The 232,988-nt window shown below is 42.0% G+C and overlaps 3 protein-coding genes across 3 annotated transcripts; 2 read left to right on the forward strand and 1 right to left on the reverse strand.

Annotated features, from left to right (window-relative positions):
- The first annotated feature begins 5,379 nt into the window (after window positions 1-5,379).
- On the forward strand, window positions 5,380-6,780 carry LOC123819905 (forkhead box protein D4-like 1). The gene has a single exon (XM_045840501.1). The coding sequence runs from the start codon at window positions 5,380-5,382 to the stop codon at window positions 6,778-6,780; it is 1,401 nt and encodes a 466-aa protein (XP_045696457.1).
- Window positions 6,781-48,837: 42,057 nt separating this feature from the next.
- On the forward strand, window positions 48,838-216,620 carry PGM5 (phosphoglucomutase 5). The gene is made up of 11 exons (XM_045840691.1): window positions 48,838-49,627; window positions 67,591-67,753; window positions 73,110-73,256; window positions 76,204-76,329; window positions 82,070-82,260; window positions 82,862-83,016; window positions 150,256-150,371; window positions 169,571-169,706; window positions 173,538-173,721; window positions 186,359-186,493; window positions 215,130-216,620. Exons 1-11 carry the CDS (start codon window positions 49,367-49,369, stop codon window positions 215,217-215,219), a joined length of 1,704 nt encoding a protein of 567 aa, XP_045696647.1. The 5' UTR covers window positions 48,838-49,366; the 3' UTR covers window positions 215,220-216,620.
- Window positions 216,621-219,845: 3,225 nt separating this feature from the next.
- TMEM252 (transmembrane protein 252) lies at window positions 219,846-224,879 on the reverse strand. Its single transcript, XM_045840766.1, has 2 exons — window positions 224,540-224,879; window positions 219,846-221,504 (listed from the first exon to the last, which is right to left on the reverse strand). The coding sequence occupies exons 1-2, from the start codon at window positions 224,815-224,817 to the stop codon at window positions 221,267-221,269; spliced, it is 516 nt and encodes a 171-aa protein (XP_045696722.1). The 5' UTR covers window positions 224,818-224,879; the 3' UTR covers window positions 219,846-221,266.
- Between the last annotated feature and the right edge of the window lie 8,109 nt (window positions 224,880-232,988).

Below are 232,988 nucleotides of genomic sequence, written 5' to 3' on the forward strand. Positions count from 1 at the left end.
ACTTTAGATTGAGTGGTCATGGAAAGGCTGTCAAAGGAGGGTGGCTTTTAAATTGAGACTAGAATTAAAAGGAGTTCTTCGTGCAAACTAAGGGAGAAGGTTTGCAGAAGCCCTTGCGATGGGAAGGAGCATAGCACGTGGGAAGATGGGGAAGAAGGCAAGAGTGCTGAAAGGAAAGAAAGCCAGGGTCTGAGGTGGCATTGGGGTTGTGAGCTGGGGCCCGACTGGGTGCTCTTTATAGGGTAGAGAGACACGTTTGGAGGATTCGGAAAGCCCTGGGAAGTGAAGTGATGTGGCCGTGGTCGATGTAGCAGATGAACTAGGTTTCTGTTTTTGAAATCACACACAGTGCTGCCATGAACTGCAGTGCATCTTTGTTCTTACATGAGAATATTTTTTGCCAGCCTAGAGATGTGATGGTGGAACCACAAGCTTCCAGGGTATGCACACTTAAATTTTTTAATAGGTACTGGTTAGTTGCTCTTCCAAATGTCTGTACATCTTTACAGTGGGATATGAAAGTACCTATTTTTCCCAAACTAGCTAATAAATACAATTTAACTTCTGTCAACCTGCATGGAATGACATACCACTTTTAATATAAGTTTTATTCTGTATGTTGATGTTGTTTATATATTCTTTTAAAGATGTATTTTCCTGTTCTTCATTTTTATTTTCCCCAAAATGAAGTATTTTTCAATGATTAGAGCCATGGTATAATCAGCACCTTCAGAGAACTTTGGAACTTGCCATAGTTATCCTCAAGATATAATTTTATTTTTGTAATACAAATTGCTAACTAAAATAAATAATGTAGGCCATTATTCTCCTTCCTATAGAAGATTTGCAGAGTATTGATGATGATGATCAAGGTTTAGGCATAGTTGATCCAAAACTATAGCCTACTAAGTGAGTGGTATGGGGTAAATTACAAATCTTTGAGCCTCTGCCTCATTCATAAAAGAGAAATAACAATGCAGATCTCTGGATTGTTCTAGGGATTTAAGGCACCCTGGATACAGAAACTCAGTAAAAGTGAATTCCCCTTTTCCAGCAAGACCTGACTTTAAAAAAAATTAAAGCTTTTACACGCCTTCTTAAAACATGGTTCTTTCCTAGGCTTTCCACAGCTTTAGTGAAAGAGGCAAGAACATTGGTACTGAGTTTAAGGTAGCTGTAGGAAGGGTCAGTATGGGGTATGGAGGAAGGCCAGGTGATTGAAAAGGTCTAAAATTCCTCAGTCCTGAAGTTTGAAGGGAATTATCAACAAAATGAACCTAACAGGCTTTTATTTAAACATTTATGGACTTGGTTCCTTGCTATAAATTGAATAATTTGGACTACTAGAGTAGGTGGGAAAACTGTGTTTTAGATTGTTCTAGAAAAGCCTTACATTGTGGAAGTAGTGTTGAAAGAAATGAATTTTGCCTTTGACTGCCTAGCAGCTTGAAATACTTGGATGAGAAAGATACGCTATAGTTTTTTCTCACAGTTAGTATTACTGTTGGAATCAACTTTACCTTTTAACTGTTGATGACCAAATCACCTTTAATTTTCAGAGTAAAATGGAGAGAAATCAGACATCATCACCCTTCCTGTAGATTAGTTTAGAATGGTTTCTTTTTCAAACAAGGATCGTGTTTTGTGAGCATTAGAAAAGAAGTAATCAAGTATTAATTACTGAGTGCCCATTATGCAGTTGGCGCCATGTTAAATGTGGCAGTAAACAATGTAAAACTTTTGATTCTTAAGGCAACACTAAAGAATTGATGGGACCAGACAGTAAGAGTTTCTTTTTTATTTATTTTTATTTTTTAAATTAAAAAAAAAGATTTTATTTATTTATTTTGGACAGAGGGAAAGAAAGGAAGAAAGAGGGAGAGAAATATCAGTGTGTGGTTGCCTCTTGCCTGCCCCCTACTGGGGACCTTGCCCAAAACTCAAGCATGTGGCCTGATTGGGAATCAAACCAGAGACCCTTTGGTTTGCAGGCAGGCACTCAGTCCTCTGAGCCACACCAGCCAGAGTAGCTTTTTTTAGAGTGACATGCTATAATGGAGTCTTTCCAAGGCATTCAATTTGGTTTTCGTTGATACAGCTATTTGTTCTTATATTGAAATATTTTGTGTAACAACTTTATTTGGATATAACTCATACACTGTAGTTAATATACCTTGCTCCTAAAAGAAACCCTGTATCCGTTAGCCGTTATCCCCCACTGTCCCCTGCTGTTATGAGAGCAACTGTCTAGTCTCTTTGATCCTGTTTTGGACCCTTTTCATTTATTATAACGTTTTCTTGAACCATCATGTAGCTTGTATCAGCACTTTGTTCCTTTTAATTGGTAAGTGTCCAGTTGATGGACATTTTTTACTTTTTGGCTATTATGTCCATTTTTTCCATGTTTAATTTTTTGAATTAATAGATTGTATTTTTCATAAGAATTTTAGATTTACAGAAAAAGTGAGCAGGCAGTAAAAGAGAGGTTCCCTCTATCTCCCCCAACACACACACACACACACACACACACACACAGTTAACATCTTACAACAGTGTAGTGCATTCATCACGTTAGTGACCCAGTATCGGTACAGTATTATCAACTGAAATCCACAGTTTGATATTCAGATATCCTTACCTTTAACCCCGTGTTCTTTTTCTTTTCCAGGATCCTACCCAGGCTTCCATGTTACATTTAATAGTCGTGTCTTCTTAGACTCTTCTTGGCTGTGACAGTTTCTTAGACTTGACTTGTTCTGGTGACACTGATAGTTTTGAGAAGTACTGGTCAGGAACATAGCACGCTCCTCATTCAGAATTTGTGTGTTCCTGTGGTTGGATTGGGGTTCCAGGGAGGAAGAGCACAGAGTGCCATTTTCATCACATCATACCCAGGCGATACACAATCAACAGGATTTATGCCTGTTTTGTTGACATCCATCACCTGATCACCTGGCCGAAGCGTGTTTGTTACGTTCGCCCACTGTACAGTTAAGGCACTCTTTCCACCCCTTCCTGCACTGCACTTCCCAGAAGGAAGTCCCTGTGTGCCGCATACAATAAAGCAGGGGCGGCAGTCCTGAAGGGCTGGGTATCTTCCTAATTTATTTGGAATTCTTCTGCAAGGGAGATTTGCCTCTACCCCCATTGGTTCAGTCATTTTTTTCACTGTGGACACATGGGTATCTATTTTATACTTTGGGTTATAATCCAATAGACTTATTTTGTTGCTCAAATTGTCCCAGCTTTGGCCATTGGGAGCTTTTTCAGTTGTTTCCTGTGTGCCCTTTAACACATTCCCCTACCACCTCCCCGCTGCCCCGCCCCGCATCAGTGTGGGGTTTTTTTCCTGATTGTGTTGTTCTTCCTCTTCTCCTTTCATTTTTAAGTAACCCTAATCTCAGTAGAAGTTGACTCTAGGAAGACTAAACGATACTCCCTTCCCCAGATCATGCTGATGTCTGTGCTGATGCAAGAACCGTGCCTTGCCTGCAGGGGTTGAGAGGGAGGCACCTGGGAATGCATGGCAGAGTAACACCTGTTCTGCCCTCCAGTTTAATTCAGATCACACAAGTGGTAATTGGTGAATTTGGGATTTAAACAAATCCATTAGGCTCAAAACCTGTTATTTGTCTTCCTTCAAACTATATACAACTGGGCAGCCTTTGATTAGAGGGTAAACACCTCACAAGTGAAAAAGCTGTTTTCAAAACTTTATCATGAAGGCACTAGCTACCTTAAGCTACTTTTTATCCTGAATGCACTAAACTACTTTTAAATCATTTTGACCTTTTAGCTGGCTTCTGACTTCTGATTGAAAAGTCATTATTTTACAAACATTAATGAAAGATTAACTGTGTGACAACCAATGGCCTAATAACAATATTCTTTTATGCTACATTGTTATTAGATGCCACTTCAAATTCTTTAGATAGTATATACTATGGCTTATCATTTTACTGTAAGATCTCTATTTATATAACACATTGTTACAGTCTACCAGACCACTGCCTTACTCTCTGAGTGGACTAAATGTCACCACCTAAAAATCTTGTACCTCCAAAGATGTCAAGTGAGTTAAAGGAGCTCTCTGTCATGTCACCCCTCTCCCGTGTGAGCAATGAAGGCCAGTCCGTGACTGAAGCTGCAGCCTCTCCTTGCCTCACTTAAGTTGTGCTATTTATTATTATGATAAAAATGTTTAATGGGAATTTTGGGGTTTTTGAAAGAAGAAATGGGGTAGAGGGAGAGAGGAGCCTCTCACATCCTGGATGCATCCCTTGAGGTGGGCCACTTTGTTAAAACAGGATGTTTCAAACTAGGTGTTTACTGGTTAGTATGTGGCAAAATCAATTTAGTTGGCTGTGGCCATTAAAAAAAAATACCATTGATCACTCTAGCGTAAGTACACTGCTTTATGAAACCCATTTTGGTTATACAAGTCTGTATATGCACGACTGTTTTGTAAAATGCATTTCATACGGTGGCTAAATGTTCAAAGAAGCTGGAGAATCGCTACGGAAGGGGACTCCTTTCTAGCCCTCCTGCTTTCCCTCCACCCTGAACTTCCACAGTTTAATGCCAGGACATTTCGGCCTTTTCTGAAAACTTTAGTCGGGAGAACATTTGGGGAAGATAGGGTGGGGAGCAGAAGACACAACGAAGCAGCCCTTCACACCCCCCTGAGTTTGGGGATATAGTTAAAATATTTATAATAGTTCAGTTCATCATTCTGAATAAGGACAGAATCCACCAATGAAACTGGGTGACAAACCAAATGTATGAAACGTGAAAACATAATTTTACTTTACACATTCTTTGAAACACTGTAGACATTTCAGTGCCCCCTCTCCTCCAGGAGAGAGGCCTGATTATCGAGGTGGTCGTAGATTGGTGGGTGTGATATTTTCCGACCTCCTTTTTATTTGAGCAGTTTTAAAAGTGCATTAACAAAGCCTTTACAACTCTGGGCGTGACTGGCTGACCAACCTAAGGAGTGGAGCATCTTCCTTGGTGGCGGGTAGGTGTAAGGAGGAGGAGGAGGCTGTGGGCTCTTCCCAGGTCGGCTATTGTGCAGAGGACCCTCAGCATAGAACTGCGTGGCGAGGAAGTGGGAGCGCTCTGAGGTAGGGCAAGAATGGTATAAAAAGGGGCGCAGGAATCCACACAGGGACTCGAAGAAGCTTTAATAAAAGGCAAAGTGCGCCTATGCTGGACTTGGGTGTTGTAAAGGAGGAGAAACCAGAAGTAAAGAACATCTAAAGGAGTCACCTGGAACATTCCACTTCTCGGAACACCCTAACCCTGGCATCCAGCCCAGCCCAGTGCAGGACAGGTGAGCGGCCGCCACTCCCCTGCGGCTGCGGGACCTTTTCCTCCATGAACTTGCCGATAATCGAGCGCCTTCGCTCCTCACCGCCATGCAGCCTCCCGGGCACCGAAGGGGAAGATGGTGAGATCAATATCCTGGGAGAGGAGGAAGATGAAGACGACGAGGAAGAAGAGGATGAAGTGGAGGATGAGGGGAGCCCGCAGTCCCTGGAGCAGCTGCACCAGCCAGAGCCGCAGGGGGCGCGGCGTGGTGCGGGAGCGCTGTCCCGGGAGCGCGCGGAGAGCAGAGGCTGCCGGAGCGACTCCCCCGAGCTTGGTACCAAGTTCACGGCCTCCACTGGATCTGCGGGGACCTCTGGGGATGCCCCGCAGCCCGCGAAGCCCCCCTACTCCTACATCGCACTCATCACCATGGCCATCCTGCAGAGCCCGCACAAGCGCCTCACGCTCAGCGGCATCTGCGCCTTCATCAGCAGCCGCTTCCCCTACTACCGCCGCAAGTTCCCGGCCTGGCAGAACAGCATCCGACACAACCTCTCGCTCAACGACTGCTTCGTCAAGATCCCCCGAGAGCCTGGTCACCCGGGCAAGGGCAACTACTGGAGCCTGGACCCCGCCTCCCAGGACATGTTCGATAACGGCAGCTTCCTTCGGCGCAGGAAGCGCTTCAAGCGCCACCACCCGCCCGCAGGAGCCCACCTGCACCACCCCTTCCCCCTGCCCGCAGGGCCAGCCGCCCTGCACGGCCCCTATGCGAGCCTGCTGCTCAGGTCTCCAGCCCGGCCGCCGGTGTTCGGGGCCTACCCCGCAGCCGCTCCCGGGAGCCGCCTGTGCTCCTTGCTGCATCCTCATCCCCTTCGCTACCTCCTGCTGTCCGCCCCTACCTACTTGGAGGCACCGAGGAAAGTGCAAGGAATGGACCTGGTGACCCCCAGCGGCTCCCTTAGAGCGCTGCAGCTCGCCGTGGGCTCCCAGCCTTGGGAGGTGGCCAAGGGGACCGCGTCACGGCCCGGAGGGGGATGCACCTCCTTCAGCATTGAGAGTATCATGCAAGGAGTCGGAGGAGGGGGTACAGAGACCTCCCAGAGTCTGTCCCCGAATCCATGGAGCTACTGTCACCTGCTGCAACGCCCATCGTGCCCATTGCACACCCAGGCCGCTGCCCCCTTGCTCCACGTGTCTGCCGCCTCTGCCGTGGCAGCCGCATCCGCAGCTCAGACAGTGTTGGAGCAGCAGCAGCAGCAGCACCAGGACTTGGCCAGCAAAGGCGCGCTGCTGGGCCAGCACCTATCCGCTTCTGCGCTGCTGGGGTGTCAGCCCGGAGCAGAGGGCTCCAGGCGGAAGTCAGGCTGCAAGGGGATCTGGGGAGAAGAGGAAGGGCAGGGAGACCCCGTCCTTCTCTCCCAGCCGCCTGTCCTTGAACACTGCACCTCGCACAGCCCGGACTAGGTGTCTGCGTTAGCATCCCGCAGCAAAGCAACCACTAATTTCTGTTAGCTGCGAAACATTTACAAACGAAAAGTTGAGTACTGTTTCCTTAGACAACATGAACGTAAACTTCCCATGGCGTCTAGGCTCGCCTTTTCCAGCCTCCACTTGTGGTTTCTAGGGTGTTTCCGGTTTGCATAGTTTCAGAGGAGCGACGAACGTGAGTGGGGCATTTCGTTCTGGTGCGCAAAGAAAAACATACAGTGTGCAACGCACAACGTGTTTTCCCTTTTTCACTCCCTAGGAACTGCCGGTATCATTCCCAAGCCCAGTACAAAGTGCTCCTGTCCTTTATGTCCTCCTGAAAGGGATGTGTAATGTAAGTAGAATTTTAACCTCAGAGCATTTATTTCTGATTTGTGTCTCCGATGTGCCAACTTCCATGGAAAGGTGTTAAAATTAAACCCAGCCATGTAGACTAAATAAAGTGCTAAATCATAACACGACATCATTTATTTTATATTACTTCTCACTATTTGCTTTCTAAATGGAACTTCTTTTAAAAATAGTTCTTTCCCCCCAATTAAACAATTTAGTTTTACAATTTTATTCATTATAAACATCTCACTTTCAAAATGACTTTTAAAACTTCCAAGTATTTGAAGTTGAAACAGACCTGTCTTTGGAAGTATGGGGTTTAATATATATAAAACCTACAGTATAAAATAATTAGAGGAAATGTAAATGTGGTCTCCATTTATTTTTTATCTTCCTAAAGATGTTTATTTTTCTGCTGAATAATTTGGAGGACTATTTGAAATCAATTTGGAAAGCCAACGATTGCTGAGTATGGGAGGAAGGTTTTTTTAAAGATTTATTTATTTATGTATTTTTAGAGAGAAGGCAAGGGAAGAAGAAAAAGAGGGAGAGAAACATCAATGTGTGGTTGACTCTCACGCATCCCCCCCCGCCCCCCGACCGGGCCGCCAACCCAGACATGTGCCCTGAGGTGACCCTTTGGTTGGCAGGCCGGGGGAGGGGGGGGGGCTCAATCCACTGAGCCACACCAGCCAGGGCTGTATTTTAAAAAAGCATTAGAACGAGGGCCCAAAGAAAAGGGCTATATCAAAGAAGCATTCATGTTTTGGATATTTACAATTTTAAAAATTCTCTTTCTGGGAAAGTGACTTTTAGGGACTCCTATTCTCTCCCTTTAGACCAGAAAGTAACTTTTTTGTTTCGAAAGAGTTAATTTCCGAAACCACGTTGCGATCAGAAAGAGTTCACTGTACTCGACTTCAGGTGACTGGGCGGGAGGGAAAGAAGACCAAGATGCCCATCAGGAAATACGCCGCCAGAGGATGCAAATTTCTAGAGACCTTCCCGCTCTTGAACAAACTAATTTTCCCCTCTCTTCTTCCCTTCCCTGCTCCTCCCCTCCACTCCTCTCTTTTCTTTCTTTCCCTTTCCTTTTCTTAAAGAATTACTTTCAGGTCAGTTTTGGAAGAAGTCACCCTGTGAATGTGAAGAAGTTCGCCCCCCTTCAGCTACTCCTCAGCCCCAGCTATGAATTTCTCGTTACAGGAGGGAGGGATGATAGAGACACATGTATTTACAACCATTTAATCGGTCCGTTCTCACTCCAGCTTCTCATCTCCACCCCATCACTCAGAGCTTCTTCGGCACGTTCCGCCTGCAGTCCTTACCTCCTCGGGACTTGGTAGTGCGATTCCAGAGACGTTCGGGAAAGTCGCCAAGCCCGACCTTTGGCAGCCGCTGGGACGCCGAAGTTCGAAGTTCGGAGTCTACCCTCTGCTCCGCACCTGCAGCCTTCGCCTGCCTGTACAGCAGCGCCGCCAGTCCCACACATTGGGCTCCTATCCTTGGGCTGCAGGCGACCCTCCCCAAACCTCTTTCTCCTTCATCCACCTCTCCCTCCTTGGGCTTTGGCCATTCGCGAACTCAGTCTATCTGACACTTTGCACCTCCGCTTTAAGATCGACTTAGCTAATTCTCCAGGTCTGGGCCAACCGAAGAGTTTGGAAAGAAGCCGAGAATGAAGGGAGCCATTCACATTCCAACTCTCCCTTGCCCTTCATGCGAAAACATCTCCAGGCCCACATTCGTTTTTTTTTGTTTTTGTTTTCCGGCCCACAAACGTCGTCGTCGTCGTCGGGGCACCAGGTGGAGCCTCCTGCAACCCCGAGGCTCTCCCAGCACAGTCGCGTCTCGCAGGAGACGGCGAGGTCTCTTTCCCACCTCTTTCCCGCCTTCGCCGCGGCCAGACCAGTACGGCCGCCAACATTGGTGACTGCGGGTCGTAACCTGCCTGGAGCCGGCCCCCAAGCTCCTAATTTCTACCTAATGAAACTATGTCGAATAATGAATTTTCAGGAAAAACATCAGTTCACTGGAAGAGTAAATTAAACATCGTTCTCCGACCGAAGGTGGCGCTTCGGATCCACCTGTCCAGAAGCGCGGCCACCGCGTGGAGAGGTCCGGTCGTAGTGGGGCCCGAGCGAACCACTGATAATGTCGAGAACTCGCCGAGCCCTCACTGCGGGCCGGGCTGGCACGTCCCGGGCGTTGCCGTGACTCCGCAGCCCCCTAGGCAGGGAGGGTGGGCGGCGGAATGTGGACAGGCGGCACCGTGCTCAGCGCGGTGACCAGGCCTGGCTGCGCCCCGGGCCGCGCGGAACGCCAGGCTCCGGATCCCGGGGGTTCTGCGCAAGGGCGTCGTTGCGGCGCCTTCTGAGTCCCGCCTTCTGCCCACCCCGGTGCTGGCCTCTGGCCGCGGCCTTGGTCAAGAGCTGCGGTCCATTTAAAATCCGCGCGGACAGGGTCCGTGGCTTCCGAAGTGCGCGCCGGGGTCTAGTGTCGGGGTGGTTCTCGACCCTCGGTCTCGTCTCGAGGCCAGAAAGCTGGCTGCGTCCAGAGCCTCCGGGAGGAGCGGAGCGCGAGGGCCTGGGGGCTCAGAGAGGCCGGGGCGAGAGCAGGAGGGAAACTCGGAAGAGAGACGCCGTGGTCCTGCCCGCCGTGACGGTAACCACAACGGCCAGCCTCTGTTCCCTGCTCTCTGCGCCAGACTCGGCATTAAACGTTCCCAGCACCGAGTGACACTATAGGATCCCCATTATGCAGCTCAGACATTTGTGACTTGCAGAAATTAAGAAACTCTCTCGAGGGTCCTTCTGAGGCAGAGATACCTGGCCCTGTCTGGTTTTTGAAGCACAGCCCCATGGGCGTCCGCGACTTTCTCCTGCCTGGGCCTCTCTGGGTCGCAGAGGCCGAGGCCGAGGCCTGGAGCGGGCCGGGGTCCGGGCCCCGGGCTGGAAGCACTGAGTACGCGCGCGCCTCCAGTCTCCCAGCCTTTTGCCCTGGACTCCGCTCGGCGTTTCCCTAGGACGGTCACTGCGAGGACAGGACGTGGCCGCGACCCGGCCGACGTCGAACTAAAGGACCCCAGTCCACGCACGCACGATCGCAGAGAGGCTTGAGAGCGCGTTCTTCCTCCCCGGCTGCATTTCGTTCTCCCCGCCCCCCGCGCGGTGCCCGAGAACCCAGGCTTCGGCGGCACAGCGAACCCTGGTCCCCTTGCAGGCGAAAGCCCCGGTCTCCTCCCTGCCCCGCACTGCCCCGCAATTCATCTCCGGAATCTTGACTCTTCGCTCCACTCCGTGCCCGCCCTGCGCGGGGCCCCTGATGCAGAGAACGGCAGAGGCGTACTGTGCCCTGGAGGCCGGGCAGCACGGGCCTGGGAGGGCGAGGAGCCGGGCCGCGGGAGCAGCCGCCCTCGGTTCACGCCCCGGTCGGAAGGTGGGCTGGGAGGGGAGGTGGGGGCTCAGATTTGGGAGACCAGAGAGGGCGTCTGGGGGCCGGGCAGACTGGGGCCCAGGTGCCTGCCGCGCCAGCAGGCTCCGCGCAGAGGGATCCAGCCGGGCGGCCGCATCCTAAGCGCCCAGACCCGGTGACTCCCAAACCGCTGGCACCGGCTTGTTCCCGGGAGTGTAGCAGACCCTTCAGAAACCGTCTCTGCTCCCGTCGGCCTAAACCAGAGTCCCGCTGCTTCTTTCATGTGGACTGGAATGCAACAACAGACGGTAGAAAAATCCAGAGAAACAGCAGAAACTCTTTAAAAACAAAAAAGGCTAGGACCAAAACGGCGATACGAACTAGTAAGTGTGGGAAAGAGATAAAGCAAATTTGGTCCTCTGAGATTTTGCACCAATTTTTCACCACATCTTGTTAAAGTGGAGGGACTCAGCTCTCATTCCACGGGGTACTTAGGGAGAATGTCCGGAAATGTTTTCTGCATTAACACTGATTCCAACCTAAGTTGTAATCTTACTGTAATTGCTAATTTCACCTTCCTGTAATCTCTATGAAAATAGTTTAGTCTTAATGGCTGCTTTTTTATATCAGCACTGACATTGTTTCAATGTGTTTTAAGCACTTATTGATTCCACATACACCAATAGGTTCAAAGAACTTAATTAGATGACAGCTAATGCTATCAAAATTTGCCACCCTCTTCCCCCCCAAAAAAACCCCAGAAAATTAGATGTAAGTAAAAAAAAAAAGATTTGAGAATCCAGTCTGAAATTTAGTTCAGCACCAGTTCCCTGTTTCTCAATTACCTTAATATAATCAAGGTATATATGTTAACAAGAACACATATAACAGAAATATTTGGTTATAAACTTTATTTTCTTATTTGTTCTTAGAATTTGGGAGTATGTTTATCGTAGTCAGTAATTAAGAATATTTGGGGATCGTTATTATTTATTCAATTAGCGAAGCAGTTTCTATTCCCAAATTCAAGCAGAGAAAAGTGAGATTAAATTGAGCACAAGAGATTTCTTTTTCTTCAGATACTGTAGCTTTGCTCTCTATAGCTTTGTCTGTATTTAAAGTCACATTTGCAATCAATAATTCTTCAGATTAAGGCGACTTACTGTGTTATCCAAGGTAACTGTTGTATGAAAGATATTGTGTTGCATTTCAAGTGATATTTATATTTTCTCTTAATTATTATCTTTTTTTTTGTTTAAATAATGGGAACTTCCAAACACATCCGAAGCTAGAAAGATTGGTGTAATTAACCTCTGTGTACCTCTCAGCTGGGCCAACCTGGTTCCATCTTTACTCTCTGGAAGTCCTCTCCCCACTGAATTATTTTGTATCAAATTCCTAGATATTCTGTCATTTTATCCACAAATATTTTGTAACAGTTCTCGAGGAGATAAGAAGTCCCTCAATGTAACCACAACACTATTATACCCTGTAAATCATAATAGCATTGATTCATCCAGGCAATGTTTAAATGTCCTCAATTGTCTCAAAACTTTTTGTTTAGTTGATTGGCTTGAAGTGGAATGCAAGTAAAATCCACACTTGACATTTAGTTGATACATGTTCTCGTATGTCTCTCTTAGGTTTCTCTCCAGTACTCTTAAAAAAAGAAAAGCCTTTTGTTGTCGAAGAAACTGGACAAATTCTTCTAGTCTTGAAGAATTTGGCATTATGAATTTTGTAATTAAAGGCAATATTTCTATGGTAAGATAGTCCCAGGGATAAGGTTATTTTAGACTTCTGAATATTAGCAGATAATAATATTGTATGCAGAGCAGAGGGAGTAGTCAAGATACTCGAAGAGTCCACTGTTGAGAAAATAAATTTTTATTAGGTAAGCATGGGTCTGGGAAAGCTTATGTGAAAGTTCCCTAAATGTAAATTTAATGTTTTCTTACAACTTTTAAGACTAGATTGCTATTTCCATGTATTTATAGAAATACAGAATCAAATATTTCATCTAAAGATATAAATCTAGTCTTTTTGGCAAAAATGAAGCTCTTTATTCCTTTAATTTTTTAGTTGAAATTCCAAAGACATTTTATGTTTCAAAATTTTAGGTTTTACATTGTTCTGTATTTTAAAGTGAAAAAGTTAAAATGTGGTAACATCCAGTCAGGGAAAGAGCAGGGTAATAACAAATTCTGAACTCATGAGAAGAAAAATCATTTTTGGATAACTCCAAATCAAAAGGACTCAGGATATGAAAGAAATTAAACTGGATAGAACAAATTTCACTTGAATATAAGAAATATGTTTAATAAAAGTTGAAAGTAGCCAACTTTGGGGGGATCCTTATTACTTCATGAATACGCACACCAAGTAAAATCTCCATTCCCATTTTCCCTTTGTGTGTTGGGCTTTTATGACCTCATTCGTCTGGGTCTGCAGCTCTGTGCCAGGCAGGGTCTCTGTGCTCCCCGCTCTCCGGAGTGCCTGTGAAGGGGGAGACTGAGTCTCACTCATCTTTGTATCTCAAACAGTTTCCAGAACACTGTCAAAAATACTCATGGAATTAACTTGAATCTATCGTATCTATAATGTTGGTGTATGTTAAAGTGTGGTACATATTTTGGGCTCTAATTTAAGTTTAGATGGATCTAAACTTATTCAAATTACCAAAATTGTCTAAAAAGTATTATTTACCTAGAACAAATAGAGATTTTGGGTAAAGTTGAATTTATATGTTGTAATATCATAATAGGTCACATTTCTTAATCATTAAACACCTTTTGGTAAACAGCTGATGTTTTATATAATGTTGGGTTTTTGGGGGTTTTTTGCTTCAATTTCCTGATTCATTACATATAGAACTTAATATGATATCATATATTGTATCTCTATAAAATACATACAAATATATCTATTATCTTTGACATGCAATAACTTTGAAACTTTAATCCTGGAATAGATTTCCAGTGTTTACTAAAATAATTTAAATGCCTGCTGTATGGAAACAGCTTTTGCTTGTTAAAGTAAAACCTAGACTCATGTCTTCTCAAGAACTGGCCCCATTTCCAAGCATAGACGGATGGTGGTGAGAGGTTGGGTTTCTGGATGAAATGTGTGTCGGTTTGCATTCCAGTCCTGACTCTTCCCGGCTCTACAATCTTGGGCAAGCAACAGAACCTGTCAAAGCTTCAATTTCCCCATTTACACAGTGGAGATGATTATAGATCTCATTATGGGGACTACCTATAATAATGCATGTGAAGTGCTTAGCACAATGCTTGGCATGGGCTAAATGCTCTGTAAACATCAGCTATTATTTAGTGATGTTGATAACTATGATGTGTCTCTAGGTGGAATCTTGGTGGAATCCTGCCTGACACCCTCTTTCCGGCATCCTGGTCAGTCTCACATGGTGGACATGCTTTATTTCTTGCTACACATGGATAGTGTGCTGGGCATGCTGTTTCTTTGCTGCCAGAAGGTCCCCAGTACAGGTCGCCTGCTAGTTTAGTTCAGCTTCTGGTATGAGGGACAAGCACGTGCACCATCACTTCCCAAGGACCAGTAGAGTGAAGCACACACCCTTTGGGTGAGCTCTTCCTCTTTGCATAGAGAACCACTCTTGTCTACCACTGAAGTCCAGCAGACAACATGAAGTAACCACAGTGCCTGTAACATTAAAACTCATGCATGTAGAATAATAAGAAGACCATCCTTCTATTGAGTGAGTCACCTGCTTCACTTCTGCTCAGCTTAATTTTTACTTGATACGTAGATATGTCTTTCACTCATTCATCCAGAAAATAGTGATTGAGCAATTACTCCGTGTTTGTGCTGGGAGCAAGGGATCCAATGACAAACAAGACAGATGCAGCTCCCTCTGTCAAGGCTTGGAGTCCAGCTGAGGACACTAACAAGGAAGCAGGCAACTACAGGACTGTGTGATGGGCGTGATGCTGGATCAGCCCGCAGTGTGTGGGGCATGCAGGGAGGATGGGGGCATGCATGCAGCTGTGCAGCAAAGCGTGCCAGCTTCTTCAGGTTACTTTCATTAATGAGATTGGAGGTGGTGAGAGACACACAGAGGCTCTAGTTTGTTTTCACAGCTTCCAATTTGTTCAGGTGGGTTCTAGTTTGCCCTTGCTTTTCCCTGCTTCATGTATAGCTTTTCCTTCTTACTGACAGTCCGATCAATGTGTAGTGATTTTCAGCCACTGCCAGACACAAAGGCCTGCTGCAGACTTCTCCACCAGCTCTCACAACTGCCTAGTCTAATCCCTGTAATAAATCCCTTATTGCATACCGCTTACAGTGATTCTGCTTCTATGGTTGAACCCTAACGGACACATTCCCACTAGGGTATAAACTCCTTGTCAGAACAGACCAGATGGTACCCTTTTCCTCTGGAGTCTAGATAGACCAGGGGTCAGCAAAACTTGTCACTTCCCCTTTTCTTCTCTTTCTCCTCCTTTTCCTTCTTGTTTTGCTTTTCTTGATTTTCATGTTCTGTCCTCCTCCCCCTCCTCTTTCTTTTCTCCTTCTCTCCTTCCTCCCTCCTCCTCTTTACAACCTTTAAAAAGGTACACCCATCACCTTTAACAGGAGGAACCTAAACAACAAAACAAAAAAACAAGCAAAATATAACCAAAGACACTGAAATAGGGGACAGACTGACAGTGACCAGAGGGGAGAGAAGAGGGAATTTCAGGGGGGAATGGGTAGGGTTTACAGGAACAAATTTAAAGGACACATGGACAAAAACTAGGGGTGGAGGGTAATGGGAGGGAAGTGGGGAGGGTTGGGTGGGTGGGCTGGAATGGGAGTAAATGGGAGAAAACTGTTACTTGAACAATGATTAAAATAAAATTTAAAAAAAAAAGGTACACCCATTCTCAGCCCACAGGCCATACAAATGCAGCCCATGTTCTGTTCTGGCCCCTGGTCTACTCTTAACCAACGGTTCTCAAAGAAGTGGCACCACACTCGGGAGTGACTTTTGTTTTCTTGGGCATAATGACTGGGAGGCACCATGGATACTGAGTGAGGTTTAGGGTTGGTGGACATCCTGAAATATACCAGCAGTCCCACCCAAGGGAGAAAACCATACATGATACTCGAATTTGAATCAACGGTGTAACACTTCCTGTAAATGGTCTGCATTTGTAATGGTCACTTCTGTGGTGATTTACAACACATCTAGATGTAAGCATATGACTAGTTCACTGTCTTCTTGTGTAGTCTTACCTGACATTTGGAAAAATCCAACCTTTATTTCCTAAGTATTTATTCCGTCCCTGTCCCCCTGCCATGGACTCCAAATAGCAAATATCAGGCTGTTTAAAGTTGTCCTATAGCTCACTGATACTGTTATTTTTTCTATATTTTTTCTGTTTCATTTTTCATAATTTCATTGCTATATTTTTAAATTTACTTATCTTTGTTCTACAGTGTTCAATCTGTTGTTAATCCCATGTTAATTTCATCTGTAGTGAAAATGCTCAATCTTTTCTAAAGCTTCTAGAACATATGAAATATAGCTATGTAACTGTTTAAATGTTCTTGTATAGTAATTCTATCATTTGTGTCATTTCTGGATTGGTTTTGATTAATTTTAATTCTAATTATTTGTCACATTTTCTTGTCTTTTCATGACCCTGATAATTTTTGATTGGATGACAGGCATTGTGAATTTTATCTCAATAGTTGGTACTTGATAATTTCTTGTTTCCTATTTGGAAAGGATTTGAGCCTTTCAGACCTTTCTTTACTGGGTGATAAGAATAGCATTTAGTCTGGAGCTGGTTTGCCCCACTGATGCGGACCCCGGCTTGTGGGGTCCACGTCATTATGGATGAAATGAGACATTCACACGGACTACCGAGTCTGGTGAAGGAAAAGGGACAGCATGGCTTTTCTCTCAAGGGGAGCAAAAGCTTCAGCCCTTGCTCCAATGAGCTTTTATTGTCTTACCGGGCACATTACAAGAAGGTCCTCAGTAACTATGCACAGGCTCACTTTAGATGGTTACCTTTTACAGAAAACAAAGGAGCCCATGCTGCTAATCACATCACAGAAGAGGGATATTTGTCAATGAAAAGGCAAAATTAGTTGGACCAGTTACACTCATCCTTAGAAGGTTTAGCATGGATTTTAGGAAGTTGCTTTGCAGTAAATGTCCTCAATTCAAGGTGAGGGAGTTTTAGCAAAAAGCAAGACTCATAGCAGCCTAGGTACATTGCAGGCCTGATTCCCCACAGGAGAACTTATCTGTGGGCATGGGTCCTGTGCATCTCCCAGTGGGAGCTGGTCCCACACCACACAGAACAGTCTCCTACACCCCACTACTGAGTCACAAGCCCACTGGGTGCCCTGCCCAGTGCCTCATGAACTGAGGTCTCCCACTCCAGCCGATGGCAATCGGCAGTATTCTGGCTCCATGTGAGTGCCTGGTGCTGTTCCCTTTACTCCTTGTGGATGGGTCTTCCTCCGGTCTCAGGTTGCTTTTTCACACGCGTGCTCGGATCAGTACTCTGCTGATACTCGCGGGAAGGAGTGATTGCTGCAGCACCTAGCAGTGCTCTCCTCCCCAGTTCTCTGCTCTATCCCACTCCAGCACCTCAGCCTTCACAGACTCTCGGCTCTGTCTTCCAAACTCAGGAGGACCTCTGGGTGCTGTCTGCATCCCCCTTCCTGTGCTGTGGCCTGGAGACCCTCACAAGGCAGTAAGGTGGGACAGTTGAGGGCTCACCTGGTTTGTTTCCCAACCCCGGGGGATCACTGTCCTTTGTTGCTTAGTTCTAGTCTCTTAGAAACCATTGTTTCATATATATTTGCCCAGTCTTTTAATTGTTTTAAGGTGGAACAACATCTAGCAAAGCATTTACACATCAGAACATATATAATTTTACTGTAAGCTACTTCCTTTTAAAATCTTCTTTATCTTTTATTTAGGGCATTACATCAATTATTTGGAAATTCTATTATATTCACATCTATTATCTATCTATTCTATTTAAGGACAGTGCACAGGGCATTCCAGGAACACAGTGTCTGACAGGGCAAGACTCACAGCTCTAATGAAAGGGATTTTGTAGTTTATTATGCATATAGGGATACTTTTGAGGGTGAAAGTGGGTGCTATAGTGATGACATCAGGACCATGGCCTAAACCAGACTGTCCCAGGCAGCCTGGGAGATATTTGTATCTCACCTGTACTCTATGTCCTCATGAAACTCATTACTTGATTCTACAGCCTTTATTGAACCTGCTGTGTGCCAGGGGCTGCCATGGACAAGGTCGATCAGCAAGGCAAAGTCCTTGCCTGGAGGAGCTGACAGAGACACAGGAGATGGTTTGTTGTAGCCCAGGGTGGCCTGTGCTCTGATGACAGCCCACTGAAGGGCATGTGTAACTTCAGTGGAGGTGGGGTCAGGGCGCTTCACAGAGGGGATGAGTCTTGAAGTGTCTTTATTCGGTCCTTAGGATGAGGGGTGCAAGCAAAGGTATTCCAAGGAGTGTGTGTCAAGGCCAAGAGCCAGGGTACACCAAGTGTGATTACAGAGTGATTCTGATTGGCTGGAGAACAATGTACATGCAGAGCTGGGAGGAAAGGAAGAAGGAAGGTAGTACTTACAGCAGTAGCAGTTAATATTTAGTGCTCAATTACCATACACTAGGTGCAGTTTGGGACACTGTAAACATTTAATCTTTACAACAATCTAATGAGGTAGGTACTATTATTACCCCCATATTACAGATGAAGAATCTAATATGATGCACAGAGAGGTTAAGTACCTTGCCGAGGGCCACACAGCAAATATGTGGTGGATCCTGGAATTGACCCCAGTTTCCCTTCACTCTAAAGTGTTGAGAGTCAAATGCTAAGAAGTCTTATTATTCCAAGCCAAGGTGTGCCAAAGACATTGGATGCAGGCAATCAGGAGGCTCTGAAACATTTGAAGTAGAAAAGTGACTTATCTTAGGTGATATAGGAAGCTCACCCCATGAGCAGCATTCAAGTGAGATTTAGGAAGGATTTGTATTAGTCACAGGAGGTGGTGAGCGTCTGAGCTACAGCTGCAGGAGCAGGGATGGGAAGGAGGGGAATTCCCCAAACCCACATGGATAGAGTCCTCTGGCCTTGGGGGCCTCGGTGAAGGGGGTAGGAGGAGTCCAGCAGGATGCCATATGGCTGACTTGTGCCCCTGCATGGACATGTGGGTTATACGAGGGGGGACCCCCTGAAGCATCGGAATTATCTCCTGAAGGGCGGACCTCTTCTAGTGCAGCTTCCCCCACGAGGTGAGTGTTCTAGGAACCCACCTGTATCAGTGTGCTACCTGGTGTTGTTGTGAGAAGCTGCATTCAGGCTCAGTGAATTTTTTTTGAAGACTCTTTCAATGTGTTTTTCTCATTTCATGATGGGTGATTTATGAGTGCACCTGCCCACACTGCTCAGAGTGCTCAGCAGTTTTTGACCAAAATCGGCGGGACCCCCATGCCCCACCCTCCCTATTAACCTGCTTGCACCCCAAGTGACATTCTTTTGTTTCCCTGGATGAAAAAGTCCTCAAAGGGAAATGTTTTGCCGATGTGGAAGGGGTGAAACAAAAAATGGCAGAAGCACTAAAAGGCATCAAAATCGATGAGTTAAAAAACTGTTTTGAGCAGTGGAAAAAACATCTCAATAGGTGTATTGCATCAGATGGAGAGTACTCTAAGGTGACTGAAGTTTAAACATGTAAGAATGAATGCATGATTTTTATAAATAAATTCTGTTTTTGGGGTCCCCCCTCACAGAAGGAAAAGCAGGTGCATTTGAGAAGAGGGTCCTGACAATGACCCCCATCTTAGCCATGTAGTATATTAGGTGCTCGTACCAGTGCCAGGTGGGCATGTTCAGGAGGCAATAAGAACTTCAAAACTAGAACTTGGAAGAGAAGTTTGGGCTGGCGGGGTTGGGGGAGTCACCATCATGTCGGTGGTAGGAGAGCTGGTGTTTGGAGGAGATGGCAGCAGGGCCTGGCTAGAGTGAGGAGAGAGGTGGGGGTGCTCCCAGGGATGCCACTTTTCAGTAGGTGGCGATGAGTAGGAGGCCGTGAAGGGGTCTGGGAAGGATGCGAGAGGAAAACCAATGCCCAGTGATATTGTAGATGCCGAAGGAGAAGGGCAAGAACAGGAATGAGTGAGTAGCACGAACCAAGGAAGGTCAAATAAATCAAAGACTGGGTTTGGCTCTGGCAGGTTGTGTATGGAAGAAACTTGGAGCCCAAAGGAAAACTGTGGTGACTTAGAGGATGTTGGTTTCCAGGGGCTGCCATTAAAAAGTACCTCAAACTTGGTGCTTTGCAACAACCAAAATTTATTCTCCTGTTCTGGAGGCTGGAAGTCCAAAATCAAGGTGCCAGAAGGGCCATGTTCTCTCTGAAGTCTCTGGGGACGGATCTGTGCCATGCCTTCCTCTTAGCTACTGGTGCTGCTGGCAATCCTTGGCATCCCTGGGCTTGTAGACACATCACCCCAACCTGTGCCTCTATTATCATGTTGCATCTTCCGTTCGCTGTCTGTGTTTCTTCTCTTCTTATAAAGACACCAGTCCTACTGGACCTTTCTCCTAACTAATTCCATCTTCAACACCACATTTCCAAAGAAGATCACATTCCAAGGTTCCTGGGAAGGATGCGAATTTTGCGGGGAGACACTGATCCACTTGGTACACGGGTAAATAACTAGGAAGGAAGATTGACTTCACTCTAAGAAGCTAGAGACAAAGACAAGGATGAAAGAAGGAATTTCTGCCCCCACCCCCATGATGGGAAAGACTTAAGTTACTTTGTTGAACAAATGAAGGAGCCCCAGGGACGGAGAGGGTAAAAATTCTGGACTGAGAGCATGTAACTGATGGTGCAAGCTCCCTGGGCCGGGGGGTGGGGGGGTGGGGGGTGGGGGGCTGGAGGTTGGGACGCAGGTGGGCGGATCAACAGCGGGCAGAGCGGGTGGTGGGAAGGGGATGGTGTGTGCAGATGCAGATGTGCTTGAGGGCAGAGGGAGCAATGAGCTGAGCAGATGAAGCGTGACAGCGCGGCTCCGTGCGTGTTGGAGGTGTTCGGTAAGCAAATCGGGAGCAGGTGTTGGAGTGAGCAGCTGAGGCAACAGCTTGTGAAACTAGCCCTACTTTGTGGGTAGAGCATTAGTTAAGGATCCTGGCCATGGGAACCGAGGAGAGGAGAGTAATCTGTTCGTGCCCATTACAGAGCTTGGGGGTGGGGCAGTTTCAGCATCAACCTGGAGAATGTCCACGAAGGCCGGAGTGAGAAGCCCTGCAATCAAGGGCACCAGTTCCTTATTTGGCAGTGAAGTCCTCGTCCAGCACCATTGCTGCCCTCTGATTAATGGTCCCAATCCAGGGCAATCTGTAAGAGTCACTGTGGAAAAGGACTGAGGGGTAAGAATGTATCCCCAATGTTGAGATGGAAAGAGGATTCTCGGAAATAACTCATGCATGGTGGCGGTGCAGGTGCACGTAAGAGGCCCTCCGCTGCTTCAATGTCAGCATGGAATTCAGTCATGGAGAGCAGAGCCAGTCGCCATTTGGACACCTGCGTTGGCCTGAGTGTATTCCCCAGGCTGCAGGAATACTTCCCAAGATGAACTCAAGAAGGGGAAACCACAAACCCTTGTCAAATGACAGACCCACAAGCCTGCTGGGTAGTCCCTCCAGTTTTCCCACACTTTTTCTTCCACTTGGCTTTGCCCCTTAACCTTAGGGTCTGTGTGAGGAACCAGGAGCCTTGAGGAATAATTATTCCAAGTGAAGTTCCTAGTGTGCTCTGTTTATCAAAGGGAAGGAAAAGCTTTATATAATGTAGTAGTTTTCATGGGGCTTATTTCTATCAAATCAGTTTTGGGTCCATAGTGAGGAATCTTTTCTGGATTAAACCATTTAATTGTTGCGGAGATCCTGGCCTAAAATTAGAGTAGATAAAAATGCTTTTAGAAGAGTTGAAATTCTAACCCTTAACAGCATCAGTCAGGGCTGAGCCCTGCCCTGCAGTTTCATACATGTGTTTCAGTGAGCTGCTGCTGCAGCTGAAACAGTGGTTCTCAACCAGGGGCTACTTAGTGCACCCCCCACCCAACAAGGGGACATTTGGCAAATGTCTGGAGACATTTTTTAAAAGAACATGAGTCTTTTCTTTTTAAAAAATCCTCACCCAAGGACATGCCCACTGATTTCAGAGAAAGGAGGAGGGAAGGAGAAAGAGAGGGAGAGAAACATTGAAGTGAGGGAGAAACATCAAGTAGTTGCTTTAGTAAGTGCCCTGACCAGGGTCCGAACCCACAACCTAGGAATGTGCCCTGACTGGGAATTGAACCTACCACCCTTTGTTTTTTAGTATGATGCCCAACAAACTGAGCCACACCAGCCAGGGATTTCCCCCTCCATTTAAAAAAATTGTGGTGAACACACATACCATACAATGTACCATTTTGACTGTTTTTAAGCTAACAGTTCAGGGGCATTCAGTATAGTCAAACACTGTTGTGCTCCCATCACCACCCTCCATCCCCAAAACAATTTTCATCTGCAAAACTGAAACTCTGCCCATTAAAGAACTTCCCCTTCCAGACCCTGGCCACCTCTGTTCTACTTTCTGTCTCTACAAATTTTATTACTCTAGGCATCTCACGTATGTGGAGCCAGACTGTCTGGAGGCATTTCTGGTTGTCGCAGCTGGGGAAGGGGTGCTGCTGGTGTCCTATCGGCGGAGGCCAGGGATGCCACACAGCATCCTACAATGCACAGAGTAACCCCACAACACAGCATAATTCAAGCCCAAATGTCAAGTGTACTGAGACAGAAACCCCAAGCTGGAAGAATTTCCTTCATAATCTCAAGCCACAGCATATTAATCAAGACACTAGTTATCCTGCAGTAATAAACAGACCTCTGTGATCTAACACAAAAAATTTAATTTTGCTCTACTCTGAGGCATCCTAAGCCAGTGACTCAGTAAGTGATGGGTGTTGCAATAGCTTTTAAAGCTTCCATGGGAAATGTGCAGGTCACTCACTTTCATTCACATTGTACTCGCCAGATCCAATCACAGGCCCACATCTCACTGAAACTGGAAAAGCCACATTCGTGCTGCTTGTCACCTACCAGACCCAGTATGCAGAGACAGGGATTGAACCATATGGGCGCTTTGTTCAGATGGCCAGCGATCTGAGAAGAGGGTGGGTTGTGTACCCTAACAGACAGTCTTACATTTCCTTTCAAGCCAGCCTCTTTATAAGGAGGAAAAAGTGTAGGTAAGTGTTGAAATTCAGGAAAGAGGCCAGTCAGATAAAAGCTGCAGTCCAGCAATTTTCCTGACATCCTTTCATCTGCAGACCAGTCATTTCCTTTATCTGTGTCCTGTGTCCTGGGCAGCGGACTGTCTCTCCCAGGAAGACAACGGCTCAGATAACACGTTGATTGCTTCTGGTCTCTTCTGGAGCACAAAGGTCAATTGCCTGTGGTCTCTTGGAGTCAGGGTGGGCCATATCTGTAGTTCCTGAAGCAATAGCTTTTTATATGCATTAACTACTAGACCTATTAACTATTACCTTAAACTAAAATCTTTTAACTCTTGAGTTCCCTATCATCACTTCCAAAGGGTAAAGAAATGCACTTCTACTATGTGCCTGTCAGAAAGAGAACCACCACACACAGCAATTAAAAACAAACTTCCTGGGTTATCATATGCTTGACATGCTGGTGTCCAGAGCAAGCCTTCCAGTAGGAGAGCTCAGGCTGCCTGTCCAGGGAAGGGGTGGCTATATGTGCTGTCCCCAGGGTCCTTCAATAACTACCTTCCTCTGCAACTTCAGGTCTTGCTGCCACACTGGGCTCTGCTTCTTACAGATTTTCTGTTTGCTTCTGCATCATCCCCTTTTTGGAGCCTTAGCTTACTTGCTGCTTTAACTACAACCTGACCTCTTCCTTTGGGCTGGAGTGTCTCCTTCCTTTGGTCTCAGCATAGTGAGGGTAATCTGAGCAACTGTGCTTGGTGCGTCCTGGTGCTTCCTGGAATCCCTATCTTCATGACTTTGGCCTAAAGGCTCTCACATTAGATTGTTGATTTCTCTCTCTTTTTTTTTTCAGTAGACATTTTGGTCACAGCAATATTGAGCAAAAAGCACAGAGATTTCCCATAGACTTCTACCCCCATTCTCAATCACCCACCAGAGTGGCACATCTATTACACCTGATGAACTTACACTGACACATCATCACCCAAAGTCTGCAGTTCACGTTGCGGTTTACTCTCAGTGTTAGGCAGTCTGTGGCTTTTATAAATGTATAATGACCTGTATACCATATAGTACCATACAGAGTGGTTTCACTGCCCTCAAAATCCTGTGTTCCACCTGTTCATTGTTCCGTCTCCAAAGCCTCTGACAATCATTAATCTTTTTCTCTGTCTCCATAGTTTTGCCTTTTTCAGGATGCCATATAGTTAGTCATACAGTGTGTAGCCTGTTTTTTGAAGATTTTATTTATTTATATTTAGAGAGGGGAAAGGAGGGAGAAAGAGAAGGAGAGAAACATCAATGTGTGATTGCCTCTTATGCCCCTCCTACTGGGCACCTGGCCCACAACCCAGGCATGTGCCTTAACTGGGAATTGAACCCATGACCTTTTGATTCGCACGCTGGCACTCAATCCACTGAGTCACACCAGCTAGGGCAGTATGTAGCCTTTTTAAATTGGCTTCTTTTACTTAGTAATATGCTTTTAAGATTCTTCCATGTCTTTTCACGGCATCATAGGTCATTTTGTTTTAACGCCGAGTGATTCCGTATTATCTGGATGTACCACAGTTTATTTATCCATTAACTTACCAAAGGACACCTTCGTTGCTTTCAGATTATTGGCTACTTTTCAGAAAGTGGTTCAGCAGCAACTATGCTGAGACTCAAATGATTTGGAAGAAACTGAAAATATTTAAGTGAGTAAATTGTTATACTCCATCCAATCATTTATTTAAAAAAAATTAAAAGCCTATTGGTTTTTCATCCTGACTGCACACTGGAGTTACTGGAGAGCTTTTAGAGATACTCTGATGTGTGTCCCATTTCAAGCAATTTAAGTGAAATGTTTTGATTTTTTATGTGTAGCCAGGATTGAAAATCACTGGTTTATCTATTCCAGTGGAGCACATTTTACATGGAACTCATCCTGGTCACATTAAGATAGTAATCTCCTTAGAAAGCAGAGACTAAAGTTCTAATTAGCAGATTAGTAACTCCTGCTCTTAAAAACTTTTTATAGAACCCAGAGCTGTGGGGACCTCAATGGAAGCAAACTTTATTCAAGTATACAAGAATATTTAAAACTATTTTTTGAGGAAAATCTTGACCTGCCCTGGGTGCTCTTGAGACTTACCTCCTTCTGAAAGTGAAATGCAACTTTACCCAAATGAGAATAAAAATAATACCCTTCATTGACTGAGGGGCTACTGTGCAATGAACATCATGCTGAACATTTTAAACACACGTTATTTAAAATTCTTGACACATGCGTGCAAGGCTGGTATTATTACCATTTCTGTTTTGCAGCTAAGGAAACTGAGATCCAAAAAGACTAAGAAAGATCACACTGGTTGTAATTTGTAGACTTGGGCTTTGAACCTGTCCAAAAACTCACAGCTCTTGCTCTTCTGATGACACCATGCAGCACTGATGATGCCGTTAAGATGTGTTGGTAGAACAAGCGAAAAGGAAGTTATTTTGAATGTAGGCATCTGAACAAGGTTTCTGTTACTTTTAAGAACATAGAGTTGAAGACATTTTTCATAATGTCTATAAGTCCCCCATTATAGGACCCATGTAACAAAGCCCTGCTTTAGCTTATATTCTCTGGCCGACTGGGACAGATGTTGCTTAGCCATTTTCAGCTTCTAGAATCCTATTGACTTCTCTCCTCTGCTGATTCTTCTCCAACTTTCTTCATCATTATGAGTTTAAAAAAACAAGACTCCCTTCAGTCATTAAAAAACTCCCTTTAGTGGTTTTTGGAGGAAGCTGAGATGAAAAGATCTGTCCAGTCTTCCAGGTTTCTTCATAGGACTTTGGGGTCTTTCATGGTCCAGTTCTGTATCTGGATCTTTGTGTATTTCTCCCCCTTTGTGTATTTCTCCCCCACGCTATGACCCTATGACCAGGGTCATAGCATGTATGGGGTCGTGTTCCTGACTTCAGGATGGATTGGTCTGGGCTTATTACCTGGAGTGGCTGAAAGGAGATATGTTCTGAGAGGTGAGTGCCTGCTATGGAAAAGAGGAGTGTTCAGATGCAAGCAGAGGCAAGGAAAATCAGACAGGACACAGAGAAAGAGGCCAGAGACAGGTCAGGGACAGATACTTGAGGAAAGAGTAGGCCAAAGCATTCAAGATCCAAAAGACCATGACCAATCAGGGACCTCAGCCACTCACTTTTACTAGCCAGAAGATATAGAGTGATTTAAAGGCTCAAACCAGGCTAGACTGGTTCTAAGCCCTAAGGCTGGTGGGTTTATGAATGGAGTCCAAGTTTCTGTGGGGTGGGATTTGAGGGGAACACCCACATTTAGCTTACTCAGAGCATCAAACATAGCAGCCTTTGAAGGAGCCTAAAAAAGCTAGCATTGAATTGTTTTTTTTTGTTTGTTTGTTTTGTTTTTGTTGAAAAGTATTTGCTAGAATTAAAGCAAGTGTTATTAGTTGGCTGCCTCTACTACAGAAGCACCTTGGTAGGGACCCAGCAAGGCTCACCTTGCTCTGAACAGTATGATTTCCTGGTGCACCTGACTGGTTGAGTTTGCAGGGACTTGTGCCTCCCGGTAGACAAACAAAGGAACTTCAGGGGATGTTAAAGCTGAAAGGAATCTTAAAAGTGTTCTATCTGAGTGATGGTAAATCAGGTTCATTGTGAGGGTCATCTCTGACTACTAGGTAGTGACTGCTAAGAGTACTGTGTAGGGAAAGGCTTTGTCTACAAAGAAAGGATTCACAGTCCATTAGAGACTGTAATGGGCATGGGAGGGGGTGAGTGGTCACACCTGCAGCAGGACTTTGCCATCCCCAATTCTCATCCAATACTTTTGTGTGCTGGGAAACAGAAGCTCAGAGACAGTGGTTTGTAAAGGTCATTGTCTTACTGCTTTTGTGTCATCTGTTGTAGAACTTAGGTCTCTTGTCTCCAAGAGGGTCAGCTGCCTCGTTACCATGTAACGTGGCTGCGTTTTCCAGTTCATCCATGTAATAAGTATTTATTGAGGACCTACTTGGTTTCCAGAACTGAATAGGTTCCAGATGTACAGCAGTAAATAAACAGACCAAGTCCCTTACATTTTGGAGGAGAGATGAATTAGTAATTATTAGGAGAAAGCAGGAACTTTCTGCTTTCCAGAGTAGGATACCAGAAGGTAAATTATGATGAAAGGAAATTTGGGGTCAAATCCTTAGTATACATATATTTTAGGATGAGTGGGGTGGTCTGGCAGAGGGCACAGGTGCTCTAGTGCAGTCAAAGAGACCAGAAACCTCCTCTAAGGCTCTTTCATGTACTGTGAGCCATCTTTGCTGTCTGGCATTCATGCCAAGCTCACTTCTTTCTCAGAGCCTTTGCACTCACTGATCCCTGTGCCAGGAATGCGCTTCCCTAGATATCCAAATGTCACTGTCTCACTTTCTTCAAATCTCTGTCAGATATCCCCTTATGAGAGAGGCCTTCCCTCACCTCTGTAGTACAGAGTAACCGTCTTCCTGCCCACTTACTCTGCTTCACCCTTTTTCACAGCATTCATCACCACCTGCTGCATTACATATGGATTTGTTCATGGTTTATCTTCCTTTCTAGAATATCATGTCCATGAGAGCAAGAGTTTGCTCATTGATGTGCTTTTATGGTCTAGGAGAATGTCTGGTCCATAGTAAGTGCTTAATGAACAATTTTTAAATGAAGAGTGGAGCGTAGATGGTGGGGTGGGAGAATAAGAAATGAATCCAATCCCTAAATGCACACACTGTGCATGCAGGAGATCCAGGGAAGATTCTGAGGCCTCCTTCAGCCAGGTGAGGCGGTGCTGCTGATGTTCGTGCAACCTGAGAGCTGGCATGTAGACGGGAGCTATGAGCTTCCACCTTCTGAAGCCACAAGGTCATTTTCGGTCCTTCCTGTTTGCTTCCAAGCTGCCTAGAGTATTATGCACACTTAGTCTTCTTACCAGCCTCCTCGCTGCTGCGTAAACTCTTGCTTTAACTTACAGCTTAAATAGCAGTGGGAAGCAGGGCTTTATGGATATATATAAAGTTAAATAAATGAAGTTAAAGAAAAATGTAAACTTCTTGGCAAATTAAGTTTCCACACCCTGCCCTGCCCCCACCACACTGTGGTCCCTGCAGTGACTCATCAGTAGACAATTTGGAGCTGCTTTTGCATTCTTTCAAAACGAGGGCCAGGTCTGTGTCCATTCCCTTTTAGAGCTATCACATTACCTCTTGCTTTCAGTGTAGGCTGCTGTGCTCCAGGGATAGAAAAATAAATCCAATAATAAAAATAACAACAGTATTAATAATGAACATTTACGTTTTACTTACCATGTGTCAGCTACTATACTAAATCTTTAATTACAACTTTTATTACAATGTGTTATGTATATACTTGTATATATCATTTCACCGAATCCTTACAATGACCCTCTGAGGTCAGCACTACTGTTTATCCTACAGAGCCTCGGGCACCTTAAGTGGCCTACGTTGCACAGTAAGAGAGAAGTGGGGTTTAAGAGTGTACCTGTTGGGTATGGTATGTATGGTAAAGTCCACGTGGCCACTGGAGGAAACAAGAATGAGACCTGGAAAGAAGCGTCACAGATTTCAGAGAGAAGGGCACTGTATAGCCCCAGGGTCACAGGGGAAAATACCAGAGGGGTCTGGAGGCTGAAGACAGGAGCAAGAGGACTGTTTAGGCCACGGTTTCTATTGGCTTCTGTGGAAAGACAAAGCAGGGCAGAGCAAATAGTTGAGGATTGACTAGTGTGAATGATTTTGGTGGGATCCAGGCTACAAGGTGATCTCCAGTTGCCTGATACCTTGCTCCAGGGTGATTAGGGCAGAGGCATATTGTTTCCGGGAGCAAAGGGCCAGATAGAGGAAGAAAGGTCTTGGTTAGTTAGTTTGCAGAACCTCACTTCCTCTCATCACGTAGGGGATGGATCACCTCACATCCGCACAGGGACGGTGAATACAGCACAATAAGATATTTGAGAGGGAGCAAGCATGTTCACCAAACTTTTATTATAGTATATTGTCATAATTATTCTATTTTATTATTAGTTATTGTTGTTAATATCTTACTGTGCCTAATTTAGAAAGTAAACTTCATGATAGGCATGTACGTACAGAAAAAAAAACAGTACATACAGGGTTAGGCACTATCTGCAGTTCAGGCATCCACTGGGGGTCTTGGATCGTATCCCCCGCAGACAAGAGGCGGTATATACAATCCAAACCTAATCGTCTGGTTCCAGGTCTGGAGACTGATCTGCCTCCTGTGTTTCCCAGGTAGATGGCCGGGCATGCACACACTCACAGGGCCCTGCCGCCACGTGGACCATCACAAGCGCTGTGTTGGAGCTCTCAGCAGTGGGAGGGGAATGCTTTTTAATGGAGACAAGTGCTTGGTGGATTGGGGATTTTTGGATCGGACTCAGGACTTTGGAAGACAGATATAGGAGATAAAGTAGGGGCATGCTTGCAGAGAAGCACCTCCAGGTCTGCTTCGGGGAAAGGCTGAGAGCAGTGTAGAGTATTATGAGGGGTAAGAAGGCAGAGAGACAAGCCCGAGGGCATACAGTGGAGGTCTTTGAAGGACAAGTTAGAGAGTTTTTTTGAGTTCTGTTTGTGGAGAGGAACTATGCAAGGATGGCAACACTGGAAAGGATGCTAGAGATAAATGAGGAAACTGAGGCTCAGGTTCACACAGTAATAGGTGGGCACCATTGGGAAATGATGTAGCAGGTGGAGTTTGCAGAAAAGGCAGGCACTTGTGATAACCACTGGTGTCAGGAGCCCAGGGTCCATGTGTGGAAGGGAACACAGACCCCACGGAGTCTGGGGACAGTGGGGGGCTCACGGGATGCCAGTTGGAACTCAGGAACTCCTCTGAGGCAGGAGCTGCACTGTGCCTGGATGTGTCAAAGAGGAATTGGCAGGAATATATGCAAAGAGGCCGAAGAGGTCGAAGGAATCCAGTGCCAGAGATACCAAGGCAGGAGGGGATTTCAAGGAGGAGGAGTGACAGCCAACTTGTCAGGGCTATTCCAAGTCTGAGTGGGTTATGGACCAAGAAGACTGTGTTTTTCGTCCCTACCGTGAGATGCACCAGACTGTCAGGAGTGGAGGGGAGAAGGGAGGCAAAAACTCGGAGGAGGGCAGCACAGAGGAGAATTCCAGATGCTGACTGAAGTCAGGGTGATGGGCTCTTGAGGGAGACACAGTTGAAGAGTGTGTCTTTAGAAGGGAGATAGGAGAGTATTTTTGGCTTTGGAAAATGAGCTACTCTTGCATAATGGGATTGAAATTTTCCTTTTATTTCATCTCTGAGTCTTTCATCTTTAAAAGAGATAAAAAATTTATTGTAGGCCTATGAGGATTAAATGGAAAAACACATGAATAATGCTTAGTATAGTGCCTAGAACATTATAAACACATAATACACAGAAGTTAATTTTAATATCTTATTACTACACATTTTTGAAGAGCTTGTCCCAGAATCTTGAGGCCTAGGAAAGTATTACCTACATTTTATTTTTTCAGTTTTTAAAGTATATTTTATTGATTATGCTATTACAGTTTTCACAATTTTCCCCCCATCCCCCTTCTGCCTTGCACCCCCAACCCTCCAGCAATTCCCTCCCCCTTAGTTCATGTGCACGGGTTGTACAGATAAGTTCTTTGACTTCTCATGCCATTCTCAACCTGTCCCCATCTATTTCATGCCTACCAATTATGCTTCTTCTTCCCTGTACCTTCCCCCCAATTCCTCCCTTCCCCATCCCCACTGAAAACCCATGTGATCTCCATTTCTCTGATTCTGTTCCTGTTCTAGTTGTTTGCTTAGTTTTCGTTTTCATTGTTTTATTTTTGGGGGGTTCATTTGTTGATAGTTGTGAGTTTGTTGTCATTTTACTGTTCATATTTTTGATCTTCTTATTTTTAGATAAGTCCCTTTAACATTTCGTATAATAATGGCTTGGTGATGATGAACTCCTTTAACTTGGCCTTATCTGGGAAGCACTTTATCTGTCCTTCCATCCTGAATGATAGCTTTGCTGGATAGAGTAATCTGGGATGTAGGTCCTTGCCTCTCATGACTTCAAATACTTCTTTCCAGATCCTTCTTTCCTGCAAGGTTTCTTTTGAAAAACCAGCTGATGGCCTTATGGGAACTCCTTTGTAAGTAACTGTGTCCTTTCTTCTTGCTTCTTTTAAGATTCTCTCCTTATCTTTGATCTTGGGTAACTTAATGATGATGTGCCTTGGTGTGTTCCTCTTTGGGTCCAACTTCTTTAGAACTCTCTGGGCTTCCTGGACTTCCTGGAAGTCTATTTCCTTCACCAGATTGGGGAAGTTTTCCTTCATTATTTGTTTAAACAAGTTTTCAATTTCTTGATGTTGTTCTTCTCCTTCTGACACCCCTATAATTCAGATATTGGAACGTTTCAAGTTGTCCCAGAGGTTCAAAAGTCTCTCTTCATTTTTTTGAATTCTTGTTTCTTCATTCTGTTCCAGTTGGATGTTTATTTCTTCCTTTTGTTCCAAATTGTTGATCTGAGTCTTGGTTTCCTTCTGTCACTTTTGGTTCCTTGAATATTTTGCTTTATTTCATTTTTGGTATCTTTCATTTGTTCTTTCATTTTTCAACCAAGCTCAATCAGATTTGTGAGCATTTTGATGACCAGGGCTTTAAATTCTTCATTAGATAGGTTGGCTATCTCCTCATCGCTTAGTTCTTTTTCTGGAGTTTTTCTCTGTTTTTCTGGAGTGTTTCTCTCATTTGGGCTCTATTTCTTTGTCTCAGGGCACCTGTTAAGTTGTAAGGGGGCAGAGCCTTAGGTATTCACCAGGGCAGAGCAACCCTCCTTGCTGTGCTGTGGCACTGCCCGTGGGGGAGGGGCCAGAGAGGGAACAGTGAAGCTCACCTGCTCCTCTCTAGCCCTGCTTTCCAGTCTTGTGTGAGACTGGGAGTTTCTCCCACCATGGCAACCGTGGTAGTTGAGCTCTGAGTCTCAGTTTCCCATTCAGCCATTCCTGCCCGCACAGTCCACCATCTTGCCACGGGTTCTCTCCATCCACTGCCTTACAGGTCTGGTTGTTCTGTTTGACTGTTTCTTTAATTCCTTGGTTGTCAGAGTTCCATGCAGTTTGATTTTCTGGCACTTCTGGTTGTTTATTCATTTTAGATTGGTTGTTATCCTCCTTTTGGTTGTGTGAGGAAGCAAAGGGTTTCGACCTACTCCTTCATCTTGGCTGGAACCCCCAGTATTACCTACATTTTAAATCTTGATATCTTGTATTTATAATTTTGGGGGTACAGCTGATTAAGAAATATGACTTCACGTTTTGAAAGATTGGGCTGGAAATAGGCCCAAAGCAGCATTCTTTTTACTGCTCATGTACATGTGGAAATCATACATTTTAATTGTGTTATTATATGAGCCAATTTCCTCCTCATGGGTGTTGGTGGGAGTTTCACCCCTTGGGAGAGGGAATTTGGTTTGGGATTTATTACTCACATCTGCAAAAGGAGTAAGGAAGAATAAGAACAGGACACTCTCTGATAGGCAATGTGACTTTTCTTTTTAATTTTGGTTTGAAACTTACAATCTGAGACTAAGGTAATATTTCTTATTCTTTAAAAAAATTTTTTTAAATAAGTGGGAATGACCTTGCGTGAGGAAGGATAAGTTGTAGGTGACAGTGAGACTTTTCTCTTGGAGGAATCCATCTCTGTTTTTTTTGGTGTGAACTTCCTGAAGAAGAGCAAAAAAAGCCCACCACACACACACACACACAGTGAGTTGTGTGTGGGCGAAGTGCTGGGAAACCAAAGGACAAAATCTTTTTCTTTTTAAGGAAGACACCTGTGATGCCAGCCAGCAAGCACAGCCACATGGAACGGAAAGGAATTAGTTACAGCCCTAAATGAGGGATAAATGCATCTGGTGTCAGATTAACTCCAGCAAACAGTTTTGCTTAGCTTAAAATACCCTGACTTGAAAACAAGCTGATTTCAGCGTGAGAAACAGATGTGTAAAGACGTAAACATGATTTTCAAAAAGCAGAATGTGGTGGGTGCACCTTAGGTGGACAAAAAGCAACACAAACAGCCTAGCCCATTCGTATAGAGATATAACACATACATATTTAGGGACATACACATATCTAACCTACTAGAGAGGTTGTCTAAGAGGGAGGGGGGCTGAGTGTGAGACTCAGAGATAAGGGAGATAAAACAAGAGAGGGGCTATGCACAAACTGTTAACAATAATGTGCTATGAGTTTAGTATGATTTTTTAAAAGAGAGAAATCTTTTAGTTGTTGGTCTTTTCTTTATTGCCCCATACCCAATCTGATGGAAAGGCAAAGAACCTTCCAGCCAACATGCTATCCTAGTGGTAACGTGTGTTTCAGGGAGTTCCTCAGAGCAGTGCTGGATGGCTGTTTCCTGAGGGGAAAACAAAGGAGCCCTGGTTTCAGCCAAGTGTCAGAACCAGGGCACCACCTGCTTCCTAACAGTAGGGGGCACCCTTCCCACAGTGATGACTACCACCTGCCCTCCTGGGCTGGAACCCTGAGTTTGAGCCCCTCAGGGCTTTCCCAGGTCTTGTACCCCAATATCTTGTACCCCAAGATATTTTTACAACTTATGTTTAGACAATTCTGGTGAAAAAGTTATTTTATGAGGATGAAAACAAGCAGTCGGGGAATTGTCTAGTGACATTTTTACCGTGAGAGAAATATGACTGACTATATGAGAGCACAGATGAAATACTTTACTTTTTTTTTCTTATTGGGTTCAACATGGCAGGATAGGAAGAGTCTTAACTTACTTTCTCCCAAGGACTTAACAAATCTACAACTTCATATAGGATCATACCCTCTGAAAGGGACCTGAAAATTAAGTAATCAGGGCCACCACAACAAAGTATAAAAGGATAGCATGGAGACTAAAAGGAGAGGCAGAGATATTGTCTTGCGGGGGGGAAACTGCATCCTAGCAGCCACAACCCACAAAGGGGAGGCATCTCAGAAATACAGAGGCTTTTCCTGAGGAGAGAGGGATTGAGTTCCACGTTAGGCATCCCTTCAGTTCAACACAGGACAGACAAGCCCTGCCCCTGCCACCAAACACCTGGCTTTCTATACCTTAATATTTTATAATTAAACCTTTTCTTTTACCATTAAGATGCTTACTTCAACTACTGCTTGTATATGGGACTAGAAAAGTTCTTTGGGAAGAATTGGATCGTCGATCTTGTCTGGTCCCTCTAGCTAGCAGGGACTCTCAAAATGTATGTGGTCTGGGGACCGGCAGCATCAGCAGGGAACTTGTTAGAAATGCAGAACCTCAGGCTCCACCCGGACCCCCTGAACCAGAAACTCTGGGGGTGGGGGCAGACATCTGTGTGCTAACAAGACCTCCAGGTGGTTCTGTGGCAAAGTTCTAGAACCGCTGATCTAGATCCCTCTGTCTTAAATGTGGCTGTACAGGCTTCTCTCACTTGTTACCTGCCATCTTTTTATTAAGCCTAAGTCACCTAGGCCTAAGCCAAACCCCAGACACTCACATTGGAGTCTCTGAGGCAGAGCCCAGGCCTCAGTATTTATGTGTCCCCAGATGGTTCTCATGAACTGGGAATGAATGACTTGCCCTCCTCTGGGCTTCAATCCCCTTACCCATCAAATGACAGGATTGGGCAATTGCTAGCCTCTCTTTAGAGAATCATCGATCTAGACCAGAGCTTCTCAAACTTCGATGTGCACCTGAACCAACCAGGATCTTGTTAAAAGGCAGATTCTGAGTGAGTAGGCCTCGGGTGGAGCCTGAGCTTCTGCCTTCTTCTGCAAACCTCTGAGGCAAACTTGTACTTCCGGCTTGTGAACCATACTTGGAGAAACTAGGGCCTGGGAGCAGAGGAAAGAGCATTAGCCGAGGGGCAGTTGGCCTGGCTTCTGAGCTGTGTTTGCCTTCATCTGGCTGCTGTCTTGCCTGAGCCTCCACCTCAATTCTTTGGGCCCAAGGTTTGTCCTGCCTTACCTACCTCATAGAGATGTTGCAAAAACTAAATGAGTAATGCAGAGTTGTTTCCCAAAGTGTGAGCATATGCCCCATGAGTTTAGCGAGTATGTGGATAAACATTTAAAAATTGTAATAGCTGTCTATTTATTGCTAGGAGTACTTTACTTAGGGCATGTGCTGCTGACCTTCCACATACAGTAAGGAGAAAGCTTTCATTTAAGAGTGAGTCCATTTAAATAAATAATAATGGAAATAGTTGACAGAACAAAATTATGAAGATAGGATGACTCAAGTTTTGGAAATGCTGAGAAGGCAGATGTGAAAAGGGCTATGAGTGCTGAAAAAAAAGGTGCCCTTGATTTTGATTGGCTGAGGGAGACCATATGTCAGATCATTTGCGGGATAGGCCTTCTGTAACACTCACGTATGGGGTTGCAGGAATCATTATTCAAAAAATATTTATTGAGTGCTTGCTTTGCACTAGATACTCTTTTGGTCACTAGGGAGAGAGACAGAAACAAATTATATCCACAAGAAAATTATAGGTGGATAAGAGGTCATGAAATAAATGTCTACACTACACTTCTAATTTAATATTTCACTATAAAATATGCAAAAAGAAAGTCTTGCTCACCAACAGCTGGGAAAACTGCCTTAACCCAATAATTCACTCACGCACAAATCAAAATCAGGGCGAGGCAAAGTCCCCGTTCTGACAACTTCTAATGGATAGACTGTGTTTACCGGACATGGGGCAAAGAGCTACTGTCCCACACCCCTGACCCCAGCCTGAGCTAGTTTCTGGAACTAGCTAAATGGTCCTTGTGTAGTATGCTACCGGGAGGTCTTGTGATAGCCCATGAGGGCAGAGTTCATCGAGCTTGAAAAAGAGGTCACTGACTCTGATTCAAAATAAGAATTTTCTGAGATTACTAAATAAGGAGGCAGCAGTGTAGCACAATTCAATACTTTGTGATCCTGGACCTTTGTCTTTGAACATGAGTGGAAATTGTCAACTGGTCATTTTCTCTTTTATTTTATTTAAGACATTGGGAATAAATGACTTGTCCTCCTCTAGGTTTAAATGCCCTCACCCATCAAATCATAGGATTGAGCCGTCGCTAGGCTCTCTTTAGGCATAATATTTTGGCACCTACAATTTTAAAGTTGAGAAGGGGTGTCTAACAGAGAATACATGGAGAAGACTGGAGGGCTTATTAAAAGTGTAGTTAGATACTGCTTGTAAGATCTGCATTTTTGACAACTGTAATTGAACAACAATAAAATATTTTTTTAAAAAAATAACTGCATTTTCTAGTAATATCTTTGCTGAATCAGGGTTTACAGAGGAAACAAAACAAGACTTTATTTGAACTTAATAATACTACTGATTTTTCTCTTTGATTTGAGGAGATTAAAGCTATTGAAAATGTGTCCTGAATTAGGTCAACCCAGGCAGAGTAAAGGTAGAGTCAATGTTTGATGAATTTAAACATGGTAGCCAATAAAAAAGATAACTCTCTTTCACCCAGGGAGGGCCCTCCAAAATACCGAAATTATCTTCTGAAGGGCAGGCCCCTTATAGTGCAGGCTTCCCCCACTAAGTAAGTGTTCTAGGAACCCATCTGTATTAGTGTGCTAACTGGCATTGTTGTGAGGGGCTGCGTTTAGTTTCAGTGTTTTTTTAAGACTTTTTTAACGTGTTTGCCCGTTTCATGATGGGTGATTTACAAACCCACCTGCCCACACCATGCTGGGTGTTCCACAGTTTTTGACCAAAAATGGCATGACCCCTGTGCCCCACCCTCCCTATTCACCTGACCTTGCCCTGAGTGACTTTTTTGTTTTCCCAGATAGAAAAAGTCCTCAAAGAGAAGTAATTTGCTGATGTGGAAGAGGTGAAACAAAAAACAGCAGAAGCTCTAAAAGGCATCAAAATCGATGAGTTCAAAAACTGTTTTGAGCAGTGGAAAAAATGTCTATAGGTGTACTGCATCAAATGGAGAGTACTTTGAAGGTGATTTAAGTTTAAATATGTAAGAATAAATACACAATTTTTAAATAAATAAATTCCATTTTGTAGGGTCCCCCCTCATATAAGAACAGACAAAAAAATTTCCACTCTTAATTAGGAGGTTTATGGAATTGCAATACAGCCCCAATTGCCTGTACCCGTCCACCCTGGCTTGCTTGAACACAGAGGCGTGGAGAGGACCTTTTGAGACAAGTCTTCCCAGCCAAACTTCTGCTCCTGTAACCTGCCCCCTAGAGACAGAGGTCTAAGATTTATGTTACTCTAACCAAGAAGGAGCCAAAGGAAGGATGGAGGACTGATGGCTTTGTTACTCCACATGGAAAAAGAAACAGACTGAGTAAATTTGTATATAGTCCCTAAGGAGACAGCATTTTTTGTGCTGTATTTCTTTTCGTTTTGGAGACCCTGAAAGCAAGTTAGTGAGAAGTTGGAAGAGGCAGTTGCTAAAGTCTGGATTTATTTGAGTTTTGGGGAGAGCCTTGATTACAAAGGAAGAAATGCTTTGTTTATATACACCAGATGTAATGCAGGATTTCCTGGTCTGTCTTTCCAGGCACCAGGAGCCTCTGATGAAAATCAATTATCCCAAGTGGGAGTCGGTCCTTATTGTTTAGCAGAGCCTGATATTAACATTTCCTGCCCAGGATTTGCTGGAATCTGTGTGTTCCCTTCAAGTGATGACAAAATGATTGCACTGGTTTCCTGTCACCGGCATAATCTTTCTGCCGAGCCTGGGGGAAGCCAGTCTTTCCGATGAGCCAGGTGCCTCGCTTGCTTTTCTTTGCTGACACAAACCAGCTCTGTTGCAGTTAACAGCTCCGACTGTAAGTGGTGCTGTTGGACCATTTTCCTCGCGTGCACTTCCAACTGGTTCTGTAAGGGCATTCAGAGGATGATTTGATATTGAAAGGACGGTTCCTTTGGACTAGTAGAATGAACTTTCTTCCTATGATACTCTCTTCCTACTGAGATATGCAGAGGCGGCTCTGTCTCCTAGTTTGCAATCCTCAGATTGCTCTTAGATGCGGGAAAAAATTGACTAAAGCAGCGTGGGTGATGTGGTGGTGACTACTGGGCTTGTTGATGTTCGAATCTGAGAGGGAGGCTGAGGGCTGGGGGATGCGCAGCAGCTGTGGGAGCCAGTGGTGTAAAGAGTGTAGGGGAGTGGGGGCACCACAAATGACAGAAGGTGAGCTGATCATTTATACATAAAAGAAGTAATGAAAGGGAGCCAGGAAGGTGCAGGAAAAGGAAAGATTTGCCTTGATGATTAACCAGGAGAGGCCATTTACATTGTATGGCCTAATTACATGTGGGAAAGTTATACTGACTACATTTTTGTATGTGTGCATGTTTGTGTGTATAGCTGCATATATATGTGTGTTATTTCTATAATCAACAAATGGGTTCACTTTGTTTTCTCTCCCAGGCTCCTCCCCTAAGGCACTGTGCCCTAGCAGGCCTGTTCACCTTCTTTCTCCCTCATTCTGAACACTGAGGGACAGCTGACCCGTACGATCCTGGCACTAGGAGGGTTATGCAATGTAAACATTTCATCTTTAAGGAGCTTGCTGCTTAGAGAACATATGTCACATTTTTAATCTGTGATTTCTTTGTATTTTGCAGTTTTCATTTCATAAGAATAAGAGACACTAGGCTTGTTATTATTTTACTGGAGGAGAGAGCTTAGTGGCTAATGTCATTGACACACTTGTTTTTCCTCCCCTGCCATCAGCCAAGTTGCAGTGCACTAATGAAAGGATGACACTGACTGTTACCCCCTGCCTAGCACACCTGGACCGGTTTTTACAGATTGCAAGCACTTGGGTCTGGAGAAATCTGGCAGGAGAGGGTGGTATACTTGGTTTCCTTCTGTCGCACTTTCGGTGAAATGAATTAAACTTTTACATCAGGAAATCTAGTGAGATAAGTTAGATCTTTGGACAAAAGAAGTGGAGTATTTCCAGCTGGTTGGAGATGTGATGTGCAAATGCCTTGCTAAATCAGGGTCTGGTGGATTATTGCTGTCCTGGTGGGTTCCATTGCTCCTCTAGCGATCTGTAGGCTGCGTGTAGAATGGAGCGAGCATGAAGCACCAGCATCGCTTGCTTGTGGGAAGACCTGGTGGTTCAGATGTTTTTCATTAGGACCTGGGTGTGAGATTTTTTTTCAAGCTAAACTGAAGCAGCAGTTCTAGTAGGAAGAGCCTCCCCTATCCGTTTCTTCTGTTTCTGGATACTCTTCCTTAGAAAGCCAGATTTCAGCAGAAGGCGTTGTTAATGGCAGATTTTGTGCAATTGAAACCCTATGGGAGGAATGGGAAAACTGGAGAAATAGGTGGTTATGTCATGGACTTCAACAGTTTATTTAGAGGCCATTGATTTTAGAATAATCAGCCAAGGCAAGCAAAGGCGCTCACTTTGGATGAAAAGTTGCCTTCCCTTGCAATTACAGATAAGCTGAGTCCTAAGACTCATAAAGCAACACATTTTCCCAACTGATGACTGATTTTTCTGGTTGTACAAGTGATAACCAAATTATCAGCAAGTATTTGGCTCAGGAACCCAATCGCCAGTGCTTTCCAAGGCCGGGCCTGACTTCACCTTTCCCTCCACCTTGTAATGTGTGTTTGTTGGGAATAAGCTTCCTGTGGGTTCTGTGGATTGGCTCCATTGTTATCTGAACAAAGCTCTGAACATCCTTTTCAGATAGAAACAAAATCTGGCTAATTGTTCCTGAGTTCACATATGTTGTTTTTTTGTTTTGTTTTGTTTTGTCTCTGGATACCTGGGACTTCCCTGTGAGAGAGCTGGCTTTGCCCCATGAAGAACCTGAGGCACGGGGGAGGGGCGTGCTGCTCTGGACGAGGATGCACGTTGGCAGGTGTTTAGGCGGGTGATCTTGGTTAATTCAGAACCTCCAGATTCTCATGGGGGAGAATTAGCCTCCCACACTCTGCCTGGCAATGTGTGTCCTTGGTTGAAATAAGACCCAGACTGGAATGCTGCATGAAGAGACCAAGTCAATAGTCATCATTACTTTAAAACCTACTTAGAATGGTTGAAAAAAGTCCATCCTACATATGATGACAAATCAGTGGCTGAACCTAATGGAATGTAGTTAGGGCAGGGTTCAAGGGAAAACCATGAGGTAGGTTTTCTTTTTCACATCCTGTATTGCCTTTCAGTTTCTTACTCCTGTTCCTTGGGGATGCCCCCTGCTCACCCCCATCTGACCCTCTCCTTCAGTGCCCTGCTTTTGGAAGGGGAGCCCACAAGCTTCACAGTGCTAGCGGGTGTTTAGCCTTGCATGGTTTCTCTTTCCATTCTAATCAGGGAGTGCTAGGACAAGAGCAGACCACCCTAAGCTCTTTAGTAAAAATCTGAAATGGTGGAATTTCTTATGAAAAGGGGAGACATTTTGGGGCAAGCGAGCTTGCCAAACGAGCTTGGCATGTGGGTGCCTGCTTCTCTGTTGCTTAAAATACACCTTCAACTTAGTAAGTTAATTTGCCTTCCTCTTTAATTTGTATAATGTATATCATAGTTAAGGGATTTGAATCCAAAACTTGCTACTAGTAAGTAGGTAGTAAGCTATGTGACCTTGGGCAAGTCACTTACTCTGTCCAGGCCTCAATTTCATCATGGAAAGTGGAAGAAATGATTAGCTTTCAAAGAGTCTTTGTGAGCTTCAAATGGGGTAACACACACAATCTCCTTGTTCTGACAAGCATAGGGTATCCTTTAAGGATATTAAAAATTCTGGAAATATTTAGTTTCCTTCAGGGAGGTAAACAAGGGCAGGGGTGGAATACTTTTCATTTTATATTTTTTGAATTTTGAACCATATATAACCTAGATAAAAAATTAAACTTTAAATACATCTAAACTACTTACCAGGAATTTGTTGATATAAAGAAATGTCCCCTTGGTGGTGGCTCTTTTATTCAGTGCAGGTCACTGATGAGGGAGCGCTTCACAGAAATGACCTCATTTGACCCCCCCAGCCGTCGTGTGCAGAAGGTGCTCCAGAGGGCTCGTGGCTGGGGATCACAGGAAGGGCCTTCGGCAGCTATATTCTGTACATGTGATAACTTTAAAAATATTTTTATTATAAAAGATTTCAAACGTATAAGAAAATATAGAGAAGTCTCTTTTTATAATTATTTAGAATGTTCTTAAAGAGTGGCTGTAGCACTTATTATCCAAATGGGGATACGTTTGAGAGAGAAGGGGCTGCTACTGATAATTATGTTGTGATAGTGGATGTAAAGTGAACAGCCCTGGGCAAACTGGGTGTGTGGTCACTTGGAATCAAGCATTAGTCCCTCGTACCTCTTCCTGGCCCAGGTCCCACCCCACCCCCGACCCCAGGCAACCTGATATAATATGGAAGTGCACACCATTCACAGTTTCTATGCATAGCACATATGTGTGTATCATAAACTGCACAGAGGATTCCTTTATGTGTTTCTAAATGTTACATAGATGGGTCATATGTTCTCACTTTTTTAAACCAGTACGGCATTTTTCTTCTTTTCCTGGGCAAATAAAGGAACTAGGGCCAGAGAATAATGATATATTAGCAAAGGTTCTTTTGATTGAAAGCAACAGAAACTAATTCTGGCTAGCTTAAACCATGATGGGTTTAGGGAAGAATATTGGGGCATCTTAAGTGCCCGTGACTGGGAAAGAGGTGTTCCAGAGCAGCTCCTGGGATACGAGCAACAGGTAGCTATAGATTTAACCCCCCAGGCACCCGCCATCAGTATGGCCAAACCACAGTGGCCCTAGTCTGTGTGTGTCTGGGGTCCAGCAGTTGAATTCTAGAGACAGTGAGAGAATCCACTTTGGGCCAGACACTCTTCACTGGGTGAACCCTTAGTACAGCGTCAGGAATGGAAGACTGTGTAACAAGGACAAGACTGCTGAGAGCTCCTCCCGCATGACTGGGACTCTTCCCAGAGCAGGCGAAATTATGGGCTGGGCATCTAAAGAAGTGACGATCGTAAGTGAGCAGAGGAAATTTGGAGATGAGAAGGCAAGTTCTATGTCTATGGTTTCTTCTGAAAAGGAACAAAGGAAAGTGTTTCCATTTGGGAATTCCTTCTTGGCTTTTCTTGCAAATTTTACATGGACTCCCAAATTTTGGATTCTGAGAAAAATCAGTTAAGAAATCTTTAAACTTGGGTGAAGTATTATAATTCTCCTATGAGTGTTAAAACTTAAACAGTCTGTGTAGAAACCTTACTGGTGTAAAGAAATCCACTGACTTCAGGTTGAAAGCAAGAGCAGGCAATGCCGATGCGTGGAATTGAAGGTCAAGGTTGAGTTTCCTGGGGCCCAGGACAGGAGCAGTAGAAGAATTAGTCCGCCTTGTATCTGTTGCTGTAGGTGTGCTGTCATGGCCCTGTCCTCTGCTGACAATGAGTCATTTTTGTGAGTAAATGTTAATAAGATTATAGGCATAGTATACTTTTTATAAATCCTATGACTGGTGTTCTAAGAAATACCAGTTTCTGGAAGCAAAATATGTCATTAAATTGGGTATTTTGACATGAATTTCTCTGCGGTGCTCTTAAACTTGTTAGGAACCCCAAATATTACATTATCTGAATTTTATTGGAGAGAACAATTGATGTTTTATGGGGTTGAAATTTCATTTAAAGAATAATCCTAGCCCTGGCTGGTGTAGCTCAGTGGATTGAGCGCGGGCTGGGAACCAAAGTGTCCCAGGTTCAATTCCCAGCCAGGGTACATTCCTGGGTTGCAGGCCATAACCGCCAGCAACCGCACATTGATGTCTCTCTCTCTCTCTCTCTCTCTCTCCCCCCCTTTCCCTCCCTAAAAATAAATAAATAAAATCTTTAAAAAAAAAAAGAATAATCCTTAAATATTTGTGGTATTATCTTCCAATTTTTTTTAAAGATTTTATTTATTTATTTTTAGAGAGGGAAGGGAGGGAGAAAGAGAGAGGGAGAAATATCAATGTGCGGTTGCTGGGAGCTGTGGCCTGCAACCCAGGTATGTGGCCTGACTGGGAATTGAACCTGCGACACTTTGGTTTGCAGCCCGTGCTCAATCCACTGAGCTATGCCAGCCAGGGTTATCTTCCAATTTTAAAATTATCTTTATTTAGCATTTTGTTAATGTTCATTTCTTTTTAAAAATATTTTCTGTTATCCTCTGTCTTTATCAGGTAGAGACCATTTTTATACATTATTTGATTCTATAATCTTGTCACAATATTTATAATAATAAACTGGCCACTTGTTATTATATCTTTTTTAACAGAAAACCATGAAATTTTTTTCATATAATCCTCTTACAGAAAAATGATTCTGTGGTTACTCTTATGCTTTTCTATTATTTTTCAAAAACCTGTAAGTAAAGTATTATGAAAATACAGAATAACATAAATTCTGGAGGAATTGTCAGATATTCCATTTCCTTATTCTCTAGTCCCAGTGACTACTATCTGTCAGAAGTTTGGACACAGTGGAACAGAACAACATTCTCCGTTTAATACCTGGTGGGGTTAACAACAAAACATCATTGTTTAGTTTCTGTTACTAATGACGCCCCTGAGTGAGAAAGACTCATTGGGGGACCTCAGATACACAAAGGGACCTGCCATTGGGTCAAAACCTCCTGGTTGATTTCAGCTCCTACTGAAAGTTGGAAAAATCAATTCCATGAGAAATGAAAAATGATCGCTTTCTGGCTTCCGAGGAAACCTTAGAAATAGGAGGAAGAAAAATGCCAAAACAGTGAAAGTGCTGTTGGGCTTCCCTTTGAGGTTGGGAGTGGTACCTTAGACCAGGAAACCCAGCCATGGGTGCCACTTTTCAGATAAAATAGTGTGTCAAGAAAACCCAAGGTTAACATGCAGTTGTGCACCTTGTTTCTGCATTTGCTTGAGTTAATTTTCAAATTGGCATGCCCTCTGTAGATGTGCTCTGAGGGAGTGAATGAAAGACTGGGAGAAACACATGGAGAAAACTGGTTAGGCCGGGCATGGAATTGTAGGGGGCAGTGGTGAGTGCGTCCTGGTAAGTGGGTGAGTGCCACCAGAGCCAGGCTGGGCTGAGGACTGAGGGTGGTGTGTGCTCACAACTCCGAAACTGCCTGGCCCTGTTTTGCACTGACATTTCCTTCTCAGGCATGCAATTTCCCCCAGACTTCACAGCTGAAAACAAATCTATTCATAAGGCAGGACTACTGGCTTGTACAGCATACTTGTGACTTAGCTCCATGACACAGATGGATGTAAAATTGCTTTTAAGAAGTGATTTTACACAGGAATGCTAAAATATTTATTCAAGTATTAGCCGTCAATTGGGGATTTGCTCCTAAAACCCAAATGTAAAACCACCAAAGAAAAATTCCATGGAGGCTATGATTGAAAATGACTAATGAAATATAATTTAAGTGAAACATGGAAAATAGATCTCCTTTTTAATGACTATCTACACGGTGTTCCTTTAACAAAATCCAATTATTAAAAAAGTATAGAGATTTCTTTAGAAAATTTTTGTCTTTTAAAATGTGAAGAACTTAGATAAGACTTTCTGAAGTTTTTAGTAACCTGTCACTGGGAATCACTGATGGTTCCAGACACTTTGGGGGACACCTGGAAATGGAGTGTTCGTTCTTGGCAGATCAGACTCTCATTATTTTTAGGTAACACTGAATCAAAATGAAACCATTTGCTTTCTAAAAACACAATATTTACGAGTTCATCATTTAACACTGAGTGCTTTTCAGAGTTGGGGCCAGCACACGCGGGAGCCAGGAAGCCACACCTGCACCGGCCTTGCCCAGCGGCGTCTCGTGCAGCTCGGGAGACTGATGCACAGCCCTTCACTGTCCCTGGGCGGCCTGCAGCACCTCCAGAAACAAACTCCAGAGACCCTGGAATTTCCATGTGTTAGGCCGATGACTCTTGCACTGTTACTTACAAAGGATTTAAGGGTCAGTAAAAGGAACATTTTTTGTCCTTAACACTAGTTCCCTACTTTGCCTGTGATGTCATGCTAGATATTGTTCTGAAAAGGTTATTCAGACACAGTCCCTTCCTGTTCCCAAAGACAACTACCTGATACAAAGATTAAGAACCATTGCTATTACAGTAATAATTATTAGATGGTAACCATAATTTTAGTAAGTATAATAGAAATAATTTTACTACTACTATAATAATAACAGTGATAAATAATTGCAGCAAGCTCTTATTAAGCCCTTATTATGTTCCAGGCAATGTGCTGAGCAATTTCCACATATTAGCTCTTTGAATATGATCGTGAACCCTAAGAGGTAGGTAGCATTATGTCCATTTTTCAGGTGCAGAAACGTAGCTTTAGGGAGGGTAAGCAACTTGTCCAAGGCCACTTATGTAGTCATTAACAAAGGTGGGAAACAAATACTTGAGGTGCAAGATGTAGGAATACTGGGGCAATTGTGCTAATATTGACAAGACACACATGTGACAAGACCTTTCCATCACTTGAGCACTTAGTGACCTTACAATGAAGGATGCAGAGAAGCAGCAGTTGGAATTGCTACATGCCATTTCATTTGCTGGGGAACTGGGGCTTAGTAGAAGATGTATTTTGGGAGAAATTGAATTGATTTTCTCCACCACCCAAAGGTGTTTGGACAGATTAAAAAGTGAACCAGTGTTTCCTTAGAGGACTGACTGCCTCATGACATTTTCCACCTGCTTCTCTGGCTCTTGTCCTATACTTTTGGCTTTTCTTCTGCTATGAGAGTCAGTGAGTCAACAGCATGTTTTTAGCACGCCCTGTGTACACTGAAGTAGACTCCAGCTCAATAGCAATGCATACCTGCCACGAGCCAAATATGTGTGCCAGCCTCCCCTGCCAGCCAGGGGATGGGGGGAGGGGACAATGGGAGAACAGAACATGTAGAATAAAATGATGTACAAATATATATATGTAAATCGTTTTAAGTTTCAAAATCACTCAAGGGCATAATTTTTAATTAGATGATTTTACCTGCTCCCTTTTGCAAATTCTAGTAACACTCAGTGGAAACCTGACAGAAATTAATTTTTTAATGCTTCATAACTCAAAGAAGGGAATCATAAAATGATTTAGCTGGAAGGGACCCCAAAGACCTAAGGTGTTTCACAGAATATTATTGTCCTTGATCTGTTAATAGGTGTTTTGAAAAAGGTCCCCATGGTCAAATAAAATTTGTAAATTCTGGGTTACAGTTAAGTAAGTTTCTTGCTTCCAGAACATTCAGTCTTTAATATGCTAATGTGCTTTGTGCATCTACAAGAGGAGGGATAAAGTATGAAGTGTTTCAATACTTGTTTTACCCCAAATTCTCTTTTTGGGAAATGCTGATCTGGCTGAGCTAGCTAGTGTATTCTCTGCATGAAGGCACTGGCTGACACCTTTTTTTTTTTTTTTTTTTGGAGAGCAAGGAAGTCCCAAGAGGAAGGGAGGATATATCAGTTGCTCCTGTTTCATGCCAAGAATTCTTAGTGAGATGCCTTTCTCTAGAGGCTCTGAGAGGGCTGAAAGGCATCTCTAGGCAAACGAAGCTGCCCTTCATTGGGACTCAGGCTGCAAGGAAGCTCTGAGCTCAGCACAAAGGGGTGACCAGTTTTTAGATGCAGGGAAATTTATTTATACCTGACCTAGCCCACTGAGCACATATGAAGGGGAAAAGGGGATGTTACCACTGTAGTCACAAAGGTAATTTGAGTCTCTTAAGCAAGCTGGTCGTGTGAGTTTAAGTTGGGAAGCGCCAATTTTTAAAAAAGTTAAATTGATGTCTTTTCTCCAGGACCTCCCAGAGCTTTTAATATGAAGATGTGCATCATGAAGCTCCAAGAACTGGGTAGAGTGTGCAGGGTTTTAAAAAGTTACTTAGCCATGAAACTCTTGCTTTGTGCAGCACTTGGGAGGCACTCGTGTTCTGAGGAAAACCCTTTGAGAAGCACTGATCAAATCTGACCTTCTCGTTTTACCAGCGAGCGACTAGGGACAAGGCATTTCTTATCTGTGGGGCCCTCTTGGGTTTCCTTCTCCAACACTGTGACAAATTTATTCTAATAAACTTGGTCAAATTTGGAGGCATCTTGGAAGAGATTTCTTTAGTTTATAAACCTTTCTTTGTATGTTTCAAGGGAAAATTACTTTATATATGTTGCGTTCCCCCTTGTCAAAAAGCACAGCTTAATTCAACCAACCCCTATAGATTATCACCTATGCCCAAAGACCCTTTATGTACAGTGGTGATCTACAAATGTATAAACTGTAATTTTTGCTGTATATTAATAATGATAAGTGCATTATTATCATTGATGACAATGATGTAAACATTAACATTTGTCAGGCACAGTACCAAGTACTTTAGTCTTCCCAACAATTTATGCGGTAGGGATTATAATAATGCTTCTTTCACAGTGAGGACACTGAGGTAAGGAGAGGTTCAGGGATTATTCCAAGGCCACCTACAGCTGGAGGAGAGAAGATATGCATAGAAAGGTGCAGCACCACATGAAACATTCTTTATGGGTAATACCAAATGCTATGCAAATTCAGAGAAAAAAATTATTCAAAAGATCTGATCAGGGAAAGTGGGAAGTACCCGGTGAACAATTGTGATTTGGCCCCCTGTTCCTCCTCCCTCTGGAGAACAGCACCTCCTAGCTTTGGGGCAATTCTTTTCCCTTTCACCGCGGGGTCTGGTGACAGTTGGGCACATTGCCTTCAGCTGGGCCAGTCAGAGTCTTTGGGAATTTGGGGATTAGAACCAAGGGAGGAGGCTTTCCTCTTGGCTGGTAAAACTGTCAAGTCCTGTCCAAGATGTGCCTCACTTGTCTTCAGCCCTGTGCAAGGAGCTGGCTTTGGTAGGACAGAGTGATGGTGGCATCATGACAGCGGCAGGTGCTGAAAATGGAGAGATGAAGTCTTGGAGGTCTTTGGGGCATCTCTAGGCTTGAGGGCTGTGTCCTTAGTGGGGAGAAGGACTTACCACCTTCTCTTCTTCTGGAAATGATACTGTCTTTTCTTGCAAAATGAAATGTTATTAGAAAGTGATTTTAAAATCCTGACACCATAGAGGTAATGCACAGATCCTTAAAAGTGTTGAGGTTCTGTCTAGTTGGTGCTAAGCCAAGACTCCCTCAACCACAAAGTTGGGGGAATGGGCTCTTGGGTTTTTATCTTTTCAGACCATTCTCTCTGTACTCCTGTTTTCTATGGGGTTTTTCTTGGTTTTGGGTTTCAGGTGAACTTTAAGGAGACAAGGCAGATCATCTCTTGCCCTGGCAGAATAAGATGATGTATGGAAAGGACTTCATACAGTTCCTGGTACCTTGTCCTTGTTTATCTGAAGTGTGTTCATTTCTGGTAGGTTATTAAAAAGGGCTTTAACCCTCCTCCTACTGTAAGTGAATGATCCAGTAAGAACTCAGCAGTGTGGGCAAAGACAGTGAGGGACAAGCCTATTTCTAAGCATGAGCTGGGCTGGGGAGGGTGGGGAGGGTGGGAAGGGCAAGAATAAGAAGGAAGTGTGGGTCTGTGTTGCTGCTGTTACAACCAGCGCAAGAAGAACCGTTTCCACACGGAAACGTGGGCTGCCTTGAGAGAGCCCCGGGGCACGTGTGGATGGCCGGGTGGGCCCTGCTGGTCTGAAGGGCCTGACAGTCTGTGATTCCCTGCAACAAATGGCAGTGGCGGAGGGTGTGTACACACACACAGACACACACGCAGCACCCAGCCTCCAATTTCAGTGCTGGCAGAAGATAACAATTCTCAGCTCGCCTTTCCAGGGTTATTTTTGGCTGGGGCTGTTGCTGATGGCAAAAGGTTTGGGCCCCTCCCAACTCCCTCCCTTGTCCTTGTTCAAGAGAGAAACTCATGCGTGTCAACTGCTCACTCCCAGGGAGACTGGGAGACAGGGTTGCCGGTGAAAGGGGAGAGGATCCCAAATACTGCTGCAGGTCTCACCACCCCCAGATTATTTTCGAGCGGACGGTGGGCCGTGGAGACAGCCGATTGTTGGCAAGGAAGGGGCCAGGCACAGGAGGAGCCTCCAGGGGTTGGGGTAGCTGGCACTGGGAACGTGCTTTAGGGACGACACCCCGAAAGTGAGTCCAGCTGGGGAAAGAAACTGCGGGCCCCTGGGGTGATCCAACTGGAGAGAAGTGGGCGGGAGAAAACTTTATTGGAAGGTACAGGCCAAACTTTGCTGGGGCAGCGAGGGCCGCTCGCTCGGAGAGGGAGGATCCACCGGTCTGTGCCGCGGGAGGGCGCAGGGCGCGGGCCGGCTGGGGAGGGGGCCGGGGCCCGAGGCGGAGTTCGGCGCGCCGCCAGGCTGGTGGGGGGGCCCCCCCCCGACGGGCTGCAGATTCCCTCCGGCTCCCGGGAGCCGCGGCAGGACCGGCCAGGAGGAGCCATGGAGGGGAGCCCCATCCCGGTGCTGACCGTGCCCACGGCACCCTACGAGGACCAGCGGCCAACCGGCGGTGGCGGGCTGCGGCGGCCCACCGGTCTTTTCGAGGGCCAGCGCAACTACCTGCCCAACTTCATCCAGAGCGTGCTGTCGTCCATCGACCTGCGCGACCGCCAGGGATGCACCATGGTGGTGGGCAGCGACGGCAGGTACTTCAGCAGGACAGCCACGGAGATCGTGGTGCAGATGGCTGCGGCCAACGGGGTGAGTTACCTGGGCACCCTCGCTAGCCGCTGCACCGCCGTCCCCTCTTTCCGCCCTTGCCCTCTCCCGCCCGCCGGCCACCGTGGACCTGGGCCCGGACTCTGGCCGTGCAGCGGCTCTCCCAGGTCTTCCAGCGTCTGGCCACTACTGCTCTCCGCACCCTCCTCGGTGCTCCCCGGACATTTCCTATTTGCAGTCATCTTCTTCCACCCTGAAGTTTGGGTCTGCCAAATTTAACAGTAGTATCAACTCAGAACACACACCAGTGTTGATCCCTGACATACTTGGCGAGTGTAATGGGTGAAGGTTTTTAATATCGTTGGTTCATGAACCCAGTGGAATTATTTCATGATTATATTATTCGGGTAGGAATGGGGTAGGGATCAATTTGATGCTATGCAGCCTGGGCTCTCAGTTCCCCCGAGACAAATCTGTAAATAGTCGGAAATGAGATTTGCAATGCCCTCTTTAAAAGCAATTCCCAGCTTCTCTCCAAGACACCCTTTGGCATTTCACTACATTTCATGCTGCTTCTCTCTTTGCGGTTCATCCTCATTTCCTCTCCATTCTCCCACGACCTCTGCAGCCTTCTTTTGCAATCTGAAGTCTCAGACCTTGGTTTTCGCTGTTGCTGCTGTTGCCCCTTCTCCCTCCTTCCTTTTGGTGTATTCCCGTACCCCCTATTTCCTCCTTCCCCAATCCAGCCGCTTCTCGAGGACTTTGACAAGAGGGATACTTAGCTTCAGGGACCTCTGAATCCTATGTGGGAAACATTGTCTTGAAGAGTAACTTGAGCCTTGTTGATGCAGTCAGACCCCTTCACGCAGAACTTTTCTTTCAGTGAAATCTCTGCAAATATATGAACGAGTGTGAACATTTTAAAAAGTGAAACTAAACAATTTTCTGGCATTTTGATTCCATCCTTTTTGTTCCCAACACTTTACATTTTTTTCTCAGTGTGTGTGTGTGTGTGTGTGTGTGCGTGCGTGCGCGCGTGTGTGTGTGTGTGTTTTAAAGCTTTGGGGTTGTCCATGTTTCATGTTTGTTTCCTATGATTCCCTCTTCTCAAGGTTTCAGGGATGGGGAAAGGTATTTGAAAAAAAGAATATCTGAAATCAGCTGGGGAGAACAGGGCCGAGGGGATGAGTTGGGTGGTGGGATTGTGATTTCCAACCCCTGCAGATGATGATGCTGGAGATCCAAGACTTGTATTTCTCTGTGACTCTCAGTTGGGATTGGTGAAAACTGGCTTGAATCAGGGGTTTGGAGACAAGTTGACAAGTTGGTCTCGTACTCTTGTCCGACAGAGCCATGCGGTGGAATGATGGAGAGCAGTGCGCTGGGGAGAGCCAGAGCAGCTTTCATACTCCTTCCCAGCCAGTTTTTCCAGGGAGTGAGGGAAACATAGTCTGTCCAACATTTACTGTGGCTCAGGGTGTTTTTGAAGCTGCTCAGGATACAGTTGTTGATTTGCACAGGCAAATCAATATTATGCTTTATTGTTCCTTGGCACACTCGACCCTGAGGGCTCTTCAGCCTCTTACTTCGATGGGTCTTCTCTGATAAACACATTTTATTAACTTTGAGTGGAGTTTATTTTAGGAGATAGTTAGCATATATTAATATATGCTTAAAATAGTCAACTTTAACCTAGCAGTGGTTAAGAAGAGCAGAATGACAAATTAAAATACACAGAGAAGTACCATCTCTTAATCTGAAAGTACTACTTCTAAGATGGGTAGGCATGGGTGAAAACAATGGTGAACATTTTTCATAAGCCAGTTTTAACCAATCTTTTCTTCATTTTTGTTCAGTTCTTGGGTGCTTTTGCTAAAGCAAAGTGAATAATTAAAAAACTGGCTTCTGGGGAAAGTGGTCTGGATAACTATAAGCAGAATTGGTCTTGAGTAATTGCAAACTGATGGGAATGCCCTTGTCTCCTGATTTGGACTGTTGAGTTATGTTCAGAAATGATGAACTTTGATTCCAAATGCTTTGGCCTTTTTTGATTTTTATTGAATATTCAATAAACAGATTAGAAAATAGTAGAAAACTAGAATTTCTTTTTTTTCTTTTCCTCTTTTCTCTTCTTTTTTCTTCTCTTCTTTTCTCTTTTCTTTTCTTTCTTTTCTTTTTTCTTCTCTTTTCTTTCTCTGACTCGAATCTGACTGGGTGGACTGCACTTTATCTGAAATTTCTTTGTTGTGATTTAAAAAGTTAATTTCATAAAGCAATTTTATACAAGAAAATTATAGTAGTTCTTTGACTATGTAACTGCTGGAGGAGAACAGAAGTTTGAAATTTATAAAATGGTAAACTCCATTATTAATGTTTGCATATCCCATAAAGTTTGAAGTAGGTTCTCAGACATACACCTGTACAATTTGGAATTTAAAAAATTTATTACAAAATTATGAAATTTTCAAACTTTCAGAAAGGTGGAGAGAATAAATAAATGACATTCATATGCCCATACCCTAAGTTGTTAACATTTTTCCATACTTATTTCATCTCTTTGAGGGCTACTTTAAAGTATATTAAATAAAGTGATATTTTACCTCTAAATTCTTTAGTATGGATCTCTAAAAAATAAAACATTTTCTTTGACAATTACACTGTCATTATCACCCCAAACAAAATACAAAGTGATTTCTTTGTATCATTTATTACCCAGCTCATATTCAGATTTCCTCAGTTATTCTGAAATGTTTCTTCTAATCAAGGAACACACATTGCATTTGGTTATTTTTCTTAAGTCTCTCTTAACCTAAACAATGCCTCCCTTTTTATTTTTATTTTGTTAATGGAATTTACTTATCAGAGCGAGTAGGCCACCACCCCATTTCTGGAATTTTCTGATTATTTCTTGATGATGTCATATAACTTTTCACTATATTCATGTTTTGTTTGTTTATTTGTTTATTTTTGGTGAACTAAAGATGAGTTGTAAAGGTTTAATGAGATTCAGGGTTAGCATTTTTTTACAAGAATATTTTATAGATGATGGCACATGTTCATGTTGTATCACATTAGGAAGTACGATCTCTGGCTGACCTGTCATGCGCGATGCTGAGGGGACTACGGGCTTGTGGGGGCAATTGCCTGTAGCTTCTGTGATCTCCCCCTGGGGACCAGCACGTAGCCTGTGGGGTGAACTTTGTACCATGTGAATAGTTGTTTCCTTGTCAGCCTTTACCTGCTGCATCTGTGAATGATCCTGGCATGAGTAAAGTATTTCATTGGGGCTTCACAAGTGATGATTTGATAATTCTCTAATTCCTTCTAAATGTTTTAGCTAGTATTTTTTTTTATAACCTGGGCAGTTTCCTCACAACTGGGCTATTTGGTTATCCTGTGATACACTTCCCTCTGGAAAGCAGGACATATATTTCTCTCTCTCTCTCTCTTTAATTACCAATTTGCATAATAAGGATTTGGTGAAACAGCTACCTCCATTGGTTACACATGAATTTTGTTTTGTTTTCTTTCCCTTTTTTGAATCTTGATATGGACTCCTGGATTCACATATAATCAATTTGGATGGATTCATGACTACTGAAAAGGTACTTTTAACCTGTTTTTGTGTGGCCATGTGAATTTACCTAAAAATCCCAAGAAGTATTTTAATTCCTTTTTGATAATGCAAATGATGTCATACCAAAAAGAAAAATAACTACTAAGTACATAAATTGTATCATTTAAGTGAATCGGGATTAAACTTAGTTTGTAACTAATTGATGTTTTGTTCTATTTCTATTTCCATCTGCCTCAGATCCTCTTCAGGGACTTAGATCCTCTATATGTCAATTTATTGGAGCATCTTACAGAGTTCAAGAGCTAAATACAACAGAATGGCTACAAGAATGCCTCTGCCCTTGTCTGGGTAGATCCATCTGGCTAAGAGCATTCTCTCTTTCTCTTCTTTTATAAACATTTTTGTCCAAATTACCTTTATTATTGGACAATGACAGCACTGAGTCTGCCTCAAGATCTTTCTGACTTTTTATAAAGTCTTTTCTCCCTGGAGATGACATTGTGTATCATCAGCACTGTCCAACAGAACTTTCTGTGATGATGGAAATACCCTGTAATCTGCACTGTCCTGGCCACTAGCCACATGTGACTATTGAACACTTGAAATGCAGCTAAAGCTACTGAAGAACTGAATTTTACATTTAATTAATTAAAATTTAACTTTAAATAGTCGTGAGTGGTTAGTAGCTGCCATACCTGACAGCACAGCTCTATAACTTAGCATTTAAAATGTGTGTGTGTGTAGTGGCATCAGACTGTTAGAGTCAAAGCAGCTATAAGTTAAATAAAGGTAAACCAGCAAATATTACAAATACACATTTGGTAAACCCAAACCAGACTATAGCCTGGGAGACAATGAGATATGGTAGAAAAAGCATTGTATCATCTCTAGCCCTGGCAGAATAAGATGATGTATGGAAAGGACTTCATACAGTCCATGGTACCCTGTCCTTGTTTATTTCAAGTTTGTTCATTCATTTCTGGTAGATTATTTAAAAGGGCTTTAACCCTCCTCCTACTGTAAGTGAATGATTCCAGTAAGAACTCAGCAGTGTGGGCAAAGACAGTGTGGGACAAACCTGTTTCTAAGCATGAGCTGGGCTAAGCATGTATCAGTATTGGGAATCAGCATCTGACCTCCCCTTGTTTTCCTAGCTCTGCCTTACAAGTTGCAGGGCAAGTGCTTTACCTCTTGAAATACCAAGAAACCACTTGTTTCCTCATCTATATATTGGATATGACAGCACCACTAAATTATCCTGGGAATCAGATGAGGCACTGCATAGGAAAGCATTTTGTAACATTTATAACACTAAGAAATATGATGGAGCCCTGGCTGGCGTAGCTCAGTGGATTGAGTGCGGGCTGCGAACCAGGCATTGCAGGTTCGATTCCCAGTCAGGGCACATGCCTAGGTTGCAGGCCATGGCCCCCAGCAACCGCACATTGATGTCTCTCTCTCTTTCTCTCTCTCTCTTCCCTCTCTAAAAATAAACAAATAAAATCTTAAAAAAAAAGAAATATGATGGAGTCTTATTAAGGTCAACCTAATACGTTTCAAATAATAATAATTTGAATGCACACATTGAATAAGCCATGCAGTGGGCCCATTTGCAAACAACTTATATCTCTGTTTCATGTTTTAGTCAAGAGGAAATGCATTTGTTGACTAGCTGCATACAGTACTGGGTATATGATAATCAACAACAATATCAGTATTGAGTCACAATTTCCAGAGCGTCTCAAGGCCTTGTGAAGCCTTTTCAAGATGGAAGCTGAAGTTCAATGGCAGGAGGAAAGCTGGGTCCTGTCCACAAGGGGCTGGGGTGTGCCCTCCAGTTAAGATGTTTGCAAGGGTTGTGTTTGATTCTAATGGGCCATGGACAGGTGGTCACTCCAAAGAATAAGAATATAATTGCCTTGAAATTTATTAGACTATCTGGGGAGCAAATTTTGGTAAGAACCCAAAGATAAGAGACATAGGCTTAGAAGAGTTGCAGAGTGGGATACGGTGTTGAGTGGGAAGTAGGGAAGGAAGAAAAAGGAAGCAAGAGAGGGAAGCCTGTGCTTCCATATGTTAGGTTTATTTCCTGGAATGGATGTGGAAATCTGGGGTTGGTTGGCTCCAGGTCTTACCTCTGGAAAGGAAAAAAGAACTGGGTGGTGATTGTTCCATATTTTCCACTGGTTTTCACTACAGAAGAGGTAGATGGGATGAGCCACTGTGGCCCAGACATTGGGAAGTCTTGCAATACACTAGAAAACCTTACAGAGGTTTCCACCACTGTATCTTGCTTCCCTTCCCAAATCCCCATCCCAGATCTATGGAATTGGGGTCTCTTTTAAATGAGCAGTAGCAAGTTTTAGGGAGTCCTCGGTTCCATATGTCTGTTTGTACCAGTTCATTCTTGAATCTTTTAACCCCAAGTCTTCACTTACTTTTTTTGCCGGGAGGTAAAGAGAGTGGGAGAGGTTTTGAGAACAGCTGGGCTCTCCCAGTTGCTGGAGTGGGTTATTTTAAGCTTTGTTTAATGTGTCCAGAGACCCAGATGGCATTTTTAACTAAGCTCCTTTATTAAACCTTCTAATAAAGCATAATGATGTTTATTGAAAAGACAGACACACATCAGCAACATTATGTGTGAAACTTGCCCTAAGAATTTTCTATGAAACATCTGTTCTCTTTGAGTGCTTTGTGAACCTGGAAGTTTGCTAGTTTCTGTACAGACTTGAGGAATAGAAGTCAGGACCAAGTTTTGAGGAATCTCAGCGTAGGTTTTGGCATAGCCAACCTTAATTAACACTTATCTTTTGGTCCTCAGCCACTCTTCTTTTAGACAACAGTGATGTGAACAAATACTGTAACAGAATTTGAACAGGATTATTTTGGAATAATAGGCAGGGGGGAAAAGGTCTAAATTTCCCAGGGATTTTTATGTTGAAGGTAGGAAGCTAGGCCTAGAATTGTTCTTCGTTCGCCTACAGCCTTGACAGTTAATTGCAAACACTCAAGATTTGGCCAATACGCCTTAACTGTTTATATTTGCATAGCCAGAGGGAAAGCTTTAGGTTCTTTCATCTGACTCAACTCTCATTAGTTATGAGTAGAAGGATATTTAAAATATACACAAGACTTGTTAAAGTCCACATTTTCTGAGTCCTTAAATATCTTTCATCTCTTACATTTTTAGTGACATCAAATTTTGGACTAAAGTCTGTATTTATACGAAAAGTTTCAGGAACATTCAATTCCCCAAAGAAATTCTTTTTCTTGGCATGAAGTCACAGAAGTTTTTTTTTTTTCCTTTCCAAGTCTCTACTAATAGGTGCTTTGTACAAGTATAATATTAAATTATTGCCAGTGTATTGTTTTCCTCTAATGAGTCCTGACTGGTATGGTAGCTGGGGGTATCTAGTTTTGCATTTAGGAATTTCTGATGGGAAGAGAAAAGAATTTGAAATCATAAACACCAAAGTTTATCCCATTTGACAAAAGACCCCCAAAAATACTGGGAGGAGAGCTTTACAACAAATGCATGATATCTACATGCAAATACATGAATACATGAAAAGCTTTTCCAATAAGAAAATTCGAACAGTTCAAAAGAAATATTGTCAACAACACAAAATACATGAAAAGGTGATCAACCTCAAATATGAAAGACATATAAAAAAACCACCCATCAATTTGAAAAAAAGAATAGTACATACTCAGAGTTGGTGTGGATGTGGAAAATTGTTATGTTTGGGCACTGTTGGTGGAAGTTAAATTGATGCAACTTTTTACTTAGGTAATTTGGCAGTATATGTGTAAATTAATAGAGCTTTTGTTCAATAATCTGGGAATCCTTTAATCTATGACTCTACCTTGTAGACTTTCCTAGTACAAGTGTGCAAATTCTATGTACAAAATACTCACCTTAGCACTTTGTGAAAGAAAACCTTGGAAGCAATCTCTATGTTCAATAGTAGAGAACAGGCACATAATTTTATGACACAACCTTACCATGGATGTGTTAAAATTCATGAACACAGGAGTGGGATCTATATGTGACATGAGAAAGATGTGAATGACAGTGTGTTGCGTGAAACAAAGTAATTAGTAGAGTATTGTGTGGAGCATGATCTTACTTTTGTGTATATAATTTAGGCATAAAAAAATAAGGTTAGAATAACACACTCCAAACAGTTAACAGTGACTATATTAGGTTGACCAAAAAGTTCGTTACATTTGTTTCTGTATGATGGCTCTAGTAGCACTTAGTTGTCCTTGACTTCATTTGAAATAATTTTGTTAGATTGTATTGTATCAGCATGCACTTAAAAATAACATCAAAATTGGTGAATTTTTGTGCAGCCATTTTAACATTGAAGATGGAAGAAAATATGCAGTATTTCTGGCCTATCATTCTTTATTATTTCAAGAAAGGTAAAAACACAGCTGAAATGCAAAAAAAGATTTGTGCAGTGTGTGGAGAAGGTGCTGTGACTGATCAAATGTGTTATAAGTGGTTTGTGAAGTTTTTTGGTACTATTGACATTTTAGCCAAATAATTTTTTGCTGTGGGGCTGCCTTATGCACTGGAAGATGTTTAGCCGCACCCCTGGCTTCTACCCACTAGTAGCCAATAGTGGGAGGTAGCTGACATACTCAAAATATCCAAATCAATACAGTTATTAGTGAAAATGAAAAATGTGTCTTTTATTTTACGGAAAAAACGTAATGGACTTTTTGGTCAACCCAGTATCTGAGGCCTCTGGGTGTATATGGTTTGGGAAGGAGAATCCTTTCCCTTTCTCCTTCATATACTTCTCTTTGTTAACTAGTTATGTACATGTATGCATTGCTTTCATAATTAAACGTATCAACAACAAATAATGAAAAAAAAGAAGCAGCTCTAGATTTGAATCATGGCACTACAGTCTGCAACTTGTATGATTGTGAAGTCACTTAGCCTTCTTGGGTTTGCTGCCTCATTTATAAAAACGGGGAAAGTAATAATACTTGCCCCCCATATCTTCCAGGGTTATTGGGAAGATTGAATGTGCTAATGTATTATTAACATTATTTTACTTTTTCATATAACAATTATCACCAAACTGTTTTCCTCTGATTAAAATAAAAGGACATGTGCATACTGGCTTTTTAGTCTCAGGAGCTTTACTCATGAGAAGGCGCCTGCTGATGTGGTGATCCCATTTGCTTTGGAAAGGCTTCCGCTTGACCTTTGGTGTTCCTCCATGCTGCCGGATGAGGACTGTGGAGGTCATGACCCCTGCCCCTCCCCTTGCCACACACACACACACACACACACACACACGTGTGCACGCGCACTCCCAGCTGGCACAATACTTGAGGTGGCAGCAGCTGCTCTGGCATAGACTTTGAACTCAACATAAAGGCCTTCTCTTTCACATGGTCTATGCATTATTTCCTGTTATGAATTAGCTGTGCCAATGTCATGCTTTTCCACCTTAAAATTTTCTGAGGCTCAGGCTATGTTAAGAGCAGCCCCCGAAACTCCAGCTGCCCCACTTCCCCCTCCTGAGGCCAAATCTTAAGCTGCTGTTTTCAGGAGTATTTTCAAGCTTAATGGACTGGGCCAAGTGAGAGATTACTGAGAGGAACGGGCTGAGCAGAGGCTAGGAGACTCCATGCTAATCTGCTGAGGAGTCTGAAAACGCACAGCTGCAGCAGCCAGTGATGCTTTCAACTGTTTCTCCAGCTCTTTGTCAGGGTGCCTGTTTCTGCTGCCCAGCCGAATGTTTGGTTAGGACGCATAATCTTTTTCTGGACAGGCGCTCCCAAATGTAAAGTGACAGATGCTAACGTGGAATATAATACAGAAGACCCAGCTTTGCTGTCATAAATAACAGTAAATTGTTTAATCTTGCTGAGTTGTAAATCTATGATAGCCAAAGGTCCTTAGTTCACTGGAACATACTATAGGGGGTAGAGGCACTTAGCAAATGGGCAGTAATTATTTTCTGGCCAGACAGAAAGTGGTCTGATGGATTATTTAAAGATCCCTGTAAACGTATTTTAATTGATGTGACAGCTACTCATGGGAAAACACAAAGCTATAAAGAAAGGTTGAGATGCCAAAGATTCTGAGTTTTTATTTTGGGAATATATATATATATGTTGCATATATATACACATTATACAGTTAGTCCTGTAACTTTAAGTGGAATGACATATACTGAAACCAATTTTACCATAGGCTAATTGATATAAATACAGTTAAGTTCCTTCTGTATCTCATCAATGTTATGACAAGTTGATGTTGAATAAAATGATGTTACTCCAGGACCTGTTGTAAAAAATTTCTATCTACCTATAAAGGTACCAGATATAAAGTATTCTTAAGAATTTAGGTAGGTTTGTCAAGTAGCATACGTGTGTGTGCACTTGAGCATAGGAGACCCCCCACCCCCTCGAAGAGGTATATCTTCTTCGCTGGATCTATTCAAGAGGAAGATAGAACAGAGTCTCAGATGTCAGGAGTGTTTGAAGATTGCATAGAATTTGAGGAGATGTCTAAATGTTCCCAAACGAGCTATGTTTCTATGATAATAAATTGGACTTGGGCTGGAGTTGGGTGGGCCTGTACAAAGAAATGTAGGCAGTGTGTAAGTCCTGCTGTTCTAGGCAGGGGTCTGTGCTGCAGGGACTGCTTTCCACAGTGAGCTCAACAGCATGGGGAAGTCCGAGGGCCAGCACAGCCCACACCAGAGGACAGTGCCAGTCAGAGGCGTAGATGGGGGCAATGACAGGAGATCCAGGTCAAGGCAAGGGTGCAGGCAAGACCCTGTCACTTCTCACCATGGACTTCGGTAGTTCCTTAGTGAGTAGTTTTGGTGGTTAAAGGAGAAAGAAGACACGTATAGTCACAAAAGCATGTTACAACTAATTTTTAATTTAATTATGGGCAAGCTATATTCATTTTAACTTATTCCACAGATTGAGTTCAGTCACCAAACATTTTTTAAGTTTCACATATACAAACTTTAAGTGAAAGAACACTTTTTATCGATCAATAAATGACAGGACATTTAAATAATAGAAGACTCTACAGCCACTAAAATCATGTGGGAGAATATTCAGTGACAGAAAGACAGACTTTAGGGATGGGCTCATTATATTAAGTGAAAGATGCAGGCCACACAAAATTTTTTTGTAAAAACATAAAAATATGTAAATAAAAGGAAAGGAGGGAGGGAGGAAAGGGGAGGGGGAGAGAGAAAGCGAGAGAGAGAGAGAATGAAAGAGAGAGAGGAAGAGACCAAAACAGATGAACGAAAGACAAAGGTTGCACATGGAAATGATAACAGTGGTCATTTTTAGGTTTACTGATAATTTTTGTTTTCCTCTTGCTTATGTGTACTTCTTAGATGTTCAAAAAAGGAACATGCAAATACATATTTTTATAATTAGAACACCATTACAGATTAATAAAACAACAAACTCACTCAATTACTATGATTTAAGAAATTCAAAATTAAGAATTAAAGAATGCAAGTGAAATGTATTAGAACTTACTGGGTGCCAGACCCTGCACTGGAGCTTGGCTACATTGGCCTTTATCCTCCATCATGTGATTGTTAGATCATTTAGATAACAAAGCTGAGATACAGAGGGATTCAGGGTCTTGTCCGAAGTCATGTATGAGGGGACACTGCCAAAATACCTGGGATTATCTTCTGGAGGGCAGGCCCTCTTGTAGTACTGGCTTCCCACACTAGGTGGGTGTTCTAGGAAACCATTCTGTATCAGTGTATCAGCTGGCGTTGTTGTGAGAGGCTGTGTTCAGCTTCAGTGAATTGTTTTGAAGACTCAACGCATTTTCTCATTTCATGATGAGTAATTTATGAGCACACCTGCCCACACTGCATGGAGTGTTCAGCAGTTTGTGACCAAAAACAACATGACCCCTTTGCTCACCCTCCCTATTCAACCCGATCTCACCCAAAGTGGCACAAAAAAAGATTTTTTTTTGTTTCTGTGGATGGAAAAAGTCCTCAAAGGGAAATGTTTTGCTGATGCAAAAAAGGTGAAACAAAAAAAACGGCAGAGGCACTAAAAGGCATCAAAATTGATGAGTTCAAAAACATTTTTTGAGCAGTGGAAAAAAGTCTCAATAGATGAATTGCATCAAATGGAGAGTACTTTAAAGGTGACTGAAGTTTAAACATGTAAGAATAAATATGGATTTTTTTATAAATAGATTCTGGGGGTTTTTGGTCCCCTTACAGCTATTACAGCTAAATGGGTGGCAAAGTCGGTTTTTATATCCTTTCCCATTGGATACCAACATCTCAGTTTATCTCCAGGCATTCAACTCTTTGTCCTTGACCCTGGTAGATCCAATTGTTCTCATCCTGGCACCCAGTTGGGTTGTTCACGTTATGACATGGCAGCAAACAGGGCCCTTTCTTATTTTAGTGAGCCAACCCTGTACCTTAAGGTAAAGATTTCAGCATTTTTCAGGCACTGAATTACCTTATCACCAGGAAGAACCTAAGCTCCAATTCCACCACCCTCATTTTGCACCTTAGGAAAGTGAGATTGATCCTTTCAATGAGAGCTTAAGAATTGGTGGGCTGATTGAAGAACAGGAACAGAACTTGGGCCAAACTTCTAGATGCCTATGAATTTTCTGAACTTGTTCAGATGTTAGGGATCAAATATGAAATCCACATCTGGGTTTGGTTCTAATGGACTCCCATCTCTTGCTTCCAGCCCCTGAGTGTGTGTATAAAGACTTCTGGGGGGACAGAGAGCTGAGGATGAGCTCGGTTGCTCCCATCTGGTCTCCATGTAACAAAGCATTTAACTGCACAATTATCCACGAGCAACTGGAGAAGTCCCTTGGTGTCTGGGTAACCACATCCATGTCTTGAGTTTGTTATTTCTTGAAATTCCACTTAGCCATCACCTGCTTACTCGTGTGCAGTGCTGCTTACAGGCTGGCCCTCCTCTCTGACAGCTGAGATTGGAAGACTGAAGCCCCTGCCATCCATGGCAGTTTGGCTTTGGATTGCCTTTGTAGTTTTTGTTTTTTGTTTTAACTGAGAAGATGGGAAACAGGCATCTTTGTGTGTACGACTCTCCATGCACTTTGGAGATGGATATGGTAGTGGCTGTGTGGTCCTGTACAACACTCTCTCTGTGTAGCATCAAGGAAGTTTCTGTTTACTGCTCTCCTCACTCTCTCTGATTCACTTTGAGACTACAGGGCCATGACACAGTGAATGGAAGACATTGAGGAATGTCGTGCTTACTTTTTCTTCTCTCTCTTTGGGACTCCTTTTCTTTAAATGACTTATTTAAAACCAAAAGGAAATCATCAAGGAGAAGTCTTATTAAGGGAGGTCACACATGAAAACAATCCTGCCTTCATTAGTAATCCCCTACTGGGGAAAACTGATTTGGAATGAAAATTCTGCATCTACTCTGAGAGTCTAACCTGTGGGTTTAAATTGTACATTGCTGCTCTTTAGGCTTTTAATTTGAGCTAGTTAAAAACTGAACTCATACTAAATCTAATTTAGGCAAAATTCTGAAAAGGAGCCATCAGAAATAAAAATCATGAGCAGAATTAGCTGTGTGTGCACCTGGTGTGAAGAAATGGAAGTGTTGGGAGAAAGCTTTGTGTAATAAAACATTCTCTTTTCAGGACACTGGTCTCTGCCATGTAGAGGGGGATCCAGATTCCCTCAGCACCTGCTATGCCCACTCATGGGTGGAACAAACAACAGTACAATCTAGGTGAAGTTTAAGGCTTGACCGAAAACACTGGCATCAAGTTAAAAGGTTAGACATAGAGAGATCCTAAGTAACTGAGCCATAGGAACGATGGTGATTGCTCACAGAAGGAGGGCCCACTGTGCCCGCCTTCCCTAGTGGGTGCTGAAGGACATGTTCCTCAGCAGTAGTAAGGCCCATCCAGGGAGCTTTAGTGTACCTTCTGCAGGGCTGGGTTGTGTACCCTTCCTCCAGCCAAAGACAGGCCATGTGGTGTGGGAGTGGAGATTCCTCCAGTGCCCCCTTTGGGACAGTCAGTGAGGGTGCAGCAGAATGCCATGGGTTGCACTCCCCAGCTGTGGACTGGGTTTCACTCAGGAATAAAAGACAGATGTTGCCTGTTCCAATGCTGTAAACAAAATCAAAGCCAATTATGTAAGTAGAGCATCTTTTCCTTGTAAGGTAGCAGTCTACTACATCGATGGAGGGTAGTATTTCTAGGACTTTTTCAGAAAGTGAAGTGTCAGTTTAAGGGATAATCTGCCATCCTAGAATGAATTTTAAATGTTGGGGGAAGGTACTGGGATTTGGAGGAGGCAGTAGCATAATTTGGGTCATGTTTAATTTCACAAAGAGTTTTCCTTTACATAGTTTCATCACAAGTGAATTTTCATAACCCTATGCCCTCTTGGCTTTGAAGATGAAGATAGCAAGCTTCAGCAGAGTGAGGTGATTTGCCGTAGGTCAGGGATGGAGCCAAGACTCATACCTGGATCTTCTAACTTCAAGTTAACTACTTTTCCTTTATACAATGGGGCTTCCAAAGATTATATTTATTTGGTCAATATATTTATTGTATTTATTTGAGATCTATTACTAGACCTCAAAAGCCATATCTTTTCTGGTGTCATTTGTGTTGGGCTAATTGGAAGAGCAACAGTTAATAGAAGAGAAAACAGACACACGGTGGAGAAGATAATGTGAAGACAGAGGTGGCGATTGGAGTGATGCGGCCACAAGCCCAGCAACACCAGGTAGCTCCCAGAGACTAACAAAGGCAGGGACCAGATTTCCCCCCAGATCCCCTAGAGGAAATGCATCCCTGTGGGATTTTAGACGTCTAGCCTCCAGAACTGTGAGAAAATAAATTTCTGTTGTTTTAACCACCAAGTTTATGGTAAAGATAATATTTTTAAGAATAATTCTAAAAAATAGGATAGATAGAAAACTATGAACAAAAGATACAATAAATCTTCAGGTTCTTGAATCTACAAACTTATTCCTTGAGGGATGTGACTACATTGTATTCATTGCTTTACCTGCAGAATCTTCTACATTGCGTGTAATACTCAGTAGAATGAGTTGAGTAATCAATTAAATTTTAACAAGAGCATGTAGAACGTAATTTATTATGGCTCTGGATAATGGCATGAGTGCAATTGTTGCCCTGTGTCTTTCATGTCTTGATACATGGTACCACCATTCATCAAAGTTTAAAGGCAGACAACTGTAAAAGAAAATACCATGAAATCTAGTGGCTTAAAGCAATGACAAATATTTAGCATTTCTTACAGTTTCTGTGGGACAGAAGATGGGTTGTCCTGGCTTGGGAACTCTCAGAGGTTGCAGTTGTATGTTGTCATAAGAAGGCTTGACTGGGGCTGAAAGGTATGCTGCGAGATGGCTCACCTTCACGGCTGGCAAGGTGGGGCTGGCTGCTGGTGGGGGTCTTCATTCCTCTCCATATAGGGGCCTACACAGGGCTCCATGTGTGGTGTTTTCATGGCAAATTCACTGGTTTCCTCCAGAGTGAACAGTCCAAGAGAGCAAGTCAGAAGTGGCATTTACAGCCTCACCTTGGAAGTCACACACTATGACTCATCAGCACTCTATTCCTCCGGATCTGCTGTAGGCAGTGTGGGTGGAGGCTCCACCAAGGCAGGAGTGCCAGGAGCAAGGACCACTAGGAGCCGTCTTGGAGGCTGGCTACCATAGCCCCTCTCTTTCATAGTTCATTCCACACACATGTTCTGTCCATTCTTCTTCCAAAAAATGTCTCTGATACAATCACTTCTCTTCATTTCTCTTGCCTGTAGCCTAATCCAAGACATTATTCACACTCAGCCTTTTATCTGATCTTTCTCCTTCTGCTCTTGTCACTCTCAAATGCATTTTTCACATGGTACCATTCATTCATGTTTTTCAATTAATTCAATATATATTTATCATGTACTTCCATGCTAAGTTTGTTTTAGAATCTTAAAATAATGCAGTGAATAAACAAAGTCCTTAGAGCTTATATATAGTGGGAAAACAAATAAACATCATAGAAAATATTAGATGGTAATATGTGTAACACAGAAGATTAAAGCAGGGTAAAGTAAACAGAGGACAATAGAGAAATTAAAGACTGATGGGTGCTGTATCATACAGGACTGCCAACAGTGCTGTCTCTGATTAGTGGATGTCAGAAGAGAAACCCAAAGGACATGGCAGGGCAGGTATATGAATACTCAGGTAAGAGAAGTCTAAGCAGAAGAAAGAGCAAATGCAAAGGCCCTGATCATGTCTGAGGAACAGCAAACTGGCCAGTGTGGCTGAAGCAGAGACAGGGAGGGAAATGGCAGGCTATGGGGGTCAGAGCATGTGAGGCCTTGGAGTCTATGTTGAAGGCTTTGGCTTTACCTTGGGTTGGTGGGGGACAAGGAGAGCCAGGGGAATGTTTTGCTGACAAGATATAACTTGCCTTTTAACAAGATCATCTGGATTGCTCAGTCCTTGATCTTTTAAAATGTAAATGATATCAGGTCACTTCCATTGCTTAATACCCTTTGATGGATTCCCATTGTACTTAGAATAAAATCCAAGCTCCCTTGGCTATTATTAGTATTGTTATTATTAAAGTTGGCACCCCATTATTCTCTGTCATGGAACCCTGTTGACTTCCTTCCTAATATGTATCCAACTAGTTGTCTATTATTATTACATTTAAAAAAAAAGATTTTATTTATTTATTTTTAGAGAGGGAAGGGAAGGAGAGAGAGAGAGAGAGAGAAACATGAATGTGCAGTTGCTGGAGGTCATGGCCTGCAGCCCAGGCATGTACCCTGACTGGGAATTGAACCTGCAACACTTTGGTTCGCAGCCTGCGTATTATCATTATATTTATTTGTTTATAACTTGCCTCATCCTCTGGAAAATATACTCTGGGAATGTTGTGGTGTGTGGGTCTTTCATACCAAGTTATCCCAAGAATGCTTTGTTTTTGGAGCTCTTGTGTTTGCTCTCTATAGTACATTTTTTCCGTATCTTCCCTCATTGTCATATTTGATCAGTGACCTTCCTCCAGCAATGCTATTGTTGGTGCCAGAGTAACTGCTCTTGAGCTCAATGCCAGAGCTTGCCTTTGTCTGTGGGTTACACCAATACTTCTCAAATTTTTATGGAGAAATGAATTATCTAGAAAGAGGAAAGGGGATCTTATTAAGATACTGATTCTTGCTCTGACCAGTGTGGCATCATCCTGCAATGCAAAAGGTCACCAGTTCAATTCCTGGCCAAGGCATGTGCCTGGGTTGTGGGTTCAATCCCAGGTTGGAGTGCAGATGAAAGGCAACTGATAGATGTTTCTCTCTCACATCAATGTTTCTCTCCCTGTTTCTAAAAATAAATAAATGAAATCTTTAAAAAAGGGATACTGATTCTTATTCAGTAGGTCTAGGCTGTGCCTTGAGGTTCTGCATTTCCGCCAGGCTCATAGGTAATGCTCATGCTGCTGGTCCTTTGAGTGATGCTCACCAAGCTTGGCTGAGCATTAGATCCACCTGTGGAGTCCTAAAAACTACAAATGGCTGCATCCTGCTCCCCAGAGATCCCAATATAATTAGTCTGGGCTGCAATCTGACTATGATGAATTTTCTAGGCTTTGTTAGTGATTCTAATTTGTAGCAACATTTGAGAACCACTGGGTTGGATGACACTGGGTCCTATTTTAAAACAAAGCATACCAAGTAATGCTTTGCAGGGCTGTATTGCTTTTTTCTTTAAAAGTCTGGTTTGTAGCCATAGAAAGAGTCTGGCCACACCAGCGGATGACTTAAAGTTCTCTGCCTAGCATGACTGGGTAGCTTCTTCAACATGCCCAGCACATGTTGTCACTGGGTGGCAGATATAGAATTCCTGCTTTCAGGAGAGTGGTCATTCTGACTGCAATTAAGATGTGCCCACTGACAATGAGGCTGTATAAGTCAGGTCCCCTCCTGTGTGAGCCTGTGCTGAGCCACAGGAAGGGATGAAGCATAGACTTGCTTCATTTCTTTTTTTCTTGTAATTTCCAGCATGTTAATGTGCAGTTTTAGAGCCAGAAACAAAATAAGAACTTTTTTTGTGGTTCAAGCTAACCCTTTGGTCATTAAAAGCAGATGATTCAAACTACTGAAAATTAATGAGGCAATTCCAATTTACAGATTAATAATTGACTACTAGATGTGGGTGTCCCAAATGGTCTTGGAGACACTGGGCAGAACAGACAATGCCCAAGCTCTGTCCCCTCCTCGTCCCTGCCTGCTCAGTTCCTTTTGAAGTGATTTATTTTGTGCTAACAGAGCCCGGGGCACTTTCCTGTTGAAATGTACTTCAATCCCATGTAACAGGATTGATTTTTTTTTCCTGGCTGGTCTAGATTGGACGACTGATTATTGGACAGAATGGCATCTTGTCAACACCTGCTGTTTCCTGCATTATCAGAAAGATCAAGGCAGCTGGTGGAATCATCCTGACAGCCAGCCACTGCCCCGGAGGACCAGGGGGAGAGTTTGGAGTGAAGTTTAATGTTTCCAATGGAGGTATGTGATTCAAAATATGCCTTAATTATCATGATTTCTTCCATCTTATATTACCACAGTCCTACAATGGCCCTCTGATGGCAGACCAACAAAGTATAGAGGGAATAGCTCAGAAATATCTAGTGAGGTGCCTGTATAAATCAGGGATTTCCAGAGAAACACAACCAATAGGATATAAAAAGATTTATTTTAAGGAATCGGCTCATGTGTTTATGGAGGCTGAGAAGTCCCAAGATCTGCAGTTGGCAAGCTGGAGACTCAGGATAGTTAGTGGAATGGGTCTGACTGAGTTGAAAGGCCTGAGACGCAGCAGAGCTGATGGTGTAAATTCCCACTGAGCCTGGGTCTGACGTCAGGAAGGACCAAAGTGTCAGCTTGAAGATAACCAGATAGAGAGAGCAGGTTCTCCCTTAGTGTTTTTGTTCTGTTCAGGCCTTCTGTGGACTGGATGAAGCTCACCACTTGTCTGCTGATTCAAATCTTAATCTTATCAGGAAACACCCTCACAGACACACCTGGAATAATGTTTAATCAAACATCTGGGCTCTCTGTGGCCCAGTCAAATTCACACATGAAATGAATTATCACAGTGCCCATAGCGGCAGGACAAGGAAGGGGCATAATGAGATCTTGCATCCATTTGGTCTCTTGAGCCCCCGAACTCCTCCATACAAAGAGTTGAATAGTTGATGCTTATCTCATATGGAAAGACTCTGGATTGTAGAGTTGGAATATACCCTCAAAGTCATTTACACCATTATTGTTATTTTACAGATGAACAAATCAAAGCCCTGAGAGGCTCTTATTTGCTCAGGGTCACATGGCTGCTCAGGGTTGAGAAAAGCCCTTTTTTTTGTCTAAGCCCTAGGCTCACTCTCCTTTCCTATAGTGCTGACTCCTCACTGAAATGCTTAGAATAATTTCACTTTTCTTATATTTACAGAAATTTATAGCTTGGAGAGCCTGGTGGGGTAGGATATGTATATGGTGTGAACTAAAAAAATTTAAACGTACGAGGTCAGTCCAGAAAAAGTCCAGCCATTATTACTATAATAAGAATGGTTTGCACAACATCAATGTAACCTGGCAGCCAAGGAGAGTGGACTGGAATGTGCATGCATGAACAATGACAACTTCACTGTACTAGTCAGTGGGGGTGGTAGATACTGTTTAGTGAGCATGTGTATTGTTTGGCTGCCCCATTCAAAATGACTGAGTGAGTAGGGCAACAAATCTGCATGAAGTTTTTCATTAAGCTTGAACATTCCTCCGTGGAAACTATTCAGATGATTCAGAAAGCTTTCAGGGATGATGCAATGAGTGCAGCACAAATAACAGTGTGGCACAAACACCTCAAAGATGCCTGAGAATCTGCTGAAAGTGATCCACGTTCTGGAAGGCCCACAACAAGCAGAACACCTGAGAATACTGAATGTGTCCAGGCTCCAATCAACTAAGATCAGTGACTGACAGTGTGAGAACTAGAAGCTGATCTGGGGATTCCAAAAACTACTGTGTCTGAGATTTTAATGCAGGATCTTGGCATGAAACATGTTGTAGCAAAATTTATTCTGTGGCTTCTGCTACCAGAGCAGAAAGAGCATCATGCTGCAGTTGCTAATGACTTGATTCAAACTTCTACCAATGAACCAGATTTCCTCAAGAAGGTCACAACTGGAGATGAATCGTGGGAGAACTGTGTGAAGTCTCAAGGTGCCTACTTTGAAGGGGACTGAGGTGTTATTGTTCTGTGTACAATGTTTTTTGTATCTTGTATCATCTTTAATAAATGTCTCTATTTTTCATATTACGTGGATGGATACTTTCTGGACAGACCTTGTATGTAAGGTAGGGAGAATAATGAATGAATATATGTATCCATTACTTTGTTTTTCATTTTGCTTATCTTTTTTCCCCTAAGAATTTTAAGGTAAATTACAGCATGAAGACATTTTATACCTACATATTTCTGAATCCATCTCTTGAAAAGAAAGAAATATCATACCCAACCAAAATAACACCAATTCCCTAATATAATCTAAAACTTAATCTATAGTCAAAATTTTCCAGTTATCCCCAAAATGTCATTTATAGATATTTTGTTTAAACCAGGATTTATCCCAGAACCATGCCTTGCATTTGGTTGTTACATCTCTTAAATCTCTTTCAATCTAGAACACTGAGCCTATGTGTCTACATGGATAGGAACTAAATTTTAACCAACAAAAGTGGCACCGCTAAGAATTTTTCCTGACCCCAGTCAAACACAGCACATCCTGAGGGAACAAGCATTATCACCCCCTCCTTGTAGCCACTTTGGACATTATCCAGACAAGGAACTTTATTGATGTCAAGCATTTAAAAAAAAATGCCTTATGAAGTGCCTTGTCATTGAAGGTGTGTTTCGAGGAGCGCTGCTTTACTAAACATCACATCTAGGACCTGCAAGCTGGTCATGCAGCAGCTAATGGATACTTCAGGAAAAACTATGCAGTGTGAAGTATTTTATGCACTAACAGAGGGTGTTGAATGGGCTCAGAAAATAGCAATTTGTAGAGATATGTAATATTTAAGTTACCAAACTGAGCAATAGATTTCAAGTAAGAATTTGGAATTAATATCTGACTTCATAACTTACAAGATCATCCCACTGATCTCTATGATATCCTGTGAAACATAAAGAAAGATATTATTTAAATACCCAATTACAGGAGGTTTTGAGACCTATTTAATCAAACCTCGAATAAGAGTAGAGGACTGAATTTATCATTTAGTCTTTAACTATGTGGTTGGCCAAAAAGTCTGTTTAGTTTTTTCCATAAAAGATACAGTTTTCATTTTCACCAATAACTTTATTGATTTGGATATTTTGAGTATTTTGACTATTTCCCACTATTGGCTTCTAGTGGGTAGAGGCCAGGGGTGCTGCTAAACATTTTCCAATGAGTAAGACAGACCCACAATAAAGAATCACTTGGCCAAATTGTCAATAGTACCAAGAAACTTCACAAATCACTTCTGACACATTCAGTCAGTTACAGCACCTTCTCCATGCACTACAAAAATCTTTTTTTTGCATTTCAGTTATGTTTTTACCTTCTTGAAATAATAAAGCATAGTACACCAAAAATGTGTATTTCCTTCCATTTGCAATATTAAAATGGCTGCATGAAAATTCACCAATTTTGGATTAGCTTTTTAAAAATGCACACTGATATGACAGCTGTCAAAATATAATCTAACAAAATTGTCTTGAATGAAGTTAAAGACAACTAAGCACTACTAGAACCACTCTGTGAATAAACTAAATGAACCCTTTGGCCAACCCAATACCTAATTAAAAGTAAGAGGGAGAACTGAAAGTGTTTGCATGGCTTGGCGTTATTAATGAAACCAACTTTCCTGATGGCACAGAGAGATTCAGTTGGTTTCTTCCTACTCAAAGTAGAATAAGTTTCAGCGTGACATCCTTCATCTGCAGTTGCAGGCATTGATCTCTTCTATTGTGTGTCATGCAGACATGGCATATGGAACAAGTTAAAAGGCTAAATGTACAGAATAAGTAGGCATATCCAGGGGAATGGAACACATCTGGAGCTATGTTGCTTTTAAAATATATTTAGGGAACAGGACTATTCTGAGCATGTTTTTAAGTCAAGGGGAAGATGTTAAAGAACAAATGGAATCAATAATTAAGACACTGATTATTTTAAAAAGATTTTATTTACTTATGTTTAGAGAGAGGGGAAAGGAGGGAGAATGAGAGGGAGAGAAACATCAATATGTGGTTGCCTCTTGCGTGCCCCCTACTGTGGACCTGGCCCGCAACCCAGGCATGTGGCTTGACTGGGAATCAAACCAGCAACCCTTTGGCTCACAGGCTTGCACTTAATCCACTGAGCCACACCAGCGAGGGCTATGCTTATCTCTTTTTGGTTATTACTTTTCCTACATGACAAATGAACATTGGCCCAATCAGCCAGGCTCTTCTCTCTCCCACCTACTGGAACGGTGCTATTGCTGTCCCTCCCCCCACCCCCAGCTTCATTGGGCTGTAATTGATATACAAAACACTTGCACATAATGCATGTGCATTATGTGCAAGTATTTTGCACATGCATGTAATTTAGTGAGTTTGGACACCATTCCTTTTTCTATGTTGGACGGGCATGTACAGGGAGGCAGGGGTAGTGTTGTGCCCTGAAGCAGTCCTGTCAAGTAGCAATAAGTTGTGTGTTACATGTGTAATTTAAATATTCTAATAACCACATGAACAAAGTAAAAAGAAACAGGTGGAATGTTTAATATATTTTATTTAGCCCAATATATCCAAAATATTATTTCAACAAGTTATTATAAAATTATTAATATAATGCATTATATTTTCCTACTAACTCTTCAAAATTTGGTGTGTATTTTACAGTCATAGCACATCTCAATCTGATTAGTCAAGTTTCAAGTGCCGAATAGCTGCACGTGGCTACTGGCCATTGTGCTGGACAGTATGGCTCTAAGGATTGGAATGTAAAAGAAATTAAGAATACAAATTCAATTTGTATTCAGTAGAAAGTTAAAATATAGTCGGTGTGTGAAATTAATACACAAAGCTACCTAACATCTATTTATCCTCTGTCATTTATGTTTTAGATCTTTCAATCTACTTATTCATTTGATGCCCAAACTTGTTGCAAAAAATGCACTAAGATGTAAAAGTTAAAAAGATAAGAAAAAACTAAAGGAGGACAACTGTTGTTTTTATGTTCAATTCATTGAAAGTGTATTACAGCTTGTCAACTTGATGAGGAAATGTATTGGATATTTTTAGCTAAACACCATTTAAAAACTTGGAGTTCACTAGAGAGTGTGATTTGGGGAAATAATTTACCTTGGCAATTCACACATTCATGAGGTAGCAGACCTGGGAGGAGGAACGGTATCTCTCTCCTCTAGGTGCACTTGGGAAGCTGCAGTTTAAACCTGGAACCCCTCACTTCTGTCACAGGCACATCCTGTTTGTGTCTCATATCCTGAATAAAGCTGATTACGTAACCGGGCCTCCCTGGCAGGTGTGAGACTATTTTTAGGGAAGATGTCTCATTGCTTAGAAGTGGATTAAAGCAAACAAACAAACATGTAGGTTATGAGGCTCCACAGAACAGGTGAGGCTGACTAGATTTCCTCCGCAGTGGGTGTGTGCAGCATAAGAAATATTGAGGCTGATTGAACTGTGAACTGTTGTGTCTTTCAGAGAACAAATGAACCTTTTCCCCTGCTTGATAGGGGAGGAAGTAACATTTTTTTCTGATGGAAATTTTAAAGAAATTTATTTTTATAATACATTATTTTCAAATTTCAGGTCCTGCACCAGACGTTGTCTCAGACAAAATTTATCAGATCAGCAAAACAATTGAGGAATATGCTATATGTCCTGATCTTCGAATTGACCTTTCTCGGCTAGGAAGACAAGAATTTGACCTGGAGAACAAATTCAAACCATTTAGAGGTAATAGATTATATTCTGAAGAAGTCAGAATAACTCTGTGAATGGGGTACTGGTTTCTGCAGGGCAGTGCGTGCTCGAAGGCGATCAGGTTATCAGCCTTGGGAGTGACACTTCATAAACTGATATAATCAGAACATCATGCAGAGGGACCTGAGAACAGATAAGATATTCAGAATTAGCAACTTTCAAAAACCACCTTCCAAACTCCATCATTTTCCACACAGGGAAAATTTCATGGCTGACTCTTCAGTGTTCCAAGAATAAGCTGTGAATTGCTTTTCTGAGCAATGAAAGTAAAGATGCTCAAATACCTTATGTAATTAGAGGAGACCTGGAATGGCAGTGGGGTAAAAATTTCTCATGGAAGGTAGGCATTTCTTTTTCAAGCCAGAGCCATGCACTTCGTATTGATTCAACGCTCAATTGCTATTTATCTGCTCTCTACCAAGCACTGTGTTAGGATTTTTTACGAAAGAATAGAATAAGTACCCAATAGATTTAGACAAGTGGTTAAAAAATTAGAGAATGAGAATGGAGTTGTCAACTAAAACTTCTAAAGCACTCAGATTATAACCTTTTATTTTGTAGATTAATAGTGAACCATATAACAACATTAATATCATTTGCGTATATATCCTTTTCCCCCTCTGTTTTATCCTAGCATTCTTTCCTAAAAGTCTTATAAATAACAGCAACATATTTTCACTTTTTTGGTGCCCCTATAAGCCTAAATACAGTTTGTGCTAGGATGGTATCTATATTTTACAAATAATTTAACCTAGCTAAAAAGATGAAATACGTGGCTCAAGGCAACATGGTATTATTGTAGGGGCAGAGAAGAGCTTGAAATGGACTGTTTGGGGGTTGCAGTGTTGGACCAACTCTACTACATTTGTCTTGAAAGATTTGGAGTCACTTGCTCACTTAGCTAGTCAGCAGAAATTGATTCAAAGCTACCCAATAGTTATTGGGAGCAATGGAAGCCTGCTTTTATCAACCCAGCTGTGACTGTGTGCACGTGCACACAAACACACACACAACACACAATGATCTGGTGGCTAAACACAGTGATTGTATTAAACAAAGTGACTGAAATGTGCTTGATTGCATGATTGAAGGACTGGACAATAAGATGGCTGAGAAAACTCAGGCATTACCATCAGGAAGATTTTTTTTTGTTGATTGATTGATTGATTGTATCTTCACAATTTTATTTAGTCGTCAAGGGACCTATATCTTTGGCAAGCTCAGATTCAGGCCCATTGCTTTAGCCATATTGCTAGTCTGATGAGAATTTTTTAAAAAAATGCTTTGGATACCAGGAGGTGGGTAGAGAGATCTCCTGGCTCCTGAAAAGAATTTGCAGGTAATCGGGATAATTTATGTGTTACGTTGTCGCTGTTCTAAATGTTAAGCAGGGCTTAAGTTAACTGGAAACAAGTGAATTCTTGACATTTCACCTTAAAGGGTCAAGAGCATGTACTCTGTGAAGTGAACTTTCAAATTTCACTGAATTCTATTTGCTTTCTTGTTTTTTATATTTCTGTTTGGTATTATGTGTTATCTGCTATAAATACCAAATGTATGTAGGCAAGTTGTTCAAGAATTAAAATACCAAAATGAAATTACCAAAAACATTATCCAATATTATACAATGAGTAAAACTTTTAATATATTCAACACATGACCTTTTATTTTATAGACTAATATTTTGTTGTGGTAAAATATAAATAACAAAGTTTATCATTTTAACCATTTTTAGGTGTAGAGTTCAAATAGATTACTTTTTAATTAATTTATCTTAAGGATTAAAAGTTTATGTCAAAAGATGATTAAAAACTATCTGTGTTCCTTAAAAAGTAATTACATTATATTTGAATGGACACACATACAACGATTTAAGTGCAAGGAAAAGTATTTTTAGTGGTGTATTTGACCAGATGAAGAGAGAATTTCAAATTAAATATTGAAACCTCACCCATTAACTATTGCACCTGTATTTACTGAAAATAATTAAAGATGGATTGGTAATATTTTTAGTGCAGTTTTAAGTATTTCTGGATTCCAAAGTATTTAGTATGTATTTGAAAACTTTGAAAAAGAATACATACAAGTTTCACAATTTAACCACGAATTTAAAAACCTGGGCTCATGGCTAAATTTTAGTGTCTAAGAGTCAAGTAGGAACTTTTCTAGGAAAAGTACTTTCTGAGTATTATTATGTAATGATCACCAAGTTTGAACAATGTAATGTATTCTGGTTTTATTTATTTGTCAAGTAACTAAAAAGGACATGTTTTGGACTCGTGGTCATTGGATGGTGCCAGGCATTGGAGCACATTTTTTTAACAAGGATTTCTAAATATCTGGCCTTCACCTTCAAACTGGCACCAGACTGGGCACATGAGAGATGTCACACAAACTCAGGAGTATATTCTTCATCATCAACTCTGAACCTGGGTCTGGTTGGCACAATGGCATCTGGAAAATAGGAGTCACTGCTGAGGTCACCCCTTGATTTGTTTCACGACAGCTGAGTCATTGTTTGGCCAACCCCCTGGGACAGGCCACTGAGTATGCCAAGATGCCTTTCAGCACTGAGGTGGGGGCGGCTTTTTAGAGGGAGGTGGCGGAAAGAAGGTGTGGGTCAGGATAACAGGCACAGTTTTAACTACTTTATTCTCGTGGTTGATTTTTTACTCGCAAAGGAGAATTTACAACTTGATATTATTTATATCCATATAACCTGAGAAGTGTGTAGCATCTCACTGCATCTCAGTTTGTGGTTTTGTCTGTAAGTGGACACTTTGCCTCCCACATACTGTGTGGGGTTACAATGGGATTGTGGTCAGAGATTCGTACATTAAGGTAGTGATTCTCTGTTTCACTTTCAAGTATTCTTCATGGTCACAGTTACTGATGTTTCCCTTTGCCTTCCTGTCTTTAGTGGAGATAGTGGACTCCGTGGATATCTATCTCAATCTCCTTCGGACCATCTTTGACTTTAATGCCATCAAAAGTTTGCTGACTGGGCCTGGCCAGCTGAAGATCCGAGTCGATGCGATGCACGGGGGTAAGCTTGTGGGCTTTCAGCACTGGGTGGGTGAGAAGCATTAAGGAGCCCTTGACCCACATCGGATTTCTGGGATTATGAAGAAGGTTGAATTTGTAGATATTCACATAACATATGTATTTTCAGTTATTTGGCACGTTCTAGAAAACTTCAGGGCTCTGGTTTCTCTCTTTTGATGCAAAAGAGAAACAAAGCTCGAGCAAGTAAGTGTGCTGTCACTCTGTGTTTGCTCCCCTGTATTAGGTAGATCTGCTCCATCTCCCAGTACTGGCGGGGTGGCTTTCTGTAGCAGGTGACCTGTGGGGCCCAGTGGCAACACACGGTCTCTCTGATCACCTGAGCCAGGTGCTCCATCAGTGTCCCTTGTGTGGGTTGTGTATGCCCTCCTGTTGTGCTTAAGCCTTGATTGCTGTTGACACATCAGTGCTTGGTGCTAACCCTCAGTCTGGCTGGCGGTGAGGACTGGCCATGACCAGCTGCTGTGCTCAGGCTGAGCCCATGCAGTGCGGTTTGTCCCGGTGGGCTCTGGTACCTATGGAGACTACCACTTGTGTGTGCCACTTGTGAAGCTGATTAAGTAGTGCTCTGTTGTTAAAGCCAGCTACCGGGTGTTGTTGGCTCTGGGGCCTTATGGAGACTGCTTCAGTGCCAATGTCAGCTGCTGCCTATGACCAGTCTGGTGCTACTTGGTAGGAGCTACAAAGTGATACAAGGTTGGTAGCTACCTGTGCTACACCTAGAAGAGCATGGGAGAAGCCATACTGCTAACAGTAGCTGGCTGCCACTGGTACCATGCCTGGGCCACTCAGCAGAAAGCACAGGGCACCCTAAGGCCTGCTAACTACCCTTCAGGCTCGGCACTGGAAGAGCCTCAGGCAGTACCCGAGGTGGGTGAGGTGGGGTCCCAGGGAGTCACCAGGGTAGGTTGAGTGTTGTTCACCGGGTTAATGCAGATTCAGATTTGGCCCCAGTGCTGAGCCTGGGGCCACGCAGTAAAAAGGCACAGGGCACACTGAGGCCACCACCATCTCCCTGAGGCCTGGGGACCTTTGAGAATTTTTAAGGAAGATTGCAGTGCCAGCAAGTCTGGCTGCGTGCCTCTGAAAAGGCCTCTGGTCCTACCCTGTAAGTGGGGTGGGGCGGGGGTCCCAGGAAGTAGTTGGGGTGGGGGAGTGGTGTTCACCAGGCTAATGCAGGTTCCGACTTGGCCCTGTGGGGTGAGGGCTCAACACCGGAAAGATGGTGCCTGCCTGCTGCCTGGGTGTGAGGAGGGCTCAACACAGGGACAATGGCAACTGTCCCTCCAGTCCTTGCTCTGAAGCCATACAACTCAGTTTCTTCCTTTACATCTCTGGTGCCCTGTCCCCTTCCCTCAGCCTCCCCACCCCAGGGTGAGTGCCTACAAGCCCTGTGCACAGGCCCTTTAAGAGTACACCTGGGCTTCCTGTAACCTTTCGTTTCACTCATAGGAACGAAATCCCTGCTGATTTTCACAGCCAGATATTATATGGACACCTCCTTCTGGCTCTGGTTCTCCAAGTTGGAGAGACCAGGGTGGGGTTGGGACTCCTAGCTTCTCTGGAGCTGAGACAGCCCTCCTGATTCTCAACTGCTACCCGTGGGTGTGGAGCTGGCCCTTTTTGCATCTCCGCTCTGTTACCAGTCTCCAGTGGCTGCTTCTTCACATCCTTAGTTCTAGGACTTCTGCTCAGCCTGTCTTCAGATGGTTGTCCAGGCTGCTTGTTCTATAATTTAGTTCTCATTCTGATTTGGTCATGGGAGGAGGTGAGCACAGTGTTTACCTACTTGGCCATCTCTTTTTAGTTTAGTTTTTTTTTTTTTGAAGTATTTATCTCCTATTAATAAATACCACAAATATACCACTTCTTGTTGATTTTTCAGTTTTTGGCCATTACTGGCTTCACATTATGGAAAATGAGGTTGTAGCATTTTTTACCCTATCCACTCACTGTAGTCAAGCACATTTACCTAAGGTAAATTATATGACCACTTTGATAAGATCAGTCTCCAGTGTCTATATTACCCTAACATTGCTGAGCCATGCAAAGTATTATAATTGTATTTTCTTAACAGTACAATTTTTTTTATTGACTTGGAATTAGTAATTGTCTTGTTTACTCATTGCTTAGTCTTCGTTAAGTATAGTTATCCCTATTAACCCCCATGGTCTCCAGTGTCTAAATGTCTCACTTCACTCTTCTGGAGACCTCTGATCTGCTTCACTCTGTGCTGGTTGCTCTGTGAGCTGCTGCCTTTCTGGAATCATCTCTTACCATCATTCTAGTAATTCCCTTTACCCCTCTCGTGTTGACTGTTCTCTTTGTGGAAACTTTGTCTTGTTCTCTTGATTAATTCCTGAGTCTTGGAGGAACATCAGCCCTAGGAACTCTGTGAGAGAAGTACATGGGAGGTAAATGTTTTAAGTCAGTGCATGTCTAAAAATGCCTTTTATTCTATGCTTACTTCTAATTGACATTTGTCTGGATATAGAAATCTAGATTGGATATTATTTTCCTTCAGAAGTGTAAGGGCATTGCTCCCTTGTCTTATGGCCATCTTTATTGAACTGATTTTTAATGCATTGTATGAAATCTTTCTCTTTTTTTCTCTGGGAGCTTGTAGGGCCTTTGACTTATCTTCAGCAGTTTCTACTTTCCACAGTAATGAGTCTTCGTGTGGGACCCTTTCCCTCTTTTGACTGGGCACTTGGAGGACCCCTTTAATCTGGAATACTGTTCCCTTTCACTCTGGGAAGTTTTTCTTGAGTTACTTCTTGGATGATTTCCCCCATTGTTTTCCCTTTCCTTTCTTTCTAGACTGGCCATTGTTCAGATGCAGGTCCTACAGATGGATGCTCTCATTGTCCCTGCCTCCCTGCACCGCCCATTTTTCTTCTCACTATTTTGTAATACTTTCTGGGAGGTGTAATCAAATTTATCTCCAATCCTTCCCATCAAGTTTTTCAGTTCCACTATTATATTTTTAATCTCTCCCAATTTTCTTTTGTTTTCCAAATAATCTCTTTTTTCAAAATAGTTTCTGATTCATGTTTCCTGAATGTCATATCTCTTTTTAATGTCAGGTTTGCTGAGGTGATTTATACATATGTAGTAAAAACCCATACCTTGTGGATATACAATTGGCTGAAGTTTGATATGTATAAATAGTATATAACCAATATGACAATCAAGATATAGATGTATTTCCCTCAGTTCAAAAAATTTCCTTGTGGCCCTTTAAAATCAAACCCATCATCCTACACTTAGCCCTTGGCAATCACTCATCTGCTCTCTGCTTGCATCATTTTGCCTTACCCAGAAAGCCATATAAATGCAAGCATATAATAAGTTTTTTTCTTCAGGCTTTTTCTGTCAGCATAAGGTTTCAGAGATGCAGTCATGGCGTTGTACGTATTAGTAGTTATCCTTTATTAGTATTGAGTAGTATTGCATTGTAGACATGTACCATTTTGCTTACCCATTCACCAGTTCCTGTACTTAGGGTTATTTCTAGATTTTGGCTACTATAAACAAAGCTTCTATAAACATTGTAAACAAGTCTTTGTATGGATATGTTTTCATTTGTCTTGGATAAATACCTCAGAGTGGGAGTGCTGGCTCACATGATAAGCATACATATAGCTGTAAGAAACTGCCCTGCTGTTTCCCTAAGCGGCCCTACCATTTGCTTTACCAGGAATGTGTGAGGGCCTCAGTTTCTCTGCGTTCTCACCAACATTTGGTATTGTTCGTCTTTTCCATTTTAGCCATTCTACCATAGCTTATCGATTTGTTACATACTTTGATGTACAAAGTATGTATATTGATACATACTTTAAAAGTTTCCTTCTCTCTCAGTAGTTTCTGTGTCCTCCAGGTTGTTCCTTACTTTGTTTTAGTCTCATGTTAAATGCATTCCTCAAACGTTTGGTCATCCTCAGCTCTCTGACGTGTTTACAAGTGAGACACTGACAAGTTGTCATCTCTGAGCCCCTGTGTGGAGCTTATCTTCCACGGGCTGTAAGGTCTTCTGGCTGGGCTGTTTCATCCTTGACTAGTAGGCTGGTCCTGTTTCCAAGAAAAGGATCTTTCAGGTTCTTTCCTTAGCATTATCTAGCCAGAGGAAAGAAAGCTTCTATTTCCAAATAGTTTGAGTAATATTTCTGGATTTGAGCCTCACTGCCTTGGTTGTTCTATATGTCCATCTCTGAATCCATCACTCTGGCAGAGAAATGAAAGACACTGATTGGGCAGATCCTGGTCACTTCCCCAGCGTTGGGAGAAGTGGGCTTTAGTCATACCCAGATCACGTGAACTGAGATGGGAACAGGGTTGGCTCCTCAAAGGAGACCCACAGTGCTTCTACTAGAGGAAGGAGACATGCGGGCTAGGGAGGGAAAATCAAGAGATGCTTCACTATTTGAGGTTTGTGTTATATTAATGGGAAATAAATGGAAAGCAATCCTTTATATATATTTCAGCTAACAGAATTACATGCTGTCTGCAAACACGCTGTTATCTTTTGTCTCAGGCTCTGCTCCCTTGCCTATAATGTTCTTTTCATTTGGATGGCATCTTCTCTCCCCACCCCTGTCAAATTTATTTCCCCCCTTCAAGTCCTCATGTTGAAATGCTGCCTCCTTCTGGGAGCCTTGCCTGTGGTAATTCTTTCTCTTAAGCCATTTGGTCTGATGATTTCATAAATACACATTGAATAGCACTTGTCTTACCACTGCAGTCCCTCACCTGTAGATTTGACTCATTTACTATTGGATTAAGAGCCCAGCAATGCAGGAAGTGTGCATGTGAGTCCCTTGAATATGACCCCTCCATTTCTAACATAGGGACTTCATGTTAGGCACGCCGCAAATGTGTGCTGAACAGGAAAACCTTATTCCTTAGCATTTATTTTATAAAATGTGCTTAGTTGTATATGCTTCAGTTTTACAGTGTTTAATTATACATTTGATAGAGTTACTACAACTGCAGACAAAGAACATTGCAAGAGCCTGTTAGTGCTTTTGCATATATTTAGCTAAAGCTTTTAATACACAAAAAGCACTGGACAGTGAATCATTATAAAGTAGTTTATTTCTTTCTGGCAACATTTTAGACAAGCTTTGGAGAAAAATTTTATGTAACTGGATTATTGACCACATCTTCTATGTGCCTAACACACTAACTGGCACATAGTAGATGCTCAATGAATAGTAAATGAAGTAAAGATTATTCTGTATTGTTTATTGAGAAAGCTTGTAGAATTTATATTAATATATTAATATTAAAATAGTAAGGTATTTCAATGTTTAAACATTGAAATATATTAATATATTTATAAATACAAATTTATGGATATTTTATACATATTATAACTTTTATAAATATTTATAAAAATTATAAAATACATTTAGTATATTAAGTTATATTAAGACATATTAATATTAAATTCTATGTTAATATATAAATTCTTGTGCTATTAAATATATATAAATTAACATGTATATAAATCTAATAGCACAGAAAATTTATACATTAATATATAATATATAAAATATTTTATATAACTATAATTTATTATTTATATAAAATTAATATAAATTATTTATATATATAAATTTTATGTGCTATTAAATGGCCTTTCTTGTTCTAACCACAACAAAACTCTCTTGGGAGGTATTTGGTTCTGTAAAGACTTCACATTGCCATTTATCTTTTCTTAGTTATGGGGCCCTATGTGAGGAAAGTCCTGTGTGATGAACTGGGTGCCCCAGCCAATTCTGCAATAAACTGTGTTCCCTTGGAAGATTTTGGTGGGCAGCATCCTGACCCAAACCTGACATACGCAACAACCCTTCTGGAAGCTATGAAAGGAGGGGAATACGGATTTGGAGCTGCATTTGATGCGGATGGGGTAAGTGGGAATGTTTTTCACCTCCTAATCCTTTTGCCATACAATGAGCCAAGCACTGGAAACCAGAAAATGAATGAACACATCTGGGACCAGCATGCGTGGGGCGCATGGACACTAACTGGCACTGTGTCTGCTCTCCTGCTTAACAAGTATTGCAACTCAATAGCCATTGCTGTTCTTAGTTCCTGGTAAAAATTATGTTATGTAGAAGTTATTTCTTTTTAAAAAATATTCATGCAATAACTATTTATGGCTTGTTTTGTTGAAAGCACCATATTAAGGAGCCAGCTGTTTTAGCAGTAACCCCTGTTTTCCATTATGTTTGGGGGACAGTGTGAGTTGGGATCTGGAGGCTACTGAAGCCTGAGCTAGTCGTCCACATTTCAGCAGGTGGGACTCATTTTTAGTTGCCTCAAGATCCCAGGGCCTACAACATTTAGGGATTTAAAAGAAGGTTTCCCATGCCCTCTTTGGCCTCATTCAAGTTGTTTTAGGTTGTTTAAATATATGATGGCAGTAAAGTGGCTTGCGATGAGTATGGGAATGGGCTGCTAGCCGCAGATGCCTGTGTCTGATCATTTGCACACATTCTTCCCCACAGGACCGTTACATGATCCTAGGCCAAAATGGCTTCTTTGTGAGCCCTTCCGACTCCCTGGCCATCATCGCTGCCAACCTCTCCTGCATTCCATATTTCCGTCAGATCGGGGTCCGAGGGTTTGGAAGGAGTATGCCCACTAGCATGGCCCTGGACAGGTAAGCAAGGATGTCATTGTGGAAAGCTCCATGGTAGGCTTTGATGTTGGTGTTCGCTTTGCTGCTAGTGATGACTCATTCTTCCCTCCTCTGTTGGGAACTTGAGGAACTCGCAGACATGGACGGTGTTCTGGGCAGGAACATGAAGAGCCAGGCGGGCTGGATTTGAGTCTTGATTCTGCCACATCTGAGTTGTGGGAACTTTAAGACTTACTTGATTTCTGTGCTCAGTTTTCTTGTCTTTAAAATGAGGATTATAACACTATTATTCTTACTTGGATTGTAATGAGATAGGAGTGAGGCGATTCATGTGCAACATTCAACAGAGTGTGTGGGGCATAATAAATACTTCATAAATGTCCAGCAATAGAACTTAACCTGTAAGTGAGGTAGAAAGAACATGGGTTTTCAGGTCAGACAATATTATGTTAAATGCTGGCTTGTATCCTTATTAAGTCTGCAAAAATAGGGATGACCCATTATAGGCTTGTTGTGAGCAGAAATGAGATGTGCCCAACAGGATATTCACTTAATAGGACAAAATGTTAGGTATTTTTCCTCCTCACCTTACCCATCCCTACCATCTTTTACTTTGCCTTGTAAAAGAAAGAACTTTAGAATCTAATAAGTTCAAGCAATACATATTATCATGGAAGCAGTACACGTGCATGGTGGAGAGTTAGAAAACACAACAAGTACCCTCTCCCTGCATTACCTGTGTCAATAGATAAATGTCAGTATGCTGTTGGATCCCCTTCTACACCTATATAAGATACATATATAATTATAAATCATGTATAATACATACTATGTGTCATATATACTATAATTGCCTCTTTGTAATACCAAAAAGAGATCTGAAAGCATGTACTGCTTTATGACTTGTTTTTTCTTTTTCATCAACAATCTCCAGCTTTGTATTAGTACATTTTTATGTCATCTAAAACCAAGATTTTATTCAAATTTCTCCCAGATGGCCCCAAAATGCCTTAAATGGATTGTTTGCGCAAAGGAGTATCCCATCCAAGACCATACATTGCATCTGGTTGCTATATCCCTTAAGTCTTTAATAATTTAGCACAATCCTTTTCTCTTCTACTTAATGATAGTGATTTTTGAGGAGACCTGACCAGTTGTCCTGCAGAATCCCACCTTCTGGACCGGTGTGGCTATTTCCTCACCGATGAATGTCATCCACTCATTCGTGAAGTAAAATTTACATGCAGTGAAATGAGTAATCTTAAGGGTACAATTCAATGAGTTTTGAAAGTGTATACATCTGTGTAACACCTACCCAGATTAAGATATAGAACATTCCCATCTCCCCCAAAAGTTCCCATTTCTCCTTCTAAGCCCCTATGGGCAACCATTGTCATAATCTCGATTGCCATATTTAGGTTTTGCCTGTTCTTGAATATCACATAAATCTAATCATATACTATGTACTTGTTTGTTACATAGCATATATATATATATATATAAAATTCATCCACAGTCATTGCATATACCTATACACACACACACATTTTACTCATCCACAATCATTATATGTATTAGTAGTTCAGTCCATTTTGTTGTTCTGCAGTATCCTAATTTATGAATATATCACAATGTATTTTTTTCCAATCTCTGGTCAGTGGACATTTGGGTTGTTTCCAGTTACTAGCTATTGTGAATCATGCTGCTTATGAGCATTTTCATACAAGTCTTTTTGTGGACACGTCTTCATTTCTCCTGGGTAAATATCTAGGATTAGAATGCTGATTGTAGGATTGTTTAATTTTACCAGAAACTGCCAAACTATGTTCCCTTTTACACACTCTTATTTGAAACATATGAGAGTTCTAGTTGCTTCGTGTCATTGTTATCATTTGGCGTTGTCAGTTTTTTTTTATTTTAGCTCTCCCAATGAGTGTGAAATATCACCTCATTTTGGTTTTGATTTGTAATGTTCTAATCACTAGTGATATTGAGCTCATTTTCACATGCTTACTGCCCATTTCTGTAACTTTTTAAAATGTATTTGTTCAATTAAAACTCAGGTTGTTTGTCTTTTTGTTATTGATTTCTAGAAGTTCTTTATATATAATGGATAATAAGGCTTTTGTGAGATATATGCTTTACAAATATTTTCTCCCTGCCTGGTGCTTGCCTTTTCATATACTTGATGGTGTCTTTTGATGTGTATAGCTTTTAAATTTTAACAGTTCAATTTATTTTTCTCTGGTATGGGTAGTATATAATTTTTTGTCCTCTACATGAAATCTTTGCTTACCCTAAAGTCAGAAAAATGATTTCCCTATGTTTTCTTCTGGAATCATTGTAGTTTTAATTTTTACATTTAAATCTTGATGATTTTGAATTAATTTTTGTGTGTGGTATAAGACAGAAGTCCGGGTTCACTTTTCTTTCATATCCATTTGTTCTAACCCTATTTATTGAAAAGAATTTCCTTCCCCTTGGTGCTTTTGATAAAAATCAGTTGACCATTTATACGTGGATCTATTTGAGGATTCTCTATTGTGTCCCACTGATATATTTGTCTATCCTTATGCCAATATTACATTATCCAGATTACTGAAGTTTTTAAAAAATATTTTCTTTATTTATTTTTAGAGAGGGAAGGGAGGGAGATAGAGAGAGAGAGAAACATCAGTGTGCGGTTGCTGGGGGCTGTGGCCTGCAACCCAGGCATGTGCCCTGACTGGGAATCGAGCCTGCGATGCTTTGGTTCGCAGCCTGTGCTCAATCCACTGAGCTATGCCAGCCAGGTAGATTACTGAAGTTTTAAAGTGAATACTTAAATCAGGTGATTCCCTCAAGTTTTTTTCTTTTTTAGCCAATAAAAAAATTTATGTGCCCTACATCCTTTGCATGTCTATATACACTTAGTATCAACTTGTCAATTTTAACAAAAGCCTGTTGAGATTTTGACTGAGAGTATATTCAATCCATAGAGCAATTTGGGAAGAAATGCTTTTTAGTAGTATTGAGGTTTATAATCCAGGAGTGTGGCATATCTTTCAATTTATTTATTTTTCATTAATTTCTCATACATACATTGTAGTTTAATTTCTCATACATATGTTTTGTACTTTAATGTAGAGGTCCTACCCAATTTTTGTTAAATTTGTTCCTGGATATTTCTACCTTTTTGATGATATTGTAAATAGAATGTTTTTATAGATTTCATTTTCCAGTTGTTTTCTGCTAGTAGTTAGAAATATAAGTAATTTTTGTAAATTGATCTCTCATTCTTCTAGCCGATGGGAAGAGAATCGCACCCCTTTTGGATGTCCCCCACTTTACTTCTTTCCCTCGGGTGATATTGATATCAAGTCCATGTGATGAACCAGTTCAGTTTTAAATTCTTGTCTAAGGGCACCGAAGAGAAGGCTCTATAATTTCATGGTTTGTTTGTTTGTTTGCCTTTGCTATGTCCTTCCTTTCAAACAACAACAACAACAACAATAACAACAACAAAGATTTGGTAAAACTGTAGTGAACAGGCAAAAATGGGACCATCTTTAGAAACAGAACACAGAATTATATAAATCCTGAGCACTAGATCAGTTATTTGATATTTGGAAGTGTAGTTAATAATAACCTTTCACTTATGCAGAATCTTATGATTTAGAAAGAACTTTGATACATTTGATCTCACTTGATCTTTACAGTAATAATGTGGTAATTGGGTAGGCATTACTCTCAACGTATTAAAGATGTTGGATCCAGTATCAGAGAGGCTAAGTAACGTGCATAAGGTTGCACAGCTAATAAGAAAGAACCCAGGGTTTAGAACTAGGTCTTCTGATTTAATTTGCTATTGCATCTGCCCAGAACCTACACCTTGATCAGGATGGTCCCTGAGAAACCAGTTGAGAATATTATTCAACTTCCCTGTGGGGTAGCCAGTAACTTTTCAGACCCTGGCCAGGAGAGGCTGGTTTCATTCAGACAACAAAAACCATTTGTCCTCTTTTCTCGTGGAAATTTCCCAGTGTTTCTTGATTTCACTTTATCCCCCCTTTCCAATAAATCTGTTTCAGTCAGAAACCAGAGGCTTTGCTTAGTTTCACAAAGGACCTGTTCTGATATGTAAGCGACCATTTAAAAGGATTATTCATGCTTGCTGGTTGGGATTCAGGATTCTGTGGGGCTCTGACGCGGTGATTTGTTTTGGGAATCTGATCTGTTGTGCAGCTCCCAGGTGGATTCTCATGATGGACACTTTATAAAGGTTCTTTTTTTCTTAGATAAAATAAATGCAGCTTCAAAGTTTTATCTTGACAGTGGTTTCCCATGCAGGTTATTTTTTAACATTAATAAAATCATAGGAAATGTGCCCAGAATTGTCAGGCCCTGGAAGAATGACAACTGAATATTTGGGAAACATTCAATGTGCGTTTGCCCCAGTGGCAGGGCTTACAGAATAAGGGGGGCCTGCACACTCAAAACTGTTGAATTATTCAGACAAACTTTTATTGTTAAAGATCATCATTGTTCCCTGAGGGGAGATTTTCAGTGTCTCTTGTACTTCTATCCTTCCCAGTCACTATAACAAGGACTCCATTTACCCTGGGATAATACAGTTTCAGCCTTGAAAATGGCATTCTTTTGAGGCTTTGTCATTCTGAATGTGATTTGTGGTTGCGGATGAATCTTTGTTGCTGAAATCATTTTGGTTCAAATGATTGGAGAAGTAAAGCACATTCAAAATACATTTGTAACTCGAGGTCTGTTTCCGCCCCACATGGAAGTATCGAATAATTTTCTGTGTTATCTTTCAATAATATTTATGAAGTGCCCATCTGTGCTTGGGGCTGTGCCGAATGCTATGTAAAACAAGGCAAACACACGCAGACTTGAGCCCTCCTCATTAGAGATATTACAGCCTCAAACAGGCTGGCAGCCTTGGATATACCGCATGGGGACCAGATCCACACTGTCTGTTTTGACTACCACAGAGGCCATATAAGGTCCACCACCCATAGATACAGCGGGGAAGGGAATTAATGCTCTTCTACTCTGTCCTTGCTCTTTGTGCCACCCTGTCGTTCACCATTTGCTCATACAAGAATTATTTATGGAGGGCTTCCTGTATCCTACACATGGTCCCTTGCCCTGGTGGAACTTACAGTCTAAGTAAGTTCCACGTTACTTAGACAGATATGGAGAAGACAGACAATAACAAATAGAGAAAAATATGCATATATAAGTAAAATTGTAACCCATACACATGGGAAATGAACTTGGAGCAGTAATGGCTGGTGGGTATGGAACATCCTGCTTAAAAAGGGTAGGCAGGAAATTCTCCAAGGGGTTGTGGGTAGGAACCAAAGATCAGAATGCGACAGCTGGGCCTGGCTATGATGCTGGGATCAGTAATGGCCCATAATGCATGTGAAAATACTTATTTTTTCAGAATGTAGTTTATAGCTATTTGTTGTCCATCCTCAGTCTGAAATATGTACTATAGCTTTATCTTGAACATATTTAGCTGGTCTTTGGAATCCAGACAGTGTTAATCCTGCAAGTATGCAAGTACCTACTGATCTGTGATGACCTTGATCTTTACTGCATCCTTTAGATCTGTGCTGTTTTGTCTCTCAGATCAGTCACAATGGACTAAGGTAGTGGGAGAGGTAGTGATATAAGCTAATATGTAATTACTTAGTCTCTCCATATATTGCTTCTGCTCTAAAATGATGGAAATTATTTTGTCACAGCAGACAAATGTGTGCAAGTGTACCCCGAATAAAATTAAAAAAAAATAAACAAAACCCTTTATCATAGGAGTTACTGCCCTGAAATTCTCTATAGCCAGTTCAGCCAGGGTCAAAAAAGATGGCACACTCAAAAGGGGTTTACTGAAAATAATTTAATAGTAACCTAATAGTCTGGTCCATAGAAGTATGGGCAAAATTTTAAAAAAATATGATGTACCCCAGGACTCACAATAACAGAAAGCTATTTAATTCTCCCAGGACTGAAGGGTCAAGGGGAGGGGCCAGGGTAGCCATCGCTTGGTGAGGTGTGAAGTTGTGAACATTGGGACTGTCAGGGAGGAACTGAACTTGCCAGTGAGATATAAATACCTGACTCCTCTCTTCTCCCACCTGCCACCCTCCTGCTGATGCCTCCCATTGGCCAAGCCCACCTGGTAGTTAGAGGGCAACCTGTGGGGCTCAACCTGCTAGAGAAGTATGGAGGGCAGAGATGGGCATTGAATGAAACAAGACTTCTATTGGACAAATTATGAAAAGATTATACAGTGATAAATATAATTAACTCAATTCCTCTGCACGCCCAAGCTCCAAAATAAGAAGGAAAAAGAAAAAAAAGGAAGGAGAGAAGGATGAGACTGGGAGATAAGCAAGGAGAGAATACCGAAACGATTGGCCATTGTGCTGGTCGTGCTGGTTATTCTTTGTTTGCCCCCTTCCACCCTTCGGGCCAATTTTACATTGCTATTTTAATCTTTCACTTCTCACATTACTAATGAGTTTATATGCTTGAGAGATTTTGGGGGGTTCCTTTTCTATGAATTACCTGTTCCTGACCTTTGTTCATTTTTCTGTTTAGGTTCTCTCTCTGTCTCTCTCTCTCTCTTTTTAATGGATTTGCAAGAGTTCATTGTATGTTTTACTTATTTATTTTTTAAAGGATTTTATTTATTTATTTTCAGAGAGAGGAAAAAGGAGACAGAAAGAGAGGGAGAGAAACAGTGATGTGTAAGAGAAACATCAATTGGTTGCCTCTTGCTTGCCCCCAACTGGGGACCGGCCCACAGCCCAGGCATGTGCCCTGACTGGGAATCGAACCAGTGACCTTTCCATTCACAGGCCAGTGCTCAGTCCACTGAGCCACATCAGCCAGGGCTCATTGTATATTTTAGATATTAAGCCCTTGCCATTTAGGCATTTCTAATTTTCATCTTTTTTCTTCAGATAAAATTTTACCCCTAAGTTTTATACCTAAATTGTAAATTTAGGTAAATACCTATACTGTCAATAGCTGTCTGTTTTAGACAACTCAGATTTAATATGTGTAAATAGCAACTTTTCTGATTTTTTCCTTACAATTGCTCTTCTTTTTTGTATATACTATCTGGATGAATCACCTATACCAAAATCATAAGCCTTGGAATAATCCTAGAGTTCTATTTTTCCCTCATTCCCGATGTACCAAAGTCACTGGGTTGTGTTAGAAAAATCACTTAAGTGTTTCTGAATCATTCTTTCTTTTCCAAGCCTCTTTTTACTTTTTTAGTTTAGGTTCTCATAATCCTTTGCTTGAACTATTGCAATAGTTAATGAGCTGGTTTCCTCCCCGCCCTCAGACCTCCTCTTCAATTTATACTTTGGACCACCTCAAGGTCAATTGTTCTGAAGCAGGAAGTCACACATCTTCCTACTTTGCTAGAAATATGTTGGTGGCCTCAAATGCCCCCAGACTGAGAACCCATGTCTGCAATTTAAAATGGCATAATTTCCTGATTGTGAACATAGAACTCCTGCCCTTTTACCCTGCTCTCTAGGTGTGTTGTGCTGCTTACTTTTCCCCAGACTTGATGGCCTCTCACACTGCTGTGTCTTTACACATGCTCTCCTCTTTCCTTGAGAGGTGTCCCCTTTGTCCCACTTTATCCCACTCTGTCCTTATCTTTGAAGGTTTGAGTCAAGCATCACCTTATTGTAAGTCCTCCATTGGTATTTTGTTCTGTCTGCCCCAAAGCAGAGTGTGGAAGTCCTCTTCACAGATCGCTTTATCACAGTTGTCACAAGGCATTGACAACACGTACTCATCTGTTTCCTACTGTCCCGTGAGCCCCCTGAAGGCAAAGGCTTTATCCAGTGACAGACACAGAATAAGTTCTCAGTAAATACTTAATAAATGATTGAATAAGATTTCTTTCCTTTTTGGATACCTTTTATTTGGGAGAATAATTAAATAGAACTTCACTAATCTAATCACATAAATATAAAAGTTAACTACTGTGAACAGCCAACACACTTCTTTTGATTTTTATTCAGAATAAATTTGTTGATGCTCTCACTTGGCTACACAGGAAAGTGTACCTGAGTGATAAGAAGAAAATTAATGATGTATAATCACACAACCATCTTCTGGTGTAATAAAACTATGCTTGATTTATAGTTTTCATTTATATTTAAGTAAGTTTTAAAGTGAGTCAGATTTTTAGTAATGATATGTGGGTATTGATTACAACTTCATCAAGGTAAAAGGAAGCAACCACATAGAAGTTATTCTCTAGTCAATAATTAAATCCCAAACCTAAGCTAAGGATTATTTCTTTCTTTCTTTGGTGAATAGTATGAGGATGGACTTCTTACCAGAACATTTAGAGAATACCTTGCTTTGCTTTCCTCTACAGGTTTTGTGTTCACCTACTGGAAAGGATGATGGCAATGATTCAAGCCTGTTATTTGGTGTTTCTAAGAGTTGATGTCTGATGCACAAGTGATTTCATGCCTACATTTAGTAGATGGCATTTATGTATTAATTGGCTAAACTGAGAGCAATAAATTGTTAACATTTAAGACTAGAAGCTTCAAGATGTTGTATAAACTTTTGTTCAGTTGTTATGAGTTCTCAGGTTTCAGCTGAGTGGTCAGAAAAATAATTTTGGATAAGCGTTAAGTGACCTGAGTTCCAAAATATAGTCATTATCACTGTCCCATGTGAACTGAAAGACAAACCACTTTTAGAAGTCAGTTCTTTCTTGCCTGCTGCATTTGCAAGGGCCCTTTGCCACTGGTTCTATCTCTAAAAAGGCATAGACGGACATTGTTAAGGATGTCCAGCATCCTATTCAGAGCCCTTCCACTAACTCAGCCCTCCTTGGCCTTTGTGAAGTCACTTTGACCATGGGTGGAATCAGCTACTACTGAAAGAAGCCCTTTGCCACCACCCTAGACAACTGGGGATGAAAGACCATTTGAAGCAGGGATTTCAGTGAAATTCAGTCTAGAGAATAGATCTACGTGAACTGCATTCAGTTGCTCTTCAATGGAAGCATTGACTTCATGGCCCACCTTTATTTATAATCTCAATTTTGGTTTCTGGGGGATCCATGTGGTTAAATAACCTTCTTTCTTTTTTTTCTTTGTGACTTAAAATATTTATACAATTTAAAAGTCAGTCCCATTTACTTCTACAAAGAGCCATGAAGTAACTTTTCTTTGGGCTGATAAAAATGTTCTATATCTTGATTATGGTGGTAGCTATACAACATAGTTATGCAACTATATATAGTTGTCTATATATGGAGTCTTTACATAGAAATTGATTAATTTTATTACATGTAAATTATACCTTGATAAAAGTGATCAAAATATTCAAAACCTATTTATTTAGAGACAAAGCACCTCTCTTGGGCCTTCCTTTATGGTTAGGGTCAGGAATCAGCACTCTGAATAATTCTAGCTCCCAGCATGGAGGTTTGCATTTACTAGACTGTCAGTAAACATTGCCTCAGTTCAGGTGAAGTGAGTAGCTTTTGGAATTGCTGTCTGCTGCCTCCCTTTTTGTGGGAAGCTAGAACATCAATATATTACCTGCAGTCTTGTCCTCTTTGAAAAAATTTACATATAGTGTCAGAGGTTCTAAGGTATCAAGATTATTAGTTAAATTTATTGGCAGCATAAAAAGAATTAGGAAGATAAGACAGCCCAGCATAGCTCTGAAACGTATGCTTTGGCAAGCCGCCAGAAAAGCCTAGCACTTGACAATGCTTTTAAATGAAGAAGGATAATGATAAATCATCCTAGGCCTGAAGACCTCTCTGGAGTAAAAGAGCATGTACTTTCAGTGTACGATTTATATTTTAAAATAGATTTTGTAACTCTAGCAACAAAAGAAAAGTTTTAAAGTGAATTCTAAACCCCAACCTCATAGGGTAGTATTCAGCTAGTCCTGTTGGAACACGGCTTAAGTGATTGCTAAATATCATTGGTTTCGCTTTACCCATCAGGCTGAAGGAAGAACAGTATCTAAGAAAGATGCACAGGGTGAATGAATCAAGTTGTCCCAAAGTTTTGCCTGCTCAGAAAACAGTAAGAGGATAAATGTATATCTATTTACAGTGAACTCTATTAGATGTCTTGTTCAATTTTCACCAAGTCTGCAGAAGTATTTGAGTCAGGCACTATTATTGACATTTTATTTATAGGAAAAATATGATGTTGAGAGGTTAAGTAACTCGCTCAAGTTCACACAGTAAGAAAGAAGCATAATTTCTTTACTTTTCTTTGTTGCTGGGAGCAGGAAAATGTTCTGATGGTACCTTGAGTGAAAGTCATTAGTGTGGGTTGGGTGTGTGTGTGTGTCTGTAGAACGTGTATTGCCCAAAGTGTGGTATATGACATCAGGCAAGCATAATTAATTTTAACCCGAAGGTGCTATGTAATTTTGACCTTGAACATCACTATTGTTTAGTAAAGCTCTGAAAGAAGTGGTTTCCTGGCTTTAACTTCAAACTTCCAGGAAAGTGTTGACTGAAGTTCAAGGTAAGGATTGAATTTTATATCCTTGCCTCTGGATCTGCTTGAGGTAAAGATCACCAGCAGTGGCTTCACAGAAACCATTTATCAGGTTTCAGCAGCTTTTCTCTGTTACATTCTGTGTAACAGAATTCTGTGTAAACTGGGTTAAGCAGATATGCTTCCTTCACTCTAAGAGTTTTTAATCTCAGACAGACTACACTGATGACCAGAAACATGAAAGGGACCGATTAAGTACAATGGGTTCCTTTAGTAAATAATGTGTTAGCAGATGGGTATTAGATGTCCATGCTTAGGGACAAAAAAGTGAAAATAAATCTCGTTAGCCATTGTCTGCATGCCTTACACAGGTGAGGGTGGAATCAGATCTCGGGATCCATTTGTCTCATCTCTGATCAGGTTTCAGCCTGAGGTTTAAATTTGTCATCTGAAATTCCAAGTTCTATGAGAGTCCCCGATTGCATCAGTGGTTTGTATTCTAGCATGGAGGAAAACTCTTTGGTGAGTTGGTACCTGTATTTAAGAATGCAAGATCTCTATCCAGGACTCACAGAGATACTACATCAGTCAGGATCTTTGTGCTGCAAATGAGAGAAAACCAGCCCAAACAACCTAAATAATAAAAGGAATGTGTTGGCCCACACAACTGAAGTAGAGTTGGCTGCAGGTGAACCTTGCTCCAGCAGGTGAAATGATACTACATTTGACCTGAATATGCCTACTCTGCTCTGCCTTAGAAGATGTTACTCTAATCCACAGCCTCCCTGCCACTGACTCTGCAGCCTTTCCCTTTGGGGGAGCAAATATCTGCTCTTACACTACATTATCTATGAGGATGAGAGACAAAGGTATTTTGTTTTGTTTTTTAGAAAGAAGCAACTGAAAATATTTTGTTGAGTTTTGACTTTGGTTGGGGTTTATACCATCTCTGAGCCATTCATTCATTGAGGCCATAAGAGGGTGGATATGCTGCAAGTCTTAAGTCCCATTTCATATTAGGTAGAGCTAGTAGGAAGGCCATTGCTTTCCAAACCAGATAACTGAGTGGACACAGTTTGCTCTCCAGAACAAGATCTTTCTTTTTCTCTTTCCCAAAGGAGTAGCTGCAGCAGTGTGGGACTCCATAAGTGGCAAAGGGATGTGAGCTAGGTGAGGGCATTGGGGTGTGGTTCTAGAGGGAGAATTCAGGACCTGTTTAAGAACTCCAGGTGCCATTGTTGTTACCTCCTCATGCCCCTGCAAATCCTCTGCTACTTACCAGTAACTGACAATGGTGTTAGAAACCGAATGTTGGTGCTTGCCTGTGATCTTTGTGTCTGCTCACGGATTCATCTCTTTCTTCTCCTCTCCTCTCTAATCCTTCCTTTCTTCTTCCTTTTTTCCTCCCTCCCTCCCACCATCTTTCTTGTCCACTTCCTCTTTTCTTCCTTGCTTCAATCTTCTTTCCTTTCTTATTTTCTTTCCTCCATCCCCCTATCTATTTACCTATCTTTCACTTTGTCATTTTCCAAAAAACATTTTTTAGCACCTACCATGTGTTAGGTGCACTGCTAGATTCTGTACATCACTGCTGAAGTGTATCTTCTCTTCCACATCCTTTCTTCCTCCATCAAACTTTATTGTCAACAAAATTTACTAATCTTCTTTGTGTAAGGTATTCTGCTATACTCAAGAGGTCCATAACTTCAATCTGAATGTCAAGGATAAACCTGGAGAATATTTTCAAATCTTGAAGACATTATATTCCACAGATTGACTTATATAGATTGTACTACCTATATTTAGGGGTGGGAGGGAGAGAGAACATGTGTACTAGATTGGAAGAGAAAGAACATGCATTAAAGATAGAAAACATTTATGCCAGATACTGGACTCAAATGAGCTCATGCATGCAATGGGTCATGCTACTCTATGACCTTCCTTGGCCTCTACGTTCAGACTTCCCAGGTTTGAACTGACTCCTTTCCTCTCTGGCTCTGTTACCTAATCAGGAGCTCTTCTACTAAAGGAGGACTTAACGGCACTTCTCTCACTGAGGATTAAATGCAGTGATATATAGACAGTTCTTAGCACAGTGCCAGCCCACAGTAAGAACTCAGTGAGGTTAGCTATTATGACAATATGGAGTTTTATAGATAACAAACCAAAGGATAGACAGTGGATTCTAATCCACTGTCTCCAGTTTTTCACACCAAGGAACTGGGACTAACCCTTAACCAGTGGCTACCCTTAGATCCTGTGTCCCTTACACAGACAATAGTGATTGAGTCGTGCTTGTAGCTGTGTGTTCCTCCTATTTCACAGTATGACAAAGCTTTTAGAAGACTGCCCTGTGAAGCTCAAACATCTATATGTGGTTGTTTTTCAGGCTACCTTGTAAACTATGATTGTTAATATTCTTTAGTTCTTTTGTATGTGTATATCAAACCTTTCAATGAAGGACTCAGGATTAGACCTATTGCGTTTTGATTTTTTGCCTTTTTGTTAGTATCTTTAAAGTTGTTACAAATTCAAAGTTCTTTATTAACTTTTTCAAGTGCTTCCCTAGAAAACACATTGTACCCTGGAAGCCTCATCTCTTTAGAAAAATTATCTTTGTGAGAAAAGATGGAGTTTCTTTTTTATTTTAAAACACACCTGTGTCTGTCTGTATGCTGGCCAAACCCATTTAACCCCCATACAGAGCTCAAGCTTTTTCCCATACCACTAATTCTGGTGATAGGATTTTGACATTTTGACTTTGCATTGTATACAAATCCCATTAAAATATGTAATATGATTTGTGTGCATAATATAAGCACTTGCCCATTTCAAAATCTGTTTAGTTGTTCAGCCAAAACCTAAAAAAGTAAAATAAAAGGAACACACTCTGTGATACACTGATGTGTGGGAATGAGAGGGCAGAGGAGTGATTCCTGAAAAGTGGCTTTCTTTGTTACTAATGTAACACTAGTTATTTCTTTTCTTAACATTAGCATCTCAATTCAATTTATTATTATACTGGTTGTTTCCTGCTTTACTAATGACTTTAAAGAATTTTATAAGCTCCTCTGGAGTCCCCTTATCTGCAAAGCCATTAGTCAATTCCTTTGGTCCACTAGGGAGAGACTTGGGAAGAGGAAGGGTGGATCTTTTTTTCCAAATGGGGTTTATTTACATGAATCTTATCAAAACAGATGGGTTCCAGGAACATGAAGAATTTGAGAATGAGAGCTGACTTGCTGAAGGTCATTTGAATTTGTAGAAGAAACTTCCATCTGAGGGTCAACTTCCAGAGTAGGTTATAAACCAGAGGTGGGCTTGTGGCTCTGGGTGGGCATGACATGGAGCCAGGGTGAGGCTGACTAGAGGGAGATTGCACATGTGATGTGAGTTGTGATCATGTTTGGTACATCTGACTTTCCCACTGATTATCTTTGCTTCTCAAAGCCTGGCTCTCCCTTTCTGGAAGGAAAGTAGTAAGGGCTGGTATAGTGGCTCTTTTCCATAGAGCTCTCAGGGACCCACATTCCTTCTTCCTTATTGTTCTGCCTCCCTTGGATGTAGCCCTTGCCCTCATTTTTCATGATAGTGAGAGCTCCAAGTGTCATGTCTACATTTTAGGCAGCTACTGAAGCAAATGATAAAGAAAGGCAAAGGGCCTAGATATATCATCTACCTTTCAAAGAGGTCTGATGGAAAGTTGGTGCTTTTGCTTATATCCAATGGCCAGCACCTACTGATAATGGCCATGCCTAGCTGCAAGGGAAGCTGGAAAATGGAGTGTTCATTCTGAATGCCTGTGTGCACCCCTCCAAATCAGGGGTTTTCCTATCAAGAAAGAAGGGGAGAAAGGTCATAAAGGGACAACTGTCTCTGCTGTAGATTTGGATGATGTCATAAATATTTGTGTGGAATATTATAGTCTATGATGATATAAAATATTGATCTTTTTAAAATTTTTGACATGCTGAAATCTTTTTTATGTTTGTTTGGAGTAAAGAACTTAGAATATTGACATAAACTATGATGATGATGGTATTAATAAAAATAATGAGGAACAGGAAGATAATTTATATCTAAAAGATATAAGATACATCAACTCAAACCTAATGAGGCAAGTATTATTCTCCTCATTCTATAAATCAGTAAACAAATGCTCAGAATAGGAGAAACACATAGAGGTAGTAGTAGTCCTTACCTCTGGAGTCATGACAACAAATATTGGGAAGCAAAGCTTTGGGGAAGGAAGCTATGTAATTTTTAGTTGCAAGTAACAGAAAACTGAACTCCAAATGACATAAACAACAAAGGAAAGGTGTCTCTCACATGTTAAAACATCTAGAAGGAGCTAGCTCCAGCGTGATTAGGGTGGGGAGTTGTTTATTGCTTCAACATTGTCATTAAAAAGCCAGAATCTGTGGTCCTGAGTATGGTCTTTGTCCTTGGTGAGCTTTCCTCATGGAAAGGTTTCAGCAATTCTAGCTATTTGCCCCACATAGGACATGGTCTTATGGAAGAAAAAGGACTGCCTTTTATTTGTGTGTTATTTAAAAGTCAGAGAAACTTTTCCCAAAGCCGTTCTCTGCAGTATTTGTCCTGATCTATAACATATTCACCTTTGCTGAGGATAAATAATAAAGTCATGATTCTTCTCACGAGGAAATCAGCATGAATGACTTTGGGTGGGCAGATGTCAGCACCTGCTAATTTATTTAAATTATTTGCCAGTGTTAAAAGACACTCTAGAATTATGGGTGTTTTCCTGAAAATGCCTTTGAAATCACTTTCTTATTACAGTTTGTTCACTTACTCATCAATAAACATTTATCAAATTCTTTGGGTTAGATAGTGTTATAAGTGAATACAGTTAATACTTGCCCTCAGAAAGTTATGATTTAATGAGAAAGACATATATTCTGAGCAACACTTACAAGACAATATGAGGAATGCCATAACAGAGGCCACGAGAATGCAGAAAAGAAATCACTGCGTTGGTGTCGATCAGGAGCAGGACTTGTGGCTATAACAGAACTTTCTTCTCTTAAGTTATGGGTGTTTCTCATGGGAAGCTCTTGAATGAGGTTCTGGAGAACAAGGGACTACATTTTATATTTTTTCTTTGTTTGCAATCTGAATATAATAATTTGCCCACAGTAGTTGCTCAGTGTAGTAAGTGAGGATAAGTCAGGTTAGGAAAGAGAAAACATTGTGAAACAAACCATCTATTGTGAGTAAAAATATACAAAAGTATGGTGATGAAGAGTATGTGCTTAGAATCAACAGACACCTGAGTTCAAGCAGGAGCTCTACCCTTACATAGCTGTTGAAATGCAGGGAAGTCATTTAACCTCTGTATGCCAGTTTCCTCATTTGTCAAGTGAAAATTAGAGTACTTTACCTCATTAGGACATCATACAACTTAAATGGAATAATACATGAAAAGTGACCAGCACAGAATAGCCACTCAATGAATATTAGCCCTTATTATCACTTAATAACATAGTCTACCTTATTTTATTCTCCCTCATCTAAATCTTCAATTTTACTGAATTGTTTGTTGAATAAAATACTTTGTGTAAATCAGAACATTTCTGCCACCTGGAATTGAAACTTACACATATTGGGCTTCCTGATTTCTTAGCTGAGGGCCATAGACATTTATAGTCTGATTCTGATAAATATCACATGCTAATATTTCCTATGGCATGTTTACTCAGTGCTCTCTACTTCCTAAAATAGGAAAGGGTGCATTGTTGAGGAGTTGCCAATTTTTTTTCCCACAAGTGGCTGGGTTTTCCTTAATTGATGAAATCACCCTTTGTTGATGAAACTTATTTCCACAAGAATTTCTAGATCTTCTCAGGGCTCATGCTCTGGATGCACCCCCCAAAGGTGTTAGGTATTTTTAAGCCAGGAGGGTCAACTGGTCATAGCAGCCGCACATCAGAGACTGTGTTTCCTGTAATTGGCTTCAGAGGCCATTTTCTTAATAGTTTCTTTCTTTTATAAAACTATGTGCCACATTCCATTTATGAGAAGAATACAGTATTTTAGAGTATGCTGTTAATACTTAGGGATAAGTTACCTAACAGCTGGAACAGTGAGGTCCGGAGAAATCCAGTTGCCTAGAATCCCTGGTCTTATGCGTGGCTTGAAGAGATTGAGGATACTGATGTGTTCTTTGGGGAGAGATTCACAGTTTGACAGGAAACATCTGTTTTAATCTGCTCCAGTATCAACACAATGGATGTGGTAGGAAACCCGTCGTTACTGCGTGGGTTTCATTTTTCAAGCCAGGGCTTGGCCTGAGATTGGCACCATTTGGACAGACAGTGCAATGTGGTCCCCTTTTTGTCAAGTTGTGGACATAACAAACAGCATTATTTGAGAGTGTTCTAGGGCTGTTTCTCTATTTAAGGGAAACTGTGTTCCTCCTAAACCTGGGTGACTCTTCATTTCTCTATTTTCTTTCATGCTTTCTCCCTCTGAGCACATTTCCACATGGATTTCAGTTATGACTGAATACTTCTCAACCTTAATTCTGCATCTTCTCTCGTGAGTAGGAATGGTTCCTTGTGGAGTAGGATTCTCCCCAAGTGTATCAAAATATCTGGCAAACAATTGTGAAAACACTCAGGGTCACATATACTCACACTCACAAAATTTTAGAGATTGTTATCTACCCCTTAAAGTATATTTGCCTCCTCTCCCCATCTTCAGAATCACTGCCTAGGATTAATTAAAGGTGATGTTTCTTTTAGCTCTGTGGAACTAGTTTGTAGGGAAACCTGCCTCATTTTCCATTATTTGAAATAGTAAAGTTGGTATCTGACACTTAAAATTTGCCTCTGGAAAATTTAAGGAATTCAAAGGAACCTTATTGTATCAGTGCATCGGTGACACTAATGACTTAAAACTTATGATACTGCTAATAAAATGTGCAGTGTAGGTTCATAGTACTGAGCTCATATTACCCCCACAATCACTTTTTAAATTCTAGTATCCAGAATGCCCTGGGCATTGTGAACAGCTAATAAAGAGACACAGGAGCTGATGTTCTTATGTACAGATACCAAATAATTTTGTATACATGAAATTTATAGTAACCAATGTTACCTCAATAAAGAAAATAATTAATTATAGAAAACAGTGGCACTCAGATAAAATCAAGGCCTTTTTTCATCTGTTCTAGAATTAGATAGATTGATTGATCCAAAGAAACTGGAAAGGCCATGTATTCTGTCATGGGAGTTTGCTCACACCACCGATTGAGAAGAATCAAGGAACCTCCAAGTTCTTTTTTATTGACCTTGACAATGGGTCCAAATGAAATACAATGGAAGGATCTCCGATAGATTTCTTTGTCCTTTCTTCCTCCTGCTTCCTACCTAATGGCCTGAATGCATATGTGTTCCAGATGTTGGCCTCATCCCATGTGGACAAATTCATTTCCTTTCTGTTAACCAACATCCTCTGCCCTGGTCAGGCTGCTGTCTGCACTGCTCTGGGCCAGCTGCGATGCACAATGTGGAGGGCGGTTCCACAAGGAAATGATAAGACACACTCTCTGCCTTAGAGAATCTCAAATCTCAGGAGGAGGTAAAGACAAGAAAACCAGTAACAGAAATAATTGTTCTAAGGTAGATGACCCAAAAATACGAGAAGTCAGCTTTGCTTAAGACTGGAGAATGCTGGGCAGAGAAGACTTTGGAGAAGTCTTTTGGAGAATGTCAAATAGAAGGTTTGGAGTATAGGAGTTGGTCTGCTGGACAGGGAGAAGAATTGAAAGGACATGCCAGGCATTAGAGAGCAACCAGTAAAAGTGTGTGAGGTATAATTAATCAAGGCACATGAGGAGACTGACAAGTATGATTTTTTTCTGAAGCATTTGTTGTAGAACTCGTGGAGGCACATGTGGTAAAATGATGGGAAGGAAGGATGCTGGGAGTGTAGCCAAGGGAAGGCCATGCTGGGACCCAATTCTTCATGTAATAGGAAGCCAGTTCTTCTCTGGACCTTCCTATGTTCCCTACAATTTCTTTCTGACTTCCTATCCATTTATTTGCCAGTCGTTCAAGTCCTAAACTCTCTGGTATCTAGTTGCTTCTCACATGCAGATAGAAAACCTGAGCCAGATTGAAGTCTGGAGACCGAGAGGCCTGGTTGAGCTCCAGGAAGTATGGGATGTACCTAAGCCAGCCCTGAGCGAGAGTAGCTGAGGTACGTGTTCTGAGAGGAAGTGTTCAGGGAGACCCTGAAGCTAAAGGCTGGCAGGTGTGCATCCAACAGGACAAAGACCTGCAAGGGAATTCAGGTAAGAACTTTAGACCACAGCAGTCTGCAACCTGGCAGAATCCCCCGAACCACAGGAATGTGGACATCTGAAGCCGTGGGCTTGCTTGGCCATGGGAGAGAGGTTGCTATTAGGGATCAAAGCTGGTTTATACACACCTCAGAATCATTTCTCCAAAGTGTTTCCTTCATTTTCACCTGGTTGGAATTTATCCATCCTTCCTTGGTGATGAAGAACACTCTGTTATGCTTTTAGTAAGGATATTATGCCTTGTTTTGTGGTGGATTTTTTGTTTGTTTGTTTTTATATTTCTGCCTCAACTCTTGATCATATATTTGTTAAGGCAATGAATGTGTTTTTATTCCCTAAATATATACTTATCTATATCATGTTCTGAATAATATTTTAGAGCATATATAAATACATAGATACAATTTTGTTAAATTAAACTTAATTGAATAATTTTCATCCCCTTTTAAGAATAGAAATGGTGTTTTCCAGTGCCTAGCAACTATTCCAGGGTAAGTCAGTATTGTTGAGATTTAAAAATGACTAGCTGGCTTAGTCTGTTCTGGCTGCTATAACATAATACCACAGATTGGGCAGCTTATAAACAGCAGAAATTTATTTCTCACAGATCTGGAGGCTGGCAGTCTGAGATCCGGGTCACAACATGGTCCAGTGACAGCCCTCTTCCAGGTCTCAGACTTCTCACCGTATCCTCACATGCTGGGAGGTGCTGGGGAGCTCCCTGGGGTCCCTTTTAGAAGAACACTAATCCCATTCATGGGGGCTCCACTCAAAGACCCCATTTCCTAATACCTTCTCATTGGGCAATGAGATTTCAACATTTAAGTTTGGTATTGGAGGAGACAGAAACATTTAGACCATGTTATGCATCCTTATGGGGAGAGGTAGAATCTAAGCAGTTTTTATAATTGCTCTGTTATTGGTTAGCAAATGACTTCCTGTCATCCATTCATACTAAAAACAAAACAAAACAACACAAGAAACCTGACATAGTAAGAGAAAATCCAGTATGGGATGTAGTGCTTTGAGTCCAAGGGAGTCCACACAGGAGTTATAGATTGCTGTGAAGATTCTTGCATGAGTGCCTGAACAGAGCTGGTGTGGAAAAACCCTAGCTCCCCTGCCCCTCGGTGGGATCCCGAGGCCTGTGTTTTCATAAGATCCAGGGTGTCTGTGCAGGAGTAGGTTACAGTCATCTGCTGTGGCAACTGGCTGGAGAACCCGCCTTTATTGGCTTTCTTCCCTTCCTCGTCTTCCCTTTCCCCCTTCCTCTGCTCTCTCCTCTCCCCCACTCTCCCCACAGACCAGTTATGTGCACTTGAATCCTTGTTTCAAATTTCAAGTCTGCTCCTGGGGAATCAAGCTAAGATATCAGCTTTATTTATTCTCTTTCTTCTTATTTGGTGTTTCCTAAATATTCAGGCCCAATTATTTGTGTCTGGCTTGGGAAAAGTAGGCAATGAGAAAATTAAGGCACACAGAGAAACTTTACACAATTACAATCAGAAATGTGCCCAGCTCTAGGGTGTTATCTCAGGCCCCTCTAAGCAGGAAATCTCAAAGGGAATGTTTTTAGCTTTTGTGATTATGTATGATTTTGTTATTTTATGAAATCTACTGCTATGCAACTCTGTTGAGGAAAGATACTTGATAACACTGAGTATACATCTGACACAAAGGGAATTTTATCTCAGAAATGCTATTTCCTCCCAGCTCTGAATGTTGACAGATTTTCTTTCCTCATGGTGTTCAACAGGTTGGCTGGGAAGCCAGGATCAAATACCAAGGCGAGGCGTGAAGACTGGGCAAGCTCGAATTTAACGAGTACAGCATCCTTCTGCTAAGTTCTCCGTCCTGATAAGATAACCACCCTCTTGAGGGATGTAGGCCTGCTGGGTTTCTTTATACTGTCTGCAGCAAAGCTGAAAGGCACAGCTTTTAAATAGGTTGCATGCAACAGGGTTTCATTGGCAAAAAAAAGGGGGGGGACAGGAAGAGACACAGTGACAGAACTATATTTGGAGGTCCCTTCTCAACAGTAGGTTGTGCTTTTAGCTTTCAGGCTAATCCTGCTTAGAAGCACATGGGGTGAGTCCCCAAGAAGCTCTTCACCCACCCTGAGGTCCCTGCCAAACCTGGGGACCTTTGGGAAGAAGCCATGAGAGTCAGAGAGCAAGGGAGTGTGCTGTCCTGGGCCCCGGGGAGCAGTGAGAACATCATGCTGTGTTTCCATTTGTGGAAAATTTTGATCAAGTACCCTGGATGGTCCATTTCATGGACTGTTGAGTTGCATATCCTCTCATCATCATCATTCACATGAATACTCAAGTACAGGATAGGCGTTTTTGTGCACAAAGTTGTGTGAAGGAGTGACATTATTGCTAGAAAGGGTACATTATACAACTCACCAAGCAGGAAGGGCGTATAGAGCACACACATGCTGCTACATTCTGGGTCAACACCTGTCTTCAAATCCTATTTACTTCAACCTGTTTATTTGAGGCTTTCCTCCTTTTTTGTAAAAGACTTATTTTCTGTGTTGTTTCCAGGATTTGATGGCGTATGGTAGACCTTGGAGGAAGCCAGGAAAAGCCTCTTAGGTCTGCCTCACTTGTACCATGTCTTTCCCCTGCCACTGGCTTCTTGGGTTACTTTCATTTCACTGTCTATGTTATGAAAACCTTTGCAGTAAGTGGTCCCTGCCTGGCTTACCCTTCTCTTGAGACACACAGTTGCCAGAGCCCTCTCTGATACCATGAGGGAGCAGGGAAGTTAATTCTCCTGACTTCATCTCTCCTTTTTGCTCTGGTTTTGTCTTAACAAGAGCCAGAGCCATTTTCCTTGGGGTCACTGAGGGCCCTTCTCTGCAGTTTGTCCTTCTATCACATCCCTGGCCTATGATGTGACCGACACCTACCTGCTTGCAGGAGCTGGTGCTGTTTGCTGAGTTTGACGAAAGGCACCTCAAGCTTATTTGAACTACAGAAGTCATACCCCATTTCACTAGGCAAATCAACTGGAATGCTTTCTTATTTATCTCTGAGAACTCAGGGGAAGGAGTCCCCAGAGCATTTGCTGCATGGGGTTATGTCACCTCCTACTCTGCTTTGTTTGGCTCAGACAAAGGCACCCTGGGCTCTGCCCCTGTGCTGGGTTTTACAGACAAGTGGTATTATTTTTAGCTCGGAGACCTTTTAGTTAACATCCTGTAGCGACGAGGGTGTGAAAGAAAAGGGCTTTGGAAATCAGACCCTGTCACTGATAGCTTGTCCTAAACTGCAGAGGTGATAGGAAAAAGGATGCTTTGTGTTCAAGAAAGAAGAAAACCGGGCCCAGCAGTTGCCACTGCTGGCTGCTTCTGATTTTCTCACCTCGCCTCTGCTCTTTGTCAAGAGGATTCACTGCTCTTAAACGCCTGCTCTGGGAGGGGCTGCATCTTTGGTGGCACCTCACTTAATCCCGTCTGAGCCCAGGGGAGTCGGTTTTATCAGTTGGCTGCAGAGGGAGTGGGGGGCACGACAGGTGCCCCGTCAGGTTCCTCTCCCCCTTTCCTTCAGGACACCTCCTGCCAGCCTATGGGCCCGAACCCCCTCCTGTCATCCCACAGCCTGTTGGTTTGAATGTCAGAGTTGGGGGGAGGAAGGAGGTGTCAGGAGATGAAGTTCAGAGGGAAAGTGATACTGTGTGAGGAACTAGGCTTATGTGAGCTCTAGCGCTGATTTTGGCATCAACAGAGAAGAGACAATGTGGTCAGGATCAGGTGGCCTGTTTTACAATGGCTGTGACTTTTACTTACTACTTTCCAGGTGCCCCTCACCTCCATGTATATCTAGAAATAAACTTCTGCTTTGGTATTTTGACAAAAAATTTGCTTAAAGAAATCTCAAAATCAATTTGATTTAATACAACACAATTGCTCTCAATTCCTAGCTTATTATTACTGTTGTTGTTCAAGTATAGTTTTCTGCCTTTTCCTCCCACCCCAACCCAACAGCCCAGCCCTCCCACGTCCCTCCCCTGTTTCCACCCCTCCTTGTTTTTTTCCATGTGTCCTTTATAATTGTTTGTGCAAACCCTTCACCCTTTTCCCCTGAAATTCCCTCCCTTTTCCCCTCTGGTCACTGTCAGCCTGTTCTTAATTTCAGTGTCTTTGGTTATATTTTGCTTGCTTGTTTGTGTTGTTATTATTTTTTAATTAGGAGGGAGATATAGGCATTATGACATGTCAGAGAGAAGATGAACAGAAGATAATGGATCTTGATTTTTTTTTGAAAGTTTTAAAGCTCTGTAACTACTGGCAATTTTCAGCGAATATATGGAGTATACATCATTTGGATAGTTTATGGGTAAAACAGCAAAACACAAATAGATTTAATGATTAGCTCCCAGACCTCAGCTTGGCTCCTCCTCCATTGCCACCAGCAGCCAGGCCCCTGGAAGGAGAAGGCCATCCTGGTTGGGAGGAGTTGGTTGTGGATAGACATACTTCTGGGGGATTTGGCCTCAGCCAGAATGGGTATTGCTTCTGACGCAGCCGGACATTTTGAAGCTGAGGTGGAAGAAGCCATGTTGAGGGGTGCTGGGGGAGGAAACAGGACTGGAAGGGGCGGGGTGAGGTCTCCCACAGCTCTTCTGCAAATCACCTCCTCCCTCCCACACTTAACTTTGTTTAGAAGCATTTCCTGAGAAACTGAGTTGTTTCTCTTTTCACCTGCCATTTATTGCTCCCAGTCTGGAAATGTCAGTTGCCATATGAAAGCCTCCCCTCTGCATATTCTCAGAGTCAAAACAGAACATTTTCACGATAGAAATGAGAGCATTTTCAGTGTCTCAACTGGGGCAGACTTTATGTCTTTTTTTGAGATGGTCCTTCTCTCTCCTGTGAGAATTCTGTCATTGTTGCGTAGTCCTCTCTGTTCTGCTGAGTGTGAGTGCTGCTGGGAGACTTACAATCAGATTCCAGTTGGGCTATGATGCTCCATACTGAATGGCGCGGTGGCCTTTGCTCTGTAGTTCTCTCTAAGGTCAGTTGCCAAATGCATGGAAGTACCTTGACTCTAGTGTTTGGAGCTGTTACTGCATGCAGACCAATCAAGTTACAGTCAAGCACTTTATGCAATTGTATACCAAGTGGAGTCCCAGCCATTCCTGCTGCGCTGGTGGCTTGCATAGCCCAGCCCTCACTAGGCGACTCTGAAGACCCTGGAATTGTGTTACTTCCAGCGGCAAACCTCTGAAGGGTGATGTGTTGCAAAAACAGAGTCAGAGCTGCTTTGTTGCCTGTGATTTTTGTGGGTCAGGAAAACAGTCAGAAATAGGTCACATCTGAAGGAAATAGACCCCTTTGAATTCATGCAATAGACCATGAGATTTACGCTATCTATGAGGAGTGAAAAAATGACCCAGTGACCTTGAGCTTTTTCACTCACAAGGCATGTAAGTTGGATAAGTGGTAGTTATCATGATGTATTTCAGGAATACTATTAGATTAAATGGGGAAATTGGGAGGCACTTTGTAAGCTGTCATGCACTATACAAATGATTGCTGTGATGAATTTTTCTTAAAATAGGTAACTAGAAGAATAAAGTTGATTAAGAGAGGTTGACTGTTGCCTTTAATTAATTTAGTATAGCCTTGTTTAATAGCCTATGGCCAGAGATGATGACTTAGAGCCTAGAGGTCTTACTCTGCCCATCGTGACCTTCAGGCATTTATTAGTAGGCAAAACATTAAAGAGTCTGGCCTTGGAGCCTGAAGAATCTAGGAATTTGGACTTGACTCTGGGATGTATTAGTTAGATACCTTAATCTCTCAGAATTTTTTTGTTTGTCAAACAAGGATGTTAGTTCATGAATTGCCCCATGGTGCTTGTGAAAACTATTGTAAAATAAAAGTCCATGTCATTTACACCTCAAATAAAAAATGTCTGGATGATTTTGAATGTGCTTTGAAAGAGTGAAGCATTACAGAAGTATACGGTATTATTATGAAGATCACAGGGGCTTTGAAAGAAGTAATGTTAACTTGAGATTCATACTTTGCTTACAGATGGTTTCTTCTCTGGAAGGCAAGGCCGAGGAAAGGTGGACAAAGGCATAATGTGGCGTGTATGTGTGTGTGTTTCTGTGTGTGCACACACACGTGCACATGTGGGTGCCTGTGTCCATGTTGGCGTACATAGCATGAAGTTAGATGTGTTCTGGCTATTTTTACTTTTGCACTCAGATTCTCTCCCTGCCCTTCCCCTGCCCTGTCTGTGCCTCGGGGAGCTACTGCTAGCTTCTTCTTTCACCCCAGAGTTGAAGCTTTCATTCCCATTGGAGTACTGCGGCATCTGGGCTCCCCTCGTCCCTGCAGCCCTGGAGGTTGTGGCCAACTTCCGATGTTGCTAATCTCCGGGTGGTCTCACTGACTTGTTTGACTGCTTATTTCTTCATCTTCTGGGTAACTGATTCTCCATGTTAAATTCCTTCTGTTTGAAATGCTTAGAGTTAATTCTGCTTTCCTGACTGGACCTCACCAATACCAGATGTTTACTTCATAGGTAGACATTAGATTAAGACATGGGTACCGGCAATTTGTAGAGAAGAAAGGTAATATAGAATTTTAATGAATGCTTTGCAAACTTATTACTCTGTAAATTTGGTTACCTTATTCTAAAATGGGGTGACCATGTTTTGAGTGTACCCTGAATCTGCTTGAAGACTTAATTAAAATAAGCAGGTTAGCAAAGTTTGGCATCTAATATTCTGGAGCAGTTTTTTTTTAAGTTAAAATAAGTTTTGCTCCCTGATGTTTTTTTCAAAACTTAGAGTAACCAACCAGATGCTTTATAGTGCCTGAGTTGACAGGTCTCAGCTTGCATCTATAAAACAGGGTAAGGCCATTATCATCTTGCAATAAACATGAATGAAATAGAAACTCAAGCTTATTTTTACAGAAATATTACTGAGATGAATCTAAATCTGGATCTATTAATACTGCATTTACATGTGATTAATTCTGAGTTCTATTTATGTGTTATCTTATTTGTCATTGTCTTTATAAAATTAAGAATAGGATGAAATTTCCCAAGTTCTTAATCATGGAGGGATCAGGGATGATTTTAAATGAGTTGTACTAGGTGATTAATGGCCTTTCCCATTCCAAATGGCAGTTGAAATAGTGTGTTGAGAATTCTTTGGGTATTAGAAAGTTAGACAGTCCTACACATGCTTTTTGTCCCTCTGATCTTAACAGTTCAGTTACATCTGTGGGAAGGCTTAAAAACATCTGTGCTGAGATTCAGAACAAGGATAAGAGTCAAGTGATGAGTTATAACTTAGTTTACATTGTCTATATTAAGAATGGAAATGAGCAATAAAAGGTTGTTGATGAAATTATTAAAATGCCAAGCTTTTAAAGCATCAGTGTCTCAGTAAAATTACTCCTTATAAATATTTTTGAAGTACAGAGCAGATTGTCCAGTCTCTGCATAGAGCTCAATAGATATGTGTTGAATGAATAAACCACAAATAGAATTAGGACTGGGATGCACTCCTGCCAAATCACTAAAGAAAATAAAAGCAATAAAATTGAGTCTCGATAGCACTGACTGAATTAGTGAGGGAGTATATGAAGTACAGAAAGTACAGAGCAAGATGACAGAAGGAAGTCCCTGGCTTGTGTCCATGTTTAGATTATATATGTCAAAGACTTAAAATATTTTGGAAAAGATAAATGTTCTCAGGATGCAGTTTAATGGTTAAAACTCACAAGTTAGTAAAGATATATAAAAATTAGCAACAAAGAAAGAAAAAGAAAAATCAAGAACAGAAATTGTTAAACCAATGAAGATAGTTTTTATTGATTCTTTATAACTCATGAATATGTATCAAAAGACAGCATCAAAACACATAGAGAAATGATTCTTAAATGTGAAATAAAAATTTTTAAGAAACTTTAGTAGTAAGAGACCTTATTGCAATTCTAACTTCTGACAGAGCAAGTATGAAGAAAAATCCCCAACAACAAAATGATGATTTGATGACTTGTCAAGAGAGTTAATAACATTAGTTGGCTCCAAAATGTTTGTATGAGGGCGTTTTAGGCATCATAATCTTTTCAGAAGGGGTGTAGAGGAATTGTTGTAAAACTCTGTTTGGATAACAAAGACTTAGTTTTTGTTCGTGTTTAAATTATTTGGAGTGACTGAAGGTCCTAGGGTGGGCTGAAGCCCCTACCTCCTCCCTCTTGTTAACACAACTGGTCCTCACAGTTCTCACCTTGTTCTGGAGCTCCCTAATCACCATTTAGGAGAGTAAAAACAGTAGACATACAGATGAGATAATTAAAGGAAATAAAATTAGCACACTAATAGGAAAACAGGTAATAGAAGAAAAGCATTCTGCAAAGGGAAAAATATGAAAGAACACACAATAATCTGATTTTAAAAGGGTAAAATGGCTGGGGTAGCAAAGTTCCTTTCAATTCTTAAAGAATTCTCTGAAGAGCTTTGCACAGTCATTATCTGGGGAGTGGTAATTTCATCCAGACCATTTCTCTCCCCTCCCCTGCTCTCCTCCTCTTCTCTTATCTTCTCTCTCAGTCTCTCTCTATCTTTCTCTCTCTCCGCCCCCACCTCCATCTTTGAAAGCTAAGGTCCTTGAGGACCCTTTAGCATTCCATGAATGGTAAGACGCAGCCCTCAAATACTACATCACTTTTTGATGGACAGAGTGTGGTGTGTGCGCATATACACAACTCTATCTTCTTTTTCTCTTTCTTCTCTCCTTGCCATGGGAGGAGCAGGGAGTGGACAGGAAAACAGGACAGCATCAGACAGACAGAATTAACTTAGATGGGGGAAGCCTGGGCTGAATTTCAGGAGGTTGAATTTTATTTTCCAACCCATCTGGACGTGCCTGCTGCCATGCCCTTTGACAACACAAGTAGACACAGTCACGGTCACTTCTCTTCTAACTTCACTTCAGAACTCCTCCGCTCGCTCCTCCCTTCTCACATCTGCTCCTCAGACACCCATGACCTTGTGATGCACAAGGATGGTGAAATGTCTCTCCATCAAGGAGCAGTTGACACAACCTGAGATTTTTAGCAAGGAAAGATTCAGTTTTGCATTTCCTGCAAAGTATTTTTCAGAGCAATCATTTCTCATGAGAAATGATAATAGGTGTTACAAAATAAGGCAAAAGGGTTCCGTAGACCATACGAGTTTGAAAAAGGATGAAATAAAGATAGAATTGTTTTTTTTTTAAACTTTATACAGCCTTTAACAGGCTGATGTGATACCCCAATAAAGGGCTACAGAAGATAGTCTTTCCCAAACTTATTCGAGCAAGAAACCCGCAAGCCAGGTGCATCTATTAACATCTCTTAGAGCCTAGGATCCCTTGGAAACCACTTGGGAGGAATCTTAACCTAAGCCACCAAGTGGAAAAGCAATGGGCTTATTCTGTATTTAACCAGAGGGCAGATGCTTGTAGAAGTCTTAAGGAGAGAAAAAATTTGACTCAGTATAAGTGAAACTGTCACTATTAATGCTATTCTGCAAAGGTATTCAGTGGACATCCTTGAAAAGGAAGCTATGAAACCTGCAAAAGCTAGTGGGCTCCATTGTCATAGATTTTACAGGAGGGATTTTATAATTGGAGGAGGTCGAAATACTTGATTTTGAAGATCCCTCCCAAAATGTGATTGTATGATTTCAAGTTGCCCTCCCTACTCAGAGCTGTATTCTGATGTCCAAAATGGAACTTCTTCCTTCTTTATCTGATCTTCATGTATGAATGTGATTAAATGCATTTCTAACAAGGCAAATTTGACGTAAGTCTCTAGTTATTCATTAAAATGAAATTTCTTATTCCAAATAAAAAAGTAATTCAAGAATTATAATGATCTTTTTCTGAGGATTTTTCTCTATGCTCTTTCTAATTCTTGGTTACCTCATCCTTATTTTCCAGCTATTGGCAGGCTAAAGGACAAGTTCAGGAACAAGCCAGAATTATCAAAACTTCCAGCCCTGGCCAGTGTGGGTGGCTCAGTGGGTTGAGTGTAATCCTGCAAAGCAAAAGGTTGCCAGTTCGATTCCCCATCAGGGCACATACCCAGATTGTGAGTTTGGTCCCTGGTTGGGGCGTGTAGGAGAGGTAACCAATTGATGTTTCTCTCTTGTATTGATATTTCTTCCTGTCTCCTCCTTTCTCCCTTCCCCCCTCTCTAAAAATAAATAAATAATTAAAGAAAAAAAAAAAACCTTCCCTAGCAGTGAGAAAAAAAGAGAGGCAACTTCTTTGATGACACGGTACAAACATCTAAACGGCTAAATTGTTTTCAGAAGAAGGCAAGCAAGCCTCAGTGTGAACGTGTCCCATCTGGTCGATGAAGTCGTAGCAGTCCTAAATGAAAAGGGGAGAAGAGGTGAGGGAGAAAATAATGACGATTCTAAGGCATTATTTCTGGTAATTTGTGGAAGCTTTCAATTGTTTATGTATCTTGGAGGAACTGGACTTGGAATTTTGCAAAGGTATATTTTATATTATATTCCTTACTATAATTAGTGAAAACAAATTATTTTTGTTTCCAACAAAAAAAATCTAAAGAATAGTCTCAGCATGTTGAGGTTGAATGAAACCCTATCCTGAGTACTGTCATATTTGGAGTCAAGCTACCTAAATTCCAGAAATGTCTTTTTTTTTTTTTTTTAAAGAAAGAGAGAGGGGAAGGGATGGAGAGAGAAGAGAAGAGAAACATTAATGTGAGAGAGAAACATTGATTGGTTGCCTCTTGCATGCGCCTTGGCCAGGAACCCAACCTGCAACCTAGGCTTGCCTCCTGACCAGGAATTGAACCTGTGACCTTTTGATTTACAGGACAAAGCTCCAGCCAATGGAACCACACCAGCCAGGGCCAGAAATATCTATAATTCAGAACAGCTCAGTGCTAGACATTTGGATTAAATGATTTTCTGTTTGACATGTGGGAGGGCAACCATTGTGAAGCAACTGTTTTCATCAAACAGTATGATAACACCTTATCAATTTTTATTGATTGATAAGTTAAAGCAAAGTTTTAATTTTCATTATCAGTAAATCCTGGACATAAAAAGTGACAAGAGATGCCCAAAATCTCTTTCTATAACTGGGATCAAAGTGAATTTATACTGAAAGCAGACTAGGATTCACATTATCCTTATTTTCAGTTTTGAATAAAAAAGAAATACCTTCTGGTTCTCATCAAACTTTATTTTCATATTTTATTTGGTATGTGAAATTCCTCTATGTTACTCTATCTTTATTTTAAAAAATTAAATTTACTACTGAGAGATTTTTAATTATGTGAAGAAATATATTGATGATTAAAAAATAGTAAAGGTTTCACCTACACTAGCCCAACAATTATTTTGATCCTGCAGAAGCAGAACAGTATAATGGAAAGAATTTGAGATTAGATGTCTTTCTTGTGTTTAAATATTTCACTCTGACTTTGGACAAGTCACTTACCCTTCTGAATCTCCACTCCTCATGTGTAAAAAAAAAAGTGGTTCATTATCATACTACTTATTTCCCAGGGTGGTTCTAAGTATTCAGTAAGAGAATATGTTAAAACTTCAGTTTCCTTACATATACATACAATTATTTTTATCTCCTTTTAGATCTTTGTTCATGCATGTATGGTTCCAATCACAGTGCGTTATACAAACTTGTGTTCTACTTTTTACCATCTAACATTATGGCTGTGTTGTAATTTACTAGCTTTCCCCCTATTGATGGACATTTAAATGGTTTACAGTTGTTCCCTATTAAAATAATGCAGTGAAAAACATCTTTGTACATTTAAGCTTTTTTTTTTTTGACCAATTTCTCTGGGACTAGTTCCAGAGGAGAGATTATGGAGTCAAAGTGAATGAACATTTTTTATCTGTCTTGTCTTTTGAGTTTTTCCTTCATCCAAACAACCCTTCCCTTTGGTAACTTTCCTAGAATGTCACAGAATGCTTCCATGCCCGCTTGAAAGCAGCCACAAGATTCAGAATCTGCATTTGGAGGCCACATTTCCATGGTTAGGTTCTATCAAAACCACTTGCCTAGGAGGCCTCCCTCTAGCCTGCAGGGTCCTCCGGGGCAGGACTGCTCCTTAATCATATTTGCAGCCTAGTGTGGCCTGGCCTGTCATAGGTCTCAGTGAGTGATTGTTGAATGGAAATGAACTGAGCAGATGGCTGATACCTGATAGGCTCCTTACAGTCACCTGACTGGCCAAAACATTCATTCATCAAAAAGTTATTAAAAATGTCAGGCAGGAAACCGGTGCTAGAAACTGGAGATAGGCAAATACAGCACAGGTGGCCTGGTTTCCCTAAAGCAGAGTCCCCAGTGGGAGTGGGAGACTTTGGTCTTCAATCTGTGAATTCCTTGAAATGGGGTTGAAAGGTGGAGCTGGCCTGACCCGTGTAATGCGATTTCAGAGAAGGTCTTTGCTCTGGTCAAATATTTTAATCATCTACTCTCTAATATCTGTCATTCTGTAACCAAGATCTTGTTACTGAGGTTGAAATGACAGAAAAGGCCACTGCCCTGTTGTTTGATAAACATATCCTGTGTCGGAGAACTCCAGGCTGGGCCATAGGGGCCAGGATGTGAAAACAGACTTCCTTGACTCAGCAGGGGTAGGGCGGGTTTCCAAATCCCCTCTGGAGCAGAAAATCCCTGTTTGATCCTATCTTAGCATCATAAGGCCACCTGCTGTGGGCATGGTTACTGGGGGCCTCTGGCCAATTCAGGGAGGAGCAGAGTTCCGAGCTTTTGACTTGTGTATGAATAAATCTGTGTCAAAACTTTATATGTATCCCACTTGCCAATTGCTGAAAAACTTTGATAAGGGGAGCAGAAATTGAGCAAATAGCTCTGAATAGTTTTGTTTTGTTTTTTTTTTTGGCTTCAGACTGTGGGTTGTTTTGCAACCTATTCCTCCGGAGTCTATGTAATTTAGTCAAGGCTGGCTGAAAGCCAATATTGGGTCTTACTCTGAAGCCTGTTGTGGTGCTGGCTTAGCTTGAACTCTGAGGGTGCAGATAGTGAAAGAGGGCAACTCTGCTCCAGAATCCTAATTACTGCTGTTTTCTGTGGAAACACTCAGAGAACTCTGACAAGTTTTTCAGACCTCAGATTGTTTTATGTTGGTCATTGCACTGTTGAGCAAGGATGTGGAATTTTCTATAGGAGTTAGAACATCACAGCTTTCCACTAACAATGCCCTATTAAAGAGCTCCCCAAATTTGGCTAAAAATGATATACTTTATTTTTGTATGCATTGTGGTAGAGTCATCTGTACAGTTTGTGAAAATAAATGCACTTGAACTTACAAATAGAACTCCATGAGTAATATTTATTAATTGTTCTAATTTAACCAGAAATATATTATCTTCCCAAGATTGCCACTTAACCAATGATCATCTCTGGGACTAAGAGGTTTTTCTGTTTTAGAGTATTAACCATTTGCAAATTTGAATTGTCAACTAGGAGATGGATGTAGCACAGTTGTATGGCAACAGAATATTGGTTGCAATTTCATATGTGCACATGAAGGGGTTTGGTAGATGTTTGATTTATTTTTGGCTACCCACTGATGGTTTTATTGTCCCAAATTTATCAATAAGCAAGTTTTTTTAACTTTTTAAAAAAATATTTTATTTATTTCTTTTTAAAGAGAGGGGATGAGAAAAAGGGAGAGATACATTGACTCGTGGTTTCCCATACACCCCCAAACAGGGACCTGGCCCACAACCTAGGCATGTGGTCTAACTGGGAAATGAACCCCTGACCTTTTGGTTCTCAGGCTGGCGTTCAATCCCCAGAACCACACCAACCAGGGCATGAACTGTTTTACTTTCAGCTCCTATTTCAAAAGCGTATTTTTTTTTCTTTGTCTCTTTTGACTGGCTTTCAGGCAGGCATGTTAATTCCTTTCCCTACCCAGTGCCAAGACCATGTCTTGTGTTTCAGCTGCAATCTACTAACCTGTCAGGAGTATGGAAATATATATCTGCAGTTTGTGATTCTGCTAGGAACCAGGATTTCCAGGAGTGCCTTTTAGAGGAAACTCTGCTCTGCGCTTCTCATTTCTTAATGTTGGCTCTTAATGTTAATTCAAAACAGCTGCAGGAGACCAGTTTTCGCTGGATGCTGCTATCTCTATCTTTCACATTCTTCAATCTCGTACGTACATATACCCAGTGAAACTTAAAGAGCTTTTATGAGTGTTTGGCTTTTGGGAGAATGCTCCCCATAACTCAGATTTCATGGGTAAAATCCTTGCCACAGAGCTGGGGAGGTGGTCTCAATGGTGAAGTGCTGGGTTCCAGTTCTAACTCTGCTACTTACTAGTTGGGTGATCTTGGGCAAATCTAACCTTTCTATCTTTTGCTTTCCTTGTCTACAAAATGAAGATGAAAACTGTCTTGGTTTAGATGCTTGCTTTAGAAGGTATATGGATAGAATTCTTTAGTGTCTGCTCGGGTAATTGCACTATTATGAAGATTATACTCGTCTTGTTATAAGTATTATATGAAGTAATACTCTAAAGCATTTAGAACAGTTCCTAGAACATAGTAAGCTTTCTCTGTGCATTAGTTACCATTATTACCTTAAGGATCTCAAAAAATATTAATTCTCTGCTTCTGTGGAGGGGAGGGCTCTGCCTGCAGAGACCCCCATCCACCACGGATGGGAATAAGTCTACCAAGACATGATCTGCTTGGGGAGGAAAAGTGGCCAATATCTCAAAGGAGAAAGGCCAGGAGCCTATTCCTCAATGGGTTTTTATTGGGTTTAATTTGCACAGGAATACAGGCATATACGTAAAACTCATCAGTCATTGTCAGGTAGTAATGATCAAACAATAGATAACCTTCAGAGAACTCTGAGGGCTTATTCTGAGTCAGGGTCAGATAGCTAAAGGACCATAAACCTTTGGGGAACAAACTCATTCATGCTTAGACCCTTATCACTTAAATTGAGGGTATTAGCAAAGTAGGTTTCATAGGATTTTATGCATTCTTTCTTAGGCCTCATTGCCCTGGGGAACCTGCCCTTTCCAGAACAGGGCCACGCCCACCTCTGGCATTGTTTCAGGCTTAAGTCAGGCAGGGGAAGTAAGGCAGCCTAGAGATTAGGAGACTTCTCGCAGACAGAATGAGGACTTGGACTACGTCAAAGCCAAGGGGTGAGGGTCCATCACTGCTTTTTTCTATAGCCCCCCAAGTCCTTCCCTGAGGGACCCTTCATGACCATGCTGGTCTTAGGTCGTGCCTCCTCTGAGGAATCTTACCCGTCATTGGCAAACCAGTCATCTGCCTGGGGCAAAGTAGGGTGAAGTAAAAGGGGCAGAGGCAGTGCTCCTACCAGGAAAACTTTGTTTCCTTAGTGGCTTATGGTCCCAAGGTCTTTTTACTCAACCTTAGCCATGGGGGATTTCAGCTTCTGAAACCAGGCTGGGTGATTACCAACACTTCTGATATGAGACAAAGCTCTAACTAAACTAAATGCATGGCTACTGGGGAAATTTACTTTTGTTTTCATTTCTAGAGCAGTAAGTGTAATCAAATGTTAAAAATAATCAAGTAACCAACCAACTAATAACCAATCAACCAACAAATAAATCAAGATGCCAAAGCAGTAGAGTGGCACTTGACTATACTTACTAACATAGAGTTCGTAAAATACAAACTTATATCAAAGATTTAATCCAAACTTCCAATTAATATTATAATACTATCCCTTCAAGCAGTGTTTGTTGCTTTTATATCCCACAAGAGACAAAACTCACAGCCTAACAATGGTTTTTGTCAGTGTTTTTGGAAGTTAAATGAAACAAGTATATTTTGGAATGAAGTGGTATATTAAGCAGTGCAAAATTTCCCCATGTGCAAGTTTTTATTGGTTCTTATGAGTGACACTGTCTTGCATTAGAGAGCATTCGCTTTATTTGTCCCAACATCTGAGGAAGAATAGACCATACTTTTTCTCAGGTCTTCATCCCAGAATTTAAGTTGTCACTATTCAGAAAACTTTTATAGAGCTAATCTATTTTTTTTTTTTACAATTTAAGACAGTTTCTTTTTTTCCTATCTTCCACATTCTTCCTTTGAGCAACTGCCAGGTATGGATTTGAACCTCACAATCCATTTTCATAGGATTGAATGCCAGTGATTTATACGACTCAGTGTTTGCATTGCTCAGAAGAGGAACAATATCTGGGTATCTAAGGTTGGTTATTATTTGCTTTATTTTCTTGATACCTTTGGTCTTTATTTGAAAAGGAAGTTCAAATGAAAAGCTTCTTTTGTTATCTTGGATATATTACTTGAAATATAGAAACATCCTGAAGAATAAGCATACACTATTGAAATAGGTTTCAAAAATTAATGCTTTTGGAAATACAGTATCCTTTTCCCTTCTCTACAGTTCTGAAATTTAACCATGAGATATTTGTCATCATTCTGGCCTATGTCACCAAGTCTCAGGGCAGTGTGACATTCAAAGAAACAGCCAAAAGCAAATGAAAAGTGGTTCTAAATTTTCCTTGCAGTTCTCAGAATACATTTAAGGGACTCTAAGGACAGGTCCTGGCCACCTTGTCTAAGACTGTCATTATCCTACTCTTGGCGTCCTCACTGCTGCAGCCCACCCAGGGCCATTCTTCTCCACGTTCTTCTTTCCCACCACTGCCCACCACTGCCCACTCTTTTTTCACATCTTGGATTCTGTCTTTCTGTTTCAACCTCTTTCTTCCCATTCTCACAATCCTGTATCACAAGAACCCAGCAATTAAGTTGGAAGATAAAACATTTCCTTAGAGGGTGGGCAGAGAGGAGACACTAAGCAGGCAGAGACAATTTCAGCATGTGACTAGGAATGCTCAAATAAGAAATTTGTCTCTGCCTCAAAAGCATTTTGTGAAAAGAACACAAGGATTTAGTGTAGCTACTAAAGCTCTTGCTTTACTTAGCTTAGGTCAAGATTTCTAAAAGAGGCAACTTGTCTACAATTTTCAAGCCCATGGCAATGGAATGTGTGCTTAGAGAAACCTCCGACAATAACATTTACAATATTCTTTTAGAACTTGTATAACAGAGACACAGTCTGAGTCTATTCCATCTCTCCCATAGGAGGGTGGATTTTCCAGGACCCTGAGCTGTGGTTTTCCAGAAATTCCCTCTAGGGATAGTTAAAGGAAGCAGCTAGGTGGAGGAGGAGTGCTGGAGAGAATAAAACTTGGTTTTGAACAGCACATTACGCAAGGTGAAGAGAACATCCTTTCCCAAATCAAAGAGTGGAAGGGTGGTGGTGGCTGCTGGAGACCAACGCGGTGCCGAAGCCCTGCCTGTCCAGCCCACCCCTGCAGCTCCCACTGCTCCTGCATGAGCCATTTGCGGCCCAGGAGCCTCTCTGGTGCGCAGCACGCCTCAGGGTATTGGCATGCTTCAGGTACTACTTTATTATCCTTAGGGAGGCCCTCTTGTCGAATTTCTTTTTGTTTTTAAAAATTCTACTCCTTTGTATTACACACACACACACACAGAGTTTTAATTTGCTTTTTTAAGAAACAAAAAAATGAGGTCATACTTGTTTTTTGACCTGAAAATTGTTGTTGTTGTTGTTGTTGTTGTTGTTTCACTTTACAGTTTGCCATGAATATCCACATCAGGACATTTAAATATACTGTATTCTTTTTGACAGCTTTTTCATTCCATTGCACAATGATGAACTCTTGTACTCAACAATTCCCCTATTGTTGGACCTCTAGGTTACTTCATTTTTCACTCTAGAAACAATAGTGCAGTTTATACCCTGGTATATATTATTTTTGCACACTTATACTAGTATCTCTATACCACTGATTCCTGAAAGTGTAATTTCTAGGTTAAAAAAGTGTGCTCTCAAAATTGTTAATTGCTGCTACAGAATTGACACCTCCTTCCAAAGAAAAAATTTTGCTCTTAAAGGCATGTTTTCTAATCTGAATTCTGCTGCTTAATTTGTTTCTTCCTAGCTCTTTGTCGGCTTCCTCTCTGTGGAATCAGGGAAGTGGAGCAAAGACCTCTGAGTTTCAATGGTTGCTCATGAATCTTTACATAACAAATTGATGTTGCCCAAATTCAGAGAATTATGCAGGGCTATTCCAAGCCCATGTGTATATCTGCTCTTTAAAAGACTGGCGAGGGCAAAGCTTATTTAAGTTCCTTCTGATTTAGCTTTGACTAGTAAGCCAATCCATTAACCCCCTGGAAGATTCTTTTGAGACATTCAAGCTGTGAATTTTTCTTTCAGGGCTTTTTGAAAGCTGTGAGACACTGACGAACAAACTCCCATTTAGACCAGATTTTGTTTATTTTGTCCAATTCAAATCAGTTTGATGACTGAGTGTTTATGTTTGCTCTTAAACGTTCCCCAGTGCTTGGATAGTCACATTTGACCCGTTGGTCGTTGAACAGATTTGGTTTTAATCAAGTCCCAAGTCAGATACAGCACTTATGTGATAGTGATCTTTCATCTAAAAGCCACGTTTTGATCACTGAGCCTTGTAAAAATCAAATACATAAATAAAGTGAAGAGGCTGGGAAAGATGTTGGTTTGGTTTCCTTCAACCTTCTGCTTATTGAGGGCTCAGAGCCAAAAGGAGGAGAAAGGTAGAGTGATGGGGGTTTGACGCTTTACTTACCGAACTGAGCGAGTCTGCAGATGTCTGGAACCACACTCTGTAAAATACAATATTCTCCAGTTGCTAGGAGCCCCTCAGGAAACAATCCTGGTTTAACACGGCAAATATCAAAATGTACATTTGAAATCTATTCAAACCAATAAGGGTATGGTTTAGAATTTCCAATGGTAGGATACTTTTAGGCCTACTATATAAAAGATTATTTGCAAATAGTTTGTGTGCTAGTTAGACAAAGGTATGAAACCTCACGTCAGAATTTGGATCCCTCTGTGACATTGCATCCTCAGCAGGGTGAGTGTGCATCCCAAATAAGTTATCACTGCTCATATGCCGAAGGGTGGTGTTAATTTGGGTTTTGAAATAAATCTGAGCCATAACACATTAGGCCAAGGATTGGCCACCTGCTCAAATGTGGCCTGTTCACAGACAGCGTATCCTTTGAAATAGAGCAAAACATTCTTCATAAATAGGGAATTATTAACACTATCAGATTCTTTCTAATAAATCTTGAACTTAATAATTTGAATGTGTAAGAACCCAGTAAGCATCCATCCTCCTTAAGCAGGAGCAGAAGCTTGTAGATAGGAGGACTGGCAGGGTTGTGATGGTCACGAGAGAGTGGACATTATGGATAGGTAAGCTAGAAAAGTGAGAAACAGAACCTGGAAGATAAAGTTAAGAAACACACATGCAGTGGAAACCACAGACACTGGCAGGGAGGAAGCCAGGGAGAAGGAGTGGCTGGGTCTGGGGGTGACAAGCCACGTGACAAACCGCGTACCTGCCTCGGCTCCCGAACAACACCTGTTCCCGAAGCCTGGTGCTCGGTGTTTCCCGGATTTCCTTTGAGGCTGGGCTTTATGGTCGAAATTTCTGTGTTTCCGTTCTGAAGCATATTCTAACATACTTCTTCATCCCACAAAGTCCTGTTCTATTATTTGAGGTAACTTGAGTTGAGACTTTGTTTCAACTCAACCAGAAAACCTGAGTTAAAAACTTTCATTATTAACTGCATTTTGCAGATGAAGAAACCAAGGCTCAAGGTCAAACTCTAGTTAAAGTTAAGGGGGCTAGAATTCAAATCCAGTTTTATCTGACTCCAAGGCTTTTTCCACTATTCCGTGCACTCAGATATATTTCCTGACACATTGTAATGTTTAATTTTTTTTGTATTTTCATAGCAATATGCTTTTGCTAGTTAAGTGAACCAGCTTGGAACTAAGTGTAAATTTACCTGTGTTAATGAATTTCCTCGCTAAATTTAAGATATGATGTCATATTTGTGCATAACTAACTCCTGGTTTTCTATTATTAACAGTAAATAAGAACAGGTTTGTATATGAAGATGTTTACAGTGTACATTGCACTTGATTATCCCCATTAGGTCACATCACTGTGAAATTAAAAGCAAATGAGGCTTGTCACATACCCTTTAGTAACTTGCAAATTAAAAATTCTTAGCAACATAAATTAATCTTAATTTTTGAGATTTTTCTCCTTTACTAATTTCCTCTACTTGTTTCATTTCCTGTGGGTTTTTGTTGAAAGAAGTTTTGATAAACGATGTTATTAGTGGGGGAAAGGAGGCTTGGCCCGTTCCATGCAATGACATGCTTAAAGAGAAGGGAGTCCTTAGTAATTCCTCAGGGGGCCCAGTCCATGGGCAACAGTGTGTAAGGTGGTGAATACTTATTTCCAAAGGGTGTTGTATTTTACATTTGTTGCTGTGCCACTTAGTTTCCAAACAATGAATAGTTTTGCTACGTGTAGAGCATCTACAGGCATCTCAAAAACAGAGATTAATTTTTCAAAGGGACACACACACACAATTGTATATTATACATGAACAACCAAATTACAGAAATGCTACCAGCTTCTCTCTAGACCAAAAATAGCAAACCGATGCCATGAAGTTATTTTTTAAGCAATGGAATGATATGTTTGTTTATTTTCTTTTTAATTGAGTTTATTGGCGTGACAAAATTATATAAGTTTCAGGTGCACAATTCTACAACACATCATCTACACACTGTACTGTGTGTTCACCACCCCAAGTCAAGCCTGCTTTTATCACCATTTATCCCCCTTTACTCTCTCCTACCTTCCCTCACCGACTCTGCCCAGCGATCACCACACTTACTTTTTAATTATTTTGCTAATATTTAAACATTAGGAGATTCTATATAAAAATCCAGATTGTTGTTTTATTAAAAAACTGCTGTTCTGACACTGCACTACTGGGCCTGCCTTTCCCCATAGGAACAGTCATTTGGAACTTAGTGGAGGCTGCCCCCAATACACATGGGCTCTCTAGGTCACCATCTCCATCATTCCTTAGGTCCAACTGGCTGCTTAACCTTACTGGCTTCTGACTTACATGGCCTGTGGAGGTGTTTGAATTTGTAATTTCTGATTAAGGATCCAGATTTCTTAACCTTTACTCCTTATCAAAGGGACCTGGGGTAGGATCAGAGCAGCTACAGGTAACCTATAGCTATTTCTCAGTATTCTAAGAAATGGCTCTGTACGGCAGGTGTGCATCAACATCTCCTGCGGTGCTCTCCAAAAATCTATACTGTCCCCTCCTTTCCAGGTCCTCTTTTGGATCTACTAGGTCTGGTGTGGAGCTGGGGAGTCTGAATGTCTAAAAAGCTTCCCTCTTGGTTTTGATTTTGAATAAGATGGAGTAAGCATACTTTATCCACCTGTTTTTCATTGAATGCTGCTATATAATCCAGACAAGATGTATGGAACAGCTATTTGAGGACTCTGGAAAAGTAAATAGTAGCAGACAGCAGGAGAAGAAGACCGGAAATTAAAGTACCACCAAAGTGGTGGTGTGCTTAGTATCCTCCAGCTTGAACCCAGCACAGCCTGAAACCTGCACAAGTAGAACTCCAGGAGAAGTCCTCTATTTCTGGCTCAGTTTGCCTAATAGCCAGAAAGAGAATGTGTAAGGAAATCTCCCACTTTTCTTTTTGCCATTTCACTTCTCAATTCCCAGTCCATGGCACCCAAGCACTCCTGGGGCAGCAGTGGCAGTAGTAGTAAGGTGGCCAGCGTGAGCCCAAAACCTGCGGGGAGAGAAACATTTCTCTTACTAGGGGAAGTGGTTCCAAGAGAGTAGGGAAAAACAGTCACTTTTTTTTTCCTTTCCTGTCTTCCCACTGCCTTCCTTCTCCCCACCCCCGCCCCCAAGAAACATGGACAAACATGGAAGTATGTGGCAGAACAGAGTAAATAAAATCCTAAGCTTCTGATCAGAGTACGAAAAAGAGTCCCAGGAAGCTGCAAAGCATCAGGGAGATCAAAGAGAGTGCGAAGTCAGAGAAAATGACCCTCAAAGTTATGTATGAACCACTGGGCTATTCCTGAGCTGAACATGCATGGATCTGACCCTAAGGAGTATATGTAGACTTTGAGAACTCAACTGTACTGCAGTGACTTTGGAAACTAAAAATATGTTTGGTCAGTGTGCTAAAAAGATATAATTATAAATGTATATGCTCCTAAAAACAGTTTCAAAGTACATGATACAAAAATGGACAGAATGGTGTGGAGAAATAAAGAAATCTAGAATGATAGGTGGAGATATCAACAACATCCTCTCAGAAACTGATGGAACAGAAATTCAGGAAAGGCATGGAACAACACTATCCTTCAACAGGATCTAATTGACATTTACAGAATATTCTAGCCATCAGAAGAATATGTTTTCTTTTCAAGAGCACGAATATGCACCAAGGTAGACCATATGCTGGGTCATTGAAACAAACAAACAAAAAAACAAACAAACAAAATGTAAAAGAATTGAAACCATGAAAATTATGTATATTCTCTGACAATAAATGAATTAGACTAAAATTTGATAACAGATAACAGAACAATCTCTGAACACTTGGAAATTAAATATGCTTTTAAATATGCTTCTAAATAACCTTTGGATCAGAGAATTAGAAAATATTTTGTGTTAAATAAAAATAAAAATGCAACATATAAAATTTGTGGGATACAGATAAGGCAGTACTGATAGGAGAACTTGTAACATCAAATGCTTATATTAAAAAAGAAGACAGTTTTTAAATCAATAATCTATACTTTCACCTCAAGAAACTAGAAAAAAAGAATAAATACACAACAAGGAGAAGGAAGAAAATAATAAAAATAAGAGCAGAAATCAATGATATTGAAAATAGAACAATTTAAAGAATTAATAAACCAACAACCTGGTTCTTCAAAAAGATAGATAAAATTGATAACCTAGTAAGACTAAGAAAAAGAGAAGACAAATTATAAATAATAGGGGAGCACTGTAAACAAGTCTCTGTGAATAAAGTCAACAACTTAGATAAAATTGGCTAATTCCTCAAAAATACAAATTATTAATACTTACCCAAAATCAAATGAATAATTTGAACATTTCAATGGCTATTAAATAAATTGAATCCAAAGTTTAAAAACTTTCAAAAATAAACTTCCATGTGTAGCTAGTTTCATTGTTGAATTTTTCCAAATTTTTTAAAGAATTATACACAATTTCTTCCAGAAAATAGAATAGAATGAAATGCTTCCCAACTTATTTAATGAGGCTAGCATTATTCTGACACTAAAACCAGACAAAGATGGTTTAAGGAAAAAAAATACAGACCAAAATCCTTTGTAAACATAGGTATAAAAATCCTTAAGAAAATATTATCATAATAAACTCAACAAATATATAAAAAGAAAATCAGGGGTTTCTTCTGAAAGTATGAGGCTGGTTTAATATCTAAAAACAATTACTATAATCTGCTTTATTAACAGTTTAAAGAAGAAAAACCACATGATCATATCAGTCAAGACAAAAAATCATTTGACAGAATGTCAACATTTACTAAAACTAGTATTGAAGAGAGCTTTAATCTGATAAAGGCTATCTGCAAAAATTATGCTTGATGGTGAAAAGCCAGAAACAAGATCAGAAACAAGACAAAGTTGTCCACTCTCACCACTGCTGTTTAACATGGTACTGGAAGTCTAGCTAATGTGTGAAGGCATAAAAAGGAATGAAAAGGCATGGAGAGTGGAAAAGGAAGAAATAAAGTGGTTGCTATTCACAGACGCTATGATTTTCTGTATAGAAAACCTTAAGAACTCCACAAAAAAGTTCTAGAACTAATAAAGGAAGATCAGAAAATACAAAGTCAACACTCAGAAGTCAGTTGTATTTCTATACATTATCAATGGTCAGCTAGAAACTGAAATGAAAAAAAGCGATAGTATTTACAATTGCTCAACAGAATGAAATACAGTTCTTGGCTATAAATTAATAATGGCATATATAAGATTTATATACTGAAAGCCACAAAACATTTATTTTTTAAAAAATACCCTGAATGGCGAGACATACCATGTCCATGAATTTGAAGACTCAGCATAGCACAGGTGTCATTTATCTTCAACTTGACCTATAGATTTAATACAATTCCAATAAACATTCCCATAGGGCATAGATATAGACAGATTGATTCCAAAATTCATATTGAAAGGCAAAGGAACTAGAATAGGCAAAACAGTTTTGAATAGAATAAAGCTGAAAGAATCACATTTTCTGGTTAGCAGAAAGCAATACAGTATTGGCCAAGGGGTAGACATAGAGATCAATGAAACAGAATAGAGAGTCAGGAAATAGACCTAAATATGGCCAGTTGATTTTTGACCAAAGTGCTAGAGCAATTCATAGAAGAAAGTATAATCTTTGCAACATTTTGAAAGAGTTGGCACCATCAATTCAATTAAAAATGGGCAAAAGATTTGGTTCAAAGAGAATGTATGGCTACAAAATAAACACATGAAAAGATATTAAACATATTTAGCCTTTACAAAATGCAAATTAAAACCAGGATGAGATACTAGTACATAACAATTAGGATGGCTAAAATAAAAAAAAAAGATAAAGACAATACCAAGTGCTGATGATGATGTACATCACCTGGAGTTCTAATACACCGCTAGTGGGAATGCAAAATGGGACATGCAGCCACTCTGGGAAAGTTTATCAATTGCTTATAAAAAATGGATGTTACCACATGAGTCTACAACCCCACTCCTATGTATTTACCAGATAATCAAAACCTTATGTTCACACAAAAACCTAGACACAAATATTTATAGCTTTGTTCATAATATCCCCCACCAGGAAACAACCCAAAGTCCTTCAACAGGTAAGTGACTAACAGACTGTGGTATGTGGGTATAGTCATACAATGGAATACTATTTGGCAATAAAATGGAACTACTGATACACAAACAAATTGGATGAGTCTCAAGTTATTATGCCGAGTAAAAGGAGTCTGATAAAATGTCATATACAGTGATTCCATTTATTTGGTACTCAAAAAGGCAAAACCATGGAGGTGAAACCAGAGAAGTGCTTACTAGGGCTAGGAGTAGGGACAGATGTGACTGTACATGGTGTTTCTTGAGGGTGATGGAAATGTTTTGTTTCCTGATTGTGGTGCTAATTACATGAATCTATACATACATAAAAATTCACAGAATCAAAAACAGCAGAAAATCTATTTTATTATAGGTTAATTTTTATCTATCTATCTATCTATCTATCTATCTATCTATCTATCAATCTAGCTCCTGTATTTTGCCCTGTATAATGTGCACCCATGTTTTTGATCCAAACTTTCAGGAATAAAGCCTTTCGTTTTATTTTTTTTAATATATTTTATTTCCCTGCCTGGTGTGGCTCAGTGGATTTAGCACAGGCCTGAGAACCAAAGGGTCACTGGTTCAATTCCCAGTCAGGGCACATGCCTGGGTTGTGCGCCAGGTCCCCAGTAGCGAGGAGTGAGAGGCAACCACATATTGATGTTTCATTCTCTCTCTTTCTCCTTCCCTTCCCCTCTCTCTAAAAATAAATAAATAAAATTTGTAAATATATATATATTATTGATTATGCTATTATAGTTGTCCCATTTTTTTCTCTTCCTTATTCCTCTCCACCCTGTACCTTGCCCCCTCCCACAATCATTCCCCCACCTTAGTCCATGTCCATGGGTCGTACATGTAAGTTCTTTGGCTTTTCCATTCCCCATATTATTCTTAACCTCCTCCTGTCTATTTTGTACCACCATTTATGCCTCTTATTCCCTGTACCTTCTCCCCCATTTTTCCCCCATCCCTGCTGATAACCCTCCGTGTGATCTCTATTTTTGTGAATCTGTTCTTGTTTTAATTGTTTGCTTAGTTAATTTTTGTTTTTGTTGTTAGGTTTGGTTGTTGATAGCTGTGAGTTTGTTGTCATTGTACTGTTCGTATTTTTTATCTTCTTTTTCTTTCTAAAGGATAAGGCCCTTTAACATTTCATATAATAAGGGCTTGGGTGATGATGAACTCCTTTAATTTGACTTTATCAGGGAAGCGCTTTATCTGCCCTTCCATTCTAAATGATAGCTTTGCTGGATAGAGTAATCTTGGATGTAGGTCCTTGCCTTTCATGACTTGGAATACTGCTTTCCAGCCCTTTTTTGCCTGCAAGGTTTCTTTTGAGAAATCAGCTGATAGTCTTATGGGAACTCCTCTGTAGGTGACTGTCTCCTTTTCTCTTGCTGCTTTTAAGATTCTCTTCTTTAATCTTGGATAATGAAGTATGATGTGCCTTGGTGTGTGCTTCCTTGGGTCCAACTTCTTTGGGACTCTCTGAGCTTCCTGGACTTCCTGAAAGTCTATTTCCCTTGCCAGTTTGGGGAAGGTCTCCTTCATTATGTTTTCAAATAAGTTTCCAGTTTCTTGTGCTTCCTCTTTTCCTTCTGGTACCCCTGTGATTGAGATGTTGAAACATTTAAACTTGTGCTGGAGGTTCTTGAGCCTCTCCTCGTTTTTCTGAATTCTTGTTTCTTCATTCTGTTCTGGTTGAATGTTTATTTGTTCCTTCTGCTCCAAACCATTGATTTGAGTCCCAGTTTCCTTCCCTTCACTGTTGGTTCCCTTTTTTTCACTTTTCATAACCTTCACTTTTTCCTCTCTTTTGTGAATATACTCAAGCATTTCTGTGAGCATCCTGATTACAAATGTTTTGAACTCTGCATCTGATAGGTTGGCTATCTCTTCATCACTTAGTTGTATTTTTTTCTGGAGCTTTGATCCATTCTTTCATTTGGGCCATATTTTTTTACCTCAGTGCATGTGTTATATAGTAAGGTATTTGCCAGGGCAGGGCAATCCACATGGCTATGTTGTGGGGGAGGGGTCTGAGACAGAACAATGCTGCTTGTTCAGTTCTTAGCTGGCTTTCAGTCACTTCCTCTGCTACCCACAAGCTGATTGAGCCCCTCTGGTGCTGATTCTCAAGTGGGCGGGTTTGTGCGTGTTCTAGGACCCTGTGGATCTCTCCAATGAACTCTCCTGTGAGGCTGGGAGCTCCTCCTGCCACCTCAACCCTCACAGGTTTTTATAGTCAGAGGCTTTGAGGCTTTATTTCCTGGAGCTAGAACCCTGGGTTGTGCAGACTGTCTCGCTCTCCAGTTGTCCTTTCCGGTTAATCCACACATGAATGTGGGACTGCGCACTGCCAGCTGCTTCCTCTCCTGGTCTGCTAGCTGCCACCTTGCCTGCCCAAGTACTCCAGCCACTGCCTTGCCGCCAGTTCTCTCCACCCCAGCTGCCCATGTCTGCTCCTCCTACCAGTCTGAATGAACGTTTCTTCCTTAACTCCTTGGTTGTTGGACTTCCATACAGTTATATTTTCTGGCAGTTCTTGTTACTTTTTGTTTTTAAATTTGTTGTCCTTCTTTTGGTTGTGCGTGGAGGCAAAGAGTATACTGTACCTACACCTCCATCTTGGCCAGAATTATTGTTTTAGTTTTTAATTCAATTTCTTACTATTTATATTTAGAAACAAAACCAATTATTGTATTCCAGGGTATTATTTTGCATATGGATATCATTGTCACTTTCAAAAGTTACACTTTTAATGCATATGCATAAATCAAAGAATTAAAAACATTTATATAGATATGGAATTAGTACTACCCATGGATAATGCACATTCTCTTTTTTGCCCTAAAAAAATTGGGCAAAAAAAGTGTGCATTATACACAGCAAAAGTATAGGTAGTCTCACCTGCAGATATATTTTCATTGCTTTTAGAGAGAGAGGAAGGGAGAAAGGGAGAGAGAGAGAAGTGTTTATTGGTTGCCTCCTGTACATGCCTGGACTGGGGACTCAACCCTGAACCTAGCTATGTGTCTTGATAGGGAATCAAACCTGCAACCTTTCAGTTATGGGATGACACTCCAACTAACTGAGCCACACAAGCCAGGATATATTGTGGGTTAACTTTTAAAATTAAAATACATTTTTAAAGTTTTCCTCTTAATGCTAAGGTGTGGTCTGGGTTGTATAATACTTCTCTGGAGCAACTATTCAATGATGGGCCTGTTCAACAGAGATTTGGAACTCCCCTAAAAAAAGTTAGAACTTATTTTGGAGAATCGCAGTAAATAGGCCATAACCTGGAGCAGGAGACAGACAGTCATCTCAAAGCAAGAGCAGTAGAGACTCTGAAAGTTTGCCTTGCTGCCAAGTCAAACAGAAAACACAAATATTTGTGTAGCTTTGTAACAAAGGAGCCATACGGGTTTTGGCAGAAAGACCTCTTAATGGCACTTGTGGCTTTAAAATAACTGAGCTTTGCTCCTATTATGTGGAAATTGCACACAGATGTACCGCATGTCAGGGACCACAGGCTGCTCTAGGGAGAGGACATTAAAGATAAAACCCTACTGACAAGGAAGAGAGTCTGTCCACTTGTGCAGATGTGGTAAGCCCAATAACTTCTTGGCGCTGGATCTTGAGACTGTGTGCATTGGATCACTTCGCAGTTGTGTGCTCATGGCTATTTCTGTTTTCAGCTGCACAGATAGAATCTTAAGCCTTTCAGTTCAGGGACAGGGTGCTTGGGGATCAAAGGCAAAGACTGAGCTTTTTGGGTTGAGTGGAGTGGTTTTGATGCAGATGGGGGTTTCCAACTCTGCATCCCCACCCATCCAACTGCAAAATCTCACAATATTTCTCTTTCCAAATAGATAAATTTAACCCCAACTTCCATTCCCACAGGATTGATTCAAATGCTCGTACAGTTATGGTTTGGGGTTAAGGAAGCCAGGGTAGAGTAGGGTTCTTGGCCTACAAAAAGGAATGCAGTGGAAAGATAAGGGGTAACTCTCAGAACCAAGGGAAAAGTGGCCTCAAAAATAATAGGAACCTGCTGTGACTGGTGTGGCTCAGCAAAAGGTCACCTGTTTGATTCAGGTCAGGGCACATGACCAAGTTGTAGGTTGGTTCCTGGTAGGGACACGTAGCAACTGATCAATGTTTCTCTCTCACATCAATGTTTCTCTCCCTGTCTTTCTCCCTCCCTTCCCTTCTCTCTAAAAATAAATAAATAAAAGTCTTAAAAAAAAGAAGATCGTGGATGGCAAGAATTACATATGAGCAATATCTTCAGAGAATTGCCTTCCAGATCAAGGCAGGAATGATACATTTTCCTCTTTTTAACTTAAAATTTAGTGTGTACTTAGTCTAGGTTGAGAAACATGCTTGCTCTTTGGCCAGAGAAGAGGGCATCACCTTGAGTGCCATGCAGTGGGGAAGGGAACAGTTCTGCAAAAGTAAAATAAAATTCTGATTCCTTGATAAGGGGTTGGATATAGGACAAGAAGAAGCAACATTTTCCAGATCAGCATGGAGGGTTACTCTACATTTTAAACAAAACAGCGCCAGAAAGTGCGTGGATGGGTTTGGATGCAGTGCAGGAAGGGATGGGGAAAACATTTGGTATTATGACAGAACAAGCAGTAGCATAGGAACTGGACCTGGCCCAGAACCCCCGAAGGGCTCTGCCATAGCTGGCAAGTCAGTTACTCTGCTTAGAGCTCTGCTTTAAGGATGTAGGTGTTTATTTAAAGGATGAAGGGGTTGGATTATCTGTTCCTTCAGATGCTTTTTGCTAATATCTTAAGACAAGTATACTTTGGGCCATGACTGTGTTCCTTAGCTAGGTATAAGGCTGTGTTAAATTCAACAGAATTTTTTGAGTGCTTATAGTAATGGTTCTTAAGGGTTAGAGTGCATACAAATGTTATGGGGGTTGGGTGGATGGAGATGTCCTTGTTAAAATGCAGATTCTGAAGGCCCCATCTCTAGAAATTTGGATTCAGGCATGCTGAGTGGAGCCCCAAAATCTGTATTTAAGTAAAATGATGCAGGTGGTTAGGCCTACAGACTGGCATATCTACTGTTTGGTACTCAGTCTCTAGAAGGAAACCTCAGTTGGAGCTACAGGTATTTAAAAATATTTAAAATTGGGCAACTGGCATGCCCCTCAAAGCTCCCTCCTAGGCGTCCTAGGAAGTGTGAAGGTGCTGGGAAGACAGTGGACACCAGGATGGCCAGGGGCGTGCAACAACCCAGGGCTCCGCATTCTCTCCTCTCACACGCTCAGTCTTTCTGCTTCACATGCAGCCATGCAATAAGACTGTGGGATACAGAGAGTTTGCATGAGGGCCTTTTGAGAGCTTTCCTTTTTGTGTGAATTGTATGAGGATCTTAAATAACACCTTTTTCGGTGAAGGCATCTATTTGGGATCACCATAGTCTGATTTCTAAATTTCTGGTTTTAAGAAGCTGAACCTCCAGGCTACACTTTCACATTAAACATGTCTCATTGTGGGAGTTACATCAAAGGAAACGTGGTCCATTGTTTTCTTGAGTGTGATTTGTACTGCAGCCTTTACTGGCGGATCTCTCAGTGCTTTTTAAAGTATTCAGTTTCACATCACAGTGCTCCTTGCACACATGTCATTTGTGAAGGGTAAAGGAATATGCTTTATGTGTATAAAATGCCTGAATCTTTATCTATTAGCTTGTACAAAGTGCCATTAAAACCTAGAGTGGGTGCCCAAGGGTTCCTCGGCTTTTTGAGGCAGGATAGAAGAATTTGGTCACTGGAACCAGCATGTACTCCAAGTAGATTCAGAGTCCTGGCAAAGGAAAGTGAATTACAGCAAGGGTGGAAATAGTTAAATAGTGACAAGAAACCCACTCGTGTGGTAAATAAAAATTAATTTTTTAAAAGATTTTATTTATTTATTTTTAGAGAGGAAAGGGAGGGAGAAAGAGAGAGAGAGAAATATCAATGTGTGGTTGCTGGGGTCATGGCCTGCAACCCAGGCATGTACCCTGACTGGGAATCGAACCTGTGACACTTTGGTTCGCAGCCTACACTCAATCCACTGAGCTACACCAGCCAGGGCTAAAAATTAATTTTAAAAGTAATAATTCTATGAGGACATTACCACAGTGTTTGAGTTAACTTTGAATATCATCCGATTTATGATGGACAAGGCACTTCCCCACACAGTCTCATTTAACACACCCTCTCGTCTTCATTGGTTTCAATTGTAGGACAGAGATTGGATGAGAAAATTTGGTCTGTAACTTCTCACAACATAGCTAAGACCCTTGATAGATAGGAACTCTTTGTAGTTGACTGGTCCCCTGTCCTATTTCTGTGTTGTGTTTCAAATGAAATACTCCTCTCTTTTCAGATGCTTGATTGGTTGGGTACATGCTGTGTGTGTGTGTGTGTGTGTGTGTATGTGCGCGCATACATGTATGTTTAGTGGAGAAACAAAAGGCTAGGGTGAGAGGGGTAAATGGATGAAGGATAAATACTCCAAGTTTTGATTCTTGATTTATTTTTCTCTTTCTCCAATATTTGGGAGGAGTTCTGCATACTCTTTAGCTTTAAGAAATGCTGATATTTAAGAGAGGAACAAAAGTGTTTATTCTTCAGAATTAAAAAAAAAAAACCTCAGCAAGTATGCACTCTGTTTCACTTGGTCTTGTAAGTCCTTTGCCAGAGAGATGAGCTTTGTGTCTTCACTCTGGTGAAACATCCCCCCCGACCCGCCGTCTTCTGATCGACATTCCTCCACTCGTGTGCTTCATAAATCAGGAGGGAGGGTGCCATTGTCACTCTTGACCATATAAGGGGAAGAGAGGCCCTGCTATGGTTTGATTCTGCCCTGTGTCAGAACCGTATATAAACTCAAGGCCTTTTAAGGGAACGTGGTACGGGCAGAGAAAAACGTCCCCAGGCAGTCCATCCATTTTCTTTGCTTCTGCAGGGCTGGTGCCTGCAAGCCCTGTCATTTGGAAACATAAATCACAAGGGGGTTGCCAGTGCCAAGCTCCAGGGAGGAAAACCTCAGAGAGCCACACTCACTGCCCAGTGCTGTCAGCATCTGAGTTTTCATTACAAGCCTATTTCACAAGTTGGCCTTTTGACTTTAAAGGGTGAACTTCACAACTCACACATCCTGACATTCACTTGGACACTCCACTTCTTGTTACAGGTAATTATGGCGGCAGTGAGGTGACCACAGCCTCCTGAAGACTTCAGATTAGTCTCGTCTGGACTGTAGCATTTGTCTTTGTACAAGTCTGGAGTTTAGGGAGAGCTGTCCTTGAACCACAGGGCTTTCTATTCCAAGCTCTGAGACCTTGGACAAGTTACATAACCTCTCTGAGGCCCCAAATCACCATCTAAAAATGGGAAAGATAAATGTGATAAAATCTGTTTCGAGTGTCCAGCGCAGTACTTAGCACATAGCAAATGCTTAATCAATGTTAGCTGTTTTATTACTATGGCTGCCAGAAAACAGCCATAGGTTTGCTTCTTGCAGCAAGTATTCCCTGCAATTGCCGCTATGTGATCCTGCGCACTTTTTAAAGATTTTCTTTATAGGCAAAACACATTCAGAAGTATTCTTAGAGGCCCTGAAGAATGTATTGGCATGATTCAGTGTACAGAGAACAGGTTCTGGACCTGAATCCCCACCTGGCCACTTATCAGTTTACTGCCTTGTACACATGATTTAATCTCTTGGTACCTCAGTGTTGTGGTCTGTAGTCTGGTGATAATGATTGTTAAATCCAAGCATTTAGGTTTGTCTGGGCAGAAACAAATCAAGTCAGAGCAAGGACAAAGAAAGGGTTTATTGCAAACCTGTAGAAATTTCATGGAAATACTGTGCATCGGAGGTCTCCTCATTGCCATTAAAGTGAAATGGTGACCCTGACGCTCATCATGTGGCTCTGTCCACCTGGCGGGCACCCTGTCCAGTCCAGCCGTGGCTCCATTAGCACAGACTGCTCCTGCAACAGGACATGTGGGCTGGGGCACTTTCTCTGCATGGGCGACAAGCAGTAGAGCACGAGGGGGGTCCATGCGTGAATGTGTGGGAGCACCCAGCACAGTGCCTGGGACCAGGCAGGAGCTCACTAAATGTCAGTCCCATCCCACTGCATCCCTACTCCCTCCCACAAGAGCAGAAACTCCACCCCTAGAGCTAGCACACCCAAGAGCGGAGAGGAAGGAGGTCCCTGATGCCAATTCTAGGTTCACACTCAAAGTGGAGAACAGGGGAAAGTGCGGTAGGTCTCAAGGGGAGGAGGAATTTCTACTTGTGGGTACATGGGCTGTCTCCTCCCATTGTAGCTAATCCAACACTCATTTCCTTCTTTGAATCCCACCTTCTTCAGTCACATTCAACCTGCAGGATAGGTTAAACTAACAGATATATATTTGTACGTGTGTGTATCGCACTGTTGCATGGATTGTGATCACTGTCATTGGCATGTAGTTTGTCTTAACTCAGTGTTCTTTATGAACCTCCTAGAAATAAGGATCTCCTAGAAATAAGAAGCACTACTTACTGTAAGTATGGACACCTGGGCTCTAACCAAACCTACTATTTGAAGATATTCTATTGGAAGGGTTAGGAATTTGCAGGTTTACTAAGTACCTCAGATAGTGGATGTTATTGAAGAATGTGGCAAGCACTAGCCTCTTCTGAGAAGCCGAGCGATTAAGCACCACGGACTAGATAAAAGCAGAGGGAAACCTGTCCAATCTTGTGCGCCAGGTTAGACCTTGAAGGACACTATCTGGGGACTCCACAGATATCATCTTAATTGTGAGTCTATAAAAGTTTCATCCTATGAAGTTGTTTTGCTACTTTTATTTGGATTGAATATGCGCATTTGGTCTCATGGCGGGGGAAAACCCCCAATTGTGATATTTTATCCAGCTAGAAAATCTGTGATGAGTAAATGATCATTTCTTTTTGTGAACGCTAGACACTGATTTGAGATTTTTGGAGCAATGTCAAAAGCCTAGCGCCTGGCTAGTGTGCTAGGGTCACATGTGCCCGTGTCTGGTGTTCCAGATGGGCACAATTAACTGTGGCAGATCTCGGCAGAGAAAATGTGAGCTAGCTGAGAGAATTGTGAAGTGGGATGCTCGGAAATAAAGTTGTAGGACCTTCTGGAAAACAAGTATAGTACATGCAGAATGTTGTGAGGATGGAGTGGAGGAGAAGGTGAAGCATTCTCCCTGAAACCTAATTGTGCAAGAAACTACCTACAGTTCTGACGTGAGTTACACACACACCCTTGCTCCCCTCCCATTCCCACCCCTCCCACCCGGTCCACATGCACCAGGGTCGTTTTATCCCTCACTGGTGCTCTCAGTGGATTGCTTAGGGCCTTTGATATTGAAGGGCTTAAAATTAGAGACCTGAAAAATAATCATTAGCTCCAAAATGAAAAAAAAAAAGCCAAATCAACACGATTAACTATCTACTTTAGTGTGTATAAAATGCTACATATTGTTACTTTATTAAATTTAGTACCCAAGAGGCCATCATAACACTGGAAAATAATGAGTAAAATATATTTTCTCATTTCAAAAGGATTCCTTAGTGTGCATGATCAATGAGCAATCATTGCCTGTAGTTAATTAAATGAGTGACTTGTAGCTTCATCATTTCAAAAACAAAATTATAAAAATTCTTTCAGCATTCTTTCAGAGCAAAAATTAGATTTTTGAGTGAGATTTGGATGTGCTTTAATATGTTTGGTACAACAGGGTGGGGTCCCCACATCCACGCACACTCCTGGAGTTGCCAGCACGTGATGCCAGGCAGGGCATGTGGTTGGAGAAAAAGAAAATGTGTTGCTCAAAGCTGTGTCTTTGACAGTTCTGAGACTGAGAAAAGCTGTTGGGTCCACGCTCAGTCATATGACCACTGGGGAGGGTGTGGTTTAGCCCCTGCTACACCGGGAATGTGCTTAAGGGACTTGAGAGTGGCAGCGTCTCCTCTGCCTGAATCCAGGTGAGGCAGGGCCGACTGAGTCCCCGCTCCCAGTTGCACAGGTCACGCACTGTGTGAGAGTGCCACGTTCAAGGGGGCAACGCTCCTGCTGAAGACACCTACATTTGAATAGTTACTATTATGACAGCATTTCAGCAGAAGACATTAAAGTGTGTATGTTTTTCCCTAAGAAAAGTGGTATGCTTCAACACATTTCCACAGCAGTATTGGGTCCTAAAGAGGGCGCGCCTCTAGCACAAGGCATGGGCTGCCCCCTTGGGCTGAGGTAGAGAGTAGTGCACCTGTAACATCCCTTCACTGCCGAATGTGGGATCTTGACCTAAAGAGAATTGTTCCTCTAACAGGACTGTGCCCCTGCAGCGGTTCTTAGAGCCCAGAAGCCACCACCTCATCTCTGTGATGACGTTTCTCCTAGGCTCTCACTCAGGCCCAGCAGCAGCCTCCGCGTGGAATGGATCCGCACAGATATGTTCCCTTGCTTTGCAGTTTCTGAGAAGGGGGGACAGGGCAGTTGGGTGGACTTATTTCCCTGGGGATTCTCTGCTTCTCCAATTAATTGCAGGAACTGTGTGTTCTCACCAACCTATTTTGGTTCCCATCCCCCAGAGACGACTAGGCCCTCCTAGAGTCTGTCTCAGCTGGGGCTGGGGCTGCACAGGTCACCCTGAATCCAACCAGCTGCTTTTTCCACTTCCTTCCTCTTCCCTTACGGCCTCCCTGGGGCCTGAACTCCAGGACCAGACTCCTCAGGGGAAGAGAGCCTGACTCAGATACCAAAGAACCCTGCCGTCGACCACAGCCACCAGTCACACCCCTGGACATCCCTGCAGGGCTGGGCCAGGAGTGGACCCTGAGTCTGGACTGCCCCTCTCTGTGGAGCTCAGAGCTTCTTGCAAGCCAGGACTTGGAGGAGGGGTATTCTTGCTTCACTGGGGTGCTCTTCCAACTTCTCACCTCTCAGGGCTCTCTGGGAAAGGCACCTTGCTGGGAATCCTGATGTGACTTAAGGGTATTTGACCCATTCCTTCTCCCTTGCTCTTCAAAGGTGTCCAATGGGAGTAAATTCCTTTGAAGCACACCCTGCCATGGTCATATACAGGTTATCCTTCTCAGTTCACCTTCACCCGCGTTTTCTGTGTGCTGAGGGAAACATCAGCCCTGTCAGGTGCCCTTGTCAATGCGAGCAATGTTTCTACCCCCTCCTTTAAGTTTTACAGTGAAATGAGCATTTAGTTCTGAGAAATCCCACGAAGGTAAAGAGAGGTCAGTTTTAAATAATCCGCTACTTGTTCACAGTAAACTTTTAACCCTGCACTTGGTGAACTAACATGCCCTTAGTTAGAAGTAAGGTTGTCAATCTTTTCAGCCAGTCCTTTGTATAATTCCATTTGGAATAGTCCACCATAACTTAATTTTATCCTGAACTTTCAATGGTCTCACGTATTTGCTCCCACTTGTATTTGAAGAGCTTAGTTCTGGAATCTAAATTACATTTTATACCTGTAGGGGGAGCCTGTGTTCTGATAGACCTGGGATGCTTACAGAGGATTAACAAATATCTCCAAGCACTGGCTCTGTGCCAGGCAGAGCCCTTGCCCTCCAGAGGCACACAGATTAGAGGGAGCCAAGTATCCCAACATCAGTGCCATGTCCTGTGCTGAGTGTATGACTAGTGGGGTTCGTAGAAGGGACTGGGCAGAGTCAGGAAGCAGCGAGAGTCTGGTGAATGAAGAGCATGCTGGGTGTCTTCCCTTTGCTCCCAAGACCCTTTTTCTATCCTCTCCCTGCTCGCTGTCCCTCAGGCTGGCCTCTGTGGACTGGCTCATCTTCCTTCAGATTTCAGTCGGGTTTGGACAACTGGGAGCACAGCAGGTATCAGGCAGAGGGACGGGAACATGTTTGGAAATTTATTTCTCTAGCTGTAGGGTTTCCGTGGGCTGGCCACATGCCTCTTCGGGAGGTCATGGCTCCTGCCTGGCAGCTCTCTCTGCCCAGCTCTGCATCTGGGTGTCGGGAATGCATCTGGAGTAGGGTAATGCCAACCCTGGTGTTACTTGCCCTGCTGCCCTGTACTCTGTACACAGGTGCTCTCCCGCTCCACTGCCCGCACCTATGTCAATAGTGCCTGTATTAAACTCTCAGATGGCTCGGTTTGAGTGTTTCTTTTCTTCCTGTTGGGACCCTTAACTGATACAAAGAGTGTCCCCACCTAAGCGAACTCTGTGCAAGGATCTGAGCTGCTTGGTGCTTTAAGGAGACAATGAAAATAGTGGTTTGTTCTAGCAGGAGGCTAAGAGGGGAGGCAGAAAGCAGCTGGAGAGGTAACCATGCTAATACCTTTGCTAATGTCTGTGCATCCCTCTGGGTGTTTGGGGCTTCCCAGGCATCCACCCATCAGTAAGGAGATTCATTGTTATCCCGTTTTGCAGGTGAAAGAGCTGGGCTTTACCTTATGTTGTAAAACCATTTCTCACTAAAAGACATCAACTTTAGTTTCTTTCTTTGGAACTATATCTTATTAAGCTGAAGTATTTTTTAAAGATAGATTCATGTTAAAGCAGAATTAATGTGGCATGACTTTCCCTTATATCTATCAGTAAAATTAAACCCCATCCTGGGTAATGGATGGAAATCCTGGAAGAGTAAGTGCAGTCTTGAATGTGGTACCTGTCAGATGGGGTGGCTGCCTCTGTTTCCCGTGATGAACACCTGTTTTCTCGGAGGCCGTGTAGACAGCCCACCCAGCTGCCTGATGTCTTGATCTGGCTTCCCAGGAACCAGAAGCCTGGGTCACCCATTAGAGACACAGCTCAGAGCTCTCTGGTGAGGTGGAACGTCAGGCACAATGACTCACGGTATTCCAAATCCAGCCTGGGCACCTGCCACTTGCATCCCCGGAGGGAACCCCTGGCAACATGAAGATCTGCGTGTGTCTCTGCTCAGGCATCTCCGCCTGGAAGCTTGAGTGCTCCAGCATAAAGATTCTTTGTCTTCCTCTTGTGGAAGAACCAGGAACTCCCTAAGGGAGCTACAAAACAAGTCTCAGTTAAGAACCATATGCAAAACTGGTGAATTCTTTTCTGTAATGTTGGTGGACAGGTTAGCAGGAGAAGTGGAAGGGGAGAGTGCTTAGAGTACACAGATCACAAGCACCATCTCTTAATGAAAGGAAAAGAAAGGTTTTGAGTCCTATCCATGCAGGTAGAAAGCACTGACTAGGAATCTTGGGAATCGTACAGGCCAATTAATTACAACTGGCTACAGCTAGTGGGACCAGACCTGCCTCCTGCCTTCAGAGGCATAGCTGGTTCTGGCTGGTTTTCTGAACCAAACAGTGTCACATTTCATCATTTTAGTCATTTGGTCCTATTAATTCTTCAGAGTTGCAAATATCTGAAACCTACTATTACAGAGCAGGAATCCTATCCCATGGGATTTTCAAGTTGAATTAGTGAGGGAGAAACAGTAATTGAAATAGCAGGGATCTAAGAAAATCTTGCAAGATAAAAGTACACACTTAATTTCTTCTTTGTGGCTCTTCTGCCGTCTATACCCTGGAGCCCTGCAACCATGGTTGTTTATTTGCCACTGTGTGAAGAAACCACAGCTGGTCTGCTTCGCTACTGAAAAACAGTTTGGTTGCTTCCAGTTTTACTGTTTTCCTCTCTCACCAGTAGTGCTGTACTAGACATCCTTGACCCACGTCGCCTTGTGCACAAGTACCAGTCTCCCTAGGACAGGTACTGAGAGGGGGCCTTGGGCATCACAGGGCGTGATCAGCTCTCCTGGGAAGTCTCAAATTTCCCTGTAAAGTGAGGGCACTGATTTACAAACTGCCGTCAATCTTTGGATTTCTGATTTGCCACCAATATGTGGAATTATTCAATTTTCTTCTTCTTTTTTATGTGATTAGTGTGACATTATCTATTTTCTGATTACTCCATATTTTTATATTGGCCAATTAATCTCCCTCTTCTGGGAATTGCTTAGGTCATTTGGGTGTTTCATCCTGATTTACAGGACTCCTTTATTTAGGTTGGATACTGATTTTACAGCTGTTTTGCATTGCAAATAGCTTATTGCAATCTATGGCTTACCTCCATTTTTGGTGTTTTTGACAAAATAGACATTTTTAAATTTTAATGTGATTAAATTGATCAATCTTTTCCTTATATATTGACCCAACCTGTGGCATATCCTGCTCCTTCTTCTTTTTTTCTCCCCAAAATCTTTCTTCTGTTTGTTCATGGGGATGCATTGCCAGTGCTCTACTGAATACGAAACACCAGAGCAAGAAACGGATGTTTGCTTTTGGAAAACTGGTAATGCCACGATATTCCAGTGTTCACCTCTGCTTAACATTCTACCCATGGAATGGTGATGCGATGTGGTTCAAATACTAGTTTTCTCTCTGGGCTTTGTTTCTTGTTTAGAATGAGTGTCCATTTGTAATCGCTATGTTTTATTTAATGTCCAATGCTCAGATGTCCTGTTTTATAACATAGGATCAATATGATTTCTATATCACCATCCAGGAAAAGATGTTAATTGAACCCAGAAGGGAAAAACTAAGGACCAGTTTTAAGAATGAGAAGCAGCTTTGTTTAGTGAGATGTTACCTCCTGGGTTAGCACTCTCATGCCAGTTCTTACTACTTTCTGCCTACAGGAGTAAATGATTCAATTCTAAATTTTCCAAAAGTGTTATATGGGCTTTGTAAATGCTTCAGTACGGTGTCTACATAACCAAAAATTCAAAGCAAAACAAAGGACAAGAAGACGACGTACACTTCATTATTCTGGGAGCAATGTCATTGGCAGCTGACTGTTGTTTTCTTTTGCAGCTTAGCTGGGACACATAGAGCTTCGAGTTTGCCAGCCCTCGCTCCTCACCAGTTTTTCTTCTTTGAAAACAGTGAGAACCAGGAACAGTTTACATCAAAGTACTCAGGCATCAAGATTGCAAACACAAATACTTGTTAATTCCCAGGCATAGGGTTACAGATTATTTACTAGTTTAAGAGAGTGAACCTGTGATTGTTTCAGTTTTGTATATTTTTCTCTTAGCTCTTTGGTCATTTCCCAAAGCCACAATTTTTCTTGTATGTAAAATCAATATCCTCAGAAATATGCCTGCCTTATATTTCCTATGAAAATTAAGATCTCACTGGGAAGGCTCCTATTTCCCCCCATAGCACCTACCTAAAATAAAACTACAGAAGCCTCCAGACAAGACAGCAAAGGCCCCTGGGTCTGGAGGTTCACCTTTGTTTGTTTTACAATTGACCGAAATGTAGAAGTTTGGAGGGAACATGAAACATACAGTTACCTTTAGCTTTACTTGGTAAACATTCTTTAGATGATATGTTCTTGTTCCTTTGTGTTAAATATCAAGAACGGTGGTAATGTTGTAAACTCGAGGAGTTCTGCAGTTGTTAGAGCACTTCCTTTCTATTATATATGATCTTGTTTGAGTCTTACGACCTCCCTGATAAGGCAGTCAATGAAGGCATTATTTAAAATGTGAGTCTCCAGGTTTAGACCAGGCTGAGATACTACAGGCCCTACGAAGGAGCGGCTCTCTGCTGAAGTTTATATTCAAGGCTGAAAAACTTTTGTTGTCGTCTTATGATGACAGCCTCATGTTTTATATTTATTTTACCTGAAAGTGTGAGTTGCTCCACCCCAAAGATGAGTTTAAGAGTAGACTTTAAGATTGCTGTTAGAAAACAAGGCCTGACTGAGCTCTGCCTAATGCATGTTTGTGAGTTGAGTAGGCTGACTTAGAAATGCTTCTAAAATGCAAACTCACACAAGCCTTTTGCCTCCGAGCCGCCCCAGCTGGCAGTGCCAGACAGCAGAGAAGGGATCTGGGAGTGAGCTCACTGACAGGAACATCCTGGATGTTGAATCTGTGGCTAGTTTTGCTAACTGTCTGCTAGATATTAACTAGTGTATCCAGAATGCTACAAACTCCATTTTTAGTAGGCTATGTCTTGAAATTATATAAATGTGACTAATTCAAATATGTACTTAGTCTTAAACACCACGGAGGGATTTTTTTCTTTTATATAAATGTTCAATTGAAGTATAATGTACATAAAGAAAAGATACAGCTTGTACATTGCTCAAAGACTTTTCACAAAGTGAACATACCCACATAACTACCATTGAGATCACAGGTTGCAGACACAGGGGCCACGGGCTGAATCTGACCCTCCACCTTGTTGTATCTGGTCCGGCACCTTGTTTCTACCCGGCAGCAGCACCGAGCTCTCACGTAACTGCTAAGGAGTAGTTACATTTATATAGTCCTAAAATTACTTTCGGTCCTTTGAAGGCAACCGTGAGGCTGATGTGGCCCCCAGTGAAAATAAGTCTGATGCTCCTGAGCTAGATCAAGAAACAGGGCAGCACGCCTGGGGCTCCCGAGATCACCATTCCAACCACCTCTCCCTCCCTTTTCCCCCCTCCTGCCCTCCCTCCCAGAGGCAGCTGCTAGCCTGACCCCTGTCACCAACGATTAGCTGTTTTTTTTATTTTCATTGAGGCGTAATTGATAAAATTATAATATATTTAAAGTGTGTGACATGATGATTTGATATTTGAATATGTTGTGAAATGGTCACCACAATCAAGTTAATTAACACATTCAGCATCTCACATAGTTACTCTTTTCTGTTTTTGGTGAGAATGCTACTCGCAGCAAACTTCAAGTATATAATACATATTATAAACTATAGTCACCATGCTGGACATGAGGTCCAAACTTACTCATTTTATAACTGGAAGTTTGTTCCCTTTGACAAACATCTTCCCATTCCCCCATACCCCAGCCCCTGGCACCCACCATTCTACTCTCTGTTTCTATGAGTTGGACTTCATTCCGTGTTTAGGATTCCACATATAAGTGATACCATATGGTATTTGTCTTTCTCTTCCTGTCTTATTTCACTTAGTAGAATACCTTCCAGGCTCATCCATGTTGTCACAAATGGCAGAATTTCCTTTTTTATGGCTGAATAATATTCCATTATATATACATAGTATCACACCTTCCTTATCCATCTATCCTGGATTCCAAGAGCAGCTGGGTATTATGCTTCGTGTACTTCATATAAGCAGTTGTTGTTTATTTGCAAGCTTAAAAAAAAACCTTTATTCCTCAAACCTCTGATTCTCATTTGGCCACTCCATAATTCTTTCACCTCCTATTTTCAAGAAATGTGTTTGTTTCATCCTGATAGCACCACTACCTAGAGAAATTCTCTTTGCTTAAAATGACTAATTTAAGTAAAACATGCAGAAATGACTTAATTGTATATTTGGGACACTACAAGGAAGAAGACTGAAAAATAGATATTTTCTCTTTTGCTATCCAATAGCACACCTTAAATAATAGATATTAGTCAACTGAAACCATACAGAATTTTTGGAGGGCAAGTCTGACAGGTGCTATATTACCTTAGACGGGGACTGGCTGTAAAGGTATAAAAGAGGTACTCCCTACTCCAAAGAACTTCCAACGCATTGGTGGTGGCGGTGGTGTCTGTGTATTGAAGCAAAGCATGAAGGAGAGAGCAACATATGCATAGACGATGTGCACGTAAAGACCCATATCAAGTTAGAGGAAGCACAGTGGCAGGAAGGGTTACTGTGTGTTTTTATTTTTTGCTAATTCACACTTTTTAATATCAGTGAAAGTGTCTGTTGCTGTCCACTAGTGGTCCCTGACCTTCTGGGGAAGAGAACGTGGCCAAGCCTAGGAAGAGCCTCTTCTGGGGAAAACTGGGTCCCACAGGGACGTGATAAGCCCCGTGCTGAGGGCTGTGCAGGTGTCCTCTCAGAGACAGTTGTTCGTGGGCTTTCCCAGCCCTCCGGTGGGAAGTCCTCTTGCTGTCTAGCCTAAATGCCTCGGGCTGCTCTTGGCTGACCAGGAAGGGTTACTTCGGACTGATTGCAGCAATAGGACAAAGATTGTCTTAGTTCAGACAATGGAGCTTCTGCTACAAAACTAATCCCAAAATATATAAGGGACCAAACACAGCAAAAGTTAAAAAGTCAGTCATCAAAAGTTAAAATGAATGTTTTTGATTAGTGATTCATTCTGCTTGAAATATTAATTTAGAGATTCAGATTCTTCTATCTTGTGGGTCCACACATCTTGGGTTCAGAATTGCTGGGCTTGTCCACATGAAACTGGCAGAAGGAGAAAGCACAAGGAGGACAGAAAGTTTTAATAGCCAGGTCTGAAAGGGCGTAGGACATTTTCACTTGGGTTTCATTGGCTAGAACTACACCATGTGGTCACAGCCAACTGTGAGGGAGGTCGGGAAGTGTAGTCCAGCTGGGCAGCTAGGAAAAGAGGATTTGTTGACCATTTAGCAGCCTTAGCATCACTGGCTTCATGACCGAGGGGCATTGAAGATCAGTCTGGAGGCAATGTGATGTCTTTTGAGAGAGACTGGAAAAGAGGATTAATCCAGGTAAAGTAAAAAGTATGAGGAAGGGCTCAGACCTAAACAGAAAAAAAAAATGCAAGAGCATATTTGAAACGTAAGAGATGGTCCAGTTTTCAGGAGCATACAGGGAACATCATGGGAGAAAGTGTTAGAAAAATAGGTTCAGGCTATTTCCAACCCGAAGCCACATGTTTTGAAGTTTTAAAACCCATATGAGGAGAGGTGTTTTTTCTTTTCCCCTCCTGGGGTTCACTCCCACTTACAGGAAAATCATGGCCCAACTTCAATTTCTTTCTTTTCTCTCATACTCTGGTCTTTCCTAGAAAGTGAGTTCTTGCGTTTGTGTCCACAACTCGGGGGCAGCAGTCAGGGAGAGGGGTGCAGACCCTCAGCATGAGCAGCTTTATTTTGAGCTTTTGTACCACCGGGTTTCAGAGACTCCCTAGGGGCCTCCTGCCAAAAACCAGTTTAGAGAACAGTATATGCTGGATGCTGCTTGGGATGAACCCCGAGTTCATTAGGAGAAGGGAGAGGAAATTCCTTTCAGACTCTAGGACACAATCAACTTATGCTCAAGGTCCTGAAGTTTAATTACCCACATTGTTTTCTTAGGCTGCGTAGCTCTAACTGTGGCTCATAGTTATAAAAGTATCCGGTCCTTTAAAATCCTCCCTCATCCTTCAGCCTAATGACCTCCTGACAGTGATTAATTGGGAAGGGTGGGAACTGGGGAAATCCTTTCTCCTCCCTTTGGATCTGCCAACTTGGCTTTGAATCTACATGAATGTTATGGCCAGAGAATGTCCATTTCCACACCCTCCGCACTCACCTCTGCTCATGTTCTATTTGGTAATCATATGCATTCATATTTGCTAGATTAATTTTGACCCAGGCTTCACTATGTGCTGCTGCAGGAAAGCTTCTGTGTGGATTACTCCTCCTTCCTTGAACGTCTGACCATGAAATTAATGGTTCTGAAAATTTACCTTTGCTCTACAGTTTGAAGAGGATTTGTTTCATTGATCCTGCCAGGACATAAGCATAATCGTCTATCTTTCTTCAACCACTGAAATAAAGAGAAAACAGACCCTTTGATGTAACACCCAAACATTTAAAAGGTGCTTTTTCTTTCAAAGCAAACTTAAAAGAGACTTAGCCCATATTTTTTAAAGATCCTCAGCTCATTAATTATATGTAAATGTTATGGGAAGGGAGGTGTTTACTTACCTGTATCAAGAATTTCTAAATTTTTTTTTCCTCTAGCTGGCCACAGACCACATTTAATGAAATTATTACACTGTGTTCTCTGTCCATGTGCATCTTTCATCTTTTTCTTTTTAAAAATTTTTAATTGAATTGAGAGAAACATCAATTTGTTGTTCTACTTTATGGATTCATCGGTTGATTCTTTTTTTAATATATTTGATCGATTATGCTATTACAGTTGTCCCATTTCCCCCTTCGCTCCCCTCCTCCCTGTACACCCTCTCCCACCCATATTCCCCCCACCTTTAATTCATGTCCATGTGTCATACTTATAAGTTCTTTAGCTTCTACATTTCTCATACTATTCTTACCCTCCCCCTGTCTATTTTCAACCTACAATCTATGCTACTTATTCTCTGTACCTTTTCCCCCTCTCTCTTCCTCCCACTCCCCTGTTGCTAACCCTCCATGTGATCTCCATTTCTGTGGTTCTGTTCCTGTTCTAGTTATTTGCTTAGTTTCTTTGGTTTTGTTTTAGGTGTGGTTGTTAATAATTGTGAGTTTGCTGTCATTTTACTATACATGTTTTTTTTTCTTATCTTCTTTTCTTAGATAAGCCCCTTTAACATTTCATAAAATAAGGGCTTGGTGATGATGAACTCCTTTAACTTGACCTTATCTGAGAAGCACTTTATCTACCCTTCCATTCTAAATGAAAGCTTTGGATGTAGGTCCTTGCCTTTCATGACTTGGAATACTTCTTTCCAGCCCCTTCTTGCCTGTAAGGTCTCTTTTGAGAAATCAGCTGACAGTCTGATAGGAACTCCTTTGTAGGTTACTGTCCCCTTATCTCTTGCTGCTTCTAGGATTCTATCCTTCATTTTTACCTTGGCTAATGTAATAATGATGTGCCTTGGTGTGTTCCTTCTTGGGTCCAACTTCTTTGGGACTCTCTGAGCTTCCTGGACTTCCTGGAAGTCTATTTCCTTTGCCAGATGGGGAAGTTCTCCTTTATTATTTGTTCAAATAAGTTTTCAATCTGTTGTTCTTCCTCTTCTCCTTCTGGTACCCCTATAATTCGGGTGTTGGAACGTTTGAAGATGTTCTGGAGGTTCCTAAGCTTCTCCTCATTTTTTTGAATTCTTATTTCTCCATTCTTTCCTGTATGTTTGTTTCTTTCTTCCTTCTGATCCACTCTATTGTTTTGAGTTCCAGTTTTCTTCCCATCACTATTGGTTCCCTGTGCATTTTCCTTCATTTCTCTTATTTTAGCCTGCATTTGTTCATCTAATTTGCGACCAAAATCAACCAATTCTGTGAGCTTCCTGATCACCAGTGTTTTGAACTGTGCATCTGATAGGTTGGCTATCTCTCAGTCGCTTAAAAGGATGGGTTCTGGGGCCTTGATTTGTTCTTCTGTTTGAGCCATCTCTCTCTCTCTCTCTCTCTTTTTTTTTCTTGGGTCTGGTCGCACCTGTTACGGTGAGTGGCAGAGCCTTAGGTGTTCACCAGGGCTGGGCACACCAGTCACTGGATTGTGATGTTGTATGTGGGGGCGGGGTCAAGAGGGAACAATGGCGGTTGCTCTGTTCTCCGTGGGACCTCAGTCCCTTCTGCTGCTCCCCCCAAGCAAACTGGGCCCCTCTGGTGCCAGTTCCCATGTGAGTGGGCTTGTGCATGCTGTGGGACCTTCCAACCACCTCTCCTGTGATGCTGGGTGTCTCTCCATGCACCTCAACTTCCACAGGTGTCCTCAATCAGTGTCCCGAGACTCTATTTCCCAGTGCTGGGATGCTGGGTTGTGTGCACTGCCTTGCTTTACAATTGCCACCTCACTGTGCCTGCCAGTTGCCACCCCTTGGCCAGGGTCTGCCAGCTTCCGCTTGCATACTCAGGGTCCACCCGTTGTGGTCTTGCACACCCCGGATGCCTTATGCACCCTACTCACTCTGCTCTCCACGCCATGACCTGCGCCTGGCTGCTCGTCTCTGCCCCTCCTACTGGTCTGGATGAACGGGTCTGTTTCAACTTCTTGGTTGTCCGACTTCCATTCAGATCAATTTTCTGTCAGTTCTGGATGTTATTCTATTTCTAAATTGTTGTTGTTCCAATCTTGGTTGTGCGTGGAGGTATGGTGTGTCCACCTGTGCCTCCATCTTGGCCAGAAGTTGGTTGATTCTCATATGTACGTTGACCAGGGATTGAACCACCACCTTGGCATATCAAGGCAGTACTCTAACCAACTGAGCTACCCGGTCAGGGGCTTTTCCTCTTTTTCACCAAGACACCCTCACTGGTTTCTGTCCATGGCCGTCTTCTACACTTAGGGCCTTCAAAGAACTAAGCCTTGCTCATGGCAGGCATTTGGTGTATTTTTTTTGGGGGGGTGCTTGCAAGTAAGAAAGGTGGAACTCTTCAAGCCAGTGTCTGTGATACTAGTTCATTCCCCAGCATGCTTTGAGATCTATGTACCTCTTGACACATTAAAACATTTGGGGAGACAGCATGATGTAGGGCAATAGAACCATGAGAAGAGACTAAGCAGACTTGGGTCCAAATCCTAGCTTTGCCTTTTACCTCTGTAAGACCTGGATAAACCACATGACCTCTTTGATCTCTGAGCCTGAATTTTGATAGCATTGATTAATTTTAGTTATTTTTGAATCTATTGAAAGGAGACAGTAGAGTATATGTTTGTTTGTTAATGGTTTCTTGTATTCAATGTTTGTGAGATTCCTTTAAATTGTTGTACATAGCAATAGTTCTCTCAGTATTGCAAATTGTCCATTCTACTTTGATGGACATTTGGTTTGTTTCAGTTGTTATGAATTTTGATTCTGTGATAATTTTTATAAAATCTTTTACACATTCTGTTGAGTAATGTCACACAGGGTGTTCTCCCAGAAGCAGCTCTGAGAAAGATTTGCTTAGAGGAAGTTTATTTCTTCCTGCCATCAAGATCAGAGTTGCCTTCAAGATCAACACCTATGGGGCAGTGAGAAAAAAGGATGGGACAGAGAGGGAAGCTGGCCTTTGATGCAGCCACACAAAGGTCTCAGCCAACCTGTGGGGAGCTCCGGAACTGAAAAGCCCCACAGAGTTGTGCCAGTTACAGGCAACAAGGCTGGACCTTTATGTGTCCCTCATTCACCAGTCGTTGAATGTGGACTGAGCTGGGAAGTGTGCATGACTTTGAGTGAGACAGCTCTCTTTCACAGATGGGGGCGCCACATCTGTGAGCTGTCATCCATCCACATTCTTAGCAGCCGGTAGAATGAGCATTCTAGTCCTAAAATTCCTAAAACGTGTGAGTGTGTTTAGGGTGAAGCTGAGCAGTGCACCACAGTATCCATTACATGTCATTAGTAATTTCTAGGAGTAGAATTGCTGGTTTTTAGAATATGTATACATTCATCTTTAGTAGATACTGGCAAACAATATTTCAAAGTGTCTGTACTCAAATACCACCTTAATTTAGATTCTGAGATCCCCAAATGGGATCTTACCATGAAGATGAAAGAACATTTATAGAAGGGAAACATAAATGCAAGGATCTTCTGTACATTAACTTAATGTATTCTACATAATGGGGAAAGCAAACTTGAGAACCATTGGTGTAGGCTATTATCATTCTCTACCTTATGTCCTGACATCCTAAAAACTGTCAGTATTGTTCTGGATGTTTTGAAATGTAATTAAGTGATTAATACATCCTAAAGACTTCCTTTTGTGCTTAGAAAAGAAAGGAGATATATGAATTGACTGTTGCCTCGGATTTCATTTTTCAGAGTGGCCAAATCAATGAAGGTCCCTGTATATGAGACCCCAGCTGGATGGAGATTCTTCTCAAACCTGATGGACTCTGGACGGTGCTCTCTGTGTGGAGAAGAGAGCTTTGGCACTGGTAGGCTTTGTTGCATTGATGCTACTGGGAGGGGCGGCTGTAGCACTCTGTGACCCTGGTATGGAGACCTGTAAGACCAGGTCTCCAATGTGAATCAAAGGCTGGAGGAACAGTTAGAGGCAAATAAATAAATAGGAAAGAAATACACTTGGTGGAATATGTGTTATGATATACTTACCTCAACTTACCATTTCTTCTTCTTTTTTTTAAGCTTCCATTTATTTAAAAAATTTGCTGTTATGGACATCTTTTTAAAAAAAGCATGAGTAGGGAGAATATCATATTGAATTTCCATGTGCTCATGAGTTAATTGCAATCATCATCAGCTCATGGTCAATCTTGCTTTATCTCTGCCCTCATCCACCCAGGGGGCCCTCCTTCCTGATTATTGGAAGCAATCCCTAGTGAATCTTTAAGTAGAATGGCTATTGAGAAAAAAAAAGTACATAACCATATTATCATGCCTAAAATGTCAAAAAAGAAATAATTTCTTCTTTCAGTATTTTAAATGTGTCACTTTATTGCCTTCTGGCTTGCTTAGTGTCTAAAAAGTGGACTCTAATTCTTACTTCTCTCTCTTTTGAAATTCTCCCCACTTCCACCTCTGGTTGCATTCAACATTTTCTTTTTATCTTTTGTTTTCAACAGTTAAATTATACTATGTCTGGGTATGTGTATTTTTTTAAAACTGTGCTTGGGGATATCTCAGATTCTTGTTTATTGTCTTGCATTCATTTTAGGAAATTCTCAGTCAGTATTTTTTCAAGTATATTTTCCCCATTCTCTTTTTCTTCTTCTGGGACTTTAATTACACATATGTTAGATGAATTATGACCATATGTTGTTTCAGAGCTCTTTTATCCACCGTTTGGTTTTATTTACTTTTTTTCCTTTTGTGTTTGAATTTGGGTAATCTCTATTGACATATCTTTAAGTCATTGATTTTTTTCTTAGCTGTGACCAGTTTACTGATGAGCTTACTGAAGGAATTCTTCTCCTCTGATATCATGTTTTTATTAATAGCATTCCTCTTAGACTTTTTAAAAATAATGTTTCATCTTTCCAAAGAAATTCTTTTTATATATGTTGTTTATATGAAAGGAAATTTTTAAAATCCTCATAATTTATTTATTAAAAAATTGTGTATTTATTCTTACATGTTTAAACTTTGGTCACCTTCAAAGTACTCTCCATTTGATGCAATACACCTATTGGACATTTTTTCCACTGCTTAAAACAGCTTTTGAATTTGTTGATTTTGATGTTTTTTAGTGTTTCTGCTGGGGTTTTTTTTTTTCACTTCTTCCACATTGGCAAAACAGTTTCCTTTGAGGACATTTTTCATTCAGGTAAACAAAAAAAAGTTACTCAGGGTGAGATCAGGTAAATAGGGAGGGTGAGGCATGGGAATCATGCCATTTTTGGTCAAAAACTGCTGAACACTCAGCATAGTGTGGGCAGGTACACTTGTAAGTCACCTATCATGAAATGGGCAAATGTGTTGAAAAAGCCTTCAACCAAACATTTAAAGAACTAACATCTATCCTTCTCAAACCATTCCAAAAAAAAATTCAAGAGTAGGAAAGACTCCCAGACTCTTTTTATGAGGACAGTGTTATCCTAATTCCCAAACTAGGTAAAGACACAAGAAATAAAATTGCAGGCCAATATCTCTGATGAACATAGATACTAAAGTCCTCAACAAAATACTAGCAAACCAGATCCAGCAATACATTAAAAAGGTCATACACTATGACTAAGTAGGATTTATTCCAGGGATACAAGGGATGATACAATATTCATAAATCAATAAATGTGATACCTCACATAAACAAAATGAAAAACAAAAACCACATGATCATATCAATAGAAGCCAAAAAAGCTTTTGATAAAATCCAGCACCCATTTATGATAAAAAACACTTAGCAAAGTGGGAATAGAGGTAGCATACCTCAACGTACAAAATACCTACTGCAAACATCATACTCAATGGGCAAAAACTAAGAGCATTTTCCTTTTCCTAAGATCAGGAACAAGACAAGGGTGTCTGCTTTCATGACCTTTATTCATGACAGTACTAGAGGTCCTAGCCACAGCAATCAGATAAGAAGAAGAAATAAAAGGCATCCAAATCGGAAAGGAGGAAGTAAAACTGTCATTATTTGCAGACAACATGATAGCATGCATAGAAAACCCTATAGACTCCACCAAAAAACTACTCAAACTAATAACTGAATTTGGCAAAGTAGTGGGATACAAAGTCAATATTCAGACATCAGTGGCATTTTTGAACATCAACAATGAACAATCAGGAAGAGAAACTAAGAAAAAAAATCCCATTTACTATACCAAATACAACAACAAAAAATAAAGTACCTAGGAATAAATTTAATCCAGGAGGTAAAAGACCTGTACTTGGAAAACTATAGAACACTGAAGAAAGAAATTGGGAAAGATATAAATGGCAGCATATACCCTATTCATGGATTGGAGGAATTAATATTATTAAAATGTCCGTACTACTCAAAACAATCTACAGATTCAATGCAATTCCTGTTAAAATTCCAATGGCATATTTCATACATCTGGAACAAATACTTAAAAATTTTATATAGAACCAAAAAGGCCCTAAATAGCCACAGCAATCTTGAGAAAAAAGGAAAAAGTTAGAGGGATCACAATACTTGATATCAAACTATACTACAAGGCCATTGTAATCAGAACAGTCTGGTACTGGCATGAGAGCAGATATATAGATCAATGGAACAAAATAGAGAGCCCAGAAGTAAACCTGTCTCTATGGCCAATTAATATTTGACAAAGAGGGCATAAACATAGAATAAAGTAACATAGAGTAAAAATAACCTCTTCAATAAATGAGGTTGGGAGAACTAGACTGGTACATGCAAAGAAAGAAAGAAAAAAGAAACCAGACCACCAACTTAATCACACACCAAAATAAACTCAAAATGAATAAAAAAACTCAAATATAACTCATGATACCATAAAAGTTCTAGCAGAAAACACAGGCAGTAAAATTTCAGATATCCCATGTAGCAATATTTTTGCCAATATATCTTCTAGGGCAAGGGAAATAAAGGAAAAAATGAACAAATGGGACTAAATTCCATTAAAAAGCCATTTTGATGGCTAAAGAAAACATCATCAAAATGAAAAGGGAACCAATTGCATGGGAGAACATATTTGCCAATGATACATTGGACATGGGTTTAATCTCCAAAATATATAAAAACTCATACAACTCAAGGACAGGAAGACAAACAATCTAATTAAAAAATGGGCAAAGGACCTGAATAGACAATTCTCCAAAGAGGACATGCAGAAGGCGCATAGATATATGAAGGTTAAAATCACTAGACCTCAGAGAGATGTAAATTAAAATCACGATTAGATATCACCTCACACCTGTCAGAATGGCCATCAATAAATCAACAAACACCAAGTTCTGGTGAGGATGTGGAGAAAAGAGAACCCTAGTGCACCGCTTGGGGGAATGCAGACTGGTGCAGCCACTTTGGAAAACAGTATGGAATGTCCTCAAAAAATAAAAAATGGAACTGCCTTTTGACCCACTGATTCCATTGCTAGGAATATACCCTAAGAATCCCAAAACACCAATTGAAAAGAACTTATGCACCCCTATGTTCATAGAAGCACAATTTACAATAGCCAAGTGCTAAAAACAGCCTGTGCCCATCAATAGATGTGTGGATCAAAAAACTGTGATACATTTACATGATGGAATCCTATGGACTAGAAAGAAAGAAGAAGGAATTCCTACCCTTTGTGACAGCATGGATGGAACTGAAGACTTATGCTAGCTGAAATAAGCCAGGTGGTGAAAGACAAAAAACATATGATCTCAGTTATGAGAGGAATCTAACAAACAAAGTAAACTAATGAGCAAAACTGAACCAGAGACGTGGAAACTGATTGACAGCTGCCAGAGGAAAGGGGGGTAGGGAGGAATGGTGGAAAGAAGGGGAAAGGATTCATCAAAGAACATGTATAAATGACCCGTGGACATGGACAACAGTGTGGGGATTGATTGTGAGGCGGGGGGTAGGCTTGGCAGAGGAGGGCAAAGGGGGAGAAATTGGGGCAACTGTAATAGAATAAACAAGAATAATAAAAATAAAGAGAGTCTTCCAAAAAAATCACTGAGGCCAACACACAGCCTCTCAGAACAATGCCAGCTGGTACACTGATACAGGTGGGTTCCTAAAACACTCACCTACTGGGGGTAGCCGATACTACAAGGAGCCCACCCTCTAGAAAATAATTCCCTCATATATATTTATATGGGTTGTTTATCTTTTTCATTAGATCATGTAAAATATTAAACATAGTTATTTTAACCTCCCTGTCTGATAGTTCTAATATCTGGTTTATCTTAGTTTCTGGTTCTCTTGATTACTTATCTTGATAAAGCAGTGGTTTACTCCTTCTTGTTTTTCATTGAATTTTTCTTTGAATGCTGGATGAAATAAGAACAGTAGAGACTCAAGCAAATAATATTTATACACAGAATGGGCACAGCACGTCTTCCATCAGGCCCTTAGTGTACAAAGTTAAGTCATCTAGTAAGGAGTCAAGCTGGATTTGGATTTTACTGTTTCTATTATAATTTTTAGTGCACCACAGGCTTCAAATTCTTCCAGAAGTGGAATATTTTTTACTATGTGTTGAAAGCAAGGATAGGGTGCTGGAGGAGATTTTTTCAGTGTTTTTGTTCTATCCTTAGCTTCCAGCAGTCACTGCATACCTGTCATACAAAATAGACTTCTATCACCAGGGACTCCAGGGTCAGCTGACCTCTTCTTAGTATTAATGTGGAATCTGGGCCCAAAAAATTTTCCTACCCTCTCTCCAGGAGCAGAGGTTGTTAGTGCAACCCTATTCCAGTAGTAGTGGGTCCTTGGGATGAGAAGGGTCCAGTAGCCTGGGTCCTTGGGATGAGAAGGTTTGCAGCTCATACATTTATGAGCTCAAGGCTTGTGTGTCCTCTGAAGGAAAGGGCTGGGGAACTGGAAGGGCTTCATGTTTGTCTCAGCAGCAGCTGATCCACTCCTACATGCCAGAAAGTTTGTTTCCAAACTTTCTTGTGAGCAGCCAGTGACTTCTTACTATTCACTTATATGGAAGCATCCTCTTTCTCCTGTGCTCTGCCAAAAGTGAGACTGTTTTGTGTCTTGTCTCTCCTTGGAGGGGCTCATCACTCTGTAATTCACTTTACTTTATTGCCTTGTGATTTTGGATCTCTAATGAGTTCAAGAAAAGTTATGGTTTTGTAAGTTTCCAGGCCTTTTATTGTTACTAGGAGTGACATTCTCTTGTAGATTTTCATATCCTAAACAGAAGTGCAGAAGTGGAACTGTGAAAGTTATGTCTTAATAATGTTTCCTAGTCTCCCTACTTCCCACAACATGGTAGGGTTTTTTTTTTTCCAATTAGAATCCAAAAAGTCTTACATTATCACTGGTTGATACTTCTGAAGTCTCTTTTTTTAAAAAAAATATTTATTTATTTCAAAAATTTTATTGTTCAATTACAGTTGTCCCATTTTCTCTCCTGCCCTGCCCACCCCCCCCTCCAACATTCAATCCTCTGCCCCCCCCCCCACACCATTGTCTTTGTCCACGGGTCCTTTATACATGGTCTTTGACAACCTTCCTCTTCCCCCCAGTGTCCCCCTTTCTCCTCCCCTCTGGTCACTGTTAACCTGCATTTTCCTCCTCTACATTTTTTCCATCTAACTTATTCATTGAAGAAAGTGGGTCATATATCCTATAGAGCTTTTCTGTTTTGATTTTAATGTTGATGTCCTTGTTTCCTTTTCTAATTTGCCTGGTCCTTATATAAGGAGAAGCTATTGATTAATGTAGGCCTTTTCTCTGGTTTTCAACCACCTTAGCCCATCCCATTATTACTTTTAGCACTTTCTTTTCTAGAAACTCTACCTTCTCTTGGGATTTTTTCCTTAGGAATACAATTATATAACTATTACTATTTTTGTTTTATAATATTTATAAATATTTTCATTTTATATATTTTCATATTTTATTGTGTTTTAATATTATATTGTATTATATTAGCTACAATCTTCAAAATAATATTAAATAATGTAATAGTTCATGATTTTAATCAAAGTAGATTCAATATTTTACTGTTTAGTTTGATGATTGCTTTTTAGCATTGGTAAAATCTTTATCATATATGCATAGATATTTTTCTCTATTCTCATTTTATTTAGAATCTTATTAGAAATAGCCATTGGATTTATCAGGTGCCCTTTTGGAATCTAGTGATAATATTAATATGTTTTTCTCCTTTATTCTATGAATCTAATAAACTTCTGTGATTGATTTGCTGATATCGAACCAAATGTTGTCATAATGACAACATTTCAGCTGTGTTCGGGTCCTGAGAAATTTCCTCCTGGGGAATTTTATCCTGTTACCAAAATCAGTCAAATCCTAGCAGCATTGCCATTAATGGTAGAGGAGGGATGGCATCATCTTTGTTTCCTTGGAAGAAGAGCGACCACATCGAGGTCTCTCGAGTACCACTGCTTGGACTCAGAATACGAGGCTGGCAGTTCTGCTTAGCACAAAGTGTGACACCCTTTCTCTGCTGAGGCCTAACAAAGTGAACAGCTTGCTTCCTCTTTGGTGTTCTTTGTGTCCAAATCAGTGACTGACTCAAAAAAATCCCAGATTATATATTGTATATAATAATTCTGCCCCCTGGTTATTAAAATAACACAGATACAACAACTAGAAAGGAAACTGGTAAGTCTGGGCTATCCCTCCCACTCTCTCTTCACCTTTATCAGCATTTATTGAGTACTTACAATCTACCATGTAATTTTAGTCTTTAACAGGAAAGGATAAAATATTACACATGTAAACCTTATTATACCCTCTAATAAACATTTGCATACTTCAATTTAACAAACATTTACTAAGTACTTACATTTATAAAGCACTGAATTATATGGTATGTAGAATACAAAATCATTAAGAACATACCCCTAAAAAACTCGACCTTTAGAGTACATAATTAGAAAGATGCACAGATGACTATTATATAAAGCAGAAACTTTAAAGTTTTATGATACAGGAATAGACAAAATACTATGGGAGATGAGAAAAGGAGAAAATGCTTTAGGACTGGAGGTTCAAAGCCAATTCCATAGAAGAGATGGAGTTGGCCCAGTTCTTAAAGAATGGAAAGTATTTGTGCACATAGAGATGAGAGGTCAGGGACTTGCCAAATGGAGGGTGCAATGTCAAGAGAGGAACAGTGGTGGGAAAGCAGGGGGACATGTGTTGTGTGAGTAGCCAGTGTTTCAGTTTGTCTAGAGCAGTGTTTCCCAAATGTACAGATTAATCAAGACTCATTTGGGGTAATGAGATTAGTATCACGTCATGAAGAGCTTAAAAAATCTAATAGGCTAAAAACTATCAGAATGCATTGTATTCAGCACAAGTAAATGTTATTTCAAGAACTATATACATATAAATATGCACACAGGCATCTATGTGTATAGTAGGTCTCCTTGTAAAATGTGTTTATTTTCAGTCATAGCCAGAAATGTTGGCAAGCTTTTTCTGTAAAGTGGCAGATAGTAAATATTTTAGGTTTTGCAGACTAAGAGGCTACGTACAGTCTCTTTCACAGTTATGTGGCTCTGCCGCTGTGGCACGAAAGCAGCCATAGACAAGACATCAACAACTGAGCATGCTGAGTTCTAGTAAAAATTTACTAACACAAATAGGCCTAAGTCCATATGTGTTCCATGGACTACAGTATGCTCACCTCTGACATATAGGATAGGGTGGAGAAGGGAGTATCAGGAAGCAGGGCTGGAAACGTGAGTGAGGAGAAGCCGGTTTCTGAAGCCCTTTGCCTGCCCAGCTTAGAGGCTGGGACTTGACACAGGTGGGGACAGGAAACCAAAGTGCTCACAGGAGGGAGCCCTGCCTGCACTGCTCAGCGAGTTTTGCTTTCCAACAGCTTTGCTGATTGCAACATGTAGGCTGGACTCAAAGGAAAGTTTAAAGTTTCTCATGGTTATGTTTGTCTATCATTTTCCTTTCAAGGAGCACACGAGATTTTTCAGTGTACAGAAGAGCCCCAAAGGTACTGCTTCCTCCACTCCTCTTCAGGTTCAGGAGACATGAACATGACTTGACACATGGAACTCCTGAGCCCAAGAAGTGGTTGAGTGCTTTACCCAGGGCCCCAGTGCCTGTGAAAAGAGCTCCACTTGAATTAAATTACAGTTCAACTAAAAGACAGGTCTCCTCCCACACAATACATGTCACTTTCCACCGCTGACCAGTCTTTCCGATGAAAGCATAACTAATTCCATCCCTCTAGCACTCAACAGTAAATGGCTGTTAGAAGGCCTGAGAAACTGGACCACTCAGCCTTGGAAGGAGAAAGTGGCTTCATTCTGCTCTTACACCTGGCTTTATTAACACCAGTTCTTGGAGAGGTATGGGCTGGTTGCATCAGAATTACCTAGAAAGCTTGCTAAAAACACAGATTTTTCTATCCTACCAATACTTGGAATTCCTGGCAGAGTGGGGCCTGAGAATGTCATTGTAAATAAGTATCCTTGTATAATTCTGACTTGCAGTCAGGAGAAGAAAGCATTGCTCTATTGAGAATCAGTACTTTTGTTTTCTATCAGACATGGTAGAAAGAGTGTGCCTGAGATGCCACATTAGGTGTGATCCAGGAAGTCTCGAGGCCCAGGAATGTGAGGCTGATGATATTCAAGACCCTTACCTGCCACATACGGACAAGTCATCTGGCCACTCTGACCTCACTTCCAACCTGTAAAAGTCAGCTGATCACAGGCGCTTCCTTTTTACCTTGGGATATAGTTTTCAGAATCAAGTAATTTACCTAATTAAGGGAGAGAAAGTAGAGAGATGGAAAGGTTTTAGAGCTGAGACTGGAGAGAAAGATGCATCTAAAATTTAACCAGACTGTTTCCAGAGCAGGCCTTTTCCAGTGTCCCTGAGGTGTGGGGCTGTGTACCAACTAGAAATAGATGATTTAGTGCCAGGAAAGGTTGAAATTATGGATCTGCCTCATGCTCTAGAATGCCAAGCTTTTCATCCAAGATGAGCAGAATATATCCTGGATAGAAATTTCCCTTGCTGGCTTCTTGAGCACCCAGACCTTTCCAAGGCTGTGAGCTGGTGATCGGATGGGTTGCTGTTCAGCTTTCTCTCCTATGGAGAGGTCCAGTTCCCAGGTGATGGGAAACCAGTGTTCACTGTCCTGTCAAAGAACCAAGGTCATTTAAGAAGCCAAATCATCTTTTGTGTTAGGGCCAGGTATTCACCCGCTTTCTGGGAAGAGGTCTGGAAAACTGCTTTACAGAGAGAAAGGATAACCTTTTATAAATCCTCCCATTTCAATGGAAGAAAACTGTTCATCTCAATAGCATTCTGGCTACTTTAATAACATTCTGAATTTGAAGAAATCTGGACTTGTTCCATATACAAAAAGGGATGTACCGAAATACCAAAACTAAGATCTAAACCCAAAACTGTGAAGTTTTTTGTCATTTGTTGATGATGTTCTACTAGTTTCCATCACTGCCTTTAGCCCTACAATTTGGGGAGTGTATGAGTTGTCACAGCCCAGAGTTTGTCCCTTTACAGTAAACACTGAAGAATTGCCCTCTTTGTGAACACTTGGATAAGTTCCAAGCTTGACCACCACCTTGAGTATCACTACTACTTTTATTATGTTTTTTAAAAAGCTAAGGTCGATAGCCATACAAATTTGCTAAGTAAAATCAGGCAATGCAAAAATTTTTATTGTTTGCAAGAGACTGCTCTCTGTTGAGTTTTTCACAATAATAATGATCTTTTTAAATGAGCACTAGAATGTGCTGAGGTATTGCTAAGCCTTTTGCATACATCCATCTCTTTCTGGAAACTTGGAATTGAATCCAGGTTTCCTGGCACCAAAATGACTTGTCCATCATTGTCACACCAACTGTTCCACTAGACTCCAGAGTATAGACTGGAGCTCTAGAAGTTGGCTGTTGTTTATATCTGCCCAGTCTCTAGTGCAGAAGGAAGAGGCCCAGAGTATGTGTGTATTCCATGTCATGGGAAATCTCAAGCTCCTTTCTAGTGTTTTAAGATTTGCTGGGTCCCTCTGCTTGCCATGCAGAAATGGAAGGTGCACCGAGGACAGGGGCCATGCCTGTCTCGTTCAGCTCTGCTTCCCAGATATATGACAGGCTTTGAGTGTTTGCAGGATGGATGCAGGGATGGGAGGAAGGAAGGAAAGGAAGAATGGAAGGAAGGCTGGAATGATAGATGGAGGGTGGATGAATGAAAATGTAGCAGGAAGGAAGAAACAAAGACTTTCCATTTTGGTGTTTTTTATTTATATTATTAGTAGTTATATTTTTATTATTCTGAGTGAATGTATTTCTGGGCATCCAGGCAGTAGAGTATCCCAACATTTGGGAGGATTCATAAAAACAAAACCACACAAATATACACCAGGTGGAAGGGGATAAGGATGGATGTTATAAATTACAGTAAAATCAGAATTATATAAAATTTAAAAATAATGTTTTGATCTTTTCAGTCACCACATAGCTAACAAAGCACTTCTAGGATGACTCCTTCCACAAACTTGAGTTAATGAACAGATTTTAAATTTCAAATACTGTTAAGTATTTATAATTTGTTTAATTAATTTGATTATTTCCTGTGTGAGGGTTGCTGACAATTACCTATAAATAGCCATGTTCAGCAGTGGGCTAGGTTCCAGCTTTAGTGACTTTTCATATATACGAAATTGTTGCAGCATTTAGCATAAATTTTCTCTGCTCTATTGTCTTTCGGTTTATATAATTGACTTATTCTCTGGTTGTTTTGTGGATGTATTTTTATCTCCCCTAATAGTTATACAGTTTACAACAATTTCAGGGCCACACCTCTTCCTTTATGTATATTTCACACATGAACGATGCACAACCTAACAAGATCTGTGGAACAAGTATCGAATAGATGTAGCTGTCTCTTATTTGTACAATTATTTTATCAAATGTATATTTTCAAAAAGGTAAAATAAATGAAAGCTTTAGTGCATTCCCTATCTTACTGATCATGAGCTGTACATTCGGCTCTTTCAATATCTGTCCAACCCTCTAGAGAAAGAGGCCCACGTATCTGTGAATGTCAGATCATTGAGGTTCTTCCACATTTCTTTCGTTTGTGGCCAGCCTGTGTAGATTTGGCTGGGTAGCAGATGTGATGTGGAGTAGCAACGTCAGTGCTAAAGAGAGCGGAGCCTCTGCTGGGCTAGCTGAAACAGGCCATGCGCACGCGTGCAGCTCAATCCAGGCTGGGCCAGAGCACAGAGGTGCCGTGATTGACATCCCCAAGTGCCTTTTTGTAAAGTCTGGAAACTGAAACTCCCTTCTGGACCCTCTACAAACTATCAGTCCTGGGAAACGAGCTCCCTCCCACCGTGAGAAGACTGTCTTCATCACATCAGATCCTTTCCTTGGGGTCTCCATGGTTCCAGTTCCCTCAGTTTGTTCTCCAGGCTGATGAAAGGTGGCAGGACGCAGGACAGGGTGTTGTGTGACACCTAAGTGTGGAGCAGAAACAAAGGAATGGGCCCCTGAGGCGGTGTCTGCACTTAGCAGTACGTGCATTCTGGGACTGGGGATCCTGGGGAACCATGGCCCTTAGCCACAGATTGAAGAATTCTGAACAGTCTGTGTCTTTTCACAGTGTCTGCCAAGGGATGTTTAACAATGGGGCCCATCCCTTGGTATTTAAAGACACAATCCCTGAAATTGTGCTTTGAGGCTTCTCCACCTGCTTTCTGCTAGTTCCTAGGGGGCTGCACTGTGTAGTGACTGCATAGCTTTGTGATGCGCAGTCTTGTGGTGCAGACCTTATACCCACTGCAGAGATTTCTTGCACTGTTATGTCCAGTCAAGGAAGAATTCTCAGAGAGTTGTGTTGTTCCCATCAGCAGTGGTGACAAAGAAAGGAGAGGAGATGTATGAGTTAGAAGGTCCCACTGCCCCTTACCTTCCTGTGGTGGTATGGTCAGGTGAGAGAAGCGTAGCAGCTGGCCAGCCCAGATAGTGTAATGCTTTCCCCTCCTCTGGGATGGATGGGTTAACCGCCCTAGGACATGTGCTAATGAAATAGTGCTAATATGTATTATTTTTTGAGTTGCTCCTAAGTAATAGATGTAATGCTTAAGGCCTTGTATATATTATGTCACTGAGACTTCTCAGCAATGGACCATGCTGACCCTCACTTTACAGATGAGGTCACTGAAGCTTAGGGAGGGAGGTCAAGCCACTGGCAAGGTCACAGTGGCAGAGCCAGGATTCAAACTTAATATGACAGGCTCAGCACAGTACCCTGCTGCCCCTGTTTAAGAAAATGCTGAGGGGTCATTTTCTCCCATCTGGTTCTTCCAGTAGATGGAAGTGGGAGGGATGCAAGGGGACTTGGGAGACTGGTATCATGTAAACAGCCCAGCACCAGGAACTGACAGACTTCGCCCCAACTTTGACTCACCTCTCAGTGGTTGACTGAACTGCCTTACAGAGACTGCTTCAACTTCTCTGGGCCTCAGTTTCCTCATTAGAGGGATGATCTGCAATGTTTTGTCTACTGTAACATTCCACGTAGCTTCTAGTTAGCTAGTTTAAGTGAGGTATGAATCTGATGAATTATATTGAAGTTCATACTGGAGTTTCACTCACTCATTCATTTATTCATTCAATGAGCATTTACTGTGCACCTCCTGTGAGCCGGGGCTGGGGTAGAGCAATGAGGAATTTCAGACACAGGTCATTCTCTAACGGAGGTTACAGGGTCTTGCTACGCTCAGGATATTATCCAAAAGTCCTGCAGCATTTTTGTGCCAAACATTATTATTATTAGTATCATCATTGTCCTCGTGATTATCATCAAATTCACTGTTACATAGTCTTATTATTGGGAGGAGCAATGTTGCCCACAGCAAAGGATTGGCTCCGTTTGTCAGCTGCTTGCTGCCTTTTTGAGCAGTAAAGCCTTTCTGAGCTGCCAGCCAGCTCTGACCTGCCTACATGCAGCATAGCTTTGTTCTCCAACTGGTGAAAATATTAGAGCATTTACTTTTTAAAAAGCACTTGTTTTTTAATGCATGGAAAAATGAGTTTTGTCATGAGTCTTGCTTTTTGGCCAACTAAAGTGGTTTGAGACATAGAGGAAAATGCCGGTCTCAGTTCTGTAGTGTGTTCTCCAATCTCAGATTCACCTGCAAGGTGTGTCTCCCAGTTTTTCCCTCATAACTGTACTATTTAAAAAACAACAACAAATGCTTGTCTTGAGTGGATAAAGGGAAGATGGGAAGGATTTTACTGCAAATTCATGAAAACTTCATTTGCAAATGAAAAGAGTACATTGATATGAAAGGAGAAGTAAAGGGAAATTTGGCAACTTTCCTGCTCGTCTAGTGGGAAAAAGAAGAAAGGCAAACCTACTACCTGAATCTTCAGAAGGGCTGCCTCTGCTCCATGCGCGTGGGGCATGTGACCTGCTTCCCTGTGATGTCCGCAGCCATACTGGGCTGTTCTGGTAGTCGGGAAGGCCACAGGGGTCCGTGCTGAACTGCCCAGTTAGTCTCTGTGTGATTTCACACAAATAGCCTAACCTCGATCTCTTATCTGTAAAAAGGAGCTATCAAATTGTGAAAAAATAGATAATAGGTGTTTAAAATATTAGGTTCAGTGCTTGGTGCTTTGCTATTGCTCTTCTAAGAATGGAATTTATCTCGCTCAGCAGTTCTGCTCCAAGAGCAAGGTTTGTGTCTCTATTTCCTGTCATTTCTGGCTCCAGGAGATGTATGTGCTCAGGTTCGTCTTGAAGGCACACATATCGTCAAAACCATCAGGAACCTCTCTGAGTGAGTGAGCAGCCAACCATCCTAGTTTGCCTGGGACTGAGAGGTTTCCTGGGATGTGGGATGTTTAGTGCTAAAATCAGGAAAGTCCCAGGCAGACCAGGATGAGTTAGTTACCCCCCAACTGGCAAAAACCTCACAAGTTTTCCAAACAAAAAGGGCAGGAAGAAACCAGGACATTGAAGCTGACTCCAGCGAGAGTCCCCGCCTCAGCAAGGCCAGTGACGTCTGTGAACTGGAGAGCAGTGTCTACCTTTCTTTAACATTAAATTTAAACAAAAAGAGGAAGAGGTATAATTGCCTACCTCTAAGTGATCTGCCCCCAGGAGGGGACTGAGTACTCTTCATGTAAAGCAGGGGCTTTATATGCTTGGTTGCACCATGGGAATCACCCAAGGAACTTAAAAAGAACATACTGATGCCTGGCTCTCATTGCCCAAAATTCTGAGCATTGGTGTCGTTCAATAAGTTCTTTAGGTGATTCTAATGGGCAGCCTAAGTTGAGAATCACTAACCCACAGTTCAGCTTGGAGTTGACAGCAAGTGCAAAATGATTTCTATTTTCCTCATTGACACACTCAGGCTTGCCTGAGCTGAGTGTCTGCCGAGGTGACTTGACCTGCCTGCAACTTGTGTGATGTCTGATGGAGCCAATTTGCCTGCACTGGGATTCGCATTTGAAGAAAGTTCAAATGGATGCCTGAGACAATTGAGGACTCTTTCCTTTTCTTCTTTTCTTTTGTGAGGTCACTCTACTTACCGGTGTACTGCCAGCTCAAAGCAATAACGGTTTTAAAGCTTGAGAGAATTGGAAGTCTAATTTGGGTGGAGGGGGAACAGGGATGTTTCTACTGAGAAAAAATAGTCTTTCTGTTTTTGTACCCATTTGTGCTGGAGTCATGTCAGGAAAGCGCTGAGTGCCTTCCTTCTGGTATCTGGGTGTGGACAGCTGCTTCTCTGGGTTGTTCAGCTTCAGGCGGGGCTGGCCAGGAAGAAGGAAGGCAAGATGAGTGGTACTTACAGGCTTTGGGAACATAAGTAAAAGCTCCTTGCAGTGTCCTCAGTCAGGTGGCAAGCTCTGGCTGCACCACCAGCCAGGAATCCAGAAGAAAAAATTATACTGATGTTATTCAGTGCTAAAAAGAAATGAGCTACGAAGCCATAAAAATTCATGGGGGAACTTTAAATGCATACAACTAAGTGAAAGATGTGAAACTGAAAAGGTTCCATATGGTCTGAGTCCAACTATATGATAATTGGAACAGGCAGAACTATGAAGAATGGTAGGAAGATTAATGGTTGCCAGGGGCTAGGAGGGAGAGAAGGACGAACAGGCCAGACACAGAAGGTTTTTAGAGCAGTAAAACTGCTCTATGTACTCTAATAATGAATACATATCATTATGTATTTGTCAAAACCCATCGGATATCTAACACCACAAGTGAACTGTAGTGTCAACTGTGGACTTGGAGTGATAATGGTGTGTCAGTGTGGGTTCATCAGCTGTAACAGATATCCCACTCTGGTGGGGGACATTCGTGGTGGGGGTGGCAGTATTTGCCTGGGACAGGAAATATACGTTAACTCCCTATGCTTTTTGTTCAGTTTTGCTTTGGAGCTAAAACTGCTTTAAAAAAATAGGCTATTAAAATTTTTACTGGCAATAATGTGGATAAATGCTACAGTAGAAGAATTTTTTTCTGGGATCTCATATTTTAAAGACAGAGCAGATATGAATATGTAAGGTGAGTAAGTAAAGAAATATCTTATTTGCTTCCCCCACCCCAAACAACTCCTTAACGGTTCACAGAATGTTGGGATTTTGCCTGGGAAAAATGAGGTGAAATGCTGGCTGGGTGAACTCCCTCTCCACCTGAGGTCAGCAACAGTGGAAATGGTTGTGGGAACTTTTGATATGAACCTGAAGCTTCATCCTTGCTATGGGGGTCTCTCTGTGAGACAAGCAGACCCCATCCCCCAAGCCCAGCTTCCCCAAAGGCCAACATTGATAGCTCAGAGGTGGCTCTCCTTCCTTTCCCATCCTGATTTTATGAAGCCTTGCAGAACATCCCTGATCCTAACCCTAAGGCCTGAGAGCCCCACAAGGAGAGGGAGGGATCACTCGATCTCTATGCTCTAAAAAGCTATGTTGTTCAATCTAAGTAATGGGATCGATAGGTTCAAAGTTTATCGCCTGTTCATAAGTGGTATTGATCCCTTTAATACCCCAGCTAGCTCTTGGTAAATGGAATTCATGTTTTTAAATGTGAATTTCTATACTATTGATGGCTTACATTTTTATTTCTGTCTTATTATGAAAATAATATGTGTTTATTGTGGGAATATGTCAGCAGCAGAAGAAAAACACCTGTGATTCTGCCACTTCGGAGGCAGCCATTGCTAATGGTGTGGTGTATAGCTCCTCCAAAGCACAGGGAGAGAATCCAGGGGAAACATCTGTGTATTTGCAGCATCATCAATGTCTCCACCTCACCTCAAAGAGCTGTAAAGAGCACAGTTAATTCTACTTGATCGTTGGTCCCTTAGGAATCTTGGCAAATGTTTAATTTGTAAGGCAAGTATACCCAAGCCAACTCACAATCTACTATGCAGTTGGCTACAAATGGTTGAAGTTATTTCTTTAAATCCTGCTAAAAGAACTTTATGTCTCCTCGCCACTAAATTTTGACATCTTATCTCACAGTTAATAGCATCTAATGGTTGTCTCTCCAGGTAATGTAATCCAGCTGGAGATGCAAGGTATGCAAAGCCCATGTTTTAGAACAAAAGGGTATTTTTCTCTCACCAGTAAATAAAAGTGATTGTTCAGCTATAAAAGGACAAAGGGTTTTAAAATTATTCCACTGGGCAGAGTTTCCTAGATTTTTTTTTTTGGCACTTGACCATGGAGCTAACCTAGCATCTTCCAAACTTCTTCCATTTTCATAGCAAAGAATTCACTGAGTGAGCCTAGAGTCACTCCATGGTGGGATGGTTGAAACCCAGGGCCCTCTTAACCAGACATGCAGCGTGTCATCAGCAAACGATGGTCAGTGTGCAGGAAGAACTAAACACATCCTTTTTCTCCCTTAACTGCCTCCCCTGCCCACTCAAGGCTGTATGTTTTCCTTTTTGAGGAAAAACATTCAACATTTACCACAGTAACTGTAACCGAAAGGGTAAGCTTTGTTGAGAAGTTATCAAAGATGCTTAATGTAACCAAGGCATTTCCCCAACATTTTCAAGATTTAAACAGCTCTGTGACATCAGGTCTCCTTTTTTTATTTTCTCTGTATGTTTCATAGCCCTGAAACCCAAGAGAACTGTTGTCTACTCTGATTGCTCTATTGCAAGAAGAAGTGGTCCACCCCTTGGTCCCAGTTGCCTTCTTAAGACATTGCTATTGCTAGAGACAGAGGATAAATTTATGTGAATAATTGAGATCAATTTGCCTCAAAGTGTGTGTTGAGGAATCAGCACTGTTGTTGGTGCTTTACATGAATTGCCAACAAGATCAATAGCAACAACAACTGCTGGTGACATCCCAGTCAGTGTTCTAAATACCTCGGCATGCTTAGTTGCTTCATCCCGATGGTAACCCCATGGGGTAGAGGCTATTATTATCCCTGTGTTGCAGGTGAGGACAGCAAGTCACACAAAGGCAAGTAGCTGAGCCAGAATTTGAACATGAACAATTTGACTCAAGAGCCTACCCTCCGAACATGATTAAATTGATATGAAAACCCCACATATTGGTGATGGTGTCCCCAATTTATAGATGAGAAGTTGGGGTTCAGAAAGATTATCATCTTTGCAATAACTCCTCATACCTGGCAAGCAGCAGAGTTTGGTTGAAAACCCTAGTTCCAGAGCCTCCCCCATGTCTCCCCATTATACTACATTTGTCATGCAATAGTGTATGTTCCTTTGTATTCAGGGCTCTATTCACATTGGAGGGAGCTTATGATTGGCCAATACACAGATGCTTAAATGGGCCTACAACACATACTTCTGGGTTCTTTTTGTACAGGAAACTATCTGTTTAGACTGCTCTCATTCATGTGAATGCCCATGAATCTGCATCTCTTTCTCTATAAATAGTTGCAGGGTTAAGCTTTGCAGTTTATTTCTGCCTTCAGGACTTTGTGGTCATTGTCCCTCTGCTTGGAACGCTTTGTCCTGAGATCTTGGCAGACCGACTTCTTCTCAGGTGTAAACTCAGATGTCATCACCTCAGGGGGGCTGATGCTGACTACCTGTATTAGTTTCCTACGGCTCCCATAATAATTATCACAAAATGGGTGGCTTAAAACACCAGAAATGTACTATTCTCTCATAGTTCTGAAGGCCAGAAGTCCAAAATTGACGTGTTGGAAGAGCCTCCTTCCGAAGGCTCTAGGGGAGAATCCTTTCCTACCTCTTTCAATTTCTGGTGGCTTTGTGCATTCTTTAGCTTGTGGCAGCATGACTCCCATCTTTGCCTGTCTCTGTGCCATCTGTCTGTGTCTCCTTTTCTTCTAAGAATACTTGTCATTGGATTTTGAGCCCACCTGGGTAATTCAGGATGATTTCATTTAAGGTCCTTAACTTAATTATATTTACAAGACTGTTTCTCCAAATAAGGTCACATTTGCAGGTTCTGGGTGGGCACACATACCTTTTGGGGGGCTTTTGTCAAACCCCACTGTAGGTAAATTACCTCATAGATCAAGAAGCCTTTGCTGCTGTTACAGTCTGTGACATTATCACCCAGTTAGTTTTTTTCTTAGCCCTTGGCCTTATTTGATGCATCTTGTTCTTTAATTTGTCCACTCTTCTGTTGCTACCCACCTCCACCTACTTGAATTCAAGCTTTATGAGTATTGCTGCTGTGTCCTAACTACTCAGACCAATGCTTAATCTAGGGTAAAAATCACCAAATACTTACCAAATGAATGAGACTGTTCGGCAAGTGTGCTGTCAACTTGGCTCCTTTTAATAATTCATAGGACCTTATTTTATTTATTTTCTATTATCTTATGTTATTTGAATTTCAGTTACATGTTTTTGGAAATATAAGTATTTTATGGGACAGATATTTTAACACAATGAATAAATAAATATATCCAGGCATTTCAATGTGACAATTGCTGTCTGGTCTTCAGAGTTCATTTAGTTTTTACTTTCCCCCCAGGAACAAATCCTCAGCAGAATATTTCTTTCTCTCCTAGGCTCTGATCACCTCCGGGAGAAAGATGGCCTTTGGGCTGTCTTGGTCTGGCTCTCCATTATCGCTGCCCGGAAGCAGAGTGTGGAGGAAATTGTCCGAGATCACTGGGCCAAGTTTGGCCGTCACTACTATTGCAGGTGAGAAGAGTGCAGGTCTCTGTATGGGCCCTGGGGTACTACTCTCAGAGAAGGTCTCTAAAGCTGGCGGACTAGAACCTTGAGAAGGAGGCATCTTTCAGGAAGACCTGAGGCACAGAGAATGAAGCTGGGTAACCCCTGATAGGTGGTTTGGGGTGGTGTCAAGGACTACCAAACTGGAGGGCACAAATTTTCCCTCTCCCAGCCACATCCCTCTGTGCCTATAAGGTGGGCAGCCATCTTAAGAGGGAATCTGAACTGCAGAACCTTGAGAGGTTCTTCGGTGCTTATAGGATTGTAAAGTCAAACCAGGGGCTTTCCTTGTTTGTTCTCCACCCACAATTATCAAGAAAGGTGGGCGCAGAGACAGAAGCTGTGACAGGTTGGTGTGCTTTTGTAATCTTCTCCCTACCTTTGTCTTACCTCCCCACTAATGGTCCAGACCATGTCCTAGCTGGCTGAACTGGTACCCTCTGACAAGGCCACATGATTCAGGAGCCCCAGAGTTTGCTATAGTTTATCCCCATAAAAGGAGGTACAGAAAAGGGAACAATTACCCTGGGAAGAAGGAAGGGAAAAGGTCAGTGGTAATGAGCTTAGGGTTAGAGGGGTTCTCTACCACCTTCCTGTTGTTGAAGGAAGTGAGGCAGCAGAGTCTTCCGGCTGTGCTGTTGCCTGCTAGGTGTGTGTCCCTAGTAACCAAGCCATGGTTTAGGGGAACAGCAGTGGGGAAGGATGTTAGGAAAGAACGTGGGAATTGGGTGAGGGAATCCTTGGGTACTCTTAGAGGCTCCCTATGTATTAAAAACAGATTGTGGATCATTTGCTTTGCTTATAAATAGTTAACCACTTTGGATGTTTGGTTGTGTTTCAAGAGCCTGAGGACAGAAAGAAAACTTTAGACTTCCCTTATAAGGTGATTGTTTCTTAAGAGGTCATTTACTTAGATAAATATCAGAATAAGGAAGCCTGTGGTTGTACTCATTAAAATGAAAGAGACTGCAGTGTTCTGGCAAATGTCAATGGCACCTTAACATTCTCCGTTCCTGTTCAGTCATGAAGGCTGAAGATACGGAACGCTGTGATCCACCCCCAGTTATTCATGGTGTCCTAGAATAAGGACTCTCAGGCAGGTGGGAACTTGTTTGAGCCCGTAGTATTTCTAACAAGTGCCAAAAATTCCTGCTTCTTGAGGGCTTTTTTTGGCATACAAAAAGGGGGCTAATTGGTACAGAAAATCTTTCAATTGAACAAAGCTGTTTTGAAAAGTCCAATGTGATAAAGTATATTATGATTGCTAACCACTGGCTTAGTGAGAGTGCTTCAAGTCAGGGATGTGTTGCTCATAATTTGTGGAATGATTAGCTTTCTGCCAGTGTTCTGAAGATGTGGTGTTATGATAAGTGTATTTATAATATAGTTCACTTTTTGTGGCCAAGAGCTTGCATGATAATTACTTTTTTCATAACAAATACCATATTAGAGAATATAATGCAGTGGAGATTTGAATTCTTGTTGGACATTGTTTTATGTTTCAGATTTCTGTCCAAAAGATCAGAGATAAAGAAAAAGGGAGAAGGGAAAGGTAGAATTAAAGGTAAACATTTCCTTCAGCCTCCAGCAAATGCAGATTAAAAGGTTCTTGTGAAATAAAATTATTTCTAGTCTGTTTTCTTAGTGGAGAGGAAATAATGAGACAATTTTGGTTTGCCTAACAATAAGCCTAAAGTTGTATCTGAGAACCCAGATGATTTTCCTTATACGAGTGGACCCTGGAAGTTCTCCATTCCGAGGCTTCTTCCCTTGGACATGTGGTGGTGGAGGTCATCAGAGGGGGAGGCAGTGCCAGGACCTGCTTGCATGTAAGATGAGCATTTGGGCAGGCCGGTCTGATGACTTCAGCCACAGACTGAATGTGATCTGTTACGTTAGTGGGTGTTCTCAATTTTTGAATCACTTTCAATGCTTCTTGATCTCCTACTAGACCCACTTATTGCATCATCCCGCCCCTTTTTGCTTAGTTAGGTCTTTACCTTCCCCTAAAATCTACCTTTAAAGAGAATCTAGGCTCAGAATGCATACACTGATGAGAAAGAATGTTCTGAGTTCCCTGTTGTTTTGCTTCTGAGGCTGGGGAAGACACACCTGTGTAGGAGAGAGAGAATAAAAGAAATGGGTAAAGGCTCAGGGGACATGTTGCTGGACATGATATATTCTCCATTTTGGCTGATATCCTGATGTTTACTTAAAATGTGTTGTGTGGAGAATGTAGAAACAATTATTCAGATCTTCCTTCTTTCACTCTGACAATGCATTCTTTCCCCATGTTACAGGCAGCCCAAATGTGAGGTCCCAATATGGCCACTTGAACACAACTGCCCTTCTAAGGGCTTGCTTCTTCCTCTTCTTTTTTTTTATTGATTTTAGAGACAGAGAAGAAGGGAGATAGATAGATAGATAGATAGATAGATAGATAGATAGATAGATAGATGCAAACATCAATTTATTGTTTCATTTATTTACACATTCATTGGTTGATTCTAATATGTGCCCTGATGGGGGATTGAACCCACAACCTTGGCATATCAGGATGATGCTCTAACCAACTGAGCTACCTGACCAAGGCCAGGGATTATTTCTTAAACACACTCTGGTTGTACCATTAGATCTGAGTCAAAAACTATCTGACATTGGGAAAGACCCTATAGCTTTTTTATGGCAGTGACTAAGAATAAAAGTAATTAACAGTTTTAAGCAGTGGTGTCTGGCACTGTGCCAGCTACAGTACTTGGTATCCATTTTCATATTTAACCTCCCTAAGAAGAAATGAGATGACGGTTATTTTTAAACCTTTTTTTATCTAATCACCCCTTAGCCCTGTTGTTATATTTGATGATCTTGGCTAGAAGGACTTTTTTCTTTTAATGGAAAAATGTTGATATTTCTTCCAAGTTTCCATGAGAGTTTTATGGTATATTGAACTCTGTTTTTCTCTCTTCTCCTCCTTTGATTCATCTTTCTCCTTCGATCCTCCCTTTTCTCCCATCTTTCATTCCACTACTTATAAAACACTGGCTACTTACCAGAAGCAGCCAAGAACAAAACAGGTAAAGACTCTGCCCTCCAGGAGCTTACAGTTTTTGTGGGCAAAGGCAGACAAAAAATACTGGAATAAACAAATATACAAACAAGGTAAATACAAATTAGGATAACTACCAAAAACATATAAAGGTTAACGAGAGAGGGGGAGAGGTAGAGGGATCTACCCCTATCTCAGATGGATCTTCAGAGAAGGTCTCTTTCTGGAGGTGACACTAAGTTTGAAAACTGGAGGAAGAGAATGCACCAGCTGTTTGAGTAGCCAGGGCAAGAATGTAGCAGGTAAAGGGACAGACAGCAAGCCCGAAGGCCCAGAGGCAGGCGGTAAAGCATCTCTGAAGACTGGAGAGAAGGCCAGTGTGGCTGGAACACGGTGAACAAGGGAGAAAGCAGGACAAAGGCCAGTGAGGAGGTGAGCAGGGCCAGATTCCTCAGGGCCTTACAGACAATGGTTAGGGTTTTGAGTCTTGTTTTCAATGTGATGGACACTTTTGGAGGAATTTAAAGGAATGGAGTGACATGACTTGATTTTCACAAGACCGCTCTGGCTGCTGTGTGGAGAATGGATTGTTAAGAGCCAGGTGGAAGAGGGGAGACTAGTTGGGGGTACTTTTCTGTGTGGTTCTTCCATGAAAACAAAACCAATGATCAGATGATGTTTAGAGGTTCATTTAATTGCTCATTCTCTAATTAGGTTTGTGTTCATCTTGTGTCCTGTGTCCCCCTAACCAGGTTTGACTATGAAGGACTAGAGCCCAAGACGACATATTACATCATGAGGGACCTGGAGGCGCTGGTCACAGACAAGTCCTTTATCGGCCAGCAGTTTGCGGTGGGGAGCCATGTCTACAGTGTGGCAAAGACAGACAGCTTTGAATATGTGGACCCTGTGGATGGCACCGTGACCAAGAAACAGGTACTTGCTAAGAAATAACCAGAGAGGTTATCAGGCAGAGCCAGGTGCCAAAGTCTCCTACAGCTAGAGATGATACACTCTGAGTCCTTTATTTTATAGATGAGAAGCCAGTAGCTAGGACTGAGGGAAGCCCTTGGTGAGTGTTACCTACCCAGTAAGTCGCAAAGGGTAAGATTAGAACACAGGGCCCTGAACTTTCACTCAGTAACGAATGGGCCAGTAGACCCAATTCTTTCTTCTGGAATGTTTGCAGCCTGCAGACTCTCTATGTGGTTGTCATTGCTGGTGATAGACTCAGTTAAGCTTCTAAGACCAAAACATCTTTTTCCTTGGGACCCTCAGGTGCAGGGATGTTTCATCTTTCATTATCTATATCATTGAGGAATGGTAGGAACTGAGCAAGACGGGTTTATTACTCCTGGTAGGGGAAGAAACAGGTGGAAAATTTGCCCCACAAAACCCCAAAGGAAGATTTATGGTTCAGAATTTTTATCACCATAGATAAGTGGCAAAAGTAACCACAACTTCTATTATGGTCTCATTTTGTGAATTGTATAAGAGAAGTTGAAAGCTATTATAATTATTTATCTTCTCAGTTTTGTTTGCTCATTGTCTATGGCAAATATTGACCACTCTCAGAGTCAGTTTTAACATTTATAGTCTAAATAAGGTACTCTGAATAACATTAAGAGAAGTTTCACTCTAAAATCCCTAAATTCTTATCTTCGTATAAGTCTTCAGCAAGTATGTACAACAAAACGAATGAGAAGCTGTATGTTTTGGGGGGACTAAGTATAATAGTATTTTATTAAATTAGTAATGCTGTTTTTATTTTGACCAGTATTTCATTCATACTTTTTGTCCTAGGGTACCCTAATTTGCAAATGTTATTTCCAAAGCTCATTGTTATTCTGTTACTCTCTTGGTATTCTCCCTCCAGTCTTAGTTTTATGGTGATTTTTCTTCTCTATCAAAATGTCAGCCTTTCATTCTAGGCCTAGTATGGCCAGACAGATTGGTTATACAGTCTTACTTGGGAAAAGACTAAGGTAGTGGAGAAAATACTGGTTAAGAAGTTTAAAGATCCAGAATTGAATTCTACCCCTGCCACTTGCTAGTGTCTGACTTTTGGAAAGTTGCCTGATTTCTTTGAGCCACAGTTTCTTCCTCATCTGCAAAATATCTGTCTCAGAGTCATTCCAGAAATGGAATGAAATAAAATATACAAAGCTCCTCACTAGCCTTTACACAGGGAGTATACCATACATTTTTTTGTAGTTGTGTTTCATTTCACTCCAGGATGTTTTCTTGACTGGACTGAATTCTCTCCAAAATAATCCCAGTGACTCCCTGGAAATGTGAAGTCAGGAGCTCAGCACATGCCATTTTGAGCCTTTCTGCTTTGGATAAGTCTTTTTCAGTTTTGTACCATATCTCCACATCCATTTTACTCTAGGGACCTCAAAACAAACTTCTCCCCAAGCCAGGGCTCACTTTGTGGTTGTTACTGTAAAAGTTAAAAGTTATAAAACACGTGCCTGCTAAAGTATCTGGGAGGTTTCCGTGCCCCCGAGGAAGGCCGGAACACCAGCTCTGGAAGGAATGTCTGGTCTGTGCTGGGTTCTGGACTCCATCTACTCATGCGAAGCTTGTCTGTTGAGCTCATTTGTTTTGCTCTTAAATCCACTAATACTCTACCATTTTCTTCTTCAGTGTACTCAACATTTGGATACTTTTCTCCTGGCTTTTCTTTAATCATTTACATCAGGCTAATTCCTCAGCTAGGTCTCAAGTTTGGACATTTATTTATCCCATGCCCCCTCCCCTCCAACCCTGAATACTGGTTTCCATTTTTACTCCGTAATTTATTGATATTTTTTTCTTTCCACTCTTTCATTGGAACTTAAATGTGGCCATAAATAGATAAGTGCTACCAGGACCTGCTCCTGGGAGTTGCTCTGGTACAGGAGAAAGGTTGTTCATCTTCCCAGATTCTAGGACCCAAGCGACATCTACATTAGCTAGTGGCCTTGCGTCACCCTGGAGCTTCTCTGTAGGTCTAGGTTTGGCTCAGTGAGGGCTTTGGAGGGGCAGTTAACTCTCATCCCCACTGCCAGTAAGTCACAGGTGGTGCTTTCACCTCAATTGGCCCTGTTGGTGCAGAGGGGGAATTCCTGCATTGCGAGCCTGTTGCTAACCCTCCATCACTGAGGCCCACATCTCAGCATTCTTGGGATGGCAGTAATAGCCAACATTCAATTCCAGGGACAGTTGAGTCTAGGGCACACCTCATGTAGCATTTCTCTAGGAGGCAGATGGCTATATCTCCAGTGTTTTCTTGTGTTGGAGTTAGATAGACAGGTTTAAAAGCTGGCTTTGCTACTGCTTAGATTTGTGACTTTAGTCATGTTAACTTCTCTGGACCTGACCTTAGTGGTGGGGGCGGGTGACACTGATAATAATGACCTTTTAGGGTTATGGAGAATGATCAAGGGAGAAGTTCCCAGGCACAGTGGCCAGTACCCATTGATGCTTGAGAAATATTGGTTCCTTCTCACTTAGCAGAATCCTCCACTTGTCTGCTTATCAGTTTGCAGAAAAAATGTGAGTGATGTTTAAAGGTATAGGCTTGAAGTCAAAAAGTCTTGGGTTTAAATCTTGGCTCTGCCACCTCCTTGCTAGATGATCTTAGGCAAGTTACTCAACCTCCCTGCGCCTTTCTCTCCTTGTCTGTGAACATAGGAATAGTAATTGTGGTTACCTTATACAACCATTGGGAGAATTGTGAGAAAATACATGTAAATTCCTGGCATATAATAAACACTAATAAATGGCTAACTGAAATAAGTTATGTTAAAATTGGATCATTGGGAAAGAAAAATTTTGGCATTTAATGAAACATATGATAAGAAAAGTAGGGGGGGAAACATGCAGCTCTGCAGGGGGTCCTATGAAGATATGGGAAGGCCTCTTCAGTTTCTGAGTTATCGGTGAATTGATTCAAAGTCACATTTCTCTGCCTTTCCTAAGTCCCCCCCCCCCACACCACCTACCCTACTACTTTGCTTCAGAAAGGAAAAGGTTTTTTTATTGTTTTTTTTTTTTTCTTAAGGCAGCTCAGCGTCCTTTTTGTCCTTGATTTGAGGTTGAAGTCAGGAAACAGACGATGGGGTGGGGGTGGCGGGGAGGAAAGCTGTTTCATGTATCTCAAGAGATAAAGAAGAAAAGCATCTCTATCCAAAATGAAAATCCCGTTCTGGTGATAAGCCTTCCCCTGGCCCCAGCTGTCCACCCCACTGCTGTGGAAATGTTCAGCAAGATCGATCTTACCTGTGAGACCCTGTGAGAGTCATTCAAATAGCAAGAAGGAAAACCCTGAAGTACTCAGATCCTGACGTGAATTCCCAGGGACCTCACGGGCCTCATTGTGACCTATTGGGTCTCATGGAATGTACTATGGCTGCCTCCAAATTTCTGAACTTTTGTGATCTTGGACACAAAGAGAAAACTTGATGTGTGCCTCACATTAAACAGGATGCAAGAGAGACTCCGATTTAGAAATACCAATTTATGGAGGCATGGTTCAACAACTGCAGTTCGTCCCTCTACACTTCCCACGAAGATATGTCACTGTTTAATTTTCAGGTAAAATCTAGGCGCATGAATGAATGGTGATGATTTCTTCAAACATGAGTAAGAAAAATAAGCCAATAGCTACTATGAGAGTGAGGGAGCAGTGTGACCAAATTGCTGACTGATTTAAGAGGTTCCCAATTTTTGCCTTGTAAAGAGGTGGGAAAGATGAGGGGAGACAAGGATGGCTCACTCTTCCTTCAAGGGTGAATTCTTTGTGCAAACATTCAGACTTTCCATGGTGCTAGCACTCTCTTTTTCTCCCACCATTGATATAGCCCAATGAACATGATCAATGCCCAGAATATCTCTTACCATCACCCTCCCCAACTCCTCCTTGTAGCCTAATCTCCTCGAATCACCACTCAGCGCCCCACAGTTATGAGACTCTCCCAGTTCTGATAGAAGGGATACTCCAGCCTCGGTGCTGTGAAGGACAATGTGAGCATGGCGCCAGCACTGACTGATGGCACGTGGCCACTGTGGTGGGCATCAGTCCAGAACTATAAACTGTATTTTGAAAACTAGCTTTCAAATGAGAAATGGCATTTCAGCAGCAAAATTGAAGCAACCAAGTATCCTTTTATGAGTTGCCCAACTTCTGAATTTCTGTTTAACAAGATCAAAAATCATGAAATTGTGCTAGTGCTCAAGTCATTGGTAAGTAATAGTTCAGCTGATATTTAAAAACTGATGTAAATAAATGCATACCAATTAGCTGATGTGGAAAACTAAATCTCTTTGACTATGTCAGGCTAACTCTGAGCTTACTAATACCTCTTCAAGTTATGCAGGCTATGTGGAAAGATTTTGATGTTCTCAACCTGGAAAAAAGAACTATTGGAAACTAGTTCAGAGGAAAAGCACACTGTGAAGACTGATTCGGAAGTCACCTTTCCTGTAGAGTTATTATTCTAGCATGTAGGAAGGTGTCTGCACTTTTCAATTTCAATATTTAGAAATAATGAATTGGCAATCTTGAAATCACATTTTAGTCTGGCATGTGGTGCTTTAATAATATATCCTGGGGTATTGCCCTCCCCTGGTAAACAGATATACAGCAGGTTACTGAGGCCTCATCTCTGGAGGTGCCAGATGAAGGCGACGGAATGTTGTCAGCTGGAGAATCTGGGGCTCCCAGAGAATTGCTCCATTTAGAGCCAACTGTTCAACCTTAAACTTTAGCCTTCAACTTTTATCGCATTCTAATCAATGAACCAACTGAGAACTTGTCATTAACAATTTATTATTGTCCGGTCATAAGCCACTTGCTGGAATGAGGTTTGAGCTACTAGAATTAGCATTTAAGAAGTCATTTTGGTCATAGTGATTATCCACCTACAAAATTTAATGAAATCTGAAGGTTAGTACCTACAAATAGTCCTCCTGTGTTGGGTGACAGAAATGTTTAGGGAGTGAGGTATTATCATTACATGTATATTGTAATTAAATCTGGGTTAAAAAACTCTTTTTCTGTTGCAAGTTGTGATGCTGAAAAAGCATCTCTATACTAAATGTACATTTCTTTTCTACTTTCGCACATGGTGAAGGCAGTTGAGGTTTGATTCATTCATGTCTTTGTCCATTCAATGACTGTTCACCAAACACTGTTGTATGCTAGTCAGCTTGCTGGGCATTAAGGGTATGACAGCACAGAGTCTAGCAGGGAGAACAAACTGACATTAAATTTGTAATTGCTATATAATTTGTTGAATGGTATCACAGGGAAAGAACTTATTTGAGAGTGCATATCTGGGGGCACTAACCTGGACTAGGGCTCTGGAAAGCTCTCTGTGGGGAGGTGATATTTAAGCTGTGCCGTGAAAAATGAATGGGAGCTGGCTCAGGTGAAACCATCGTATCAGATGACATGCTTTTCTTTAATCAGATGTAGTTTTGCCATTGTTCAGCTTTCCAGATAAATACCTGGGATTTCAGAGTAAGCACTAGTATTCTCACTGGGATGTTACAACACCTATGATTGTGATTCTCAACTTCAGTGCTCCTTTGACACCGCTGGAGTTATGGTAAATAAAGATGGTTGGGCCTCTTCTTGGGAGGACACCTTGAAAACCACAGATTAATTTTTTTCTAATAATTACTTTTCCTGTGATATTGTTCATTTGTCTTCTGAGGACCAAACACATATTGGATGGTTTATAATGGCTGATTTGAAGATAGAGAGAGAGATGCTGTTTCTAGTTAGGTGGGAAGTTCTTACTCCTTTGCTTCTAATTCATTCTAGTTACAATGAGTTACCCTCTCTTGACCTAAGTTGACTACTTTAGGACTATCTTCTAAAATGTGTGATTAGGAATCAAAACATTCTGGAATGGTATCACATTCATTTCCCACTGAAATTCTAGTGACTGTGTATCGTCAGGTGGGCGACTGTAACCAGTAAACATAAATATAAAAGGAAAAAGCTGCAAAGGATCTCAGGAACTAAGGGAGGTAGCTACTCCTGTTGTCTGAGTAAAGTGTCTGAATGCAGCATGTCCCAGAACTGGGGCTGGTGTTCAGTGAAAGGGGATCAGCAGTCATTTTTGGCTAAAGACTTGGGGAAATGGAACGTGTATGACGTAGTTCCATTGTTCCAAAGTTAATAGTTGGAATCTGAGTGAGAAGCAACTATTAAGTCTTTACTGTCCATCTCATCACCTTACTTTAGTGGCCGTCTCATCACCTAATATAGTTTTTGCTGGATGGGTGTTTGGAAAGGCACTGAAGAGGCCATTTGACCCTGATTTCCTTCAGATAATTATTTATAATTGTTGACTTCCAAGAGGGCTGGTTGGTTGTAAAAAAGGATAGATGAGAATTGTTCCCAAGAGTAAGTAGGGCAGCTGGGTATGGCGATGTAGCCAGTGAATTGCACAGAGATGCTGGCCTAACGGGGGAGGGGAAGCCGAAGTTAAGCCAGCCAAGAGGAAGGATGCTGTTCTGTAATTCATCCACCTGTTTGTAATTTATGTAAGGGCATGGTATGGGCTAGCTGCTGCCCTTCTCACCCACTTTTGAACTCCTGCTCGCAGCTAACTATGACTTAAACAAAGAAAAATGGGTAATTCTAAGTAATTTTTTTCATGGAGAGATATGGCCATCCAATCCAAATCTTCTGCTGTATAAACTGTGTGTTTTTGTCTACAAAATATGGTGCAGATGTTATCCAGCAATATTTTCACCTCGACACTTTCCAGATAACTCGATGGGATTTCCTGTGGGAGATAACATCTGAGTTAGGCTCACAGAGCCTTTCTCTGTCCTGTCTCCCGGTTTATACGCCTGGTGTGGCCAACTGACTGTGTGTGCGACTTTGTACCAAATTTCAGGGCCATGTGCTGTTTTTCTCTGGAAGTCTTCCTAAGTCGGGACTTGACGAGATCAGATGCTGCCAAATAACTCTTGGTAATGCACAGCTCCTTCCCTGCCTGGCTGCAACATGGCCTGTAGTCTCCAGACTAACATCTGGCAGCTCTGTGTGTATTTAGCAACTTGCTGGTTCCCCTGTATTGATTTATAGAAGGGCCTTAAAAAAGAATCACCATTTATTTATCAAACATTTGTCATATGCCTACTCTACATAAGGCTCTGGGCCTGTTTGGGGACCATACAAATCCTACGAGATACTGTTCAGATATTTCACATGAGAAGCAATGTGTGACTGTCAGCAGTTCCGTACGGTTCAACCTAACATTGTGAGCCCACAGTCAGTGGACCTGGACTACAGTCCTGGCTCCTCCATTCACTAGATGTGTTACCTTAAGCAAGTTTTTTAATTTGCCCTTTCTTTTCAGTAAATGAGAAAGTGGCCTGAATGACTCTTAAGGGCCTTTCTTTAGGACCTTAAGAGTCTAACTGACCAACCCGGAAGAAGTATTTTATTGCCAAAGAAGCCAGTTCCGTGGGGGGGTGTGGGGATGAGAGGTAACAGACCCATGAGTTCAGTGGTGATTTCACAGGACGAGACAAAGTTCTTAAAATAAAACTCATGTTATTTCTGCCTAATTTAAACATCAATAAGTACATACATGGCACCACAAACCATCCTCATTAGCAATCTTCTGCAAAATCTGGAAGGTTGGACAACTTAGAGACCAGCACCATTTTCATTAAAAGCTCTAACATAGTAACAAAATAATATTTATATAGTGATTTATAATTTTCAAAGCATACATTTTCTGATTTTATGCTCATAACAACCTAATAAGCCAGGCTTTTCTATTTTTCACCCATCTTTTAGGAAACTAAGGCTTAGAGAGCTTAAGTGACTTAGTCAAGGCCACCAGCTTAAGCCAGAATTCAAGCCTGGATTTTATAATTGTGGTCTCTGCATCATGTCCAAACTGACTCCATGAACAGCAAAACAAAGAGAGAGATATCTGGGGAGAGAAAGAAATGCTACAGAGATAACTGGAAGCAGAGTGGAAGGTTTTTGTGTGGAGATACCTGCAGGGGACGCATAGTCTTTTAACAATCCTTCACTGGGACAAAGCTCGGCTGGGAAAAAACCCTCCTCACCAAGGCATGCAACTACAGGCACTCAAAGGGAAGAAAAATGCTGGGCTGGAATTGAAGTGCCTTTGGATATCCCCACCCCTTCATTAACATTGTCTTCCAGTGCATAAGGGTATCTTTTTTCTTTCTTGAAGCTTGTGGCTGTTGTGTCATTTGGGACATTCCAGCTCCTGTACCTGCCGAGCCAGTGGAGGCACCATGGATTCCTTCACTGTTGCATCAAGAATCCCTTAGCAGGCTGTGCTAAAAGCAATTAGTGTCAGATGGCTCAAGAGGAGATACTTCTAATGGTTCTCCTGCTGAAGAAAGAGGCTTTTGGAACTCAGCAAGATGATGTTTTATTATCCTCCTGTGTATGGGCCTCCTAAGATCCCAGTTCAATGGCAGTACACACATGAAACCTTAGCTCTTAAAGGGATCTTCTTTAAGACTGACTTGCACTATAGTCCAGTCACTTGATATTGAAGCCAGTGCTGCAGAGAAAAAGGGCCACTACAATGGTGTCCACATTTGTCTACACATTAGAATCACTGGAGAGCTTTTACAATCCCATACCCAAAGTCACACTCATACAAATAAATTGCATTTTGGGGGTAAAAGTCAGGTATCAATATTTTTTAAAAACCCTCTGAGCTGATTCCAATGTTCAACAAAGTTTGCAATTGAAGGGCTTATGATTTGTCTAAGATCACATAAATGGAGACAGGAACCCACCATAGTTCAACTCAATTGTTTTTAGCTGAAAGTAACTCTTGCCTGGAAAATGTAGGATGAGAAGATGCAGAATAGCTGCCATAATGGTGACATGCCTAAACAATAGATAGAAATTTATTTCTCTCTTACAACTGCCCTTCAAGATGAATATACTAGCCCCAGTTCACTAGTGGAGAACATGCTGTGAATCCTACTGAAATGTGGAAGGAGGCCTTCCGGTGGTGCTCCTTCCAGCTGTCAGACCTACTGTGTGCTAGGTATTGTCCTAGGCTACACGGATAAATGGTCAACAAGGAACAAAAAGCTTAGCCCTCCCAGAGCTTATCCATTAATGAAGGATCCAAAGACATAATTCAGCAATTCCAACGCTTTAGGGTCAGGACTGTGGTGGGAACTGATTTTATTCATTTGCATTGGACCTTGATTTTTCTAGAGGATTTGTGGCAGCAAAAACACACATAATGAAGTTGTTAGGATATAAATAAGAAACAGAAATGAAGACTAGGGGAAATATAAATAAGTGCAGAGAGTTAAGAACAGAAGAAGAAAAATGTATAATTATGCAAGTCATAAGGATCTAGTTGGGCTGAACCTCAATTTTGGCATTAAGTGTTCTGGCAGCCATATTGAAAAGGGAGCTCTGTTTAGTTGCAAAGTTTTTATTGTCGAAAAGACAAAAGTATACTGTTACCTCAGGGAAGGAAAGGCTTTCCCAACACTTGGCTCTTGAGGAAATGTCTCATGTGGAATTTCATCTCGTCTCCAACAATATTCCTATAGTGACTGCAAAATCGTATTTTATAACACAGTGCCTTGAAGACCCTCCCATAAAAGTAAGAATATAAAATAGTGAATTTATGTTGTGAGTAGGTGGTCAGAAGTAGGTTGATTTGTGCCAAATATATATCCAGATGAATCTATGGCTATGAGCTGAAATATCTGAGGGAATGGATACATTGGACACCCTTAAAAGCAGTCTTCATAACTTCTCTCTACTGGGATTTTGATAAGGTAGATAATAATTTTTTTTTCCTGGGATAGGGTTGGAGGGTAAGTATTCCACATTGTGGATAATGTAATGATTCATACTAGGGGTCAGCAAACATTTTCTTAAAGGGCCAGACAGTGAATATCTCAGCCCTTGTGGGTCAGCCTTTGTCAAAGCTATTCAGCTCTGCAGGTATAACACAAAAGGAGCCATAGACACTACATAAGTGAATGGGAATGGCTATATTCCAATACAACTTGATTTGTAGAACCAAGTGTCATGTCAAATTTGGTTGACAAACTGTATTGCCAACCCCTGATTTAACATTGAAAAAAAGCAAAGTATATCCTTGCTATCCTTCTGTTGGAATTACAGAACATTTAGAAACTTAGTCTTGGCCAATGGTGACTTTAGCCTCATGATTTAATCATTGGTAGGTAGTGATATGTGCTGGTGGGAGCATGGCTCATGTTCAGGTTGCAGAGTCATCACATTTGCTGGAGGACACATGTGGACCCTGAAGCAACCCAATATAACTATTCACACATCAAAGTGACACTCAACGGATGGGGAACCGGAGTTGTTGCAGCACATAAGTGGGATGGGTCCAAACATTTTTCATTTCACAAGGAGAAGGAGAATTGTGTGTCTCACCTGGAGGTCTCACAAAGCAACATGAATTCTCTATTAAGATCTCTAGGTTGGTCCCTTAGGAAAGAGAGAAGAAGTTGGATTATTTCCAGTCAGTGTGTTCTATTTACTCCTTCATCATCTTTTCAAGTGCAAAATCTATTCCAGGCTACCAGATGTAGATTCTAACATATCTTCTGTGAGTACAGCCAAAAATATAGCTGCCTTTAGGAAAAAATAATATGACTTTGCTGAAAAAAGGCTTAGTTATGAGCAGGTAGTAGATGTTGGTGGTTTGTTATGATCTGGATTTTAAAATACCTCCCATAAACTAACCTGGGGGGTTAATTGTGTAATGGAAGCTACATTAAAGAGTTAAGTCTGTGAGGTCATCAGAAAAGGTGGCCTCGAGTGATTTGGAATTTGCAGCAATGGGTGATTTAGGGTTCCAGCCTTAGATACTATTTTAACCAATTTATGGATAACCCATGGTCCTGAGCATTGAATTATGAACACATGTGTGCCACAGGTGGTGACAGTGGGAAAGCAGGCTTGGACAGGATTAGCAGCTTCAAGAGAGTTTTCAAAAACAAGGAAGACAGTTGTGGAACCTTTGGGAATTCGTTGTCAGTTTGAGCATAATTTGATGCATCATTCTTTCTGGATAGCAGAGAATTGTTCCTTTTGCTTCATTTGGAATTTCCTAACTATTCACTTGTCCAGCAGCATATGCTGGTTGAGAAAATGGTTTCTGTTTATTGTAATCAACTACTTCAGGCATATGGAGAACAAGGACTATGTCTTTGTGTTTGTATACTTAGGGCTCTATCCAGTACCTGATCTCTAATGGCCACTCAAAAGGTGGTTGCCCAAAGCACGAATCCTGGACAATAACGTCCTGTCTGCACAACCAGTGTCACAGAGTGGTGGATTGTCAGGAAGGGAGATGGCTCCTTTTTGTTGCACAGACTGTGCCAAACCTTGAACCACTCCAACAGAGACTAAGGCTTTTTATTTAGGGACTGAAACAAAATATTCCTGTGAGACTTAGAAAGCAGAAAACCTCTCATGTGGAGTCATAGTGACCCAGTAGATGCCACCATATTGGGCAGGGACATGGATAAGTGATGTATATGGCAGGTATGAGATATTTTCAATAACAGCTTATTCTTAACAAGCAGAATTTGAGACCAGAGAAATTTCAAGGGTAAATTTCTTGGGGAAAAATGCTCCATACCAAAGTCACCTAAGATTTCCACTTTTTCCGAAGTAACACATGACCAGGCATACTATTTCATTCATTCTCTTTCCTCTGGCTCTTGCCAACATGCTTATTAATAACAATGACTTTATCAGTTGTCTTAAGAAAACAAATTTCTTTCAACAGAAGTCACAGAATGATTTTACAGTCATATTTTTTAAATATCACTGCCACCAATAAGAAATGCATGCAGAATGAGGATGTTCTGAGCCTAAAACAAATTAATGCTGAGCAACACTGAGGTTCAGCCACAACGCTGTGCCCACCCCACCCTGGTGGCCAGGTCTTGCAAGTAAGAAGGAAGGGGAGGGCCAAGATGGTGGGGATATTCCCGGGTGCTCTCAGAATCCAGCTGAGGCTCTAGCCCTGAGCCCTTTATTGTAGGGTTTCCTTCCACCAGAGGAATGTAGGAATAAGGAAAGAAACAAAGAGAAGATGAACTTAAAGCAAAGCCTAACATCACATGGGGTAAACTTAACATGGACAGTTTTTCTTACTGTAATAGATAAATTGCCTACCTCCATTGTATCTAGATTTATAAAGGATGAACTTTGACTCCAGGGACATTAAATATCTTGTCATCCTTATTACCTCCACCCACGTCACAAGTCCAAAAAAACTTGAGCATCTGTTCACAGTTTTGCTCCTGACCCTCCCCTAGCATTAACCACAAGACAGCAGAAATAGAATAAAGAGATTAATGCATAACCTTAAGCAGCCTCTAGGTTCACCTCAAGGTCCTGCTTGGGTGAGTGTTGGGAGCCAATTATGAGTTGTCATGACTCTGAGTATCTTTAGTTTACAGAAACATGCTAATATCCAAAGTGTATATTAATTGTTTTACTTGTGTCCTCATCTGTTCATTGATTCATTCTGAATGTTCTTGGTCCCAGGGCCTGAGGATCATTTTCTCAGACGCTTCACGGCTCATCTTCCGGCTCAGTTCCTCCAGTGGCATGCGGGCCACCATCCGACTGTACGCAGAGAGCTATGAGAGGGATCCCAGCGGTCATGACCAGGAGCCACAGGTACTGAAACAGAGCTGTGCTCTCAGCACTGTGTGTTTCATTGCTTCTGGCAAATTCCAGGAGCTCCTGTATGCCTTTTGTAGGAGTGATTTGATTTTCTGGAAAGCAAATTCCATATTGATACTTCTAGCTGAAGCACAAACTGCGAGTGACTCTGTGCAAACTTAATACATTCCTTGCAGTGCTGGAAACAGAGAAATTGTTCTCTAGCATCTATGATGAGTTTAGGCTAGCATTTCCCAAATGACTTGTCTCTCTTGACTACTCTGCATTTTGTTAACTGGGGTGACATCAAGAAAAAGCACCTTGTGTAGACAAGGACATTGTCAGTCAGGGTCAAACTGGTCAAACCACCCAGAGCCTTGACTATGCTCACGTAAATTATGAGTCCTCAGGTGTTTGGGAAACTCTGTGTTGGACCATGACCTTGGGGGTGCCGATATCGATGCTACTCTGGGCTTTCTCTCTGAGATTGCTACAGAGCCTGGCAGGAGAGGAGGGCTTCCTGGCCTGAGCTTGGAGTCAAGGGAAGACACCAACAAGGCTCAGCCAGCCAGTATTTGGCTAAGCCCCCTTATGTTGTCAACAGTGGAACTAATAAAGAACTCACTCAGAAACATAACAAATAGCACAAGCATAAGGCTCCCACTCCCATATTTGTTAAAGCTCCAGGCAACTTTAATTAATACCAGGAAGGACTCTCTATAATGTTGGGCCCTTCCAGCTACACTGCTGGCTGCCCTCACCCTCTTGATCTTTACTTCAACTTGGGTTTGGAGCAGAGTCTTTGATGATTTTCTGAGATGAAAACATGGGCTCCATCTGCAATGCTTCTTTTGTGAAACAGAGGAGTAAAGAAGTCACTGCTTCTCGCTTTACAGTTGCTCAGCATTTCCAGTTATAATTTGTCACAGTGATTCTCTGGGTGGAAGAGATACCAGAGAAAGTTTTCTCACTTTGTCAGTACTTCAGTGGATTTTTTTTCATGGTATTTTTCTTTGGAGAGTCTCAAAGAACTTGGGAAAAATGATACCATAGATCCTTAACACCTGACTGTATAACAAGATCTGTATTGAGTAGAATTACCCAGGGGTGGAAGTAGAGGCCTAGGAGGCTGAAAGCTATTATCAGGGTCACCCAGAGCTTGAAGGGGCAGAGCACAAGGCCAACATCAAGTCCTTGGCCCTTCCTTCTCAGTTTCAGACACTTCCCACATAGGGATGGGTCTCACTCTGCCAACATAATTTGTTAGTGAGTACATGTCACCCATGATAGTATAAAAACACACAAAAATTGGAGGCTTACCCTATTTCTCTGTATAAAAATCTCAGCTACATTTCATGTTTGGGAAGCAAGATTAAAAGCAAGGACCTGAATGTCCAGAGCTACGTACAGGGTGAGGAATGATACTCCTGGCCTCACCAACTCTGACTCACCCTGACTCAAGGCAGTTATTTCTCAACATTCTCTTTCCTATTTGCATGCAGTAAGTGGTTATGATATTTGCTTATTTTTATTTACCTTCTGCACTGACTTCAGAAGTATCTATATAATGTCAAGGCCATTATACATATGAGAAAACAATCCTATACACACATTTTTTCTTTACCCTTCTAGGTTCCTTTGGCTAGTCTAACAATAAAATTGACATGACACAGATTAGCAGGAGAAAAACAAGTTAAAGTTTAATAACAGATATATCTCCTGTACATGGGATAGACCCAAGAAAACTGAGTAACCCTCTGTAATGGCAAAAGCCACTGTCTTAAATAAGGTTGCCAGATTATAAGACAAAAGAAGATTTTGAGGGTGGGGAGTGAGTCATGGAAGGTTACCAGGAAAAGCCCAGTAAACAAGGGTAAGGTTATTATGCAGAGTTAAGTCCTTGCCTCTCCATTGATGAGTGTTTCTAGAGTTAAGGTCACCCCCTCTTCCCTGTAAAGTCAGGGAGACACCCTTACAAAAGGAGATTTCCCCTATGCATGTCTCTTACTCAAGGGTAATTTTTCCTCAGTTTTTAGAGCTTTGCCTATGTCTGCAGTTTCTTAAAAATAATCAGCCTAAAATAATCCTTAGGCCAAAGAGACACTTTCTGGGGTGGAAATTTGCTGTTCTACAAGTCTCTCTCTGAGATGGCCCACAAAAGCTGAGTGGTGCCACTTTTTTTAAGGCTTCCTTTGAAGCTGAAGACCTCCATGGGCTCGTTGCTAGAGCATTGGGTGCTAGGTATGGTCAGGGCCCAGGGCAGGCTGCCCCCAAATATCCCACCACGGCAGATTGATTACTTCGAGTTAAAGTGACTTGACCAGCAGCCAGTGTAAGAGGGGCACATTGACGCTCCCTTGTCTCCTTGAATGCAGGAAGTCAGTCTCCCCTGTGAAAGCCACCCTCCTTGCTCCAGGGGTGTGCAGAAAGATGCCCTTAATGCTAGAGGTAAGGAATCCAGAGCCTAGAAGCCTGTGTAAACAAACCTTATTTTTTACTAATTTACTACCCAGGCCCTTTGCTGTTTCGATTCCTTACAAATGAGTATCCAAAATTAAGTTTCTCTGTCCTGTCAAATCTTCACAAATTTATTGTTTCTTTGTCTTGAAAATATAAAAAGTTGGGCTGGTTCATTATTTCTCTGAGTGTTATTTATGATCCCCTGTGTGCATGTATTAAATTGGTTTCTCTCCTGTTTATCTGGTCTTTTTCAATTTTATTATTAGTCCAGGCACAAGAAGTCAAGAAGTATGGAAAGGAGATTTCCCCCTCCTGTACAGTATATGTACTTTAGTCTGTGGGTGAATTCACCATTACTGTATGTTTTGAATGCTTGGGGATCCTTCCATTGATATGGTGCTTCTGATTGCTGATATTCTCTCCCATTCTAATCACAAGCAAGGGTTTTCTCAGATGTGGCTAGGTGGGGCTCACAATATTTAGCGTATGACCTAGCTAAAAATTTTATATTAAAATAGACTTCTTATTAAAATGCTATATATATCATTGACTCACCAACTTACGGCCTATTGCATAGCACATTTAAATCAAGATATAAGCCCTGGTTGGTGTGGCTCAGTAGACTGAGTGCTGGCCTTTGAACCAAAGAACTGCCTGTTCAATTCCCATCAGGGCACATGCCTGGGTTGCTGGCCAGGTCCCAGCTGGGGACCTTCGTGAGGCAACCATACATTGATGTTTTTCTCCTCTTTCTCCCTCCCTTCCCATTTCTTCAAAAATAAATAAATAAAATCTTTTTTTAAAAAAGATATAATTTAGAATACAATTTTTAAAAATTTTTAAGAAGATTTTATTACCCAACTGGGGACCCAGCCTGCAACCCAGGCATGTGCCCTGACTGGGAATCAAACCATCAACCCTTTGGTTTGCAGGCCAGTGATCAATCCACTGAGCCATGCCAGCCAGGCTTAGAATAAGATTTTTAAACCTTATAACTAAATCCCTAAGGAAGGAGAGAAGATTTTCTCCTCAGGCCCACCTGCTCCTAGGCACTTACTGGTGTGTTTGACTGTTTGGAGCCTCCTCACAGCATCACTTTGCAGGACCACCTACTTCTGCCCTAGGAGAGTTCTGGAAGGAAAAGCCTTTGGATAACTGTTAACAGAGAGTAAAGATAAGGCATTGTCCCCAAGCTGCTAGTGTTACTACTGATTCAGGGCCTGGCAGGGAAACACCAGCTTGTGTTGCTTTCTCAGCCACAGAGAAAACCTCTCCACCTTTTTGGCTTGTTCTGATTGGCAGCCCAGAAAGCAGAGGGCAAAGGGCCACCCTGCCCCACCCCACACTGGCACTTGCACGCAGATGCCCATTAAAGTACCTCTGTAATCTGCAGAGATTTCCTTGACAATCTCATTCCATTCCAACAGGTATTTTTTAATGCTTTACCCACTTGAACACAATGCTCATCTTCATCCAAGTTGTTTAGCAAGAGGACTGGAAAGTTCCCTTCAACTGGCTTCGTTAGAATCTAGTGTTTTAATCTAGATAGTTTCTTTCCCAGACATTTTAAACAGGAGAACAGAACCTGTTTTAAACACTTACACTGTCCTTGCCTCAGGGAAGTGTTTGTAGCTGTCCTACTGATGCAACTAGGAAGACTTGGGGTGCAATCTATATGCGCATGTCTCTATCCCTGCTTATAGATTTTCAATTTGGGTCCATTTGTTTTAAGTTAATGTAAAATAATTTATTGCCTACATTCAAAAATACATTTTTTAGAACACTCCACCTGTATGCACTTAGAATTGGTGGTGCAAGGAGGAAAGAGATTGGAGGAGGGATGCTGATACAGCGAAAAGGTGCTTGCTTTGCCCTCGCTTTGTCCTTGGTAAACCAGAAAGAAAAGATTCCAAGGCCTGTTTCTGAAAGATTATGTATTTTTAAAAATACAAGATTACTTGAATTTTACTGGCAGTCAGTGGGCCTTCAATGAGCCCTCAGACCAGCTGGTAATAATTTGGAAAAAGGGATGAGCCAAGAGCATTTAAATTCACAGGTAACCAGAAACAGCCCAGCTGTTTTCATTTTCTTTCCCACTAGGTGTATTAACAGGACTGCTAAAATCATTTAGTATTCACCTTCTTCCTGGTCCCTTTCAGCCTGTGGGTGGAGTAGCTGATGAACAACAAAGGATCCTAAAGGAACAGGAAGGAGAAGTTTTGCCAAAGGCTGGGATAATCTCAGCCTGATAACCAGCTCCTGGCTAATCAACAGTGGGTTTAGGTATTTGAACAGCACCCCACCCTACCCCAAGCCCTGGGAGGAGCCTGATTTCCCCAACCTTCCTTCCAATTGAGGGAATTTACCTATGTATTTCTGATACGCTGTATCTAGAAGTCTTTAAGGACTAGTGTCTAAGCACCAAGAGTCCCTCTATATTAGATTCATCTGTCAAGGCAAAGGCCATCTGTCATTTTGCTGTACCTGTTCTTATTATTTCTTTATAATGCAGAAATATAAAGTACAGCACCATTCTGTGTTATATTGGAAGAACATATCATTTATCATCTAAATCCGGATACTTTTGAGAGGGAAAGGGGCACTAATAATGACATTGAGACCATCCCATAAACAAGGACATAGGATTACTCTCGTTACACGCCTTCATGCTATCTTAGATCTGCACGTCTCTTCAAAGGGGTTTCCAGGGGCACTAGCACACAAACCTGGTAGTGCAGAGGGAGCACGGCAGGCATGAGGAGTTAGCTCGGTGCTCCCGACCCAGACTGCACATCAGAACGACGTGGGTGGCTTGGTGAAAATACACAGGCCTGCACCCCACTCCCAGACATTGGACTTTTATTGTTCTGGGTTGGAGCCCATAATTTTAAAGAGCTTCCCAGGAGATTCAGATTAGAGAAGTGCCTCTAAATTTTAATGTGTATATTAATCACCCGGGGATCTTCTTAAAATGACGATTCTGACTCAAGTCTGAGGAAGGCCAGAGAGAGTCTGCATTTCTAACAAGCGCTCCAGTGTTACTGTGTTGCGGGTCTAGGAGCCATACTTTGAATAGCAAAGAGTTATATGAACTGTGAAGCCCTAATAGCAGGACCTTGAATTCTTTAAAGTCATAGAAAGGGCAACACCTGTTTTTAGTGCCCTTACACGCATGGGCTGTTGTCCTGTAGACTCACCTCTTCAGTTGCACATTGAACTCCACTTGAATGCCCTCTAGGCATCTTTATATGCAAACCCAAACCCTGCCAGCCTCCCAGTATCCTCACCCCACCCCCAACTCCCCAAAACACCCTGCTTCTTTCAATTCTTCCTCTCAGTAACTAACAGCTCCATCCTTTTAGTTGATTGGCCAAAAATCTAGGATTCATCCATGAATCCTTTTTTTCTTCTCTCTTATCCCATATTCAACAGCAAAGCTTACCGACATGACCTTCAAAACACAACCAGTGTCTGACCCCTTCTCACCACCTCTTTCCACTCTTGCCTCCTCCCTGCCCACATTAGTCTCAGCACAGCAACCAGAGTGATTTTTTAAGACATGTTAGACCACCTCATTGCTCTGCTGACATCCTCCAGGGGCCGCTCCCCTCACTCGGAGAAGAGCCCAAACCCTCACCGTGGCCTCATGTGCCCTACTGGAAACCTGCCTCTGACTTCATCTCCCACCTCTCACTCTTTCTCTCCTCATTCCGCTGCTGCTCTGTGAGCATGCCAAGAACACTCTGCCGCATGACACCCAGACAGCTGTTCCCTTTGCCTCAAATGCGTTACCCTCCAATATCAGCATGGCTTTCCCTTCCTCTGCTACGTCCAACAGTCCTCACACCCAGTCCTGCCACCTCCCTTGCCCTGCTTCACTTTTCTCCACGGCGTGCATCCCCATCTCATAAATATATTAACTTGTTACTGGTTTTACTGCCTGTCTCTGCCCAGTATAATGAAAACACCAGGAGGCTGCTAGGACTTAGTCTTTTTTTTTTCTCACTGTATCCCCAATGCACAGAATACCACCTGACATACGGGGCCAGCAAAAGTAGGTTTACAGTTGTTTGTATGGAAGATAATACAATAAATAATAATAGAAGAAGAAACTCTTTCACATACTCACAACTGTAAACCTACTTTTGCCCACCCCTGTATGTAAATGCCTGATACAATTTTGTGAAATGAGTGAAATATTCAGTGTTAATTACTTTGAAATATCTCAGACTGATTGTATCACCCAGGAAACTGAAATATTCTGCACTCAATATGACCCTTGGTGCTACCATCAGATTTTTCTGTTATGATTTAGGGTTTGAGTAAAATCAGTTGCTATTTTTAAGGCACCCCCAATGCACCCCCAGATACTTTAGATACATCCATTATTTTATTAATCCTTGCAATGGCTCCCAGAGTAGAATCATCATCATGCTTTTGCAGGTGAGGAAACTGAGTCAGAGAGCCATTCAGACACAAGGAGCAGGTAATTTCCGGATTTAAACTTGGTCTTATAACAAAACCCATGTTGTCCATGGAAACGCTTGAGGTCCACAGGAGACAGAATTCTTCCTTTCCTGTGCTTGAATTCAAGGTTGCAGCTGGAGCCTCAGTTTAGTGTTCTTAAGAGGTTCTTTCATTCACACCAACCAATTATCTGATTCTTGGACACCAGCTGGGTGCCCAGCAATTAAATTCAGTTCTGATACTAACTACCCTTGGTTAGCCTAGCCCCCCACAGATTAAAAGAGTTCAATCACATAAGACTGCTCCCACTTCAGATACCAGCTGCAAATGGTGTGCCAAGGGTACCCACATTTCTGCCTGGCCAAATAAAAATTCGGGAGTTTTCACGATCCTCCACCTTCCCAGGCTTGATAATTTGCTAGGACAACTTACAGAACCCCGGCAAGCTCTTTGCTTATTAATAGTGGTTTATTACTAAGGATACAGCTCAGGAACAGCCAAACGGAAGACATGCATAGGGCAAGGTGTGGGGAAAGGGCGGTCAGGGCTCCCACGCCCTCTCCAGCACACCACTGCCCCAGCTCCGTGACCTGTTTATCAGCTCAGAAGCTCTCTGAGCCCTGCTGTTCAGGAGTTTTTATGGAGGTTTCATTATGTGCTACTGGTTAATTAAATCATTGGCCACTGGTGACTGAACTCTATCTCCAGCCCTTCTCCCTCCCTGGGAGGTTGGGTGGGGCCAGACAGTTCCAACCCCTCACACCCGGTTGGTCCTTCTGGCTACAGCGCTCATCTTAACGCTGTCAGTGTGGGGGCTGCCAGGAGTACTTCAGCCCTAACTCAGGTGTGGGTGAAAGTGTCTTATTATGAAAAACAAAAGACACTCCAGTCACTTGGGATATTTAAAGGGTTTGGGGAGCTCCGCGCCAGGAACCAGAGACACAGGTCAAATACATTTTGTATTGTACCACACTTTATAAATGTGGGTAAATGTGTTTTGTAACCAACTACTTTTCTCTCCCTTAATATGAATTAGCAATGAACAAACTTTTAAAAATGATTAAGAGAATAGTATTCTGAATGCACATTGTTTATATTCTATAGTTAATAGGAGAGCTGAAGTGACTTGAAGGATAAAACTAGAAACTGAAATAATGTGTGATGTGGAAGAGTTAGAAACAATGGAATTCGGAAGTGACATGAAAGGACATTCACTTAGACATTTAATTTTCATGACAAGATGAAAAATGGTTAATAAACATATATATGTGTGTATGTGAATATATATATATGAGTGTATGTATATACACACGCATATATACACACATACAGTTTTGGGATATATATGTATAAAACATTTTTTAAAAACATATACAAGGCTGTACTAATACCCATATATGTAAGGAAAAACATAAGGAAATACTTTATTTCTTAGAGTTTGATCTGTATTGCTATAATTTGGGACTATCAGGGAGGGTGGAGTGATGTGGAGAGAATTTAGAAAAGAAACACGTGGTTAAAGAGTGGGGTTGGAAGTGCTGTGGTCAAGTTAATAGCCAGCCCATTTGGCAGGGAAGAGAGGCCTTGCCTGGAGGTCTTCAGGAACTTAAAGAATAATGAGGTGCGGAAAGATGACCAGCTGTTCCCCACAACTAATGAATATGCAATTTCAATAAATAAACTCAAGCTGAACTGGAAGGGATTCAGATAGACTATTAGAACAATTTTAACTGTGAGGGTGCCTGCCCAAGTAAGATGGCTGGTTTGTACTTTTCTAGAAGTCTCTATGACCACAGAGATTCAGACGATTTTTAAATACAGGCAAGGGTAGGAAGGATGGAGCAAGATAATATCTCAAGCCTTAAAATATTTCTCCTTCTTCTTTAGAAGAAATAAGTTGCGGTCAGGTAGGTTAGATTTCCCTCTAGTGGTGTAGGAAGGAATTTAGTACAGCTATGTTTTCACAAATCAGTCACTTGGAGCTGGATTAAAGTTAAGAAGCAAAGATGTATACGTTTTCTGTGTTTCTACTCATTTAGGTAAATTAATCCCTGGAAAAACGAAGCAGAGCAAATAGTCCCTCTTTTCCTTGCTTAGATACTGAAGTCTGGGGCCAGGCTCCATGGCAACGGATGGATGGTTTTCTCTGGAACTGAGAGCCATTCCTGGGATCAATCTGGCGACGTGTGGGAAACTCCCTGGGGCTGGGAATCTGGCAGGTGTTTCACCAGAGCTGGTGACTCTCACAGTGCAGGGCTGCTTTGGGTTTTGTTGACAATGGGGCTTTCCTTTGCCTCTGCTGGGATCAGACCCTCTTCATGGTCCTGAGTGTATCCTGGCCTGGGGCAGGGATTCACCCTGTCCACCCGCACTGTGGACATTCCAGGACCTAGGGGAAGGATGTGCCTTTGTGACAGTGACTGGCACTGTAACCTACTCATGTCACTCCCACAGAAAGAACCCACCTGAAACCCCTCTTTTTGGAAGTATATTCGAAAGGGACCCTTACACCAAGTCTTAGAAGACTACCTTGGCAGTGCCTATTTCTCCCAGGAACCAGTGACCCTAGGAGGCAGAAGGCCTAAAAGGCATACCTGGATCCTGGCTTTGAATTAATGTTTAGAGACCTGAGGCTCTGAAAAAATTTATTTCCCCTCCCCACTTCTCCACATGTTATTCTAAAGAAAAACAAAACTAGCTTTAAAAGTACATGTAAGAAAATCTTACAAAATGTCAATCACCTTTATGATGCTATTTGTTCTGGTGCCTCTGCTTTGCGGTGCCCAAAGCGTGTGCTTAACTAGCTGCTGGTTAACCTGCACTGTTTACGTCCACAGATCAGAGTCTTGCTAGGTCTTGCTTACTCAGCCTGAAAAGGGAGCATGAATGAATTTGCCTTGGTCATACAAGTACAGAGGGTCATTGGCCGTAACTTTTTTCACCAGATAATGGGTTTGACAAGGTGTGGCCAGCATAACCTGACATTCCCAGCATCCTCTTTGCGCCAGGTTTCCATGCCTTTCAGCAGAACAGCACACGGGCTGGTGGAGAGTCGGATTGCTTTGAGGCAGTGCCCTTCTTTGGTGGATAGTAAATCATTTGCTTTGCTCATAAATTATCGCGTATCTTGATTATGTATTCAAATGAATAGTGATGGTGAATCTGGAGATGGCCTGTGATCTTCAGAAGAAAAGCTCTGACTGTGCCCTGCACCCAACAGCACCAGGAGAAGGGATGGCCTGGTCTTCCCGACGATGGTCACACTGTTTTCCCACTGGGGCCCTGGGCAGCTGAGGGGAGCAATGTGACTGAGTCAGCTCTCCTGCCTGCTCCTGGCAGATTTCAAGTTTGATGCCTCAGTCCTGGAATGAGGAAGTGTTCAACATGCAGGAGACAGGTTTCCCCATCCTTTTTGCCTCCCAGGAAAGCTGGGAGGCATGATCCCCACCAGCACAGCAGCATCTCCAACCAGAACGCCTGAGGGCAGGAGGGAAAGCAATAAAAGTTTATGGAATTCTTGTTTTATGGGGTTTTTCTGTTTCCTTTATGAGCATTTTTGCTGGTAGAAATCATCCGGTGAAATACTGCTTGGTAGGTTGTAGCCTGGGTACTCCACACTTAGTGATACTGGGATGGGAGGTAAATAAGGCGATGAGAGCGTCTTAAAATGCAGGTTTCATTATTCAAGTACGGCAAGGACAACAGCTTAGGATATGATTGCCATTGAAAAGACAGCTTGTTGCTCTGTTCCTGGGAGGAGGGGACATGCCTATGCCATGCAGGACCACACAGAGAAGCAACGGGGTCAGTTATGAGGCAAGAGGGGGGCTGCGGGTGGGGAGTGTGGCAAAGAGCTTTTACTGTGGTTTGTGCAGGAAGGAACAGGCAAGGCAGGGTAACGAGGATTCAGGATTGGCTAGTTTGAATAATTTCAGCAGGCTCGGGGACATAGGGACTGTCCCGTTTTCTGATACATGGCCCTGGGGAGATTGGAGCTGGTGGACAGTGGTCTGAGTGTGAGAGTCCAAAAATGGAGGAGGTTGGTGTTTGGGCTTTGGATCAGTTGGTCTGCATGTAAAAGGTGTGCTCCCGGGGAAGCTATTTGCTGTGTCTAGAAATCAGCTAACCTTGCAAGGAGCAGTCCCTTCTAGTGTCAGCTGGTTCCTCACTGTCAACTCATCATAATAAAAGACCTGCTTAGTAGGGAAAGGAAAAGACAGGTGGATAAAATTGTCTGGGGCACCAAGATTTCATTTTGTACTATACCGTTGGGGCCAAGGGGCCCACTGCTCAAATGTGGGGCTTCGGAACCCTACATCGCTGGTCTGGAGCCCCGGTTCTGCCATGCTCAACTCTGCACCTCAATTTCTGTAAGCTTTAATTTCTGTACTTTATCAGTCAGAGGCAGAAAAAAAATACATTTCATAGGATCGTTGTGATTGTTAAATGAGATAGTTCACATGGAGGGTTTTGGTAAATGCCTGGCACCTAAAAAGTGCTCAGTAAGTGTGAGTTGTCATGAATATTGTTGTTCTTGTCACTGTTCTTGTTAAAAGCAATGCAGATTAGTTCTCTGACTACAGGAGGATCAAAGAGTCTCAGATAATTACAATTTGTTTTATAGTATAATTAAGCCATCCTGTCTTATCTTCTCCCATTAAATTCTCTAAGGGCCAATTGGATCTATGGGAGGTGTCCCAAAAGAACTGGCAGCTGTAATGACCTTGGTCTTATAACAGGGTGCCAAGGTCCCTATGGCATGGTGTTTTATACATACGACATTTTATTAAAGGTTCAGAAATAAATGTGAAAGTCTGTCTCTGCACTCTGCTCTCCTTCTCTCACTCCTCCCATCCTTTGGAATCCTTATATCCAAGGAGCTCATAGAAACAACTTTCTCCCTTCCTTGCTTAAAGCAAGAGGGACTGAGATGGGATTGTTCAATCATTTTATTTTATCGAAGGCAATGTGCAATTGGTTGGTTGCTTCCAGCTCATTTTCCGAAAAAGACTTAAAGACTAAAGTGGCCTTGAGACCAAGGGTAGGCTCATCGAAGACTTCTGGAGTCACTTTTGCTGGTTATGAGGCATATGTTTGCTGGCTTCAAAGAGCTAAATGCAAAATATTAGTCCCATTGGTAGTTGTTAGCAACGTTGTTGTTTTTTTTTTTTTTATAAAGAGCCAGATAGTAAATACTTTAAGTTTTGCTAGTTGTATTAGTTTGCTAGTGCTTATGTAACTAAGCATCATAGACTGGGTGGTGCAAAGAGAAATTTATTTTCTCACAATTATTGGAGGCTGAAAGTCCAAGATCAAGGTGTTACTAGTGTGGATTCCGTTTAAGGGCTATAAGGGAATGATCTGTTCCAGGCCTCTCTTCTGGTTTGTAGATGACCATCTTCTCCCTGTATCTCTTTACATCATCTACCCTCTATGTGTGCCTGAGTCCAAATTTCCTCTTCTTGTAAGGACATCAGTCACACTGGGTTAGGGCCCACCCTAATGACCTCATTTTAATCTGACTCCCTCTGTAAAGACCTTATCTCCAAAAGTCACAGTCTGAGGTACTGGGGGTCAGAACTTCAATATATGAGTGGGGGGTGGGGGGGTGCATAATTTAACCCATAACATTAGCCGTGTGGTCTGTGTTATAACTTCTCAATGGCCCTTGTAGGTTTGTCCTTGGACTGGCAATGTCAGCACCTTGGACTGGTTGCTTTTTAGAAATGCAGAAGCTCAGTCCCCACCCTAGACCTGCTGAATCAGATCGTGCATTTTAACAAGATCTCCAGGCGATCTGCATGCACATTTAAGTTTGAGAGTTCCTGCTTGAGAGCCTTTGGGATCCCTGTTTCTACCTCTGCTTAACTAGATTGACTCACTCCAGACCAGATAAATCCTTCTAATGCCAAGCTGCTGGGGAGCATTTATAGGAGTGACTGGCCTCTGCTCTCCACCCACCTTTTGGAAAATTACAGAAAGTGCAGAAAATAACCCAGAAAAAAATGTCCCAAGACCTTTAAAGATGTTTTTCTGCTTCTCAGAACAATTAACAAAACGGGAAACAAGAAAATCAGATTCACTTTGCATCTCCATAGAAACCCTACCTCAATAACAGCTCCGTAGTGTTAGACTGTTTTCTTCATACTAATCAAGCTGAGAGATTCAAAATAACCCAGGAAGGAAGTAAAGTTGTTGTTTTTTTAAATTGAGTGTATTGGGGTGACATTGGTTAATAAAATTATACAGGTTTCAGGTGTATAATTCTATAATATATCATCTGTATATTGTATTGTGTGTTCACTACCCCAAGTCAAGTCTCCTTCCATCACCATTTATCCCCCCTTTGCCCTCTTCTACCACTCCCCACCCCTCTTTCTTGCCAGTAACCACCATACTGTTGTCTGTGTTTATGAGGGTCTTTTTTCCTTAATTCCTTCAGCTTTTTCACCCAGCCCCCAATTCCCCTCCCCTTCCCTCCGACAGCTGTTAGTCTGTTCCCTGTGTAGATGAGTTTGTTTTTATTTTGCTTGTTAGTTTATTTTGTTAATTAGATTCCACATGTAAGTGAAATCCTATAGTACTTGTCTTTCTCTAACTGGCTTATTTCACTTAGCACAATGCTGTCTAGGTCCATCCATGCTGTTACAAAAGGTAAGATTTCTTTCTCTTCCATTGTGTATTCCATTGTGTGAATGTACCACAGCTTTATTATCCATTCATCTACTGATGGGCACTTGGGTGGCTTCCAAATCTTGACTACGGTAAATAATACTGCAATGAACATAGGGGCACATATATTCTTTTGAATTAGTGTTTCTGTTTTCTTCAGATATATTCCCAGATGTAGAATCACTGGGTCATAAAGCAGTTCCATTTTTAATTTTTTTGCAGTAACTCCATAATGCTTTCCAGAGTGGCTGCACCTGTCTGCATTCCCACCAACACTGCACTAGAGTTCCCATTTCTCCACATCCTCACCAGAACTTGACGTTTGTTTATTTATTAATGATAGCCATTCTGACAGGAGTGAGGTGATACCTCCTTGTGGTTTTAATTTGCATCTCTCTGGTGGCTACTGATATTGAGCATCTTTTCATATGTCTATTGGCCATCTGTATGTCCTCTTTGGAGAAGTGTCTATTTAGGTCCTTTGCCTATTTTTTAAATTTGATTTTTTTTGGTGTTGACTTATATAAGCTCTTTATGAATTTTTGCTATTAACTCCTTATCAGTTATATTATTGGCAAATATGTTCTCCCATACAGACAATTCCCTTTTCATTTTGATGATAGTTTCCTTTGCTGTGCAAAAACTTTTTAGTTTAATGTAGTCTCATGTGTTTATTCTTTCTTTTGTTTCCCTTACCCAAGGAGATATTTCAGAAAACATGTTACTATAGGAAATGTCCACGATTTTAATGCCTATGTTTTCTTCTAGGATTTTTATGGATTGGGATCTTACATGTAAATCTTTAATCCATTTTCAGTTATCTTGTGTATTCTGTAAGAAGGTGGTCTAGTCTCATTTTTTTTTTACACATATCTGTCCGACTTTCCCAACACTATTTATTGAATAGGCTGTCTTTACCCCATTGTATGTTCTTGCCTCCTTTGTCAAATATTAATTGACCATAAAGGTGTGGATTTATTTCTGGACTCTCTATTCTGTTCAATTGATCTATATGTCTGTTTTGATGCCAGTACCATGCTGTTTTGATTACTATGGCTCTTTAGCATAATTTAACATCAAGTAGCATGATTACTCCAACTTTGTTCCTCCTTCTCAAGTTTGCTGTTGCTATTCAGCATTGTTTGTGGTTCCATGTAAATTTTTGGAATATTTATTCTAGTTCTGTGAAATATGCCATTGGTATCTTGATAGGAATTGAGCCAAATATATACATTGCTTTGGGTAGTATGGACATTTTAATGATGTTAATTTTTCCTATCCATGAACACATTATGTGCTTCCACTTATTTGTATCTGAACTCAATTTCTTTCTTCAGTGTCTTATAATATTCTGAATAAAAGATTTTTACATCTTTGATTAAATTTATTGCTAGGTATTTTATTCTTTTAGAAGCTAGACTCTGCCCAGACCTCAGCAGGGTGAAGCCTCCAGGAGCCCAGTGTGGGGCTAGACGATCTCCTATAGTGGGAGACACCAGTCAGGTTCACAGGGAAGTAAGGGGAATGGCCCCACTCCTAAGCCACACAACTCAGTCACTGATACCCCCTGCATCTGGCTGGTCCTCTACACCCCAGCCCAAGCAGCTGACGCCTCAGCAGGGTACAAGCTCCACAGGGTAGGACTATTGCATTCCCCCAGGCTGATGCTGAATGGAGGAGAATGCTCCACCAAGAGTGGTGGCATCTGTGGTGTGAGAGAGGAAGTCAGCTCAGGGATCCTGGCACTGTCCCTTCAGCTCTCTTCCCAGAGCCACAACCCCTGTGGCTCTAGTCCACTCTGCTCTCCCTCTGCTGGAGTCCAGGGTGTGTGTCTGTGAATGAAATTTTGTGCATTGGCTATTTAAGAGAGCACCTGTGTCTCCAGAGGACTACCTTCTCTCCTTTGCAGAGAATCCCTCCTTATTTTCACAGCCAGGTGTTATGTGGGCACTTCTTCCAGGTTCTGGTGCTCTGGGCTGGGGAGCTTGGGGTTGAGACCCCATTCATTTTAGGGGAAACCTTTGCAGATGAGATATCCCTCTGGATCCTCAGCCACTGCCATGGGAGTGGGGCCAGCCCTTTTCTCATATCCATTCTTCTTACCAGTCTCAACGTGGCTTCTTCTGTAAATCCTTGGTTATAAGACTTGTCTTCAACTATTCTTCAGCTGGGTATTCAGGCTGATTGCTCTGTATTTTAGCTGTAATACCAGTTTGGTGTTGCGAGGAGGTGACTGTAACATCCACCTGCTCTGCCACCATCCTTGTGAAACCTGAAGTAAAGTTCTAATTTAATTTTACCAAGATAGGAAGCCTTGCTAAAAATGTGGGTAGACAGTCTAGCACTATTTCAATTAGTGTATTAATAATATACTAAAAATACTTAAGGGTTATATGGCAGTTATATCTTAAATGCAAAGTCCACAATAGAACATATTCTTTTATCAAAAGTGGAAGAAACTCCTAGTTACTGTACTAATAAAATGTATATTAACTGTCCTTAAATTCCACTAATAGTTTTTATATTGCAGGGAAGAATCTCTCTTCTTGTAGAGGGCTCATTTCTACCTTTTGTGCACCTGGTGTTAATGATTCTCCTGCTGTACTGCCTCTGCTCTATGACTCAGGCAGTCCTTATGGCAGAAGTTTTCTTTCCACTTTGCTTCTGCTACTGGTGCTCAGTCTGGCTGTCCTGGCTGACTACTTTAGAAACAGATACACCCTTAAGGAATGTGTTCCAAGTGCAGTGACATCTGTTCCTTCTGTTTTCAGCATTGTCTTGTTCAACTGCAATCTGATTGTATTCCCTCTGGCTGGATATATTGGTCCCACTACACATAAATAAAAAGGAAGGCCATTTTTTTCTGAGGCTAAGATGATCTCACTAATACAGAGAGATCTGACTTCTGATTGGAGTGGCTTTGGGCATCTGAAAACTGAAAAACACTTCTGATGTTCTTAATCTTTTTTAAAATCTGATCTTCCATCAGAAAAGATGATATAAACTTCATTTTACAGGCAAGGAAGCAGAAGCCAAGTGGTTGCTATCTGTCTTACCGAAGGTCAGTTTGTTGGGGCTAGAGTACTGGTCTGCTCACTTCCATCCTACTATTCTAGTAAGCGAGGCTTGCTGCTTCAGTAATAATAATAACAATAACAACAATGTTTAGTAGTGTGTATCATGTGCCTGCCTGTCAGTGGGTAGGCAGAATGCTATGTGTTTTGTGTGTGTTATATCTAATTCTCATTATCATCTAATGTGATAGATACTCATCCATCCATGTTTTATAAATGAGAAAACTTTGACCCTGAGAATTGGGATAACCTATTATTTATAAGTAGTATAACTGCTACTCTACTTTGGACCTAGATTCTGGACCCAGAGCCCACTTTCTTAACTAGGATGCTATGCTTATTCTATCAAAAAAAAAAAAACAAAAACAAAACATGAGGATGCATACTCACTTATGAAAAATAAATTAGAGTAATCAGGGTGCCCATTTCAGCCTGACATATCATTAATGCACTCCAACCCATCCTCTAGGACTATTCTTAGATGCAATTCTTGGGCACCACAGTTCCAGAGTAGCGGGAAGACTGGTTTATTGTCTACAGGTCCTATCCCCATTGATGTCCTCAAATCCCTTTCCAAGGGCCAGTCCTGTCTTAGACATCTGTACTCTCTAGGAGCTGGAGACTGCCCCAATGCTACCTGCAGCCAGTTAAACCAAGTGGGCTGTGGTGGCAGTGTGGAAAGTACAGAGAGACTGTTAATTTTTCCCCTGTAGAAGCAGTATTCCCACCCTGGGATGCGCCTCCGCCATTTGGCCACTGAAGATCCCTGCCTAGCCCTTGGCAGTTCTTCAAGGTGGGAGAGGAAAAGAGTTCATTCTCTCAGGGCTTCACTCAGCCAGGGCTTCTGCTCACCAAAATGGTTTGGGGTTTTAGCATCTCTACTCTTTGTCTTCCTTCGTTCACACAGATGTCTTGCCAGGCTCCAGCGTGCCCCCCCTGGAGGGCCAGGTTGAGAGGAGACAGTTCCTGGGTTATAGTTTGTGTCCTAGTCATGGGCAGCTCAGCACATGCTGAGAATCGGAAGCTCAGGAAATAGAGCTGGGAAGGATCTCAGTCCTTGCACTCCCCATAGTGTTCTGGGCTCCTCTGGCAGACCTGCCAGCCCTCCCACACAGTCTTCGCTCTCCTCCTGGTGATAATTTCCATTTCAGAAATGAAGAGTTAGCTTAGAATGTCCTGGATGCCTAGACATGGAACTATCCAGGGAAAATGTATACTCACTACTATTGAGATCATTTCATTGTTCCTGCTATATTATTGCTAGTTCAGGTGTAGCAAATTCAGATGCCCACTGAAACAGGCAGCAAATGTTAGATTGGGGCCAGTTATGTGGGAACTCTGGTGATACTCAGCTCTCTCCGGTTATTGCCTTATTAATATTTGAGCTCAGGGTTGCTAGATTTGCTAGATTTTTATATGAAATAAGATTCTTAAATACTGGCAGGAAAATGATTACCAAAAAGAAAAACCCAACCCTCTGTGATGGACTGCAAGCTTCTAGGACTAGTGGACTGCATGATTCACACTAATCCACCTTCTGAAAAGAAAAAAAAATAGCTGAAAGAAATATATAAAAGCATCATTTGAGAAGCATCAATGCCCAAAACCCAAATAAGATAGTAACACAAAAAGGAAGGAGGTTGAAGCTCAGGGAAATGAGCCAGAGCCCTTTCTGCCCTGGAGTGTTTTCCTGTCCAGGAAGGGTGCTAAGAATGGCTGCTTTGGGGGAATTAAACAAGTTGTAGGTGACAAGCACCAGGTCCAGGTAGAAAACCCAGCTTATCACCACCTGTCTCTGCCACCCAAAGGACTATCCAGAGGAAGCAGCTAAGAGGCAGACCTGTGTGGCAGCTTCATGTGGACGATAGAAATACAGTGAGAGTTGGGAACTCACCAAAGGCAGAACCACCCCTGTTCTAGATTCTAAACTCGAAGGGAACCATTCCAAAGGCAGAGTACAGACTGTAACCCAGAGGGGTTATAAATCCATGGCTCTGAACTGCCTGCTCCCTCAGGGGTCTCATCCAAGGAGACGAAGGAAGCTAACATCACCCTAGGTCTCAAGTTATTGCTGCAAGTCATTTTTAAACAAAGTGGCCAGCAAAGAATTACAAGGCACTTGAAGAGACAAAGCAATGTGTGCCAGAATTAATAGAAAATATAGAATAGAGGGTAAGAGACGTGAAGGATAATAGTGAAGTCTAACATAATTTAATTGAAATCGCAAAAGGACAGGAGAAAGCCACTGGAGTATAGGTAAAACTTGAGAAGGTCATAGCTAAGGATTTCCCAGAGCCAATCAAGGAAACCAGTCCATGGGTTTCAGAAGCCCACGCAGGACAGATAAAAATAAGTTCTCATCTAGGCATGTCAGGCCAACCCTGAAGAAAGTAAAAGGCAAGACAAAAAAAATCAAAGACAAAGTTGTTTGATGGACGACTAATTTTTCAGCAGCAACACCAGAAATCAGAAGACTGAAATAAAGTAACTGATAGTCTAGAAACTATCTTTCTAAAATGAAAGCAAAATAAAGACATTTTTAGACAAACAAAACCTGAAAGAATTGGGCTCTGGCTGGTGTGGCTCAGTATTTGGAGCACAGGCCTGCAAACCAAAAGGTCGCCTTTTCAATTCCCATCAGGGCACATGCCTGGATTGCGGGACAGGTTCCCCAAGTTGGGGGTATGCGAGAGGCAACCACACATTGATGTTTTTCTCCCTCTCTTTCCCCTTCCCTTCCCCTCTCTCTAAAAATAAATAAATAAATAAAATCTTTTTTAAAATCCTGAAAGAATGGGCCACCAGCACACCTGCACAAAAAGAATTCTCAAGGATGTCCTTCAGGTGGGAGGAAAGGTCTCCCATGTGGAACCTCAGAGATGCCTCAATGAGTAGAAAGCAAGGAGCAGCTATAAGCAGTGGTTGGTTTGTATGAATACTGGCTGTAAAAACACTAATAATGCCTTATGGTGCTGACAGTAGTCATCATATTGATATCATAGAGAACTAAAATATACAACCACAATAGCTATGTGCCCTGTGAAAGCAGTCTTAGTTAAGGCATGCTAAGATCTTTGTGTATCATGGAGGAAAGTGAAAATATAGATCATTATTAGACTTTGATAGGTCAAGGATTTGTGTTGTAACTTCTAGGTAGCCACCACAGAAAAATAGAAGAACAAAAAGATATAATTCCCAACCTAACAGAGGAAAACATAGACTGTGTTATCTTCAAAGGTAAATGAACTGAATGTCCAGGGGAAAAACAAAGTCTGGGTTTTTTCAAAAAGGTGATAAATATATCCTTACAAGAGACACATCTTAAACAAATAAACAGAAAATTTGCAAGCTCAAAAAAATGAAAAAGTTATATACAAACAATAACCAAAGTTCTAGCTTTACTAGTTTTAGATAAAGGTCAAAATAATTGTTAATGTTGAAGAAGGACTCCTCAAAGTGACTCAAGTTTGATTCCCCATGAAGACCGAGCAATTTTAAATCTATAAAGCAGAAACTGGATGGAACTATGAGAAGAAACAGAGAAAAAAATCTACACTATCTTTGAAGTGTTTTCGCACTACTCTCAGTAACTAGTAGAACAAATAGATTTTAAAAGTTACTGACGTTATAGAATATTTAAACAACATTGTTAACATGCCTCACTTAATGGACACATATAGATACTACGCCAAACTACATCAACACGTAAATTCTTTTCATGCCATTGGGAACGTGTATAAAAATTAACTGTATACTGGGGAATGAAATCATGCAGAGTATTATCATAAGGACAATTATATTAGAAAGTAATAAAATGCATTCAGAAAAGTATTTATAAATGCCTCTTAAAATCATCTATTCATGATAAATTCTGCAGATAGGGGTCAAAAAGTAAGTCCTTTAATCTTTTAAAGAGTCTTCCTAAAGAAAAATCTTGGACATCAGCTGTGTGTACAGACTGTATTTCTTGCTAACTAAGGAGAACAATTTGATGAGTTCATTTTAGAATTCAAATAGGCTAGGCCTCCAGAAGCAGCATCAGCTTTATATATAATTTGAGTATATATCTTTTATGTATTTTCCTATGAATGCTATATTTCACAATTCTTAAAAGGTAGTTTTCAAATATTGTACCTGGAATGGAGAAACATTTTTACAGTAAAGGTATGAAGATGAATTTATTTAAACCTTTCAGAAAAGGGGAATTTTTCAGCAGCAGAAGGGCGGTCTAGGATGGTGAAATACAGCACAACTTTGCAGTTAAAATCTCAGCACGGACTGGGTACAGAACTGAGCTCTGCACTTACTAGCTGTGTGACTTCAAGCAAGTTGCCTAGTGCCTCTGAGCCTTCTTCCTCACCTGTAAAATGTAGACAATACCACCTACCTCACAGACTATTTGTAAAGCTTAGCTCACTACATGAATCTGGAATAGTGCTTGGTACATACTGGATACTCAGAGCAAGCTATTAAAAATTTCTCAAGGAGAATCAACAAACCATTGATGGGGGCCAGAGAATGCATTTCCTTTTCCTGAGATTTTGCAAGTCAGTAAATCAAGTCTCTGTCTTGCTGTGGAATCAGTCTATTGCCTGTAACCTCAACCCAACCAGGAAAATGTTTTTAAGCAGGAATGAATCTGACGTGCAAGCTGCATACTTACCTGGGGGAGGCCTCACGGCAGTCTTCAGAAACAGGGCCACAGATGCAGGGCTGGGGATGCTGTGCAGGGCCGTGCTGTGTCTCATCTCATGTTACAACAACCCTGTGAGGCAGGAACTGTTACGATCATCCCAGTGTTAAAGATGAGGCACAGAGAGATGAAGAACCTTGTCCAGGAAGTGCTGGAAGATGGGGCCACCCTGCGGGGGCAGTGTGGTTTCCGTTAGGCTTGCCTGTGCACTCCCAAAATGCTAGTTCGGTTTTTGCTTTGACTGAACTTTTTGGGGGAGAATTTTATCTGCTCATATCTTGGAATGGCTTTTCCCCCTCGGAAGAGAGTCTTTGTGGAGCAAGTTTTTATTTTTCTGATATTGACAAGACAGATGGGCTCCCTCTGTGCTACAGGTAAACTCAGATTTACCTGTATTCCTTTTCCATATTCTGTATTTTGGTTAATTTTAGGTCCATTTGGGATCAAGATAGGTAGGTTTATTACATGAACAGGGGATGAAAATTAGGACCATGATTGTATGAACTGTAATAAAGAGCAAATGTTTGCAATGCTTAGCATTCCCACTTAATTTGTGTTAGAAAAATGTATTTGATTTGATTTGAATTTCAGCCATAATTTTGCTGCTTCTGTTTGCTTTTCAAGTGAGTGTCCAATAGCTGGTCATCTTTATTACCTAAAATCTGGAGTAGGTAAACAGGGCGGTGTCTAGCCTATAGGGCACCTTTGAGCAAATTAGGAAAGGGGGCCTCAGTGGGAATGCATAGGGAAGTGAGGCTGGTGGATGGCCTCTTCATGAGAAGACGAAAACATCTGTTCCTCCTCCAGGAAGACGCAACTCCTTGCCAGGCCTCCTGGCTTGCGGAGAGAAGCTGGGGGTAGATTCCACCCCCACGTTCCAGGCTTCTTAAAAAGCAGCCTCAGGTCTCAGGTCCCTGTACTTGGTTCTCCTTTGTTGCACTGTATGAGTCCTAGGGTTTGGAAGTGCAGTATAATCAGAAACTTTCTCCACTACTGAGATGTCCTGGAAACAAAGGCAGGAGATGATTTCAAACTTATAATCATAACAGGTATGAATTGCCCCATAACTCCTGGGATGCAAGAATGTCACATTTCTATATTAGGTGAATCAAACTAGTTTACCGGGGCCACCCCTGTCTGAATTGGCAAGAAGTTCAGCAGTGGCCATCTGGGGCTCCCACCCCTTCCCAGATCAGCTAAGACAGCTCACAGGGGATGGAAAGGCCGCATGCTGTCTTGGAGAAGAGTACAGGTCTCTGTGGTTGCTGTTGCCCCTGCATGTCATCCCACCATCTATCTGGGGTGCGTATCAGTTTAAGGCAAGAATCTGATCAGCTGGCTCAACTTTTGCCCTAGGCTACCTCAGTCACTGGCCAGACCATAAATTGCCTGCCTGTAGGTCAGGACGCACCCTGGTCCAGTCAGCTATGGCCAGGGAGTGAGATCATGTGATATAAACAAGGCCAACTGGTGTTTATCTAGAGCAAAGCATTTCACCACACCACAGAGATGAGCACCTTAGAGCAGAGGCTCTCAAAGTGTGATCCTTGGACTAGCAGTACCAGCAGTACCAGCAGGACCTGGAACTTGTTAGAAATGCAAAGTCTTGGGCCCCCCCACCCAGGCCTCCTGTATCAGGAACTCAAGGGGAGGGAGCCAGCTGCCTGCATTTTACCAAATCCCGCAGATGATTCCAATGCACGCTCAGGTTTGAGAACCACTGCCTTGGGTGAAGCAAACAACACTTGGACTAAAAATGAATATTTGCATGAAATCATGAGCGAAAGTTGGGCAGTGCTGTTCAGCTTTCACCAAAATGGGAATGTTGATGCAAGTTGCCCCTAAGGATCAGGAGAAAGTGCTGTTTGTTATCAATCCCGATTTTGTGGATGTCAGAATGTTAGTGTTTTCTGGTGTTGAATGGTCTTCCTTCTCTGGTTTGCAGCACCTGCCCAGACCGTGAGCTGGGACAAGTACTGTCATTTACCGCCCCCTCCCCCACTCCTTCCCGCAAGACACTTCCTGACGCTCCCACCGCACACTCCTCCTGGAGGCCAGCCTGGCACTGGCTCCCTCCTCAGAGTCTGACAGATCTTGCTTAATAGGTGATTGTGTATCTGGTTAGGATTTTGTTTTTCTCCAAAAAAATCAGTCAACTATTTACTTTGAGTCTTGTGACATTCACATCATATACACCTCTCCTGTCTATTGCTGGTCAGGGTAAGGAGTTGAGTTTGTTAGGGGTTTGTTTTTGTGGCTCTGAATTACATGAACATGGATCAAAACAACAACCACATAAAGCAAGAGATAGGATGGGAAAGAAAGTGAAAGGAGAAACCTTCTCTGTCCTTCCAGAGGGTAGGAACAGCTTAAAACCTAATACAGGAATGGGATTAGGGTGAGGTTAGCAGGGTGCAAAATGTAAGGGGGTGGCAAAAAACCCAGCAATTGAGGTAAATGTTGTAATATGGTATTTTTAAAAATAAAATCAATGCAGAAAATCCAAGATAAACAAAGTGACAAATTTTTAAATAGAGACAGGATCCAATTCCCTGTTTAGCCTGGCAGGTCTGTTCACCGGAGACGACAGCCTAAGGCGCCCAGCCCAGGGCCCGGCCCCACTGTGAGTGCTGTCAGGCGGCGGACACACTGCCTGCTGCGTCTGCTGCAGGGTGGACACTCCCTGTTTCCTGCAGCTGAGTGAAGAACAGCTATGCCAAGCATCCTAAGAAGTAGTACTGGAATTAGAAAAAAGATGCTCTATTCCTAATTGATTAAAGTCTCTATTAGTTTATTTCCTTTATTCACAAAAAGTCACCTTGGAAGTTCCACTCACATCACTGGGAGTGCACTTCCCACTGCCCACCTGCTCTTGGTCAGCGGAGACGGCTGCTCAGATGCCTCGTCTACTGTCTACCGTGGGGCTGGTCTGGGGCAGCGGGACGACAGCCCTGCCCTTTCTCCCTCCCCTCCTCTGAGGCTCGTTTCTCTGTTCTTTTTCTGCCTCACAGGTCTCAGAATCAGAACTGTGTGACAGAAGAACAGTAGAAGAGGTGTCACTAAGTTCTTCCCCCAGCCCAGCCACCCAACACAGGAGTAACCCTGGGCCAATCACGTCTCCTCTCCAGGCTGGGTTTGCTGGTCTGTGATGGGAAAGAATCAAACTAGGCGATTCCATGGTCCTCTCTGCTTCTCAAGCTCTATGTTTCATCCCACCTCAGAAATTTCACATACACGGGCTTCTCATTTTTATCTCCCCTTCTCACTCCCCATTCTGAGGGCCTTTCCAGTGCCTCAGGAAAATTAATTCCCCCCTCTGTTTTTCCCATAAAACATGATTGATGGCATGAGTGAAGTATCTGGGATTCATGTGTATCAAACCTGTGATTTTCTTTTCTCTTGTTTCCTTTCCTCTCTTCCTTTCCTCCTTTTCCTTCCTCCCCTTCCTCCCTCCTTCCTTCCATCCATCCCTCTTTTTCCTTCCTTCCTCTCACTCCTGTGTTGACTCTACACACTCAGGCAGGAAAACAATGCCTTACTTTGTGATTTTCAAATTAATTCTGACTTGCAGCTCCCACAAGGCTGGCAAAAATTCAATCTCGGGTATGTTTAGGGACTCCCCCCAGAACTCCTTAAGGCCCTGCAAACACCTAAAGAGTTTCTAGGTTCCTGGAAAATGGCTCGTGGACCTCAGTAGTGTTTAGTCCCCGGTGAACATCACTGACATCCTTCCCAAACCCTCGGCCCTTGCAGGCAGACAGCCCCACAGCTTCTGGGCCAGGTGGGCCTGGGCTCTTTGCTCAGGTGGGAGCTCCTGTGCTCAAGGTCTTCCTTATCTGGACATTCCAAACTTTGTTCCCTTCCCTTCGGGCTGCATAATAGCCATTGGAGCCTTCTCATGTGACATGGTCAGGACAGGGAAGAGTGCTTGGCTCACTAATCTGGAAAGAGAGTTAACAGAGGTCCTTAAAGGCATACATATCTCAACCATTGTTTTTTAGCACAATATATTACATATATGCTCATTTTTCAGTCTTTTACTTTTGGTCTAAGACCTTTTGTTTAAGAATGACCATACCATTTAGTTGTGATTATTTTTCTTTAAAATATTTTCATTCATAATTCATTATCCATAATGTTCACCTTTAATTTCTTTATAGCCAGTGAGAACTTACAGATGCTGTGAAGCTATATGAGGGAAGAATTTTTTATATTCTTTTTATTTCTCTTAAATATTTCATAGTACCTCACTCACATCTGATTTGACAGGATTAGCTAACGGCCATTGCCTAAGTCTTTCCAGACGTTCAACTTAATTTTCACAGAAAGAACTTCTACCTACATACACTTACACTTCACTGGTTTACAGGTAATTTAATAACTGCAGGCTCTTACCAAGTACTACAGGCCTTAACATAGTTAGGAGCAAACTGAACTGACTCCTGGTAAGCACTTAACTGCTGGGAGCAGAAGTCGGGGAGCATGTTCCATAGTGGCCCGTTGGTCACAGACATCCAGTGTGTTATGGACGTCGATCAGCTGTCCTACAGAAGATGGGAAACACAGGCTCATCTACAGAGTGCAGTGGAGATCAGTAAAGGAGGGTCTGAAGTATTATTCCCAGCATCAGTTACAACTGTGCTCTTGCCAGTAGGTACCAGCACTTAATAAACATACAGAGTGGAAAATCCTGCATCTTGAAATGTACAAGGATGTAAAATAAGTATGTTTTAATTTCAGTTCTTGAAGTTTCAAATTCAATTTCACTGCATTTTCTTAAATTGGTAGGATATTTTAAATGAATCTTTACTTGTTCTTCAGGACCTCAGTTGAAGTGATTGATTTTAAACTGCCTTGTTCAACCTCTTTCATAGGTATCACTGAGGATTTACTGGTATACAGTGATCGCTCACCTGTCTTGGGAGTTACGTTCCAGATACCCCCACGATAGGTGAAAATCCGCGAAGTAGCAGCGTTATATTTATTTTATTATTTATATATATTTTAAGGCTTTATAAACCCTTCTCATACTCCTATAAATCTTTCCCACACTCTTATTAACCTTTCCCACACTCTTATAAACACTTCATATGCTCTTATACACTTTCTACACTCTTAAACCTACGTAATTTTAACAACATATAAAATTCTGTATGGGTACTAACCTGCAATACAGTGAAGCCGCAATAAGTCAACCTCGATATATTGAGGGACAACTGTATTGCCAAAAAAAGAGGAAGGGGATGGGAAGGAGGAAAGAGGGAGAAGAAGACAGGAGAGGAAGAGGAGTGAAAGTGGAAAATTCCTGATTTCCATACAAAATGGATGTTTGGCTCCTAAAGAATCCAGATTCTGCCCTGGCCAGGCAGCTGAGTTGTTTGGACTATCTCCCGTATCCCAAAAAGGATGTAGGCTCTATCTCTGGTCAGAGCACATACTTCAGTTGTGGGTTTGATCTTAGGTCTAGGAGCCTATGGGAGGCAACCAATCAATGTTTCTCACATTGGTGTCCCTCTCTCTCTCTCATCCCCAGTTAGGATTTTTTAAAAAATGCAGATGTCACAATATGGGTATCACATTGACTGTGTACTGAAAAAGTGTTGGAGATTTTTCCTGCAGTAGACTTTTCTGGACATCAGATGGGTTATTGAAAGGAAAAGAGATGCTCTGTTTCTATGTGTCAAGTTTGTGGGTGTGGAACCAGAGGGAGCTACTGCTGGCTTCTTTAGCTATGAAATTACTTTAGATTTTTCATCTCCTTCTAGTGTGCACAGTTGTATCTGAGCCTTGTCATCTAGACGTCTTCATAGAGGAAGATAATTTAATGCATTTAGCCATAAATGTGTTTAACCACTGGCTTTGCTGATAGAGAAATCTTTCCAAAGCATAGCTCTGACAGGGAAAACTTTCAGCTCAAAAACACTCCATCATCTTCCTTTGCCTAATGAATTAAATCCTTCAACTTCACTCTGGCATTTAGATCCCTCAGTTATCATTCAGGACTGGCCTGTATCTACACTGCACTCGGAACACACTGGGCTACTTGTACCCTGGCATCGGCTGGTGTTCTTGTCTGATGAGAACGTATGCATTCCCTTCACCCCCGTTTCTGTTAGGCGTATGTGGGGGCTGCAAGTGACAGAACTCCCCCACCACTCTCCAAAATGACAGGTTTTATTTTCCTCAAATGGTTTGTTTTCTCTTCCTTTATACCAGTATTTCACAAGCTTCTTTTCTGTCAGTATCTCTACTTACTATTTGTTTTTAAATGGACTCACTTTGTTTTTACTTCAATCCATTTACTTACTACAGAAAGTGTATAGTGGTGCTGTACAAGGAAAAACACATTATCCCTAATAAATAAAAGGGCACCATAAAAAGGAATTGAACAAAAATATAGCATGAGAGCATCTTTCACCCAGGGAAAGCTGGCCTGTGGCATGCTCTGCCTTGGTTAAACTGTCCCAGACTGGAGGCAGTTTCTCGTTGACGGCATTAGGAGGGTTGAAGAAGAACGGAAAGTAGAGTGACCTCATTGTTTTGTAAGTAACACCGTGTCCCTGCACCATCTATGATAACCTGTACCAACTAAAATCATTTTGAGTGGTACATGCCCCACACTTTGGAAAACAACACATTAGTCCTATGACATGATGAGCAGCTAATGGGCAAGAAGTGATCTTTATTCCTCATTGTGTCCCCTGTCAGTCCAGGAATCCATTCCTTAGGTCTCTAAACCACCCCACCTCCTTCTAGGGGACATGGAGGAGCCTCAGGAGCCACCGTGTTATTTGGTGGGAGAAATGAGCAGTTATTTCTGCGGCACTAGCCAACTGGAGGGGCCTGTCGTCTTTGACATCTCAGGAGAGTAGGTTCTTCACATTTGGCCTTGGGATGGAGAGCCAATGTTTTTCCTCAAGTTTGTGTGTGTGCGTATGGGGTCGGTGCATGTGAGGAGAGAGGACAGCAGAGGAAGACTGGAGTTTTTTGAACTTCCCTGATTCACAAAGCTCCATCCATGAAATGCTCCAGTGCTCTGGTAGTTGGGTTGTGCAGTTTCCTACCTTAAATCAAAGTTTCTGGGAGTTAGAGGAGACTTTGGAGGTCCCCATCTCCTTGTACAAAACAGGAGACCGAGGCCGGGGAACAGGTGTCCTGCCCATGATGGTCCTGCCTGTAAGGTGCAAATTGGAATGGAATCCAGATGTTTGAGATCAAAACCCATCGCAGTGGCCCTCTGGTGACTGACTGGAGTTGTTCACAGACCTTCTTCCTCCCTTTTCAGGCAGTGCTGAGCCCCCTCATAGCCATCGCGCTGAAAATATCCCAGATTCACGAGCGGACCGGCCGGAGGGGTCCCACCGTCATCACCTGAAGGAAGGAAGGAAGGATCCCTCACCAGGGCCAAAGGAGAGCGCTGAGCAGGAGACACTTCACCCATGCCTTCTTGCTACCTGTTTGTGCCTCTTATGACTTTGGGGGGAAGGGAAGCACAAGAGCTAATTTGCTGGTGGGGGTGGGAGGGAGTGGGTGGGACAAGAAAAACATCTGTTTTGTTTGGCTGTTGGTCAGTTCTTCCAAATGCAATAGGGTCTTCAGTTGTCTGTAAAGCTGCACTGTCACGTGTTACTATATTATCACACAAAGGAAACTCCCCTTTTGTGAAAGGGTAAGTGGGCTAGGAATGTGTTAGTCACGACTCCTGGGCATTGTTGGTCCCGCTGGGAAAAGGTTCTGAAATAGAATCGAGGAGAGCCCAGTGCCGGAGTCCAGCGGACCTGAGGCCACAGGTGCCCCTGGACAGACCTAAGAAAACACTCCTGGGCATTGAGGAGCATTCAACTTTACGTCCCAGGTCAGGTTTTCCATCAGGAAATTTGTAGGAGTCCTAAGAGCCCTCTTCACACCCGCCAACCCCTGACAGCCCACTCTCCCGCCTCTCCACCTCTGGGTCCCGTGCCACCTTCCCTCACATCTTCTGGAGCGGTCTACCAAGCACAACGGCACACTTTTAACAAAACCTATCAAAAGGCGTCTTCCTCTCTTATTCTGTAAATACTAGTTTAGCTATGAAGCTGGCTGCATCCCTTCAGATTCAGCCTTTCATGATGCAGGTGGGAAACAGTTTCTTGGCAGGACTACGTAAATGAACGCTTCACATTTTTCGGACCCTTCCTTGATTCCATCACCTAGGGTGGCACATGGGTTTATACTCATTCCTCTTGGGGAGACAAAATGTCACCATATCTGCTATTTCTCTCTCTGCTATCTCATCTCCCAATAAAGGCCTGTTTTAATGCACTGGTTTGGACACAGTTCAGCTCTTACCTATAAAGGCTGTAAAAGGAGACAATGAAACACTGTAAAAGTAGGAAATGAAGTGGGCACAGGAGGAAAACCTTACTGGGGCTACAGATATGGGCAGAGTGGGGACCCCTGCTGGCAGAAGAGGGTCACAACAGGCTTTCTTTGCCCAGGAAAAGGATATTGCAGCTTTTAGCAGCCTCCCTCAGACTCTGCCAGGACGCTGGGTGCGCGGGACCTGTTTGCGTATGTTTTGCTTCCTTGGGAACGGCACTCTCACTTGTGTCATTTGCACAGATGATGTGGCGTGCTCTGACTGTTGAGCAGTTTGTTATTGCTGTAGTTAAGATTAGTGCAAGCAGAGAAACATCCCCCACAAGGTGTCTGTTTCCATTTTCTATCCATGCTTCTGTCAGAACCGTGCTAGGACATTTAGTATCCAATAAACAAAAAATTCCTTATTTCATCCTTATGCAAAGATTGTGGTGTTTTGCTTATCTGTTTGTTTCGCCCTTTGAGAAACTCCAGGAGCAGTCACTGTCCCGATAAAGCTGCCTTTCAGAACACCAGCAAGGGCTGGTTTTCATCATCATGACCTTGGGAATGTTTTAAATAACTGGAACAGAACAGATGAATTGCTCACAGCAGAAACTGAAGTGGCATTTAGTCTTTTATTGTAAGTATCTTCCCTTCGAAATCATAGGAGGCTGGCTTTGAGCTAAGATTCAAAAGAACTAGTTACGACATTTATCAGGAATGGAATACGGTTTGCCATCTGCCTTCAGTCCCTTGCGCTGTGACCTGCAGGTCCCTGGCGGCCTCCCAGCCACGCCTGGGCTCTGAGTTGGTCAACACTGTTAGATGCATTCTTTCTTGGCCCTAGGTAAGAAAATATTTATTTTTTCTTGAGTTGCTGAACTTTTAACCATTTCGAACTTTCAATGTTCAAATGTAAATTAATCCTCATTTAAAAACTCCTCTTTATTTCTGTATGGAGTCGTGTGCGTCCAGCAGCCCAGTGAACGTTCGTTCATTCAGCAAACACTGGCTGGACAACTCTCTGCAGACTCCTGGGTTTGGTGCAGTGAGATGATGTATCAAACATTATCCCTGCTCCTAGGAGTTCATAATTTGGAAACTGTGACAAGGAGGCTGTGACAAGAACACACAAAGAATCGGGTAGACGTGCATGCCACCACAGAGGTACAAGCCGTGTTCTGTGGAAGTGCACAGAGAATTTGACTCAGAGATGGTAGGACAGTAGACACCTGAGGGGTTTCCCAAAGAGTGGAGTTTCCCGGGACTCGTAACCATGTATGTAATTTCTCCAGGGCCAACTGCACTGAGAACAAAGACTGGGAGTTGAGGGGTGGGAGGGCTTGCTGTGGGCCCAGAGAACGGTTGGCTTGGCTGAGGGGGCCTGGAGCAAACACGGCGTCATAAATAGCAGGCAGAGCCGATGCTGGGCCCAGCAACGGAAGGAAAGCAGCAGCTGCACAGACACCTATTTTTGCGGAGCGGCTCTAGGACGCGGCTTCTCCCTGGAACTTGTTTGTACTCACATTGCCAACATATTCTGTCTGCTTGATGTGACAGCCAGGCTTCTCTTGCTGAGTTATACACACTTGTCCTCTCGTCTTATCCTCAGAGAGATGAAAGACAGGAAGTCTCTCTTCTGCACTTACTGTTCATTGTGTTCTTAAACACAGAGCTCCAGCTACCAGTTTTTCTTAAGAGTGAATGGCTGGAGAAATCCAAGATTTGTGGGGGCCACAGGAGACAATCATAGAAGAAACTATGTATAGAGTGTGGCAAGTATCAGGGCCACTCTGGTAATCAGCTAATATTGAGGGTCCACTCACAACCCCATGGGCCCCCCCAGACCAATGACAGCAACAATATGTGTACAATGCTGTGGTTCCCACCAGGCCAGTGTCACCACCCACACAGAGAGTGTTTGGAAATGTGTGTGTATGTGCCAGGGAAGCCTTTAATGGGAGGGGACCATGGATGCTAAACATCCTGCTAGGTACCAACAAAAAGTTGTTTTGCCCCATCCATGATTCTTGAGTTTATTAGCTGACCTTGAAAGTGGGCAGGCAGCCATTGTTGAAATACATCCACAGCATTCATGGGACAAACAGTTGCATTGCATTGCAGGTGGAAGGGCCTGGACACTACACGAGCACTTCCTGCACGGGAAGCCTCAGATTGATGGCCAGTCACAGGTGGCACGTGGAGCTGACAGCTGGTTGCACTGAGCCAGTGTCCTCTGCAGATAAAACAGGCAATGACACAGATAGTGGTGTGGTAACTTCTCACTGGGCAGCTGTGGGTCAGGGTAAGGCACTGTGGCAGCAGTATCCACGAGCCACGGCAGGTTGGGGGAATGGGAAAAGCACCTGGGGGATCTTGTAGTAACATAACAGATGACCCCCTTTTATTGCTTGGTCATGCACTGGGTGTTCTTTTTGCACTGGGTGTTCTTGAAGCACGTGGACACAGATATCCCAGACACCTGCCTGAGGACATTCCCATGCCTGAGTCGAGAAGGGTCTGAGAAACTATGCACCTTTGGAAATGATGTAACTGCCAGTAAATCAGTCTTTGGCCCTTCAACAGTTGCAAACAGCAAGAGATTATCCGAGGCGTCGGAGCTTAGCAGAATGCCTGCTCCGCTCCAGCCAGCTGCAGTCCCTATCAGAGGAAATGGCCCATGCACTTGACAGCGCACTTGGTATGTGGATCAGCCTAAGTTGTCGTGGAAGTTATAGAACACACTGCAGAGACGCATTATAAACCCGTATCTTTATCCAAGTTCCATGTCTTTTAGCACCTCATGTGTGCCCTGCAATACAGGTGAACTGGGGAGATACATCCCCAAACGCTATGTGTTTAAGTAGTATCCTAAAAGATGGTTAAGATTGTCTGTAAAAGGACTTGTGACTTTTTGTGTGGAGGGCTTAAAAATACCCATACTACATCTCAGGGATGCAAAATATTTGCAGCATAAACTATCCTGTAATTGACCTGATACTATGCTCATCTTCTGGGGAGGGCACTTAAACTTGCTGTTCAAAAGGACGTTACAAGATTAAAATACTAGGAGCCATTGCCTCCGAACATTTCCCTTTCCTATTGACCCATGAGTCTCCCACTCACATCTGAGAAGAGGGAACAAGCGAAGACACTCTGCTTGGAGGTTTGCCTCTTTTCTGCTGTCTCACTATCTAAGTGCCCTCCCTGTCATTCTGGAATCATGGTTCTCAGTCCATCACCATTAATTTTATCATAATCTTACAGAGGAAAGGGGAATACAGTGTCTACTTCCCCTGAGTGAATCCCCCAGGGGTGGCCAGTGAATTCTGATCAACCACAGAGGAGCCTTTTGTCTGACTTGCCCAGTGGGTTTCATTGCTGGGCCTGTCTCAGGTAGGATGCGTTTTGGGTGATACCTGTGTTCTTGATGCTTGCTTCAGAGTATGTATGCTTTTAAAAAAAACAATGAATTAGTAGTATTCCATTTCAAAAAGCACCTGGCTAATTTTCTGAATCAATAGTTTTTGGTCAGTAATGTTTGGTTTTACAGAACAATTAACTCATTTGGGTGCTGTGTTAGTTCCACATAGAGAATGAAACTTTGACTTATGTTCCCCTATTGATTTTTTTTCTGATAGAAACCAGTGGCAAAAAAAGAGAAAGTTTAAGTACAAAATTTATTGCAAAGATATCAAAACAATTTTCTTATGTAAACCAAAATTAACATGTGTTTCACGTGCCTACCAGTGGTTGGGAAAACCATCTCTAACAAGTGCAAACTCTGGATGAAAGCCCAGGGCTAGAGCTTGTTCAGGTCTGTGAATGTGCTCAGCTCGGACCCCGGGGAAATGTCAGGATGCTGTCTCAGCAGAGGGGTGGAAAGAGATGATTAAAGAGGAATAATAAACCACATTGCTAATACACGATCACCTCCCTGTTGGACAACCTTGAGTGACCTGCGTACCCACTTACCTTGACAAATCCTGATGTCAAGGATTTAAATCACAGATGCCCAAATTCATGCTTCTGTAACTGTAAAGGGACCAGGATTTCCTTTTATGTGGCTTTCTGTGTGTTTGTCAGGACCCGCTTCATCTGTGCACTCAGCCCTAACGGGGAAGAGAAGGCCTTGGGGCCCCATCCCATCTCAGTAACCCTCTTTCTCCTGGAGATCTCTTCATCCTTCCTGTCGCAGCCCAAAGCCCCTCCTGTGCGTTGGTGCCCAGTCACCTACAGCTGCCTGTGACCCTAAGGAACCATCTTTCACGATCAGTTGAATGATCAGAGGAAAGGAAACTATACTCAGAGGTGAGGGCCAAGCTCCTGGGCAGAACACCTGGAGGCCTTATTTACATTTTAAACAAGAATCTACCAGATGAACCCTGAAGCAACCTCTGTGGCCTTTCCAGGGGCTTTAACTCTTGCAGCAACCCTGGGGCTCCATCCTATTGGGGCCCATTTTCTGAAGGAGGAGGGAAGGCCAAGCTGCTCCTTGTGAGGAGGGAAGTAAGACAGGGTTAACCCAGGACAAAAGTTGGAAATAAATACATCCTCCCATGCCCCTCTACAGACACTCCTCCATCCTCCCGAAAACAAGTGCATGTTATTGGGAAAGTCTTAACTTCTCACAGCCTCAGTGTATGCATCTGTACAATGGGAACAGCCATTGCACCTGTCTCTGAAGGTTATAATGAGGGCTAAATAAAAAGCACAAAGTTCATAGTATGGAGGCTGCCATATAAAAAGCATTCCACAATGGTTAGATATTAACCCCAGCATAAATTCTTCACTCCGTAGAGAAGGAAACTGAGGCCCGGAGAGATGAAGGCTGTTGTCCCAGCTCTAAAGAAAGCATCAGGCTGTGTCTCTTGCCACCACCCTGCCATCCAACTTGTCCTCTTGGAATAAAACATTAAATATAATAAAGCTGACAACATTTCTTACAGAGTCATGATTTCCTCGGGGAGCTCATGAGCAGGGTTTTTGACCTGGCTTTTCCTCCCACAGTCCCTTGCCTACTTTTATTTTTAGCAGCTGTATGCCCTGAGGGTGCATCATGCATAGTGGAGAGCTTCCCCCTCAGCACTCTCGGCTTTGTCTCTCAGTGTCCTGCGCTGGTGTTGCTGCCACCACTCTGTCCACCACGGAGTCGTCATAGGATGGGGGTGCCTCTCGGTGAACATCCTTTTCATCCTCAAATTCAAGGTCCCTCTCTGTGTATAGAGGTGGAGGAACATCCGAGGCCTCCTGCTCTGCGGGATAGGTTTGCTTTTCAGCATCAAGACCTTCTTCATAAGCAGGAGGGTAGAAATCTGGCCTGGGGGAGAAAATGCCGCAAACACATGTGTTATTTAAGTGGTTCATGCCAAAGAGGCATATGTCTGCCTCTCTCAGATCCCACTGTGCAAAGTTAAACTGTTAAGAAACATTGATTTTGAAACAGATGTATTTCTTCCCTGGCATCGCTAGTTTAAAAAAAGGTGCCACTCTTCCAGCAGAGCCCTGTTTATTAGCCGTAAGATGTGGGTCTCTGTAGTCACTTTTCTCAGGGGGTTATTCCAAGCTATCCCCTCTCTTACTCATTGGAAGCAGGGACTTTCAGTGTGAGATCCTCAGCAGAGGTAGGGGACATGGGGGCCTTGACTGTGGAACTCCCTACCCAGTTATTTAGTCCATTCACACCCTTGTCCCCATTCACACACATCATCTCCTACTGAGCTGCAATCACTGTCTCAGGTCCTCCCAGCCAACAAAATAATGAATGAAAACCAGCTCTGTGCAGTTCCCTGAACTATAACAGATGCTCCTCTCTTTCCCATCCACTTTTTTCCACTTTTTCAAGCCTTGACAGCTAGTAAAAAAAAACAAAAACAAACAAATAAGCAAAAATTACAACAACCCATATGCGTTTTTCCCAAGCTGTTTCACCCGAGAACTTTATGTCGATTGCAGCTGCAGCCTTTACCATGCCAATGGCGGACAGTGCCCTTCATGCCAGAGCTGACATAGGCATCAGTGCTCTTGCCCAGTGTGGCTAATTGCTAAATCCTTCCGGCTTCTCCATTGTGAATAGGATTGGGGGTGGCATGGAGGTGAGGAAGAGAGAGGGTGAACTTGGTTGAGTTGTGTATTTATAGAGTGAATTCTCCCAGCGCCTACAGGGAGTGTTTGTGGTGTGTAACCACAACAGAACAGGCGCTGCCACTTGGACCACACTCCCTTCCAAATGTGACCAGGCCCAGAGCCAAAAGGCTGAAGCTGCTGTCTACTGTACAGCCCCAAGCTCAGCCTCCACTCCGAATAGCCCGGCTGTGTCACGGGGCACAAGTGTGAAGACACTGAAGACAGGAAGGTGGGCTGTCCCCTAGAGTAATGTGAGAGGCTCAGGGGTGACTGCCGCCTGCCCCACAAATCTCCTTCACCTCTCACAATGGCCCCCGCCTCCCCCTACAGCAGGTCATGTTCCCAGTGCCCCGTGCCCTGCATTCTATCCTTGCAGACACATTTGCTTTACACCTTAACCTGGGAACCCATTTGGAATGCAAATGCTTCTGAGAAATGCAACTTTGGACTGACTTGGGAGCCATTTTGAATGGGCCGGGCTCTATCAGATGCAGCAGGAAGAGGCAGCAAAAGGGGACATCACGATGTCCACAGTCTGCTTTAAAGCGTTTCTGCACAGTGTGATGCTTTGCGTTATGCAAGTGTTAGCAACTTTAAGCCACACCCAAAAGGTAATCAGTTATACTTCTCAGGAGGCAATCATCTAACATTTATACAGAATAAAACCAGCACTCCAGAAAAATCTTCTACAATCACTTTGGTTATCTTAGTTTTTACCAAATGCAGAGACCTTGCTAATAGGTATAATAAACATTGGAAATGAGTCAGGGTTATTATAATTCACACCATTCATTAACATAATAATGTCAAAAATCAAGTCATGGGTAAAATTACAGTTATTCAAAATTCACAGAGTAGCTAAAATATTTTAGATAAAGTAGGTAAAAGAACTTATGGAGTCCTGCAGCCTGTACCTTAAGGATGATACCCGATGTTTTATCCCTAAGTGGTCCCATTTCAGCCAAGAATGAGGAGGCTTTTGGTTGTCTGATACTGACCATAAGGCTAACTGATATTTTTTAATGTGGTAAAGTACACATAACGTGAGATTTACCACACTGGCCGAGTGTGCAGTTCGGCGACACTGAGTACGTGCACACTGCTGTTTGACCATCGTGCTGTTCTCCTCCCAACTGTGCCACTCCTCCACCTCTCGCCCCGGTGACCACTGTTCTACTTTCTGTCTGTGAATGTGACTACTCTGGGTACCTAATATAAGTCGAATATATACACATTTGTCTTTTTGTGTCTGGTTTATTTCATGTAGCATAATGTCTTCAAGTCTCATCATGTTATAGCATGCGTCAGAATGTCCTTACTTCTTAAGGCCAAAACGTATTCTGCTTTGTGTGTACACTGCATCGTGCGTGTCCCTCTGAAGTAATGGTCATTTCCACCTTTTGGTATTGTGGAAAATGCTGCCATGACCATTGGTGTACAAGCTTCAAGTCTGCACTTTTGATTCTTTTGTCTAATACCCAGAAGCAGAATTGCTAGATCAAATAGTGATTATGTGTTTAATATTTTGAGCAATTTTCATGTCATTTTCCATAGTGGCTGCACCATTTTACATTCATGCCAGCAATGCACTAGGTTTCCAACTTCTCTACATCCTTGCTAATACTTGTTTTCTGTTCGTTTGTTTTTTAAATAATTGCCATCCTAGTGGGTGCAATGTGGCAAGGTTAACTGAATCTCACCTCTGGATTATTGCTTTGCCTCAAATGAATCTTTCATGTGAGGTATGATCAAAATAACTAAAAGGGTACCTAAAAGCTGGGACTTCACTGAGCTCATAAAGAGGTTGCAGGGCTTGCTCCTTTGTTGTGGGGCAGAATTTGGTTCTGGACTTGCCCTTCTTATAACCCTACAGCTGGACTACAAAGAATAACTAACCACCAGCAGCCTCTAAGGAAAGCTCCCATGATACAACGAAACAACCTTGGAGCTGGGCCTCTTACCTTGGCTGAGGTGGGTTTACAGTGTGTTTGTGGCGGGCGGGGAGCCTCTGAGATAAATTTCCTTTACTTCACATTTTTCCCCAGAGGCAGCCCCATTGCTCCTAATCACTAACCTGGGAGTAACCGCCTGAGGATAAAGCTTTGGCTATAGACAGGCAGCCCCATGAGACAGGTAAGTTGTTCCACCGTGGGGTTAGAAGTCACTCAGCTTTGCCAGAACTCAGCCCCATGTCAGCCCTCATCAGTCGTCTGGCTTCTCAACACATACCTGTCCACTGTGGCCAGGCCCTCGGGCCCATGAGCAAGGTGTTGTCTGAGCACGTGGCTGAACATCCCTTTGTTTCCGCTCGCCTGGCGGTAGGTGCTCCAGAAAATTCCACCCAGAAGGATCACAAACCCCAGAGGCAGAAGCAAATAGGCCAGGATCAGGTTCACCCGACAGCTGACGATGGAGCCCGAGGACACGAAGAAGGCCCCCAGGCAGACCATCAGGAAGCCAGTCAGGAGGGCAAAGGCACAGAGAACTGCGCTGGTTCTGTTCTGCATCCCTGCACCTTTGGGACCCAGCTCCCTGACCCTGCCACTCCCCTGCTTCCCTTCCTCAGAGAGAATGCTCTCATTAGCCAGCTCGTAGCTTTATACGCTCCAGGACCAACTGGCCTTTGGACAATTAAATGAAGCAGGCACTTAGAAGCTATTCATTAACCATGGAGAGTGACTATAATATCGTTGGAGGATTAACCTGAATACACAGCACTGTGTACTCTAGAAAGGAGTGGCTTCTCATAGCTGTCTCATTCTACTGAGTTGGATGGACCCTCAGTTGACTCGGTTACTTGAGAGGTGGTTTCCCATCCTTGAGTTAAAGGGCACTGGTGTCTTAATCCCCACGGTGGGTAACTCCTCACTAATGCTAGAGAAATCAGCATTCCTTGATGAGCAATCTTCTCTGTGGTTTGGCAGGAAGTCCTTCCCTGATTTCTTCTTCCTTTCTCTATACTAGAAAGATTTAAAAAGGAGGAGCAGGGGGGCTGTTAACATGATTGTCTTGCGTGTTTCAATGACTCTCCCTTTATTACCCTACCACTGCCATACTGAAAAAATTCCAAGTGAAAAGCCCATGGAGTGAACCCCCTGATTCCTTCTATATTGACAAGAGGAGCATCAGCAGGAGAGGAAAGAGAGTGCTGCAGAGAACTGTAGTAGACAGAGCTTTGGGAATCTGGAGCACACTCTAGGGATGGCTGTAAAAGGTGATGGTCAGGTGACTTGTGCTCTGACTGGTTTTGTATCTTTCCCATTGCTGGGGCCCAAATGTTGAGATCTAGTTTCATTTCTGCTTAACACATAGGTGTTAGGTAAAAATATTTGGCTGTTGCTCAACCACTGGTCACCATTCTTGCCCTACTGGGAATATTTGAGCCAGATACCACCCTTCTGGCTCTCAAAGAAAAGGCCACAGGCATTTGATAATGGAATATTCCCTAAAGTGTGTAGCATGTTACGGCCTCCATACAGAACAAACAAATATGTGTGAGAAGCGCCGCCTACTCAATCCCCAGCCTCCCTCACACACATCTCAGGGTTTCACAGAGCATACTAGCATATGAAAAGCTCTGGAAAGTTCTGCAACCTTCTTCCCCTCACCACATAGATTCAATATATTAACTAAAATTTGTTTTGGTAGATGCTGCTAAAAAATGTTTCCCGTCCTCTCCCCTGCATCTTTGCTCTATGTAGTGTTACCTGAAGGAATCCTTCTAGGACCAGTCTCCTCTTTTATGTCCAGAATTCAGTTCTCCCATCTTGACTGTGTGGTTGTAGACACCTTCTTCCAGAGGGTACCTGGTCCGTACCTAATTCTTTCTTTTTCTTATTTGATGCATGTTCCTGCCAAAACCCTGCTGCCTAGAGGGCCCTTGGGTCATTTCTGTCCAGAGATATTAGCTGCAGTTCCTTTTTGCTATTCCTCCACCCCATGACTCCATTACTTTTATTTTCCATGCACTTTCCTAGTGGAAAAGACAGTTCTTTGCCCAATAAATGCATGCATAATGTTAGCCTTACACCTACCATCTTCTCAGCTTTACTTTCATGTTATAAACTAGGAGAGAGACAGAAAGACGCTGGATCAAAAACGCTATAAGGTACATCCCCATTCTACCTCCCAACTTCTACCTTTATTAGCTTCGACCCTTACCCTGAACTACTTGCATCTCCTAGTGTTGATATTATCCTTGAAATCTTAAAACAACTCTTTTTTCCCTTCTTCCCCAGTTGGTCTTGAGGTTGGCAGATTTCTAAGGTGACCCCCAATGATCCCTGTCCTTTTGAGTATGGGCTGGACATAGTGACTTGATTCTAACCAATAGACTATGACAAGTGATGGATGTCACTTCCAAGAATAGGTTATAGGAGATTGTGACTTCTGTCTTGCTAACGCTCTCTCTGTTGCCCTCAGAGTTTATAGCCTGTGAGGAAGGAAGCTGCCATATTAGGGTGGCCCATTAGATAAGGAACCAAGGGCAGCTTCCACCCAACAGTCAGTGCAGATCTGAGGCCCTTCATCCATGAGCCAGTGAGGAGCTACATCTGAATCTGGAATCAAATCCTTGTCTGATTAAGCCTTGAGGTGACTATGACCTAAGTGACACCTTGATTGAGAGCTCTTGAAGCCAATGACTCAGCTAAGTCATGCCCAGATGCCTAACACACAGAAACTGTGAGGAGATAAGTATGTGTTGTTTGTAAGCTGCTGAGTTTTGTGGTGATGTGTTAGGCTGCAATGGAAGACTTACACAGTTCTTTTGGACCTGGAAACCAGAAGAGGCAATCAGTGTTAAACGTTTACACTGCACCTGACACACAGAAAATGCCCTAAGTTAGCTATAATCATCCTCACTGTTATTGTTATTATTACTACTGCTGTGATTCCAAAAAGCTAGGAAAGACACAAGATTCCCAACTCTAAGGACTGCAGTAGGAGTTGGGTCCCAGCAACAGGTAAATGGTAGGACCCTGGAGATACTATTAAGTATTAAAAGAAGGAGGGAGAGCACTCTCCATGACAAATGCCCACCCAAAGAGTTGGGCTTCTTTGTTTTAGAAAAAGTAGGGGGTGAATCAGACTGGGTGTTAGTACAGGTCAGGACTAGTTCCGGTGACCACATGAATATTTGAGCAAGTAATTATTTGTATACTTTCCCTCTTCCAGTTCCAATACAGGATAAATAGTGCCTTGTAGTTTGTCAGATAGATTCTTCACCTCCATATACTTTAAAGAGGATCCTGTCATTCCAGAGCAGTGTGTTTTGTTCTTGTTGGTTCTCTGTTTCGGTGAAAAATTGAATAAGAAAGAGCATAATCCAAGAGATGGCAGGAAGATGAGAGTGGATAGTGAATTCACATAAGATCCCTGGGTTCAGGTTTTTGAGGAGTTTATCCTGAATGAGGTGGTACATCAAGGGGAAACTACAGAGGAATCTGTAGTCTCTGAAGAGAGTAGACGAGAACGGGAGAAAGAATCAATGTAGAAATAGGCAGCATTGCCTGGAACCATGTGTGTCCTTCATGATGGTCGAGATGTACCGTGAAGATTTTATGATACAGTTATTCTTTCATGTCTGTGGTTTTTTATAAAATATATACATTATTGAATAATTACAGTTCTTTCTCCTGTGACTCAGCTTCAGTTCCGCACCACATGCAGCACTGCTGTACAAGAGTTATCCCCCTTCGATGCCTCAAAAGTGGCCAAGGATAACTAAAACCTGTAGTTTAAAGAAAAATGTTAGCACTTGTGGTTTCCCGATCATTTGTGTTGTGGTATGCCCACTTTTCCCTACAGTCACTGGCAGTGAAAAGATTTTTTTTGAATAGTAGAAAATGAAAGCAGGTGTGTGCTTGCTCCCATGACAGTGAGAGCACACCAGCGCTGGGAGAAAGCACCAGATCCGCATCAGTTGTGGAGCGACGGAGACCTGCGGCCAAATCCTCAGGCTGGGGAAAATAAAAAGAATCCAATAAAGAACCAAACACCAAAAAATCACTCGAAGCCCATTTCAGGAGACCTTTGGGCTTTTGTCTGGGATTCTTTATGGTCAGCCCTGTCTTCTGGGTCTGCCTTCACTCCCAGGCCAACTTCTCCATTCTTGTCCACCTCATCACTTACCCAGCACTGAGTGACACCAACTCCTCTTCAAGGTGGAGAAACTGCAAGAGGCAGAGATCGATGACTCACCTAAGTTTATACAGACAACATGGGACTGATGGTAAACGCATACCCTGGGAGGAGTATGGACAGAAGCCCACCTTCCAGAGAGGAATATTCTGGGACCCCTTGGAATCCTCCTGTCCCAATTCCTAGCCCTTCAACATGGGACCCACCTAGGAAAATGATGTTTTGCCTTTAATCCATTTTGCTTATTATTGGTGTTGTAACAGGGTACAGAACAAAGGTCCCCTGAAAACAAGATAAAACCCCCACAAACCTTGATTGGGGGAAGGAGGAACTGGATGGTACAGCATTTGAGATACTTTGCCTAACAATGGCAAGGTAATAGTCATGCCTTTATGGAAGGAGAGGGGACTGTCACCCACGGTGAAAGGTGTACATGACTCTGAGAACATTCAGAGACTTGTGATACAGCTAGGGGAGCTTAATACAGAGCCTGTGTGAGGGGCAGGGGGCTGATGCCCACCCTGGAAGTCACTGGGAACTCCTGCTCTGATTAAAAATGGCAGCCAAAAGAAGGTAAAAGATACGGGGGAACTAGCAAAAATGGTACATCATTGGAGAGGCCATATACAAGGTCACATAGGAAGTTCCAGGCCAAGCATTTAAAATTAGGGCGGGCTGAAAGAGAAGAAGACACATGGTCTGAAGGTGTATAGATGGGAGTCAGCTACAAGGGCTGGTGTGTAGGAGGAAGCCACACGGGCTAGAAGGGTATAGGAGAGAGTGCACTATGAAGAGAAGAGGTACAGAGTGAATAAGAAAGACATGGTGGTCTGCCATGAGGCCTGGTGTCTAAGGGAGAAGCCATGCAGTCTGTAGTGAGAGAGGGGCTAACTTCTGCTTCTCTGAAGTATGTACATAGAAGTGACTCTCTTGGGACATGCGCCTCCCTGGACTCCACCATGACCTAGTGTAACATGGCCCATGTTTCCCTGAACCGCTGCATGGAGACTGAGAACAATATACCCCAGATCTGGAAGGAGACAGCTGCTGCAAGAGGATGTTGACTCTGAAACCCATAAGTGCACATTTCAGAGGGATGGAGACCTGTTTGTACAGCCGGCTTAAGAACAGATAAGGATATGGGGAGCCTCTGGGCTTGGCTTTGGCTTGCAGCCTTTTCATGAGCAAGGGAAGTGCTGGGTCTTGTGGGAGAGGAGGACTCCAAGCAGGACTACACTCAGCCCCTCAGGGTTGTACCCTGTTAATAAAACCTGTTTCCTTCAACACTCATTGTTGGGTCGTGTGTCAAGGCACCATGTGGCCGAGCCCCAGTTTGCTCAGTTACTGTGTCATTCTTAAAAATTCACCGATTGGCAAAAGTGCCTGGCTTGGCAGTAGGCAGTAACATGTTATTTGGATGACAGCCAAATTATCTTAACACGTAATCACTCTTTCAGCACTCTGTTCCTTTGAGCATGACTGCCCCACGAATGCAGTTCTGAACATTGAGTGCAACTGTGTTCCCTCACCATTCTGCTTTCCACATTGGTGCCCCTAAACCCTCACCCTCCTTTCAAACTCTCCGTACAAGGTATAAATACTTAGGAACTTCTGACAACCCCTACCCAGTCATTGTTTACTGGATACTTGACTCCATACCCTTCTTTAAAAATAGGACAGGTATATTATTGCCTTGGGTAAGAACTAGATGGGGACTTTGGAAGGAAGCTAATGGTGTGTAGAAGCTGGTACAGAGAAGGGGCATGGAGCCAAGAGCTGAGGCTGAGTAACCAGATTTCAGAAGGTCACTTTGGTTCAGGAAGTGAGGCTTTGTGGGAGATGGGGAAGGTGAGCCTATGCGTAGCGAGCAATGTCAACAGGGTCTGATTTTATGGTGGTGATTACTGAGTGATTTCTGGATTAGCCTTTCACACGTGTGGGTTCACTGAACACTGTCCATTTCCTCCTCCTCTCTTTCCTGTTTTCTTTGCTTTTGAAACTCCTCCTACCTCCACCTCTCCTTTTCTCCTCACTCATTCATGGAGAAGATTAAAATGAAGGTATTTTTAGGCTGACAGAGCACAAACAGCTTCTCAGAAAACATGTAGCATTGTGAGGTAAGGTGATATCACATCATCACACAAAATGCACACTCCCCCTGGAATGAAACCTAGCGAGCCTCAAATAAAATGACAAATTCTGGCCCTAGCCAGGTGGCTTAGTTCATTGTAGTGTCGTCCTATACACCAAAAAACTGTGGGTTCAGTCCCCCGTGGATCAGGGCTCACATGGGAGACAACCAATTGATGTTTTCCTCTCACATCCATGTTTCTCTCTCCTTCTCTCTCACTCTTTTTTTTAAAGATTTTATTTATTTTACTTTTAGAGAGAGGAGAAGGGAGGGAGAAAGAGAGGGAAAAAAACGTTGATCTGTTGTTGCCTCTGGAGTACCCCCTATTTGGGGACCTCACTGGCAACCCAGGCGTGTGCCCTGAGTAGGAATCAAACTGGCAACCCTTTGGTTTGCAGGCCCGCACTCAATCCACTGAGCCACACCAGCCAGGGCTCTCTCATTCTCTTAAATCAATAAAAACATATCTTTAGGTGAGGATTAAAAAAAGGAAGAAGATAAATTCTGTTCTAGAAGAGGTCAGCTTCCTATTTAATCTGCAGATAAGCCAGAAGAGATTTAATTTCTTCTGGAGACTAATTTCTCCTTGGAAAACTGAAAGATCAGACTTCATGGCACTCTGGATCAAAGCAAAAGCCTCAAGGCAGGGCAGAATTTGATGGCCTGGATTTACACCAGCTGGCACGGTGTCCCGTAACCTGTAAACGTGAAGTGAGTTCCATGCCTGCCTCATGAAGGTCTTTCTCTTTAATGCTGATCTTCAGTTTCCCACCTACAAATAAATCCTAATACACATTCAGTAGTCTCATTGTTAGTAAGAATACAGAGTGTCATTTTCAAATTTCTATATGTATATGGTAGCATAAATCAAAGAGTTTAATATCAACACAGACCAAAATTTTCAGTATAAAACTCAAATAAAAATCAAAGGAGACCTGCAGCATCTGAAATTTTCTTTAAAAAAGCATTATAAATGAATTATTTATTTTGCTCATTCTGAAAATTGCATATAAGCTAACAATTGAAAAGGTTTTTAGAAGCAATGACAGCCTAGGAGCAATGAGTAGTCATTTTACTCAACATGTGCTCCCTACCACCATGTCTCACCCTCCAAAACCAAGCACGTTTGCAGAAATAGCTGACTCTAGGTCTCCGGCAGAAGACTAGGAGACATAATTTTGAACTAGAAAGCAAGGAAGCTGACAAAAACTCCAGGAGTTATTCTAAGAGTCATAGGAGGTAACTTGCAGGGGCCTTCACGAGCCCACAGTTTCCTAACCTCAACATTATTGGTATTTTGAGCCAAGTAACCCCTTGTGGTAGGGGCTTTCCTGTGCATTGTATGCTGTTCAGTAGCAATCCTGACCTCTACCCAGTGTCTCCAGATGTTGTTTAATGTCTCCTGGGGGTCAAACTTGTCCTTGGTTGAGAACCACTGCAAAGCCCAAGATGGGATGATTTGAGCACCAAAATTTCAAAAGCTAAAATGACTTGAAACAAATAAAATACACAAGAATTTACAAGTTCATAATGTTGCTTCAGCACAGAAAAATTGGTCTTCTCTAACCTTTGAATGCCTTTCCCTCTATTCCCTTTGCTCCCTGCATTACAAATTCTGTAGAGTGATGTAGCAGCTTCTGGAAATCTCTTCATCTCTTTGTACTGTGTTCTGGAAGAATTCCTTGGCCCAGTGTTCTAGGTCTCTACTTTAACCTTCATCTGTGCCCACTTGGATATTTATCCCATTTTTTAAGTAGCTGGTGACTGTATTTTCAATAATCCAGAAATCTGATCATTTCTTTCACAGAGTTGCTTTTCTATTTTGCGGCTGCAATAATCACCCTAGGGGATAAAGGTTCTAGTCATAGGAGCCAGCTCCTAGGGTGTGTAAAGTAGGATTTCTAGATGCAAGATTACCTTGGTGTGGGAGTGTCCTCTCCCCAGTACACGAGGTCTAGGAATCTCTCATATCAGAAGCATCTTATGGTTTCCTTTTCTCATCACCTCTGCCTACCTCAGGTCTTGCTGTATGTGTAGAACTAGCAGATTGTGCTATACTTCTGAGTGAGCCCGTCCGATAGGAGACCCCCCAGTTCTACTGTTTATAGCTGTGTTACTGGGGTTTTAACATGGGGGCAAACACCATTGTTGCCAAAACTTCAGCATATGAAGGACACAGGTGGATTGTGACAGGTCCAACAGACCACGATGCAACCTTTTAATTTAATGACGGCCCCGCCACTGTACTTGTTAACCCTGACATTGAAGTTCCTCTAGGAATGTTAGTGTACAAAACAGCTCTTTCCTTGGCAGTTTCCATCTACTGTCTTTTGTCTACTCTTATTGCTCTGTCCATTCAATTATATCTTTGTGGGTTTTTTTGCCCTAGGAAACCGTCAAATTTTC

Source organism: Phyllostomus hastatus, unplaced genomic scaffold (assembly GCF_019186645.2).
Source record: "Phyllostomus hastatus isolate PE091 unplaced genomic scaffold, TTU_PhHast_1.1 phas_contig_34, whole genome shotgun sequence".
Classification (NCBI taxonomy): domain Eukaryota; kingdom Metazoa; phylum Chordata; class Mammalia; order Chiroptera; family Phyllostomidae; genus Phyllostomus; species Phyllostomus hastatus.

Excerpts from the sequence above, each read along its gene's own strand:
- TMEM252 (XM_045840766.1), bottom strand. The coding sequence starts at position 224,817 with ATGCAGAACAGAACCAGCGCAGTTCTCTGTGCCTTTGCCCTCCTGACT. Across the intron at positions 221,505-224,539 it reads GGCCTGGCCACAGTGGACAG|GCCAGATTTCTACCCTCCTG; the intron begins GTATGTGTTGAG and ends TTTCTCCCCCAG.
- LOC123819905 (XM_045840501.1), top strand. The coding sequence starts at position 5,380 with ATGAACTTGCCGATAATCGAGCGCCTTCGCTCCTCACCGCCATGCAGC.
- PGM5 (XM_045840691.1), top strand. The coding sequence starts at position 49,367 with ATGGAGGGGAGCCCCATCCCGGTGCTGACCGTGCCCACGGCACCCTAC. Across the intron at positions 173,722-186,358 it reads GCACCGTGACCAAGAAACAG|GGCCTGAGGATCATTTTCTC; the intron begins GTACTTGCTAAG and ends TCTTGGTCCCAG. Across the intron at positions 186,494-215,129 it reads GTCATGACCAGGAGCCACAG|GCAGTGCTGAGCCCCCTCAT; the intron begins GTACTGAAACAG and ends CTCCCTTTTCAG.